The following is a 288358-nucleotide window of genomic DNA, read 5'->3' as shown; positions in this document are numbered from 1 at the left end:
CTCTGAGTCACAATGTCTATTTTTTAAATGTTAACATGAAACTCAATTTTAGAGAAAGAAACAGCAAAGAACAATTGCAAATCATATCCCCAAAATTTGTGCTAACTTACGTTTTTTTGTGTTTTCTTCTTTCTTATCTGTTGTCGCTTAACAGTAAAACAACAACACAAAGCAAAATCAACAATACCAATAAGGAAAACACTAAAAAATTGCTGACAGAAAAATACAAAGAATACTTACTCCCTGACTTAGTGCTAAATGTGTCCTAGTTAGGATGGTACATAGTCCACTGGTGTGTGGAAACCACTTTCATTTGTCACTGTCAATGGAGTCACACAGAATTGCAGGGAATTCTAAGAGTACATCTCAGCATGCTTCAAACTGTCCTGATTTATCCTTTGTCTGTGAGCAAGGAGGCACTCTCAACTGAAAGCTCAAGGTTATTTCCTGCACTTAAAAATCTAGTTCAAGGAAAGAATGAAGCTGTAATGCAACATTTGAAATGCAAAATCCTGGCAACTAAATAATAGTTTAAAATCCAATTCCCTCAATATTTAATAAGTATAGAAATTACTCTAAACACATGCACACACTTAAATGAATATCTTTAAGAAATTAATTTCACTTTAAAACTTATTTAAACAACCAATAAATTAAGAGATAATTTTTTATAATACCACGGTCCCAAACAAGCCTAAGCAGTGCTCTCTCTAGGTCTTAAGTATGTCTGACTTCAGCTGGAGCTCTGTAGGAATGGGATTGCCAGGGATCCATTTGTGTAAAGAACACTGGATTCCCCCTGGGGAAGCATCTATCTTAAGGAAAGGGCTAGACATCATACTGAAAAGATTATAAAAAAAAATAATACCTTAGGACTGGAGGAGTAGGTGTGATTTGTACAACACAGAATCTCTCATCAAAGTCGCCCTCCCAGTCAGCACTCCCTACTCCAAAAGAGTTTGAACCTCAATCTTAAAAGAGATTGAATAAAAAAATAAACAAATAGGGGTTCCAAAACGGCCAAATAGGAACAGCTCTAGTCTACAGCTCCCAGTGTGAGTGAAGCATAAGCAAAGTGATTTCTGCATTTCCAACTGAGGTACCGGGTTCATCTCACTGGGGCTTGTTGGACAGTGGGTGCAACCCACAGAGAGTGAGCCGAAGCAGGGCAGGGCATCGCCTCACCCGGGAAGCACAAGGGGTCAGGGAATTCCCTTTCCCAGCCAAGGGAAGCCATGACAGATGGTACCTGGAAAATCAGGATACTCCCACCCTAATACTGCACTTTTCCAACCGTCTTAGCAAATGGCACAATAGGAGATTATATCCTTCGCCTGGCTCAGAGGGTCCCATGCCCACAGAACCTCACTCACTGCTAGCACAGCAGTCTGAGTCTGCTAGCACAAAACTCAGTAGCTGATTTGATCAAGTGGAAGAAAGGGTATCAGTGATTGAAGATCAAATGAAGGAAATGAAGTGAGAAGAGAAGTTTACAGAAAAAAGAGTAAAAAGAAACAAACAAAGCCTCCACGAAATATGGGATTATATGAAAAGACCAAATCTACGTGTGATTGATGTACTTGAAAGTGACGGGGAGAATAGAAACAAGTTGGAAAACACTCTGCAGGATATTATATAGGAGAACTTCCCCAACCTAGCAAGGCAGGCCAACATTCAAATTCAGGAAATACAGAGAATGCCACAAAGATACTCCTTGAGAAGAGCAACTCCAAGACACATAATTGTCAGATTCACCAAGGTTGAAATGAAGGAAAAAATGTTAAGGACAGCCAGAAAGAAAGGTCGGGTTACCCACCAGAAGAAGTTCATCAGACTAACAGCAGATCTCTTGGCAGAAACTCTACAAGCCAGAAGAGAGTGGGGGCCAATATTCAACATTCTTAAAGAAAAGAATTTTCAACCCGGAATTTCATATCCAGCCAAACTAAGCTTCATAAGTGAAGGAGAAATAAAATACTTTACAGACAAGCAAACGCTGAGAGATTTTGTTACCACCAGGCCTACCTTACAAGAGTTCCTGAAGGAAGCACTAAACATGGAAAGGAACAACCGGTACCAGCCACTGCAAAAATATGCCAAATTGTAAAGACCATCGATGCTAGGAAGAAACTGCATGAACTATCGAGCAAAATAACCAGCTAACATCATAATGACAGGATCAAATTCACACATAACAATATTAACCTTAAATGTAAATAGAATAAATGCTCCAATTAAAAGACACAGACTGGCAAATTGGATAGAGTCAAGACCCATCAGTGTGCTGTATTCAGGAAACCCATCTCACGTGCAGAGACACACATAGGCTCAAAATAAAGGGATGGAGGAACATCTACCAAGCAAATGGAAACCAAAAAAAAACAAGGGTTGTAATCCTAGTCTCTGATAAAACAGACTTTAAACCAACAAAGATCAAAAGAGACAAAGAAGGCCATTACATAATGGTAAAGGGATCAATTCAACAGGAAGAGCTAACTATCCTAAATATATATGCATCCAATACAGGAGCAACCAGATTCACAAATCAAGTCCTCACAGACCTACAAAGAGACTTAGACTCCCACACAATAATAATGGGAGACTTTAACACCCCACTGTCAACATTAGACAGATCAACAAGACAGAAAGTTAACAAGGATATCCAGGAATTGAACTCAGCTCTGCACCAAGTGGACCTAATAGACATCTACAGAACTCTCCACCCCAAATCAATGGAATATGCATTCTTCTCAGCACCACACCACACCTATTCCAAAATTGACTGCATAGTTGGAAGTAAAACACTCCTCAGCAAATGTAAAAGAACAGAAATTATAACAAACTGTCTCCCAGACCACAGTGCAATCAAACTAGAACTCAGGATTAAGAAACTCACTCAAAACCACTCAACTACATGGAAACTGAACAACCTGCTATTGAATGACTACTGGTTACATAAGGAAATGAAGGCAGAAATAAAGATGTTCTTTGAAACCAATGAGAACAAAGACACAGCATACCAGAATCTGTGGGACACGTTTAAAGTAGTGTGTAGAGGGAAATTTATAGCACTAAATGCCCACAAGAGAAAGCAAGAAAGATCTAAAATTGACACCCTAACATCACAATTAAAAGAACTAGAGAAGTAAGAGCAAACACATTCAAAAGCTAGCAGAAGGCAAGAAATAACTAAAATCAGAGCAGAACTGAAGGAAATAGAGACACAAAAAACCCTTCAAAAATTTAATGAATCCAGGAGCTGTTTTTTTGAAAAGATCAACAAAATTGATAGACTGCTAGCAAGACTAATGAAGAAGAAAAGAGAGAAGAATCAAATACACACAATAAAAAATGATAAAGGAGAGATCACCACCGATCCCACAGAAATACAAACTACCATCAGAGAATACTATAAACACCTCTACGCAAATAAACTAGAAAATCTAGAAGAAATGGATAAATTCCTCGACACATACACCCTCCCAAGACTAAAACAGGAAGAAGTTGAATCTCTGAATAGACCAATAACAGGTTCTGAAATGGAGGCAATAATTAATAGCCTACCGACCAAAAAAGTGCAGGACTAGACTGATTCACAGCCGAATTCTACCAGAGGTACAAACAGGAGCTGGTACCATTCCTTCTGAAACTATTCCAATCAATAGAAAAAGAGGGAATCCTCCCTAACTCATTTTATGAGGCCAGCATCTTCCTGATACCAAAGCCTGGCAGAGACACAAACAAAAAAGGGAAATTTAGACCAATATCCCTGATGAATATCAATGCAAAAATCCTCAATAAAATACCGGCAAACCGAATCCAGCAGCACATCAAAAGCTTATCCACCATGATCAAGTGGGCTTCATCCCTGGGATGCAAGGCTGGTTCAACATATGCAAATCAATGAACGGAATCCAGCATATAAACAGAACCAAAGACAAAAACCATATGATTATCTCAATACATGCAGAAAAGGCCTTTGACAAAATTCAACAACGCTTCATGCTAAAAACGCTCAATAAATTAGGTATTGATGGGATGTATCTCAAAATAATAAGAGCTATCTATGACAAACCCACAGCCAATATCATACTGAATGGGCAAAAACTGGAAGCATTCCCTTTGAAAACTGGCACAAGACAGGGATGCCCTCTCTCACCGCCCCTATTCAACATAGCGTTGGAAGTTCTGGCCTGGGCAATCAGGCAGGAGAAAGAGATAAAGGGTATTCAATTAGGAAAAGAGGAAGTCAAATTGTCTCTGTTTGCAGAAGACATGATTGTATATCTAGAAAACCCCATTGTCTCAGCCCAAAATCTCCTTAAGCTGATAAGAAACTTCAGCAGTCTCAGGATACAAAATCAATGTGCAAAAATCAAAAGCATTCCTATACACCAATAACAGACAAACACAGAGCCAAATCATGAGTGAACTCCCATTCACAATTGCTTCAAAGAGAATAAAATACCTAGGAATCCAACTTAAAGGGATGTGAAGGACCTCTTCAAGGAGAACTACAAACCACTGCTCAACGAAATAAAAGAGGACACAAACAAATGGAGGAATATTCTATGCTCATGGATAGGAAGAATCAATATTGTGAAAATGACCATACTGCCCAAGGTAATTTCTAGATTCAATGCCATCCCCATCAAGCTACCAATGACTTTCTTCACAGAATTGGAAAAAACTACTTTAAAGTTCATATGGAACCAAAAAAGAGCCCGCATTCGCAAGACAATCCTAAGCCAAAAGAACAAAGCTGGAGGCATCATGCTACCTGACTTCAAACTATACTACAAGGCTACAGTAACCAAAACAGCATGGTACTGGTACCACAACAGAGATATAGACCAATGGAACAGAACAGAGCCCTCAGAAATAATACCACAGATCTGCAACCATCTGATCTTTGACAAACCTGACAAAAACAAGAAATGGGGAAAGGATTCCCTATTTAATAAATGGAAAACTGGCTAGCCACATGTAGAAAGCTGAAACTGGATCCCTTCCTTACACGTTATACAAAAATTAATTCAAGATGGATTAAAGACTTACATGTTAGACCTAAAACCATAAAAACCCTAGAAGAAAACCTAGGCAATATCATTCAGGGCATAGGCATGGGCAAGGACTTCATGACTAAAACACCAAAAGCAATGGCAACAAAAGCCAAAATTGACAAATGGGATCTAATTAAACTAAAGAGCTTCTGCACACCAAAAGAAACTATCATCAGAGTGAACAGGCAACCTACAGAATGGGAGAAAATTTTTACAATCTACCCATCTGACAAAGGGCTAATATCCAGAATCTACAAAGAAACAAATTTACAAGACAAAATCAAACAACTCCATCAAAAAGTGGGTGAAGGATATGAACAGGCACTTCTCAAAAGAAGACATTTATACAGCCAACAGACACATGAAAAAATGCTCATCATCACTGGCCATCAGAGAAATGCAAATCAAAACCACAATGAGATACCATCTCACACCAGTTAGAATGGTGATCATTAAAAAGTCAGGAAACAACAGGTGCTGGAGAGGATGTGGAGAAATAGAACACTTTTACACTGTTGGTGGGACTGTAAACTAGTTTAACTATTGTGGAAGACAGTGTGGTGATTCCTCAAGGATCTAGAACTAGAAATACCATTTGACCCAGCCATCCCATTACTGGGTATATACCCAAAGGATTATAAATCATGCTGCTATAAAGACACATGCACACGTATGTTTATTGTGGCACTATTCACAATAGCAAAGACTTGGAACCAACCCAAATGTCCATCAATGATAGACTGGATTAAGAAAACGTGACACATATACACCATGGAATACTATGTAGCCATAAAAAAGGATGAGTTCATATCCTTTGTAGGGACATGCATGAAGCTGGAAACCATCATTCTGAGCAAACTATGGCAAGGACAGAAAACCAAACACTGCATGTTCTCACTCATAGGTGGGAATTGAACAATGAGAACACTTGGACACAGGGTAGGGAACATCACACACCTGGGCCTGTCGTGGGGTGGGGGGCTGGGGAAAGGACAGCATTAGGAGATATACCTAATGTAAATGACGAGTTAATGGGTGCAGTACACCAACATGGCACATGTATACATATGTAACAAACCTGCAGGTTGTGCACATGTACTTAAAATATAATAAACATAATAAATATAATAAAATAAATATAATAAAAAGAAAAAATAATAATAAAAACATGATTTTGTAGTCCTCTCAGTGAATTATAAAGAGATCATGAAACTGATGGTATTAGTTTGTAGCTTATATTATGAATTTAACCAAAACAGGAGAAGGAGACTTTATTTGAAATTACTGTGGATTACTGCTGTGGAATATTCAAATATAGAATAGGCAGAGTAGCTTGAACTATCGATTGAACCGGTCACCATCTGGAGTGAAAAAGGACAAGGCCTCACCACTGGGAAGACATCAGTGTCTCTCGGTGGGAGGTGAGAGGAGAAAAATGGCAAGTTCAATAAGTGTGTATAAGAATCCGATTACCTAAAACAGAACCAGCAGTGTTCATAAATAGGTGGGGACTTCTACTGGCAAAAGTGCAGGAAGAAGAATTACTGTTTTGTGACTCTATTGGTACATTGCTTTCCCCTCAAGGCTAAAGTGGCTTCGGAAACATGCCTACCTTTTCATTTTAAAAGGATTCTTCATTTTAATAAAAGATTCATCCCAGAGTTATTTAGAACAGTGAGACTATAATTGCTTTTACCAAAAAGTTTGAACTAGAGACAATTTTTCCAGGACATATCTCCATGAATGAGGACATTTTGCACTTTTGATTGTCATGGCAATCATCCTTGGGAAAAAAGGATTGGAAACTAGTGACTTTCATTTGAAGCTTACCACATTGAGTAAAAAGTAATTTTGCTAGAAATATAAATGGACACATGCATGCCTCTTCTCTTCCTATATCTGAAAGTGTCTTCGTAGCATACTTGTGGATAGCAGAGTATGAATGAAGCATTGCTTCATAATTTACACAATGAAGAAATCAACTACTAAGGGAATAACTTTTTGAGAATAATTTAATAGAAATGGTGCATGAAGATAACTGCCCAATTTTTATAATGTTGTCAATATAGAATATTGAATTTTTTATGTGTGTCTTTTCACAGAGGTCTCAATTTGTTTGATATAATTTGCTAACTTTCTCATTATTAATTAAAAAGGTTTTAGTGTTAAACTGGAGACTAATGAGTTCATCTGATCAGAGTTGTTTAAATTATCAATATATTATTTCTCTTCTTGAGATAAGTTTTTATGATCCTGTTCATGAAAATTTTAAAAAAATGAGGGTTCCAAATGGCTTAACAAATGAGAAAATAACTAAAGGTGGGAAAATAGAGCTAGAAGATAGCAGAGGTGGGCATTCCGTCCATTACTCATATACGTTAGGTCAAGACTACCATGTTGAAACTTGTTGTTCATTTCTCCTATTTGTACCATCTTCATTTCCTGCCTTGTTTTGGATTAATTTTACTTAATTATGTATATTGGCTTTTTAATCCTACTCTTTTGAATAGTTTTTATTTTTCCCCAGAGATTACAATATATATTCTTAACTTATAACAGTCTACATTGGATTTTATCATTTCACAAAATAAGAACCTGAAAACAATAGAATTCCATTATATCTCCTTCCCTTTGTGCTATTATTGTCACAAATTTTACTTCTACAAATGTTAAAAACTCCAAAATCCACAGTTTTTTTTTTCCATGAGCAGCTAATGGTCTTTAAAAAATTGTACACGTATTCCCAAATATTTACCTTTCCCTGTGACTCTGAATTAGTGCTAATTATTTCGGAATCCCGAAAGACTACTACGATTCATTAGTCAAAATGTTACTGTTTTTCTTCTGAATATGTGTCTTTTTACTTCCGGCGAGTTTTAAGATTTTCTTCTTTACCTTTTTTTAACCCTTGATTTTTTAGCAGATTGATTATAATGCTTCTTCTATGTGTTCCCTTTTTTGAATCTGTGAGTTAATGTCTTACTGATTCTGAAAAATCCTTTAACATAATCACATAATCTATCTATCTATATATACACGTATATGTGTGTGTATATATATATATATATATTATATATATATACGTATATGTGTATATTTATACATTTTTTTCTTGAGGCGGAGTCTCGCTCTGTCGTCCAGGCTGGAGTGCAGTGGCACGATCTCGGCTCACTGCAAGCTCCGCCTCCCGGGTTCATGCCATTCTCCTGCCTCAGCCTCCCAAGTAGCTGGGACTACAGGCGCCCGCCACCACACCCGGCTACTTTTTTTGTATTTTTAGTAGAGATAGAGTTTCACCATGTTAGCCAGGATGGTCTTGATCTCCTGACCTCATGATCCGCCCGCCTCCCAAAGTGCTGGAATTACAGGCGTGAGCCACTGCACCCGGCCAATCTATTTATATATTTTGTTTGCCTCATTCCCTCTCTCTCTTTCAATGTGTGTATGCATACATGCAAGTACATATGTATATGTATTTATGTATACAGTTGTCCTTCCATATTCATGGATTCTGCATCCATGGATTTCATAAACCAAAGATTGAAAATATTTTTTTTAAAAATTGCATCTGTGCTAAACATGTATGGACTTTTTTTCTTGCCATTATTCCCTAAAGAGTATAACAATGAATTAAATAACATTTACAGTATTTTAGGTATTATAAATGATTTAGTGATGATTTAAAGTATACAAGAGAAGGTGTGTAGGTTATATGCAAATACCACAGCATTTTGTAACAGGGACTTAAAGATCTCTAGATTTTGGTATCCACAAGAGGTCCTGGAACCAAATCCTCCACAGATGCTGAGAATGAACTGTGTATGTAAAATATGTGCGTTTTAATGTATATATACTACATTTTTTGGTGCTTCTGTTTGGATAATTTCTATTGACTTATCAGAGTTTACTGATCTTTTCTTCTGCTCTGTTATGTCTGTCATTGACCCTATTATATGAATTCTTCATAGGGTATATTGTACTTTCCAGTTCCAGAAATTTCCCTTTGTTTACTTCTTAATTTTTTTTTATTTCTCCACTGAGATTCATTATCTTTTTTACCCACGGTATCTACCTTTTAATCTTATTTCTGCAACATATTTATAATAGGTATTTTTAAGTTCTTGTTTTCTAATTCTTGCATCTGGATTTTCTGTGAGTCTACTTCACGGAACAGTTTTTCTCTTCTGGTGGATGGTATATTCCTACTTTCGCTTATATGAAAGTTATTTTGATATGTTGTATATTGTGTATAAAAAGAAGAGATTGAAATAAATAGTATTTAGCTCCAGAAAGTGTACACTGTTTCTTCTGTCGGGGGTTAGAAGCTGATCTCTTCTCATTATGAATTAACCTAGGTCAGGATTGGGCTGTATTTAATTTCGGTTCACCACTAGTTACAAATGCCCTCAGAGCAGATTTAGGTTACTTCTTCCAGCAAGGCTTTAGTTTTAGGCACTTTGAGACTATACTTACTCAACTTTTCTGCCCAGCCTGCAGTATCCTGTACCATGGAATGTAGCCGGTGGTGTGCTGGTAAATGCTTAATGAACTGTCCTAAAAAGAAAGTCTGATTTGCAGCATCTGCTGATGTCTGTAGTATGAATGCTGCCACCATGTGCAGTTTCAGTCTACTGACATGTTACTGAATGCAGACTCAGGAAGAGACATACATAATTGATTCTCATGCACTGGTACGGGCTCCATCACTGGATATTCCTTTTTGCTTTATAGCTCCTGCAAGCAGCCACACACTCAGTAAAAAAAAGAAATCCCTTGGGGAAACAATGGGCAAGGTGAGCTAGTTCTGTCTGGGGCTTCTTCAGTGTCTCATCTATAGCATATCCCATAGGGTTATTAAACTTTAGCTGGTTTCTTCAGGTTGGGGCAAATTCTCCTGGTGTGTGGTGGGCTTACTTCTCAGTGCCCTGTGACCCCAAGAAGTGAAAGAATCTTCCAGACTGTGCTCACGTTAGGGATTGTCCCTCTCTGGGTTTTGGTCATTTAGGTGTCTGTGCATCTTTATCTCTCTGATGAATTTTTAAAAATATGATTTATAGTTTATTCAGTATTTTCTTAAATTTCTATATTATAGTCAGATTATTTCTTGATGATGACAAACAATATGTCAGAAATTTTCAGCAAATTGGTCTAATTTTTTCTGTTTATAGTAATTAAAGGAGGTTATATATGGTTTTGACATTCCATACAAAATGAACATTTAATTTTTCATTCCTTAATTCACTATTTATTCATTTTCCAATATATATTGATTAAACCTTGGATCTATATACTCATTATTAGGAAATGTGTAGAATTTAGTCATGAATTATTTATTTCACAACTAAGCTTAAACATACCATGTAGTGAAACAAAATAACCTGAAAGATAGCATAGTAAGGAACTCTTGTTTAAAATAAATAAATAAAAATTTATACATGTACACAGTTTGAAGATAAAAATGGTTGTTTACCATACAAGGTCCTGTATGAAAAACAGTAGATCCCACTGTTGCCCTGACTTCCTGCTGCTCAGAGACAATTAAACTTTCTGATCATTATTTATTTATTGTAATTTCTCTAAAGAACATGCTTTATATTGGTACTTCTTGGTTTTCCACTTTTAGAATTTATCTATTATCTTCCCACTCAGAAGATTTGCTCTTTTCTATTGTTCTGTTTACTACATATACTAATTTCTTGTGTTTTTTTGAGTAACTGTCTTTAAAAAAAATCCAGTCTCTTTGTCTTTTAATGAGAGTTTAGTGTATTTATATTTACCATGATAACAAATATATTTGATTTATTTATATCATTTTATTTTGTTCTTTCATCGTTCTACATTTTCTGTTTCTCTGCCCTCCCTCATTTCTTGCCTCTTTTTGGATTAGATATTTCACTTTTCTCATGACACCTTCCCCCTCCTCTGCTAGTTTGAACATTATTAAATCTGTGGCAGAGACAATGCTGTGTTCAAGTCCTATCTCACATTCCTCTTTCTGGGTGCCCAGAAACACTGGTTCTTTATCTCTCTTAGAGTTATATTGGGAAGTTTCAGGCCCATAAATTGGCAAATAAAATTGTTGTCTACTTTCTAGAAGTTGCTCTAGGTATTTTAGAACAAATAATTTAACAAGTCTGTAATTAATAGCTCTAGCCACCTCAAAAATAATTCAGTAACCTTTGACTGTTCTAATTCCAGACACCTTCTTCCCTGCCCCCCTAATTTAAATGCTAATGTAACCCAATATTTCAGTTTTTGCTTTCTTTTTGTTTAACCAGGTTAATTTCTATTATTCTTTTCTTATATAGTCAGTGTTTGTTTAGATCCCCACATATCTACTCATCATCTTTGTTTTTTTCCCCAAATCTTCTACTTAGTATGAGGTGGTGATGGTTAATTTTATGTGTCAACTTCACTGGGCCAAAGGCTGCCCAGATATTTGGTCAACAATTATTCTGAATGTTTCTTTGAGGATGTTTTGAATGAGATTAATATTTAAATTGGCAGACTGAGTAAAGCAGATTGTTTATCCTAATTTTGGTGAACCTCATCCTATCAGCTGAAGGCCTAAATAGAACAAAAATTCTGACCATTCCCCAAGCAAGAGGGAATGCCTCTTGCTAGACTGCTTTTAAACAGACTGGTTTTTGTCATGCCTCTGGACTTCAACTGAAACTTCAGTTCTCCCTGGGTTTCATGCCTGTAGGCTGTTCTGGAATGTGGCCATTGGCTCTCCTGTTGGTTGTTGGCCTTCACAATTACCTGGAGCCAGTTCCTCATTGTAAATCTTTCTCTCTCTCTCTTTCTTTCTCTGGATAGATGGACAGATAAATAGGTAGAGATAGATATGTAGAGATAGATAGATGATAGATAGATAGATAGATAGATAGATAGATATAGATATAAATAGTGAAGTTTATTTTTAGATATCAGGCTGACTGGATTAAGAGATCCCTATATAGCTGATTAAGCATTATTTCTAGGTATATCTGTGAGAGTGTTTCCAGAGGATATTGGCACACATGAGATGCCATACTGAGTGGGAAAGATCTGCCCTCAATGTGGGCAGGCACCATCCAGTTGGCTGGCAGCCTGGATAGAATAAAAGGCAAAGGAAGCCTGGGTGCGGCGGTTCATGCCTGTAATCCCAACATTTTGGGAGGCTGGGTGGGTGGATTACCTGAGATCAGGAGTTCGAGACCAGCCTGGCCAACATAGTGAAACCCCAACTCTACTAAAAATACAAAAATTAGCTAGCATGGTGGTGTGCACCTGTAATCCCAGCTACTGGGGAGGCTGAGGTCTTGGGATTATTTGGACGCCAGAGGCAGAGGTTGTAGTGAGCTGAGATCACACCACTGTACTCTAGTCTGGGTGACAGAGGGAGACTACATCTCAAAACAAACAAACAAACAAACAAAACAAAATAAAACAAAGCAAAACACTAAAAGGCAGAGGAAAGGAAGTTTTTTTTCTCCTGCCCTGGGATATCAGAACACCATTCCCTCTGGCCTTTCGGACTCCAAGACATGCACTGGTATCCCCCTGGGTTCACGGTCCCTCAGCCTCAGGCTGAAAGTTATACAACTGGCTTACCTAGTTCTGAGGCTTTTGGACTTGGACTGAGCCACACTACTGGCATCCCTGGGTATCCAGCTTGTAGATGGCCTGCCCTGGGATTTCTCAGTCTCCAGAATTGCATGAGCCAATTATCCTAATAAACCTCCTATTATCATCTATCTATCTATGTATCATCTATCTATCTATCTATCTATCATCATCTATCTATCTATCTATCTCTATCTTCTATTTATCTTCTATGGGTTCTCTCTCCCTTAATAACCCTGACTAATACACACACACACACACACACACACACACACACACACACACGATTCTGTTTTTCTGGAAAATCCCTGAGTAATACACATAGGATTTTTTTTTCTGACTGAAATACACATATTAAGCTTTTTTTAGAGATTGTCTATTTGCAGCAAACTCAGTTATTTTAATTGAATATACCTTATACATTGTAATTTGTGAAAGATAGTGTCACTCTAATTCATGAGAAATAGTATCACTTGAAAGATAATTTCAATATAGACTTACAGGTAACTAAAACCGCCTACTCAAGTCTCAGCAATGGTGGACAACCCTCCCCCCCAAGCTCCAGCGTCTCAGGTCATTCTCAGACTGCTGCACTAGCAGCGAGAATTTCAAGCCAATGGATCTCAGCTTGCTGGGCTCTATGGGCATAGGACCCACTGAGCCAAGCGCCAGAGGGAATCTCCTGGTCTGTCGGTTGCAAAGACAGTGGGAAAAGTGCAGTATCTGGGCAGAAGTGTACCATTCCCCCCAGTACAGTCTCTCAAGGCTTCCATTGGCTAAGAAAGGGAAATACCCTGACCCCTTGTGCTTCCTGGGTGAGGCGATGCCCCACCCTGCTTCAGCTCACCCTCTGTGGGCTGCACCCACTTTCCAACCAGTCCCAATGAGCTGAACCAGGTACCTCAGTTGAAAATGCAGAAATCACCCATCTTCTGCGTCGATCTTGCTGGGAGCTGCAGACCAGAGCTGTTCCTATTCGGCCATCTTGCCAGAATCCTAAATTTTCAAGCTTATAAAAGATACGATTTTATCATCTTCTGGCCTCTGTTATTGTTTGTTATGAAGTCAGCTGTTACACTAATTGTAATTTCCCCTTTAGATCATCTCTTTGTGATGTTCTGTGGTTTGTTCATAATGTTTCTTGGCATGGATGTTTTTATTTGCTTGGGATTTTTTTTTTTTTTGCTTTAATGTTTTTCAACAATTCTAGAAAATTCTACGGTGTTGCACCTTCAGATATTACCTTCTCTCCATTTCTAAATTGTCTCCTTCTGGTATCGTAATTAGATATGTTGATCTACATATTTTATCTTCTATGTCCCTTAACTTCTCTTTCATGTTTTCCATCTTTTGGTCTCTATAGGTTGCATTATAAATAATTTTTAAGTTTTTAATTCTACAGTTCTTTCTTTAGCTACATTTAATTGGCTGTTATCTCTTACATTTCATTTTTAATTCATATTATTATATTCTTTACTTCCTGAATTTCTATTTGGTTCTTGTTTGTCTTTTTATGGTCACTTGTATCTTGCTCATATTTTCAAGTCATTTTTGTGTCTTAAACCATATTAGATGTACCTATTAGATGGTTGATAATTTCAGGAATTTAAGTATTTCCTAGATGGCGTCTGATGTCTGTCGTTTGTGATTTTTGGCTGTAAACACATGACCTTTGGAACATGGTCTTCAAGAATTCTTGGGGAACTTAGTTGAAATTTCATTTCTTTGGAACAAAGTTTCAATTGCTTCTGCTAGATGGATGTCTTTGGCCACATTAAATTAAATTTCTAACTTAAGGGTATTTCCCCTACCTTCCAGAGACCCCACTCGACAGGTTGAATATGGGGACAAAAACTTGTGAGGGAAGTCTTTGTATTCATCAGTTTTCAGGAAAGATTCTATCCATTTCAACCACAAGCTAAAGATAGGCAAGTTTCCTTGCTGTCTTTTACTGCACAGAGAGCTTATTTCTTGTTTATGCTGTACAGATTGTATAAGCCTATGGCACTCCAGTTTTATGTCTAGTTCTCTTACTAGAATGTTCTAAGCCTTGAGTAGAACCTAGGCTTTATTTTCTTTATCCAGAATTCTTATTATCCTTCAAAACACAAGTGTGTCAGCAGATACTATCAGGCTATGGCATGCACCAACATCTGGAGTTTCCACCTTCAGTTAATTTTTGTCATTGCTAGTTCAGGGACTTGTTTAGAATTGTTTTTAAAATACTTTCCTCAGCTTTTAAATTTGTTTTAATATGTGTTTAGGGCATATTGTTTGATCTCTGCCAGATGCCAGGTGATCAATAAAGCTGGTCACAAAGCACATCATTTGCCATGACCAACTGCACTTTGCAAAATCAATTTCTTTAATCAAAAGATGGGCAGTTTTTATTGCCAATGATATTTAGATTCAGCAGACTAAATACTTAGATAATGTACTTCTGACAGTGATTGGAAGGACCCTCTGACAAATTGTAGCAGATAAGTATGTTATTTATGTGTTTATGTGGCAAGAAAATGAACTTTTTCACTTTTAAGATTATTAACTAATACGTTTAGTCTTTACAACAATTCCTATATAAATGAGATAGATATTAATTTTGTAAAGACGATAATTATGATGCTGTTTCTGATGTCCATGTGAGCTTATTTAGGTCTTTAATATTTTGAACCTATTGACTACATATTTTTATGGCATATTTCAGCTTTGTAACTAACTGGAGATCAGAGCTATAAAATGCAAATGAAAAATAATTATTTTATAGTTAAAATTATGAATTTAGTAAATTCAGGCTGTTTAGGGTCTTTAATTGGTACTAGGGACTCCCAAATGTGGATAAAGGCACCAGAATCAATCTCAGGGGATCTGGATCTGTCTCTGATCTGTGATGGAAGTAAATTGCCTTACCTTTCAAGATCCCAGCTGTAAAATATCAACATTGTATTTTTTTCTAAAAGATTAAATCTTTCATAGAAATAAAAGTTTCAATTACATTAAAATTTACATTGTGCTTGTATAACCTAAGAGAAAAATGAATAAAGAAAAATATTATAAACCTATCACAAAGTAACTAAATTTTCTACTATTTCAATCAAGGTTTTTTATCTGGCTTTTCTGATTGAAATAAACATTTTCCTGTCAAGTTGGTTTGTTTAATTTTGATAGGTCTTATTTACTACTAAGGACAAAACAGGCCGGGCGTAGTAGCTCACGCCTGTAATCCCAGCAATTTTAAAGGCGGAGGCGGGTGGCTTACGTGAGGTCAGAAGTTCAAGACCAGCTTGGCCAACAAGGTAAAACCCCATCTCTACTAAAAATACAAAAAAAAAAAAAAAACTAGCCGGGCATGGTAGTGTGCCTGCAGTCCCAGCTACCCAGGAGTCTGAAGCAGGAGAACTGATTGAACCTGGAGGCACAGGTTGCAGTGAGCCAAGATCGTGCTACTGCCCTCCAGTCTGGGTAACAGATTGAGACTCTATCTCAAAAAAATAAACAAAAAAATTTTTTTAAAAATTAAAAAAAATAAATTTACCTGGAGGAAGGGAAATAGCTACAGAAGGCAGGATTTTCTTGTATGTGGTAACACAAAGCTAAAAAAAGTTAATGCAGTGAATATTTAGCTTTAGGTTAAAAAATATATTGCTTGACTAATGATGAGTTAAATCCATCAATATAAAATCTATAGGAAATAAATAAAAATTACTATATTTAGGTTCAATAATTCAACCTCGTAAGTATATTTTTAGGAGAATGGAAGCTGAAATGATTAAGACAGAAATAGAAGGATTTTTAAGTGACAAAGTTATTTGCTTTTTAAAAACAATAATGGAACATAGTCTAATGATCCGATTAAAGTTTGGGATTTAGATCATGGGACACTGGTCCCTTTTTCCTCCTTACAGTTCCTGTAATGGCTGACTTGCTGTATTCCATTCTGATTGCTAAATTATTAGAAGTTCATTTACTTCTCACAAATAAGTGAAACATGGTACTGGGATTGGGCAAACATGTCCCATTAATATGATTAGTAAATCTTGGAATATTTAGCCAAGAGTAGCAAACAGATTGTATAAAAACTTATACTAATTACTTCTCATTTCTTTCACATCTTATTATTGTTGAATTGTCACAAAAGTAAGTTATTTGTCCTCTCTTCTCCATATATCCTAACTCCATTGGCCATTGCATCTGATCTCATGGCTTCAAATACCATCTATATACTGGCAACTGCCACATGTATATCTCTATCCCTGGCCTCTCCCAGGAACTCTAGAGTCTCATATTCAACTATTTACTTGACATTTTCATATGGATGCATAATACATGTTTCAAACATAATAATAAAACTCGCTTTTTTTGATTGCCTTCATCCCCTACCTCCAAACCTGCTTCTTATGCATTCTTCCCCATATAAATTAGTGACAACTACTGAAGTCATGCTTGATTCCACTGCTTCTCTCTGATCACTGCAGAAGGGACATGAGGCATGGCAGATTTGTGGGAAGAAGAGGGAGGATAGGCATAGACAAAGGAGGAGCCAGTCTTATTTTGGAATATGTATAGGAAGCCTTAGAAAGTACATGTTAGGAAGAGACATTTGACAGTGAAGACTTCTCACTAGATGTGCCTTTCAAGGAGAGTCGTGCAGTTCTGGACACTTGCTGCTCATGTCAGGTTTGTGGCTGAGGGAGAGAAGGGCATGATAAAAATTACATTCTAAAATGGGTAGCCTCCTCTAGGAATTGTTGGTTCAAGATGTTTGGGAGTCTGACTCTACGAATACCCTGTAATATTGGCAATTATGAGGCACACAGTGATGCCTGTTTTTGGTGACACTGAGAACAAAGCTGTTAATGATGGCTTCACCCACACTTTGCAATGCAAAACCCAACACCTGTGACTGTTCAGTCTTCTGTTATTGTGGAAGTAATTACACTATTCATGGAACACAATAATCTGCAATATTTCTCAGAGGAATAAACACATTTTACCTCTCTTGGTTTAATTGCCAGAGCAAAATTCAACATCTTTACTGCTTTACAGGAAAAAACAAACTAAAATAAAAAACACACTGGCAACTAAGATGAGCAGAAGATGGCTATGGGTCTCATTAAATATATTTAGTTTTGATTTTCCTTCTCATTTGTCTTTTGTATAGATACAGTGTGCTTTAACAACTGGTATTTAATCTACCATAATTATTCATTGTTCCATGCATAGAAAGTTCTTTCATTTCCCATATACTGACAGTGCCCTTGCATGAATATGCTACAATCGATGGAACAAAATTGGGTGTTCATTTGCCTTGATATTTACTATTAGGGCCCACTGAAATACAGGATGTGCCAAAGTTTACTTGAGTCTAATATAAATGTGACTATGGCTAAATATCAAGCAAACGAAGACAGGTGCAAAAATTCTTTTGTTACTTATTATATCAAAAGCACTTAGTAATTTACATATATTGTCTCATTAATCCTCAAAAATAACCTCAAGTATAAATTACTGTTTCTATTTTGTAAATGAGGACAATGAGTTTTGTGGAAGTTTCAATCATTTGTTTGAGGACACACAACTAATAAATGGTAGAGCCTAAAGTTTAAACCCATCTTTTCACTTTTCTTCAAAGCCCTTAGTTACTACACTGGGTTGCTTCTCCTCCCACAAAAAGGAAAGAATAAAACAAAAAAGTGTCATAAAGAATCATGAAGAAGGCTGAGTTGCCTTCCTTTTTAGGAGGCCTGGAGAACATCCAGGGTGAGGGTAGGCAGATAGAGGAGGTCTGAGAAGACAAAGAATTGAGACATCTGTGACCTTTACTTGAATGTTTGCAGGCTTGTGGCCATGGCCTTAATGAAAGTGAAAAAGAGAATGTGGAAAGATGGAGGTATTTAAATGAAAACACATTCCCAGAATATCGCTCGGGACAAAAATGTTTTGCTATGGTCTTCATGGACAAGGTTGTTGTCCACTACCACTCCAGCAGACTCATCAGCAAGGCTAGTCGAAGAAAAAAGGCAATGATGCTTCAACAGATCAACTTATAACAAGGACTAGAACCCAAGTGGATTTACAGCTAGGAAGAAGTGGGGTGGGTGGACTGACCACATAATAACCTAGGTATACTGAGCGGGATACATGTTTGTCCCGGTTTAATTAAGGATCTGATTGAAATAATTGGCTTTTAGATATTTTAAGTTTGGTTGGACTGAAATGAAAATTCCCAAAGTTTTGCCATTAATTAACATGGCAAAGTACTTTGAGACCATAGCTTCTCTCTGGCTTTTAAGATCAAAATTCTGCTTGCCTTATTATTGCCAAAAGGGCCCATTAGGTAATGGAAAATAGCAAAAGTAACAGGAGGTCATTGACATATTAATTGTGATTTTTCTAATAATTTGTTTAAAAAGAAATATAAGTAAGTGGCAAAATAAAAAAAGAGTTTGTGTCTGTCTGCCTGGTGTAAATAATACATTGTATTGTTTCTGTGGGTTGTGAATAAACAGTTCAGTACCTTTTCAGTATTAATGCTTAAGGAATTACATAAGAGCCCATAATGCCAAGATGTAAAACTTAGACCAAAAAAAGCTATATTTAAGTTTTATAATGATTAGGAATCATTCATTGAAAACCAAGACAAAGGCAGGCCTTGTTATCCTCACTGTCATTCTTGTGGAAGTGAAAATTGTTTCCTAAATTAAACAAAATAGTTTATTTGCAGAGACATGTTGAAACCACACATATACATAAGAAACAAATGCTTTAATGATGTTTCTTTCTTTTTGGAAGTTGGAAATTGTATTAGTTTAACAGGGCTCATGTAACATATTACCAGAAAGTTGGTGCCTTCCAACCACGGAAATTTATTCTCTCACAGTTTTGAAATCAAGTTGTTGGCAGGGCCATGCTTTCTCTGGAGGCTCTAAGGGAGGATTCTTCCTTGCCCTTCTCCTACCTTCTGGTGGCTGCTGATAATTCTTGGTGTTCCTTGGCTTTTAGATGAAATCAATCTCTGCCTTGACTGTTATATGGCCATCTCTTTATATGCCTCTGTCTTTGTGTCTCAATTTCCATCCTGTCATGAGAATACTCATCATTATATTAGGGCCCACCCTAATACAGTATGACCTCACCTTAACATGATTCATCTGCAGAGACCCTATTTTCAAAAAATGTCATATTCATAGGTACCAAAGATTATCACTTGATCATATGTTTTGGTGGACACAATTCAACCAGTACAGAAATTCAGTAGAAATATTACACTACTAGTTATTTACATAATTCTGTGGTCTAGATCCCAAAAGTATGACTCTGCTTTTTGTGTATTTCCATTCTCATCATCTTTCTCTCTCAGGTACCCTGAAGCAAGTGTCCCCTCATCCTCTAGTTTTTACAAAGTAAAAAACAAAGAATCAGAGAAATCTTGGACCAAGAGCAGCATATTAGCATTTGGGGCCTAGAGTCTAGTCAAAAAAACAGAAATCTTAGTAGTTATCTTAACCGAGAGAACTTAAGGAATTGGGAACCGAAAAGGCAAAAAAGAAGCATGGAGGTGACCCAGATCTAGTAAATGCTGGAGGAGCAAAGGGAAGTGGTTGGAACAGGTACTTGGGAAAGGGGCTTAACAGAGCTGGGACTCAGACCCCTATTGGAGGTAACATGGGGCCATCAGTGCTGGTGTCTCTAAAGGGTACAATGAGTCTAGTTCTATGAGTGTGGAAAAATTGTAAGCCAGATCCACTGCCACTGCTCAGGTGAACCGCTTTGCTGTGGTGAACCTGGTGGAAGCAGTGACCACTTAGCAAGGAACACATGTCTTTTCCTTCTGCCTACCCTCAGCATCCCTTCTGTGTACCTTCTTTAGGTAGAGCTGAACTGGGAAGCATCCAGCAAAGGGGAGACAATGGTTGGAAGAGTCGCAGACCCAGCATCGCAATGCAAATGCGGAAAGGTGGGTTTGGAGCTGAAAGACATATCTCAATAATCAGCAGATGCAAATTTACAGGGCCAGATTTTCAGATTGGAAAGATTAATTCACACTGGAAGCTGGTAGAAAGAGGGAAATGGGGAAACTAATGAGAACTGGAGAGAAACATGCAGAGGAAGTGGGAAAGGGAAGAAAGACTGACTTTTCAGGAAGTATATTAGAATGGATAAAGTTGATTGATCGCCAACATCAAATATTTTTAAACCCTAAACTGAGAGTTTTATTTTTATTTCTATTTTTTATTTATTTTTATTTTTTAGAGACAGAGCCTTACTCTGTTGCCCAGGCTGGAGTGCAGTGGAGTGATCATAGCGCATTGTAACCTCCAACTTCGGGAATTTAGAGTTTTGAACTTAAACACTTTAGATGGAGATGAGAACATGAAGGGAAAATCTCATCTTCTTTTCAAGAAGGAAATAAACAGATCCAGATGGAATTTCTTCCATGGCCTGGGAAGCTGCTGTGTATAAATTTCACAAGCAGGGGACCACTACTATTAACTGTTATATGCTGATGTACTATGCACTGAGGGGAATACAAAACAAATAGCACATGTACAATCAATTGATGTAGAAATCAATGCATTAGGACTTCAGAGAACAAACAGACTGCACCCCATATTGCAGTGTTTCTCAATCTTTTTTTTTCTATCATTACCCCCCTAAGGAGCTTTCAGACTTTTTCCCCCCTATTTATTCCCTCCTCCCATAAAATGTTGATACTGTGGATACATTGCACATCTCTTTATACACAGGTCCTTTGGAGAGCCATGAAGCATTGCAAGGTCTAAGTTTCCTCCCTCCCATGCCCTCCAACAACAAATTTTTGTCCAAGTAAAAAATTCACACTAGCTTTCCTGCCATGTCCCGCGGCCAAGCGTTGGGGAAGCTAGGAAGCTGGGAAGCTGGTGTAGCGGTGTTGCCCAGCAGCCTCTGTGGCGTCATGTGGGTTGGCTCCACGCATCGCTGCTCTGGTCGCTGGTTGGCTGAGGTGCGATGATACTGGTTGCCCGCGGTGTGTGTGAGTGGAAGTCGACGTATACCCCTGCGATGAAGATGGAGGGGCCTTTGTCCGTGTTCGGGGACTGAGACCGCAGCACTGGGGAGGTGGTCCGCTCCCAAAACCTTATGGCTTAAGCTTCAATTGCCAATACTGTGAAAAGTTCTCTTGGTCCAGTTGGCTTGGATAAAATGGTGGATGATACTGGTGATGCAACCATTACTAATGATGGTGCAGCCATCCTGAAGTTACTGGAGGTAGAACAATCCTGCAGCTAAAGTTCTTTGTGAGCTGGCTGACCTGCAAGACAAAGAAGTTGGAGATGGAACTACCTCAATGAGAAGCCCTGCGTTATATCCGTTAAAACTTAATTATCAACACAGATGAACTGGGAAGAGATTGCCTGATTAATTCCACTGAGACATCGATGCCTTCCAAAATCATTGGAATAAATGGTGATTTCTTTGCTAATATAGTATTAGACACTGTACTTGTTACCACATACACAGATATTAAGAGACCAGCCTCGCTATCCAGTCAATTCTGTTCATATTCTGAAAGCCCACGCGAGAAGTCAGATGGAGAGTATGCTGATCACTGGGTATGCACTCAGCTGTGTGGTGGGATCCCAGGGCATGCCCAAAAGAATTGTTAATGCGAAAATTGCTTCACTTAACTTTAGCCTGTAAAAAAACAAAAATGAAGCTTTGCGATATTGTCTGGCTCTGTGTCCCCACCCAAATCTCATCTTGAATTGTAATCCAAATTGTAATTCCCACGTGTTGGGGGAGGGACTCCATGCTGTTCTCATGATAGTGAGTTCTGACATGATCTGATGGTTTTATAAGGAGCTGTTCCCTTTTCCCTCTGCACTTCTCCTTTCTGCTGCCATGTGAAGAAGGACATGTTTCCTTCCTCTTTGGCCAGGATTGTAAGTTCCTGAGACCTCCCAAGCCCTGTAAAACTGTGAGTCAATTAAACCTCTTTCCTTTATTAATTCCCCAGTCTAGGCAGTTCTTTATAACAGTGTGAGAATGGACTAATATTCTTGATGTACAGGTGGTCATTACAGACCCTGAAAAACTGGACCAAATTAGACAGAAAGAATCAGATATTATCAAGGAGAGAATTCTGAAGATCCTGGCAACTGATGCCAATATTATTCTAATAGCTGGTGGAATTGATGATATGTGTCAAAGTATTTTGTAGAGGTTAGGGCTATGGCAATTAGAAGAGCTTTAAAAAGGGACCTTAAATGCATTGCAAAAACTTTCAGAGGGACTGTTCTGTCAACCCTGGCCAATTTGAAGGGTGAAGGAACTTTTGAAACTGCAATGTTGGGACAGGTGGAAGAAGTGGTACAGGAGAGAATTTGTGATGATGAGCTGATCTTAATCAAAACCAGTAAGGCTTGTGCATCTGCATCAATTATCTTACATGGGGCAAATGATTTCGTATGTGATGAGATGGAGCACTCTACATGATGCTCTTTGCATAGTGAAGAAAGTTTTGGAGTCAAAATCCATGATGCTAGTTGGGGGTGCTGTAGAAGCAGCCTTTTCCATATACCCTGAAAACTATGAAACCAGCATGGAGTCTCAGGAACAGCTTGCTATTGCAGAGTTTGAAAGACCTCTTCTTGTTATTCACTGACAGTTAATGCTGCCCAAAACTCCACAGATCTGGTTGCACAGTTTAAGAGCTTTTCATAATGAGGCTCAAGTTAACCCAGAACTTAAAAATCTAAAATGAATTGGTCTTGATTTGAGCAGTGGTAAACCTAGACACAACAAAAAAGCAGGGGTGTTTGAACCAACCATAGTTAAAGTTAAGGGTTTGAAATTTGCAACAGAAGCTGCAGTTACCATTCTTCAAATTGATGATCTTATTAAATTATACCCAGAAAGTAAAGATGCTAAACATGGAGGGTATGAAGATGCTGCTCATAACTGGGGCCCTTGATATTCTGAAGCCCTTGATAACTGATCTGATGTCCCTTTTATTTATAACAGTGTTAGATGCAATTGTCTTGTACCTTGAATTGAGTATTATACATTAAAGTATAGCAAGCTGTCAAAAAAAATTTACACTACAGTGGTGCCTCACCCAGATTTTCTTCACTGGTTGTTCCCGTGTCCCCTAGCTGCTCTGAGAACTATTCTAGGAGAATTCTGTAGAGGATTGCCTTAGGTGAAAGGAAACTACCTCAACTGAAGCGTTTATACCCTAGGCTCCCACCAAAGCCAGTGGCCCATAACTCACTGACACTGGGGCATGAAAGGTTGACACCCCTCAAGGAAGAAACAGCTCTGTGATAAAATTCATATTCAACAGCTCCCTGTGGAATAAAGTAGAAGCTAATCTCTAGGCAGGACCACATATTTGCTTACCTTTCCTCTCTTGTTCTGTCTTGCTTCCTTCCTTAACTCCTCTTCTGTAGAGAGCATACCCTTATTCAGTTAGTTTTACAAGAATCTCAATCTTAGATGCTACATTTGAAAACCTGAGTTAAGACACACCCCTAGTAACTAGAGTCACTAGGAGGTTTCATGAAGAAGCTTCATCTTAAAGGAAAGGTAGAAGCTAAGTGAAAAGGAAGGAGTGAATGAAGTATGTGGGCATCACAATGAGCAAAGATGTGGAAGGTTTTAGAGATGATGAAAAGATTGGCTTGGCTAAAGCAGAACATTATTAGGGTAGCCTGAGGCCATTTCAGAGCTTGGCTATCCTATCTGTTGCAGGGAGGTTAGTAATTGAAGAGTTTTCTGAAGAAAGCAAAGCAGTTCAATTTGTTAACATCAGGGAATGACTTACTGCATTCCTGCCTGCTCACTTGAGCGTGGGAAGGTCAAGCAGACACACACACGGATAGTCCAAGGGTGATGAAGGGTATTGTAACAAAATTCAAATTGTATGTTTCACCCAGGACAGAAGAGTATAGAGAAAGAAGTAACTGGTGTAGTTAGTGATCATCCAGATCCTGAGTGATAAATGAGGGTAAAGTAAAGATTTAACATAGAATTTGGAACTTGATGCCATTTATAATAATAATAATGTATATTACTGCATTAAAGCTGCTGCATTGTAGTGGAATTAGGTGAAAAAGGGATAGCTGTATAAGACAACCTTTTCAAGAATTCATCTTCAGAGAACTGACATTTCCAGAAGAGCTAGCCCAGAGTTTGTCAGATGCTCTTCTTTTGGACAAATGAGCTTCCTGGCGAGTTTCATTCTGCTTTTTGACAGAAAAATCAAACTGTAGCTCACAGATTTAATAAAAGGCCAATGAGGGATCTTCACTGAGAATCTCTATGGATCCATTCATTTTGTGACTATACCTGAGTATTTGTGAGATACCTGTTATGAACTATTATGAGCTAGGCATTCTGCTGGGTGCTGGGCACACAATGACACAGACTTGGCCTTCAGGAAGCCTACAGCCTGATGGATAGCTATGCACAGTGATTTTTGATCTTTGAAAGGAAAGTGACAGAAGTTTGAGATCACTGCCCAGGTTCATGGTGCAGTTGGGAGAAGAGAAGAGTCAGGGTTCTAAAAGATCCTTGAGATAGTAATGTCTGCAGGTCATGTCAGAGATTTTGGTTATTAGCTAAAAGCAATAGAAAGACTGACCAGGGGAAAGTTGTTGACAAGAGGAAGTCTGAGGTTTGTGAAGAACATTCTAGCAACAGAATGGAGAAATGTTTGGAGGGTGCTAATGTAATAGAATTTCTTCCTTCTTTCCTTTCAAAGGATCTCTTCATGTTTATATTTAAATCCTGGTCTCTTAGATTAATATTCAAAGTCTCTTTGTGAACTGTCTCTGCCTCTCCCACCACTTTAATCAGTGACTGCACCTTCTATTACAGTTTACACATCTGGTTTCCAATCAGAATTATGTGCAGACATGTTACAGTGTTCAGATTCCCAAGTCCCATCCCCAGAGATTTTGTTCCATTACTTGTAGGTTTAACTTAAAAATTAACATTTCTAAACAGTACCCTAGGCTCAGTACCCTAGAGCAGTGCTGTCCAAACAGAACTTTCTGTGATGATGGAATTGCTCTATATCTTCACTGTCCAGTATGGTGTCCATTAGCCACAGGTAACTATTGAGCAATTATATATGGCTAGTGCAACTGAGAACTTTAATTTTTATTGTACTTTATTTAATGAATTTAAACTTAAATATCAACATGTGGCTAGTGAGTGCCAAATTAGACAGTTGAAGTTTAGACTCCAGTCTCAGACACTTCCTATGTCATAGCTGTACTCAACATGCAGCTTCCTGCCTTGGGATCTAGGCACATTATCCCCACTCCAGGAGCCAGCTCTCCCCTAATCACCACCCTCCTCCCTACATGATCCACTTCCATGGAATGTACAAGTTTCTCTTCCAAGAGCCTCTCCTTGAGACCCTCAGGTCCAGGTTAGACACGCCTCCTCTGATATCATAAACTTATGCCTCTTGGTATCTCCAGCACCTTGAAGACTGCCTGAATACAGCACTCTCTGAACACGCCTTTATAAATAAATGAAAAAATAAAGAGGCAGACTCACTTAACTGAATCAGGCATGAGTAGACATTGGTAATTAGCAGATAATGGTTTTTTGTACTGCAAATTTGCTATATAAAATTCCACAAAGCTGAGCTCCAGAGAATTAAACTGTTAATGATCTTTAGCTGCTAATAAGGTCAATGTCATGTCTCCAATTCCTTTGTGGATAAGTTAATTTTGTAATGTTTGAAGGAAACATGGTTTTGGGGTTAAACAAATTTCAAAGCCTGGATTAAAATACCTGCTCTGTCACTTATTACCCATATCAGAGAAGATGTTAAGTTACATGAAATTTCCTTTTTTTTTTTTTTTTTTTTTTGAGACAGAGTCTCGCTTTGTTGTCCAGGCTGGAGTGCGGGGTCACAGTCTTGGCTCACTGCAAACTTCACAAGCCTCCAGGGTTCGAGAGATTCTCCCACCTCAGCCTCCTGAGTAGCTGAGATTACAGGGGCCCACCACCACGCCTGGCTAATTTTTGTGTTTTCAGTAGAGATGGGGTTTCGCCAGGTTGGCCAGGGTGGTCTGCAACTCCTGACCTCAGGTGATCCACCTGCCTTAGCCTCTCAAAGTGCTGGGATTACATGCCTGAGCCATCGTGCCTGGCCAGGTTACATGAAACTACTTTTTTTTATTTTTTAGACAGAGTCTTGCTCTGTCGCCAAGGCTGGAGTACAGTGGCGTGATCTCAGCTCAATGCAACCTCCACCTCCCAGTTTCAAGCAATTCTCATGCTTCAGCCTCCCGAATAGCTGGGATTACAGGCGTGTACCACCGCATCCAGCTAATTTTTGTATTTTTAGTAGAGACAAGATTTAATCATGTTGGCCAGGCTGGTCTCAAACTCCTGACCTCAGGTGATCTGCCAGCCTCGGCCTCCCAAAGTGCTGGGATTACAGGCATGAGCTACTGCGCCCGGCCCATGAAACTTTTTATACTCAGCTTCTTCATCTACAAAGTGGGTTAATCATAGTACCTATCTCCTAGTGTTGCTAATGAATTAATAGTTGCAAAGGGCTAAAGGGCTTGGATGATACTTGGCACACATTAAGGAACTAAGCATTTGTTAAATTAAAAGCAAACTTACCTTTTAAAATATTTAATATCCCTAGGTAGGGATCATGTATCTTGATCAGAAGGGGAATTAGGAAAAAAATGATTGATGATAGACATCGTCAATATTAGGACCATCACTTCAAGGACCCCATCAGTATGAAGGGGTGGGGTAGCATAATGAACATCATGACAGGCTCACGGTTAAAATAACTGTTCTAAAAGTCATACAGAAGCTGGAGAATATGAGAAATTGGTGAGAAGTACTTGTGGAAAGGAAAAACTGAAACAGCTGAGGTTTAAATGAAATCTGGTGTGATCTGGATGTAAAGGGCAATTTTCTTGAAAAATTCTTCATTTCAGATCTCTTACCATCTTTTCAATCTAGGCCTGAAGTGGATTTTGGGAACATTATTTAAGCCTCTACCTCTCCTTTCCCAACGGACTGTTTTTCAGCATTTGTTGGTTTCTTGTCTATTTAAATTGTGACCTTTTTTAATAACATCCTGCTTTCTTTTCTGGGGAATTTTCTCTTTGCCCTCAAAGGCATTTTTTGTGGGGAGGAAGTCAAGGTGCCCTGCTTATCTTTAGGGAACAGACCTGGATCCAACATGCTCTTCAAACACTTTATCCTAGGACTTTGAATTTTGAAGGGAATGATACATGGATTGAATATATAACAGTTCAGCTGTTCATTACCTCTATATGTGAACTCCATGGATAAGAAATTTCTGCAGTTTAAAACTCCAGGGTTTGCCCTGGTTCCTGACTTGGATCTCTGGACTCTGGCTTTATTCTGAATTTAGCTAATAAATATCCCTCCACCTAATTCCATTTTCTGCATACATTAGCCAAAGTTAGTTTTTGGTGTAAAGCATCCAAACTGACATGACTTTATATTTACTTAAGTCATTATCTAATGAAATACATAGAGAAATTTGAAATTCCCCTTCCAAACACTATGGTTTTTAATACTTTTTTTGTTGATTACTAAGGTAGAAGAGAAAGTTTAAAGGTTGCAATATTGGCACTTCTTGAGGTGCAGAGGAACAGCTAGATGTTTAGGGGTATCAGGTAAGAAATAAGAATCTAATAAGGGAAATCATGTCCAAAAGTCTCTCCCTAGATTAGGGATTAAGAAACTTTTCTGAAAGAGCCAGGGAGTTAATATTTCAGGCTTTTAGGATACGATGGTCTGAATATTTGTTTGCCCAAATCCTTATGTTGAATTCTAAGCTCCTAGGTGATGGTATTAAGTAGAGCCTTTGGGAGATGACTAGATTATGAAAGCTCTGCCCTTATGAATGGGCTTAGTGCCCTTATTAAAGAGGCTCCAGGGAGCTTGTTTGCCCCTTGCACCATGTGCAAGGACACAGCTAGAAGGCACCTTCTATGAAGAAGAGGCCCTCACCAGATATTGAATCTGCTAGTGTCTTGATGTTGGCCTTCGCAGACTCCACAACTGTGAGAAATAAATGTTTATTGTTCGTAAGTCTCACACAGTTTATAGTACTTTCGTTACAGCAGCCTGATTTGACTAAGACAGAGGGCCACACAGTATTTATCATGAGCCCTCAGCTCTGCTATTAGTACAAAAGCAGCTATAAATCATGTAAGCAAATGAACATGACTCTGCTTCAATAAAACTTTATAAATAGAGGCAGCAGACAGAATTTGGTCCATAGGGCATAGTTTGCTGACAGCTGTCTTAGAGCTGTGCCTGGTATCTATTAGGCATTCAATAAACATTCATTCACCAGATGAATAAAGAAGGAATCAGTTTATAGGTTTGGCACATTTTCTGTCTGATGGCTTCTATTTTCTCTGAGTATTAGCAGTGTGAGGTCAGCTGTCGATAGTGAAATAGAGTTGGGGCTTTGAGATAATTGATGAAGTTCTAAAATAACTGCTGGTTTGGGATAATGTCTGATACCAGCATCAAATTTCTATACTTTGTTAGTAAGTTTACTGCAAGGAAAATAAAAGGGAATTAACATCCATTAAGAGGCTAATACAGTGTTTCTCAAAGCGTGTATGTTCTTTAAAACACTTGAATTTGTAGTACCTGAGGTGTTGAGGTTAATAGATGTGGATTCTCAGACCCCTCCCCAGATAATTTGAATCAGCACTTCTGAATGTAGTGATTTTTTCTTAATCAAGCTCTTAAACTGATTCTCTTGCAAATTAGTGCTTGAAAACCACTGGCTTAGCTGGTATCAGGAGCTTAAAATACATTATGTAATCTGCACAACAACTTTAAGAAATAAATATTAACCCCATTTTACAGATGGAGATACTAGAGCTTAAAGAAGCAAGGAGAATTGCCCAAAGTGATACAGATAGTAAATGAAAGTCTGAGATTTCACACCCACATTTGTCTACATTAAAACTCACACTTTCCCACTATGTTATTCAGCCTCAAGCAGCACCAGCAAAAACAAAAATATGAATTAAATTCTAGTACATTACTCAATTGGTACCATTTGTGAAGATGTCTAAAATACTACTGATGTTAAATCTGAAAATGAAAGATCTGAAGATGTACAGTTTTGGATTGAGACTTAAGGAATGCTGTATAAGTTAAAAAGAAGCAGTCATATGCTACTGCTGAAGTCACCAGGATCGGGGAAGAATTTGGAATCAGGAGGAGCTTCTCTGAAATGTATAATATCTTTCTTTTCAGTGATCTTCCACAAAGGAGATACATTAAAGATACTTTTCAGAAGCCCTTGTTGGAATCAACATGATGCATGCTCTTTTGAATTTTTAAGTAGACAAATTTAAATTCACTCCTACTATGAATGAGATCCAAGTTGACTTCTATATTCATATTGTATCTTGTTGGAATGTAACATATTTAGTCCTACCATATAGGCCATTCAATTATTTCACAAAATTGTGTGTATGACAGAGCCTATGTTTTGGTCAAAACAAGGTAACTTTCAATTATTTCTAACTGTGTACTACCAGCACTTTGAACTGGAACCTTAGGGCTATTTCCTTGATACAGGTCATCCCTTGATCTGTGGGCCTGCTAAAAGTAGGATAAGCATAGTTATGATTATTCCTCCAACCAATGGAAAGCTCTAAGATAGTGGCTGGTGAGATCCTTGTCTTGTGTCCTGAGGGTAAAAGAAACTACTGTGTACTTATTCTTGGAAATGAGATTCCTCATGTCCTCCCACTGAATTGCCAACTTATGCGTATCTCAAGTTGTACAAGTTTGCTGCACAGATAATTTTTGTTAAATGCTTGAAAATACAAGCTAACTATGAGAATTCAAATGCTGGCACATGCTCTGGAGTTCCAGCAGAATAGTGCTCTGTATTAACTCTGCAAGAAAAAGTACCTATTCTGAACTTATTGAAAAGTATGTTCCTATCAAAGTGTGAACTATATTGTCAAAATTTAAGACAGTTTAATAATATTTCTGACTATATGCAAATTTGTGTTTACGGGATACTCTTTTGAAGGTAACCTTCCTGTATGATGTGACTCAACTCTTCTAAAATGATTGATATATGGTAAACTGAACTTTAAATTCTCTTGTGTTGTCGGATCAAAAGCACAATCAGCACTTTCTAAACTGTATGTGAATCTTTTTCACCACAAACTTGAAGAATTAATAGCTTGGGTTTTACTTGACACCTCCTGCTCCCCATAAAACTGCTGGCAGTGGCTGTGTGCTTATTTAATACCAGTCTAGGCAAAGCTTAGATGGAAAAATTACATCTATTACAAAAAAATTGTCCATTATAATATGCTCACAAATTATCATCTATACCAAAGCTCATCTACACGAAGGCTCAGCTCCTTTTAGCATGGAAAATTGAAAAGGGACTAGACAGCCAAAATTATAGTGTTTACAAAGGACAACTTTATGAGCCAGAAAGAAACTGCCCTAAATTCCTGCCAATGGCAGAAAAGAATGCCTTCCTCCACAACCCAGCCAAAAGGTTCCATCTGCCAGGTGATATTGCAGTACTAAGGAACAGATGATTCTATAGTCTGCCCTGATTCCCTCACTCGACAAGGAGTCTAATGTATGGAATGTAACAGGAGGAAAAGCTGAGAGCTCGAGTCCTGAATAAAACCTTCCTGTCCAACAACACTGCAGGGTTAATACCCTGCTAACAAATATCCTCTGAAAGAAGTAAGAAATCTCAAAGTTCACTTTCATAAGGCAACGCATAAAAGAGCTACCCGAGTTACAGGCAAGAAAAAAACCCTTGGCTGAAAACAAATCTTGAGACTCCTCTTGAACTTTTATCCTCAACAATACAGGTCCTGTCTGTCTTATGAACATCTGTATATAAGAACAGGATCATTTCATATGTAAGAACAGGTGGCCCGTGCTAGGTAGGGGCCATGGGAAGAAGGGTGTTTTTGCACCCAGTTAGAAACAAAATGAGCCAGATGGTAACAGGGACCTGAAAACAGACCTCAATTAAGTAGGAAAAGGAATTAAGATAATTTTTAGCAGTGGGAAGTCAAGTTACATAAAAAAGTAACAGAGTTGGCATGACTGGGTACCATGCTATGGGAACTAGGGTTTAAGTCAGGACTCCAGATTCCAGGATAATTGTGGGGAGAAGAATAAATTTCTCAGTCCCTGGGAGCCAAGGTAGAGATTAAATGCAGAGGAATAACACAATAATCTTTGTAAGAGCAGAAAGAGTACCTTCTTTATTTTTTAGTCCCACCTTCCAGCTCAGTGCCTGGCACATAGGGAGTGCAGTTGAAACTACTAACCATTTCATTTACTTTTTCTTGAATATTGGTTCTTTTTATCTCTGTGATGTTATCCTTTTCTGGCTTTACTCTACCTCTTTTGGCCATACCTTTTCAGCCTCTTTGAAAGGAGAGGGGGCCTTTTAGGATGTGGCTAGGCACTAGTCTGAATTAGGCACTAATCTGAATGAGACTACTGCCCTTATAAAAGAGTCTCCAAAGGGCTCCCTTGCCCCTTCCACCATGTGAAGACATGGCAAGAAGGTGCCATCTATGAACCAGGTAGTGGACCCTCACCAGACTTCGAATATGGCGGCACCATGATCTTGGATTTCCCAGCTTCTAAAACTTTGAGAAATACATTTCTATTGTTTATAAGCAACAGAGTTTGTGGTATTTCGTTATAGCAACATCAATGGACTAAGACAACCCTATGGCTATTTACAGAGATTTGTTGTGAAAGAAACATCAAAAATAAGCATTTGAGGACTGGACAAATGCGATTGAGCTATTTTTTGCTGGTACTATAATAGAACAGTTATTTCCTGCAGGTAATTCTGTTTTGTCTGAATTGTGTTTGTTTACTTATATTGTATCCCAAGGGTAATAGCTGAGCTTAATTTGAGCTGTTAGCAGACTCACAAAGGAGGGCTCTGACCTGAACTAGAATAGAAATGAAGTTAAACATATTTTTTTTTGCCAAAAGTAGCTAAAGAAATGAGAAGTTATTTTAAAATAACTGTATGAAATGATGACAGGAAGGGAAACAGGTTAAAATATTCTCTTCTTAAAAGAAGGAAATAAAGAATTTTGAACGGATGGCCTAATTATATCATTTAAGAATATCTTTTTAACCAATAAAATAAAATAAACGTATGTTAATATAAGTCAATTAGGATTGAGACATTGCAAGCATTGGTTTTAAAAGAACAAAGATATTGTAGTCTGCAACAGATTAGACTACTTCTATCTACTTTACTAGAAAATTTGCATATTGCATTGCTAAATTGATTGTCTAGAATATTCTTACCACTCTATTGACTAAAGCTTAAATATCTTCACAGTAAAATGCCTGATTTTAGAAATCACCTATTAAATCTTACAATTGTGATACGTTTACACATATTAAGACAAATATTTAGATCTTGCTTTGCTAACAGATCATTTTAAAACTAAAGTAACTTTTCTATTTCCTGTCTTCATTTTGATTCTAAATCCGGTAAGCAAATTTTATATTTGAGATGAGATAATTTTCTTTTCATGGAAGTATTTGTATCTTTACAGAAGATAAGGCACTGTAGTTAGATGTTTCTCATAAAGGCTGACCTGGTGTTTGTTGAGCACGCCTATACTTATGACAAATTGAATTTCCAGAGAATGCACTCATTCGTATTAGACCATGTGTTTGGGCTTAATGTTCAGAAAACATGGATATTACACTAAGACAGCAAGGGTTGTATAGATTTTACCAGTTTTCCAATTTTTACTTGGAAAGCTTAGTTCAAATTGGCTAAAATGGGAAAACTGTCACATAAGGAAAAGTGACATAAACAATACCAGGAGCGGGTTTAAAATGGACAAAACAGTTCGTTCCTAAGCCACATCTAGAAATTAGCTTATTAGAATGCAGATTGGACTAGAGAAAAATCATTGAAAACAGCAATACTCAGCAGATGAGAAACTCACAAATCACTCAGCCTGAAGGAGGCACAGGTTGAAAGGTAATTTGAAGTATTTGTTAGTAGGCCGGGTAGTATGCACATCTCAAAAACGACTCATGAAAACAGGTGATGAAAGGCAGCAGGAAGGCAAAGAGCTTGAGCTGTGTGTGAGGAGTCTGCCTCTCTTCCAGGCTGTGAAGGGACAACAACCAGTGAGGTGTAACTGCTGTGATGCAAAGCCACTTCATGAGCCAGGCAAACAGAAACACCAGAAGCAGTCCCCAGTGGGTCAGGGTAGCATTTGCCCTGCTTTTGCCTGCATTCTTTATTTGGTTTGACTATATAAAGGAGCATGATGGGTTGAATTGTGTCCCCCAACCCCTACATTCATGCCCAAACAGAACCTCCAAATGTGACCTTGTTTAGAACTAGGATCTTTGCAGTTGTAATTAGTTAAGGATTTTGGGATAAAATTATCTTGGATTTAGGATGGGTCCTAAATCCAATGACTGGCATTTTTGTGAGAAGAGGAGAGAATACACAGATACAGGGAAGAAAAAGGCCAAGTGAAGACATAAGCAGAGGTTGATGTTATGCTGCACACACACCAAGGAATGCCAAGAGTCACTGGAAGCTGGAAGAAAGAAGGAAGGATTCTTCCCTAGAGCCTTCAGAGCAAACATTGCCCTGCTGATACCTCAATTTCAGATTCCTGAAACTGGCCTCCAGAATTGGGAGAGGATATATTTCTGTGTTTTCACCCACCGAGTTTGTGGTACTTTGATATGACAGCTCTAGTAAACTGATCAAAAGAGCAAACAATCCCGTAAAACTGCCTGAGACAACCACAAGTCTGCATTAACCCACTGCATCTGACTACATAGAGGTGGGCTTGTTCAGATTGAAAACATCTCATTTGTTAGTAGAGAGAGACTAACAGCAGATAACACTGCATAGGTGGAGTGAACCTAGCCAAGTGAATATCTCATCATATGCACCCACATTTTAAAAAATTGCATGTATATGGGGAGTGGTATATGGGAAAATATTAATATGAAAATTGTATATTAATTCTCTAGCTGATAACTGTCTCCCAGGAAATCTGGCATACAGGTACACTGTGTCGAAGATTAATAAAATGGAAGCATATGTCTGGCTTCCTGAGTGTTGAGTGGGAAGATAAATCTGGCACTGAAGAGGCAGTATCACTACAGCAAACCTGGTGCAGCAGGAGAAGTTAATAGCAGCTAAAACCTCCCAAGTGAGTGCAGCTGATAGGTATTTAATAAATGTAAGTTCCCATCCTGATTTCCTTCCCATGTTGCCAAAATAAATCAATTCTACAGAATTATGTTTTATGTATGAAATACTTCTGAAGCATGGTTATATCTAAACAAATCAAGCCTGATCAGCAGTTCTAGTCTTTGTTTTTTTCTCTCAATTAAGAAGTTCCAAATGGATATTTCATGGCAACTCTTTAAAAATCTCCTATTTCTATTTCTCCCCACCCCTAAACTGGGAGTGTCTCATTCTTTGACTCCCCAAAAACATCGTAATCCATGCTATTCAGTCCTTATCTTAGTTCTAAGACAAACTCTTTTGTCTCTGTCATCTGTGACCCCATGACATGCTCTTGACACTTCAAGTCCCCTAGATGTAGTCAGGCCCCCAGGGAGTATGGTGCTTCCTTTTGCACTATTTTCTCAAGGGAGTACACATGAAGGGATTTTATCCTTTTTCTCTTTGATGAAGAAGGAAAGAAGCAGAAAATAATCAGGCCAAAAGTTGTCAGGAAAGGACTGCAAACCTTCCCACATTAAATGCTTTTATTCAATTATATACAATCTAATAAAACTACATTTGACTTTCTTGAATAGCACATTTCTCTTCTCATCTCATCTCATTTAGATGACTACTGATTCTTTATTTGCAACCTATTACCCAAAATTGTTTGATGGAATATAGTAGGTGACATATGATGTAGATGGGGAAACAAGACTAAGATGAAAAACTTGCCTGAGGGAGTTATCACTAAGAAACATAAAGAGAAATGTTCCTACATTTCTCTTTGCCCTAATGTATCATTGTTCTTGCTACAACTATTTGACTACTACTGATTTTTAAAGGCCACCTTTTATATCGTACCTCTACTGTGAACTCTTTTCTGTCTTCCCCAGGGATAATCTCTTTGTTATTATGATACCACACGACTTATTACACAGTTAGTTTTCTTTTCTTTTCTATTTTTTCTTTTCTCCCCTCCCTCCCTCCCTCCCTCCCCCCTCCCTCCCTCCCACCCCCTCGCTCCCTCCCTCCCTTCCTCCCTTCCTTCCTTCCTTCCTTCCTTCCTTCTTTCCTTCCTTTTCAGAGTCTCATTCTGTTGTCCAGGCTGGAGTGCAGCGTTGCCATCTTGGCTGACTGCAACCTCTGCATCCCAGGTTCAAGTGATTCTTGTGCCTCAGCCTCCCAAGTAGCTGGAACTACAGATACGTGTCACCATACCCGGCTAATTTTTGCATGTTTAGTAGAGAGGGGGTTTCCCAATGTGGGCCAGGCTGGTCTCGAATTCCTGGCCTCAAGTGATCTGCCTGCCTCAGCTTCCCAAAGTGCTGGGATTATAGGCGTGAGCCATCACATCTGGCCATTACACAATTATTTCTGTGTTAATGATTTGTAAATTGTTGATGTATCTATCTGTTGGCTGGGCAAGGAATTTTATCCTGAGAGTCAAGCATATTCTTAGCAAGTATTCTCTAAATAAGAAATATTTTTGAATATTTCTACATTTCAGCTAAACTGAGATTATCTATACTTTTCCATGTACTTTCAACTAAGTATAATGAAGGCAATTGGGCCTCTCTAATTCCAGAAAGGATAATATCTTAACTCACTGGTTATAAGCTTTGTCTTTAGTGAGTTTTTACATGTGGTTTTTGATTAACTAGTATGATTGAGGCAGTGTATTTTGTGTGGCTGCTTAATTTCATCATCCAAATGACCAGACCATCATCATGTAAGTAGGGATATTCTATTATCTGCCAGATGTAAATGAGTGGCTTCCCCTGAGGAGACAAGAAGAGCTTGGAGAGAGTAAAGAGATGGTGGAGATCATGCATTCAACAAGACCATGACAAATAACCTAAAATGTGGCTTCTGGAGAGGGTTGTCAGCGTCTGGCCCCTTTACACTCAGGCCTCCACCTGCTTCCTCTGAAGGACTGCCCTCCACTAGGCTTAGCCCAGCCATCTATGGACTAGAGCTTATCTTGGCTGGCTCTCTAAAGGTCTCTTTTACCCCAGAGGCTTATTTTGTGTAAGGTCCATGAATAAAATTGGCTAGGATATTTTGCCCTAGAAGGCTGTGAGGCACAGAAAGGTGATACTGAAGAGGAGTGGTAAGAATTGAGAAACTCCTCTTTGTAAACGTGACGGAGTGAAAAGATAAGCAAACTTCAAGACTGCAAAACCATCTGCGGGACACAAAAGTAACTGTGAGAAGTGTGTAGAAAAGAGTCCTGCTTATTGCTGTCCCAAATATTGGTTTGCTGTTAAAGTACACAAGGATGGACATGACTTAATATCTTCTTGGAAAACTTGTAAGTTTGCTTCAAACTGTATCTTTAACAAACACTTCCTAAGTTGATTGTCAGCTGTATTAATTTGAATGAAGGCTACCCATTGGTATGCAAAATTGAATGGTCCAGAGCACTAGCCTCAAAGGGACACATTCTGACTGTTGCCAAAGCAGTTGAGCTACATATGTGTTCCTTCACCTAAAACGATAATAACAAGTTGCTAAAATTTTGGTGTTCTCCAGGTGGCAGAATAAAAGTGCAGCTCCTATATTATAGACATAATGATTAGAGCAATTATTGTTTCTGTTAACAGCAGGAGTCCCAGAAAGCTAAAAGAATTTTAAAAGTGAAATTTGGTGGATGCTGAAGTTGCTGGAAGAAATATTAAGCATATTATCACTTGTCTTCCCTTTAGTCCTCCTCTGGGAAAAGCAGAAGGGCAGAAATTTTAAGTCAAACATTTTTATCAACAGTATTTATACAGAAAGTGCATCAAATGACTTCCCCCACCTTTCCCACGAATTAGGATGAAACTGTTTGGGGCATTTTATCCCTTCAAAGAACCAGGCCCACTACTGTCTACTAAGAACCTTTGGAATTCACAGCTTTGCAGAAGAGATTAGCTTAAAAGAAAACATTAATATCTGGCTTTACAGAGACTTTCAGCTTTGCTTTAAGTCATGAGTTCCCCCCTCCAAAAAAAACAATAAATAAACACAAAGGACAGAAAAGCAGATACTTAGAAGTTCAAATGCATCAGTAAAGACAGAATATGTGAATATTCTTAGCCTAATGTGCATATTTCCTTTAGGATCCCCTGTTAGCTTGTGGAATAGCTGGTAGAGTTGACATTGAACAGGAGTTCTGGAGGTGATTAGTATCAGGAGCCTGGGATACAATGAGGCATATTGTGGAGCAAGCTATTCTAGTCCAGAAGAATTCCCTGATGGAATTACATGAAAAATCAGACCTGAATGATGAACTAATGTTGCAAGGAAGAGAATGAAATGTGTGAAGTATCTAGGCACAGAAACTGAAAGAATACTTATTTGGGCAGGATGTATAGAGTTAGAAATGTGCGAAAACTGTTTTAGAGGTGCAAGTGGACCTTGAAGGGACTTTGAAGACATTTCTAGTGTTTTCGACTTTGTTGTATATATGGTAATAGAAAATGAGGGTCTTTCTTAGAGAAACAATGATGACATTACACTTCTGCTGGAATGGAAAGATCATTCCAACTTAATAACTGATGCAGATGATAACATTAAGGGATGCTGTGATGATTTTATGTGTTGACTTGGATAGGCTAAGGTGTCTTGTGGTTTGGTCAAACACCATCTAGATGTTGCTATGAAGATCTTTTATTTGTTGTTTTGTTTTGTTTTGTTTTTTTCAGGTGTATTAACATTTGAAATAGTAGAGTTTGAGTAAGGCAGATTATCCTTCATAAAATGGGTAAGCATCATCCAATCAGTTGAATGTCTTAAGAGCAAAGACTGAGGTTTTCCAAAGAAGGAATTATCTTCAAGACTGCACCAGAGAAAACTCACCTTAGTTTAGAAAGATATAGATAGATATAATATATCTACAATTTACTTTAAAATAGTACAAATAAAAATGTGAATATATACAAACGATATATAAAAAGAGCAAAATGAAGCAAATATAATAAAATGTTAACAATTGTGGAATAGAAGTGAAATGAGGCTGGGTGAGGTGGCTCACGCCTGTAATCCCAGCACTTTGGGAGGCCAAGGCGACAGATCATGAGGCCAAGAGATTGAGATCATCCTGGCCAATATGGTAAAATCCCATCTGTACTAAAAATACAAAAAAAAAAAAAAATAGCTGGGCATGGTGGTGCACGCCTGTAGTCCTAGCTACTCAGGAGGCCAAGGCAGGAAAATTGCTTGAACCCAGGAGGCAGAGGTTGCAGTGAGCTGAGATCGTGCCACTGCACTCCAGCTTGGTGACAGAGCGAGACTCTGTCTCAAAAAAACAAACAAAAGAAAGTGGAATGAATATGCATGTTCATCATTCATGGTTAAACCTCTTTAAATATTTTCATAATGAAAAGCTGCTCATAGCGAGGACAAATATTATACAACAGGGAAGAATTTAAAAAGGGTGGATGTCAGGCAGTCAGTTAGGTGGTTTTGGCAGTAGTTTAGCTAAGGCCTGGAGTATACATGAAGGGAGTGTTGGAAGAGACAGTCTGGTAAATTTAATCACTATTTAGGTAGCAAAATGGGTTAACAGAATAGATTAAAGATGATTGTTTGGAATTGTGCCTGGAACATAGTAGGTACTGAATTGTTGCAATGAATAGATGATTGACTTGGAGTTAACATGGGATTAAAGAAGAAAGAGAAGTAATAATGCCTTCCATACATTTTGATTGAACAACTGAGAGCATAATAAGACCATTAATTAAAATTTTTTTAAAAATGGGAAAAAAACAAGAAGCACATTTTTTTAAATTATACTTTAAGTTTTAGGGTACATGTGCACAACGTGCAGGTTACATATATATACATGTGCCATGTTGGTGTGCTGCACCCATTAACTCGTCATTTAACATTAGGTATATCTCCTAATGCTATCCCTACCCCCATCCCCCAACCCCACAACAGGCCCCAGTGTGTGATGTTCCCCTTCCTGTGTCCATGTGTTCTCATTGTTCAATTCCCACCTATGAGTGAGAACATGCGGTGTTTGGTTTTCTGTCCTTGCAATAGTTTGCTGAGAATGATGGTTTCCAGCTTCATCCATGACCCTACAAAGGACATGAACTCATCATTTTTTATGGCTGCATAGTATTCCATGGTGTATATGTGCCACATTTTCTTAATCCAGTCTATCATTGTTGGACATTTGGGTTGGTTCCAAGTCTTTGCTATTGTGAATAGTGCCACAATAAACATACGTGTGCATGTGTCTTTGTAACAGCATGATTTGAGCTCAAGGAAAACAGTCCAGGACAAAGCCCAGAGGCACTCTAACACTTACTGTATGGGTAAAGCGGGGCAGCTAGCCAAGAAAACTGGGGACCAGTGACCAGTGAAGTTGCAGACAAAACAAGAGAGAGTAGCGATAAGGAAATCAAGGGAGGAGCAATTTAAGAAGGAAGTAGGGGTCAACGGTGTCAAATGCTATGGAGAGATCAAGCAAGATGGAACTGAAGAATGAATATAAAGCCCTGTAAGGCTTTGGCTGTTGGCCTGAGAGAACAATTTTGGAAGAGTAATAAGGGCAGACATGAAATAGGACTGGGTTGCAAATCTGAGTGAGCAGTAAGGAATGAGAAGAATGAGTGCAGCTAACTCCTTTGAGAATTTGGACTGTGAAAGGAAACAGACTAAGAATTGAAGGGAGGCATGGATAGAGGGAGAAATTCATTTTTAAAGGTGGGAGACATTTGAACATAAATAAATGCAAATTAGAAATAATAAGTCGTGAGGCAAAAATGCAGTTACAGAAGAGAGGGAATAATTGACAGTGCAAGTTCTCTAAGAAGACTGGAGATGTTGGGATCTAGGGCAGAGGTATGGAAGGCAGGCTTGGATAGGAGAGATGGCTCTTCTAGTGCCGCAGAGGAATAGAAGACAGCATGGATGCAGATGCTTGCTTGTTGCACGAATTTTAGAGTATGGAAATGAGTGGTTTTCTGTCTGATGGCTTTTATCTTCTCTGAAAAGTAGGAGGCAAGGACATTTGCTGACAATGTGAGAGGGGTGAAGGTTTATGGAGGACATACGAAGACTGAGATAAGAATTGAAGAAGGGAGATTGAGCTGATCAGAGGAAGAGCAAGATTTCTGGGCAGTGTTAAAGGTCTAGTGAGACGAGAGACCCCAAACCTTGAGTGAGATCACTATTTTGTTCTTAAATGGCTTTATTCCAGTTGTCTGGATGAGGTTTAGGGACATCAGACGGTTGGACTTATTCAAGTTTGAAGTTTTCCCTGCAGAATATAAGACATGGGAGTTTAGAACACTGGAAATACTGGCTAGTATGTTGGTCCTGAAATCTAACCCTAAAAGAAGAGGACTTGAAGATAACAGAAGGCTTATGGAGAGTGAGAAAATAGGGGTAACTGGTGAACTGAGAAGTTGAATAATAAGTTGTAAATAGAGGGGCTGTGGCCAAAGACAGTGACCAGGCAAACATTTTCTTAACCATGTTGGGCTTCAAGTTTTTATTCATAAAATGAGGCCATGGACTGAAAAAAAATTCCAATATTCTTTCTGGCTCTAACAATTTATATTTGTAAGTGTTTGGAGAAAGGTAGAGGACTTAGAGGATGGATCCTATTAGGCAGCAAGGGTGTAAAAAGGCCACAGGATACCATCAAGTTATAGGGTCAGAAATAACAGTCTTGGAGTGACTTTTCTTGGGCTATCACCTGTAGGAGGATGAAATGAATGAATTGACACCTGTGACAATCACTCTAAACACTGAAGTGCTCCTTGGCACTATTCTCATCTGAGCAAGGACAGGAGGAAACCGAAATCAAATTTCATTTTGCCATTTTACCTATGGCTAGCCTTGCAACTATTAGAGCTTTAGAGTCACAGTAAAGATTTTTTTTTAACTGGCAGCTGAATTTAAAATTCCTTTTAGGATTTTTTTATATGGAATTTTTGTAAAAGGGCTCGACAGTCATACACATCTTTTGGACTTCTATGATGATTGTGCCTGATATTAGAAGGTTTGAGAGAGTACACACTTAGAATAGGGACACAGTGAAAAGACGACTAGGAACAAGGCATGAAGGTGACTGGTGCAGTGGAAAGGAGAAAGTGGTGAAATTGCAAATGGTAGGTACCGATACTCGTTGTGACTCCTGTAGGGGCCCAAGAGTCCATTTTATTAATGCTAATGTAGATTATAATGGTAATAATGACCATTTATTAAGGACATACTGTGTGCCAGACACCATGCAAATTGCTCATTCTTCATGTAATTCTCAAAACAATCCTATGCAGTAATATCCTTATTCTTGTGTTTTTTTTAAAAAAAAACCGTCATAAAATATACATAACATAATATATGCAATTTTTATTCATTTTAAGTGGCATTCTTATGTACATTAACATTGTAGGATGATCTTCTATTTCCAGATTTTTTCTTTATCTTCCCAAATGAAGTTCTGTGCCTATTAAACAATTACTGCCTATTCTTCCTCCTCCCTATTATTTCTGTTTTAAAGATAAGGCAGCTAAGTCTTAGAGAAGATAAAAACATTGTCTAAGGGCACAGAGCTGGTACGTGCCCTCAAGTTTGGGGTCTAGCCATGGCCTGGAAGTGTTTAATCTGCAGTGCATATGAATTTCTAGTCAGAATTTCCCATCAATGTCTTAAGCTCCTGGATTCATTGAAGAAAGATTGGGCTGAGAGTGTAAGTAGATCTGAGATTAGAATACAAGAGTTTCTTTTAGAACAGTTATCACATTACTCTTATAGACTTGCCTGATGAGTTCACTATTCCACAGTCTTTCTTACTCACAATCAATGCTTTGGGGCTTTATAATTATCTTTTACTTGCCAAGAATAGCCTTCGGATGACTACCAGGAAACTTTCTTGAATTTCCTTTCAGGATAGAAAAGCTAGCCATGAAATAGTCTAGTAAAGTATATCACTTAACCTAGATCTATAAATTCCCCTAGAAATTTGTAATTTATTAAACAATAGTAGCCTGTCCATCATTTTTTTTTAATTGAACAGAAAATAAAAGTAACAAACAAGCTGGGAAATTGTAATGCTTTTCCTCACGATTTTATTTTGCTTTTCCTTTTTATGCCTCTTGATTTCCTTACTCTTAACTTCTTTCTGTAAAGTCAAGCTCACCTACAAACTGTACATACATCAGTTGGAAGTACATGTTAATGTGTTGCTTAGATACAGATGTTTGGAAATATAGGAGCACAACTTATACCTGATTCTGTTGCTAAGGAAACTGGGGAAACTTTGGGATTTTCCCTTGAGACTCACAACTACAAACTGGAAAAAAATTTATTAAGAGTTTTAGAATAACTGTGTGCAAGCTGCGATTTAATTGTATTTCTACACTGGCAAGTTAATTTTTATAAGCTTCTGTAGTCTTTTTCTGCCTGTGGTATAAATATTTCTATGTAAGCCTTTTATAGTAAGTTTGATCACGTTACATGGCATGTGGAGGTAATCAGCATATTGAAATATAAACACAAATCACTCTTGTGAAACATTTCCTAAAACAGGCTATAAATAAAATTATTGGTGCTTTAAGAGATAACATTTGAAGGATTTTGGTTCTACAAACCTTTCTTTCACATCAGAGCGTAGGATTTACAGGAGAAATTCTTTGCTAATGTCAGTTCTACTGTAAAATTATCTCCAAGAAAAACAAACAAGAAGTTAATTTGCAGCATCTATTTTGTTTCTCCAGCTGTCAGAAAACATCATGACCATCTGAGAGGTTCCTTCAACCAAAACCCAGGCAGGTTGCTTTAATATTATTGAGGCTGACAGTGTGAGTCTGCCCAGTCTAGCTGACAGACCTTTTAACATGTATATATCTGTGTGTGGTGGAACATAGCTATTCAGAAAATGAGAATGATCTCCTCTAGACAGTGTCTTTAAAAAAGCTCAGAGTTCTTTTCATAGCTTGTCGTCATCTAAAAATTGCCACAGCCTGACTGTGGGAAGTACTTTGTCTCTGTACACAGAGCCCAAACAGTGCTAAAAAGGGAAATGGGACATATGGTAATAAACTCTCTGAAGCTTTAAAGTCGGGTTGTAATAAACAACCAGGGTGAGAGAGGCACCGGTAACCATGAACTCTCCCTCTAGGGTCTCATTACCAAGGCTTACTGTACTGCAGTGGAGGAAAACAGTATCATATACTTGATGGAGATTGCAGCCATTCAAGGCAAACCCTAGATTTGTCTTTTTCTGGAAGGAGCATGAATTGGATGGAAAGGAAACTTCAAAAAGGAGTTAGAAGAAAACCACTGCCTGGGTGGCCCCTTTACCAAAAGTGTCTTTGTTCATTTGGAAATAGTATTCACGAGGTTTTGAAAGTTTACTGTGGTCAAATGTTGCATGCAGAGCATGGACCATGATGGATCCGAAGATTTATTCTTTGGTTACTCCACATTCTGACCATATGGTGGTGGGAAGTCATTCTTTGCTTCAGCTTTCCCATAGGTGGAATAGGGATGAGAGTGTTGGACTCTGTGAGTGAGTGTACCTGGCCAGGGTATTATCTGGGATCTTCCAATGATCTCCCTAAGACCCTCCTTTACACAAGGGCACTGATTTATAGACATATTTTCTACGAGGATGAGAAGACGAAAAGGTATTGTTATGGACACTGTCATGACAGTATTTCTGTATTTCATTTTAAATTTCAAAAGTCTTATGTACAAGTTGTTCTGAGGGGCTCATATCTCCATATACTGAATACAATCTACACCTCCTTTCTCTAACTCGATCTTTCTCCTCCTTCTCCTCTTGATCATTTTCTAACTTATTAAAGACAAATTTTCAAAATTTTTGGTACTACCTACTAAAAATACCACATCAAAATAAGACATAAAAAAAGATTCAAGGTTGTATTAGTTTGGTGCAAAAGTAATTGCGGTTTTTGCTATTACTTTCAATGTCAAAACTTGGTTTTGCCAACTATTTTAGTCAAAGTAGCCTCCAGTTACACATCCGCTATCAAATTTACGTATCTATTTGTATCCAGGGTTTTGTTTGTTTTTTAACCTTTCAGTTCATAACTTCATCTTACCTCTTTATCAACTTAAGTGCCACTTCATTTTGCAACTTTCTTTTGATAATAACAATAATCATTATTAATCAGCAGTTATTTATCCTCTGTCTCCTATGCTCTATATACAGCATCATAATTAATTATCAAAACAAGGCTTTGGTTTATTTCTGGGCTTTCTATCCTGTTCCACTAGTTGAAATGTCTGTTTTTATGCCAGTACCATACTGTTTTGATTAGAATTGAAATCAGACAGTGTGAAATTAAAGAGTATAAACCCTCCAACTTTATTCTTTCTGCTTAACATTACTTTGGTTATTGAGGTCTGTCTTTGTGGTTACATATATATTTAAGGATTTTTTTTCTATTTCTGTGAAAAATGACATTACAATTTAGATTGGGATTGTGTTGAATATGTAGATCACTTTGGATAGTATCAACATTTTCTTCTAATCAATGAACATAGGATATATTTTCATTTATTTGTGTTTTCTTCAATTTTTTCATGAATGTTTATAGTTCTCAGTATATAGGTCTTTCATTTCCTTGGTTAAATATATACCTAAGTATTTTTGTTATTGATGCTATGATAAATGAGATTTCCTTTTTGGATACTTTATTATTAATATATAGAAATGCTACTGATTTTTGTTATGTTGATTGATTTTGTATCCTGTACATTTACTGAATTTGTTTATTAGTTCTAAAGGTCCTCTAGTTTATCAGTTCTAACAGTCCTCTGGTAGAGTCATCAGGGTTTTCTTATATGTAAGATCATTAAAGGTCAAGTGATTTTTGAAAAAGGTGCCAAGAATACACAATGGGGAACGGATGGTCTCTTCAATAAATGGTGTTGAAAAACTGGACATCCACATGCAGAAGAATAAAATTGGGTTCTTATGTCATGCCATATACAGAAATACAACTCAAAATTAATTAAAGACTTATATATAAAACACATGAAACTGTAAAGCTACCAGAAGAAAGCATAAGAGGAAAGCTCGACAATGCTGGTCTGGACAAGGACATTTTGAATATGACTCCAAAAGCACAGGCAACAAGAACAGCAGTAGACAAATGAGATGGCATCAAACTAAAAGCCTTCTGCACAGCAAAGGAAATGATTAACAAAATAGAGAGATAATCCACAGAATGGGAGAAAATATTTGCAAACCATACATCTGATAAATGGTTAGTATTCAAAACAGATAAACAACTCAACAGTAAGAAAACAAATAACCCAATTAAAAATGGGTAAAGAAACTGAACAGACATTTCTCAAAAGAAAGCATACAAATGGTAGCAGGTACATGAAAAAAATGCTCAGTACCACCAATTATCAAGGAAATGCAGCAATAAGATCTGAACTCACACCTGTTAGAATGGCCTTTATCAAAAAGACAAGTGTTGAGAAGAATGAAGAGAAAAGGGAACTATGGTACATTGTTAGTGGGAATGTAAATTAGTACAGCCATTATGGAAAACAGTATGCAGGTTTCTCCAAAAATTAAAAATCAATTTGCTATATGATCCAGTAATCCTACTTGTGAATACATATCCATGGCAACTAAAATTAATATATTAAAAGGATATCTGCTCTTCCACGTCCATTGCAGCATCTATCAGTGAGAAATGAATAAAGAAAATGTGGTACATATACCCAATGTACTAAGCCTTTAAAAAGAAGAAATTCCTGTCATTTTGTAGACAACATGAATGACCTGGAAGACATTAGGCTAAGTGAAACAAACGAGGCACAGAAAGACAAATGCTGAATGATCTCACTCATGTGAAATATTAAAAAGTTGAATTCACAGAAGTAGAAAATAGAATAATGGTTACCAGAGGCTGGGAGGAGGAGCAATAGGGAGGAAGAGGATAGGGAGTGGTTGCTCAAAGGATACAAAGTTTCAGATGGACAGGAAAAATAAGTTTTGGGAACTATTGCATGGCAGGATGACTATAGTGTAATAATGTATATTTTAAAACAATGAAAAGGCCAGGCGCGGTGGCTCATGCCTGTAATCCGAGCACTTTGGGAGGCTGAGGCTAGTGGATCACGAGGTCAGGAGATTGAGACGATCCTGGCTAACACAGTGAAAGCCCATCTCTACTAAAAATACAAAAAATTAGCTGGGCGTGGTGGCGGGCGCCTGTAGTCCCAGCTACGCGGGAGGCTGAGGCAGGAGAATGGCGTGAACCCGGGAGGTGGAACTTGCAGTGAGCCGAGATTGCACCACGGCCCCACTTCACTCCAGCCTGGGCGACACAGCAAGACTCCGTCTCAAACAAACAAACAAACAAAAACAATGAAAAGAATAAATTTCAAATGTCTCACCATAAAAAATGATAGGTAAGCAAAGTGATAGATATGTTAACTTGCTTCAGTGAATCATTACACAGTGTATACATATAGCAAAATATCAAATAGTATCTCATTAAATATATTCAATTTTAATGTTTCAATTAGAAATAATGTTAATTGAAGAAACCCAAGTCTTTGGTGTATTACCATCCTCATTTTATAAATAAAAAACTGAGGCTCCTAGAAGCTTAGTTAATTGCCCTGAGTCACAGAGTTAGTGAGTGACAGCTTGGATTCTTAGATAGCTGCCTGACGGAAATTTGTGGCCATTCCATTATATCAGGTTACCTTTCTTTCAGAGTCTCTATAAAGATTTTAAGATCTTAAGAAGATTTGATAGCAATTTGCCTGGAGGCAGAAGACCACTGAAGCTTCTTGTACAGGTATAAATTGATGCTCCAGTGTTATGGAGATATTGGCAATTATAATATTGGCAGCCAAATATTGAGTAGGGCAAAAAAAGTGGTTCAGAAGTCAAGAGACTTCGATTTTACCCTTATCTCTGTGTAAGACCGTGAGCGAGTCATTAACCAGTTTGCTCTCCTATTTCTCTATAAAATGATCAATGAACTTTTTACAGACTGACTCCATGACCAATTTAAAAGAGAAGGAAAAACCTTCTATTAAGCCGTGAAATGGAAAAGTTAACTAAGATCTGTATAATATTTTACATTTTTTCAGTCACTTAAAGCTTCAAAATTTCTCTTAACAACCCAGAAATATATTCTAGAGGAGATGTGTATCCATACTGAATGACTTTCCTGTCTCCTTGGTATGAGAGTGGAGATTGAATGGAGAGAAAATGAGCAGAAGCCAGTGGTTGAAAATGCTTCAGGACTCCAACCTTGGACCTCAAGATCACGAGGTTTTCTAACAGGGTGTTCCAGATTATCATCCCAGGAAAGAAACAATGACAGTATGGAGGGAACCCTGCAAATCCACTGAAGTTTTTTTTTTCCTGGGGTCAGTGCTTGAATTTCAGCTCCACCTCATAGTCCCACACACATATATACTTTTAGCCCTCTTTCCTGGAAGAATGAGGAATGTGATCATCAGTGCTATGCATTCCCTGCAGAACAGTTAATCTTGCTGAAGAGTATGTGTTGGTAAATACATCTCCTTTTGTTGAGAAAGCTGCTGCTCCTTGAGTCCAGGCAAAGTTGGATAGAACACCCTACACTCAGTCCCAAACTAAGAACATGTCCCTCATCAGGTTTGTTCCAGGTGTTTCATGGTCCCTTCTCTGCCAGACGCCATGGCAGCCTTCTTCCTTGGAATGGATAAAGGTGAGCTTTATACCATCACTCACTGTGAAACCAGACTTCCTCCCTCCTCTGTGAATATGTGGGCTTATCTGCTTCTGTCTTCTGGCTAGATAGTTATCTTATCTATAGCTTCTTATTCTAATAAGATATACATATAGCAATGGAAGAATGGCCTTCATTGCGGTAGGCCATCCTTGCATTGCTATAAAGGGATAACTGAGACCGGGTAATTTATAAACAAAGGAGGTTTAATTGGCTCATGCTTCTGCAGGCCGTACAAGCATGGCACTGGCATCTGCTCGCCTTCTAAGGAGGTCTCTGGGAGCTTTTACTCACGTCAGAAGGTGAACCAGGAGCAGGCTTATCACAGGGCCAGAACAGGAGCAAAAGAGAGAGAGAATGGTAGGTGCCACACACTTTTGAAAGACCAGATCTTGCATGAACTCACTCATCACCAAGGGGATGGTGCTAAGCCATTCATGAGAGGTCCCCCCTATCCAAACAACTCCCAACAGGCCCCACCTCTAATTCTGGGGATTAAAATTCAACATCAGATTTGGTGGGGACATATATTCAGGATATATCATTCATGTTAGGTTTGTTAATTTGGCTTCTCACCCTTTGGGGTTCCTTTTAATACATAGTTCCACAAACTGCCAAACTATACAATAAATGCCTTTTTATTAAATAAATGAATAGACGCCGAATTTGCATCAAGAGAAAATACTATAATTATTCATCCTTTCTACTGGAATATTTTCTCTTTTTAAAAAAATTTTTATTTTTATAATTTTTTAACAGTACCAGACATTTAATACCCACTCCCCCTGCATCCCCACATATTCTCTCTACTCTAAGAAAATCAACCATTTAAATTTTCCGCCGTTTTTATTTTCCTTCCAACTTCTTTTTTAACTTTCATTTCAGGTCTAGGGGTACATGTGCAGGTTTATCATATAGTAAACTTGTGTCACAGACTTTCGTTGCACAGATTATTTTGTCACCTAGTACCTAATAGTTATTTTTCTGATCCTTTCCCTCCTCCCACTCTCCAGCTTCAGGTAGGCCCATCTGTGGTTCCCCTTTTTGTGTCCATGTGGTTCAGGGGTACATGTGCAGGTTTGTTATATAGGTAAACTTGTGTCATGGGGATTTGTTGCACAGGTTATTTTGTCACCTAGTACCTAATGGTTATTTTTTCTGATCTTCTCCCTCCTCCTACCATCTAGCCAGTTAGGTCACAGGTCTGTTGTTCCCCACTTTGTGTCCATGTGGTTCAGGGGTACTTGTGCAGGTTTATTATATAGTAAACTTGTGTCACAGGCATTCATTGCACAGATTATTTTGTCACCTACTACCTAATAGATATTTTTTCTGATCCTTTCCCTCCTCCCACCCTTCATCTTCAAGTAGGCCCATCTGTTATTCCACTCTTTGTGTCCATGTGTTCTTATCATTTAGCCCCTACTTATAAGTGAGAACATGTGATATCTGGTTTTCTATTCCTGCATTAGTTTGCTAAGGTTAATGGCCTCCAACTCCTTCCATGTCCTCACAAAGGGCATGATCTCATTCTTTTTCGTGACTGCATAGTATTCTATAGTACATATGTACCAGTTTCATTTTCCAATCTGCCATTGATAGGCATTTAGGTTGATTCCATTTGTTTGCTATTGTGAATAGTGTTTCAATGAACATATGTGTGCATATGTCTTTATGGTAGAATGATTTATATTCTTTTGGGTATATGCCCAGTAAAGGGATTGCTGGCTCAAATGATATTTCTGTTTTTAGATTTTGAAGAATCATCAAGTTGCTTTCCACAATGGCTGAACTAACCACAAGCAGTGTGTAAGCATTCCTTTTCCTTCACAACCTCGCCAGAATTTGTTTCATATCTATATATTTACTTTTTAATAATAGCGATTCTGAGTAGTGTGAGATGGTATCTCATTGTGATTTTGATTTGCATGTCTCTAATGATTAGTGGTATTGAGCTTTTCTTGCATGTATGTCTTCTTTTGAAAAGTGTCTATTCATGTACTATGCCCACTTTTTAAAGAGGCTGGTTTTCTCTGTAAATTTAAGTTCCTTATAGATGCTAGATATTAAACCTTTGTCAGATACACAGTTTGCAAATATTTCCTCCCATTCTGTACATTGTCTGTTTCGTCTGTTGATAGTTTATTTTGCAATGCAGATGCTTTTCAGTTTAATTAGATCCCATTTATCAATTTTTGCTTTTGGTGTCCTCATCATGAAATCTTTGCCTGTTCCTATGTCCAGAATGGTATTGCCTAGGTTGTCTTCCAGAATTTTTATAGTTTTGGCTTTTATATTTAAGTCTCTAATCCATCTTGGGTTGACTTTTGTATATGATGTAAGAAAGGGGTCCAGTTTCAATCTTCTGCATATGGCTAACCAATTATCCCAGCAATATTTATTGAATAGGAAGTCCTTTTCCTCTTGCTTGTTTCTATCAGCTTTGTCGAAGATCAGATGGTTGTTGGTGTGCAGCCTTATTTGTGAGCTCTCTATTGTGTTGCATTGGCCTATGTGTCTATTTTTGTACAAGTATCATGCTGTTTTGGTTACTGTAGCCCTGTAGTACAGTTTGAAGTTGGGTAGCATGATGCCTCTAGCTTTGCTCTTTTTGCTTAGGATTGCCTTGGCTGTTCAAGCTCTTTTTTGGTTCCATATGAATTTTACAATAGTTTCTTTTAGTTCTGTTAAGAATGTCATTGGTAGTTTGATATAAATAGCATTGAATCTATAAATTGCTTTGGGCAGTATGGTCATTTTAATGATATTGATTCTTCCTATCCAAGAGCATGAAATGATTTTCTGTTCGTGTTATCTCTGATTTCTTTGAGCAGTGTTTTGTAATTCTTATTGTATATATATCTCACTTCCTGGGATAGCTCTATTCCTGGTGTTTTATTCTTTTTGTGGCAACAGTGAATGGAATTGTATTCCTCATGTGGGTCTTGGCTTGGCTGTTGTTGGTGTATACAAATGCTAGTGATTTTTGCACATTGATTTTGTACACTGAGACTTCACTGAAGTTGTTGATCAGCTGAAGAAGCTTTTGGGCCAAGACTCTGGGGTTTTCTACATATAGACTCATGTCATCGTCTGGTCATGGGGGCTCATGCCTGTAATCCCAACATTTTGGGAGCCTGAGGCAGGTGATCACCTGAGGTCAGGAGTTCAAGACCAGCCTGGCCAACATGGCAAAACCCCGTGTCTATTAAAAATACAAAAATTAGCCAGGTGTAGTGGCATGTGCCTGTAGTGCCAGCTACTCAGGAGGCTGAGGCAGGAGAACCACATGAACCGGGAGGCAGAGGTTGCAGTGAGCCGAGATTGCATCACTGCACTCCAGTCTGGGCAATAGAGTGAGACTCCATCTCAAAAAAATTATATCATTGGCAAACAGTGATACTTTGACTTCTCTCTTCCTATTTGAATGCCCTTTGTTTCTTACTCTCACCACTATCCATGTCGCTGAAACTAAATGATGGGAATCTAAATTCTATGTCTTTGCTATTGTACATAGTGCTGTGATGAACGTATATGTGCCTATGTTTTCATAGTAGAATAATTTATATTCCTTTGGATATATACTGATTAATGGGATTGTTGGGCTGAATGGTACTTCTGTTTTAAGTTCTTTAAGAAATCTCTGAATTGTTTTCCACAGTAGCTAACTAGTTTATATTCCCACCAGCAGTGTTTGAGCATTCTCTTTTTTTCTACAACCTCACTATCATCTGTTTTTTGTGTTTTTTTTTGACTTTTTAATAATAGTCATTCTGACTGCATGAGATGATATCTCATTGTGGTCTTGGTTTGCATTTCTCTAATGAATAGTGATGTTGAACTTTTTTTTTATATGCTTGTTGGCCACGTGTATGTCTCCTCTTGAAAAGTGTCTGTCCATGTCCTTTGCCCATTTTTTAATGGGGTTGTTTGGTTTTTGCTCATTGATTTAAGTTTCTTATAAATTCTTGATATTAGACCTTTGTCAGATGCATAGTTTTCAAATTTTTTCTCCCATTTTTCAGGTTGTTTGTTTCCTCTTTTGATAGTTTATTTTGCTGTGCAGAAGGTCTTTAGTTTAACTAAGTCCCATTTGTCAATTTTTATTTTTGTTACAATTGTCTTCAGCTTCTTTGTAATGAAATCTTTGCTAGTTCCTATGTACAGAATGGCATTACCTAGGCTGTCTTCCAGGGTTTTTATAGTTTTGGGCTTTACATTTAAGTCTTCAATCCAACTTGAGCTGATTTTGTATATGGCATAGGGAAGGGGTCCAGTTTTAATCTTCTGCATATGTCCAGCCAGTTATCCCAGTAACATTTATTGAATATAGAGTCCCTTCTCCATTGCTTATTTTGTCAGATTTGTCAAAAATCAGATGTAGGTGTGCAACCTTATTTCAGTGTCCTCTATTTTGTTCCATTGGTCTATGTGTCTGTTTGTGTGCCAGTACCATGCTGTTTTGGTTACTGTAGCTCTGTAGTATAGTTTGAAGTCAGGTAACATGATGCCTCCAGTTTTGCTCTTTTTGCTTAGGATTGCTTTAGCCATTCAGGCTCTTTTTTGGTTCCATATGAACTTTAAAATAGTTTTTTTCTAGTTCTGTCAATAATGTCATTAGCAGTTTCATAGGAATAGCATTAAGTCTGTAAATTGCTTTGGGTAGTACGGCCATTTTATCAATACTGATTTTGCCTTATCCATGTCCATGGAATGTTTTTTTACTTTTATTTTTATTTTTTATTATACTTTAAGTTTTAGGGTACATGTGCACAACGTGCAGGTTAGTTATATATGTATACATGTGCCATGTTGGTGTGCTGCACCCAGTAACTTGTCATTTAACATTAGGTATATCTCCTAATGCTATCCCTCCCCCCTCCCCCCTCCCCCCACCCCACAACAGGCCCCTGTGTGATGTTCCCCTTCTGTGTCCATGTGTTCTCATTGTTCAATTCCCACCTATGAGTGAGAACGTGTGGTGTTTGGTTTTTTGTCGTTGCGATAGTTTGCTGAGAATGATGATTTCCAGCTTCATCCATGTCCCTACAAAGGACATGAACTCATCATTTTTTATGGCTGCATAGTATTCTACAGTGTATATATGCCACATTTTCTTAATCCATGGAATGTTTTTAGGAACAAATTGCTTAGACTTTTGTTCAGGTTTCTGTTCACACAACAACATAGGGTAGTTTGGCAGTGCACCTGCCAAGATGAAATATGGAGTATGGATGTTTGTTCTCACTCATGCAGACCCTTACAGTTAACTCTATACTGAACATCTCAATTTGTGTATACTAATAAAACATCTGAAACTTAGTATGTCCACTGATTTCTTGGTTTTCTTTCTAGTCTCAGCTATTTTCGTATTCTATATGTCTAGGTTATTGGCAACTGTCTTCTTTCATGTACTGTAGCCAAAAATCTTGTTTTGTTGTTGACTCATCTGTTTTTTTTTCACACCCCACAACCAAAATCTGTCAACAAGTTTCATCATCTCTACCTTCAAAAAATATCCAGAGGTGAGGTGCAGTGGATCATGCCTATACTTCCAGCATTTTAGGAGGCCAAGCTGGGAAGATCGCTTGAAGCCAGGAGTTTGAGACTAGCCTGGGCAAGAAAGTGAAACCCCTAGCTCTACAAAAAGTTAAATAAATAATTTAGCCAGGTGTGTTGGTCTCTGCCTGTAGTCCTAGCTACTCAGGAGGCCGAGACAGCAGGATCGCTTGAGCCTGGGAGGTTGAGGTTGCAATGAGCCATGATCTTGCCACTGTACTCCAGCCTGGGCAACAGAGCATGACCTTGTCTCTAAAAACTAAAAAAAGAAAAATCGGACATGGACCACTAATCATTATATCAACTGTCAAACCACCATTATCTTTCGTCAGGATTATTTCAATAGTCTTTTAAGTTGAATCCCTGCTTCCACCCTTCTCTCCTATATTCTAATTTCAATAGTTGCCAGAGAGGTCCTGTTAAGATATAAGTGAGGTCATGTCATCCTCTGGTCAAAACCCTCCAAGGGCTTCCCATTTCACTTGGAATAAAAACTGAAGTCTTCACGATCTGGATCTCTTGTTACTTCTCAGAACTTGTCTCCTAATATTTCACCTTTTTTGCGCTCTGGTTCAGCTATACCAGCCCATTTGCTGTTCTTTGAACATGTATGGTATATTCTATGAGCCTTTGCATCCACTCTTGTCCAACCATCCACTGGCTCCTTCATCTTCCGGTCTTCATGCAAATGTATTATTTTCAGTGAGACTTCTTTCAGCTACTCTATTTATACTACTTCTGACCTCCACCTCCTACCTACACACATGTCTTCTTGAGTTTTCCTGCTTAATTTTTCTCATAGTGTGTGGTATAGGTAGAGTTGTGTCTCTCGAAAGGATATGTTAAAGTCTTAACCTGAGGTACTTGTGACGGTGATCTTATTTGGAAACATGGGCTTTGTAGATTTAATCAAGTGAAGATTCTGTTATTAGGGTAAGCCCTAATCCAATGTCACTATGTCTTTGCAACAAGAGGGAAATACCAAGTGAAGACGGAGATACACAGAGAGAATATATGTGATGACAGAAGAAGAGATTGGAAAGACACAGCTGCAAGCCAAAGACAGCCAGGAGTGAGGGTCACTGCCAGAAGCTATGAAGAAGCAAGGAAGAATTCTACTCAGAGCTCTAGAGAGAGCATAGATCTGCTGACAACTTGATTTCGAACTTCTAATTTTTTATTGTTTTAAGCTACCCAGTTTGTGGTACTTTGTCATGGAGCCCTGGGAAACTAACACAGCATGTATCACTCCGAAACACTACACATTTTACTAATTTATTTTTGTTTGTTTATTGATTGCCTATCTCCCCAATGTTGTAATGTAAGCTTCAAAGGGGGCACAAGAGTCCCGACCCTTTGTGTCACACTGCCATGAACTCTATTGGGTTCTACTGAATTGACTTCTGCCTGAAGATTGATTGGTCCTAATGCTTCATGGGTGAACCTGCAAATGAGTGTCCTGATGGTAAGAACTGAACTCAAGGCAAGAAGTGAAAAATTTCAACTACTTCCCTAGAAGAATGGAAGAGTAATTTTGGATTAGATAGAACCTTGGCAATTATAGACTTTGGTGCTACCGCATAGTAAGTCGTCTGTTTGGACACTATCAAATGATGACCATGAGCCCAGACCAATTGGTGAAAGTACCAAGTAATTGACTGTGAATTAGATAAAGAAAATACTAATGGATCAGTTAGATACAAAAGGAATACATATACCATTCATCTTTTGTACTTTCTCAAACTGTCAGTTTTAATAGCCTTTGATTTTTTCACAGTACTCAGTGTCTCAATAACACTATGCCTCAAAGGGAAATGTATTAATTCTGTAACACAATATTCTATGCACTATTGAATTCTGAAGCAAAACATGTTAGAAAAGCAATATGCATTGTACAGAATAGTCTCTAGATTGCATAGCAGCACTTGGAATGATACTAAAATGAAATGTCCAACATTTAGGAGATATCCTTTATATTGTTCCTGGTCTGTAAATATAAACGGAAAATGTTAGGGGAAGAAAAAGTAGAAAAATGAGAACTCTTGGGGCAATACAGTGTAGTGGTTGGAGGAATAGGTATTGGTGTTAAACAGAACTAGACTTGAACTTTTGTTTCAAGACTTAGTAGCTGTGGATGGTCGCTATCAGTTATACTTCCCAGGAATAATATCTACCTCAAAGTGTTATTGTGGGCTGTAGAGAAAACATACGTGGAAAATAGCTCAGTGCTCGGCAAATGGTACCCATCATTGTTATGTCACACAATGAAATTTCTACCTGTAAGTGAGACTTATTTTAATGTATTGTGAAAGAACATATAATGAAAAAAAGACACAGCTCACTGCTGTAGAGCTGCTCAGAACCTCCTTTCAGGAAAAGAGCTGAGTGTGTTTGTTGACAGTAACTGTTATTGTGGGAAAGAAATCATTCAGTCTTTCTTTTTCTTTTTTTTTTTAATTTTTTGAGCTGGAGTCTCACTCTGTTGCCCAGGCTGTAGTGCAGTGGTGCAATCTCAGCTCACTGCAACCTCCACCTCCCGGGTTCACGCCATTCTCCTGCCTCAGCCTCCCGAGTAGCTGGGACTACAGGCATCCACCACCACGCCCGGCTATTTTTTTTTTTTTTTTTTTGTATTTTTAGTAGAGACAGGGTTTCACTGTGTTAGCCAGGAAGGTCTTGATCTCCTGACCTTGTGATACACCTGCCTCAGCCTCCCAAAGTGCTGGGATTACAGGCGTGAGCCACCGCACCCGGCCCATTCAGTCTTTCTGATTAACTACTTATCACTTCTGATCATCATCCTTTTCATCTTACTTGACTATAAATATATAATTTAATGAGGCTTTCACTGAGATAGTTTCTTTGATAATGATATTTTCAAAGTGTTTTCCAGTCATTAATTAATTAGACAGATCTGCCCATTTTTCTAAACTGTACCATTGAGAAACTTAGCTTGGGGGAAGAGAAAACTGTCCCTGATTTTCTAGCACAGAAAGAGAGGCAGCCTCACAAATTTTAAAGCATCTTGTAGAGGAGAGAAAAGGTTATTCCAGGAGTTAAAAATTTTTACTGTTGCCTTATTAATTTTATTTATTTGCAAGTTCTCTTGAAAAACTTTCACCAACTGCCTGAATGACCACAGTCTGTGATATGACAATTAGTCCCTCCTGGAACTGTGGTTTCCCTATTTTAATTATTTTCCTTTTTAAGACCTGATATCATACATTCTGATTCCCCTGCATTACCTTCATCTCTCTGATTTTATGCCATGGCAAAGGGTTACCTAGCTGAGCATTCAATTTTCCCTTTAATTAAGTAGGGATGGCTATTGGATAACTATACATTTAAAACTATCTGGCTAAGGGAAAATATCAACTTGTAAATGAACTGGGAACTTGATTGTATCTGAACTTTAGCTGGCAACATGAACAGGGAGCTTGACTGTCAACAAATGAGGCATGTTTTAATTGAGATTTTTTGTTACATCGCAACAGCACATGACAACAGTGTGGGTCTGGAGATTGTACTTTAGGTGCTTCCTAAGTCTCTCCTGCCATAAGTCTCTTACAAAATCTGACTTTTGCTGTTCCAGAAGATGATGAGAAACAAAATGTGCTGTTACTTTCCTTGCACAATGGTTTAGTAACCAGATTATTTGATATTGCAGAAAAATTGTTGCTCTTCAGAATATTTATTTTTGGAAAAAGAGTGTGAAATCATTGCCATGCCCTATGCAGGTAATCCACATCTCAAGAATATGGCATGCTTCTCACTTTGTTTAAATCTCTACTCAAATGTTCCTTCCTTTGTGGCTTATGTCATAAATAACCTTGCCATTGCAAGGTCATTATTTTTTGATGTTTATTGTCTGTTTCCCCTACTGGAATGTGAATTTTATGAGAGCAAGGACTTGAACTGGTTACTGCTCTATCCTTGGTCAATAGCTGTTGAATGAAAGTTGAATGGCTTTGAAGGAGATGGTAGAAAGGCAGAGTTAAAGTCAATGTAAAATAAGAAAATGTTTCCCATGAGCTAGTCTGAAGGTTATTAGGCCAGTTTCAAAAATTTTATGAAAACCTGACTCATCTTGTAAGGGTCTGATTTCTTTTAGTGAGGTGATGAGAAGCAGGAATAATCACTATCTACTCCTAAGAACCTATTGAACTTAGCCAATAGTTTAACCTCTCTGCCAGAATGACCTATATTCTGTTCTTTGCATCATTTTTGCTCACCCTAGCCAGAAAATAAAAGAGTCGAGATAGGTAAACACCACAGAGCTGGGGAAGGATGGACACTGGGTGTGTTGGGCCTGGCAGGGGCTGGGGATAAACGGCAGGTGTTGAAGCTTTCTATCTCCTCTTACTGTGGCTAACAACAGTAGCCTGATACATCGGCAAGTGGATTGCTCTCCTGTACTCCATGACTTCTACCCTCTATTCTCACTCCTATTCCTCCTCTACTTTTCTTCTTTAACAACATCTTCTTTTCTATCCTGCCTTCATGAATGGGACTGCAGATGACTCCGGTGGAAGTCAAAGTGTAAGGTTTGGAGCAAAGGGACGATAAACTAACATATTATGTTCTTTTAGTTATGGGATCAGCAGGCTCTGTGGTTGAGGGGTTAAGTATAAATTATTCTTTTTTTCCATTTAATGTTAACAATAGACATTTTAAGTGCATTTTAGAGTGTATTTATACTCTTCTTTATGTGTCTGATTTCAATAAATTTATACTGGTAGTTTTAGTGAAAAATATCAGATCATGATGATTATAATTTTGGTGATAATACTAATAGCTACCATTTTTGAACATGAATGTTCTAGGCACAGTACTAAGTGCAATATATGCATTATTTATTTTATATTCTCAATAGTAGAAGTATGTATTAGTATTGGCTGAATTTTACAGCTAAGGAAACTAAAATTTAAATTAAAGAACTTGCTTAAAATCATTAAGTAATAAAAAGCAGAGTTAGTGGTTCAAAATATGAAAACCTACCAATGTAATACACCACATTAACAAAATAAAGAATTAAACAATTATCTCAATTGATACAGAAAAGCATTTGAAAACATTCAACACCCTTCCATGATATTAAAAAACCACTCAACAAACTAGGAATAGAAAAAAAAAAAAACCTGTCTCTATAAAAAGAAACATAATAAAAGCCAAATGTGAAAACCCCATCGCCAACATCACGGTCAATGGTGAAAGGCTGAAAACTTATCCTCTAAGATCAGGAACAGGGCAAGAACTTCCACTTTTATTATTTCTATTCAACATGGTACTGGATGTCTTGGCAAGAATGACTAGACAAGAAAAAGAAATAAAATGCATCCAATTGGAGGGAAAGAAAACTATCTCTGTTCACAGATGACATGATCTTATATGTAGAAGACCCTAAAGCATCCATGCATGCAAAAAAAAAAAACTGTCAGAACCAATTTAAAAATTCAATAAAGTTCCAAGATACAAAGTTAAGACACACAAGTCAGTTACACATCTGTACACTAACAGTGAACAACTCAAAAAGGAAATTAAAAAACCAATTCCATTTATAATAACATCAAAAAATACTTTGAAGCAAAATTAACTGAAGAGACAAAAGTACAGCAAAACAATAAAATATTGTTGAAATAAAGTTAAATAACACACAAATAAATGAAAAGATATTTCATGTTTTTGTTTCAGAAAATTTATTATTGTTAAGATGTCTATACAACCCAAAGTGATCTATGGATTCAGTGCAACCCCTCTCAAAGTCCCAATGATGTTTTTTGCAGAAATAGAAAAAAAAATCCATTCTAACATTTGTATGGCTATGCAACAGAGACCACAGGGGAACTCCTTGTTTCTCCCAAGTCCTGGAGCTAATGGGCAGAGAGGTTGGGAGATAAAGACACTGGGAAAAGCTACAGGCATTTTTTTTCAGACCTGGGACTGAGAAGATGACACCGTTTTCTTTTTTTCCCTCTTTTTAAATTTCAGATTCAGGGGACGCAGAATTCTTACAAAGGTATTTTGAGTAATGCTAAGGTTTGAGTTTCTAATGGTCACATCACCCAGGTAGTGAGCATAGTATCTGATAAGTAGTTTTTCCACCTTTGCCCCCTCTTTCCCTCCTCTCTTTTGGAATCCCCAGTATCTATTGTTCTCATCTTTGCGTCTGTGAGTACTCAATGTTTAGCTCCCACTTATAAGTGCCACTTATAAGTGAGAACATGTGGTATTTGGTTTTCTGTTTCTACATTAATTCATTTAGAATAATGGCCTCCAGCTGTATTCATGTTGTTGCAAATGTCATGATGTTTTTGTTTCTTATGGCTACATAGTATTCCATGGTGTATATATATCACATTTTCTTTATTCAATCCACCATTGACGGGTACCTGAGTTGAATCCATGTCTTTGTTATTGTGCATAGTGCTGCAATAAATGAATGCAGGTGTCTTTTTGGTAGAATAATTTATTTTCCTTTGGGTATGTATGCAGTAATGAGATTACTTGGTCAAATGGTAATTCTATCTTTACTTCTTCGAAAAATCTTCAAACTGCTTTGCACAGGGACTGAGCTAATACGTATTTCCACCAACAGTGTATAACTGTTCCCTTTTCTCTGCAACCTCACCAATATTTATTTTTTTACTTCCTAATAATAGCCATCCTGGCTGATATAAGATAGTATCTCATCGTGGTTTTGATTTGCATCTCTCTGATGATTAATGATAAGCATTTTTTCCTATGATTTTGGTCACTTGTATGTCTTCTTTTGAGACGTGTCTGTTCACAGAGGACACCCATTTTCAATCTGGGTTCATACAAAGTCAGTCATTGTTTGGTGACTTGGTAGCAGCAGCTGCCACAGGCAAATGTCTCCAGCTGGAGATTGGAGCACTTGACTTGGAGTGAGAAAAGGCTCCTACAGCCAGAATTGAGCAGTAAGTGTGGAGTGTGCCATAGACATAGGCATTGGAATTGGGCTCTTTCCTGTCACTGAACTGGAGCAAGAGGAGAGTTGCTAAGCTATAATTTCTCCTGGGCAGTGTGATTTGCAGCCAGGAGCAGCCTTGTGGCATGGAACTGATCTGCATGTGTCATTGCTGGGCGCCTCAGCTTGCTCCTTTAGTCAGTTAGGGGAGTGTTCCAAGGAGTGCTCCAGCTGCAAGGAGCAGGAGCAAGGCAGACCCCACTCTGGCTAGCCTGGATTGGGAGCAAGGGCCACACTTCCCTTCTCTTACAAGAACCAGATGCAATGGTGGCCCCTCCACTCACCACCTGGGCATATTTCCAGGCATTAGTTGCACTTACTGCCAGGAATAGGGGCCTGAACTGCCCTTCACTTCAGCTACAAAGACCCTGTTGCAATGGTGGTAACTCTGCTCTATAGTGGCTAGCCTGCTGTTCTCTGGGCAACATATTTCCAGACATTTGGTGCAACTGCTTGCGTGGATAAGGAGCTTGAGTCACCCCTCCTTTTCTGTGCAGAGATCTTGGTGCAGCAGTGCCCTCTCTGCTCCATGCCAAGGAATATTTCCAGGCATCTGGTGCATTCGTTTACCTAGATTAGGAGCCTTAGCTTCCTGTCCCTTCAGATGCAGAGATCTTGGTGTTCCCACTTGATGCCTAGTAGCGTCTCCAGGCATTTGGAGCACCCACTCTTCTAGGTTAGGAATTGATGCTAGTCCTCCCTTCCAGCAGAGAACGTGGGACAGCAGAAGTTTCTCCACTTCATACCCCAGCACATCTCTGGGTGCTTGGCAACTGCTCCGAGTCTCCAACTTGGAGCTCGTGCTTATGCTTGTCACTGGGGAAATGTAGACATGGCTACCCAGTGCACCCCTGTCCAGCTGGACTCCCTGTAAGTCTAAGCAGTTAGCTCAGAGCAAGGCATATTCCACAGGACATCTTACTGCCTGAGGAAACAGAGAGCTTCTCACAGTAACAAAAGATCAAGCATATACCCATCTGTATCAGATGCAACTGCTTTTTATCCATAAGCACTGTATACTGGCCTGGAGGTTGAACTGTGTAACCCAATAGAAAATCCACTGAGGCAGTGAGCCCACTCACATGCCCAGTATATCACTGCTACAACCAGTGTTTGGGAATGCCACCATACAAAGGCTATCTATAACCAAGGAATTTATACAGAGTCTTGGCCACTGAAAACATCCAGAACCAAAGCCAAGGGACCATATATCATACACATCATAGTACATCCCAAGTGGGAAAATCCCATCCAAATGAAAGTAATTTTATTTTACAAAAGGAGAGAGAGCTTATCCAGATGAGAAGGAACCAGACAAACAATTCTAGAAGTATGAAAAAAAGTTACAACACTCCAAAAGGATCATACTAACTCTCCAGCAGTGGATTCTAACAAAACTGAAATCTATAAAATATCAAATAAAGTATTAAAAATATTGATTTTAATAACACTCAATGAGATCTAAGAGAAAGTTGAAAACAAATGTAAAGAAATCAGAAAAAAATACACAATATAAAATAAGAGATAGATATTATTTAAAAAATTTAAACAGAACTTCTGGAAATGAAAAATTTAATAAAGGAATTATAAAATACAGTTGGAAGCTTCAACAATACAGTTGACCAAGCAGAATAAATAATTTCAGAGCAGGAAGAAAGGTCTTTCAAATTAACCCAGTCAGATAAAAAAAATTGTAATGAACAAAGCCTTTAAGAAATATGGGATTATGTAGTATCTAAACCTACGAGTTATAGGTATTCCAGGGGAGAAGAAGAAAAAGTAAAAAGTATGGAAAACTATTTGAGAGAGTAATTCAGGAAAACTTCCCTGGTCTTTCTAGAGATCTAGACATCCAGATACAAGAAGCTCAAAGAACTCCTAGGAGATAAGTTGCAAATAGACATTGGAGACTCCAAAACACCCACTCCAATTTCTGTGGCTAGCGGAGCTGAAGTTTCACAAGTTAAATCTGCTGTTGCTCTCTCAAGTCTAAGAGTTTGAACAAGTTAGTTCCCTTTTCCTTTTCTGTCTCATGTTGGCTCAGAACTTTGTAATCGCTGACAGTTAGACAGGAGGATGGGAAGAGGTTAAGAATGAAACACCACTTATTGTGTACAAGTACAATATTTGGATGATGGGCACGCTAAAAGCCCAGACTTCCAGACTTCACCACTATGCAAATATCTGTGGAACACAACTGCATTTGTACACATAAATCCATAAATATAACAAATAAATAAACACATGCAGCTGCACAGTCAAGATTAATGTACTCTATGTGCTTTACTGGAAGTATGTTTTGCTTCAATTAAAAAGGAAGAAAAACTAAATATTTGAATTTAGTGAAAGTAGTTTCAATTAAAAGAATACTCAAACATTATAAAATCATACAGGTAAATCAACAAGTCGATAAACAGAAATTCCAAATTTTCACTTCTCACGCCGGCATGCACAGACCACCAAATTGCAACACTGTGCTGAAAGAGCAGGCAGCATGTACTGAATCTGTGCAGAATTTAGATTCACTAGAGGTCAGCAAATCTCCTAGACAGCAAGCTTCAGTGGCGACAACCCTTCAGCTCTTGTCAAAGGCTCAGCTGATACCAGATAGGCATTAATATTTCAAAAAAAAGAAGAGCGCCAGCAGCCTTAGGCAGCCCAGCTTAACTCTCTAAGTCCAGCAGCCTCTAGCAACCAGAAATGAACTTTGGGAATTAATTTTTCCCTTTCCCCACCAGTAGACCTCCAGAGAATGCTTCTGGCATGGACTAATACATGACGTTTACCTTTTGTCCATTACCTACAAAAAAGCAGTTCTATTCTGTGTAGACCTTCTTTTTGATGGTGAGTTTTCAGGGCATGGACAGTAGACCACCACTAGGTAATCTATTTAAGGACATTATACTACTAGTTTGCAGTACATTCTGATGAAAAATGTTGTTTAAAAATGGAAAAAGTATTTTGAACTGGATGTTTGGATTTTTTAAGACATCATCAAGCTTTGCTATAGAAAATGAATGAAATTACCAACCAAGGAGCCTGGTCTAAACCATTGCTTTCTGTTGCTCTAATTTTGCTCAGTGTAGATGCTGGCCCAGATTCTGAGCTGAACAAAGAACACAATCATAAACTTATAGTCTTTGATGTCATAAACTTTAATGACTAAAATAATAGCTCTGTTTGATGGTGGTCATCTCAAACTCTTATTCATCACAAGTTGAAAAGGGAGACACATTAGTATTTCTGGTCACATATTGGCCTGTCAAAACCTCAGATTGCTTTCAAAAGCAAGTCAAAAAGTGATTTTTAGGAATGAGGCACTGTAAAGAACCATAGAACATTCTAATTGTAGCTGTTAGCTCAGCACACATTCATACTTACTAATGCATATTATATACGTATTGGACTTCTCAATGTCAACATGCTTCTGTATACATTGTCTCGTTTGATTCTCAAAAATTTCCATAAAATAGATACCCTATTGGTTGGAGGTCCACTCAAAATCACCCAGTAAGTGAAGGAGTTGGGACTAGAACCCAGATGTTTTAGTCATTATACTCCAATTTCTGTGGCTAGCGGGGCTGAAGTTTCACAAGTTAAATCTGCTGTTGCTCTCTCAAGTCTGAGTTTGAGCAAGCTAGTTCCCTTTTCCTTTTCTATCTCATATCAGCTCAGAACTTTGTAACCGCTGACAGTTATACAGGTGTTTATCACTCTATCCTATGAAGTAAGTTATACAAGGAACATGAACTACATGGAGATCTTGTTATATTTTCCTAAATTATTAGACATTTGTGATCAAAATAGGGAGCTGGTTAAAAAAAAAGTAAGCATAAACAAAGCTCCACATTTTGCTTTAGGATTAGAGAGTGTCAGAAAAACTTTTATGAAATCATAGCTCCTGTTTCTAACACCTGGAAAGTGACACTAATTTTTTTATAAGGTGTAAAATACAGAACCTAACTCTAAGAAGAAAATGAATTAGAAAAATTAAGTTCTTTGTAAGTTCATTCAGGGTCTGAAGTGATTAATAATGGATATAATTCATGAACTTTCACTATTTTCTGCACTGTCCATGTTATTGGTTTCTGTTGTTTTATTAAGACATATAACACATACAGTTATATAACTACCAACAAAACTAATAAGCAGAACAGTCCCATTACTTCTCCAAATTCTATATCACCCATGTTTTATGACTTTATACAATTATCTAAAATGTATTTAAAAACCATGACATCCACACACATAGAAGTTAAGTTTGTATATGCCAAATATGTGTATATTTGGGCATTATCTATACTAAATTTACAGATTGGAAAATTGAGGTCAAGGGAGGTTGCGGTGGCTATTTATGTCCCTCCCTTCCCCATGAATTCGTAAGTTGAACGTAATCTCCAGTGTGATGGTATTAGGAGGTGGAGTGACTAAGTCATGAGTTGTCACGAATATGATGAGGGCCTTTATAAAAGAGGCCACAGATGGCTGGGCATGGTGGCTCATGCCTGTAATCCCAGCACTTTGGGAGGCCGAGACGGGTGGATCACGAGGTCAGGAAATCAAGACCATCCTGGCTAACACAGTGAAACCCTGACTCTACTAAAAGTACAAAGAATTAGCCAAGCATGGTGGCAGGTGCTTGTAGTACCAGCTACTCAGGAGGCTGAGGCAGGAGAATGGTATGAACCTGGGAGGCGGAGCTTGCAGTGAGCTGAGATCATGCCACTGCACTCCAGCCTGGGCAACAGAGCGAGACTCTATCTCAAAAAAAAAAAAAAAAAAGAGGCCACAGAAAAGTCCTCTTTCTCTTCTGCTATGTGAAGACACAGTGACAAGGCACCATCTATGAACCAGAAAGTAGGTCCTCACCACAATCTACCATGCCATGATTTTGGACTTCCCAGCCTCCAGAACCATGAGAAATAAATGTCTGTTTTCTCCAAATCACTCAGGCTATGGTATTTTGTTATAGCAGCCAAAATGAACTGATACAGATGTAAATAATTTGCCTGAGTGGTAAAGCCATGGTTGAAAGCATGTCTAACTACTGAACTCTTATCGCTACCCTGCTTATCCAGAGTATGCACGATTAAGATCTGGATATATAAATCTAAGGGCTACGCTATTTTATGTAGATGGAGCTAAGAAATACCCTCAGTCAGAAAAGTATAATCTGCTGGAGATAGACTACAACTGCCTGGTTATACAATAAAGGTGTTGGTCTTCTTTTTTCTTTCACCACACAAATGCTTCATCAATAATTTTTTACTTTTCCCAGTGTGAGACTTTTGTCTTGTGTGAATACTGCTCTGATCTTACAGCAGACATTTGAATTGAATTTATAGAACTGTGCTGTACTTGTAGAAATGATTAATTCCACAGTTCTATGATTCTAGCTGCAATTTGACCATACGAGATGATTAGTTTTATCAATGGGCAAGCTACCCTGATTTGAAACCCCACAGAGGAAGAGGGGATGATTAATAAGACAAGTAAAAATTTGCTTCTTGTAGCATCATCCAACTGTGTAGATAGCAAGCATCATTATATTTTAACATGCTGGGAACACTCGTCTTGAATGAATGTTAGTCAATAAAAGTTCCCTTTTAAAGGATTGCTACTGTGGGATCTGCTTTTGTTTCCCAAAACTGTAGAGACATGTTGAGAATTCAAAGAAAAGTATACTGTACAATAGTTAATAAAATGCTATAAAGTACTAAAGAAGTGCAGTCTCTTGTTTATTAAAAAATGCAGTACATTTTTCTGAAAATTATATTTAATATCATGTGGGTATTTTTCTTCCTGGAAAATACTTACTTAGATATTTTCATTAGATCCATCATTGATATGATAATAATAATTAAATAAAAGTTATAGTTACCCACTGGATATTAAGATAAGAAGATAGAGAAATTTATAATAAAAATAAAACTCAAAAGAATTCAAACTCATCCCATTTGCAATTATAGGACACATTTAAGTCAGTAGGTTATTCAGCCTTGGCAGACCAGATGAGCTAATTTATTGGTATTTAATTAAACCTATATGGTGAAGTCTCCATTATAAAACTAGTTAAAAATAAAAAAGGAGACCTAAATAAGTATGGTAAAGCCCATTTTCTCTTAGACCACAAATGGTCCATATCAGGTTGCAAAAATTGACATAATATTCAGGTAGAATGTTACTGAGGAATTTCAGTGGTGGGGGACATGAATGGAGAAGGAGAAAATAAAAAATGAAGCAAGAGTCCTTCCTTTTGTTTTATTTGTAGAGGGTTGATGGGGTGTGTTTGTGGTGTGGGAGTATCTCACTCTTTGTGTCTTGTTTTCATTTTTTGGCTTTGCCTGAAAGTAGCCTAAGACCCACAACAGGAAATGCCATATTCTTTAAAAGAGGCAGACCGCTGACAAATCAGTCAGCTCCTCAATTATATTTATCAATGCATGTTTTTTTAACTTCTCTCACTTCCCTCACTTTCTACATAAGCACTTTTTTTCTCCAAATGTAAAGGCCATTACACGCCTTTTTCCCCCCCTTTCCCTTTAAGAACTGAGTCAATTCTGGAGTTCTCCCAAGAATCAGCCTGCATAGGCTACAGAACTCAGGAGATTATGAAAATGTCTGTGCTCTCTCAGTATCAAAGAACAATATTGTTGAGTTTAGAGGGGAGAACTTTTCTGGTAAATAATCTATTAAACTTCTTAGAGAAAATAATAGGAATGTAAACGAAGATACTATTTACTTCATGATATTTACTGAGCATTTATGGGCAGAGCCCAATGTCTGTACAATTTGCTCTTGGCTTCATTCTCCTTGTCTTTACAGAGCAATGTGGAGAGTGCTCATTTTCTAAATTGTCTTGAGTTAAAGCTCTGGTGGCTAACGAAAGTATTAGAGAAACTGCGAGTAGAGTAAATATATTTTTTAAAGAATAATAAAAACTTTATTCGCTACTCAGAAGTATGAAATCCAACCCTATACCTATCTACTACGATACTTAAATCAGAGGTGAAGTGCAAGGAGATGCCTCCAGGATTTAATAACTAGTTCTTTAAAAGTAAACTTCTTAGCCTGGCATTTAATCAAATCTCAATAAACATTCCCAGCCTCATATCCTTCTTCCTAAGAAAATGAATAATGCTTCTCTGAGAAGAAGACTATGAAAATCAGAGATGTGGTATGCCTTTAGAGAAGAAAATCAGCTCTATTTAATAAGCAACTACTTCAAATTTTGTTTATCCAGGTGCAGTACAGCATGTTCCAAAATATATATATTGACCGGGAAAAGTTAAGCCCATTGGTTAGATTTATTAGGCCAATGTCAGTTGTCCAAAACCAGATCATATTTTTTCATAATTCATTCTTTCTAGCACGAAGTCTCAACACTTAGTTTTCTGACACTTGAAGTTCAAAAATAAGATGCCATAAGGAATTAAAAAGTCCATATATAACAGGCACCTTAAGAATGATAGGTATTCAATACATTATCTCATAATAATAGTTACTTGGAACATGCAGTAGGTCTAAGCTGCAATATTAAGTCTAGTCAAAAGGCACTATTATCTAACACAAGTCATTCTCTACTATAAATTTCATTTAAGCTTATTGTTTTAGTTTATATAAAATGAATAAATTATATACCTCCAAATATATCTAGATAATTAGGAACATTTTTACTTATTATAAAAGTTTCTTAGACAGTATCACTAGTAATTCTCAAAAAACTGAAAAGTTTTTATTGATAAAAAGTGCCAGCCATCATTTCATAAATGTTGTAGAAAAAAATTATTCTTACTCTTGTTAAAATAATAAATAAGATTTTTTAAACTATTGTAATAAAATACTGCAATGGGGAGACAAACTGGGCTCAACTTTGAATACGGCTACACCAATTAGGATTTATAATCAAGGGATCAGTAGAATAAAAAATCACTAAGAGGAGACATCAAGGGTAGGGGGACTCGATAAATAGACTTAGCAGTACTCTAATCCTGACAAGAAGACACCCAATGTCTTCTCTGTCTTTACAATTGAGCTATAACTTTCATACTGTGATATATACAGCTCTTCAATGTACAGTTTGATAAGTTTTCACAAGTGTATATTACATTTTAATGATGACATAACTATCACCCAAATCAAGATACAGAACTAAAAACTTATCTCAAAAAAGTTTCTCAACTTTTTACAGTTAATCTTTCTCCAAGGTAATCATTTTTCTGAGTTTTTTTTCTTAAACTTATCTCGGTCCATCTAACTGAAACTTTGTGCCCTTTGACCAACACCCCCTCAGTTCTTCCCAAATCGTAATCCCCTGGTGACCATCATTCTGTTCTTTTCTTCTATGAGTTTGACATTTTTAGATCCCACATATAAGTGACACAATGTGGTATTTTTCTTTCTATGCCTGGCTTGTTTCACTTAACACAATGTCCTCCAGGTTTATTAATGTTGTTTCAAATGATAATATTTTCTTTGTTTTTAAAACTGGATATTATTTCATTGTGTATATGCTATATTTTCTTTATCTATTCATCCATTGGTGGGGACTTAGGTTAACACCATATCTTGCCTATTGTGAATAATGCTGAAATGAACATGGGAGTGCAGTTATCTCTTTAACATACTGATTTCATGTTCTTTGGGTATATACCCAGTAGTGGGATTGCTGGATCACATGATAATTCTATTTTTAATTTTTTGAGGAAGCTTCATACTGTTTCCATAAAGGCTATACTAATTTACACTCCCACCAACAATGTACAAGAGTTTCCTTTTGTCCATATCCTTGCCAACACTTATCTTTTGTTTTTTTGAGAATAGCTCTTCTAATAGGTGTGAGGTGATAGCTTAGTGTTTCAATTTGCATTTATCTGGTGATTAATGATGTAGAGCATTCTTTCGTGTACTTGTTGGCCACTTGTGTATCTCTCCTTTTGAGAAATGTCTATTCAGGTCCTTTGCTCATTTTTAAAATCAGGTTGTTTTCTTGCTATTGAGTTGTTTGACTTTCTAAACATATTTTGGATATTAATTGCCTGTCAGATGCATGGCTTACAACTATTTTCTCCCACTCTGTAGTTTGCCTCTTCACACTGTTGTTTCCTTTGCTGTACAGAAGTTTTTTAGTTTGATGCAATCCCATTCTTATGTTTTTGCTTTATTTGTTTGTGCTTTTTGGATCATATAGAAAACAAAACTACTGGTCAGATTCATCTCAGGAAGCTTCTTCTCCTATGCTTTTTGAACCTAAAATATTTGAGAAAGTCTCAGTCAATTTAGAAAGTTTATTTTGCCAAGGTTAAGAATGGGCTTGTCACACAGCTTAAAGAGGCCCTGATGACATGTGCCCAAGGTGGTTTGTATGCAGCTTGGTTTTATACATTTTAGGCAGACATAATACATCAATCAATACAGGTAAGATTTGTTGTGTTGATGCAAAAGTAATTGTGGTTTTTGCATTTAAAAGTAGTTTTCTTGCTCTGTGTAAAATAATGTGACATACCACATTATGTCTCTTATATGTGGGATCTCAACAGACTTAGCAGTAATCTAAGTAATCAAAAGTAATGATAAAATTGCAATTACTTTTGCACCAACCTATTACATTAGTTCAATCTGGAAGAGTGAAACAACTTTGGGGGCACTTCTACGTCATAGGTAGATTTAAACATATTCTGACTGGCAATTGGTTGATTTATTACCAGTAGAAAGGAATGTCTGGGTTAAGATAAGGGGTTGTGAAGACCAAGGTTTTATTATGCAGATAAAGCCTCCAGGCAGCAGGCTTTAGAGAAAATATATTGTAAATGTTTCTTATCAGACTTAAGGTCTCTGTTGATGCTAATGCTGGAGGGGCATAATAAGGCATGTCTGACCTCAGCTTCCCATCATGGCCTGAACCAGTCTTTTAGGTTAAATTTTAGAGTGCACTGGTTGAGGAGGGAGCCCATTCAGATGGTTGCTGGGGGCCCTTTGAATTTTATTTTTGGTTTACACTTTCTTCTAGTAGTTTTAAAGTTCAGGACTTACACTTAAGTCTTTAATTCATTTTGAGTTAATTTTTTATGAGATATGAGATAAAAGTCCAATTTTATTCTTCTACAGGTAGATATCCAGTTTTCACATCAGTATTCATTGAAGATACTTTCCCCATTTTGTGTTCTTGGCATATTTATCAAAGATTAATTACCCATAACATAGATTTATTTCTGGCCTTTACATTGTGTTCCATTTATCTATATGTCTATTTTTAAGCCAGTATCATGCTGTTTTGATTACTATGGCTTTGTAGTATATTTTGAAATCAGATAGTGTAATGCATTTAGCTTTGTTTTCTTGTTCTTTGGTTTTGTTCTGCTCAAGACTGCTTTAACTATTCACTTTTATGATGTTTATTGTCAGATTTTACTTGGCTTGTTTATTCATTAGTTAATTGCTGCTACATACAAACCTCAAAACTCAATAACTTAAAACAACTCCTTATTTAATTCACAAATAAATGGATCAGCAATTTGGTCCGAATTCATTTGTGTGGTTCTTGTTTCTTTTAGGCTCGCTCAAGTATTTGTGATTAACAGCTAAGTCTCAGCTCCAGGATGGCCTTGGTTATGTCATTTTATCTGTACTTTATATGGTTTCTCATCCTTCTATTCATGGAAAGAGGTCCTGATCCAGACCCCAAGAGAGGGTCTTGGATCTCATGCAAGAAACAATTTAGGATGACTCTACAGAGTAAAGTGAAAGCAAGTTTATTAAGAAACTAAAGAAGCAAATGGCTACTCCACAGGCAGAGCAGTGGCATGGTCTGCTCGTCTGAGTATACTTATGGTTACTTCTTGATTATATGCTAAACAAGGTGTATTAGTCTGTTTTCATGCTGCTGATAAAGACATACCCAAGACTGGGTAATTTATAAAGAAAAGGAGATTTAAGGGACTCACAGTTCCCTATGGCTGGGGAGGCCTCACAATCACTGCAAAAGGTGAAAGGCATGTCTTTAATGGCAGCAGACAAGAGAGAATGGGAACAAAGCAAAAGGAGTTTCCACTTATAAAACCATCAGATCTCATGAGACGTATTCACTACCATGAGAATAGTGTAAACCGCCCTCATGATTCAATTATCTCCCACCAGGTCCCTCCCACAACACATGGGAATTATGGGAGGTTCAATTCAAGATGAGATTTGGGTGGGGACACAGTCAAACCATATCACAAGTGGTGGATAATTCATGAGTTTTCTCGGAAAGGAGTGGGCAGTTCCCAGAAATGAGGGTTCCTCTCTTTTTAGGCCAAACAAGGTAACTTCCTGACATTGCTATGGCATTTGTAAACTGTCATGACACTCGTGGGAGTGTCTTTTAGCATGTGAATACATTATAATTAGCATATAATGAGCAGCGAGGACGACTAGAGATCGCTTTCATCACCATCTTGGTTTTGGTAGGTTTTGGCTGGCTTCTTTACTGCAAACTGTTTCATCAGCAAGGTCTTTGTGGCCTGTATCTTGAGCCAACCTCTTATTTCATCCTGTGACTAAGAATGCCTAACTTTCTGGGAATGCAGCCAAGGAGGTCTCAGTCTTATTTTACCCAGCCCCTATTTAAGATGGAACCACTCTGGTTTGAATGCCTCTGACACAACAGCAGACTATTTTGGGACTGCTCACATGGCGCCTGGATATGGTTCAGAGACAGAGTTGGGTATGTGAAGAATCTTGTCTGAGAACTGGTACACGATTACTCCCACTGCATTCTATTGACAAAAGTTACATTCCAGTCCAGATTGAAGAAGTGGACAATTGGCCACCTCTTGATGGATGGTTAAAAAAAAAATTGCAAAAGGTGTGGATGTGACAAAGAGTTACATGATCATTTTTACTATTATCTTTATATAAAGGGGACAATATGGCATGTGTTCTTTTGTGTCTTCTGTCATTTTTTTCTACTAACATAAAATTTTTGAGGGTTATCCATATTGTTAAGTCAATCGGAGTGACTTAAAACAACAGAAATGTATTACCTCATGGTTCTAGGGACTGGAAGTCTGAAATCAAGGTGTTGGCAAGGCCATGCTCCCTCCATCGGCTCTAGGAGAGAATACTTCCTTTCCTCTTCTAGCTTTGGTGTGAAGACTAAACTCTGACCTTTTTTTTTTTAATCTTATCTTGCTCAAATTCCTTCCTAAGGGGTCTGGAGAGCACACCCTACAAACCCTAAAGTCTCATCAGAGGAGTTTTATTTAACCCTGTATAACATGGCCTACTTTCCAACCTGACTTTGGCATAACATCACACAACAAATAAGGGACCCCAAATATATTTTATTGTCATATCTTGAAATTGGCCTGCAAACTCATCTCTTGTGGGAAAAATCTACATTCTGTAGAGAATCCCCTTTTCTCTTTTTTTTTTACTTTCCAGATCCAGGAGATAATCAACTAAGACTCAGATGCCCTTTTCTGTCTGATAAGAAACATTTTATAACCTATTTTCCCTGAAGTCTACTATGTTAAGGCTTCCTCTGCACAATAAAACTTTGACCTCCACAATCCTTTATCCTAACCCAAACATTTCTTTTCTATTGATTCCAGGCCTTTATATAAACTCAACCAATTGTCAACCAAAAAATGTTGAAATTTACCTTAGCCTGAAAGCCACCTCCTCAAGTTGTCTTGCCTTTTTGAACCAAACCAATGGACATCTTAAATGTATTTGGTTGATGTTTCATGTCTCCCAAAATGTATAAAACCAGGCTCTTCCCTAACCATTTTGGGCACACGTTCTTAGGATCTCCTGATGGCTGTGTCACAGGCCATAGTCATTCATATTTGGCTTAGAATAAATCTCTTCAACTATTTTATAGAGTTTGACTCTTCATCGACAGGTGTTTGCCAGCAACCTTTGGCATTCTTTGGCTTGCAGGTATATCATCACTCCAGTCATATGACATTTCTCCCTGCATGTCTTCACATCATCTTCACTCTGTGTGTGTCTTTGGACATATTTCCCTTTAGGACAGCAGTCATATTGGATTAAAGTCTATCCTAATGACCTCATTTATATTTGATGACCTCTGTAGTGATCTTATTTCCACATAAAGTGACATTCTGAGTTACCCAGGGTTAGGATTTTAACATATCTTTTGGGAAGGCTGTAATTCCAGGGTTAGGATTTTAACATATCTTTTTGGAAGGCTGTAATTCAACCCATAATGGAGCTACTATAAATAAAGTTGCTACAAACATACTTGTATAATTCTCTTTGTGGTAATATACCTAATTATTTTGAGATATATACCCTGGAGTGAGGAATAGGTAAAGTATATGTTTAACTTTATTGGAAGCTACCAAAGAGTTTAAAAGAGGTTGTATCATTTTACACTTACGTCAGAAATTCACGAGAGTTCCAATGATTCCACTTTCTTGCTAAGAATTGATACTGCTGGGGGCCGGGCCCAGTGGCTTACACCTATAATCCCAGCATTTTGGGAGCCCGAGGAGGGCAGATCATGAGGTCAGGAGTTCAAGACCAGCCTGGCCAACATGGTGAAACCCTGTCTCTACTAAAAGTACAAAAAATTAGCCAGGCGTAGTGGCTGGTGCCTGTAATCCCAGCTCCTGGGGAGGCTGAGGCAGGAGAATCACTTGAAACCAGAAGGTGGAGGTTGCAGTGAGCTGAGATCACACCACTGCACTCCAACCTGGGCAACAAGAGCGGAACTCCACCTCAAAACAAACGACAACAACAAAAAAGAATTGATATTGTCATCTTTTAAATTATTGCCATTCTAGTAGGTATATACTGATATCTCATTTGGCTTTAATTTTCATTTCTATGATGACTAAGAATGATAAATATCTTTTCATGTGTTTGTTAACAATTTGTATATTTTCTTTTGTGATATGTCTGCTCATATCAGACATGGCAGAAGACCTCCTATCTCATCCCATGATGAAGAATGGCCTTTTGGGGGGCAAAGGATGTTGTTTACTTCTCTACCTTCAAAATTTTATAATTCAGTGCTATGCTTCTATGCTTCTCTAAAAACTTACCACAAACATAGTGGCTTAAAATAACAAGAGGAGGAGGTCAGACTTTCAAAACGGGTCTTATGAGACTAAAACCAAGGTACTGGCAGAACTGCATTTCCTCTGAAGGTCCTAGAAGGAAATCTATTTCTTTGCCTTTTCCAGCTTCTAGAGGCTTCCTGCATGTGCATGCCTTGGCTCATGCCCTTTCCTCCATCCCCAAAGCCAATGGAATGGCACATTTACATCTCCCTCTCATTTTCCCTCCTTCCTTCTTTCCCTCTCTCCCTCCTGCTTCTTTTTGCTTCTGGCCTCACATCTCTTTCTCTGACTCTGACTTTCCTGCCTTCCTCTTATAAGGACATTTATAATTCTATCAAGCCCATTCAAATAATTTAGAATAGTCTCTCCATTTCAAGATCCTTAACTTATTTAAATCTGCAAAGTCTCTTTTGCCACGTAAGGTAGCATTTTCACAGGTTTCAAAGATTCAGATGTGGATACTGTTGGAGGTACCATTATTTTGTCTACCACACCTGCCAGTTACTAGGCTGTTCTTCCTTGGTGACAAATCCACTCTTCCATATCTCTGATCTGAGATAATGGAACTCTGCAAATTATACTTCTGTTTTGCCAGCTGGTTCTTTGTCAGGTTCTGCCAATAGGGGGCACTAAGAGATACTGGAAGGCAGGAAGTGGAAAGAGGGACTTCAATCTTTTTTGTTTAGCTTGATGGTTTTATTGGCATTGCCCTAGCAATTCTTTCTCACTGGCAGCAGCAGAGGGGAAAGAGCCCAGCTATTTTTCTAAATTTCCAGAATGGTCACACTTCTAGAATGAGTTTCATCACCCTAAGAGGTGCCCATGTAAGCTGGGCAATGTCAGTCTTTCAGAGGTACTGCTCTTCAGAACCACTGCTCCAAGCATCTGGGTTCTGATAACCTCAAATTGTTGTCTATGCTTCCTCAGCTCTAGAGATGACAGCAAGTTCTTGCAATGATTACTGTAGTGTTCATTTTTAGATTTTTTTTTCAGTTCTCCAACATCTATTTGACAGTTTCCTTTTATTGAAATCTCTTGGTTGAAAATATCTAGTGTGCTTTTGTTCTCCTGTTACATTTACACTACGATTAGTTATTCAACTCTCCCAATACATGGAGACAAAACTAAAGAATCATAGCCCAAGAAGAAATAGGTGGAAGTAGCTGTGAGCAAGGAGAAATTATATCAAGTCTAATTCTTTTTCAGGAAGCATCATGGCATAGAAAGACATGTCTATCTTCCCCAAAAAAATCATTTCACAGGGCTACAGGGTAAAATTTTCTTTTTAATGTGGAGCAGCCAAATTCCAAAAGTCACTCATATTGGTTTTGATTATTTTAAAACTGAAAAATTATTTAGAGGAATGCAGTACAGGATTATCACAAATTTAATCCAGCTAAAGTTAAAACTGTGCTGAAGACTTATTTAGATTGACTAAATTTAATTTAATATTTGTGGATTTCTTGAATATCAGTAATTTAATAGTCCATCTCAGTAAAGATCTTAATACAATTTCACACGCACACACACACACACACACACACTGTATAGGGGGATGCAAAAGGAAAGAGATTTATAAATCATATAGCCTTATAGCCTTCAAATAAACTAACCAAAGAAACTGTCCATTTGAATTTCTAGATGTATGCTATAGTGGAACAACACTCAAAGTGTATGAACACTTATTACAGACTTGAACATCCTTTGGACTACACTCTTGCCAGTGACAAATGCATTCAACATAAAATAATAATGTTTCAATCATAGAAATGTGCTCTTAACCATATTTAATCCTGCTTTTTATACTCTAACCTTAATTAGCAACCCAGAGCCCTTTCTAACCTACACACCCAGTCTTTGAGGAGGTTATTCATCAGATAGGAATAATGTTTGTCTAGGAGTGCACTTATCTTAATGGACTTAATATGATCATTTAAAAAATATCCAGATCCTCCTCCTCCTCGCCTCCTCTCCCCAACTTTCTACCCAGCTTCAGTTTGATCTATATAAATCTTTCAGGTCTTTGGGACCCTGGGAAGAGGTGACGTAGAGTAAATCTATCAGAAGCCATGGCAATCAAGCACATACACATTAAAACATAACACCTTGGAGGTTGGGTGGGAGGAATTGGGGACAGAGCAATTCACACTGAAGGTTACCATATATCTGAAGTTGGGTTAAAATAAACAATGGCATTGTAAAGGGAAAAATGATTCACAAAAGGAAAAGGAGAAACTGAAGTATGTGAGTGTGGGGGCAGGGGAGAAGGGAGGTTATAGAAGGTAAATAACATTCTTGTATTCCAATCTGAAGTTTGGTGTCAGTGATAAGTAACCCAAAGAGGTTCTGTTGTGGAGAAACAGCTGGAGACCCACCACACTCTCTCCCTCCTGCTGCTTCCTGTATTATTGCCTATCCATCCGCTGTAGCCTCCTTCTCAAACACAGAGCCTGGGAGTCAGTACAGAGCTCTTCTACACCCGTAGAAGAGGTTAGTTTACTAATAACTTAATAAGGGCTTACAATGAGATATTTATGCTACTGTCTAATATTTTGACCAATCATAGAAATAATCTTGGTCTGGATTATTGTGCAATATAAAAGAATTAGGATGTTTATGCTACTGTCTAATATTTTGACCAAGCATAGAAATAATCTTGGTCTGGATTATTGTGCAATATAAAAGAATTAGGATGTATGCTAGTTAGAAAAGAAAGAAAAGGAGAGGAGAGGGAAAATATTAATTTAGATTTGAAAAAAATAAAGATGAACTAGAGGTACACAAATCTTGTCCTTGAATTTTAAATTATTGAAGAATAATATCAAACAGAGATATCTAGATTGGATTGAAGATCAGACAAGGAGCTAAATGTTAAGGGTAAAACCCACCTAAAAATGAATTTCCGGTTTATCAATCACACTCATGATTCAAAACCATGGATGAACATCTAACTAGCAACCAGGGTGCTATGACTGGACTCTTCCACACCCTTACCCCTTAATATCACAAGACAGTGAGCACGGGAGAAATGAAATTATTAGAAAAATATACTAAGACATTGAAAAAAGGTCGGGAAAGTTTTGGCATATTTAGTACATTAGCAAAAGAAACATGTAGATCATGGCTACAGTTAACCAAATGAGAAATACATTTTGAGAGAATGTCATTGGGACCTTTATATTTCTCAGACTCAATTGCAAGTTCGAGCCTGGAGATGGGGTCATGAGCACTGATAGGTTAATGCATCTTAATCCCCATGTGAGGATATAACAGAATCATATACATATTGCATTGCTCTGGTGCCTACAGCATATATTCAGGACAGAGTAATTGTTACCTAATATTATTAGTGGGCCTGGCTTCCACCCTGGAAGTTATTTTTTCAAATGGCAGCAAGTATGTGTCACTGAGTATGTCTGATTCATTTCTATTTTAGTTATTATGTCAGATGAAGATATATTTTAATAAATTTTTAAAATATTTAAGTTTATTTTTAATATGTTATTTTTCACCCTCTTTTGGGCTGCCATATATCCCTGACAAAACAAAAATTACTACTTGGGATTGATTTCTATTAAAATGATATTTACTGCCAAAATATCTAAATGAAGAAGAAAAAAAACCTCAGGCTTTACTTATGTAAGCAAAATACCTAAATAATTGAATGAATTACCCCCATTTTAATCTTGGTATATTCTTAGAGGTTAGCTGTAGGGAGTGTCCATGCAATAGAAAATTAAGGGAAGAGGAACAAACTAATTAGTGTTATCAAATAAGAGTCTTGTAGAGTGAAATTTGGTATCTTGATTTAAATTATTCAGTGAAATTTTCTACAATAGTTATATTAGCTAAATAATTTACAAATTTCTATTTTACTTTTTATTGTAAAGAACGGTCAAAAATGTTCATGATTAATTTCATAGTCATCCCATTTCACCCTTTATCACAATTTCCCTCTAATTATTCTTTCCTCTCCTTGACTTCCTTCTCCAGTCCATTGCTTCCAGCACAGATTATACAGGCTAATTTGTATGCTAACATTAAAATAGTTAATACTCACCAGTGACAGACACTTGAAATGATTGGTTCTTGTTCTGAAACCATTGCATTACACTACTCATTAGTTGACCTGCCAATATTTGCTTTAAATGAAATCTGTCCACATAATTTAAAAACTGTTTATATTTTAATTTCTCCCATGACTATTAACATATGTCCTATTATCGAATGAAGTGTTTATCACTTCATTAAACACATTACATACTGAAATGCACTTCCTTCAAATTGACTTATGATTATTTCCAACAGCTATTTAGTATATTTTATTTCACAATGGTTTTTGACTAGGCGCAGGTCTCCCAGTCCCCTTTATAGCCATTGTAATGAACTGCAGTCAACTCAGGCCCATTCTTTTTCTAATGCCGAATTTACCTAACCCTATGTCTCTCAGCCAAAAGCCACATCTCAGATTTTCCAGTGCTTGTTAAAGAAGGCAAGAATAAGATGAAAAGCAATAATAGTAAATGTATTCTTTTTCAATATCAGTAATCAAAGTTAATGAGTAGTATATAATATATAATGAGTAGTATATAATAAGTAGTATCTTTGTTGCAAATTATATCCACAATTGTCATGTGTGAAGAATCTAAGTTTTATAATTACACAAAGTATGTGATAATGCTGTGTTGTAATTTTTTTGCTATCTTTTTTTTTTTTTTTTTGAGGCAGAGTCTCACTCTGTCACCCAGGCTGGAGTACAGTGGTGCAATCTCGGCTCACTGCAGCCACTGCCTCCAGGGTTCAAGCTATTCTTCTGCCTGAGCCTCCCAAGTAGCAGGAATTACAAGTGCACGCGACCATACCTGGATAACTTTTGTATTTTTCATAGAGGTGGAGTTTCACTATCTCAGCCTGGTCTTGAACTCCTGACTTCAGGTGATCCACCTGCCTCGGCCTCCCAAAGGGCTGGGATCACAGGCTTGAGCCACCGCACCTGGCCTATAAATTGTTTTAAAGAGAAAATAACTTCCCATTCTTAGCCATAAGAATGGGATATTCTTCCTCTGTTGCTTAACAGCCTGCAGGTGGCCACATTACCTAACCATAAATTTGAGTATTGTATTTTCAAATTCCCATGCAAAATCAAGATTAGTCTTATGACCCTTTGTGTCTGCAAATCAGCATTATTCACTTTGAGAAGTATGCCATTTTTCAGTGCCCTTTGTGGTCTTTCTACTAAACTCATTAATTTGCAGGATGAATGCTTACTAATTTTATGAAGGTATCTCTATAATTTCCTCATCCCACCATGATGTATATGCAGGAATTTCTTCTTGAGTTGTATTTTTTCATCTGTCCTATTCTCTTCTGCTGTGCTTTAGAATCATTCAGCCAGGGAAATAAGGCATTGTGCTATTTGCAGGTCTCCTTTTGGACCTTTCTGTCAGCTGTTATATGATTTATGATAAATTTTGGCCTTCACGTTATCTGGGCCCACAGTTGTCTTTGCTGAAACCAAGGAAGCTGCTCCTAAGCCATTTTGTATTCATAATTTGTTCTTTTTTAATGTAGTATAAATTTTATAACACTTTCTGCAGTGTGTGTAAAGGCAAGTTTATTAACAAGCTCTTTATATAACCTTTCAAAGATACTTTGATTCCAAATATAGCAATTTAGCACTCAGTTCAAATGTTATTTGTTATTATATAATTATTAGATAATATATTCCTATGTCTTAGAAATGTGCCATTTCTTCTTTTTTATTATATTTTAAGTTTTAGGGTACATGTGCCCAAAATGCAGTTTTGTTACAAATGTATACATGTGCCATGTTGGTGTGCTGCACCCAGTAACTCGTCATTTAGCATTAGGCATACCTCCTAATGCTATCCCTCCCCCCCTCCCCCTACCCCACAACAGTCCCCAGTGTGTGATGTTCCCCTTTCTGTGTCCATGTGTTCTCATTGTTCAATTCCCACCTATGAGTGAGAACATGCGGTGTTTGGTTTTTTGTCCTTGCCATAGTTTGCTGAGAATGATGGTTTCCAGCTTCATCCATGTCTCTACAAAGGACAAGAACTCATCATTTTTATGGCTGCATAGTATTCCATGGTGTATATGTGCCACATTTTCTTAATCCAGTCTATCATTGTTGGACATTTGGGTTGGTTCCAGGTCTTTGCTATTGTGAATAGTGCCTCAATAAACATATGTGTGCATGTGTCTTTATAGCAGCATGATTTATAATCCTTTGGGTATATACCCAGTAATGGGATGGCTGGGTCAAATGGTATTTCTAGTTCTAGATCCCTGAGGAATTGCCACACCGACTTCCACAATGGTTGAATTAGTTTACAGTCCCACCAACAGTGTAAAAGTGTTCCTATTTCTCCATATCCTCTCCAGCACCGGTTGTTTCTTGACTTTTTAATGATCACCATTCTAACTGGTGTGAGATGGTATCTCATTGTGGTTTTGATTAGCATTTCTCTGATGGCCAGTGATGATGAGCATTTTTTCATGTGTTTTTTGGCTGCATAAATGTCTTCTTTTGAGAAGTGTTTGTTCATATGCTTTGCCCACTTTTTGATGGGGTTGTTTGTTTTTTTTGTTGTAAATTTGTTTGAGTTCATTGTAGATTCTGGATATTAGCCGTTTGTCAGATGAGTAGGTTGCAAAAATTTTCTCCCATTTTGTAGGTTGCCTGTTCACTCTGATGGTAGTTTCTTTTGGTGTGCAGAAGCTCTTTAGTTTAATTAGATCCCATTTGTCAATTTTGGCTTTTGTTGCCATTGCTTTTCGTGTTTTAGACATGAAGTCCTTGTCCTTGCCCACGCCTATGTCCTGAATGGTATTGCCTAGGTTTTCTTCTAGGGTTTTTATGGTTTTAGGTCTAACATGTAAGTCTTTAATCCATCTTGAATTAATTTTTGTATAAGGTGTAAGGAAGGGATCCAGTTTCAGCTTTCTACATATGGCTAGCCAGTTTTCCCAGCACCATTTATTAAATAGGGAATCTTTCCCCATTGCTTGTTTTTGTCAGGTTTGTCAAAGATCAGATAGTTGTAGATATGTGGCATTATTTCTGAGGGTTCTGTTCTGTTCCATTGGTCTATATCTGTTGCCATTTCTCTATAACAGTAAAAACATTTTATATATTTATAAGGACATCTACAAATTTTTAAAAATATTTTGTCAAATGCTATTTTCAAGCTAAATACAGTAATTAAATAAAATTATATTATTGCCCATATGCAAAATATGTATAGTATAGTGAACAAGATGAGGACTAGATCCGTTTGTTAATTAGAGATGGATGTATTTTATTTTGCTTTTTTTTTTTTAAAAAAAAGGGACCAACATTGTGATAAAAATACACAGATTTCAATCATTTTAAAATAAAAGCCTTTACATTATTTGGAATAAAGGCAATGATTGCACCACACTGTAATTGCAGTGATGACATACATGGATACAGGGAAACTAATTATCTTTTTAACAATGTACGTCCATAGTGATTACACAACAGGAGTTTGTGGTTACTTTGAATTTAGGATGGTCTATGTTCATGAAGCTTTAATTTCACTTTTCATAATTTCCCTACGATGCAAGTTCTATGCATTTATCTACATACGATTAAGTTAATAAAAAGAGAGGACTGGCCGGGCACAGTGGCTCATGCCTGTAATCCCAGCACTTTGGGAGGCCGAGGTGGGTGCATCACCTGAGGTCAGGACTTTGGGACTAGCCTGGCTGACATGGTGAAACCCCATCTCCCAGGAGGCAGAGGTTGCAATGGGCAACAGATATTTTTGTCTCCTGGGCGACAAAAAAAAAAAAAAAAAAAAAGGAGAGAACTTAAAGCTTCATATTTACATTGTATCCAGGTGACTAATCTGTTGAGTCAGAAAAATTTGATCAGTTAATTCAGCCAATCATTGGTGATTTTTAAATCTGAATGGACTGTCTAAATACAATAGTTATTAATTTAACATATGGAAATATGGATTAAATGTTGTTATCATATATGGACTTTACTTCAAAATAATCCAGCTTGGAAGGAAAGTATGTGAGATAATTAAAATTGCCCATGAGTTGATAATTACTGAGACCAGTGAGGGAGATGTGGAGGTTTATTAACTGTACTTTCTACTTTTTTGTTTGAACTTTTTCATCACAAAATGTTTTCAAAGACAGGGCCAAAAGGAAGATTTGGTTGTGAACCACAAAAAAAGTTTAGTATTTATCACCATACTGATGTAGTTAAAGGCTTACAATAGAAGCCATGATAAACACATGCCCAGAGCAAATTATGAATCTGTTTCTATTCAGCACTAAAGTTGTGGACAGCTACTCAGTTTCTGTAGCTTATGACTTGATGTACAATCCCTCAAATTTCTGTGTTTCCAAAAAAAAAAAAAAAAGCAGGACCTGGGCATTTTATATTTTTTCTTATGTTTTTGAAAATATAGATAACTTTTTAAGTACAATTTTTTTTTCATGGGATGAAGAAAAAATTAAATGCATTCTGTTTTATTTCCCCCCATGCTGCTCTTATCCTTAAAATCTCTTTGACAGGAGTGATGTGCCCAAATATTACAGTGTTGGTTAATAAAATCAAGGTGCTATAAATTCTGTGGAATTAACCTCTTCAATTTAATGGGATATGGTAATATTTCCTTAATGCATGGTTACATTTGAGCCATTGAGCTCAAGTATGAAAAGAAATAGCTCCAGTTTTTAAATTATTTATATGATGAAAACAAAGAGAAAAAAATCATACTTATGGATTAGGGGTTACATAAAGTTGTAAAGAAGGGTTTAGTACTGAATGGAGATGACTGTTCTTTAGAGTAAACCTTTATTAGGCAAAGCTGTAGTCTTAAATGTTGCTGGACTGACAGCCAGAAAAAATCAATAATTATAAAAAAATCAGTCTCTAATTCTTCCTTTTCCAAGTGCTGAGCATTGCTCTGAGTTCCCTGAACAGCAGGACATCTGTCCTGCCTCTCACACCGTGTCCGTATTTCTGACACGTTCTTCCAGAGGCTGAACTGCAGTTCTAGGACTAGAGCTAGACTGAGAGCTCATTATCTAACTTTTCTTCTCACAATCTCTTTCTCTAAGGTACTAGAGTGTCCCACAGCATTACCTGTGCCTGTCAGACAGCCCTAGATATAGAAAATTGCCTTTAGGGTCTGCAAGAAGAGGCTGGAAAGACATGCAAATTGAGTGAGTTACCCTGCAGTAGGGATTATCTTTGCTTCTGTGTAGCTGAGAGACTATTTGAGAATGACAGAAATATACAAAAAGTCTTGCAGGGCATACTTGTGCAAGAACAACAATCATCTTGCACACACAGGAATATAATTTACTTTGTTGCATCAATTTGCTCTTGCTATAAAATGCAAGTTAAAATGTCATTGATGGGAAGTACATGTCAAAGTTGCCAGTAGTGTCTATCATTGACAAAGGTCCACTAGACTAGGACTCTTGGAACCCTAGGTAAATTAGACTGGACTGTGTCCTTCTACTTATTTATGAGAAAGTGCAAAATAGTCCCTGGCATCTAGGAGCTCTCCTGGTACTATCAGCTAGGCCTTGGTGTCCACCTCTTGAACAAAAACATGCTCTGGATCATCAGCATCATACGGGTCCACACTGTGACCTTGGTGAATCAAGAAAAGAAAAGAATATGAAATATTTGTAATCATGCGTGAAAATAAACAAAATATTAATACTGTCTTACACCACAAAAATGACCCACTATTCTATTCTAATGAATGACTCCTATTTCTTTACCAATTACAGATTTAGCCTTAGTCCAGTGTTCCTTCATTCTAGATAAGGTTTATCATGATACCTAATTATAGAATTACCTTCTCCTCACTTTTTGACACCATCCAAATCAGAATGAAACTCCACTTTCTTAAACTCTCTTCCAAATCACCTAAGGCAAGCTCAAATATTTTAAGTTCTTTCTAACATCCTCTTTCTAAGGTGTCCCCAGGTTCCCATGATGCACATTCTCACTCAGCACAACAAGTAATAAGTTCAATTTGTTCAACTTGAGATGCGATCTTGGTAGTCATCGGGTGGAGAATAAACTATTATTAAAACTAAGTGGTTACAATGGCAACTTTATAACTGATAAAACAAATAGGGTAAATTTGCCCAAGAGTCAATGGTCATTTTTTTTATTGTAGTAAAGTACACATAACATACAATTGACCATCTTAACCGTTTTGGGTACAGTCCAGTGGCATTAAGAACATTCACATTGTTGTGCAACCACAACTATCTATCTCCGGAAACTTTTCAGGATCCCAAACTGAAACTCTGTACCCGTTAAACAAAAAGTCCTTGTTTCTCCCTGCCCCAGCCCCTGATAACTGCTATTCTACTTTCTGTCTCTGTGAACTTGATTATTTTGGGTATGTCATATAAGTGGAATTATAAGGTATTTGTCCTTTTGTGTCTGGCTTATTTCACATAGCATAATGTCTTCAAGTTTCATCCATGTTGTGGCAGGTGTTAGAATTTCATTTCTTTTTAAGGCTGAATAATATCCCATTGTATGTGTATACCACATTTTGTTTACCATTCATCTGTCAATGAACATTTGTATTGTTTCCACCTTTTGGGAATTGTGAATAATGCTTCTACAAGTATTGGTGTACAACGGTCCTAAGTTTTTGGCAGTGATGGGTAGAATAGTTCCAGGATTTTTTTTACTCTGCACATGAATTTAAAACCGTTTCCCTCTCCCTTCCCAGGCTACTCCCACCTCCATCAATCCCCAAGCACTGAGAAATCAAACATTTTGTAGTAATGACCCCTGGAGATCTAGAAGAGTTTATCATGTTATTTCCAGATTTCTTCCCTATTGTATTAGGGAAGATAGCAATAGAGATGGGAAAGATTAAGGGAAAGAGTGTAGAGAGACAAAACAATTCTAAACCAATTTTTCTTTTAAAATGTATTTTCAAAACTAAGGTGTAAGTCTTTGGTGCTTTGCTACTTACCCAAGTGCTAAAAATAGGGATGCAAAATTTGGATTTTGCCATTGAGATAAGAGATACAGCCAAGTCATTTATTTATTGAGCCATAAAGCTATCATTTGCCACTTTCTGCCTGGGGCATCAACTCAAAGAGTTCAGGCACTTGCTGCTCTATTTTTTCTCTCTGAGACAGAGCACATTATAGACACTCAATAAATATTTATGAAATAAGTGTGTAAATTGAATGATTAGAACGAGCCCTTATTATGTCTTGGGCTCTGTGAAAGACATTAGAGAGTGTCAAATGACACCATCTCTGCCTACATAATGCTTTAAGACTAGCTAAGGAATGACACAATACTATAAACAAACCACAATGGGTGTACAGAGATAAGAAAAATTCCTTCTACTTATGGATAGTAAGGGAAATTGCAAAGAGGAGTTGGTTAGAATGGAAAGATTTTTGATAGATGACAGCATGAAGTACATTTATTTCATGTGCATGAGCAAAGTCATGATGGGAGCAAGAAGCATAAAAGTATAATTTTTAATCTTCCAGTCTGTTCAATAAACTTTAAATTCCTTACTTTATTAAGCTTCATAGCATCTTCCATGTCCCCACCTCCAGGAGAAAATAATCCTGCTTTATACTTCAGAAAAAAATACCAAGAAACTCACAGTAATTGACTGGGAAGATCTGGATTTGAATCACCACATTCCATAGCTGGTGATTCCAGCCAATAGATTATATTCGGTGAATGTAAATTAGCTTGTTTAGGGCTGACATATAAAAGGTAGACTAGGGGAGGACAAGAGGGATAAGATAGAAAATTCTGCAGGGCTAAACTGGTGGCGGAAAGAGAGGTTCATCACTTTTTTCCTACTTTGAATTTAAGTACAAAAGTATTTTTGTCCTTAAAACACAGAAAAGTTCTTTGGGTGGAATACCTACATAAAAGTTGTAAAGAATGGTAAAAAAAATTGATTATTAATAGTTAATTTCACAAAGGTTCTTTATTGCCCTTTTGGACATGTTATAAGTCTGACTCTGCAAGTGTTTATTTTAGAACACTGTGTTTAAAAAAATAATTTGGCAGAATTGTTTTAGACAAAGTTCCTCTTTTAAAATATTATTTGACAAAGTTGTATTCTAAAGTTTTCTGATCTATAAAAACCCTTGCTTTTCAGAACATAATTCAAAATCAATTCAGTTACAAAAATAAAATATATATCTCCAATGATTCAGAAAGATTATGAACTAATGGAAGAAAATACATAGCAAAGAGTTATGTATTTTTATGGGTGGAAGAGGATATGAAGTAAGAAAATGCTCCAGATGAGTATCCATGTTCATCAACTTTGTGTGGTATATGAATTTGATGGACAGCAGAGCACTACACAAACAACTTTTGGGGGTAGCACAAAGCCACTGCAATTAGTCATTTTTCTCTTTTCATTTATGCCTAAAAGCATTCGATTTTAAGAGGCAGGCTACTATTAATGCCATAACTAAAAACCATTGGTGTTTTCTCATCTGTTTTGTGGGGAAAAAGTGTTGGTCTATATCTTGAGATGTCTGCATGAATTAAAAATTGAAAGTAGGCTGGGCCCAGTGGCTCACGCCTATAATCCCAGCACTTTGGGAGGCCGAGGCGGGCAGATCATGAGGTCAGGAGATTGAGACCATCCTGGCGAACACGGTGAAACCCCGTCTCTACTAAAAATGCAAAAAAAAATTAGCCAGGCGTGGTGGCGGGCGCCTGTAGTCCCAGCTACTGGGGAGGCTGAGGCAGGAGAATGGCGTGAACCTGGGAGGCAGAGCTTGCAGTGAGTCAAGATCGCACCACTGCACCTGGAAAAAAAAAAAAAGAGTAAATATTACGTGCCTCCTTTTGCTATTTTGAGCAGCTATATCAATAAGAAAGAATCATAAAGAAAATAAAATTATAGAATAACAGAGTCAAAGGGGGCCATAGAGTTTGGTAGTAACTTCTAGCTAATTGCAAGTGGGTGTGATGGTTTATTTTATATGTCAACTTGGCCAGGATGTGATGCCCAATTGCTTGGTCAAACACTAGTGTAGATGTTGCTGTGAAGGTGTTTGTCGATGTGATTAACATTTATAATCATTTAACTTTGAATAAAGTGCATTGCCTGTTATAATGTGGGTAGGCCTCATTAAATCAGTTGAAGGCCTTAAGAACAAAGACTAAAGCTATCTGAAGAAGCAGCAATTCTGCCTCAAAACTGCAACATAGAAGTCCTTCCAGAGTTCCTGGCCTGCTGGCCTGCTCTGCAGATTTTGAACTCAAGACTGCAAGAACAATTCTTATCTCATGTTCCAGCCTTCCAGTTTGCCCTACATATATTGGACTTGCCAGCTCACACAGTCATATAAGACAATTTCTCTAAAATAAATCTCTTTCTCTCTATATATATACTACTGGTTCTGTTTCTCTGGAGAACCTTGATTAATCCAGTGACAAAATTAAAGCCCAGAGAAATTATATGATTGTCCTAATGTGTTTCAGTAAATGGTAGCAGGGTTGGTGCTAGAAAGATGGAGAAACTGGGTCATCTAATTGCCCAAAATATTGATTATAAGGCTGGGAAAGAAATTCACAACTATCAACTTTCATGCCGATCTTTTTTCATAGATTGCATGTAGAAAATGATAATAACTTATATTAAACCAAGACATTTAAAATCCTGAAATGCAAATCAGATGAAACAGAGAAGGGATTGTTTGTTTGTTTTGCCAAAAGATAGTATGATTCTTTACAGAGGGAATTTTCCTCACCAGTTAAGGTGGTTTCATTTTGTAAAAAATGCTTCGTAAACTTTTAGGGCCACATAAGCTCAATATACTTTTACAGGGCATGTTTCTAAAATGTGTCTTATTAAAAATATACCCCAGATTCAATAATTATTTCATGCTCTTGAAAAAATACTTCATAAGTATAGAAAAGACAAAGAATGGTAAATACACATATCCTGTTATCTTAAACATGTATGCACTCTCTTCTGGAAGCTTCACCACAAATCTCTGAGTTCTTATTACCACTTTATAATGGAGAAAATGGGCTAGCAGAGACTAGAGGACTTGCCCAAACTACTCAGAGACAGAGCAGCTGACCACTAGATTTGAATTTTCCTCATTGCCCTGCAATCATGCCCTGAGACCACCAGCATTAGGTGGTGTTTGTAGGTTTCTTACAGAAGGGTGGTGTTTGTAGATCTCTTGACCAAGAGTCCTATAGTAAGTTAGGCTATCATCCTAATTGAAAGGATATGTGGGTTCTGTTTTACTAGCATGTACATTAAGATTTATTTGGGGAAAAAATTTCAGTACATCTCTTCCTCATCACTAAAGATAACTGTACCATGTCCTCTTGAAGGTATGAATTTATTTTATAAGAGGAATGGAAAATTTGATAACCAAAATAAGGCACTGCCTCTCCTCCATCTTTCCCATAGTGCTCCCCATTTGGGGGTGAATATTCTTAGGACTTAGCATCATTGTAGAAAATAAGGTAGGCTCTAGGTTTTTCCTTATTTTTTTAATGCTATTTGGGATTAAATGGATTTACTAACCTTGAATAATTATTCTCATGTTTCATGGCTCTCTTTGTCTCCTATGTTGATTGTCATTTCCCCAATCTAATAGCATTTCCCATAGAAAAATAAAAATTTACACAACCCTAGCACGAAAGAACAGAGGTCTGTTTATTGTGTCTCCATTTCCTGGGTTGCAAAGGCCCAGCACACTTTCAGTTCATCTCTTATAATTCCTATTCAGGCCACTGCTGGTCTCATTACATTTGTAAAACTTCATCTCTCTCCTTTTACTCATTTGAGAGCAGGTGGACCCAGACAGTTCTTTGGAGGCTCAGTGAGTGATTTCTCTTGAGAGAGTCACATCTTTCCAGTCTGCAAAGGAATGAAAATGCAGACAGTCACATAGATCACTTTGAATGGTGCCAAATACATTCCACCAAATGCTACTGGCAATAATTAGAGCATGTCACTGGGAGATGTGGTGATTTTCTTCCAGCATAAGGCTCCAGTCTTACCCTGAGTGCCATGAAACTGACAGGACAGAGGCAGTGTTCTCCGTAAAAATAATGTAGACTTCTCATGATCTGAGAAAAGAAGGCGGAATAGCGTTTCTTGACTTTGAAATGTCTGGAGCAAGGTACCCAGGATTAAGTAGGAACCACCTAGAATTTACCATGCCCTTCACTAACTCATACTTACCAGCTATTTCACAAAGTAGGCAAAAGAGTGAATAAAGATCATCATTTTTTAATAAACAGGGTTGTGGTCTCTGGCTGAGGAAAGGTATAACCTGTTGTAGATTATAAAAAGGGAAGTTCTTTGATAAGGATGGAAAGCCCTCAAAGCCAGCATGAGAAGTCTGTTCCTCGGGAGGCAATAACATCCCAAAGTCTACTAGGATTTTAGGTTCAAGTGCAAGACTGTCTTTCATAGAAACAGGACGAGAAAGTCACACCAAAGGGCCGAGCAAGCCATGGGCAAAGCAGTTGGAAAAAAAAATGAATAGAAAAGACAAATAAGAAACCAGGGAAAGCTGCAGAATGGCGAGGAAAGGCAGAGACGCCTAGGAAGGATAAGATGGGCGGAGGGAGTTGGGGAGGGAGGGGAGAGCGGAGAGAGCTGAGCACGGACGTCAGGAACAAAAGCTCCAGCGGAGTCTGGCGGAGGCACTAAGGGAGCACGGGGTGTTTTGAATAATTATTAAAATTAGCATGTGTCTGCGCCATCCTGTGGGTGTGGCGCAGAGAGGAGTGTAAACTCTAGCGGGGCTGGAGCAAACATTGGATTAGCGGCAGCAGCCTGCCAACCTGCCCGAGGAGTGCTGGGACCAGCGCGCTGCACGCCGACTGGCACGATGGCCTCGTCTCAGGGGAAAAACGAGCTGAAATTAGCCGACTGGATGGCAACTCTGCCGGAGAGCATGCACAGCATCCCCCTCACCAATTTAGCCATTCCAGGTAGGCGCGCAGGGGCCGCCGGCTAGGCGCTGGGCGCCCGCTCCACCTGCCCCGCCCTGCTTTATCTGCCACTAAGTGGTAACTTGCCACGATGCCCGCGGGAGGGAAACTCGTCTTCCAGGGTGGGTCTCAGGCCAGGCGAGCGCGTGCCTGGTAGCCTTGGGCTTCCTGGCGTTTTCCAAACCCCTAAGGACCGAGGCGCCAGAGTCAAGGTGACTGCTTTTCTCCTGGGCTTTTGAAGCAGGTTGTATGCGGAGGACTGGGGCAGAGGAGAAGCTGGGCTCCAGGATGGTGCCTCGTGACCCCCTCCTATGGTTTCTCCTGCAGATTTGGGGAAGTGGGAGAAATCTCTGGGTCTGTGGGGTGACTGTGTGCGGCGAACGCGGGCTAGCGTCAGGGGCTCGCCTCCGGTGCAAGGACCTGAGTCTATCCCTGGCATGGAATTGGGCGGATTTGATAGATTCTCGGCTACAGTCATTAATATTCGTTCCCAATCTCGTTTAAAAAGACAAAGCGCTTCCCGAAGAGTGATGAAAGTTCAGGGACCAGAGGCGGCGTGATAGCTGCCCTTGAAAAGGAGCCCAAGGGGGCGACAGGCAGACGGCACTGTTTCGTACCGGTTTGGACCCCGGGGGGCCGGGCCAAGTGGCCGCTGTCTCGATTCTGGTACAAGTGCGTGTTGGCAACACACTTCGCCCAGGTCAGAAAAGCAAACCCTTGCGGACTGTGTGTTTGCTGCTCGGGACAGAAGCTGGGCAGGGGAACCTGCGTGACCGGCAGCGGAGGGGTGGGATTAATAGGCAAATAGTAGGGAAAAGGTGACTGAGAATGTGTCCAGACAGCCTAGAAGGAAAGAAGCGTGGACAAAGCAAGGAAGAGACCTGAGGGATCAAGAAGCTTCAGCTTGATGTGTGCGACTTGGACCAGAGACTGGGCAGGTTTCTAGGGTGGGAGCGCCTAACAACCCCTAGATCAGGTATCCAGGAGTGAGGGTCGTTTCAGGACAGTTTACAACAATGACAGCTGGGACACGGCCGGCCATACTTTATTGCCAATTTGGCTATGCAGTTGGGCTGGGGGAGCACACACTTGATCTTTTCAGAGCTGGGATGGAGGGCAAATTACTCATGAACAGTCCACTTCTGGCCCTGAGCTGAGCTGGGCTATTAAATTCAACGTTCTGGTCTACCTCCTCTTGATCTGCCCCATCCAGCGCCCCCCTCAGCTATTGGAGGAAAACGTAATAAAGAACAAAACACAACAAAAACAAAAACAAAAGAAGGGTTATTTTGAAAATCACTAGATGCTCCAACCAACAGTGCTGCCATTGATCAGTCCTTCAAATCAATGGTTGTTAGACAAGTGGATGTTTGGCAGCAATGGCAGGCACAGGCTGCGCTACAAGTGCTATCCACAGAAGGGGCTGTCTCCTTTTGTCCTTCTTCAACAGATAGCTTCCTATGGGCCGGGAATCTCCAAGAAAAAGAACCAACCCCAGCTTCTCCATGCAGCACTTACTCTGCTACCTAAGCGAGCCTGGGGATTGCTCTTTTCAAGGAGACAGTAGAAAGCACAACTTTGGCATAACTCCGTTCCCACTTCCACAGGCATTCCCATTCCTTTCCTTCCTTCATTTTTATTTGGATTTTAGACAGCTTCTTTCATATGCTTTCCCCTGAATGTTTTTATATGCATAGAAGGTAAGAAGGGCAATCACTGTGATGCAAACCTTCTGGCAGGTGACTCTCTAGAGATCCAGGATTCAAAGCCTAAGTTTGCTTATCTAGTTCTGAGATGGTATGATACCTTTTTGAGTCTACCTTACATTTCTGTAATATTTCACTTTTCAAAGCCCTGTTATGTACACCAGCTCACAAAATCCTTCTAAAACCCCATGAAGCAGGCAGTGCTGGCACTATTACCTCCATGTCACAGGTGGAAAAACTGAAGCTAAGTGAAGACAAATGACTTACTATCTATCCCTATCAGTTCAGGGATCTGACCCCTTAATTGGACCTTTGGGAAGACACCCTATGAATTTTGGAGGGAAAGGCTTTGTGATTTGTATCTGGATGATTCAGCAGCAACTGTAACTAACCAGGGTTAAGAAACAAGGAACTAAGCATTAGTGGGAACACAGTAATTTTCCTTTCTTCCCCTGGGACAAAATAAAAACCTGAGGTGAGAGACTTTGGTATCTGGGTGATCATAGAGTACATCATCATAAAGATGATGGCATTGGGCTTCCATGGGAATTTATATTGTTTTCCCAACTCCTGTTGGTATTATACTCAAATGGATCTCCTGTAAAGCTTCCCCTTCTCACTCTAATACTTGTGAGAAAAAATAGACGCAACATATTTCATCAAATCTATACTTCTGAATACTCCCATGTTTCTGTAGATTTGTTTGGAAGATCCACACATATAAAAAAAACCAGATTTAAAGACAGGTTTGGCACCTTTTTGCATTACTCAGCACTAAGAATTTTTGGAGGAAAAAAAGATATTCAAACTTTGATAGTCAGAGAAGACTAATTGGAGACTATTAAACACTAATGGAATAATTGCCTTAAAATCATGCTAATAGCTTCCTGGCTGCTACATGTTTACTTGGCCAGTTGCTACAGCTCAAATTAAGTAATTATCTCCACCATTTAAAACCGCTCCTGGTGCACCACACAAGTGTTTCTGTTGAGGGGAACTGCTGCTCACTCATCCTCAAAGCTTCAGGTTTTCTTAGGTAAAGCAGCTGGAAAATAAAGAGCACCTAATTATAGGGCTACCCACCTGGGGCAGCTGACCCAGATTACCCAAAGTTACAGCAAAAAACAATGTGCAACTGTGTGATATTCCCCACCAGAGCACAGTTCCGGTGTCTTTAAAAATTTCTCAAATCTCTGCATTTTGAATGCTTTCAGAGCAATCTCTCAATAGCTGTTTTGCATTTAAATGGCTTCATGATATGATATTGACTGGGCTGAGGAATTAAGTTAGTAATTGGTATTAGTATTTCACTTTCAATTTATTTTTTAAAGAAATGACACAGCCAGAACACATTGACAGTTACTCGAATTTCAACCTTGTTTATCATTTCCTTCTCTCTCTGATGGCACTAAACTTAAGTTTTAATTCATGCATAATTTGTTTAATACTGGCCTTTTGGATTATGAATGATACTGCCCTTCACTATAAGCAGGTGAGAGAGGATAAACAGAGATGAAAGCAGGAAGACAAAGTATAAAATTTAGGTAAAAGTGAGACTGATGAAAATTCAGCTTCTCTGAAGCAGAGTTCTAACTCTGTAATCATGGTGGCTCCAGAACTATTTTAAAGAGATGCATCATGGGAACAAGTAAGGTGCTGGTAATCTGCATGTGTGACAGAGAGTCATTCTGTCCAAAATCTAAAAGATTGGGAAGGGTTTAGCCCATGTGAGGGGTCTGCTTTGCATTCTCTAATATGTGATAAAAATCTCGTTCATATAGTGTAGCAAACTGACCATGAAATAATAAAATATTGGCCAAAATGTTGTGGGACTGGAAACTCAGAAAGAATCTATGTTTTCTTCAACAGGGAATTGTTGATTGTACTTTAGACAAGGAACACAGAAATGCTTTGTAAATCAATAATTTGTGCCTGCGAATTTTGTTCATTTCCTTTAGAAAATGCAAACACCAATGAAAAACAACAGGTTCACCAAGGGAAGCTAAGTGTTTAAACAGCTCTGAGTCTCTGTTCTTGTGTCTGACTTACTAGTTTTTAATTTCTTCCCCTAACAGTGATCCCTTTTTGTTGCTGCCTGTGTTCCTGGAGCCAACCATCTTCCTCCTCTTTATAATTTTCTATTTCTATTTTTCTTGGAAGGAGTCAATCTCTAGGATGTATCTGGGACTGGGTCTAATTGTGCAAACTTCTAAAGAACAAAACAAGAGCAGTTCCCACCTCCCACCCCATTTATTAGTGGATAGTGATAGAGAAGTGAATCTTTCAAGACAGTAAAAAAGCAACAACATTGTTTAGGATGAATATCTCTCTTGTTCTGCCTCTCTAATTCCCAGTTTTGTTTTTGGTTTTGCGAACAAGGAAAAATCGAACAGTATCTGAAACATAATTTGTTCTACTAGGACTTTTCTTGATGAATCGAATCCTCGACTATTGTTAATCAATGTAAAGTGTTATATATGCTATTTTACCATTCACAAATTGTCTTCCTATGCACACATGTGCTTTTCCCACATTCTAACAATAATCTTCTAAGGCCTTGGGACTCAGAGTTAGTTCAGGGACCAACAGCATCAGCATACACGTGGGCTTGGTAGAAATGCTGCATCTCAGACTCCGCACATCACACATCAGATCTATTTAATTACAATCTACATTTTAACAAAATCCCTAGATGATTTATATACACATTTAAAGTTTGAGAACACTGCTTTAGTGTATCTCTAAAGAGGGCTTTTATGTAAATGTCAGAGCCAAATTTAAATATACATTTTTTACTAGGCCCTTTCTATTGCACCCTGCAGTCTACACATGTTTCCAATTTTATAATCAGGCTTAAAGCCAGAACACCATATTTGACTCAAAGCTAATTGCCCAAGTTAGGAACATTTCTGATAGTTGACATTACAGGTCATCATGTACCTTGAGCAATAAATGTGATTTAATTGCTACTTAACTGTTCACATTAGGTCACCGTGATAAATATAAAACCTTTCCCCTCATTTCCTTAAAGTCCTGCTGCTTCTTATTGGCCATCGATAGCACTTAAAATCAGCTCATCTGGTAATGCTAGTGATCTCTAATGCCAATTTAGGAAACATCTCTATATTGGTTCTTTGTCCATTTGGAGTCATTATTTGTTGTGCACAGGACCAGCTCCTTCTGTTATAAGTTGCAGGTTGATTCATTTTATTTATAAGCTAGAACTTTGCAATATTGTTATCGAGTAAAAGTGACATCATGAAATAATGCAAAATGTAGCATCGGAAAGCCATCAAAAGCATCAACATCAAAGGTAAAGAGTAAATTGGTTTTCAATAGAAAATGACCTATCTTGTTTGTATTTGCAAGTCACATCTCATTTATTTGAAGCATAGCTTACATAGAATACAAGCATATATAAGTTTATAATCCACTAGATTGAATGTCAGTTGTTTGATACTATAATTGTTCTAAAATAGTTAAACTTCACGCACACACACATGCACACACACGCACACACGCAAACACACAGCCCTCCAATTGCTTAAATGGATATCACAATGTTCATACATTAAGGCCCATAAGCTTTACTCGTATAAAAATTTATTATACCCTTACTTGGAGTTTATTTACTCATACTTAATTCCAACTCCACCCAATGAGAATAGAAAGAGCAAATTATAAAGAAGATGAAAACTGTTGAGTGCCATAAATCAGTAATGACAATAAGGAATATTTATGAGGGAAGACTAACAAATGGAGATACCCCGACACAAAACATAGCGTTCTCTACACTTTACCAGTCCAAAAGTAAAATCAGAGTCACAGCAACTTTCAGTTGTTCAACTCCGCCCAAATACCTCCCTTAATGAACTTCCAAATAGTTCTAAAAATCTGGATGGATTCTTAAGTATGATCTATAAGCCAGTCATTTGGGCTGGATTGATAAACTAGTCCTCTGGGCTACAACATGGTATCTGCCATTTTCCTTCTTTCCTGTTTTGGGAAAGCTTTGGAGAGTTGTCACCTTTGCTCCTTTGACATATAGAGAAACTGTGCTTCCATAGTTGTATGCCCAAAATATCACTATCATTACTAATAGCTCCTCCAGAGCTTATTCTGTGTCTGCAGAGGCCCGACATTGAGCATGTTAATGTTTAACAAGAGTCAAAGGCTCCCAGAGCTTGGTCTCCCACTGTGGAAGCTGCTGATGCCAACATCTCCTATTGCTGACTCTGCCGTCACTGCTGAAGCCCTGAGTGCTGGCACTGCCAAAACCAGGCAGCTTTTTGCCTGGGTTATATTGATTATTTTGTTGTTGCTCCATTGCCTGGAGACTAAGGTGTGATTTTATGTGGCTGGGCAGAGGAAAATATGTGGGACAAATTTTATTCTATACTCTGCATTATGCTCAATGTTAGCTCACTCTCTGCATCTGCACATATGTGTTTGTATTGACTTCCTCTTAAGAAAACTTCTTTTTCAGGAAGCTTCTTGATTTTTCCTATAAGTAAACTTCCCACGGGTGCAACGTAATCATTCCTTTAGACAAGTCTAGAGTGGGGACACAGCTAGGGTCTGTATTTTTCCCACTGAGCAGGCTGGTGTAATGTAAACAGAGCCAATTAATCCCACATCCCTAAAGTAATCCCTAAGGGCTCCATTGTATGAAAGCACATTAGTAGCTAATTGATGTGCTCTGACCCATCAAGAAAAGGTTAAATCACTCACTCACACACACACACACACACAAGTGCACACACACACATTTTAATTCCTGTTGCTTAAAGGTGAAAGCTCTGTTTTCTGGAAAATTTAACTATTACCACCAGTGAGGATGCCTCTTGCCCAAAAATATTAGTTTTTGGAAACCAGAGAACACGCCACCATGATGAGCACTCAAGGAAGTCCTAGACATAGTCATTGAAATTAATGTCCTCAAGAAGTTTATAGACTCCTCTCATGTCTTCTGGTTTGGATAGGGTTCAAATCGATCTTAGAAGAGTGGGGACAAAAAAAATTGTCTATATCATATATTCCAGAAGGAAGGGAAAAGTGAGCGAAAAATTTAATCCATGGTTCAGGTGGAATTTTGCTGCCAGAAGCTTTTTACAGTACCATATGTTTTTATTATGCTCTATTAAGACAGGAAGATAGGTCAGTAAGAGAGGGGCAGGAGGAGATGGTTAAATATTCTTGAGAAGCAGCCAGGATTAGTCACCTCCGGAGGTCAGGTACTGAAACAGATGGCCCACGGATTTGTTAGATGCGCTCTTGTTATGTTCCTATATTTCATTACAGATCCTGGAAGTGGACAGCTCTTACAACACTCTGTCTTAAATGCGAGCTAATGTTATGTTTTACATAGAAGAATTATTTCTGTGAGTTAATTTTTATGAAGCAGTCACATTTATCCATAATTATCATTATAAAAGAAAATTTGGTTCCTTCACTCACTTGAAAAATTTTTATTTCATGAGGCAAAGTGGATTATGATAAATGGTCATCTTAATTTCCTGCTATGCTTTCCTGGAACCCCCCTATGGCTTGTTAGGTAGTGGAGAGAAAGATGCACTTGTAGTCCTAGTGGGCAAATAGGACTTATCTTCAATGCATGTCGCAGGCCATACACCCATGCTGCCATTTAGAGGAGGAAGAAGAGTAGGAGGAAGATAACCATAGCTGCCTTAGAGGGAAGTTAGCCCTAAACACACACCTATGTTACCTGTCCTGGCCCTTTCTCAAGAAAAGAAAGGTTGTCAGGGGATGTAAAGCTCCTGCCATGAATGCTGCTAGAGAAGAAGGCTGCAGAATGTGAAGTTTTGTTTAATCTTCATAACCCTTTCATGTCCTCATTTCTCTGCTGATAAAGCCAAATTTCTTGGTCCAGCATGAGATTCACACCTTTGGAGATGATCTTAATGCTCTTGTCTCACTTTTTCTGTTCTACTTACCTGGAAAACCCCAGTTCAGTTAAACTCAACTTTCTAACTATTCAGATCCCAGAAAACTTCAGTGGATGAACATTGTTGGAGAGAAATTATGCGGCTTGGATGACTGGACTCACTAGAAATTTCTGACCATAAATTTTAAATGGGTATTCAATATAGGCAGAGAAACTTACTACACTTCCTTAGTAAATTCATTTCTTGTTCTCTAAGATGAGAATTTTATACCTCTTCTTGATTCTCAAATCAACACCTTCTTCCTACTTCATTTGTACTGATTACATCACATCTTATTTTATATTAAACAAAGGGCTCCATTGTGTTAAAGCACATTAACAGTTAATTGATGTGCTCTGACCCATCAAGAAAAGGTTAAATCACACACCGCACACATACACTTACACACAGACACATAATTTTATCCTGTTACTCTTTCCCACCTCATTTAAACTGATTACTTCACCTCTGATTTTATATTTAAGAACTTGATGCAAACAGACAAGATCTTCCTCAGTTTCCCACCATTGAACCCACAATGCATCTGTTTCTATATACTTCCTTTAAATAAGAGGAAGACCTAGACCTGCTCATACCAAGCTAAGTTTTTCCACTTGTGTTCTGGATCCCATCCACTCAAACTGTTCAAAGCTTACTTTTGAATTTATCCACTCTCTCTTTCCTGTGTCATCATTTTTCTCTACCTCTATGGGATCATTCCAGTCAGCACACAAATATATGTAATAATGCCCCTTGTAAAAAAAAAAATCTGTTACCACACCCGCCCCTCAATCAGTAAACTATTTCTCTTATTCTTGTAAAAATATCTTCTCTACCTTCAGGTTGTTACATCTCTTTCTCTTCCTAGTCCATACTAATCTCATTTCTCCATCACTTCACTAAAATCGTTCTTATCAAGGTAGCCAATGGTCTGTATTTTGCCAAAGGTAATGGTTAATTCTGTATCATCTTATTTGAAATTTCAGCAACATTGATGCAATTCACCACACCTCTCTTCGTGAAACATGTTCTTCCTTTGGCTTCTTAGCACACCTTATTTTTTTTATTGTGGTAAAAACCATAACATCCATAACATGAAATTTACTATCTTAAAATTTTAAGTATACAATACAGTGCTGCTACCTGTAAGTACAATATTGTACAGCAGACCTCTAGAACTTTTTCATCTTGCATGACTAAAACTTGATACCTGTTGAATAGAAACTTCCCTTTTCCCCCTCTTTCCCAGTCTCTGGAAACCAGCATTCTACTCTCTGCTTCAATGAGTTTGACTATTAGATACCTCATCTAAGTGGAATCATGCAGTATTTGTCCTTTTGTGACTGGTTTATTTCAGTTTGCATAATGTCTTCAAGGTTTACCCATGTGGTAGCATACGACAGGATTTTCTTCTTTTTATGACTGAATAATAGTACATTTGTATGTATATGCCATGTTTATTAATCCATTCATCCGTTGAGATACATTTTGATTGTGAAGGATGCTGAAGCTTATTGCAATGAGAATAGAGATCTCGATTCAAGATCTCAATTTCAATTCTTTTGGATAAATACCCCAAAGTGGGACTGCTGGATCATGTGGTAGTTCTATCTTTAAAATTTTGAGGTCATTCCATTCTGTTCTCCATAGAGGCTGCACAATTTTACATTTCCACCAACAGTGTACAAGAATTGCAATTTCAATACATCCCTGCTAACACTTATTATTTTATATATTTTTGATAGTAGCCATCCTAACAGGTATTAGGTGATATCTCACTATGGTTTTGATTTTCATTTCCCCAGTGACTAGTGATTTTGAGCACTCTTTCATACCTCTTAACTATTTCATGTCTTCTTTAGAGAAATGTCTATACTTGTTCTTTGTATAGTTTTAATAAGGTTATTTAGTTTTCGCTATTGAGTTGTAGGAATTCCTTATATATTTTTGGAAATTAACCCCTTATCATATATATGGTTTGCAAGTATTTTCTCCTGTTTCATTCTGTTGATTATTTCTTTTCCTGCAGAGAGGCTTTTTAGTTAGATGTAGTTCCACTTGTTTATTTTTGCTTTTGGTGCCTGTGGCTTTGATTTCATATCCAAAAACTCATTGCCAAACCCAACTTCATAAAGCTTCCCCCCTACGTTTTCTTCCAGGAGTTTTACAGTTTCAGGTCTTACATTTAAGTTGTGTGTTTGTGTGTGTGTGCATATAATATATACGTTTATGGGATAAATGTGCATAGATTGCATAATAGTCAAGTCAGGCTTTTAAGATATCTGTCACCCAAATAACATACATTGTACCCATTAAGTAATTTCTCATTATCTCTCCCCTTTTATCCCCTCACCCTTCTGAGTATCCATTGTCTATTATTCCACTCGCTACATTCGTATGTACATGTATTTTAGCATCCACTTATGAGTGAGAACATGCAATATTTGTCTTTCTGTGTCTGGCTTGTTTCACTTACGATAATGTGACCTCTACTTCCATTCATGTTGCTGCAAAAGAAGTGACCTTATTATTTTTTATGGCTGAATATTATAGTATTCTATTGTGTATACATGCCACATTTTCTTTATCCAATCATCTATGGTTAGGCACTTAGTTTGATTCCATATCTTTGCTATTATGAATAGTGCAGAGATAAACATATGAGTGCAGGTGTTTTTTTGATGTATTGAATTCTTTTCATTTTGGGTAGATGACCAGTATGGGATTGCTGGATCAAATGGAACTTCTATTTTTAGTTCTTTGAGAAATAGCCATACTATTTCCCATAGAGGCTGTACTAATTTACATATATATGTCGTAAGATAAGGATCCAAAATCATTATTTGTCATGTGGATATCTAGTTTCCCAACATCTTTGTTAAAGAGACTGTCCTTTCCCCATTGTGTATTCTTGGTATCCTGTCAAAGATAAGTTAATGGTATATGTGAGGTTTTATTTCTGGTCTCTATTCTGTTTTACTGGTCTATATGTTGGTCTTTATGCCACAACTATACTGTTTTGATTACTGTACCTTGTAGTATGTTTTCAAATCAGAAGGTGTGAGGCCTCCAGCTTTGTTTTTCTTTCTCAAAATTATGAGGGTTTTTGTAGTCCTATGTGGTTCCATATAAATTTAGGATTATTTTTTCTCTTTCTGTGAAAGGCCAGGAGCTTTTGATAAAGATTGCATTGAATCTATAGATTCCTTTGGGGAGTGGTAACATTTGAGCAATATTAAATCTTCCAGTCCATGAACATATGATGACTTTCCATTTGTTTGCATCTTCTTTAATTTCTTTCTGCAATGTTTTGCAATTTTCAGTGAAGTCTTTTGTTTCCTTTGTTAAGTTTATTCCAAAGTATTTTGTTCTTTGTGATAATATTGTAAGTGGGATTGTTTTCTTAATTTTCTTTTCAGACTGCTCATTTTTAGTGTACAAAAACACAACTGATTTTTTAATGTTGATTTTGTATTCTGCAACGTACTAGATTCGCTTATTAATTCTAACAAATTTATTTATTTATTGGAATCTAATTTTTTTACATATAAAATGTTATCTACAGAGATAATTTTGCTTCTTCCTTTTCTATTTAGATACCTTTTCTTTCTTTTTTCTTTATTTAACCTAACTGCTCTCACTAGGGTGTATAGTATTATGTTAAATACAAGCAGTAAGAATGGCTATCCTTGCCTTCTTCCTGGTCTTAGAGGGAAAGCCTTAAACTTTCACTATTGAGTATGACTATGGGCTTGTCATGTGTGGTTTTTATTGTGCCAAGGTATATTTCTTTTATGTCTAATTTGTTGAGGTTTTTATCATGAAAAGATGTTGAATTTTATCAAATGCTTCTCTTGCATCTGTTGATATGATCATGTTATTTTTATCCTTCATTCTGTTAACATGGTATATCACATTAATTGATTTTTATATGTTGAATCATCTTTGCCTCCAATGGATAAATCCCACTTAATCATGGTGTATGATTCTTCTAATGTGCTGTTGAACTCGGTTTGCTAGTATTTTATTGAGGATTTATTATTCATTTATGCTTATTAGGGATATTGGTCTATAGTGTTTTCTTCTTGTAGAATCTTTGTCTACCTTTGGTATCAGTGTAATGCTGATCTCCTAGAATGAATTTAGAAGTGTACACTCCTCTTCAGTTTTTTTGGAAGAGTGTGAGAAGAATTGGCATTAATTCTAATAGAATTCACCTTTAAACCATCTGGTTCTGGGCTTTTCTTTGTTGAGAGATTTTAGCAACTGAATCAATCTCCTTACTATTATAGGGTTGTTCACATTTTCTATTTCCTCATGATTCAGTCTCAACAGGTTGTATGTTTCTAAGAATTTATTCATCTCCTCTGATTTATCCCTTTTTTTTGGTATATAATTGTTTATAGTAGCATCTTATAATCCTTTATGTGGAATTAGTTGTAATGTCTTCTCTTTCAATTTTGATTTTGTTTATTTGAGTCTTCTCTTTCTTTCTTTAGCTAAATGTCACTTATGTTTATCTTTTCAAAAAATTCCTAGTGTTGATTTTTTCTATTGCCGTTTCTATTCTCTATTTTATTTATTTCTGCTCTAATCTTTATGATTTCCTTAATTCTACTAACTTTTGGCTTAGATTGATATTCTTTTTCTAATTCCTTGAGGTATAGAATTAGGTTAAGGTTTTTATCTTTTTTAATATAGGCATTTATTACTGTAAATCTCTCGGTACTGCTTTTGCTGCATTTCATACATTTTGGAATGTTGTGTTTTCATCTCATCTTTTTTGTCTCAAGATAATTTTTTAAAACTCCCTTTTGGTTTCTTGTTTGACCAATTGGTTGTTAAAGGATGCATTGTTTAATTTCCACACATTTGTGAATTTTCCAGCTTTCCTTCTGATATTGATTTCTAGTTGTGGTTGAAGAAGATACTTGAAGAAGATACTTGGTATAATTTCAGTACTCTCAAATTTGTTAAGATTTGTTTTGGGGCCTATCGTGTGATCAACCTTGGAGAACATTCCATGTGTGCTTGAGAAGAATGTGTATTCTGCTGTTGTTAAATGAAATGTTCTGTATATGTTTGTTAGGTTCATTTTGTCTAAACTGTAGTTGAAGTCCAATTCCTTCATGATTTTCTGTCGGGATGATTAATCCAGTATTAAATGAGGGATATTAAATTTTTTCCTATTATTGTATGTTGTCTATCTCTTCCTTCATTTCTGTCACTGCTTTATATATTTGGGTGTTCTGATATTGGGTGTGCATATATTTATAATTGCTTTATCTTCCTGGTTGACTTGACTCATCCAATTATATCATCATATAATGCCCTTCTTTGTCTCTTGCAGCAATATTTGACTTAAAATCTATTTTGTCTGACATAAATATGGCCACTCCATTCTCTTTTGGTTACCATTTGCCTGGAATATATTTTCCTATTCACTTTCAGCCTATGTATGTTCTCAAGTCTAAAGCAAGTCTTGTAGACAGCACATAGGTCTTATGAATTGTTGTTCTTGCTTTTTAATTACATTTTTTAAAAATTGTACAGGAAAAAGACTTACTATTGCTGTCTTGCTAGTTATGTTTTTCTTATTGTCTTGTAACTTTTTCATACCTTTTTTTCACCATTGTTATCTTTATTTGGGTTTATTGATTTTTTCGTAGTAATACTCTTTGATTATTTTTCTTCTTTTCTTGTATCTTCTGTAGATTTTTTCTTTGTGGCTACCATTAGTTTTACATGAAATATCTTATAACACATTATTTAAATTAAAAAATAACTTAAATCACATACGAAAACCCCTACTTCTCCCTCCACATACTTTATGTTACCAATGTCATAAGTTATATTTTTCACATTTTCTATCCATTAATTTTTTTTAGCTATAAGTTATTTTTAACATTCTTGTCTTTTAACTCTTATACCTGAATTGAAAATGATTTACATATCATTATAGTATTATGGTATTCTGTATTTATCTCTATATTTATCTTTACCATTAAGTTACATAGTTTCCTATGCTTTTACATTATTATTTAACATGTTTTCATTTCAGCTTAATGGAATCCCTTTAGCATTTCTTGTAAGGTAGGTCTAACGGTGATAAACTTTCTAGGCTTTTTTTTTTTTTTTGGTCTGGGAAAAGCTTTACCTTTCCTTTATGTTTAAAAGACAGTTTTGTCAGATATTGTGCTCTTGTTTGGTTGTTATTATTCTACTTCCTTCTGTCTCACAAGTTTTCTGGAGAAATCTACTTATAGTCTGGAATTTTCCTTGTATGTGACTAGTCACTTTTCTCTTGTTGTTTTAAAAATGCTTTCTTTGTCTTTGATTTTGGCAATTTTATTATAATTTGTCTTGGTATTGACTTATTTGAGTTCCTCAGATTTGGGCTTCTTGAATCTGAAAGCCTATTTCCTTCCTTATATTTGGGAAGTTTTGGCCATTATTTCTTTAAACAAGCTTTCTTCCCCCTTTGTTTCTCATTTCTCCTCTTTTAAATTTCATAATGTGTGTATTGGTCTGCTTAATTATTTTCCATAAATCCTTAAGGATTTCTTCTCTCTGTTTTATTCTTTTTTCTTTTTGTTCCTCTGACTGGATAATTTCGAATGATCTATCCTCAACTTAGCAATATTTTTCTGCTTGATCAAGTCTGCTGTTGAATATCTCCAGTGGATTTTTTCAGTTCAATTATTACATTCTTCAGCTCTACAATTTCTGTTATTTTAAAATATTTTCTATGTTTGATGAAGTTTTTATTTTTTTATATATTGTTGTCCTGAACTAATGAACATCTTTATGATGGTTATTTTTAATTCTTTGTCAGGTAATTCACATATCTCTGTTTCTTTGAGGTTGGTTTCTAGAAATTTATTTTATTCCTTTGATTTGATTATTTTCCCATTTATTCATATTTCTTGTACATTTGTGTTGGTATTTATGCACTTGAAAAAAATCCATCTCTCATAATCTTTACAAACTGGATTTGTAAAGGGAAAGGCATTCATCAATCAGCCCAACTAGGGATTCTGGAAGACTCTCAAACCTTTTCTGTGATATGTCTTCTCTAGGCCTGTGCGTACAGATTTCTAATTAGAAAGATTTATTAGATTTTTTCAGGAGTTTTTAATCTCTGACTCCCTCTGATGCCTGACTGCTGTACTGTGAGTCCTCTGAAGAAGCAGCACACCACCTGCTATTTTATATTCTCAGAGCTTCTCAGGCATCTAGAATATGCCAGGTCCTATCAGTCCCCAAAGCCAGGATATTCAGAAACTAACCCCTTGGGTATCCCATCAAAAAGCAGGAACATTGGATGCATACTTTACTTTTCCCTTTCCTTCCTGAGGGAAAGGCTGCTGAACTGTGTCGGCTTCTGTCAGCTTACCTCAGGCCCTCTGGAGGGGCAGCAAGTTGCCTAGCAATTTTGTTTTCAGTGACCACCAGACATTTAGAATACTCTGGGTCTCATTAGCTCTCTTTTACAGGTGAGACAAAAGCCAGTCCCTTAGGCAGCCTTCTCCAAAAGTCAGAATGTTGGACATGCAATCTAGTCTCCTCTTTCTCTCCCTAGGGAGAATCTGGGAGCTCAAAGTTTCTTCCCAATTGCATGACTCTGCTGGAAGGAGGGACTGTGGTGAGAGGATGCCAAAAATCTTCCTTCTGGATTTGATGTGGCACATTTCTTGCTCACCTGGAGTGCAGGATGTATCATAGAGGAAATTGATCCATGTATTGTTGAATCAGTGTCTCCATGAGAGAAAGGAGAGTCTGGAGCGTCCTATTCTGCCATCTTGCTGACATTACTCCTAACCACACTTACCTTGTTTTTCTTCCTTCACTACATGCTTCCGTAAGATTATCTTTGTGAGCTGTAGCCTCTTTTATTGCCGTCTAAGGAAATCTTAGATTACCTTGGGCTCAGACCTTGCCTCCTTTTTTCTATTGTTACATTTTTACCTTAGGTGAAAATACCTAATCCAATCACTTGAAAAAACATCAATATGCTAATGACTGCCAAGTTTAAATCATTAGCCCAGACCTCTTTGCTGGACTCTATCCTCATATACCCCACTACCTTCCCACCATATGCATTTGAATTTCCTATAGAAATCTCAAACTTAATATGACCCAAATAGTGCCATTAATATCAACATCCATTGCCAAATGTGTTCCTCCTCAAGCTTTTGCCATCTAAGTACTTTGTATCATTACCTATTAGTTTCCCAAGCCCAAAACCTAGGAGTGATTCTTCATTTTTATTTTTTACTTAAATCCTAAAACCACTCAAGGAATAAATTCTGTGGAATATTTCTCTAAAATATATCTACAATCCTTCCACCTTTCGCTACTACCACTATTACAATCCTAATCTGGCCACTGCCATCTCCCACATGAATATTTCCACTGTTCTTCAAACCAGTTTTCCTGCCCTCTTTTTTGACCCTTAATACAGAGTATCTTTCAGAAGTGTAAGTTAGGTACATAATTTGCTTATATAAAACCCTCCACACCTGCAGTCCCAGCTACTTAGGAGGCTGAGGCAGGATGATTGCTTGAGTCCAGTTCGAGGTTCCAGTGAGCTCTGATCACACCACTGCACTTCAGCCTGGGCATCAGAGCAAGACCCTGTCTTAACACTAAATAAGTAAAAAATAAAACCCTCCATTGTAACTCACTAAACTTACTGGTTCCTGTCTATTTTTCTGACCTCAACTCCTTTCACCTTTTCCTTTCTCACTAATCCTATCCATTCTTTCTGGCACTCATACCCTCCAGGCTTCTTGTCTTAGAAATTTCGTTGGCATCTTCCTCCAGATCATCACTAGGCTTCCTTCTTTTCCTCCTCTAGTCTCCAGTGTGACACCTCCTCAGGAGACATTCCCTGATCATGCTAGCTAATTCAGTCTACTCCATTTTTATCATTTTTCTAACAATTACTTTGTCTTATTCATAGTGCTTATACATTATCCAGTGCTTATGAATAACTACTTTATTTGTTTATATATTTGTATTTCTCAAATGAGTAGAATATAAGCTCTTCAAGGTCAGGACCTTGTCTGGATCTTTCCTGGTGCCCTGGCCTATAGTCAATGTCCAATTAATATTTGTTGCCTATCAAATGATGAAATAAGCATAGAAAGACTCTGCCCTTGCACAGAGGCTTCTGCTCTGTTGATCTAAGAGAAAGAGAACCCAAAAAGAGTAGTCAAGTGAGCTCCTTTTTTTCAAAATCTTTCAAGAAGCCCAAACTGAAACAAGTTAATTCAAGCCAAGGAATGATCTTGTTACATTTCAGTAAAGACTATCCTGGCCTTCAATATTTTTTGAATGAGGCACATGATAATTGAACAAAATAAAATAAGATTTTATTTCAAGGAACAATTTTTAGTCATTATGGCACTACATGTGCAATCACATTTCTTATTTCTATATTTATATACTTAATGATTACTAATCATAATAAAGGCTTTGAAGAAATTTTAGATTGGACCGTGCCTTCAGAAAAAAAATGTATGCTATTTTTAACACTGCTTTGGTTTTTAAATTCGCATTCTAATTATCTGTAAGTTGGTAATTCAAGTAGGATCAGGTGTTATATCTGTAAAACAGCTGGGGGATTCATGCCATGGTCAGTCTTGGTTTAAACTGTGGCTCTGCTACTTACAAATTAGCTCCAGGGGAATCACTAAATACCCTCTGAGGTGCTATTTTCTCAGCTCTAAAATTGAGATGAGTATGGCATTAACCTCATATTCTTTGTTGTCAAAATTCAACAGGATAATAAACATAGTATGTGTATCACACAGTTAGTAGTCAATAAACGTAGATCTTTCGACCATTACATCATGTCTAATTAACCTCATTTACTTTGCTAACAGGGTCTCTGGCAGGGACTGTCTGTTTCTCTGCCTCTCTAAGCTCCTTTGTTTCTTGTCTCACCTCAGTTGAAGATTCTAAAATTTTCTGTCTTTCCATTTGAGGCTCAGCTCTGCTTAGCCTCCAGAAGCAGTCCAACCATCGACTGTGAAGACAGAGAGTAAAGAAAGCTATTTTAATAGTTAACTTATTGTGTCTAGCACTCAACTTCTCTGATGCAGCTGGACATAGAAAAATGGACTGTTGTGGGAGGGGCCGACATGAGGTACCCAGAGAGAGCGATAGAATCTTCCCATTGGTGGAGATGTTAGCCAGACAGATATAGTGACAAGTGATTGGGAGAATATCCTTATCCAGGGAGGACAATGACCACCAAGAGTTTTGATCCAGCAGAGGAAACAGAGTCTAATATATGTTGACAGAGATGATAGGAAATCTAAAAGCAGATTTCCCAGAAACACAGGGAAGATTCAGCCAGATTGGACTTCATTGTGTGATATTTACTGGCCCAAGTCTAAGCTTTGGACAAGCTTGTATCACCAGACTTTTCTCTCTAAGCTTAAGTTCTTCAGCCCTGGACTGTCCTCATATCCTAGAATGAGAAGGGTTCCATGGAATTCTTCCTGCCCAGGCTCCTGATGCCTCATACTAACTGAGCTATCTCTCACTGTGGAGAAAAATTCCAGTTGTTACAAGGCTGATTGTAACCTCTTGTAACTTGATTGTAACTTCAAGATTAATTGGACCTATTCTGATGAGCTTCAACAGGACTCATACTAAAAAAAATTTGGAACATCAAAAAATGAACTATGTAAGAGCAGGTCAGTAGAAACCTGACTTAACTATGGTTTGTGAGAAAAAGACCTAGGGCAAGTAGCCAACTGGTGATAACTGACTGTAAGTCAGTAGAGTGACATGGCAGTGAAAATGTGTAATGCATACTGGGCTGCATAACCAGATATAGTTTGTAGAGTAAGCAGTGTGGTAGTCCTGCTGATTCTGTTCCAGGAAGAGCCCATCTGCAGCATGGTGCTTTGCTCTGGGATTCAAGTTTCTGCAAAAACTCAGGAAAGCTTCAGTGTGTTTTAGTGAGGGGGCTGGGACTGAAGGATTGGGATTGTGCGGGAGGACACTACCAGGTCATAACTGAAGGTTCTGGAAGCCACCGCAAATGGAATATAGCCTTCTTTCTTCAAATACATGAAGGAGGGGGTCTCTGGAGTTCTAAATTAAAGCAACCAAAGAATACAATTTAGAAGGATGAAGGTTTTGGCAAACTGAAAGTAAGGAAAGAAACTTTCATCGTGTGATTTTTTAAGTAGTAAACTCATCCTCTTTAGTAGAAGTGTATAAAGAGAAGCTCATGGCTATCTTCCAAACATCTGCATTGACACAGGATTTGAGCTCAATGACCTTTAAGACATTTTTTCACTCTAAGATACTGTGTGATTTTGGGTGTGTTACTTGGCCTCTTTGAATGTCTTTTTTCTTACCTAAAAATGAAAGTAGAATAGTATCCATCTTCATAAGATTATGTGTGAATTAAATGAAATAATTGGTATGAAACATTTAGGACAGTGCTTAACACCTACTAAGTTCTCAATGAATGAGTTATGAGTTAATCTAGCAAATTATTGACCAACTGAATAAATCAAATCTCACCTATCCTTGTTTATACCTTACTATCCTCTATCAATAACATGGTTCTGGTCTTCACTTCCATTTCTTATAAAGTTTTATTTATTTATTATTTAATTGCCTACAAGGATTTAGCAGTTTCTTAGCAGGTGGGACATGAAACTGAAAATTGAATACAGCAGGAACAAATCTCAATTTAGGACCTGAATGTTATTTCCAGGACTATTGGATTAAGAACAATATTTTAACATGACAGTAGATGGAATTTATTTTTCTCGTATGTCAATGCAATTATAGAGACTTCTGCAATAGAAGATGTGCAGACTGCAGGCTATGATCATTCTGTTACCTATACACAGGTTGGGATTACCTGGGCAGTTTCTGAAGTCAAGGTGCTAAAATGACCCTCAGAACAGAGTTCTTAAAATTTTATGAGCACTATGTTTCTCCCAAAAGCAAGCTTATCATTTAGATATTTTATATTAATGAACAATTCATCTAAGGGCCATTTAAGCAATTTAATAGGGCATACAGTAATATTTGGCAACAGTATTTGCCTACTAAATGTTGATCAAATAAACGATTTGGAAAAGGAAAAAGCTGCTGGACTTCAAAGCCTAGAAATGCAAGGATAAACACTTTGCAAAAAGTTGCTCAAAACTAAAGGTGTGTGACTAATGCATACAGTAATTTAAACATGGCTCACCTATTTTGGTCCAAATTGTTCAATGAATATGTGCAAAAATATTTTAGAATAAAGTTAGTGGGGGTGTGTGTGCATGTTCCAGGATCTTAAGTCACAGACTTTACGAGTACAAGAATTTACTTAACCAAGTCAATCTGCTTAAGTTTTGAAAATCACACATATAGCTGCAGCCCCCTATACCCCTAATGTTCATATTAAAATGGGTATTACATTTTTGGGGTCATAACTGGCAGTCTTGATTCCTAAAGTGGAGCAAGTCACTTAACACCTTTTTGCTTCTATTTTCTTACATATTAGATGGTAAGATCAATAACTGCCTCCTCAAAATGAGAGGAATTATACATTAATGCATTTGGAGCCTTTAAAAATATGTATGAGAATACCAAGATCAGTAAAATTAGGCCATTTAATTTTGTGCGTGTTAGTGGTGTTGACATTATTTTGGATAGGGGAGGACCAAAAATGGCAATTCAAAATCTAAATAGAAAAAGAATGTGAATTGTTACTTCTAAAATATTTCATCTGATTCAGCAATTACCTTTTAAGATTGAAATATTGTCATTTTTTTAAACGTTTATTTTTTAGTAGTTGTAAATATACATAATGTAAAATTTACCATTTTAATCATTTTTAAGTGTGCAGGACAGTGGCATTATGTACATTCACATTGTTGTACGGCCATCACTGTCATTCATCCACAGAACATTTTTCATCTTGCAAAACTGAAATTCTGTACTCATTAAGCTTAAGCAATAATATTTAAAAATTACTTTAAAAATAATTTTTATTTCACTTATAAAGCACTTTATGTATTACGAAGATATAGCATATATTTTATATTATTTTTACAGTGACAACCTTTTAAGATGGCGTCTCAAGGCTCAGAAACATTCAACAACTTGCTAAATCTCACCCTTCTGGTTAATTGGAGAACCAGAACTTGAACTTAGGTCATTTGGCATCCGGGCCAGTGTTCTTTCCTGCTTAATCTCATAGGTAATGCAAAACTCACTCATTGTCTGTTTCACCTGATCTCTCAAGTAACTGGGATTATTTTTAATTTTGGTAATCTACTGTAAACTTTGTGCTTGCTTTGCAAGTTCTCCTTTAATCCTAAATATTTGGGATTTGTATTTTGTTCTGATGAGATTAAGATCATGTCAGTTTCACTTTAATTGACATCCTTAAAGCTTCAAATGATGTAGGTAGAAACTGATCTTAAAATGAACTTGTCCAATGAATGAACCTTGAGAATATTATGCTAAGTGAAATAAACCAGCCACAAAAAACAAATACTGTATGATTCCACTTATATAAGACACCTCAAATAGTTACATTTGAAGACACAGAAACTAGAATGGCCGTTGCCAGTGCTGGGGTGGATGGGAAATGGGAGTTGTTTAATGTGTACGGTTTCAGTTTTACAAGATGAAAAAGTTCTGGTGATTGCTCATACACAATGTGATATTATTAACACTACTGAATGGTACACTTAAAAATTGTGAAGATGGTACATGTGAGGTATTTTTAAACCAAAATTAAAGAAAACAAGAAAAGAAATGGCCTAGTCCGATTTTTAAAATTGTTTTTTGACATAAGCACCTTTTGCCCTGTAGTTTTCTGCAGTGTTCCTAATTTTCTGAGGCTCTAACAGCAAGAAAGGGCATCCTCTTTAACTTTGCTTCCAGCTACATGGCCGATAAATTTGTTTGTTCCTCTTGTTATTTCATTCATGGTTTCACTGATTAAAGATGGCCAAATCACATTACTTTCTTAGGTCTCTGCTTCTTTAGTGTGACACCCACTAATGTATTATACTTTGTGCTCTTAAGCATCCTGCTGGTAAGGGTTAATGGAATAATATATGGGAGGCTTTCAAATTCTTTATATTGAAACCATCTTCCTAGATTTGTAAGTATGTTAAGAGTCACGTGGCCCAGAGATAACCTACAAAGACAATTTCTCTTCATGCATAGGGTCAGTAGCACCATAATACAACTTGGATTCAGGACTCATTCATTCAGAAATTACACACTAAACAGTGAATATGTTCCAGGCTATGCTGGGAGCTGGAAATGGAGATAAACAAGCTAGATTAGGCATTTCCATTCTAAAGTTAGGAAGGAGATTGTAAACAACTGCAGAGAAAAAGACCCATTGAAAGAATTCACCTAAGGCCCAAAGAAGCGTATCTTTTTTTATTGACATATCTGAGTTCCAGGTTAAAAAAAAAAAGTTATCTTGAAGGACTTCACTTTTCATTTTCACATCAAAATTTAGAAAATGGGCATAATAACTGGTAGCCCATCATACGTCCTTACACTGTAAACACTGTTACTTAGGTCCTTATTCACGTGGCTTGGGCTCTGAATATCCAATTAAAGAGTGAAAAATTCAGTCTTTCTTTTTGGTAGGCGCAAATATCCAGAAGAAGGCCTGACCTATTCATGTTTCACAAGGGCTTATGCCCTGCTGTCCATGCCAAAAGGGGGGAGAAAGGAAGGAGGCTGCGGCTAAGGGTCTCATCCTAGAGGGCAAAGCAGTGCCCCAGAAGCTTCTCTCCCTTCTTTTGACCTTGTTCCAGACACAGCTCAGTTCCTTTCACAGTTTTCTTTCAGGTGTGGTGGCAGTTACTTGAGTCATATCATACTTGTTATTTACTTGCACCTTCCATTTCAGACCTTGACTGGGATAATTTCAGCAAATAGCATCTCTGCTTTTGACCGGCTTTTTTCAGAAGCTGTTGGAGAGTACTTGCTGAGTTTTAGGGTCCCCCTGCACCTTAGGATCCTAAAGGAAGTTGTTTCAGAGGTAATGAAAAGATAATTGTTGGTTTTGCTCCATATGTGTGATTCCAAAAGTATTATCTGACTCATCTCCAGTACGCTGGGTAGCTCTTATGCAGGCAGAAGTCCAGTTCTGGGAGATCTAGCTAATGTATTATAGCATTATGTTCATAGGAAGAGATCACAGTAATTGTGACCATTTGTTAAAGGCTGCTGTCTGACAGTCACTTACATGTATTAATTCTAATACTTATAACAACTCTGTATAGTCAATATCATTCCCATTTTACAGATATACAAATGGAGAGACTACATATTCAGGAAGTATTAGATGAGGCAGAGAGAGAGAGAGCTGATGGATTTCCATGTCCAAGCTTTTTTCCTTTCTTTCTTTTTTTTTTCTTTTTTACAAATTAGGTCTTCATTATTTCTTCAGGACTCTCTCCATTGACAATTATAAATTTGGTGGGTATTTTTCTGACTAACTCATTAAGTGCATACTAATTTGACCCCTTTTAGAAACAGTCAGTATTAGTATACTTTAATGCTTCAACTTATATTTCCACTATGCTATAACTTTGTGTGTTTATTTATTTATTTTGAGATGGAGTCTTGCTCTGTCATGCAGGCTGGAATGCAGTGGCATGATCTCGGCTCACTGCAACCTCCACCTCCCGGGTTCAAGCGATTCTCCTGCCTCAGCCTCCTGAGTAGCTGGGACTACAGGTGCCCACCACCACACCTGGCTAATTTTTGTATTTTTAGTAGAGACGGGGTTTCACCATGTTGGCCAGGTTGGTCTTGAACTCCTGACCTCAGGTGATCCACCTGCCTTTGCCTCCCAAAGTGCTAGGATTACAGGTATAAGCCACTGCTCCTGGCCCACTATGCTATACTTTTAACAATGGACCTAGACATTTTGTTAAATCCTTAAACAAGTAAAGGAACAAACTAAACAGTACTGAATTTCCACAAGAGTGAGATTTAAAAAAAAAAAAGTTTTCTTAATGCCTTAAACCCTGAATTGTGTTTTTTCTCCATACCCAACCCCTGGCTGCAAAATGTCATCATACCAATTTTTATTAGAAGAGGAAAAAAAGAAAATATTATAAATGGAAAAAAAGAAACAAACTTTGGTACAGCTACATCAGCTGCACAAGTACCCGAGTGGAACTTTAAATCCTGATGTTATATTCAAAAGGACATTGCTGTGTCCTGGAGCTCAGAGAGCCTCTCAATGGGTGACTCATTGGTCCTTGACCCTGGGAGATGGCATTTTGATTTTGATTGCTTTTTTATCAAGAGTTTAGAACCTTTCCCAGTATATTGCTTTCAGAGCATTTTTCTTGGCTAATATTTGGGCAAAAATCATTTTTATTCCTATTGAAAGGAAGGTTTTCACCAGAATTCAGAACAGAAAAGCTTCGGCTTGTATCCCTCTAAAATAGTTTGGTTTCATTATAATATCAACTGACAATCATAACAAATGCATTTTCCCAAACTTTGAGACAATGCTTTAATAGAAAATTAAATGAAAGAAATAAATTCTTCTAGATTCTTTTCTCCATTAAAAATATAACAAATGTAACCAACATTTAATAGTTTCTATATTCTAGGTGATGTATTAGTTGTTTTGACAAGTATTGGCAAATACTTATATGTAATGAACCTATAGGGTTCTTTTCTAAAATATAGAATTTGCCCCTTTAAGGTAATACTATGATTAATTTCAACGATTTCAAATAAATGTTTTTAAAGTCTATGCCTACTCTCTCTCTCTCTCTCCCTCTCAGCAGAGTAGTAAGGATGAATACAATTTAATCTATTTTATAATGCAAAATTATTATTAGCATATTGAACTGTATATCACAAAGAGATATTTTGAAGAAGCTTTTGGTATGTACACAGCTGTTTATGACTATATTCACTAAACTATACATCTATGTTTTTAAGCTTTTGTATTTGATTGTTATAGTTTTTTTATCGTGGTAAAATATACACAACACAAAATTTACCATTTTAAACGATTTTTAGGCATACAATTCTGTGGCATTAAGTACATTCACATTATTATGCAAACATCACCACTCTCTATCTCCAGAATTTTTTCATCTTCCTCAGCTAAAACTCTATACCAATCAAACACTAACTCCTCCTCATTCTTCCCTCTCCTAGCCTCTGGCAACCATCACTCTACTTTCTGGCTCTATAAATCTGATTACTCTAGGCACCTCATATAAATTGAATCATGTAATATTTGTTTTTTGTGACTGGCTTATTTCACTTTGCATGGGTCTGGAACTTTCATTTATACTGTATCATGTATCAGAATTTTCTTATTTTTTAAGACTGAATAATATACTATTATATGAATATACCACATTTTGTTTACCCATTCTTCTGTCAACAAACATTTGGTGATATGATTTGGCTCTGCGTCCTCACCCAAATCTCATCTCAAATTGTAATCCCCACGTGTTGGGGAAGGGGCCTTGTCAGAGGTGATTGAATCATGGGGGCAGACTTCACCCTTGCTGTTCTCATGATAGTGAGTTCTCACAAGATCTGTTTGTTTCAAAGTGTGTAGCACTTTGCCCTTTACTCCCTTTCTGCTGCTCTGCCATGTGAAGAAGGTGCTTTCTTCCCCTTCGCCCTTCCGCCATTATTGTAAGTTTCCTGAGGTCTCCCCAACCATGCTTCCTGTACAACCTGTGGAACTGTGAGTCAATTAAATCTCTTTTCTTCATAAATTACCCAGTCTCAGGTACTTCTTCATAGCAGTAAGAGAGTAGACTAATACACACCTCTTTACACTTTGCTGTTTGTTTTCCTTTAGCTGAAGAGTGATTTAGCTAAGTTGATTATAATCATTCCTAAAACAGAAGTAAATAGTCTCTGAGTGAGGCTTTGAGAAATGTTTAATTAAGTAAAGTAAATCAGCTTTAGTAAATACATTTTATGATATCTGTTTTAATCACTGAAAGGCCTTCCTATTTCATATACTTTCAACTTATTAATGATGTTTTAGATAATTAATATTGTAGGAGTGATGGCTTCTAGAAAAGTGACACAGTTATTTAAATTAAGATTTTAAAATCTAGATGTTAACTCTGTATGATTATATGTTCTGGTAAGGGACCAAATATTGGATGATATCCACAGTAAAACCTTTTTGCTTTAAACTCATGAATTATTATTACTTATGGTTGCTTATTTTGTATCTATGTCAAGCCCTTTGTTGCTCAGCTAACAAATCCACTGAGAATTGAGGAATTGAGACCAAGCTAAAGATCAACTCTCTAACAACCCAGCGCTTTGGTAACAGATACCATCACCTTTAAACCATCATTGCATCTTAAAAGGCAAAGCATTAAGTCACTGCAGTGTCATCTCTAAAACAGAAAAACATGGCCAGCCTATCATGAGATGAGGGTGGAATAGCAGTTAGCCATTGCTATACTTTGTCAGGCATTTTGTATGTCCCTAAGCCATGCAACCCACTCCCATCCTGCTCCTAGACAGTATATGTCTGTCACTAATTCTTAAAGTCTCTACTCCTGGCAGAGTCTTGAGTGACTTTGTAATTTTCCCAGCTATTTTTATTGGGCCATTCTGACCTAGATCATTTGAGGGAGGAAAGAGAGGCTGCTAAAGATATGAAGGCTTTTAATGAGCCTCTTTTCACTGAAGTCTTTACAAATTAGGTCAGTTGCAATCTGATGAAAGCAGGGTATAGTCTGGAGTGGATAAGTAGGAAATTGCACTGAGATATAGGACAGCCTCTTCAGAATGACTTCTAATGACCAGATGAGTTTTTTTTTTTTAATTTTTTTTTGGAAGCAAACTGCAATGCTAAGAAATCCAGAGTTTGGAAGTGACTATGGTGTAAGGGGGCTGGAGATTAGAATCATGGGAGGGACATCTTGATCCTGGGTACAACTTCAGACCAAGGAGCTGTGAAAATATGCACCTGATTCTTTGATGTACTCTTTAAACGGAACCCAGGCAAATGTCACAGGCCTATTTGCAAAAAGGATGCTAGCACACAGAAAAGGTAAGAAGTTGGCCCGAATATTTTGAACCAGGAGCGACAGGTATGGGGATAGGATCTAAGTCTTCTGATTCCAGAATCCTGATTACTTTCTTTTGTACCATGCTAATAAACTTGTTTTTGTTTTTAAATGTTTATTGACAATCTACAATAAACTCTATACTGGGAGATAAAAATAAATACTGGGTATTATAGAAACTACAATGACTACTAGTAGTAAGTACCATTTATATACTGTTAGGGTAACATATTATTCCCATTTTTCAGATAGGAGAACTGAGGCCCAGAGAAAAGAAGTAAATTTTCTCCAAGTTCAGAGGGCCAGAAACATATAACATGGGCTCCAGATTTTAGGAGATTAAGGGAATTTTTTCAGGATCACAGGGCTAGAAAAATAATATGTGGGAAATAAAAACAGTATAAGTTGCACAAGGTTGGCTAGGAGAGGAAGGCCTTGAACATGAAGGGTCTAGAGGAGGGGGTTTCAAACTTTTTCTATAAAGGGCTTTGAAGGTGATATTGTCTCTGTTTCAACTACTCAAACCTGCCATTGCAGCATGAAAGTACCCATAGAAACACAAAAACTAATGAGCATGCATATTTTCCAATAAAGCATTATATATGAACTCTCTTAAATTTTAATTTCTCATGATTTTAATGTGTCACACAATGTTGCCTTTTTTCTCAACCAGTTAAAAATATAAAAGTTTTCTTGGCGTTCAGGTTGTACAAAAGCAGGTAGCAGGCTAAATTTGGCTCATATTTCACTTGTTCTCATGTTGCCAGTACATTACGTGTGTGTGTGTGTGTGTGTGTGTGTGTGTGTGTGTGTGTGTGTGTGTGTAGGGGGGTGTATAATATGTATATATAATTTGTATTTACATATTTTATATATAAATATATATTTGCAGCAGGAAATGGGAAGAACATTGTCATTGACAGACAAACATGACTATCTATGGAAACTACATTTTGTAAACATCTCAAAAGCAGTGGAAGATTAAGGTGTTATGCACTATGTCTCCCCAGAATCATTTTTGACCCTTATAAAAGCCTTGATGGAAACACTAGGACCTCCCTAACCTTTCTGTACTTCAGTTTTCTTTTCTGTAAAATGTGGATAATAAAAGTAATTGCTCTTTGTTGGTGTCCTCAAGACCAACTTCAGGTTCAACAGTTTGCTAGGGGGACTCACAGGACTCAGCATATGGTCACATTCACAGCTAAGATTTAACTACAGTGAAAGAATACAAAGAAAAATCAGGAAAAAAAAAAGCACATGAACAAAGTCTGGGAGAAGCCAGGTGCAAGCTTCCAAGAGTCCTTTCCCAGTGGAGTCACACAGAACATGTTTAATCCTCTCAGCAACAAATGGAGACAACATGTATAAGATGTTGCCAACCGGAAAAGCTCATTAGCTTCTCAGCACCCAGTTTTTATTAGGGACTGATGAGGGAGGCAGACTATACCTGGCATGTATCAAATTCTAGACACCTAGATGGTTAAGAAGATATTCAACATAAACCATATTATTTGTCCAAATAGTTGAGGCACATTGAGGCATTCTTATTAATTCTGGGAATGGTGAGGGCATGCCTGAAATTCAAGTTTTTAGATGCCAGCCAAAGGTAAACCTTGTAATAAAGCCTTTCTAAGGATAGCAATCAAGCCTGCTGTGTAAACTTTTTTCTGCCTACTCTCCCAAAGTGGTGAGAATCAAATGAGATAATGTACACACTGTTCCCAACTTACGATGGTTCAACTTAGGATGGTTCAACTTACGATTTCTCTATTTTATGATGATGTGAAAGTGATACGCATTCAGTACATGCCTGGATTTATGATGGGGTTATGTACAGATATTATTCATGTGTAATGCCATTGTAAGTCCAGAAGAATCTGTATGGTACTTCAATAATTCTCAGCAGAGAATGAGCCTACAAATTGCACACTTCACTCTCAGCAGATTAACCAGGTGGCAAGAAGTATTATACCTAAAGAGAAAATCTCACATGGTCTCAGATATGGCACATTCTTTTGTAGATATCTTTTTGTGTTATGAATCATTACATACACCTATCACCACATAGAAAAATGTCATTAATTTCATCTGTCAAACTATAGCAATAACAATCATTGCTTCCCCAGTAATCTCTTGAGTGTTATCCCTTATTGGCCAAAGACATTCACACACAAGAGGCAATGTCATCCTGAGGTTCAGGATTCCTCTGAGAGTGGAAGATACTCCTTCTCTGTTGGAGGCCGAAAAAGTGAGGGTTGTGATCAACTCAGTGTACCACTGGAGGCTATATGAGTAAACCGTAAATTGTTTCTCATAAATGCAGAATGGTGGCAAACTGACAGACTGCGCCTGCCACCCAGAAGGAATGCAGAGGGCAGTCACGCCCCAAGTGCAGTGTTTCTTCTGATTAGGTACATCTGAAGCCCTGTAGTAATAATATGAACTTGTTATAAATTAAGCAGCTGACCAATTGTTACCTCCTCCTCCCTGCTTTTGCTATCCAATAAATACAAAGGGCTGTGGAATTTCAGGGGCTGCCTTTGCTCACTAGAAGCAGAGAACTCTCTTTTCCTTCCCCTGGACCCTTCCTTTAAAACAGTTTCTTTTGTCTTAAGTTTTCATTTCTATGTTCATCCCTTCATTCAGTCTCATAATGACGGTCTCAAGTAGTCACAGCAGTAACTGTTGTAATGACGGTCTCAAGTAGTAACAGAAGTAACTCTTGTAATGACGGTCTCAAGTAGTAACTGTCGTAGTGATGGTCTCAAATAGTACTTGTGGCAGACAGCCACAAGTGGCACCTGAACAGGGACAAACAGGCACATCAGGGACAAACAGAGACCTAAAGAGACCTACAGGGATAAATAGAGATAAGTAGGGATAAATAGAAATAAATAGAGATAAATAGAGATAGAGACAAATAGAGATAGGTAGGGAAAGACAGGGATTTGCAGGAATTCACAGGAACTAACAGGGACCATACCGACAGACGAGATAGATAAAGACTAGCAGAGACTAGCAAAGACTAGTAGAGACTAGCAGAAGCCAGCAGAAACTTGCAGGGACAGACAGGGTCCTATAGGGACTTGAACGAGGAAGGTCTGCTGGGACAGAAAAATCTAAAATCAACCAGATGAACGAGAAACCCCGTTACAAGTCTGCTGGCAGCAACATAAGGTCAGTGCTCTAAAAAGGTACTGGTCAGTGCCCTAGAGATACAAAGAATGGGAAGTTTTTGAATCAGGGTAAGATGGGGAATAATTTTGTTATTTCTTTTCTCTTTTTTGTTTGGAGTTTGGTACAGACCATCTTTTTGTTACTATTTCAGGGTTTGAGAGAATTTTTTGCCCCACCTACAGCACCTATCAAGGGTGGTGTACAGGAAAGGGAGGATGAAAATTGGCTTGTAATGTCTTCTTCTGTGGCTGCGGAAATGCTAGCTTTGACTTTGGCTCTAGCTTTTGAGAATGCAAATGCGGATTGCAGAACACCTGGAAGCACAGGATTAGATCTCCCAGTCAGAGAATGGGTTGCGTTAGTTGGAGGAGATGACTTCACTAAGATTCCCACTGGTATTTGGGGACCTTTGCCAACAGGACACATGGGATTAATTTTGGGTAAAAGTCATCTTAACTTACAGGGAATTACTGTAGCCCCAGGAGTTGTTGATTTTGATTGTGAAGGAGAAATTCAGATAGCAGTGGTAATGTCACAAGATATTTGGGTTTTTGAACTGGGAGAATATGTTGCTCAACTGTTGCTTATTCCCTGTAAATTGCACCCTTCTTCATGAAAGGAGAAATGAGAGAATCAGGGATTTGGAAGTACAACTAGGAGAGAGATTTATCTGTCACAACCCATGGCATTTAGTGGACCCACCTGTACAGTACAAATTGAAGGCTGCACATTTTTCAATTGCCTTTCTCAATTAATTCAAAAACAAAAAGGGAGAAATGTTGGAGGCTGAAAGAATGAGGATCGTGATCAATTCAGTATACCAGTGGAAGCTATCTGAGTAAACAGCAAACTGTTTCTCATAAATGCAGAATGTTGACAAACTGACAAACTGTGTCTGCCACGCAGTAGGAATGCAGAGGGCAGTCACACCCCAAGCACAGTGTTTCTTGTGATTGGGTACATCTGAAGCCTGTTCGTAATAATATGAGCCTGTTATCAATTAAGAAGCCTACCAGTTACCTCCTCCTCCCTGCCCTTTCTACCCAATAAATACGAAGGGCTGTGGAAGCTCAGGGACTGCCTTTGCTCACTAGAAGCAGGCAGCTCTCTTCTTCTTCCCCTGGACCCTTCCTTTAAAACAGTTTCTTTTGTCTTAAGTTTTCATTTCTACCTTCATCCCTTCATTCAGTCTCGTAATGATGATCTCAAGTAGTAACTGTAGTAACTGTTGTAATGACGGTCTCAAGTAGTAACTGTCGTAGTGACTGTCTCAAGCCACAATTCTCGTGGGTTTCCTGAGGGTTTGTAGATTCGTTTGAAATTTAAGAAGAGGAAGGGGACTCTCGTAAATTTACATGGAAGGATGGGGGCAGGGGGAGAGGAACCCAAGTCATTGTATAATGGTAATTAATGGGGTTACCTCTGTGGACTGCTTCACTATGTGCCCTTCTCTCTACTGAGGACGCTTGAAAATGGAATGGTTCTATCCATAAAAAGTAATGGCGGCTGGGCACAGTGGCTCATGCCTATGATCCCAACACTTTGGGAGGCCGAGGAGGGCAGATCAGGAGGTCAGGAGATTGAGACCATCCTGGCCAACATGGTGAAACCCCATCTCTACTAAAAATACAAAAAAAAAATTAGCTCGGCATGGTGGCAGGCGCCTCTAGTCCCAGCTAGTCCCAGCTACTTGGGAGGCTGAGGCAGGAGAATGGCGTGAACCTGGGAGGCGAAGTTTGCAGCCAGCCGAGATCATGCTGCTGCACTCCAGCCTGGGCAACAGAGAAAGACTCAGTCTCAAAATAATAATAATAATAATAATAATAATAATAAATTAATTAATTTAAAAAAGTAATGGCAAAACTGCAATTACTTTTGCACTAACCTAATACTACCAGTTTACTTATTGCATTTCTCAGAATTGGCACTAAGAAAGGATATACATGTGCTATCAATTTGTATGAGGGAGAAAGTCATTACTTTGTTTTGTTCTATAGAAATCTTAGCACAAAAGTGATTGCAAATTGATTCATTAAAGGCCCAAGATTTTAGAATTTCTCCTTTATTATTTTGAAATACTATTAATCCTCAATTATCTGCCTATGGATTTTCCACTTGGTGGCTAATTTAGATGCTAATTTTTAATACCGGGCAAGCTCTCCCTAACCACCAAGAATATTTCTTTACTTGCAGATTTTTTTAAGGCAGTAAAAATGCTTTAGAAAGTAAAACACTTAAATATCTTCATAAAATATATAAAATGTTAAGAATATAGATAGGAGAGGCTTATAATTTTATTTATTATTTTAGATTATCCACAAACTTGATGTGGTTGTTTGAATCAACCATGAGTTTTTTCTAAATACATGTGTTCTCTAGAAAAAGCAAAAAAAAAAAATTGTTCCTTATATGAGGTAAAACAGGTATCTTTCTTCTAATGGAGATATAACTTAAGATTTATATTAGTACCTACAATGATCTGTCTTTCTTTCGTTGGTCAACTAATGAATCCCCTGAGTATTGAGCAATTTAGGCCAACCTAAAGATCCAGCACATTGCTAACAAATACCATCACCTTCAAACCATCATTGCTTCTTAAAAAGCAGATCCTTAAGGTACTTCAGTGTCATCTCTGAAATAGAACAACATGACAAGCCTATTCTGAGATGAGATGTTATTTTCTTATATGGAAATGATGGTATAGATTGTTCAATTATTTTTTAAGTGCCTACTTTAATTATTCAAGGACTTTAAAAGAAATCCACTTGGATGAAAATTTAATAATATAGCCATTTCCAATGCTATCACATACAATTTAACATAGTTTATATTCTTCTTTGTCCCCTTAAAATCTCTTGCTGGGTTTTGTGGCTAGGCAATCTAAAGCCATGAGAAAAACAGTATAGTTAGAGAATGAAGAAAATAGATGGTTTTCCAATTCTTAGGCCATACTTTCCAAATGGTCCAGAAACCAGCCAAGGCAGATCAGATGTAGCCATTGTTATTTGAAGAGTTAATGGCCTGTTTCTAAAATTTAACGGATGGCAGAAGCATCGCAGTTTAAGAAATTAAGACATACATGCTTCAACAAAGAATCTTGTCATAGGCCTAAGTATATCATTCAATTTGTAGCTTTAAATTGTGAACTCATTACGTTTGTCAATTAACATTTTAGGCGGGAAGTATATCCAGATTTAAATTATGTGGCATTGTTCTGGAATTGAATCAGGTGCTTGGAGTCTTGGTTGTCAAAGTAGGAGAGAAGGAGAGAAGAAAAGAAAGAAAAAGGAAGAAAGGGAGGGAGGGAGATAGGGAGGAAGGGAGGAAGGAGGGAGAAGGGGAGGGGAGGGAGGGAAGGGAAGGGAAGGGAAGGGAAGGGAAGGGAAGGGAAGGGAATGTCTTGAAAAGATGTTGTAGTTATTATTTTTGTTTGGTTAATCATTTAGCCTTTATATGTAATATGAGAGTATTTTACCAACCAGAGTTATAGCGTTCTAATATTCTGTGTTTTTCTGTGTACATACTATTACAGTGAGTTTTGTACTTTCAGATGATTTCTTATTGCTTATTAACATCCTTTTCTTCTAATTGGAGTAGTCCTCTTTCACATTTCTTGCAAGACAGGAGCCCTTTAGCCTGAATTGGCGAGACTTGCCAGAACTCAAGTTCTGACCACTGGGATGGGTGATTCTCCTCTGTCTAGGACTGGTTTAAATACTCCTTCTGTGGGTGGGCATCAGCTGAGGGAAACCGATTTCTGCTATAACAGGGCTGCAGTGCATTCGATGCAATGTCTCACAGTTGTTGCATTCTCTTTATCACTAGTGCACAGGTTCTCTCTCTGCAGCACCCACCCAGATGCTGCTGGCGATGAAGGAAGGGTGGCATTGGCAATTCAAGACTGTCAGTGCCTCTTTCAACAATATGATGTTAAAACCAGTTACTGTGATGGCTCACCTGATTTTTGGTTCTTATGAAGGTGCTTTGTTTGTGTAGATAGTTGTTAAATTGGTGTCCTTGCAGAGGGTACTATCAGTGGAGCCTTCTATTCTTCCATCTTGTTCTACCCCTCTCCCCCCTTTGTAATTTTTTATACACTGACCCCTGCCCTGCTCTTTGACTATAAGTCATCAGTTATCTATGATAAATTTAGAATTGAGCCAAGTTCTATACTGAGGTCTCTTTTCCCCAGTTGCAATAGTTCCTGAGTAAAATTTGTTTTCATCACTTTAACTACTATTCATTTCTGGTTTGCTTTGATAGGGTGCACTTGGGAATGCAGTTTATTAACTCTTGGGACTCACTGCCAGCTGATCAGGTGGCAAATGTATCTGCTTACTAAGGTAGACATCTCCCCAGTTGTTTGGTGGAAGGTATTTTTTTCTTTTTCTTTTCTTTTTTCTCAGATGTTCTTTGGAATACCCAGAAAAGAATATTCTAGTCTTTTTCCTGTTTAGCTTCTAGCATTAAAGGAAATAAGCCAATAAAAGAGCAGATATTTTTACTGTTTAGTGACATTTGTCCACCTTCAATTTCCATAGTATGCATGCCCCTCCTGGATCAACTTCTCTGTAGGAAAACCTTAGTTCTCCTTTCAGTTTTAGGGGGAAAAATTCCTGCCTAGTTGTATGGGCTGGAGGAAGAGCCATGTGGATCTAACTGATCTGAATCATAGACTGATGCTCTACTAATTTCCACCTTGTCTCCTCATTGCATTTTCCATGATACTTGGTGCTTCTAAACCTTATGCTTTTTTCAGATTTCTGTCTGAAATGATTGTCTTTCTTTTCATCAATATTCTCCTCTCCAGACTCTTCTGGAGAGCAGTAGAAGAGCTTCTACTGCTCTTCTAAGTCATTTACCATTCATTTGTTCATCTACTCTTTATCTTTCAGATATTCATTGATGTATCTTTGTCTTCTTTCAAAATATCATAATTCTTATGGTTTTTTAACTGCCACCCCCCTTTGTTTGGGAAGGAGATAGAGATAAACATGCATATTTAATCTGCTGTGTTTTCTAAATTTATTCCACACTGTGTGTTTTTATATAATGCCTTAGCTGGCAAAATCACTGGACAGAGCTGCTGGTCTGGACCACACTTCAGAGGCTTTTGTTAAGTTCTTTCTAAAATAGCTCTTATCAGCCCAATATCACTTTTGGCCCCACTGTTCTCATTCTCTGTCTCACTCAAGAGAGGCAAGGTGTTTAAAAACCATACATGACAAATGTGTGGATAACCTTTGTTGGTACCTAAGAACTTTAATTTGGGTGAAAGAATATGCTAGGTGAATTTATTGCTCATACCATTTAAAAAGTAAAGAAAACACCACTAGCATGTTATTATACAGAAAGAATGTCTTCCTACCACAATGGTATATAAGCATAATGCACAGGTAAATACACTTTGGTTTTTTACCCATTTATTATTTAACTGATGGCATTTTTTAAAAAACTAATTACTTCTAAGGATCATAAAACTACTATGAACAATTATAGACCAATAAATTGGATAACCAGAGGAAGTAGATAAATTCCTAGACACAATACAACTTACTAAGACTGAATCATGAAAAATAGAAAATCTGAACAGACCAATAACAAATAAGGGATTGAAACAGTTGAGAGAAAAAAAAAAAAAAGCAGCTCAGAACCAGATGCATTCATGGCTGAATTCTACCAAACATTTAAAGAAGAACTAATACTAAATGTTTTGAAGCTCTTCCAAAAAACTCATGGAGGAAATATTTCCAAACTCATTTTAGATAGCATTACCCGAGACCAAAGCTAGACTACAAGAAAAGAAAATTATAGGCCAATATCCTTGATAAACATAGACACAAAAATCCTCAACAAAATATTAGCAAACCAAATTTAAAAACACATTAAAAGAATCATTCATCATGATCACATTGTGTTTGTTTCTAAGAAGCAAAGATGGTTCAATATATGCATATCAATAAATGTGATATACCACATTAAGAAAGTTAGAGATAACTATCCTATGATCATCTCAGTAGATGCAGAAAAAACAATTGATACAATTTAACAACTATTCAGTTAAAACCTCTCAGCAGATTAGCTATAAAGGGAATGTACCTCAACACAGTTAAGCCATATATAACAAACCTGTAGCTGACATCATTCCCAATGGTGAAAATTTGAAAGCTTTTCCTCGAAGATCAGAGACAAGATAATGATGCTCTCTTCACCATTTCTTTTCAACTTAGTATTGGAAGTCCTAGCCAGAGGAATTAGGCAAAAGAAAGAAATAAAAGGCACACTAATAGCAATAGAGGAAGTGAAATCGTCTCTATTTTTTATATGTAAGATTACATAATCTTACATATAAAAAATCCTAAAGACTCTATCACAAAACTGTTAGAACTGGTAAATGAAATCAGTAAAGTTACAGGACATAGAATCAACATACAAAAATTAGTAGCATTTCTATATACTAATAACAGACTATCTGAAAGAAAAATAAAATAATCCCATTTACAATAGCAACAAAAAAATTAAATACTTAGGTGTAAATTTAACCAAGGGGGTAAATGACCTGAATGCTGAAAACTATAAAACATTGATTAAAGTAATTGAAAAAGACAAAGATAAATGAAGAGATATCCTGTGTTCATGAAATAGAAGAATTAATTTTGTGAAAATAGTCATACTACCCAAAGCAATCTACAGATGCAAAGAAATTCTTATCAAAGTTTCAACGTGATTTTTAATAGAAATGGAAAAATATCCTTAAATTTGCATGGAACCACAAAAAAACCCAAATAGCCAAAACAATCTTAAGCAAAAAGAACAAAGTTGGGCCATGTACAGTGGCTCATGCCTGTAATCTCAGCACTTTGGGAGGCCAAGGCGAGTGGATCACCTGAGGTCAGGAATTTGAGACTAGCCTAGCCAACATAGTAAAACCCTGTCTCTACTAAAAATACAAAAATCAGCTGGGCCTGGTGGCAGGTGCCTGTGATCCCAGCTACTCAGGAGGCTGAGGCAGGAGAATTGCTTCAACCCAGGAGGCAGAGGTTGTAGTGAACCAAGATTATGCAATTGCACTCCAGCCTGGGTGACAAGTAAAACTCTGTCAAAAAAAAAAAAAAGAATAAAGCTGGTAGTATCACACTCCTGATTTCAAAACATAAAGTCGTTGTAATCAAAATATCATGTTACCTGCATAAAAACAGAGACATCAACCCGTGGAACACAATAGAAAACCAAGGGCCTAACCCATGCATTTATAGTCAACTGATTTTTGGCAAAGCTGCCAAGAACACACAATGGGAACAGGAAAATCTCTTCAATTAATGGTGTCAGGAAAACTGAATATCCACATCTAGAAGAATACAATTAGACCCTAATCTTACACTACATACAAAAATCAATCAAAATGGATTAAAGACTTACATATAAAACCTGAAACTGTAAAGCTACCAGAAGAAAACATAGGTGAAAATATTCGTGACATTGATTTAAGCAATGCCTTTTTTTTTTAAATAGGACCTCAAAAGCATAGGCAACAAAAGCAAAGATAGACAAATGGGATTGCATCAAACTAACAAGCTTCTGCACAGCAGAGGAAACAACAAAGTGAGGTGATGACCCACAGAATGGGAGAAAATATTTGCAAATCATAAATCTGTTAAGAGGTTAATATCCAAAAAAATAAGAAACCTAAACAACTCAATAGCAAGAAAACAAATAACCACATTGAAAAATGGACGAAGGACTTGAACACACATTTCTCAAAAGAAATCATATGAATGGCCAACAGGAATATGAGAAAATGCTCATCATCACTAATCATCCAGGAAATTCAACTTAAACCTCAATGAGATATCACGTCACACCCATTAGAATGGCTTTAACAAAAATGATGAAAGTCAAGTGTTGGAGAGGATGTGGAAAACAGGGAATTTTTAAACATTGTTGGTGGAAATGTAATTAGTATAGCCATTATGGAAAATTGTACGGAGATTACTCAAAAAGCTAAAATTCCTATTATCATACAATCCAATAGTCCATTTTTATATGTGTATTCAAAGAAACTGAAACCAACATGTCAAAGGAATATCTGCACTCCTATGTTCATTGCAGCACCATTCACAATAGTGAAGATATAGAATCAGCGTGTCTATCAATGTATGAATAGATAAAGAAAATGTGGTATATGTATGCATTAGAATACTATTCAGCCTTAAAAAAGAGAAGATTTCTGTCACTCGTGACAACATGGATGAATCTTGAGGATAAAATGCTAAGTGAAACAAGCCAAACATAGAAAGACAAATACCACATGGTCTCACTTATATGGGGAATCTAATAAAGTTGAATTCATAGAAGTTAGAGAGTAGAACTATGATTGCCAGAGGCTGAGGGAGGCAGAGAGTTGGTGGGGAGGAGTGAGGGAATGGGAGTTGTTGATCAAAGGGACAAAATTTTACATAGACAAGAAAAACAGATTTTGAGATCTGTTGCAAGCAGAGTTACTATAGACAATAATAATGTATTATATATTTCAGAATAACTAAGAATAAATCTCAAATGTCTCACCATAGAAATGATAGGTAAGTGAGATGATGGATACGTTGATTAGCTTGACTTAATTATGCCAATCATATACACATATAAAAACATCACATTGTATCCATAAGTATATACAATTATGATTTTTCAATAAAAATAATAATTTTTTAAATAAAATAAACTAAAAAAGAAAAACATTTCTGCTGTTTTATGAATATGTAATACTCACATTTTTATAGTACATATGATTTTTCTCCCTACATTGCTAACTAGATTCAATTATTAACTTTATAAGCATTTTAATGTACTTTTTCTGTTCAGGGCTCAATTTTCTTACACATTTGAAAAATTGTTTTAATTAAATCTTTAAAAACAGTTTTAATGCTTAAAATCTGTTTTTATTAAACAGTTGTATTTTAAGGTAAAGATTAAATAAAATGTTTAATCTATTTGGAGACTACAACACTTCAGGAGATTGGAAAAGAGAGTATAAAAGAAAGCAATACTTTTTTCCAGTGTTGGTTAATGAGATGTAGGGGAAAAAGATAAAAGAAATGTGTTTCTCTTTGTGTTTGCACAGGATAAAGTGAGAAAAGGTAAAAATGACATAATTAGATAGTTTCTTTTCTTAGCTAAGATCTTGTTTTGTGGATTAAGAAAATTGGGGCTTAAAAACTCATTTAATTTCATAGCAGATTATATTCTGAAATTGAATTGAGTAGAAAGGTCTTTTGAGGTTAGTAAGACGCATCAATAAGGGAGCTGAGACAGCAGCTTTTACTTCAGACTATTTCAAAAGTCAAGAGCAGAGCTAAGAATAGATGTTCATAATGGCCAATCCAGTTTTCAGACCGCAGACACATGCTCCCTGGCCCCCATGCCTGCTTAGAGCATCATCTTAGAATATGCGGTAGTTGGAGATCTCTGAAGAGACTCTGAGTCACTTCCCTACTCAACCTCAATTTCTTTTATTCCCTTGGTTCATTATTAGACTGATAGCAAAGCTGAGACAAGAACCAAGGAAAGGCTTCTGATTCAAGAGAATGCATTGAACATTTAGCACATGCTGAATTATCTTCCATCTGCTTTAAATTCATGAAAAACACTGGGCACATACTTATAATAATTAAGACACAATTATTGTTAAATTCTAAGAAAGAGAAATCTCTGGAGAATACAAGTAGAAATGCCAAAAAAAAAAAAAAAAAAAGACAAGAAATAGTGGGGAAAAGTAGGAACTGAAGATTAGAGATAGAGTGATATTCCTAAGCTAATTTCCCTACAGTGCTACATAGCCAATGCTGAGGCCTCCATGAAACTACTGTGGATTTACACAGATGTCTTTATATGCAAGAAAGCCAGAGTAACTGAGGCCAAAATAATGAAAAACATGTCATATGTTTAGCAAGCTTAGGAATCCACCTCCCCAAAATATGGATAATTAAACAATCAGAAACAATTTTACAATAAATGCTTTTAATAATTTTTAAAAGAAAGAATGGAATGAGAACATCCCCCAAAAATGTACAGTTGATAACAAAATAAGAACAAGGGATAATGAAACAGGAAGCAGATATTTTGAAAATGACCATTACATTTCCTAGAATTTAATAAAGTAGTTATTGAAATAAAAAGAAAACATAATATGCATTGAATAGAAGATCAGAAACAGCTGAAGAAAGAATGATGAAATGGAAGAACACAACACAAGGACATAGAAATGAAAACTATGAAAGAGTTAGGAGATTTGGAAGATAGATTCAGAAAGTCCAGCATGCATATGCTGTGAATTCAGAAAGGAGAAAATACAGAGAATGGTATGTAACAGTATTTAATGAGATAATGGATGAGAATTCACCATGAAGAAGACATAAGTCTTCGGATTAGAAACACCTCTGAGTACTGAGTAAAATAAACAATAACCAGGAAAAACAGAAACAACTTTTGAAAGTGAAGAAAACTTTACCATATATATTTTTTTCAATTTTTTTTATTATACTTTAAGTTCTGGGATACATGTGCAGAATGTGCAGGTTTGTTACATAGGTATACACATGCCATGGTGGTTTGCCACACCCATCAACCCATCACCTACATTAGGTATTTCTCCTAATGCCCATATTAATTTTACCTTATTATCTGATCTCTATTTTTAGCATATGCATTCTACCGTTCTCAGTGCACAAGGCAATAGTACATGTAAGCACATTTTTGTCTACCCATTGGCGGTGCACAGTCAAAAGAGTTTGGAACTCACTGATGTTTATTTCTTAGGAATATAATCTTTGAAGCGCTTAACTAAGTAGGTAATTGAGTTCCACCAAAATTGGGAGAACTCAATAAATGGCTCCTCATCTGTCCTGAGACTATAGATTACAGAGCTCTTCAGATTAAAGCAGACTAGTAAATGAACGCAGTCAGGGCAGACTGAGGGATTCCATCACACTAAATGATCGAAAAATGATAATTTTGTAATCAGTAGTGGGTATGAGGTTGGAGTGGTCTGTGAGTGGCAATTAGATAAGTTAGATGGTACAATTATGGTAGCTAAGGTAGTCAGCAAAAACCTGACAGAAAGTGTCTAGTAGTGCCTATAGCATAACTGTTAATAAAATATTTACGTTAAAAAGTGCTGTTATGATTTTGTTGAGCTCCCAAGGATTCAGGAGACCAAATTCTCTTTGAGAGCATAAGTATTCAAAGAGGAAGGGTAGCCCTGAAAGTGATGCTATGATTGGCAGAAAAGAAGGAAACAAGGAAGGCAAAGGCCATTCATAGTGAATGCCAATGCATGACACAGAGAAGCTTAAAAAAAATAGTGCCGCAGCAATATGAGGACGTCTGCCACAGTGAGAACTCCTAGCCCTTATATTATGGTAATTTAGTGCTGGGGAAGACGTGGAGCCTCTGCCCCAACTCTGCAAGGTCTAGGAAGATCCCTAAGAAGTTGTAAACATGAATTAGCAATGGAAAGAAAATAATCAAAGACCAGAAATATGAATCTCTTACATGAGAAGCAATTATATTCTTTTTAAAGTGGTGTTATGGATTGAACATTTGTGTCCCCCCAAAATTTACATGTTGAAATCCTAACACTCATTGTGATGGTAGTGAAAGATGAAGCCTTTGGGAGGTAATTAGGTCATGAGTGTGGGACACTCACAAATGGAATTAGTGTTCTTTTCGTAGAGACCCCAGAGAGCTCCCTTGCCCCCTTTCAGCCACGTAAGGATACAGCAAGATGGTCATGTGTAACCCAGAATATGGCTCTCAGCAGAACCCAGTCATGCTGGCACCCTCAGACTTCCTTCCTTCAGAACTGTGAGAGATAAATTTTTATTGTCTAGAAGGTACCGAGTCTGTGGTACTTTGTTATAGTAGCCAGAACTGATGAATACAGGTGGGATCAATGGTTAGGTGAGATCACACTGTTGTATACAATTGATTATAAAAGATACAGTCACTTTACGCAAAGAATAATTTGCTCAGAGTCCTACATAATGCTATTTCTAGTTTCTTACTTTTCATTCATTTTCCTACTCAAATCAGTCTAGCTGGTGCCCTCCCACTGTCAGTCCTGCATATGCTATTTCCATTTTCTTACTTTTCATTAATTCTTCTACTCAAATCAGTCTAGCTGGTGCCCTCCCATTCTACTAAAAATGTTCTTTCTAAGTCACTGATAATTCTAGGTTGGCCAAGCCAAAGAAAATGGACAGTTTTAATTCTCATCTCAGCATCATTTCTCAAAGTTGGGCCCATTCTTTTTTTTTTTTTTTTTTCTTTTTGAGACAGAATTTCATTCTTTTGCCCAGGCTGGAGTGAAATGATGCGATCTCAGCTCACTGCAACCTCCACCCCCCAGGTTCAAGTGATTCTCCTGCCTCAGGCTTCCAAGTAGCTGGGATTATAGCCATTTTTTTCCTTTAAGAAGACACTTTATTCTACAGGCTTCTGCTACATGGAACTCTCATGGATGTTTCTCCTAGCTCTTGAGCCACTCTTCTTCTATCAGATTTCGAAATGTTAGAGTTAGGCTTTATCCTGGGCCCTCTACTCACTTTAGATGAGGTAATTACTCCTATAGTATTGAAAAATACTTATATGAAAATAAGTCCCAAGTGTATATTTCCAGCCAAGATTAATTATCTCAGTTCCAAGACTACCCAAATGCCAACATACCATCTCCGTTTGATTGTCTCACAGGTATTGCAAATATGTTTAAACTTCTGTTGGTACTCATTTCCCTTGCTGAAGCAGAATCTGACCTTTGGTTAGCTCATTAGTTCTGTTCTCTTGGCAACCTGATAAGGGTAAAATGTTAGCTATGTTTTTAGGCTGAATTGCTTGTGATAAAATGGCCCTGGATTTCTAAACTGAATTTGGACTAGGAGCAACCTTATATGCAACGATATGATGTGGACATCATAGTTTTAGGCTTTCTTGAATATGGCAACTCTTGTAACTGTGTATGTTTCTTACAGAGGTATGACATCTGCTGCCTGGATTAAACGCCTTTCTAAAACCTAGCCTGAGTGCACGTGTGAGCTTCCGGCTCTTTCAGGCTACTGGGAGAGGTTTTCATACAGTTATTTCTTCAGGACTGTGGGTAGAACCAAGTTGTCAATAACAAGGCACGTGCTTGTTGAGTAGATTCGATACCTAAATTAAAATTGAGTCTCTTAATGGAAACATAGGAATATAGGACTAAATTATCACAACTCAATTTCTAATGTGTTTTCCCTGGGATGGCAGTGAGGGAGCTGAGGTGTCAACGCAGAGTCTGATTGAGTTCTGACCGTGACACTGCTTTGGTCCGCTGCTACGATTTGGGAGCAGAATAAGCTGCTTCATTTGCTCACATTCAAGTAGCTGTGGTGACTCCTTATATGGTGTTACCATCCCTTTCTTTCTTTCGACTCTCTTCTCACCTAATCATTTGAAAGATGATCAGACACCTCTGAAATACTGTAAAAACAAGGCTAAATGTAGAAATATCAGTGCAGTTTAACAAGTGAGGCAGTGATGACAAATGCTTCTGTAACCCAGCATTTTAGAAAGAAGGAAACCACCATGGTTTTGTAGCACACTTTATGGAGGAGAGAAAATAAAATTCCAAGTGTACATGAAACAGATTGCAGTGACTCAGTGGAGAATTATTGCTTCAAAAAATCATATTATACTTTCTCCCCTTTTATAGGTTTTTAAAGTAGGAGGGATAATTTTATGATCTTTAGTAGGATACCAAAAAAGAAAGAAAGAAAGAAAAAATGTTTCAGTCATGCTTTACATTGTTCCTGTAGAATTTTTTTTTAAACTTAGGATTCTTTTCCTTTTATTCCCGATGCATATTACACTAATGTACTCCTGTTGATTTTCTCTGCTGAGTCAGTTTATAGATTACATAGAAAAACCTGTTACAATTCTTAGAAATAATTTTTTAGTTTATTTACCAATAAACCAATATAATACCAAAATGTATTACGTGTTTTGATTATTTGTTCTATTTTCCACATGTAGTCCAGATAACTTTTGGGTCCTATCAGAAAATAATAAACCAATTGTTGCAAAACAAAGATTCAACACTACTGAGAATGTTCTGAATGTATTGTTGATTTATAAAATATAAAAATGTAATCTTATACCAAATTTGTTATAATTTATAGCAAGTTCTAGCTTCAGAGACATGAAACACTTAGGCAACAATAGTAATAAGAAAAAAAATTCACAATTCCAAAACAATGAAAGAATAGTTCCAATAATTTTGCACATTCATAAACAAGAATTTTAAAATACTTACAGAATGTAAACTGTAAGCCACTTGGTGATAATACGTGAAATCTAATTATCAAAGATTTCAAGTAAAATTGCATTTTATAAATTCATAATGACGTTGTAAAAAGGGCAATGAATCTTGCAATTCTTGTAGAATAATGAGCGCTCACAAGATAAAGTTATTTGTGTGCAAACACACTTAATTTCCTGCTCACCAAGGGTACAATAGCACAAAAGTAGATGTCATACATAAACTGCTTGGTTTCTTTCAATATGCCAGGCACTCTGCCATAAATCTTGGTGAGCTGTGATAAACCCTGGAATTTTCACACTGATATTTGACAGCCCTCACTCTAAAGTTTCTCTGACTTTAAAAAATATAGATATGATAATGCACATATACTTACAGAAGATGAGGAACACATTTATATTAGCTGCACACATCCAAATTAGACTGTACATCTAAGCACCTCTGTTTATCCATGCTATGAATTATGTACAGTTCAACAGGATCAAAGGTAAAGGATATTAAAATTCAGCCAACACCATTTAGAATTAACAGCATAGCCACCAATATGATAGACATTGGAGTGCTAGGAATGAACATTTCCTGCCTCTGAAAGGTTTGCAACACAAATGGGAACACGAGGATCCATAAAATCATATCCCAGAGGAGACTGGGAATCATTATGTTATATTCTATATACACATATCTTTGTGTGGAAAACATAGGTTTAAAAAGTCTCCTAAATTGTAGTTCCTTTTCTCTCTGCAAGGTATAGCTGTGCCCTTTGTTACACATGATCTTAATCTGGGGTTGTTTCTTGGTGCTGTATCTTGAACTCTAGTATTAGCTCCTTGCAGGATTTATCTTTATCTAATCATTTCTCCTTTCCCTCTCCTTAGCCCAATGACAAGCACAGAATAGATGCTCAGTAAATCCTTATCACTTGCTTGATTGTACACTTAATGGCAGCAATCCTTAAGTTGGGTACAAAAGAAAGTTTGCAAGAAGTGATATAAATCTGACAGGTAGATTGACAGTGTTGACCGAAGATGTTGGCAGAGAAATTAATGGTTGATTGAGAAATCGTTGCAGGGAGGTGTCTCTGATGGAACTGGGTGGAATGTGTTAGGAAGCAGTAAGAGACAATGCTGGCTATCTAGTTGGCAGTTCTGAGGCCAGAGCTATGAAATTTTATTAATATTCTGTATGTGTTATTTTAGGAATATTAATTTGGTATTGATATCCTAAAGGGACTTGAGCAGTGTGATGCTAGTTTGACATGTCACATGAATGTACTGATCTTTAAAAATTAGCAAGATTAGGCTGGACCTGTAATGAAGTATTTATTCATTGTGGCATTATATTTGGTCCCGGGTTGTGTTGATTGATTTTTCACCTCCATTTATAGCAATGGAATCTAATTGAAGGGCTTTTAAGCAGGCCACTCTGCCACATTGATTTGGATGATTTTTTAAAACAACATTTCTGAAATCCTGGAGACTATTTTTTTTCCTTTTGTCTAGCCTGAATGCCATTTATATTAGGAAGAATCAAGATATGAACCCCTCCTAACCTGTTCAAACATGAAAATGTCTAAAACTACGTTTGTCATTTGTCTTCTCAAACCTTAAATGTAGATGAAGACACTCAGAAAGAGAAGGGATTCTTTGATCGATAACTCTACTATTTTTCTATTTAGACCCTTGAAAGAGTACTTGGCATTGAAGGAAAATATTTTTCATAGAAAAACAGACAAGAGAGAAAAAGAAAATCAAGCAATATTCTACAGGAATGTCTAAATAAAACATGTTTTTCCTAAGGAAATAAGTTATAGGAATAGATACTCTAAGAAAAATAAATATATCTTTTAATTTAAAAATGGACAGCTAAAATGTAGCATAGATTGCATATGTTTGCAGAATATCACTCAATATTTCTGTGTAAATTATTTTACAGGGTCTCACAAGGACTTTTCCCTTTCAAATGTGTATGTAGCACCTGAAATAAATGTAATTTATTTAAACAGATGCCTTTTAGTGTTTTTCTTCTGAACCCTTATTTTTCATTTCAGCTTATTTCTTCTGCTTTAGTTTTCTGTGACCTCAAGTTGCTAAGAAAAGCATTCAGATTTCCATGGGATTTTAGCATTGATGTCAAATGACCTGACCCTTTGCCGTGGCCACTCACTTTAAATCCGCTGTTTTGTCCACCACTTGATCCCAATGCTTAACACAGTTCCTGGCACAGGGTGACAATTCAATGAACATTTATTGAATGAAAATAATTTAACTTTTTAATTTTGGCCCCAACTTTCCTTGTCATTGACAAACTTTTGCTTATCAAGGTAAATAAATAGCTTTTTATATCTCCTATTCAGCCTGGTCACATTTCTCCATCCCTTCTATCTCTCAGAATTACATTTTCACTAATTCTGGTTTTATTTTCCAGTTTTCTGTTTCTCTGTCTAATCTTTCACTTTCACTAGAGATTCTTGGGCTGTTCAGTATGTTTTTTATTCCTTCTATATTCTGTTCTTTAATTATGGAATCCCTAAAGCTTCAGGTATTTGAGTCATACATGAATCTGTTTTCTAAAGTGTTACACTGACCACTTTCAACCCTCTTCCATCTAGCTCATTTTTATCACTATTGACATTATCAGGCATGGGGAGCGGGAGCAGAGAAAACATATGCAGGTTAAACACTGTTCCAGTAACAACTCCTATTTAGTTTCTCCCTTTTAAATCATTGTTCTGTCTCAAGCAACCATAATGATGGTTGATTCTCCCCTAAGTTAAACTTGGTGCTTCTATTTTTTTCTTTTTCCCCATGTCTACAGTTTTCCCTTACACCCAGTAACATGCAGCCCTGTATTTCTGTGCTCTGTGACTGTTTTCTTTCTTAGAACTCCAGGCCATCATTTTTGTGGAGAGTGAGCTGAAACACAACGGTATACAGAGGATAGGGAAAGCCCAGTCTTCCTGCATTTTATCAGTGCTCATCTTTCTCCATTGACCTGTTCTAATGGGTGACCTGTTATGGTATGAGCTTTCATGTACCTCCTCAGCTTTAAGAACCCTTGTCCCATGGAAAAGTTTCAAAACAAAGCAGGTGAAAGGGGTTTATGTGAAATACCCCTTTGTATTTCACATAATGGTTGCCACAAAAAAGGGCACCATTTTGAATATAGTCCCACTTCTCTGAGAGCAAAGGTCACTTGAATATAGACAGCTTAAGTACAGATATCCTCTCAGTATTTATCTGAGGCTCTGGACACAGGTACAGGTTCCTCAGCAGTGGGCTATGCTTCTACATGCAGGTGATGCTGGGGAAGGGTGTGCTCCTGGGTTCCAATCATCTGAGAGGAGATTTGGAACTCCCATGACCTGGAGTCTGTTTCTTTCAGTGACATGCCATCTCTAAGGTATAAGAACTTCATGTTGATAGCTAACTATATCTACCACAGTCACTTAAAAATGTATAAATAGCTCCCTTTATTATTAGTAGGCTAGTATCATGGTTGTACTTACTTTTCTTGTCATTTAAAAATAAAACAGAGGGTTCTCAGATACAGGTTCATGCCAATCGCTTTCCAGTGGCTGTCTGATATGAGGCCAAGAGTGGACACCAGGCGACATGGATGTCAACAGCTCCTTAAGTTCATTATCCAACAGAATTTCAAGGGTTTACAGTGGCTTGAATTGTTTTTCAGGCTTATAAAGTAGCAAAAACATTTTCAAGATTTATTTTTGCAGAAAGCTCTTATGCCCCATTGACTCGTATGGGTTGGGTATGTATGTTTTCCTGTTAGTGCTAATGTATTCTCATAAAACCCCATCCCTTTTTAAAAAGAGTAAGAAGACAGCAGGGAAATGATCTTCCTTAATGGTCTTGGTCCATTTGGGCTGCTGTAACAAACTACAATAAACTGAGTGGCTTTTAAACAACAGAAATTTATTTCTCACAGTTTGGGGGGCTGAGAAATCCTAGATCAAGGTGCTGGCAGATTTGGTGTTTGGTGAGAGGGTGAGAGGCTGCTTCCTGGTTGATAGATGGCTGTCTTTTTGCTGTGTCCTCATGTGGTGGAAGGGACAAGAGATCTCTCTCTAGGATTTCCTTTATAAGGGCACTTACCTATTCATAAGAGCTCCACCTTCATGACCTAATCATCTTCCAAAGGCCCAACCTCCAAATACCCTCACATTAGGGAACAGATTTCAACATATGAATTTGGAGTGTCAGGGGGGACACAAACATCTACTTTCCAGCATTAATAAAATGGGTAAGTCTAGAGATTAAGAACTTGTTTTTTCTTTTTTTTCCAACATAAATGGGTATTTTATTTTTCATTTATCCTTATAAATATTTTTCTATCCTGAATTTATCTCTTTTAGAAAAAAGTTAGCCATTGTACATACATATTTTATACTTAGCATAACACAGAATGTTTTGGAACAATAGGTTTTAATGAAGTATGATGGATATTTATGTTTTTATTTCCTAAGTGATTGTACAAAGGTTACAAACAGGATTCAGATAATTTCCACAGAACTAGGCAGAATCCAAGATGCCAGGAGAGTTCCAGAATTCTTGAGGGTAATAAACAACTTCCTATTATCTACTTGAACAAATCACACACTTCAGATCTCTGTCTAAAGGTCACTTTCATTATGATGCTTAGCCTGACTATCTCATTTAAAATTGAACCACTCTCCCTCCTCATTACCAGTCCCCTTTATCCCACCCTACATAGCTTAGTGAGTCCACAGTAGAATTTTGATCCCTATGTGTTTTTACTCCAGACTCCATCTATCACTGTACCATACTACCAGCAGTAGTAACACCTTGTATTTTAAATGATTTTATGCTTTGCAACAATTTTACACGCATTGTTTTTAACACAATGGTGATATGGGACAATAACCATGTTTCTTGTTCTCTCGAGACCTGCATTATCATACTTGCAAATGTGGTAGGAGAACTGCAGCTTCCTGAAATTTCCTCTTGGGCTTATTACAGGATTGATAATGATCCTAAAGCCCTTTCAGAAAACGCTAAAACAAATATCCTTGAACTATATGCAGTTCTTTAAGGACAGGCAGTGTACCTTTTCAGAATGCATGCATTGGCTCTCACATGGTAGGACTGCCCTTTCATATTTAGTTTTATTTTCTGAAGGCGTGTTTCTGCACTTCACTTTACGTGGCTTACACCTAACTTTCTACTTCCCATTTTCTCATTCCATCAGAGTTGATGTACTTCCTTTCTCTTCAGTTTCTGGGTTATTTAGCGCTGTTCAGCCATTGCCTGTGAGCTTAAGGCTTACCCCTTTGCTCTGGCTGCCTCCTAGCCTGCTATCTGACCCCATCATCCCTCTGAGACAGCATGAGCATTCTTTTGTGTCATTTAAACTTGTCAATCATATTTAAACTGAGAAAATGATGGTTTCAGCTGCTGAAATTGGAAATAGGGAGAGTCAGGTTAATGGAAGAATAAATAAATGAGAGTCCTCAGTTATCCTCAGTTATGAGGTTCCTAGAACTGCTGTAACAAATTACCACAAGCTACATGCCTCAAAACAACAGAAATGTATGCTTTCATATTTCCAGAAGCTTGAAGTCTAAAATCAAGTTGCTGGCAGGATTGGTGATATGGTTAGGCTTTTTGTCCCCACCTAAATCTCATCTTGAATTGTAATCACCATGATCCTCATGTATCAAGGGAGAGACCAGGTGGAGGTTGTTGAATCATGGGCGTGGTTTCCCCCATGCTGTTCTGGTGATAGTGGGTGAGTTCTCATGAGGTCTCATGGTTTATAAGGGGCTTTTCCCTTTGCTCAGCTTTTCTCCTTCCTGCTGCCTTGTGAAGAAGGTGCCTTGTTTCCCCTTCGCCTTCCACTATGATTGTAACTTTCCTGAGGCCACTCCAGCCATGCTGAAATGTGAGTCAATTAAACCTCTTTTCTTATTAATTAACCAGTCTATGAAGGCAGGTCTTCATAGCAGTATGAAAACAGACTAATACAATTAGTTTCTTTTGTAAACTTGGAGACAGAATATGTCTCATGTGTCTCTTAGGTTCCGGTGGTTGTCAGCAATTTTTGGTGTTCCTTGGCTTGTGGATAAATAACTCTAGTCTCTGCTTCCATCACTACATGACCTGCTTCAATCTGTGTGTGTTTCTGTGTCTTCTCATGGCTTCCTTATAAGGATAGGCATGGTCTGAATGTTTGCGTCCCCCGAAAAGTTCACGTTAAAACTCATCACCAAGGTGAAAGTATTAGAAGGTGGAGCCTTTGGAAGGTAATTAGGTCATTAGGGCTCTGTCCACAAGAATGGGATTAGTGCTCTTATAAAAGAGACTCCAGGGAGTTAGCTAGCACCTGCCATCTTGTGAGGACACAGCTGGAGGTGCCATCTGTGAACCAGAAAGTAGGCCCTCACCAAATACCAAATCTGCCAGCACTTAGATCTTAGGCAACCCAGCCTTAAGAACTATGAAAAATAAATTCCTGTTGTTTAAAAGCTACCCAGTTGATGACATTTTGTTATAGTAGCCTGAATGAACGAAGACAGGACACCAGTCATTGGATCTAAGGCCCACTCCACTACAGTGTGACTGTATCTAAACTATTTATATCTGCAAAGACCCTATTTCCAAATAAAGGTAATATTCTGAGGTTGTGGAGGGACATCAATATTTGGGAGGACTTTATTTAACCCAGTATACATTGTGATCTATTTCTAACTTTCAAAGGAGTTCTGGTGTTTTGAGGTGTTCTTGTGTGATTTAATAGATTCCTGGGAGGTCTAAATCCATGCCAAAAAAAGGTATTTTTCTCTTGTTGATGAAAATAAATTCTGCAGAGTTGGATGTTTGGAAAATTGAAATATAGAAGCCTAAAAGTCATGACCATTATTTTGGAGAGTCTAAAAAGGACACATAGTTGAACCATGGCCCTCAAGAACACCAGTGACTAAGTGACTCTGGGCAAATCACTGGCTATACCATTCTGGGGAAAAGAGACTGGGACAAAACTTTCCAGTGCATGAACTTATTATCCTGACCAAGCATTGGAGTCTAAGTTTGCACAACCCTAGGCAGAGAAAGCTTATAAATTCCATTGAGGAAATATATTTTGTACTGACCACATGCTAGGTGCCATGCTAGCCTCTCTATAAAACATAAATAACTACTTTACTTCTCAAAACAACTTTGTAAAACACTTATTTTAGTCCAATTGTACAGATGAGTTAAAGATATTAAGAAAGGTGAATAACTTGACCAGGATAAATGTTTCTAATGAGTCATTGGGCCAGGATTTGAACTCACATCTGCCTATTCTTGTATCATAAAACAGAAGCAAAACAAAGTGGAGAAACTTCAGGTGAGTAGCTGAATGAAGGCCTATGAAAGAATAAAGATACTGAGGAAACCAATTGCCATGCGGTCATTAAAAAAAAAAAGACAATGGGTAGAGAGCATAGCAGCAAAGCATATAGCCAATAGTTTGTGACACTGGAATCATCTCTTTGGCATATGAATATGATAGACGTTCTGGCAGAAAATGGAATGGCATATATGTGTCATCTAAAAATGTCAAAGTCATGGAAGGAGAAGAATAGAATGGTGATTACCAGGGCCTGGGAGATTGGGTGGGATTGGGGATTGTTGGACAAAGGATACAAAATTTTGGTTAGACAGGAAGAATAATCTCAAGAGATCTATTGTACAACATGGTGACTATAGTTAATTACAGTGTGTTGTATACTTGAAAAGTGCTAAGAGGGTAGATTTTAAATATTCTCATTACAAATGAATGATAAATATGTGAAATATGAATATGTTAATTAGGTTATTTATCTATTCCACAATGTATACATATTTTAAAACATCACATTGTACCTCACAAATATACACAATTTTTATTTGTAAATTAAAAATAAAATGAAGAAAAACAAGAAAGAAAGATAATGGAATGTGGTACCGTTTTTGAGACTAGAGTTAGCTATGGGAGCCTCAAAAATGTGTTCTTTTAAGTGGAAATGCTTTCAAATTTCTGGTACTAGCTGAGCTTGCCAGCATTGCACAAAAAATCATTAACCATTGTTCCAGTAAATATGTCTCTGCCCACACTGACCTTGAAGTAGATTATACAGAAATGCTCATGGGTGCAGAGGGGCAGCTTGAGTGTGTTGTAGCCCTGCCTTTGCATCTGCTTTTGTGATTTTTCCTTTGGAGGTCATATTTAACAGAATTTTTACACTTTTGTTGTTTATTTTGTTTTGTTTGGAGTCTAAGGTATGCCTACTTAACAGCAGGCACATAGGTCTCTGGTACCCAGTTGCACCTGCTCTGAGGGATCGTTGACTGTTCATTTTAGGGGCTTCCCTGGATGAAAGCCTTATAGTGTCTGCTTATAAAGTTTAGATCACTTCAAACATTCCTTTTGAAACAGTCCTTCAAAATTTGGTGAAAATCTAACTAGTATTGCTCTATGTATACAGATTTTTCTTGAATCAGTTCCCCTTTGCCATTCCTTAGTATTCAATAAGGTCCTGCAAGTTTGAAATCCTGATGGTATAGGACTAAGGAGAATGAAAAGAAGATGGTCTGATCCAAACTTATACAAGCAGACAACATCAGCTAAATTTGAAAGGTGAGGATAGCAAAGGAGTAGCAAACTTGGGAGACAAAATCAGGGCTGTTCAGTCTGCTTTCACCATGAAGCTCCTCCTTCTGGCACCAATACCTTGGGGTCCTTGATTTTATTTCAGTAAGGAAAGCAATCCCTTGAGCAGAAAACAAGACTTGGCTGAAAGTATGGCAATCAAAATACCTGTTTCTCAACATGCACACAAAATTGCCCTCATCTGAGAGTTGGGTAAATATTACACTCCAAGGGTCAGGTAGGCCTTGGGAAGCCTCCAATCCAAAAAGAAGATATTTTTTCTCACCGCTCAGTGAATCAGCTGATTATATTGTTTAAAGAAAATTGCTCTCTGAAGGCTAGCAAAAAAGTGACAAACGTGAAAAAAGGAAGAACCTCATGGAGAGCTAGTTCTTAGGGTCCAGTTTCCCTTCAATGTCTTTCAGCAGGTGAGTTCATTAGGTTCTTTGCTGAGACCAAGGATTAGGGGTGGATACCCAATGGAAAACAAAGAGAGGAAAGATCTCAGATCCACCAGACAAAATAATCACTCTATTTCTCTTTGGGGCTTTTTTTAAATATTCTTGAAAAATCAATGCTTTTCCTCTCTGCATATACATTTAGGCATAACACTTTTGTTATTACAGTCGTCTATACCCATCTTTTCTGCTAGAGTGTTGCCTTGCTGACATCAGCAACAGCTTTGGGTTCACTTTTGCAATCAGAGGCACTTAAATGTCTATCGAGTTGAATTGTAAATAGAATCCCATCTCCCTCCTCAAGCACAGATCTTTTAAATTATTCCTCAAATATCATCTTATGACAAATATTCCAAACATTCCTGGTAGCAGGAAATTCACTGGCTTATAAAACATTCTACTTTTGTACTTCAGGAGTCAAAAAAGAAAAGACAAATTTACTTGTCCATTTCTGCTTTTGACTAAGATGTCTCAAGTTACGTTGAGGTGTATGAAACCCTTGAGCCTTCAGTATTTTTTGAAGAGTCCACTCTAGAGTAAAAATTGTTCAATATGTACCAAAAGAACATTGTTTTCCCAGAATCCATTTATTTCCTCTGACACATACACCAGGGGAAACTGCTCCTGGCTTGGAGAACTCCTCCAGACCAGAGATGAAGATACAGCATGACACTCCAGTGTCTTCTCAGTTAGGCATGGAGATAGCAGGAAGCTCAACCTCCAGCTTTGATAATCAGCCTCCTATTCCTCTTCCTCCTTTTTTTCTGCTTCCATTATTCCCATTATCTGTGCTCTAATCCATCTCCTTCTTTTCCCCTTTCCTACTTCTCTTTTGTCCATCTCTATGTGTAGAATCCCTTGAATGTAGAGGAGAGAATGGGGTTGTGTGACCCTTCACTATATACATCATGGAGAAGGATCTGCAGGTGGTATCTGAGGCAGCTGAGGGACTTAGGAGACCTGCATTTAGAAAATGTGTCACTGATAAGAAACTTCCATAGACAGTCTTAACAAGTAAAGTGTTCTTGGGAAGATGAGAGTGAAACTGGAAAAGAGTAAGCTTGCTTCTTTCTTTACTACTAGAGAGACCTGAATTCAGGTGTACTTGGAGGAAACTTTCAAGCTGCTTCTATCAGCATTGTCAGTTTTGTAAAGTATTTGTAAACTGCAGGCAGCTCTGACAGCCACCTTTCCCAGACACTACTCGGGAAACTTCATCCTTAAACTATTGATGAATAGAAGATTAAATTTTAATTCTCTGTCAGTTGAAACTTGCTAATTAAAATCCATATCCTTTATCTTGGAGACCTTTGAAAAACAGAGTAGATAAGCTTGTTTAGAGATAAAATAACTATCACCTGGCTGGAAGCTTTTGCGTCTAAGATGCTGTGAATGTTAGTTTCCTATCAATTCAGACTTGCAAGAAAATCAGCAGGTTTTCCACTCTTCTTGTGTCAGTCTTTATACAGCATCCTCCCAGTTCTGTTCTTCCTTCTTACTTTCACCAGGCTCCTCATGATCTTGTTTCTGGTGAAATCAAGCTAAAACCAAGGGCATCTTTGAAGATAGAACAAGGAATAGAGCTTCACAGGACAGAATCACGTTTTCTTTCAGTGTGTTTCCAGTGTGTAGATGTATTTACTATATTGCTGTTCTCTTGTGTACTACTCCAAAGAAAGCCATTGATGTCTTCTTTAGCATTAAAATTATAATGGTATTCAGCATACCTCCCCATCTACCTGTTCGGGGAGGTAATAGGCGGTGTCTTCAATATTTATGCTTTAAGATATAGCAGACACTATTAGTGTACTGCTCATATACCCTCCCCCACCCATTCCTATGCCCACCAATGGCTTTTTAATGCAAGGTCCTGTGGTTGGAGAGTAAGGGCAGAAAACGGCCTTAACCAGTAACAGGAAATTGGTAGATGCATATCCCAGTCTCCTCAATCCCCAGGTGAGATAGCTCTGAGGCACTCCTATAGTATGTCCTAGGTATTCCCAGTAGGATGGAGCCCCACTTCTCACAATGGTATTCTGCTAATCAGTGTACCTTGCACTGGCTTTTTCCCTTCCCTATCTCACTGCCCCCCTCTTCTATGGTCCTTTTATGATCACCTTTCAAAGAAACTACTTGCACTAAAATCTTAGTCTCATGGTCTGCTTTTAGGCAATACAAATTAAGCTACACACAGAGAGAATGCATTTTAATTTTTGAACGTGAAAATCTATGGTGTCACTGAAAATGGTAGAAAAGTCTGTATACTTTAGAAAATTAGAAAGTTATTATGAAATTTGACCACTGACTATGCTCTAAGCTATACTTTACAATTTCAGCTTTACATTCTCAGCAAAATCAATCTTGTTTAGTCATTCATTAAATTTTTTTCTGAGCTTTGGTATAAAATGCATTAATGCAAATTGCTATGAGGATATCAGCGAGTATAATATCTTTTTCTACTTATAAGAATATAAGATTGTACTTTTGAGGAGAATGAGAACATTCATTACAAAGTTAAATGATAATAGATAAAATAATATACAGAAATGCCAAGGAGTAAATGGTGAAATGTAATGTGAAAATAGAGACTATATATATCATAGGAGTCTAGCGAAGTCATGGATATAGAAAGTTTTCTGGAAAAATCATGGGCAAGGATCCACAGTATGGGTAGAGAAAGTTTTGCAGGTGCAAATAGGGAAAGGTGTGCATGTTTAGCATTTGGGTCTGACTGAAATGGAAGATTCTTTTAGGGGAGAAGAGAAGTTAAAAATATGCATGTAGATGTATTGGACCAAGGTTAAGAAGATTATAAATGTCATACTAAGAAGTTTGGGAAGTGAGTCTTATCCTTCTTTCTTGTTGGGTTTTAAACACAGTAATAGCATTCATTTATTTCACTCATCCATTCATTAACCATACTGAGCTTCTTCTCTATTTAAAGGCGTACATTAGGTTTTGTTACTTGGTGAAAAAAGAGGAAGGGAAAGAAGAAAAGGGTGACTCAAAATTTGTATGATTGAGAAGTTAGGAAAGTTAGAAAGGAGAATTGAGTTCCGTTTTAGATAAATTATGTATTTATTTATTTTTTAACTTTTCCAAAAAGAGTTAAGGCAGGCTACATGCAACCAGTATGCTAGTTCTATATGATTTTACAATACAAGAGGTCTTTTGTAAGGTTTATTTTGCTCTTTAATTCTATCAATTTTCTCAGTTACTTTTGGAAAACCTAATTGGCACCAATTTCAGAGGCATTTTTCAGAGGATTGCCATATTGGCTAGATGCCAGTTTGGGATGTGGGAAGAAAGATGGCTTCAGCCCAAGTAAATCTGCCTTGAGCTTGGCCTCAGACCTCTCCTACTCAAGAACAGGTGGCTTTTTCATCCTTCTCAGCATGCTGAAGTCAACTGGGTTTCTGGTTTGTATCAACTCTGCAGGATCCAGGAATGATGGGAGAGATGGGGTCCAGGTCCCAGTCAAGAGCATCTTGTCAGATGCATTGATTTCACAACACCTTCTATGTCTGTTTTGGTCCTAGAGATCAGGGAAAAATTATAGCCTATGTCTTAACTCTTTATGGCATTTAAGAGCTGTTATTAGGCTTTCAGTTACAGCTGCACCAGAGCCTGAGAATAGGCTTCTCTCTTTCCTCCTTCTTTGTCCCCCATAATTTTGGTCTATGAATGATTGGTGGCATTTGTACTGTTATATTGCATGTCAGCTGACAATAGCCAGAATGCTTCTAAATCTGAATTTAATTTATTCACAGCACAGCATGTAGCCAGATGATGATGGCAAGTTAATGGGTTTTGCCTTAATGAGATAACTGTTTGCCTCCCAGGTTTGAAGGTTTACACTAGTTTTATTTGTCAGCCTTACCTAAGCAGATACAGGAAGAAATTGTAACTTTATGCTAACATATTATCCATTCTATCTGCAGAGAGGGATAGCTGTAATGGCTTCCTCCTCCTGCTCTGTTCTTTGGGCCATTTTAAGGCCTCCCTCCCAATCTTGGCAATTAAATGCAATATCCTCTGGGGCTCACACATGTGATTTAGATGAAGAGGCTATTCAAGGTGCCTGTACTCCATGGAGTCACATCTGAATTCCAATATGCTGTTATCAAACAGGGCCTGTGAGTGTACTGGTTCTGTCTCTCTGAACAACTCTCTCTCTCTCACCCTTCTGCCTCTTTTCCCTCCTTCCTTCTCTCTTTTAATCCCACATGATTTAAGATATTGAAAATAACATGACATGAAAACCTAACAGCTTCCAAAGAAAGAGAAATTGACAAGATGCTTGGTCTTAGCTCCTTAAATATTTTGGCCTTGTCTTTTTTTCTCTCAAATTATTTTTTTTCACTTCATTTCAATTACCACTGAGTCTTTTACCCTGGCTAACAACCACCTCTTTCCTATCTGCCTTTCTGTTAACTTATTAATGCTCAGCAATGAGTAAAAAAGGGCAACAACTCTATTAACATGACCAAATTGATCATAATCAGACATGAATCAGGAACTGGATAAGAGTTTTACAAGCACTAAAGGTTAATAGAACCATTCTCCAACCTATTTTCCAAGCCAACCTTCATGAGGCTTTCTGACCTCCACCCCCAGAAATACAGCTATTAGAGAAGAGCTTTTGGCATGGGTGGAACGTAGGTGGATGTTATTTCTGAAAATTAATAGCCTTTGCAGCTATTGAACAATTATTACAGCATCCCAATATGTAGCCCCAGCTACGTTCAGTTTAAAGCAATTATATAGTTAATTTAGCATTTGTCTAGAAGACGGGTATCTGAATTAAAAACTTGTTCAGTTGAAACTAGCACTTATGGCCACAGTGCAGATGTGATACATCTCCCCAAAGCATCAATTCTATCCCAAGGTTCATAGAAATAAAAAATGTTATCCGGGTGCACTGCCATACACCCCTGGGCTTCAAACACCCAGCAGAAAAAAACTGTTCTATGAGCCACATGATTGAATGACTCTGTTTGCATCTTCCCTTCTCCCTGAATATCAGTTCCTTATCTCCAAAGATGGGCATGATTTATTTCTTAGAGTTGTTTTGAAGACAATGTGAAATATTGACATGAAAATGAAAAAAAGAAAACCAGAAACTAGCACTTTTTCATTCCATGGGGATTTTTACACAGGCTACATTTGCCAGTATGAAACTCATGTGAAGCTCTTTTTTGGAATTGCCTACTTGAGTCAGATCACAGCCCAATCAATTTTAGAATGAACAGCCAGCTGGATTGAAGCCATGTTTTCCATTACTGGTTAATGGCTTTGGTATGAATGTGATTGGTCAATCCATTCTCCAAAGCCAAGGATAGTTTAAAACAGCATCTGGATGAAAATTCCCTGGTAGGAAGGAGCCAAGCAGCAATACTCCTTATCTGCCCCTGCCCCCCCACAAAACCCAACCCTCACTATTCTCTCGTTGTTCTGTTTTTGTTTTGTTTTGTTTTGTTTTGTTTTGTTTTGTTTTTTTAATTTTGAGATGGAGTCTGGCTCTGTCGCCCAGGCTGGAGTGCAGTGGCGCAATCTAGGCTCGCTGCAAGCTCTGCCTCCCGGGTTCACGCCATTCTCCTGCCTCAGCCTCCTGAGTAGCTGGGTCTACAGGCGCCCGCCACTATGCCTGGCTAATTTTTTTGTATTTTTAGTAGAGACGGGGTTTCGCCGTGTTAGCCAGGATAGTCGCGATCTCCTGACCTCGTGATTCGTCCGCCTCGGCCTCCCAAAGTGCTGGGATTACAGGCGTGAGCCACCGCGCCCGGCCTCGTTGTTCTTTTTTAAATTTAAATACTTACTGTTAACTTTTTGTTACTTTTTAATTAATTACTTATCATGATTATTTAAGAAAACTTAGGGACAATGTTTTGTGACCTTGGGCTGGGCAAATATTTTTTTAAATAAGACCTCAAAAGCACAGGCAACAGAAGCAAAAATAGGCAAATGTAACTTCTTCGAAATTGCTGATTGTTCTGAATTGTAATTTTTCCTTGTTACCTCTTTCTCAAATATACTTTCTCTTGCATCTTACTTTTTGGAGACCTTATTTCATTGTTCTCTTCCTCAAAGAAAATTCTGATAATCCATTTCAGAGAGGGCGTTGTGGAAGTCTTGTATCACTGATTTTCAAGCCTCTCTTCCTAGTGAGAATTGGTGGCATTGTTGCCATATTTCCATAGGAGACTCATAGATGAGACGAATTCTTTACCTTCTGAATGCCTCACTTTTTGAAATACTGTCATGCTTTTGAGAATGATACTTGTTTTATCTGACTCACTGGGTAAAAGGTGGTACAATAAGTACATCCTAATCAGCATAATTTCTGATTTTGAAGCCAGGAAGATCTGACTTATGTGCCCTTCCTTAATGAGAGACCCTGAGCACTGGACATAATAAATTGGTACTTGAAAATACTCTGTCACCAGGAATGATTCTCCACAATCCAATAAACCAGACTTGTTATGAATTCAGTTGGCAGGATCCTTAAAGTCACAAATCAAAATTGACTTTCTCCCTTGTTGACTGTGCTCAGCACCATAATATTAAAAAACAAGTTTCTCTTCAGGGCCATGGACTCTGATTCTCATCAACAGAGAATTATTTTTTCTGGAGCTGCGTTCAGAGAAAGCATGTCATATTTACACTTTGTGAATAGCTGTATATGTTGACAAAAGAGCATCTAATAAGCTCTTACTTTTACTTCGAGAACATAAACCAATTATTTCCCTTCCTTACTTTTTAAAGTAGAATACCCCCAAAATATTCTAATAATTTATTGTCAACATGAACACTCATACTAATAGCAAACTATTATACAGAACTCACTATATGCTATCATAATCGAAAAGCCTACCAGGTGCTAACTAAATAACTTAGGCACGGCTTTGCTATGAGTAATTTGCTTGTGTCTCTGCTTGCACAATTAGTGGGATTCAGCCTATAGTACCCATTTAAAGTGGGAATGGCCATTTGATAATGCATTTCTATTAACATCATTGTCTGTAGTTATGAAACTGCTGCTTAAAATGTGTCATCTTTTATTAATTCATGTATTATTAGCTTTCCAACATGTATTGCAACTTAACTGGCATTACAGGACCTGAATCATTTGTTTAAGTGCGGGGGCAAAATAAGAATTGGGATTATATTTCAGCAGGAGGAATTTAAATCAATTACAGAGAAGTAGGTTGTTCTTGGCAGACAAAGTTGATGTTACTGCCCAGGTAGAAGATGTTGGCTGATGCTAGCTGAGGAGCACTGAATGAGCCCCACTAGCCCAACCCAAAAATGTGACTCTATGTGTTTATTCTGGTACTTGAAGTGCTATCATTATTATTTACTCCCTTAGATTCTAACTTTGCCATCTCAGACAGAATTGATGATAATATTAACCCTCCTAAGAAAGCTTGAGGAATCTTGGGGACAAGCGTCAACAAACCCTAATCTGAGGGAGACACCAGGGTAAGACTAGGTAACATCATATATAAAATACTAGACAAATAATAGAATGACTATTCTGTGAGAAATATGATTGTCACCACTGCTAACCCCTGATAAAGGCCGCCAATTATAGGGTGAAATTTAATTAAAGATACTGGCCTAGAGGTGAGGAAAAAAAACACCTGAGAAGAAAGTATATCCACAGATTGATTTGTACGTCACTAATTTTCCCATTTAAAAGAAGACTATTTCTACTATGAGAAAAGCAGAGTACAACATTTACCATCAAAATAGCTCAGGGAAAGTATCTAGATAGAGCAGGGTTAAAAGAAAAACCGAAAGGTACAAAACAGTATATACAGAATCCCAGACCAATTTGCTATTTTAACTACAATCACAGGCTGTCCTGGTGCTTATACTTAGAAGACTATACCTTTCTGTCTGTGCTTCACCCAGCCTACCCTGAAATGCTTGTCAAAAAAGATAATCATTTTATTTTATCGACACATCCCAAGTTTCCTTAAAGGAAAGACTCAGTTCAGATTCTCTCCCTCAGACTGCTAACCACCTCTGCATTCCTGCAAAAGGTCAGCACAGTCTTTTCATCTTTTCACCCTCCATGCTCTGCCTCTCCTAATAATAATCATAGTAATAACAATATAATGGATGCTTACCAGGTCTCAGGTTTTGTAATGACTGATTACGTGTTATATGTATATAGAAAATAATAACATGTTATTTCATTTATATCAACTAATATATATATATATATATATATAGTCATGTGTTGCTTAACGATGAGGAGATGTTCTGAGAAATACATCGTTAGGCAATTTCGTTATGGTGTAAACATCATGGAGTGTATTAACCTAGATGGTATGTCCACTATGCACCTAGGCTATATGGTATGTCATACATTGCACCGAACCTACAAACCTGTACTGAATGCTTACAGTATTGAATGCTGTAGGCAGTTGTAACACAATGGTAAGTCTTTGGGTATCTAAACATAGCAAAGGTACAGTAAAAATACGGTATTATAATCTCACGAGACCACTGCAGTATGTGCAGTCTGTCGTTGATGGAATTGTTGTTGTGTAGTGCATGACTATTGGGTATATATGAATTATATATATATATTATTATATATATTATAATTATACAGCCTCTGGATATATATATATATATAATTAGATATATTATAATTATATATATATTATAATTATATGTGTATATAATAATACATATATATGGACAAATATTAATGTGTGAGAATCCCTGCATCTCCTCCTTCTCCTTCTCTTCATATATTATAAGGAGAACTCTGTCTTTCCTGTCTTTATTTTTGTGACCTGGGTAAGTTGGAGTAAAGTCAAGGGAAGGACAGAAATAAACCATGACAAGTTGGTTGAGTCACACTGGAAAATATGGATAGAGGAAGAGAAGAACAAGGAAGACAAGAGTAATGCAATCAGATTTGATTTGAAGTGTTTGGGTGAGGGAAGGGATTTAGGGCCAGCTAATGAGACAGAAAAAGAAAACTTTATGGACTTTCCCCTCTGTGGTAAATGAAACTTTCCTTAGACACTGTTCTACCATCACAACACAATTTTTAACCTTGCTTAGTTTGCTTACTTTTGGATGTTGGAAAAGTTACTTCTCAATGTAAGTCTGCTAAAGTAAATCATAAAACACCTCAACAATGTCTTGTGATTTACACATTCATTATTTCATTTAATCCTTATAATACCCCTCTGAGGTTGTCTTTTATTTTTCTCCCACTTTACAGGTAACAAAACTGTGGCTTAGAATGAGGAGAGGAGTAAAAATCTGAGCAGAACTAACGTATTCCCAATGCGTTTCTTCTTCTCCGTGCAAAATGATCTTGAAAACCGTGGTGGAGAGGATGTCTTGTCTCTGTTAGAGTTGCATCTCATTTAGTATTGACATTGCATGAGTGCATCTTCTAAAGAAATTCTTTTCTGCATCTCTTGGCTGGTGTATCCTTTTTGCCAAGTATCTACTTCCTTTTCATTACAAGTCTTCTTAAGACTATATTTTCAGGTTTGCTGTCTTTTCAGGTACCAAAAGCCCAGTTGAACTATCTTAAAGAAAAACGAAATGAATGAATGAATAGGCAAATGAACAGGACTTGGTGGCAAGATGTTGGAGAGTAGTTTATAAGGTTAGAGGAAGGACTACAAGAACCAGAAAATTGATTCTGTGGGCCTGGAGTCCACTCTGTTTTTGTCTTTGCATTATACACTAACTTTCCGAGACTCCTAGGTAGCCATTCTGATAGCTTGATCTCATGGTATCTGATCTCATGGTTCTAAAAGTTCAAGAGAACATCCTTTCTGCCTTAGGTTAAAGTCACAACTGCACTTTTTGAAATAAACAAAATGGCCACAAGGTAAGGTATTCTTTGGTCCAGCTTGGGTCTTTTCATTCACCTGTGGGTTGGTTGGAGAAAGAAATAACATGGTTATCGTGAGGTATAACTGTTTTCTAAAATGAAAAGAGTGATGTTATCAGAAAAGGGTCCAAATCAGAATCATAATAGCTAACACCCATAGAGTACTTATCATATGCCACATACTCCTCTATGTACATATATACATAGACTGATAGAATCAGTAAGACAACTCTATAAGATAGATATTGTTTTCTCTGTTTTATGGATTCAAAAACTGAGCCATTAGAGATTATGTACTTTGCTGGGCCTGGTGGCTCACACCTGCAATCCCAGCACTTTGGGAGGCCAAGGCAGGTGGATCACCTGAGGTCAGGAGTTCAAGACCAGCCTGGCCAACATGGTGAAACCCCCGTCTCTACTAAAAATACAAAAATTAGCCAGGCATGATGGCAGGCACCTGTAATCCCAACTACTTGGGAGGCTGAGGCAGGAGAATCATTTGAACCCGGGAGGCAGAGGTTGCAGTGAGCCAAGATCGTGCCACTGCACTCCAGCCTGGGTGACACAGTGAGACTCTGACTTAAAAGAAAAAAAATTGAGAGATTATGTAATTTGCTCAGAACTGTATAGCTAATAAGTAATGGAGCTAAGATCTGAACCCATGTGGTCTGGCTCCTGAATCTAGGGACTTATTCACTATACTCAACTACTCTATAAATGGCCATCATAAAAGTCAGGCCCATGTTCCACCTGTGTGGGAATCCTTCCTCTTCTACCATTGTCTCAACTGATTTCTTCTTTCCATTTCTAAAACTCGCAGTCACTGACATCTAATTTAACACATTACTATTATTTTTCCCTTTTTTATTCTGCAGATTCCACCTGCCCAATTAGCCTGAGCAAATACATGAAAAGAGACAGTTGAATATAGTTCATTTGTGTCCCTGGAGAATCTAGTACTTGATAAGTGACCAACAATCAAGTCAACAGAATCTTGAGATATTGAATGTTTTAGATATTAGGTTTTAATATATGGGGGACTATCAATTTTGGAGTCAGTTTCATTGCATATAACAGGAAAATATCCAAATAATAGTAACTTAAACAAGATGATTTTTTTCTCTCGCCTAAAAGACACTTGGAAGAAGTTAGTCCAGAGCTGAAATGGTATATGATGTCTTCAGGAACCCAGGCTCCTACCTTTGGGCTTTGCAACTCTTAGAACTTGGAGACTATTCTCAAGGCCACCTCTTGGTTCAATATGACACCCGCATTCCAGACAACAGGGAGGAGAAATGGCACTCCTCAATGGGGAAAAAAAAAACCATTTAAAAAGACTTCCTGAAAATCCCAAATAATACATAATACATTGGCTTACATCTCATTGGATGGAACTTTTAAAATGGCTACTTCTGGCTGCGTTGGGAAATGCAGTCTTTCATTTAGCACATTAATATGCCCTCCTAAAAGTCAAGGTTCTAGTACTAAGTTGGAAGGAGAAAAATAAATTTTGGATAGGCAAGTAGTAGGCTTTGCCGCAGAGAGTAATGAAAATAACCTCTGTCAGTTTCTTCTTAGAAACCTTTTTTTTTTTAATGGATAAATTTTCCATTCATGACCCATGCAGGAAATTAAAATGTGCTTTGGATGGTTCAGAGGAGGTACAGGATACCTGGAGGACAGCTTGGTCTCCTTTCTATGGAAATGGATTATCAGGAAGTGTCCATGAGCTCCACTGTAAACTACAACAGTGTTTGTTTTCACTTGCTTAGAGTGCTAAAGACAGGGGCTCTCCTACATTAAAACAAACAACAGGTCTTGAAATTTACCTTGATAAATGGATTTTTATAGTCATAGGAAAAATACATGTAAAGCTCTGCTTTCTTTAACTCTTTTCCATGGAGACAAACATTTGGCTTTTCACTTAGTTTTTTTATGCTCTGACTTTAGTCAATATAGATAGTTTGTAAAGTTTTTTTTTTCCTAATGACAGGGTAAGGACTAAATAATAAGCTCCAAAGGACTAGATATTCTTGGATATTTCTAGAAGACAGACTTTCACATGTTAGTGTTGTAGAAAAAAGTGGGTTCTTGTCACATGACAAGGAAAATTTAGGCACACAGACATATTGTAGGGTGATTAGGGCAGAGTTTATTGGATGAAAAGGGAAAAAGGAAAGAGGAACTCTCAACAAAGGGAGAGAGAGTCCTGCTAACAGGCTCCCATCTTACAGATTGAAGCCCAGGCCACCACACAGGAACTGAAGAAGCCAGTCTTCTCCTCTCTGCAAATGGGGCAAACTTCCCCTGGTTCCACCCTATTCCCCCAGCGTGCAGGTGGGCATTATTCAGAGAGAATCAGTTGGGGAAAGGGCAGGCTTCATCCAGGGCCAGCAGTCCGGTTTTTCAGACTTCAGGCTATTTTAGGCTTGAAAGTGGGGTTTTGCAGGGGACCCTTGTCTGTCTCCTGTCTCTATCATTAGCATGTTATTCTTATTGCCTTTTCATCATTAACTAAGGAAAATTGATTAAAGTGCTAAAATAAGAAGCACAATACTTTTTCACTTAAAAGTGAGCAATTTAATTTTCTTCTCACATAAAAGTCTGTCGGGGCTGTTTTAAGTTGGTGGCAGTTTTTCTATACTTAGTCATTCAGAGATTCAGTAACAATTTCGCTAGTGGTCACCTTTCCAAACAACTTAAGACAGAACAAACCAAAGCCCAGGGATAGGAATTTTTTCCCAAGTAAGTGAGGAAGAAATTGCAGGCATTACTTTTGTCATATTCCAATGATAAGCATTACACATGGCTCCAAGAGGGGCTGGGGAATGTACTATAGTCCATGTCCAGGAAGAAGGAGACCTGGATTTTGGTCAATAGCTAGCAGTATTTATCACATGTTGATGGACAGTATTTAGCCTCCCTTTTTCCAGCCTCTGCACCTTATAATCCAATCTCTGCCCATACCAAAGAGATCTGTAGAAAAAGTTAATTAGGTGATAGCACTCTTTCAATCCAACCTCTCCAGTGGCTGCCCCAATGCTTGAATGTCAAGTCCAAACTTTTTGCCAGTACGTACCAGACATGACATCTATCTGGCCTACGACTCTTCTTCAAACTCCTCTCTTTACTCCTGCACCAATGGGGTTCTGCCACACTGGCTTATTTGTATTTCTTGAACTTGCCAAGCTCCTTCCTAGTTTAAAGTTTGTGAATTTGCTGTGTCATGGGTCCAGAAGAAAGAAAACTGAGATCCATTTCTCCTTCCTTTTCATCATTCTAGTTGCTCCTCAAACATCACCTTTGCAAGAAGGTCTTCCCTTACCTCTTCCCACAACCACGAGTCACTATCACAGGGCTGCTTTATTATAGTCTTTGTAAATACTTAATAGTTCCTGAAATTGCTGTATTTTATGCATTCACTTACAGTGTTTACTTGCTAAATGTCTATCACCACGTATTTGAATGAAAGATCATTGTGGCCAGAGCTTCATCATTTTTCTCAAATCCATAGCTCTTTCCAGTGGGCCTGAAGTCTCAGTATTCCATCACTCTGTTACTTTCATGTATGATGTCTTGTCACTGTGTTTAGATTGAAAGCTCCCCAAAGACAGGTGTGATGTCTTCTGATTTACTCATATCTTTACATTCCAACTAGGATAATTTTATTAAATAAAAGATAAAAGGAAATAAGTACAGAGTCTTTAATGTGAGAATGGGCATGAGAGCTAACATTTCGATCACAAGTTCAGATTTTACATTGCTCTCCTCTCTAAGCCCATGAGATTCTGTGACAGGCTTGCTCAGGTGAAGCTTAAATAAAAGAGCTTTTAGAAAGAATGAAGGGGGTACTTTCATTTAAGTATATATGTTTTCCTTGACTATATTAAGTATCTAAAAGTATAGAATACATGAAATTAAATAACTGAACTTTAGTTGAATTCTATAGATAAATTATTTTGGCTTTCAATACTTTTAAATTTTCTTTTGAAAAACCTATTCTGAAGCAGGTTTATATCTTTTGTCCAGTAGCCCATAGATGTGTGAAGTAGTTTTTTATTTCTTCAAGCTCTGGATTTGGCCCCTTACACACTGTTGTTGTGCATCTGCTAAGTGCTTAGTAGGTGGTGTTTTTGTTGCACTGAAAGACTTCAGGGCCACTTACCATGGTGGGAAGTATTGGAGGGCTGCAATTGTTGGAATTTCTTAGTAGAATGCCTGCTAATGCCATTACAAAGAGGTGCCTAACAAGAACTTTTCAAATGATTCAGCAATAGCAACAGCTAACATTTACTGAACATATTAAGTAGCAAATTCTGAACTAGTCTTGTGGGTGTAATATAACTATTTTCAACAGTATCTGCTTGGAGATCAGGCAATGAAGGCTTAGAGACATTAAGTAACTTGCAAATAATCACACAGCTAGTAAGAGGTGAATCCAGGATCTCAACCTCTATGTTTTAGATCTCATTTTCTTAAGCAATGCTAATTTTCTTTGTATCAATACATATTTATAGGGATGGCATTCAGTGATACATAGCTTTAAAACTGCTATATTAGATAATTGCTAAGGTACTTTTAAGGGTTGACATTTATGAGTCGAACTACGTGTAATATTCAACTCCGCATCAGACATTTAGTCAGAATGGATGCCTAACCCACCCAAATGGGGGTGGCCAGTATATCTCACCTGGTGTGTGCTTCTTAAATATCAGCCCAATCCCAACTTCTCTTTCAATATTTGTCTCTCCTCAGAGGATACACTAATAACCTCTTACCCCCAACCAATGTGTTAGGGTTGAGTGGTATCCACAGGGCAGGCCAGGCTGGCAGGTGCAGAGGCACTATTCAGTAGGTGGTGTAGAGTGACTTCAAGGGCTATGAGGCCACAGAGGTTTCTATCTCATATGATGCTGAATGGTGGGCCCTGTTTCTTTACAGGAGAAGGAGAAACTCCATTCTTTGCTAAACTCTGAAGAAGAAGTTTAACATCTTTAGTCTCCACAAATCTTATTTTCTAAACATTACTAGTGTTTCAAAGCTTACTTTGCAACAGAACCATTATTTTTACCAAGGAATGCCTATTAGGTTTCCTCAGAATTAGTGTTTTGAGAAGTTCTGTCAAATCCACCATGGCTTCTCCACCTGTTTTCCCCTACCCCCATTCTTACCTATGAGGAAATTCAGAGTCAAAGAGGCCAGCAGACTTTTCCAAGATTGCTCAGGGAAAGAGGTGAGACTCAAACTCAAAACCTTTCCCGTCTAGCCCAGCGCACTGTGCACCACATGCCTCTGCCCGCACCCCACAGCTGCCAGTGTCCATGTGGGCGGTGCTCCGTGAACCTCAGCTATCACACAATGCAGCCAGACACTAATCTTAGGTTTCAAGGGCAGGTTGACTTTTTTTTGCATACTCTGAGTTATCTAAGTATGTTTATCGGAAGATTACTTACAGAGCCAAAAGGGGAAAACAAATTTCCTCCACATGGGATTAGTAGTTATACAAATTGTGGTAGAACCATACAGTGGCCTCCACCATCTTCGTAAAAATAATGACAGAGTTGTACACTTTTTGAATTGGAGAAATGCCCAGGGCATATTGAACAAGTGATAAATGCAGGTTACAAAATAGTATTCTCACTACGATACCATTTAAAATCCTATGTGCCTTTGTACACATAGATGCACATGTGTATGCAAAGAAAAATAGCTAAAATTCTATATGCTGAAATACTGACACTTGCTTTGAATGGTGACACTATATGTAATTTTAAAATTTTCTTCATGTTGTTTTTATACTACTGAAAATTTTTATGAGTGTGTGCTAGCATTAAAATTAAGGAGAAAAAAAGTATATCCCTTTCCTTTCTGTCAATTCCAACCCTATCTCCTTTCTCCTGGTCCTCCACAATCTGTGCCTCCACAATAATGTCAGCGCCAGGCACAAGCATAGGAGCCCTGTGAAAACAATCCCCCCCACCCCTACTCTCACCAGGCTCACTTGCACCCAGGTCTTATTCATGTGCTTCCCACTTTTCTACACAATGCCTGTCCCTTCCTTTCCAACATACTATCTCCATCCATCAAAATTCCTTCCATCTTTCAAGAACCCATTCCAAGCTCCCCCCTTTATAATTTACACCCCTAATGCTATTGAAATAATTCCACTGATTGTGCTCTTATTCTGCTTATACAAGATTTCATATTACAGGGTTGGATTCAGGGCTCCTATACCAATTGTGCCCTACAAAAAAGGCAAGTACCTGGGGGCATGAGTACAGACTGAAATCCAGGCCTCAATCTAGTCATCAAGTGGAGCTCCATGAACCTCCCTAACTAGGTCAGATCTTTCTGGTATTAGCCATTCTCCCAGTTGCAATTGTACATTTTTAATGCTCATCTCCTCGCTTTCCAATGCAGAGAGAGAACAGGTTTGCTTTTGTTCACATCACATCCCCAGCACCTAGTACAGTATCTGGCATTCAGTATTCATTGAATGAATGAGAGGTCAAGTGACTTGGCCAAATCACACACAGAAGTCAAACCCAGGGTGCTTTGTGATACAGCAACTTGGGTAGCAGCCACCAGGGCAAACTAGGATAAGCAAAGATATATAGACAAACCACAAGGATCCACAGTTGTTGGCAAATAGCCCCCAGGATCTTTGTCAGCAGCTGTGTGGGCATTTCCTGCTTTTCCCCTGCACAGTGGGTTAGAAGTGAATGGCTCCTGCTGCTGAATGTGTTTGCAATGCCTGGGCCATCCCTGCTGAAAGGCTCCATCCCATTGGCTCCCATGAGATGATATTACATCACAGCTATACAAGTAACCCGTGCTTTTTCCCTTCCCACCTGTAGGCTTTTGATGGAACACGATTAGAGGAGGGAGAAAAAATCATATCACTTCAAGGGAGAGGAGTCATTTTATGTTTTTGTTTCTGTGCGTTTAAAGAATCGATTCACAAGGTTTTAATGGATTACTTGATATGGCAGCAGTTTTCTCTCCCTCCTGTGAGGGCGCTGATTAGATCAGCTGAGATGAGCAAGGCTGCATCCATGCACTTTAATCATTCTTAGAATGAGCATTTTATTTCCTGATTTCTACTGTCATTTTTGTGAGTCACTAATCGAAGAAACACTTTGGCACCAAGGGCTCAGGTCTCATTTCTCCTGTGCCTGAGCGAATATCGAAAAATCTATACAATTGCTCTCAGAGGTTACTGAGAAATTAATCTGGCTGCTTCCATCTTGGGATGGTGGAAAGGGGTGTTTAGGCAATGATTGAGGGGAGTACTTTACAATAGGGAGATTTAGGGGAGCTAATATCCGTCTGTTTATGGCTTTTATTCTTCAGCACTCCTTAGGTACCTGGTGAATAGAAAAAGAAGGGGCAAGAGGGAAAGTCATAAATATCATTTAATGAACCCTGATTGCATTTCACATTATGAGCATTAGGAACTTATTATCATAAAATCCTCAAAGAGGAGATGAGGTTTGTGTCATTATTTTCACTTACAGTGTGGGCTTTGAGGCTCAGAGAGTCTAAGATTTGCCCAAGGCTACCCAGTTGGTAAGTGGCAGTCCAAATTCTCATCCTGGTCTGACTCCAGCAGATGAGTGGCCACAAAGGCAAGAAAGGCAGCTGGTGCCCTGAATGCTACTTCTGAGCTCCTCCGCCGTGTGGTGGAGAAAGCTGGCCTCTGTACCGGCTAATTGAACAGAGCTCCAGGTGTGCAGCATTCTGACCTCACCAGCTCTCTGCTCCAGGACCTTGAAATTAATGTCAAGTTCTTCCTGACATAAGAAAATGCTTCTGGGCCAAAAGAAAACAGCAGACAAGACAGACTGAGATGTGGACAGAGTGGATAGCCCTTTTTGTCCTTTCCCAAGAAAAGAAAAGATCCATCAGCCTATTCAACCTGCAAATAGGTCAGTTCAACGAAAATATTAAGAAAACCTGTCAAGAATGGCTATTTATTTGAGGCAAAAGATTGGTTTGACCTCACTTTTTTCTTTTATCTGTTAGTTGCATTATTAAATAAACAGAATGTTCTTGCTCCTATTTATTTACTCGGCAAATATCTCTTACACATTGATTGGCATGTTCTTCTGGGTGCCCAGGCATTACAACATGGTGCCCTTCCTCTTGGAAGTTGGCTCTCTTGTGTGCTTTTCTCTGGCAGGTTGTACTTTGGAAAAGACAGTGTTAACATAACTTTTAGGGAAGACATTAAAAGAATAACATGCAGTTTATCACTAAACTTTTTAAGACCCTATCAAACAAGGAATGAACAACCTCAGTGTAGTACATCTTCTCCATCCCCCCATCCACTTTCATCCCCTTCTTACTTTCCTTTATCTGTTGAATAAACCCATGCTGGACAGCAGAAAAACAGTGATAGCCAAAGAAATAGAGGGTTTTTTAAGCTTTGATAAACTTACCTGAATTTCACAAATAGTACATTTAGAAAGAAGCTCGATTAGCACAAGTATGATAATTGCAATTTGTGCATTAAGCTTATTTTGAATTATGTAGTAGGGAGAGGGAGGACTGTAATATTATTCAAGATGGGAGGCTTCTTTAAGTCGTAATTTATCCTGGATTGTAAAGTCTATTTAAACGATTTCCCAGTATCTGAGGGCAAGAAACCAGAAAAAGCTGGGTCCCTTGTGGGTGGACATTAGATAGTTGGAAAAAGGCTCTCTTGTCTCCAAGATGGAAGGCCTGTCACCTCTGCTTGGTCTTCTGTCTCCTCCATTCTTCTCATTCCCTAACTACCTTCTCCCATGTGGTCCTCTTGCTCAAGGTCCCACGTGGCTGCCTGGGGCTTTTGTAGGTCCAGCAAACCTCATGGGCCTAGCACCCATCATGGACAAGTTGCAGGAGAATGGCTTGAAATTGGAGGTAATCACACCACCATTTCCCCTCCTACATTTCTAAAAGTAAAGTGTGATTTGAATTCTGAAATTAACTGTGTCTCACTTTAAAAACTTGTCTTGATTAGAAATTTATGAGTAATGGCTCAGGAAGACAGCCAGGTCAATGAGACCTCCCTCTGTGGGATTTAATGTAAAATACTCCACATTTAATCTGAAAACAATCACTTAAAACAGATAATTGGACTTGTTATGCTACTTTTATTTTTGAATGAAGAACAAAAAGGTGAAATATATATATATATATACATAAGCAAACAGCTATATAATGTAATATCTAGTGAGTACTTTCCCTCCCAATTCATGTTGATAATTTCTAGAACCTGTCTATGAAATGATCCACTTTGGCATGAAAATGTAGGATAAATTCATCATGAAAGTGATTGTGTTGTATGACTAAATCTGTAACCTAACACAAAAGTCATCACTAAGTAATACATAAGAATATATAAGTCAAAATATCAAAAATTTTGTATACTTAATGTGTCTTTTAACTTTGCAAACTCTTAGCATAACCTCTAATGTATACTCAGAGGAGTGTAAATTAAAACAAATTCTCATTCCTATTCAAACCAGAGAATAGGCCAGTGGCTCTATCTATAACCACTTTTTAATTAAACAAAATTTTAAGCGATAGTCCAAAATCTAGTGCTTGGAATTTAGAAACATCGACAGTTAGAGATAAAATCCCTGTATGGATGGAGACTGATGAGGTCAGCCCAGAAAATTGACATGGATCCTCTCTAACTCTGACGTTCTGTGCATCTGCTAGGTGATTTGTGCTCATTGTATAATAAGTTGCTCGGTAAAGAATTCCTTTCTCACATGTTTCCAGGACAATTTTGTCAAATACCCCATTAGAGGATGACCAATTGGTCAGCTCAAAGCTGGGAAAGAATACTGTTCCAAATTAGTTTGGATAAGCAGCAGATGGAAACATTTTGATGGGCTGTGGGTACAGAAGTTTCAGGAATCAAATTCTCCTGTTTTTCCTTGTGACTTTTCTATTTTCTTTATAATTGGCAATCACTTTTAAAGAATAATATTTATAATTTAAAATTTTTATTTCCCCCAAAAGCTTTTGAATAATTTATATTCTCAAATTATGCCAGCCCTAATTACTACTCTGACCCCTGGAAGGGATTCAGAAGAGAACCTAGGGAAGGACACTAAATAATAAGTTCCCTGGGCATGAGTGCTTACACTGGGTCACAGAATTCCCTTACAGGTTTTTTAAGTTGATTTTGGACGGATGAAGGCTCAAGCAGAGAGGCAAGCGAAACCCCAACCATGCTTGTGAAGCATTTTGTATCTTTCCTAAATATTCTCGGCCTCATTAAGCCCTGATCTCAGAAGAAGATGTGGAAATTTTTGTTCCTTCAAGCTACAGCTATTTTCAATAAGTTGAGTTAGTGCTGTTTCATATTTAACCCTGGAAAACTACAGAGAGGTCAATTCTTTATGATTTTACTATTTTGGCTTTATAATCTAACCCTATCAGGGTTCCAAGCAACTATTCAATTCCCCTTTTCTTGAACTCATTCCTCTCTCATGGAAAGCAAATAAATAAAATGTATGTATTTACTATATTTACATACAGTTATATAGCATTTTCTATATACTAGGAACTGTTAAAAGTGCTTTACAAATAAAACTCATTCAATTAATAACTACCCTGTGGGATAGGTGCTATTATTGTTACTATGATGGAGTTGATGCAACTAAGGCACAGAGAGGTTAAGCAACTTGTTCAAGCTTGCACATCTAACAAATAGCAAAGCTAGGGTTCAAACTCAATTTGCCCTTTTGTTTTAGATCATCGGGAGATGCCTTGGTAACTTGGCATTAGGCTTCATCTTTGGCATTTGCTTTGCTCTGCTATATAAACAGGTGTTTCCAGGGGCATCAAAGTTGGTTAGAAGCTGAATATTTTTCTAAAAATATAATATTTTAATTGGTGCTAAATAAGAACACTAAACATAAGTTAAAACTATACCTTATCTGACTCTTCAAGTGACCTATAGATTTTAAATTAGTTTGGGTGTGAATAGATGTTATCCCTTACAAAACTGTCTCAATCTGAATTCCTACCTTCATCATTCTTTTTTCTCTTTTTTCCATCCTCCCTCCTTATCATATTTCTATATTTCTTTCTTTTTCTCTTTCAAGAGCATTTACTTCCTAAAGCATAGCATCCATTTCCAATAAACCAACTGTGCCTTTTTTATTTGAAATCATATTAATACATATCCACATTCAAGATGATTTTGAACATGAATTCAGTGACGTAGAAATCCCAGTCCTATAAGACACAAATCCATAAGGTTTTCCTTAATTTGGCCTATAGTCCTGTTTAATCAATCTTTGCAATTCAATTGGATCAAGTACATTGCTAAGGTAATACAATATAACATTATTAATGTCTCTCTCTCCTCCGCCTTCTCTCCCTCCCTCCCCTGATTCCCCAAATAGCAGAGAATCTCCTGATACTGAGTGTGCCTGTCCCCCATCCCCAGTAGCAGTGTTGTCTTTGTCCTGTTCTGTTGAGTTTTCAGTCTCATCCATGTCTGACTTTGTTGGAAGATCACTTTGTCCTTTGTAAGCAAACATTGGAATGAAACAGATCATGGGGCCAATGACTTCTCTTGGTGGTATAAATTTTCACTAAGTAACATCTCATTTTTGTTTTAGTGATTGACAATATGCTTAACCTGAGAGGATGGGTGATTTCTCCTTTGAGAGTTTAGTACTCCCAAAGTTCGGCTTCTTGGATACATCCTGGGCAGTATAAATATTGCAAAACCTTCCAGGAAGCAACACGGCTTCAAAATAGATGCCCTGTCTTCCAGTTCCTCCAAGGCAGTCCGTAGTCTGACTATTCCAGTATCTGGAAATAATCTGGACTCAGGGAGTCTTTGAAATATTTCTATGGCTAAAACTGGCAGTTATTTTACTTCATCCCATTTATTTTACTGTGAAACTATTTTGTTAAACCACCTTTCCTCAGCATCTATTTGTTTTTTAACAGTGCGTGAAGCTTCTATGAAACATTTTCTTTGCGTGGAAAAATGCACTAAATGTTAATGAGGTGGAAATAGGGAAGATGAAGGGACTGATTTTAAAAGTTGAAAAATGTTTTGAAAAATTTTAAGTTGGAGACTCCTGTGGTAAAACACTATTAGTGTGCTAGGGCTGCCATATCAAAATAACAAAAACGGAGTGGCTTTAAAATAGAAATTTATTTCCTCACAATTCTGGAAGCTACAAGTCCAAGATCAGGGGGTTGGCTGGTTTTGTTTCTTCTGAGGCTTCTCTTCTTGGTTTGCAGACCTCTCTGTGTCCTCACGTGATCTTTTCTCTGTGTACACACACTCCTGGTGTCTCTTTTTATGTCCAAATTTCCTCTTCTTATAATGACAGATTGGATTAGGGCCCACCCTAAAAAAAAAAAAAAAACACTCATTTTAACTTAATCACCTCTTTAAAGACCCTATTCTGAGGTACTGGGGGTTAGGGCTTCAACATATGAATTTGAGGGGGAATACAATTCAGTACATAATAAATACCAAGGGATACTGGTTGAAATAATATTTTTAATACACGTCTGAGCTTATAAGAAAGATAAAGAAATTCCTGCGTGCTAGAGGCAGAAAGGGATCTGAAAGCCAGAGGAACTGGCTTTCATTTATGCCATGATAGTTGGGGTACAAGGTGTGGGGAGAGAGACAAAGTTTAGGTTTTAATGCCTTCCCAGGGTGACAGCACAAGTTGAGGGACTCAAAGAAGTCCCAAAGAAAGTGGGAAATGGGAACTGAGATCCCTCACTAGAGATGGGAAACTTAAAGGGTGGCTACCCTAAGAGGGACTAAATGTATTCACCTGTTTTGGTAGAAATGCAAGGTGTTTGTTTCTGTTCTGATTTTGATTACATTAAAAAATATGTTTCCCATGTGCCTTTGATGGTGTTGGGGCTCAAATTTATTCTTGCTAGTGGTGCTTCAATTCTAGGCTGAGAAATTACCATAAGAGTTGTTCCCACGTGAATGATACTTGTGGAGTGAATGGAAGAAGGAAATGTCATACTGTTTGGAAGCGACAGTTCAATCACCCAGAGTCTGGCAGAAAAGGAAGTCAAGATTTCCTTAAAAGCAATGCTTGCTTAAAATGACCTCCCAACAAAAAGTTCCAGAACATATGTGGAAACTATGTTCTGTGAATATTAGGCAGCAGACTGATAAGTCTGCTGGAAGATTAGCAACCACAAAACTTGAATTAATAGATAAAACATCTAATACAGACATTCACATAAGTGTACGTAAAATTATTAAGGGGAGTAAGATAATGTTTAGAAGCCAAAGGAAAGAGCAAAGTGTCACTTGAAAGGATAAAGAAAATACTAAAAATATTTTTAAAAACTTCTATATATGCAAGTATTCTTCACTGAATTTAAAATACAGTGGACTGGGTAAATAGCAGATTAGACACAGTTGAAGGAATTTAATGAACTAGAAAACAGAGCTGAGAAAACGAACCAGACTCTAACTCTGAGGGAAAGGGATGGAATACAAACTAGAGGATAAGAGTCATGAGTAAAGCTAACAGGATTTGCAAAAAAGAAACAGAAGATAGGGGAGTGGGTAATATTGAAAGAAATCATGTCTGAAAATTTTCCAGATTTAATTAGCAACATGAATTGTCATATTGAATAGCTCCCATGGACACTGAAAAGGAAAACAAAAAATAAATCCACATGGAAACATTGTAGTGTAATTGCAAATCAGCAAAGGGAAAAGTCTTCATAGCAACAAGAAAGGAGAGATTGATAATTTATAAAGAATAAAATCAACTAGCAGAATTCTCAAAATCATTAGTGATCAGAAAAGAGTAAACTATACCTGTGAAATACTGATACCAATAATTGTCATTCTAGAATTCTCTATTTAGATAGATTATTATTAAATGAGCACAAAATAAAGACATTTTCAGAAAAAATAAAAACTGAGAGAACTGATTACTCAGCAATCCTCATCAAATAAACTACCTTAAAAAGAAGAAAACTAAGAAGGAATGGGATGCAAGAAGTAATGCTAAGCAAATGAATTAACAAATATGTATGTAAATGTAAATGAATATGAACTGTAAAGCTTGATAATTCATTTGGGCAGAGAATTAAAAGCAAAGGAGAAATAAAATTCTAGACAATAATAACATGGCGGTGGAAAGGGATAATTATTTTAATAATATCACTATGTTTTTCAAGAAAAGGGTAAAAACATTATATTTAGACTGTCAAACTAAGTAGCTTTGTTAACATATGAAGGATAAAGACTAAAAATAGAACTAAAACGTATACCTTCCCAAGCCAGTAGAAGTAAAAAAGGGAAATAAAGCAGGCATGATTAATACAGAGGTAGGCAGAAAAGAATAAAATAAGAAAGAAAAACGTATGGCAATTGGAAAGCATAAATGAGATGGTAAGAATAAATTCATATTCATTGATACAATTAATATAAACAAATTAAAATACAATTAAGAAACAACTCTATTAAAATAAATGAGCCAAGGGCCTTAACCCACCCCTCACCAAAGAAACTATACAGATGGAAAATAAGCATATGAAAAGATGCTCCACATCATAAGTCAGAAAAATGTAAACTAAAACAATGAGATACCACTACATACCTGTTAGAATGACCCAAATCCAGAACACTGACAATACCAAATATTGAAGATGTGGAGCAACAGGCGCTCTCATTCATTGCTGGTGGGAATGCAAAATGGAACAGCCACTTTGAAAGACAGCTGGGCAGTTTCTCCCGAAACTAAACATACTCTTATCATACAATCCAGCAATCACATTCCTCGGCATTTACCCAAAGATACTGAAAACTTATGTCTATACAAAAACCTGCACATGGATGTTTATAGCAGCTTTATTCATAGATGCCCAAACTTGGAAGCAACAAAGTAAACTGTGGTACATCCAGACAATAAAATATTATTCAGTGCTAAAAAGAAATTAGCTATCAAGCTATGAAAACACATTGAAGAAACTTAGATGCATATTACTAAGGGAAAGAAGCCAGTACAAAAAGCCTCCATACTTTGTAATTCCAACTATGTGACATTCTAAAAAAAGACAAAATTATGAAAACAGTAAAAAGATCAGTGTTGGCCGGGGGTTAGAAAGGAGAAACGGATGAATAGACAGAACACAGAGGATTTTTAGGGCAGTAAAACTACTCTGTATGATACTATAGTGGTAGATAAATGTCATTATACGTTTGTCCAAACCCATAGAACGTACAATACAAAGAGAAAACGCTAATGTAAACTATGGACTTTGGGTGATAATAAGGTGTCAATATAGGTTCATCACTTGTAACAAATGTACCACTCTGGTGGGGATATTAATAATGGGAAAGAGTGTGCATGTGTTGGGGAAGCAGGTATATGGGAAATCTGTGCACCTTATGCTCAATTTTTCTGGGAACTTAAAACTGTTCTGAAAGTCTATTCCGGAAAGAAAGCAAAAAGACAAGAGACAGATTCACTTTTACATTATATGAGACACGCTGGAGTCATAAAAACACAAAAAGGTTGAAAGTAAAGGGAGGGAAAGATATACTAAGTAAATACTAACAGAAATTTGGTGTGGTTATATTAGTATCACACAAACTGTGATGCAAAAAGCATTATAACAAGAGGAAGATGATTACTATACAGTGATCGAAAGATTTACCAAGTATTTCACAGCTCTAAGAGCTTCAAAGCTGTTACAACTACCAAAATAAACTCAAAATATATAAAGTAGAAGCTTATTGCATTTTAATAACTAAATCCACAATTTTAGTGGAGAACTATTTCTACCTTAATTCTTATATTGTGTGCTAGATCATAAAGTTAGAAAATTAGTAAGGGTATGTATGATTTGACAAGACAATAAACAAGCTTGATGATAATATAGAATATAAAATCCTGCTTCCCCAAATCAAAAGACACTCATTTTTTCAAAACACTTGAAGCATATTTAAATATTAATTGCATGTTATGTCACATAGCAAATCTCAACAAATACTAAGTAACACATTATACACAATAAATTCCTTATTTATAATGCAAAAAATAGAATAAATAAAAATATAGAAAAATAATTTAAAAATTAAGGAAGTCAAAAATTGCAATATTTCTTGCATCAAAGAAAAAGTAATGGACAGTAAAAGTAGATATCAAAACGTATGATGAAACTAAACTGGTTCTTAGAGTGAAATTCACAACCTTTTTTTTTTTTTTTGAGACGGAGTTTTGCTCTTGTTGCCCAGGCTGGAGTGCAATAGCGTGATCTCAGCTCACCACAACCTCCACCTCCCAGGTTCAAGCAATTCTCCTGCCCCAGCCTCCCAAATAGCTGGGATTACAGGCATGCACCACCATGCCCGGCTAATCTTGTATTTTTAGTAGAGACAGGGTTTCTCCATGTTGAGGCTGGTCTCGAACTCCTGACCTCAGGTGATCTGCCTGCCTCAGCCTCCCAAACTTCTGGGATTACAGATGTGAGCCACTGCGCCCAGCCAGAAATTCACAACCTTTTATGTATATATTGGAAAATAAAAATATATAAAGTAATAATATAATCATCTAACCCAAAAGTTAGAAAAATAAAAAGGAAATTAAACCCATATATTGGCTATTGTGAATAGTTGCTGGGGGCTAGGGAAAGGGGAATGGAGGGATGTTGGTCAAAGGGTAGAAAGTTTGAATTTTGCAAGACAAATAATTTCTGGAGATCTAATGTATAACAGTGTGACTATAGTTAACCTACTATATTGAATATTTGAAATGTGCTTGAAGAGTTGGTCTTAAGTATTCTCACCAAACACACACAAAAGAAAGATAATGGTAACTATGCGAGGCAATGTATATTTTAATTAGTTTGATTGTGATTATTTCACAATGTATCAAAACATCAAGTTGTACACCTTAAATATATACAGTTTTTATTTTTCAAAAATATCTCAACAAAGGTAGGGAAAGATCAAAACTCAATAAGGGAGAAAAAAATGGTGAGAGCTAAAATGGATTGAGGCTGGTCTCGAACTCCTGACCTCAAGTGATCCACCCGCCTTGGCCTCCCAAAGTGCTGGGATTACAGGTGTGAGCCACCGTGCCCAGCCAGAAATTTACAACCTTTTATGTATATATTAGAAAAGAAAAATATATAAAGTAATGATATAATCATCTAATACAAATCATATCAGAAAATATGGAGTCAGCAAAATTAAAATCTATTTCTCCTAAGAAAATAGACTAATCTGTGGAAAAATTGATGAAAAAAGGAGAATATAAAAATAATCATTCTAGAAATGAAGGCCATAACTATTGATGCGGCAGAATTTTATGAGAATTCCATGAACTACTTTGTGCCAATACACTTGAAAAGCTTAATATTTTTTAAAAATAGAATTTAACTGAGAATGACTCAACTAGAAACAGAAAATTCAAAAGGCTTATAATAATTAAGCATAAAAAAACTTTATTCTAACCACAAAACACAGCATTTAGACCAAAGTATACTTTGGTCTAATCTTCCAGCATATTCTACCAAACCATCAAAGAACGTATAACCCATTTTTCATATAAATTGTTCTGGGAGAAGATAAAAATAAAATAATAAATCAAAGTCAGATAGGGCTTCTGCAAAGAATGCAAGAACAGTTTAAAATTAGAATATCTATTAATGTTACTCACCATATTAGCAGATAAGAAAAGAAAAAATAATTTGATCACCTCACAAATATAGAAAAGGCATTTGATAATATTCAACACTCATTCATAATTTTTTTTAAAAAGTAATACTTTTTAGAAAATTAAGAATAGAGATTCCTTAAGCTGATAAAGTTTATCTACCAACTACCTAACCTAGTATTCTATTTCACAATGAAAAGGACTCTCTAAATTCACAAAGAACTCAAAGATGCCTGTTACCATTACTGCAATTTAGCACTGGGTTGGAGGACCGGCTAGTACAGTATCAAAAAAAGCAAAAGAAAAACACACATACTGGAAAAAAATGCCACTTTTATAGCAAACCAAGTAAAAGATACCTGGAAATAAATCTGACAAGAGGAGCGTAGGAACTTTTTAGATAAATGTGTAAAACTTTATTGAAGACCCTTTAAAAGAAGATCTGAGGAAATGAAGAGAAATATAATGTTGGAAGGTGGGAAGAGTCAATATCATAAAGATGACAATTGTCTCGCAATTTTTCTATCAATTAATGCAATCCTAACAAATTTTTCAATTTTTAATAGATCTGATTAATATATTCTAAAATTCAAATGAAAGAATGAAACTCCAAGATTGGCCAAGGCAATTTGGACTAAGGTAGTAAAGAGGAAGGGTGAGACCCATCCTACCCAGATATGAAAAGATGGTGGTTGATAAATTTCCCAAGGCCACAGAGCCTAGTCAAAGTCAAAGCTAAGATTAAACCCTGGTTCATATTGCTGCCAAGTCCACATTCTTACCTCCACATTATGCTCCACAAGGAGATTTCAGTCATGTTTTGAAGCCATTTCCAGGATTGATAAAATGGAGAAGGTGAACGTGAAAAAACAGTCAGGGATAAGGAAGTTATTTATAGGAAAGAGCAAGCCGATTAATTTGGCTGTAGGTGAGTAATAATTCAGAAATATGGAGTTTTAATAGCCCTTTACAATAATATATACTTTCTATTGTCTATAAAGACTAAGAATAAAGATAAAAATACAATAAGTGCGAACAATAAGTGTGTTTAAATTAATACATATGTAAGTAACTCTTAAAGCCAGGTTGATATCTTCCTATGCATTAGAAATATATATATATATACGGAAATACCTAGGTTGTTTATATTTCTGAGTGATATCGAGAATTATAGTAAATATATGAAGAAAAGCATGTTGTTACATAATGCTTGTTTTATTAATGGGTAACCAGGACTTGAAATCTCACTGCTTTGTCACCTAAAAAAAGTTCTTTAGCACACCTGAGTTGACTTACGTTTGAATATTGTTTTAAATCAGCTGAAATTAAAATGTGCATATATTTAAGCTTTGCATTCCTCTAGATTCTACCAAAGAGTTGTTTTTTTTTTTTTTTTTTTTTTTGAGGGAGTCTCGCTCTTTTGCCCAGGCCTGACTGCAGTAGCACTATCTCAGCTCACTGCAAGCTCCGCCTCCCAGGTTCACGCCTTTCTCCTGCCTCAGCCTCCCTAGTAGCTGGGACTACAGGCACCCACCACCGCGCCCAGCTAATTTTTTGTATTTTTAGTAGAAACGGGGTTTCATTGTGTTAGCCAGGATGGTCTTGATCTCCTGACCTTTTGATCTGCCCACCTCGGCCTCCCAAAGTGCTGGGATTACAGGCATGAGCCACCGCACCCGGCCCCAGAGTATTTTTGAAGGATCCACTAAACATCTAACGGAATAATACTCTATAGACTATTATAAGAAATATAATTCATGGACCCTACCTACCCTCAAATTACTTATATATTAGAGCAATATGGTCCAGAAGACAATTAAAAAAGAATTAGGGATTGAACAATGTATAGTTGACAAATTTTATAAAAGTGTTGCACAAACAGAAATGTGAGTGGGGGAGAATTTAATACACTCTTGTTTTGATGTTTGGATATTATGCCTAATATTATCCTAAAATATGCCTAACATTTTATATTAGGCATATCTTTCCATTTTTATGTTACCAGGAAATAACTTCTTTAGGGCTTGAGAGATCAGATATTATCATTGGAATGATGTTCTCTTTACCTTAGGAGAGAAAAAGGATATCAGGGATCTACTTGTGGGTAAGACTCCACTGAAAGAATGCAGGAAATGCAGGGGAAAAGTATCCCTGAGTATTAATAATTAGTAGCATTTTATTATCTGTAGCCTCATATAATGGAGTTATATGGTCACATGATTGCAGAGGGAAGCTACCCAGAAGAATTAGCATAGTGACCACAACCAAGAACTTGCAGGCAATGCAAAGGTGAAGGAAAGACTAAAAATGCTGAAACAATGCCATTTTGTTTCTGTGTTTCATGTCCTGGTTTATTGTATGCAATTATCCTGCCATACAAAGATAAATTCTCTCTGCAAGCATTGGAAGTGCCGCTTGTCACTGAGAAGCAGAAGGAATTAAGACTGCTAAGCATGGCAGATTTGGCAGAAGCCCAGTAAGCCTAGTCTGAGAGATGTAACATGTTTTCTAGCTACGAGGGGAAGGGGTTTGTAGGCAGACCCTGACAGTTTGATTGCTTTGCATCTTTTCATGTCACTGTTACATTCCTAAAAGAAAACGTGATTATTATAATCTTGTTTTATGCAGCATCTAAAGTTGGTTGTTTTGGAGGGATGAGGAACACTGAATTTATGCCACTAGAGATCATGGGTTTTTGCCTAGCTTGGACTAGGATTTCTATAATAACTCTATGACTCTAAAAGATGTGCAATTCTGGGCTGAGGAAAAGTTAAACAAGCACAATAGATTCATTTCAAATAAGACCAGTTTAATGACATGTATCAGTTTTCTTCTATTCCCTTTTGTTTTACTCTCTAGTTAATATATATTTAGGAGTTCTTTCTTGTTCTGTGGGTAGGATGTAGACGTAAAACTAGTCCATTTAAAAACTCATAGATGAGATACTTGATATAGGTGCAATCATTGTCTTTATTTCTTTTTTTTATTTTTTTTAAATTTTTTTTATTTTTTTATTTTTATTTTTTATTATACTTTAGGTTTTAGGGTACATGTGCACAATGTGCAGGTTTGTTACATATGTATCCATGTGCCATGTTGATTTCCTGCACCCATTAACTCGTCATTTAGCATTAGGTATATCTCCTAATGCTGTCCCTCCCCCCTCCCCCCACCCCACAACAGTCCCTGGAGTGTGATGTTCCCCTTCCTGTGTCCATGAGTTCTCATTGTTCAATTCCCACCTATGAGTGAGAACATGCGGTGTTTGGTTTTTTGTCCTTGCGATAGTTTACTGAGAATGATGTTTTCCAGTTTCATCCATGTCCCTACAAAGGACATGAACTCATCATTTTTTATGGTTGCATAGTATTCCATGGTGTATATGTGCCACATTTTCTTAATCCATTCTATCGTTGTTGGACATTTGGGTTGGTTCCAAGTCTTTGCTATTGTGAATAGTGCCGCAATAAACATACGTGTGCATGTGTCTTTATAGCAGCATGATTTATAGTCCTTTGGGTATATACCCAGTAATGGGATGGCTGGGTCAAATGGTATTTCTAGTTCTAGATCCCTGAGGAATCGCCACACTGACTTCCACAATGGTTGAACTAGTTTACAGTCCCACCAACAGTGTAAAAGTGTTCCTATTTCTCCACATCCCCTCCAGCACCTGTTCTATTTATAATTTATACCCTGTAAACTTTTTGAAAAGGTTGGAAGCATATTATAGCAACAAATATTTGACAGAGAATAATTAAAATTTAAAAATAAAAATAGATAAGTAATTATGGGAAATGGGAAAAAGGAAAGACTATGTACCTCTAACATGGAATTATTTAGCTACTAAAGGTGCTTGCTATGAAATCTCAGAGAAATAATTTTCTAACAATAATCATACTCGTAATAATTAATTATTTGGCACTTAAGCACAGTGCTAAGTGTTTTCTACGTATTATATCATTTAATCATCACAACAACCTATTGAATGAGGTTGGTCTATGGTCTTTTCCCTATTTTACAGCTAAAGAAACTCAGGCACAAAGAGATTAAAGAATTTAACCTGTTGTCATAACTAAGAAGTAGTGGGACTGGGGCAATCTTATTCTAGAATACATGTCATTTTCTCCAGTATGGCCATGGGTGTGAAATGATTCAGTGGACAATAGAATTATATCATTCTAAGAAATAAGATTTTGCCTGGCTATTTCTGGGGGAAAAACCTCAGTATTCTTTTTTAATTACTTCATGGTTAGCATGGAGCAGAAATGCTATCTACTGTTTTCCGAAAACTTCAGCCGCGTCTTGGCATCATGAAGATGTGACTGACTTGCCATGTGATATGTTGTTTTCTATTGGAAAAAACACTATCATATCCTAGGAAATCTCTGAAATGTTCCCCTAGCACTTTGATTTGAATAATCCAGGAAATTATTCCAAATAAAGAATGTCTTGTATAGTATTTTTTGTGAGGTCCTTTTTATTATCACGAAACCTTGGAATTCCTGATGATAGGAAGCTTTGATTTGAGGAAGATTTGTGGCTATAAAATCTTGAGCCGAACTGGGAAGGGAAGGATTCTCTTGCCCCTAGCTACATCTTCCTATTTTCTCTCTGGAAATTCTGTTAGAAGGCATTTTTCCTTAACATTATTACCTTTCTTCCCCCACCCCCTGACTCTGCCAAATTTTCAACTTTCATGTTTCTAACATATACCAAGTGAGAAGAGGGAACTAATAATAACATAAAGTAAAACCCACTGTCTACAATCAAGGGCTGGGGCCTGAGTCACTCCTCCAAGATAGTGGAATGCAGAGCACCCAGCTGCCTGCTGCTCAGCCTCGGCCTCTCTCTGGCTCCCACTGCTTTCCATTTACAAGGTGCCTTTTGTGATGAACAATGTAACCTTCTGAGGTGGAACAGATCATAATTTCATTGTAAATCATAGGAAATGACAAAATATTTGGGAGTCACACTCTCCTCCAAAACGATGACTGATTCAGTGTCACTGCAGGAATAACAAACAATTAGGATAGTTTATGAGTGAATGTTTTTTCAGCTGGTATCTGGAATGGAAGGCAGTGTGGGGAGGCAGTGTGGCAGGAAGAAGAGAGGGAAGCAAGAACCTATACTACTCCACTTCATGTGGTTTGATTCATAAACGGGAAGACTTGCAACTGAGTTACATACCAGTCAGTTTTAACTTTGCCTCAGTATGTAAGATATTGCCATACAAATGTTAAATATTAAATAAAGTTTACAAAAAAAATTAATATGACTCATGTGTTTTTCAGTCTTCAGTTTCTAGATTTGTAAAAGACCTTACAGCTGTTTCTACTTCTTATCCCTCTGCTTTCACGTAAGGCTGTGTGTCACCAGAATTTCTTACCCAAGTACTCATAATAGCTGTATACGAAGAGCAGACCCCAGGGTGTGTGGGTCTGTGTGGTATTTAAAGTAGCTTGCTACAAGGAAGAAAAGTCTTTGAAGCCTCATGTTTTATCTTAAAAACAAAAGAGAATTTTGACCTCCTCTTCTTAATGCACTTGTGTGTGTGTGTGTTTTAAATGAAAATAATTACTTCCTCTTTCAAATATTAGTTTAAATTTGTGTTCTAAACATTTATGCCACGCACATTGCATTGGCTTCTAGATCACTGCACTGCCACATACCTATATATTGCAGTTTGAAAACCATATCCTAAGCCATCCTGGACAATATTTTTCCCCTAGCAAAGAGGCAATTACATGTTTTGTTGGATTATTTGATATAATTTGATTTCAGAAAACTTAATATGACATTTGAATTCTTAAAACTAATGTATAGATAATTCCATACTGTTAGTAAGTAGTGAAATAAGACAACACATGAGGATATTCTATTTTCTTTAGCCCATGTATCCAAATCCCCAACAACCTGCTCAGTCAGCTTGGCCAATCCAACACAGGCACCCCCTCAGGCCCACAGTGGGCATGTTTCTCTGGCTGCCCTCCTGGGATATCCTTGATCATTTTGCCCAAGTATCCCTGGTTCCTTGGGAAAGTCCCATCCTCCAGGTTTGCTCAGCGCAGCCCTATACCATGGCTTAACAGCTTTGTGATGGCAGCACTCTCCTAATCATCAGGGAAAAGGTCAGTAAACTCATTTGCAATAATTAGCTGCTAATCAGAGAGTAGTTAATATTAATGTGTTATTCTGTTCCAGGATTTTCTTTCCTCCCTTGAGATTTCTCCAAGGATTTCCCAGAGTCCTGATTGTCCTGCTTCTATTGATTCTTCAGTAACAGGGTCTATCTTCTTGCCTTGCTGGGTAGAACAAGCAGCAAGAAAGTACTTTTTCCCAGCCTCCTCTATCCTCTCTTGGTCGTTAGTCAAGTTTCATCTGCTTCTGGCTCCTAGTTCCCGGAATGAAAAGGAGGAGGCTGACCCAAAAATCAGCTGGGGCTCCTGAGAAGACACTCTCCATCACCTTATCCACCCAATGGCAATGGCAAAACTCTCTTTGTAATGTAGGCTTCAGCAACGGAACCATCCTCCAGGACAGTAGCCAAAGCGAGGGGTGGAAATAGGTCTCCCTTCCTGGGACCCTTAGGCAGCCCTCAATGGGTAATAGTAATAAGTGTCATGTAGGGAGCCCTATGATTTACAAAGTGCTATTTCAGTGTTTCACTTGATTATCATAATAGCTCAGCAAGGGATATGTAAGAGGAATAATAGACATGTTAGTGTTGGCCACAGATTTGAGAAGAAAAGAGAAACATCTACTAGATCAACCTTAAATGTCCCCACCATTGTTCTTGTCTTGGTCCGTGAATGCCGGTGTTTTCAGTCTGATGATTGGTCTGGGGAAGAGTCTTTTGTTCACATTGGATTAATTGGTATCTCATTCCTGGTTGCAAATTTTTCACCCTCACAAAAGGTGAATTCCTCATCTTTTGTACTCTGGGGCTCTGCTACAGTGGAGGTGTAGAAAAGCTGTCTTCAATCCCACTCTTGCCTTCTGAAGTTCAGTTTCACATCTAACTGGGGCATGGGCAAAAGAATATGATGGTTCTTGAATTTTCTCAACCTGCCACATCTCTAACTCTCAAATTCTGAAAACTAACATGTCTCTTTTAACCAGCCCAGCTCTATCTTTGGCCCTGGTCCTACACATCACACAGTGTCCAGCCTGCCATATGCTGGGTTGTGTCACTGTTTAGCAAAAGAGGATGCTGAGTGGGTCTGGTTGCTTGGAACATTTACTCACTTGGCCCTGGGCACTACACTGGCTTCCCATCTGCTTCTGAGTACAGTTCCGGGATCTGATTCCAATTCTGAAAGTAGGAGATGGTCTGAGACCCACCCTCACTAGGCCCTGACTCAACATTAGGTACACAGACCTTCCTTCTGGTTTGGCAGCTTTCAGTCAGTTAAACTTAGCTCAATTCATTAAGCATTTTTTGAGCAATGTAAGAGTTATGTCCTGGTTGAAAGTAAAGTTGGAGTTAGGAAACCTCTATTCCAGCCAAAGCTAAATGTCCTAGATAGTGTCTCTTTTTCCTTCTGGATCTCTTCACCCTCCTTCATCTTGCCCTTGGCTCCAGAAGGGTAACTATTACAGGATTTATCAATGGGCTTCTTTGTTCTCAAGGTTACAGTTGGGTTTGACCAATGGAAGTACTCAGAGTGGATATGGGAAAGTGATGTCAGGTTATTTATTCCTCCTAATCGCCCTCTTTGAGCTTGTTTGGGGATGGCTGAGTTCCCTTACTGAAGATCCTTGTTCCTCTCAAGGCATCTTCATTATAGCCCTCTCCTTCCAGTTTCTGGTAACACTCCTGATTCTTATCAGTTAAGAGTGGCAACAGTTACCTGCTACTAGCCTTGAGGCACTACATTATAATATGTAGTTTCCATACACCCTATCCACACAGTCCCATTATAAATAAACTCTCCTTGAATTATCCTAATTGGGTTGTGTCAAGGTTTAACACTCTGACAGATACACGGTGTGATTTGGGGCAAATCACTTTATAGGGGCAAATCACCTCAAATGTAGTATAAATTTCAAGCAGATAATAACATCCCTTCCTATTCTAAATTTTCTTGGCAATGTAGGGACTGCAAAATAAATCTCTTTTTTGGGGGAACTTTGAGTCACATTGAAGATATACCCTATATACCTACGAAATGCAGAATGGAACTAAGTAAGTGATTAGGATGCATAATAAGTGCTCTAAGAATTCAGAAATGGTCAAGGTCATTGTGAACTGAATAGTCAGAGGAAACATATGGATCTGTCAATAAATTTCACCCCAACACAAGAGAATCATTTCTTAGTGGATTTTCCAATCTAGATCCAGGGTGAATATTGTATTCAAAGATGTACCAAAGTGGATGGCCTGTTTTGGAGCTATTCCAAAGAGCCCACAGAGTATTTGCCAATCTGAGACAAGGTTTCCTGCAAATGACTTACTCTTGAGACTGAGCTCAGCCACATCCCACAGTAAAATATAAAACTTCTGGGATGTCTTGAATTGAAACACTCTTTTTAAAAAGTACAGAAAGAGTAGGGGATTAGGAGTTGAGGGGCTGGAATTCTAATCTTACCTGTCATTTAATTAGCTATGCCTTGAATTTTTTAATCTAAAAATAATCTGTATCTTTGGTTTTACAATAGCACCTCCTTATCCACAGGGGATACATTCTAGGATCCCCAGTGGATGCCTGAAATTATGAATAGTACAAAAACCTACATATAGTATGTTTTTTCCTATACCTACGTACCTGTGATAAAGTTTAATTTACAAATGAGACACAATAAGAAATTAACAACTAATAATAAAATGGAACTATTATAACAATATACCAACATAATTATTCATGAGCTTTCAGGCCATTATTACACAAAATAAGAGTTATTTAAACACAAGCCCAGTGACACCTTGACAGTTGATCTGATAACTGAGATGGCTTCTAAATGACTAAGGAGTGGGTAGTGTAGACTGTGTGAATACACTGGACAAAGGGATGACTCATGTCCCTGGCAGGACAGCAGGAGGTTTCATCATGCTACTCAGAATGGTGCACAATTTAAAACTTATAAGTTGTTTATTTCTGGAATTTTCCATTTAACATTTTTGGGCTGTGGTTGAGCGTGGGTAACTGAAATTGCAGAAGGCAAAACTGCAAGTAAGGGATAACTACTGTATTTGTAAGAGGCTACTTATGCTTTTATATTTGATTCAGAGGTATTAGAGACACACAAATATAATAATCACCCTCATATTCATCATACAGATAAAGAAATGAAATATTAGCAATACAATTAAAGACCACAGTAGAAGTGTTTTTCTTAATTAGATACTTCTCTTTTCCCATCAAAAATAATGCCTACTCCACCAGCCTGACCAACATGGAGAAACCCTGTCTCTACTAAAAATGCAAAATTAGCCGAGCGTGGTGGCACATGCCTGTAATCCCAGCTACTTGGGAGGCAGAGGTTGCGGTGAGCTGCGATCACGCCGTTGCACTCCAGCCTGGGCAACAAGAGTGAAACTCCGTCTCAAAAAAATAAATAAATAAAATAATTTAAAAAAATGCCTACTCCCTCTCCTCCCCCATCCCAATCAAGAGCTAAGGCCAAGACAGACATGTTGCTTTGAAAACTTCTCTTGTGGTATGGAAGCCTCAGTTTCACTGGGCTATAGTATAGTACAGCACGTGGGTCTCAGCTTTATGTGAATATTGCTTGGTCGGGCCCAGGCCTTTCTACTGTGTATCTAAAAAAACTCAAAAGTCCTAGATTTTTGTACCAGTAAATATAATCAGAACCTCCAAGGCTTCAGGTCTGGCTTACCCACCTGGATTCTGTCTGCTCCTTGGTTTGGTTTTGACCCTTGAAAATTGCCCTTATGTTCTTACCAGCTCAGCGGTGCATTTTAAAAAATAAATATTTAAAAAGTATATTTGCATCTTATGGGAGAATTTTTTTAAAACTCTATCATATTTTAAGGTACAGAGTATAGGTGATTTTTATTGTACTCAGAATCAAAGTCTACTCATACTGGGAGATTAAAAACCCTTCTTTCACCTCATAAGTGTGATGACCATTGCCTAAACTAATAATAATAATAGAAACACTTTTATGACTAAGAAGCTAATCCAGTTAACCCATATCTCCTGTAATACAAGCATATTGACTGTTAGAAACAAATAATGGAAAAGTGGAATAACAGTCTCTTTGGTAGGATTGGCCAGAACTTTTCATTTAAAGTTCCTAAAGGCAAGGACCATTTTTTTGAAAACATTCACAGATTTATTGGGTTTGAGTTTATTGGGGCCAGAAGTGGTCATATTTATTTTTACATTTATCATAGTGTTTAGCAAATTTCCTTTTGCATTGCAGGTGTTCAATGCATGTTTGCTCATTTGATTTGAAATGACTCTTCCAAGTTCAGTGCAGAAACAAAATGGTTCTAATATTTCTTCTTGATTTGCCTGGTCTGACACTGCAATTGAGCCAGCTTGTAGCCATCCTTTCTTTTTGTTATACAGAATTTGTGACTTTCATGATCTAATCTTGGCATCATTCACTTGCAAAGCATTTGTTTGGTTTGTAGAAAAATAAGTAACTTGTAAGTAGGCAATTAAAAAAATTATTTGCAATCTTCTATGAACTAGTGGTAACTCCCAAATTAAACATAAACTCTAGTAACTGTAATACAATAAATGGCAGATTTTATTATTATTTTTTGTTTTGTTTTGATCTCAACTTACGATCATTAGAAAATTACTGGTTGTCATGTCGTTACTTCTTTTTTCCTTAAGAGACCAAACATGAGTAGGAATATAGAATGCAAATTTGACCACAATTTAAATCCAGTCTAAACAGTTCCTACCAGAAGACAATACAAATAGTTGAATATAAAGAAAGGCTTTAAAATTTTCCTTAATAAGTAAAACACTGTTAGAGATGTGTTTGTGTCTGTGTATACTCTAAATGATATGTCACCAAGTCCAGACAATATCAAGTCCCTTTAGCATTAGGGGGATCTTTGAGGTAAGATCTTGAGTGACTACAGATAAGAAGTAGAGGCTGACACAAAACAAGATAATATAATAAAGATGTGAGACATTAAGGCTGAAACAAGAAATGTCTGTTTTCTGAGGCAGAGGGGTGCAGACTGAAAACAGTGTGTGATTAGAAGGTCATTATCAAGGGCGAGTGGCAAAGGAGCACATTGCCACTATAATTTCCCACTAACAGCTCTCACGTCCTTGACTTCTTTTAAGTTAGGTACACAACTCTGAGAAAAGACAGGAAGAAATAATGAAGTAAAGGTAAAGAAAAAGTGTAAGTCACCTCCTAATAAATGAGACTACTGAATTTCTGAGAATTTATTATAAAAGATATAGGAAGAGTTTCATTTTGGTATAATTAATAAAAGAGGTAACTCAGAAACACATACTTATAAAGGAATTGTTAAAGTATTTATCAGTATATACAGCACAGTGCAATCATTTAAACAATGTTTGAAGACTATGGAATACTATGGAAAAACATTGATGTTGTAACCCAATGCATTTGGTATATATTTTTTTCCTAAAGAGACCAAACATGAGTAAGAATATAGAGTATAAATTTAACCAGGATTTGAATCCAGTCTAAACAGTTCCTATCAGAAGACAATATAAATAGTTCAGTGTATTAAAAAGGCCTAAAAAAATTCCTTAAGAAGTAAAACAATTGTTAGAGATGTGTTTGTGTCTGTGTGTGCTCTAAATGGTGCAGCTATACACACATACAGATAGATGATTAGATAGATAGATAGATGATAGATAGATAGATAGATAGATAGGGATATATACAGATATATATAGGGAGATATATAAATATATGGATATCAATATGGATATATATATATATATATCCATGCTCAATACTCTATATGACCAAAACTATTACAAAAATAATGCTTTATAAAAATATTATTTGGAGTAAGGAGTTTGGGAATGTTTGTATGCCGTGCAAGATTTATAGGACCAAATATCATGTAGCATGAAGGTGATACCATTCAGAATCGTCTTATGATGGGCTCAACTTGGTACCTACATTCTAGTTTTTAGAAACCAGTTTGTTTGTTTTTGCCAGTTTTATAAACATTTCTTATTATCCCAGCTCTGCTGTGAGATTGGAGAGCAAAAGGAAATATATTCTCTACATATCCAGATCTCAAATCCCAAGGTTAGAGGAAGAGAAAGGGAGACTGGAAGGAAGGGCAAAGAAATAATCCCCAACCCTCAAATGCTTCTTTGATAAAGAAAAGATCCAGCTATTGGCAAGAAGTGGTATTTGGTGAGGGCATCATAGAATCAAAGGCTGGTATTTCGAGGAGATATTATTTCTGTAGCACAAACATGATTAAGGGTAATGTTGTGTTATTTCAGATTTTCTTTATTCATAAAAGGAAAACAAATAGTGCCAGACATACAAGAACAAAGGTAAACAGGCTTCAGAGGCCTTCTTGGTTCTCAAATCTAAGAGAAGTTAATAATTAGACTGTTTATTTGCCATGTTTTATATGTGTTTTCTTCTTAGAGAGAAAACGCAGTCGAGTTATTGTCTTTCAGAATAGTTGGTTTTAGTGATATGGACTTGGTTTTATCTAATCTGTCCTCCCCCACTTGCCCAGGCTATGTGTTCACTCTTCCCACATAAGAGCTGCTCCTGTGGTTACATATACTCAAGACTGCCCCAAACTGCAGGGTCTGCCACCACCAGGAGGCTCCAGTGGAGAAATCAGGGGAGAAGGTGGCATTAAAAAGATATCACCATCTTATACAATTAGCTGCTACAGAGGAATAGGGAAGATGTGGCTGACTGTGTGGCAACCACATTTCCTTTCCCAACTTTCTTTTCTTATGCTGCACGTTACCTCTATATGGCACTAACTTTTGTTTGCTTCTCTTTCAACGGCTGCTGTTGATGCTCAGTTTTAGGTCCCTGTCACAAGGATAAAACTGCTGGGAAAAAAGGTGGCCATAGAGTGAGCTGCCCTACACTTGAGCCTCCTTCAGGTGGCCTGGGTGGAAGGACAGCTGTCAGTTCTGAGCCTGGATATCAGAACATACAGTAATAGTAAGAATCTGAAATGGCACATGTGTAAGGAGTAGAACCTTCCAGAATTGGCAGGGCTTGGCATTGCGACATCTGGTACAGGAAACTCACTGTCCAGGGAATCATAAAAGGAGCAGGGGGACAGGGGACGGGCACGGTGGCTCACACCTGTAATCCCAGCACTTTGGGAGGCTGAGGTGGGCAGATCACGAGGTCAGGAGATCAAGACCATACCGGCCAGCATCGTGAAACCCCATCTCTACTAAAAATACAAAAAAAAATTAGCCAGGCATGGGGGCGTACGCCTGTAGTCCCAGCTACTCAGGAGGCTGAGGCAGGAGAATTGCTTGAACCCAAGAGTGGGAGGCTGCAGTGAGCCGAGATCATGCCACTGCACTCCAGCCTTGGCGACAGAGTGAGACTGTTTCAAAAAAAAAAAAAAGAGAAAGATAAATAAAAGGAGGGGGGCTTTAGAAGACATTAATCTATCTAAAGAACCCCAGAGGCTGTGGCAGTATTTCCTTTGAGTTAGTTCTGAGAGCTTATGACAACCATGTTGTTTGTAATCTCTCAGTATAATTCTTATTCATTCTTTCATTCGTTCATTCGTTTGGTGAAAACCTACTCTGTGCCAGGCACTTAGTTCTCAGTGTTAATAATGTAGAAATTATAATTCATGGTGATAATAAAAGCTAATACTTCTTGAATACTGTCTGCATAATTTGTGTTTACTGCTTATCACTTATTTTATAATCTTTATAAGTAGTGATATCATTCCTATTTATAGATGAGGATGTTGAGGTTTAGTGAAATGAAAAGATATTATTTCATACAACAAATATTTATGGAACATCTTTCATGTACTAGTGGCAGTGCCTTTCGTTGAGGGCACAGTAGTGAACAAGACAGATTCTATACTAATTCTCATGGAATTTAAATGCTAGTGGGGAGAGATAGGCAGCAAGCAAATAAGCAACTAAATAAAATGAAACTTGAAGCTAGTGATAAACTCTATGAAGAAAATATCACTAGATCATGTGATACAGACTGACAGGCAGCAGGGGAGGGTTGGGGATGAGTTAGATACTTTAGATATGAGAAGGTCTATTTAAGAAGATGACATTTAAGCTGAGACTTGAATGAAAAGGTGCCAGCCATGCACACAATGAAGGGCAGAGTATCACAGGCAGTGGGATTAGCAAGTGCAGGGGCTAAGCTGAAATGAGCTTAGTATATTTGATAAGCTCAAAAAAGCCTGCTGTGGCTGGAGCCCAGCCAGCAAAGGGAGAGTGATCCATTTTGTGATCTTAGCACCCTGGGCTAAAGGCTGCTCAAGGCTCCCGAGAATCCAGTTTCTCCAGCTTCATAGGTCATCTTTGGGGGCAGTGAATAGGAAAAGAACCAGACAGTTTCCTGTACGAAACAGATTTTTTAATGTTTTCTTGTAAATAAAGCATATCTTTCCCTTAGGTCAAGACTGTCTTGTCCTCCTTGGGCTGTCCAGGCTCTTGGAGGCTAAGGCAAAATAACGCCACAAGCAACTGGGTTCACTTCTGGTTCTCTCCCAAGTTTTTTGCCAACAGACATGTCCTTTTTGGATTCTTCTCTGTGTTCTGCTAAAATAGCCAAGGCAATAGTGTTAATAAAATCTGCTATTTTTCTTCCTCATCTTTGCCACGTCTCTCTTATGGACACTTTCCTCCCCCATCTTTCTTATTATTTAGTCATCCTTGATTCATCCTTCTCCCTGACTCACTACATCTGGAAGGGTGATCGTTACAAATGTAGAAATATATACATTTGAAAGTGCAGCTTGGTGGCCTCAAGGGTAAGAGGAATTAGGCTTACTTATGTGACTCCTTATTCTTATGGCCACAGACTTGTGTTTGATTTCTTAATAAAGATGTGCAGATTGACTTCCAGAGTTCTTCTTATGAGTATTAATAAATAAAATAACCTCAGACAGTTTATTAAAATAAAATTGATCACAAAACTTATTAATGAATGTTCTGTCAATCTTTTTGTTTTAAAAAAATGTTTAGTTCAGATTTTTTTATATGTGACAGGAAAGTATTCAACCAACAACACAGGTGTTGTGACATCTCCCAAAACTTAGAATGTCCTCATATAATCATAACTCAGATCAGATAAGCAGAAGTATGTGTGTCAACATGTATGTGTGTTTGTGTATATGTGTGTGTGTGTGTGTGTGTGCCAGAAAAGAGACTGAGAGTGGAAGCACAGGAAACTCAGGGCTCAGGAAAGAAGGCAATGTAATGAGTAGTTGATGAGCAAGAAGATGTCTGTATTACCTTAATACCTCACATTCAAAGTGTGGGCCTTGAAAGAGCAGCATTGGTAATACCTGGGTCTCTTATAATTCTTTTTCTGGAAGCCCTGCTGAGAATCTTTAAAACTAATTCATGCTTTTCTAGTTCTTTTAATTGTGATGTTAGGGTGTCAATTTTGGATCTTTCCTGCTTTCTCTTGTGGGTATTTAGTGCTATAAATTTCCCTCTACACACTGCTTTGAATGTGTCCCAGAGATTCTGGTATGTTGTGTCTTTGTTCTCGTTGGTTTCAAAGAACATCTTTATTTCTGCCTTCATTTCATTATGTACCCAGTAGTCATTCAGGAGCAGGTTGTTCAGTTTCCATGTAGTTGAGCGGTTTTGAGTGAGTTTCTTAATCCTGAGTTCTAGTTTGATTGCACTGTGGTCTGAGAGACAGTTTGTTATAATTTCTGTTCTTTTACATTTGCTGAGGAGAGCTTTACTTCCAACTATGTGGTCAATTTTGGAATCGGTGTGGTGTGGTGCTGAAAAAAATGTATATTCTGTTGATGTGGGGTGGAGAGTTCTGTAGATGTCTATTAGGTCCACTTTGTGCAGAGCTGAGTTCAATTCCTGGATATCCTTGTTAACTTTCTGTCTCGTTGATCTGTCTAATGTTGACAGTGGGGTGTTAAAATCTCCCATTATTATTGTGTGGGAGTTTAAACCTGCACATTGTGCACATGTACCCTAAAACCTAAAGTATAATAAAAAAATAAATAAATTCATATGAAAAAGAAGCTTAATAGTTTCACCATGGATGGCAATGGGAGCAAGCTCTTTTTTTCTGCCTCTAATTCTGAATAATCTGAATATTGATGCTGTTAAATGATTCGTTGTCAGTTCATCTACGGTTTAAAGAAATGACCCAGCAAGTTGATTAAAATTGTGATGAATACTGAACTTCTCTACTCCTCAGAGTCATCAGTAAAATAGGACTTCTCAAATTTAGCATCTTGAATCCTGGATCAAAAGACTTAAATAAGGAAACCAATCTTCTTTACATGAGCTCACTATAAGATGTACTGAGGAGGAGGCTTTACACAATATGAAAGATACAGATTTGCCCAAAGAGAAATCACAGCATGACTATTTTGATGCTTTCTTTAGAAAAGGATTAAACTTCGTGTTCCATGAGCTATTTTGGGTTTAATGTTTAAAAAATGTATTTCCTATTCATTTATTATGTCAAGTGAAATACACATATTAAGTTACAAGTCTGTGGCTTTCAATGATCTGTTCAATTCTAGAAGTCTTGTAGTTTGTAATACATATTGTGCATTGTCTTTAATGACATAAAATCTCTTGAATTGTTCATAAATACCCAATCATGAGCTGGAGGACTGAGGCAAAATTATGTGCCAGGAAAAGAAGTGATCTTTTCTGCACAATGGCTGGTCTTTGTCTCCAAAAGTCCAAATAACTGATAAGTTTAACCAACACAGTAAGCAAAAATTAAGATTAATTGTTAGCTGTTGGGTAAGAATCAAGTGAGTAAATTTTGAAATTTTTTTTTCTTGTCATGTTGATCATCATGTAGTCACAATTTGAACTGATTATCTTCCAAACCAAGTAAAAGTATTTCGAGATTTAATATTATTTTCATAATCTGTGTATTTTATCTCCTCAGTTACAAACCAAGAGTAGATTTTATTTTTTCTAAGTACTATCAGGAATGAAGCACTGCCTATCCACCTGCATAGAGGACCATGTACTGAAGTCAAGAGTCCCACATACCATCAGCCAGATTTGAAACCTCTCAAGGCCAGAGTCCACATGAAGGGCCATGCTTAGGGATTTGATACAAGGCAACAGGGAATGGTGCTAGCTTAGAACTCTTAAGACAGTGGTATGAAAAAAATACTGACAGACAGGCAGACTCAGCAGATGACCAGGCTCCAGCTACCAGTCTAGCATTTAGTGACAGGGTGGTAGGGGGCTATAAAAGCAAATAGTTCCTGTAGGCGAGTTGAATACTAAATACATTACCAAGTCAACAGTCTTGTTAATGAAAATGAGACAAAAAGCAAAAGGAACTTTTTAACAAATGCCAATGTATTGGGCTGGAAAATAATTATATATCTTTTCCCTAAGATTAAAGCCATTCTAGAGGCTGAGGCAGGGTAATGACCATAGAGGAGGGTTGAATGATCGCAGCTGGGATGAAGGGAAAGCTACAGAGGATTGAATCAAAGCAGTACCTGAAAGCTATTTCAGTGGCCCCCACAGGAAGCCAGACCACTGTCAATGGAATGGAAAAGAACGTAACAGATCTGAGAGAGGATTTGGAGACAGAGGATTTATGCCTCTACACAGTATGTACCGTGACACAGTACAACTTGAAGACTGATTGAGTGTAAGGTTTGAAGGGCAAGCAAGAGTTGAAGATTAACCCAAGGATGAGATAGAAGGATGATGAGATAAGGAAATATGATAGTGGACAAACAAGAAGGAGCAGATTTAAAGGGGAAGATACTAAAGTCTGTTTGGGACATGTAAGCTTATAGTACCCATGAAACAATAAAATTTAGTTGTCAGGTAGGCACACAGGGGCTCTAGAATTCAGGCCAAATTAGATGGTGTCAATATTTGATGCATCTATAGAAAGGCAAAAGAGACTAAAGAAATGGATGATATCACCCAAGGAAAAAGTATGAAGCAAGTTGAGGTCTGGACTAGAGCTTTGGGTGAAGGGAAATGAAGGTGTTAACCTTCATTTGGGAGTTGGAAGGACAGGAGGCAGTAAAGGACAATCACAGAAAGAGAAGAAAATCTAGGAAATATTCATGTCTCAAAAGCCGAAGGAGGAAAGTATTTTGAGAAGGAAGCATAGCTGTATCAAATGTTCCAGAAAGGCTGAGCAGGATTCACTTATTTGTTTATTTAATAGAATAAACTTATGTCCACCAAGCTTTGTGCTGAGACTTAAGAATGAAGTCAAGAAAGTGGTCAATTTTCTTTAGTAGTCATCAATGGCATTTTGCTGGGGTTTTACATGAGTCACAACAGTGATAACCTTATTACAGTGGGTTAAAGATGGAACCAAAGTTGTGGAAGAGAGAGGAAGACTAAGTAGAGTAGTTTGAGAATTTGAATGGAAATAGTAAAAAAAAAAAAAAAAAAAAAAAAAAAAATTGGACCAATGATTGCCTAATTCGTAAAAAATGTTATTAGTGGATGTAGTTATCTCACTTTTGTAGCATATCTCATGTGAACAATGGACCCATTGACTTGAATCAAATATTTTTATATTAATACAGCTAGATGCAGCGGTGGGAACAGGGAATTATAAGGCACAGGGTCTTTTTTCTCTTTTAGGAAGCTTATAATCTAGCTTAAAATCAAGTGTGTGTACGTGAGAGACTGCAGGTATAGAGCAAGATATAAAGACAGGAAAACAATTTAGTGAACATAACAAGTGTTCGTAATAGCATCCAATAATAATTATTACTTGATAGGAGGAGTGGTAGACGATATGAATGTGAATTCAGGAGAAAGACAACTACGAGTAAAAAAAAGGCTTTGGTACAAAGGAGGAAATACATGTTGGTTACAAAATAGACTGAGATAAAGACTTTCATATTGGAAGACAAGAGGGTAAGCTTCACTCCAGAACTCCATCTTTTCCCATGGAAGGTAAAAATAGTGCCACTTGCCTTTCTTCTGTCCTAGATAAAGACCTCAAACAACAAAGCTACCCTTATATGTCTTCATCCAGCAGCCTCTTTTTGGTTTATAGGTGGAAGGTATGTTTGCTTCCCCAACAACCATAGTGTTGGCCCTATTATCATAAAAGGTATGGAGGTATTATATATGTAGAAAGCCTATTGCCAGAAAGCATTGAGCTAAAGAACAGAAATAGAATAGGCAAGGAGAAGAAAACATGATGTACTAACACATAGTGTTGTCACAAGCAAGCTCAGTGCTCTGCCAAAACAAGGAGAGAAGCAGTTCTTATTTTAACTGAGTCAAAGCCTGAATTCCAAGGTCAGGATATGGATACTGGAATTGAACATTCACAGCATGTCAAACCTCAGCACACTGGGGCCTTCTTGGTCTGAAAGGTCACAGATGAAATTGACTTGATACATTTTCTTTGATATTTATTAAACCTATAATTTTGTAGAATTTGAAATGGGATTATGGCTAAACTGAGAGATCAACCAGAAGTTCGTTCCAAAAACTTCTATAAATAATACTAGAAAGACATTAAATGGAGAAAGATTCATATTTACTATATATCATATACAAGTTTTATTAATATAGCAGAATATAAATCTTTAGATGTTGCTCAAAGCAATAAAGGATGAAGCAGTTTTTATTGTTCCATATTTATAAAATCTTAGACAGATGGTAGAAAATATTCTTATTTTTTATTAATATTTACAAACCTAAATTCTGCAACTTAAATCATTTCCTTCCTTGCCCTTCTTCCTTATGAGCTTGCATAGCTATCCTAATGTGCATTTGTGTAGGTGATTTTTTTTTTATTCTCAGGTGAATAGATGTTTGTGCCGAGTTATACCATAAGAAATAAAATGAGGAATTTTAAGTATTATAGTCCTTTTATGGGACTTTCATTAACATGGTTCCACATGGTTCCACTTGTTCCTTACAACAGTCCTGCAAAGTAGGTGTGAAAGGTATTTTAATTAACCAAATTAGAAAACTGGAGCTAGAAGTTTTGATGATCCTTGAGTATTAAACAGTGAGTTACTGACAGTGTAAATTTGAGCCTATTCTTCCAACAATTCTTTCAATGATGCTTTCAGTACACTCCATTGCTTAATGTATTTTCATCTAAAGGCCAATTTATATGAGTCATTTGCTTGGAAGAGCCAACTTGGAAGTTAACACATTTTGATACCTGACTCTATGCACCATTTTTCTTTATAAAAAAACTTTGATTTTTAAAAAGAAAAGTTAAATTATTAAGATGTTTTATTTTATTTAGGCTTATAGAATAGCTATTTTAAGAGTTCTTCTTTTCTAATCTTGTTTTTAGTTTTAAAAGAACCCTTAAAGTGATATTGAAAATTCTTATAGAAATGCATTTTGTGTCATACCCACAAAGTAAACCTTTTTAGTAAAGCCAAAGGTAGAGAATCGAGCTAATAGGCCGAAGGTTGGCATAAAACAGAATTCTGAGAATGGTTCAACTAACCCAGAGAAGGAAGAAAAAGAGAAAAACAGGAATGCAGGACAGATGCGACAAAGTAAATATAAATGCTGTATTTACCTAACTATAGCAGTAAATACTTATATGTTAATGGATTACAATTGAATTCAAAGGCAGACATTGTCAGACTGGATATAAAACTAAGTGCCAACAAGTTGTTTTCTACAAGAAACTCATTTTATATCTAAACACAAATAAGTTAAAAGTAAAAATAAAAAAATGTTATATGATATTAAATATTAATATCCAGGACAAGGGCTACTACTAATGATAAAAAGAAACTTTTCATATTAGAAAGACTAACATATTAAGAGACACAACAATTATAGTACTTATAAACAATAAGAGATCTTCAAAATATATAAAGCAAAAAGTGATGGAACAGGGAATAAAGAATAAATTCACAATTTAGTTAGACATTTTAAAATTCCTTTCTCAATAATTAATAAAACAGAAAATTAATAGAGATATGGAAGGCTTGCACATTGTCAACCAGGTTAACCTAATTAACATTTACATAGTACTTTGTGCAATAACAGTAGAATAAAATTATTTTAAAGCACACGTGAAAAATTTATCAAATAAAACAAATATCAATAAATTTGTAAGAATTAAAATTATTGGGAGCATGTTCTCTGACAAAAATGAAGTTAAATTTAAAAGAATAACAAAAAGCTACCTAAGAAATCTATAAATATTTAGAAAATTACACATTTATAAATTACTCAGAGGTCAAAGAATAAATCAGAGGGAAAATTATAAAACAATTTTAATTGAATGAAAATGAAAATATAACATTGCAGAATTTCTGAGATGTAGCTAAAGCAGTACGTAGAGAAAAAGCTAACATTAAATGTTTATTTTAGAAAAGAATAAGGTATAAAAATTAGTGCTCTAAATTTCAGCCCTAAAAAGCTAAAAAAAAGAAACAAATTAAACCAAAAGCAATTTGAAATAAGAAAATTATATATGAAAAGTAGAAGTCAATAAGGAAAATACATAGCAGAAAAAACAATGATACAAAAACTGGTTCTTAGGAAATGTCAATAAAATTTAGCATCTCTACTTGCATTCATCAAGAAAATGGAAGAAAGAAAAATATTAACCAACATCAGGAATGAAGGAGGGGCATCACCAGATCCTACAGGCATTAAAAGTGTAATAAGAATATTATGAACAAATTTGTACCAATAAATGCTACAGCTCAGAAAGTAAATGTACAGATTTTTTTGAAAGGCAACTATTACCAAAAGTTAGTTAAGTAAATAGCCTTGTTTTAATTTAGAAATTGAATTTATGATTTAAAAGATTCTCACAAAAGAATTCCAAGACTAGATGGCTTCAGTAGTTGATTTAATTCAAAATTTAAGAGGAAAATAATGCATGTCTTACACAAACTCTTTTAGAAAATCAAGAGTCTCGTTATAATAGAATGAGAAAACCAGAAAGCAAAGACACTGGGAGCCATCTGAAAGGCTGCCTATCATAATAGTTAAGACAGCGTGGTGTTGGCATATAGAGAAATCAAGAAACTAATTAGATATTCCAGAGCTAGGCCCATACATATATGGTCAATTAATTTCAGCAAACATGCCAAGGTAATTTAGTGGAAGAAAAGAGTTTTTTCAATAAGTTGTGTTTGAACAACTGGATGTTCTTTTGACCTTTTGACTCTTATCTCGTGTCATCCATAGTAACTAACTCAAAATGGTTTGTGGACCCCGATATAAACGCCAAAACTATAAAACTTCCAGAAGAAAACATTTTTAAACTTTTGCAACTTTGGGATAGGCAAATATTTTTTAGATCACCAAAAGAGCAAACCAAAGAATAAAAAACAAATGCGTTGAATTTCATCAAAAATAAAACTTTTGCTGTTTAAAAGACAACATTAAGTACATGGAAGAAAGTCACACACTGAAAGAAACAAAATACTTGTTTCCAGAAGAGCTCTCAGAAGTAAATAATTAGAAGCTAACCAAATTTTAAAATAAGTTAAAGACAGGAATGAACACTTCAAAAAACAAGTGTCAAATAAGCACACTATATTTTTTTATTATTTTTAATTTTTTTAGCTTTTTAAAATTTTCATGTGTACATAATAGGTATGTAGATTTATGGGGTACATGAGATGTTTTGATACACACATGCAATGTGAAATAAGCACAACATAGAGAATGAGGTATCATTCCCCTCAAACAATTATCCTTTGAGTTACAAACCATCCAATTATATTCTTTAAGTTATTTTAAAATGAACCATTAAGTTGTTATTGACTATAGTCAACCTATTGTGCTATCAAATAGTGGGTCTTACTAATTCTTTAACTAGTTTTTTTGAACCCATTAACCATCTCCACCTCCCCTGCAGCCCCTCATTATTCTTCCCAGCTTCTGGTAACCGTCTTCTACTCTCTATCTCTGTGAGTTCAATTGTGTTGATTTTTAGATCCCACATATAAGTAAGAACATGCAGTGTTTGTCTTTCTGTGCCCATCTTATTTCATGTAACATAATAATCTCCAATTTAATCTATGTAGTTGCAGATGACTGGATCTTATTCTTTTATATGGCTGAATAGTACTCCATTGTGTATATGTATCATATTTTCTTTATCCATTCATCTGTTGATGGACACATACGTTGCTTCCAAATCTTAGGTATTATAAACAGTGCTGCAACAAACTTAAGAGTTCAGCTAACTCTTCAGTATATTGATTTTCTGTTTTGGGGTATATACCCAGCAGTGGGATGGCTAGATCATATAGTAGCTGTATTTTTAGTTTTTTGAGGAACCTCCAAACTGTTCTCCATAGTGGTTGCACTAATTTACATTCCCACAAACAGTGTATAAGGGTTTCCTTTTCTCCACATTCTCTCCAGCATATATTATTGGCTCTCTTTGTATATAAGCCATTTTAACTGGAGTGAGATGATATTTCATTGTAGTTTTGATTTGCATTTCTCTGATAATCAATGATATTGTGCATCTGTTCACATGCCTGTTTGTATGCCTTCTTTTGAGAAGTGTCTATTCAGATCTTTTGTCCAATTTTAATTGGATTATTAGCTTTATTCCTATACAGCTGTTTGAGCTCCTTATATATTCTGGTTATCAATCTCTTATCAGAGGAGTAGCTTGCAAATATTTGTTCCCATTCTGTGGGTTGTCTCTTCACTTTGTTGATTGCTGTTTTTGCTGTGCAGAATCTTTTTAATTTGATGCGATCCCATATGTCCATGTTTGCTTTGGTTGCTTGTGCTTCTTGGGTATTGATCAAGAAATGTTTGCCGACACCATTGTCCTGGAAAGTTTCTCTAATGTTTTCTTGTAGTTGTCTCATAGTTTTAGGTCTTAGATTTAAGTCTTTAATCCAATTTTGATTTTTTTGTGTATGGTAATAGACAGGGGTCTAGTTTCATTTTTTCTGCATATGGATAGCCAGTTTTCCCAGAACCATTTATGGAAGATACTATCTTTTCCTCAGTGTATGTTCATGGCACCTTTATCTAAACTGAGTTTAATGTGGGAGTGTGGAGTTGTTTCTGGGTTCTCTATTTTGTTCTATTGGTCTATGTGTCTGTTTTTATGCCAGTACCATGCTGTTTTGGTTAGTGTAGCTTTGTAGTATAATTTAAAGTCAGGTATTGTGATTCTTTCAGTTTTGTAATTTTTGCTTAGGATTGCATTGGCTATTCTAGGTCTTCTGTGGTTCCATATACATTTTAGGATTGTTTTTTCTATTTCTGTGAAGAATGCCATTAGTATTTTGATAGGGATCACATTTAATCTGTAGATTGCTTTTGGTAATACGGATATTTTCACAATATTGATTCTTCTAATCAATGGGCATGGAATATATTTCCATTTTTTAGTGTCCTCTTCAATTTCTTTCATCAGTGTTTTATAGTTTTCCTTATAGAGATCTTTCACTTCTTTGGTTAAGCTAATTCCTGGGTATTTAATTTTATGTGTGGCTACTGTAAATGAGATTACTTTATTTCTTTTCCCATTGTTCACTGTTGGCATGTAGAAATGCTACATTTTTTTGTATTTTGATTTTATATCCTACAACTTTACTAAATTTGTTTATAAGTTCTAATAGTTGTTCTCTGAAGCCTAGATTTTTAAAATATTAGTTTATATCATCTGTGAACAAGGATAATTTGGCTTCCTTTTCAATTTGGATGCTCTTTATGTCTTTCTCTTGTCTGATTGCTCTAGCTAGGGCTTCCAGTAGTATGTTGAATAACAGAGGTGAGAGCAGTCATCCTTGTTGTGTTCTAGATTTTAGAGTTTTTCTCCATTCAGTATGATACTAGCTGTGGGTCTGTCATATATGGCTGTTTTGTTGAGGTAGATTCCTTCTATCCCCAGCTTTTGGGGATTTTTTATCATAAAGAGATGTTGGATATTATGTTTTTTTCAGCATCAATTGAAATGATCATATAGTTTTTATTCTTCATTCTGTTGATATTATGTATCATGTTGATTGATTTGCATATGTTGAACTATACTTCATCTCAGGGATAAATCCCACTTGGTCATTATGTTAGTCTTTTCTCACATTGCTATAAAGAACTACCTGAGACTGGGTAACTTAAGAAAAGAAATTTAATTGACTCGCAGTTCCACAGGCTGTACAGGAAGCATGGCTTGGAGGCCTCAGGAAACTTACAATCATTGCAGAAGGTGAAGGGAAAGCAGGCAGATTTTACCGTGGCAGAGCAGGGGAGAGGAAAGAGGAAAGTTCTACACACCTTCAAACAACCAGATCTCATGAGGACTCACTCACTATCAAAGAAACAGCCAGGGAGAAATCCATCCCCATGATTTAATATCTCCCACCAGGTCTCTTCCCCATCACTGGGGGTTAAAATTCAACATAAGATTTGGATGGGGACACAAAACCAAACCATATTATACTGCTTCTGATCCCTCTCAAATCTCATGTTCTCACATTTCAAAACACAGATGTGCCTTCCTAACAGTCCTCCAATGTTTTAACTCATTCCAGCATTAACTCAAAAGTCCAAGTCCAAAGTCACATCTAAGACAAGGTAAGTCCCTTCCATCTATGATCCTGTAATATGAAAAACAAGTCAGTTACTTCCAAGATGCAATAGGCGTTGGATAAATCCTCCCATTCCAAAAGGGAGAAATTGACCAAAACAAAGGGGTTACAGGACCCATGCAAGTCCAAAACCCAGCAGGGCAGACATTATATCTTAAAGCTCTGAAATAATCCCCTGAATATGTGTCACATTCAGGCCGCACTGATGCAAAGGATGGGCTCCCAAGGCATTGGTAGTTCCACATCTGTGACTCTGCAGAGTACAGCCCCCATGGCTGCTTTCACAAGCTGGTATTGAGTGACTGTGGCTTTTCCAGGCACACATTGCAAGCTGTCAGTGGATCTACCATTCTGGGGGCTGGAGGATCATGTCCCTCTTCTCACAGCTCCACTAGGCAGTGCCCCAGTGGGGACTCTGTGTCGTGGCTCCAACCCCACATTTCCCCTCTGCACTGCCCTCATACAGATTATCCTGTACTAGGAGAGTTCTACCCCTGCAGAAGACTTCTGCCTGTACATCCAAGTGTTTTCATACATCCTCTGGAATCTAGGCAGAGGCTTCCAAACCTCAACTCTCGCTTCCTGTGCACCTGAAGGCCCTAAACCATGTGGAAACCACCAAGTCTTGGGGCTTGCACCCTCTGAAGAAATGTCCCAAGCTGTACTTAGGCCCCTTGTAACCATGGCTAGAGCTGGGGCAGCTGGGATGCAGTGCTCCATGTCCCAAGACCGCACAGAGCAGCAGGGCCCTGTGCCTGGCCCAGGAAACCATGTTTCCCTCACAGACCTCCAGGCCTGTGATGGGAGGGGCTTCCACAAAGGTCTCTGAAATGCCCTAGCAATATTTTCCCCATTGCTTTGGCTATTAACATTCGGCTCTTCTTATGCAAATTTCTGCAGCCTTGAATTCTTCCCCAGAAAATGGGTTTTCCTTTTCTACTGCGTGGTTGGGCTGCAAATTTTCCAAACTTTTATGATCTGCATTCCTTTTAAATATAAGTTCTAGTTTCAGGTCATTTCTTTGTCTATGCAAATGATTGTAGGCTTTTAGAAGCAGCAAGGCCACATCTGGAGTGCTTTGCTGCTTAGAAATTTCTCCTGCCAGATATTTTAAATCGTCTTTCTCAAGTTCAAAGTTCCACAGATCTCTAGAGCAGGGGCACAAATGCTGCCAGTCTCTTTGCTAAAGCATAGCAAGTGCGAGCTTTGCTCCAGTTTTCAATAAGTTCCTCATCTCCATCTGAGACCACCTCAGCTTGGACTTCATTGTCCATATCACTATCAGCATTTTGATCACAACCATTCAACGCATCTCTAGAAAGTTCCAAACTTTCTCTCATTTTCCTGTCTTCTACTGATCCCTCCAAACTGTTCTAAACTCAGCCCATTACCCTGTTCTAAGGTGGCTTCCACATTTTCGAGTATCTTTATAGCAATGCCCTACTTCTCTGGTACTAATTTTCTGTATTAGTCCATTCTCACATTGCTATAAAAAAACTACCTGAGACTGGGTAGTTTATGAAGAAAAGAGGTTTAATTGACTCACAGTTCCACATGCTATAAATGAAGCATGGCTGAGAGGCCTCAGGAAACTTACAATCATTGTGGAAAGTGAAGGGGAATCAAGCATGTCTTACCATGGTGGAGCAGGAGAAAGAGAGAGAGAAGGGGGAAGTGCTACACACTTTTAAACAACCAGATCTGTTGAGAACTTGCACACTACCATGAGAACAGCAAGGGGGAAATCTACCACCATAATCTAATCACCTCCCACCAAGTTCCTCCCCTAACATTGGGAGTTAAAATTTGTCATAAGATTTGGGTGGGGACACAGCCAAACCATTTCAGTCATGGTGAATGATCTTTCTAATCTATTGTTGAATTCAGTGTCCTAGTATTTTGCTGAGGATTTTTGCATCAACATTCATCAGAGATATTGGCCTGTACTTGCGTTTTTTGTTTTGTTTTGTTTTGTTTTGTCTTTTTTTTTTTCTTTTCGATGGGTCTTTGTCTGATTTTAGTATCAGGGTATGCTGGCCTCATAGAATGAGTTTGGAAATCTTCCCTCCTTCTCCATTTTTAGAATAGTTTGAATCAGATTGGTATTAGTTATTCTTTAAATATTTGGTAGAATTCAGCAGTGAAACCATCAGGTCCCAAGCTTTTCTTTAGTGGGAGACATTTTATTACAGCTTCAACCTCTTTACTTGTTACTGGTCTATTCAGGTTTTAGATTTCTTTTGGTTCAGTCTTGCTAGGTTGAATGTATCTAGGAATTTGTCCACTTCATCTATATTCTCCAATTTATTGGCATATAGTTGCTCATAGTAGCTGCTAATGAGCCTTTGAATTTCTGCATATCAATTATGTTTCCTTTTTTATTTCTAATTTTTTTCAAAAATCAACTTTTTGTTTCATTGATATTTTGTATTGTTTTTTCATTTCAATTTCATTTATTTCTGCTCAGATATTTATTATTTCTTCTACTAATTATGGGTTTTGTTTTTTCATACTTTTCTAGTTCTTTAAGATTATTAGATTATTCATTTGAAGTTTTTCCTTGTTTTGATGTAGACACTTATAGCCATCTTAGTACCAATTTTGCCGTATCTCATAGGTTTTGGTATATTGTGTTTCCATTATCATTTGTTTAAATAAATTTTTCAATTTCCTTTCTAACGTCTTCATTGATACACTTATCATTCAGAAGCATATTCTTAAATTTCTGTGTATTTGTATAGTTTCCCAAATTCATCTTGTTAAAATCGAGTTTTATTCCACTGTGGTCAGAGAAGATGCTTGATATTATTTAAATTGTTTTGAATGTTTTAAGATTTGTTTTGTGACCTAACATATGATATATTCTTGATAATATATCCATGTGCTGAGGAAAAGAACATGTATTCTGCAGCTCATGGACAAAATTTTCTGTAAATATTAGATCCATTTGGTCTATGGTACAGATGAAGTCCAACAAGTTTCCTTGTTGATTTTCTGTCTGGAAGATCTGTCCAACGCTGAAAGTGTGGTGTTGAAGTCTCCAACTATTACTGTATTGGGGCCTATATATTTCTTTAGCTCTGATAATATTTCCTATTCATATCTAGGTTATCCACTGTTGGGTGCATATATACTTAAAATTGTTATATACTTTATATGTTCTTGTGAAATTAACCCTTTTATCATTATATAGTGACCTTCTTTGTCTCTTCTTTTAGTTTTTGTCTTGAAGTCCATTTGTCTAATATAACTATAGCTATTCCTGCTCTTTTTTTTGTTTCCATTGGCATGGAATATCTTTCTCCATCCCTGTATTTTCAGTCTGTGTGGACTTTATATGTAAAGTGTGTTTCTTGTAGGCAACAGATCAACAGATCTTGTTTTTCCATTCATTTAACCAATTTGTCTTTTGATTGCAGAGTTTACTCTATTTACATTCAATGTTATTATTGATAAGTAAGAACTTACTACTGCCATGTTATTATTTGTTTTCTGATTGTTTTATGGTCTTCTCTACTTTCGTTTTTCTTTCTGTCTTCCTCTAGTGAAGGTGATTTTTTTCTGATGATATGTTTTAGTTTATCTTGCTTTTTATTTTTTATGTATTCATTGTATTTATTTGTTATGTATTCATTTTTCTGGTTTCAGGTTACCATGAGGCTTACCAATGCTATCTTATAACCCATTATTTTAACCTGGTAACAACTTAACACAATTTGCATAAACAAACAAGCAGAAAGAAAACTAATAAAAACTCTGTTATAACTTTGTCTCCCTGCTTTTTAACTTTTTGTTGTTTCTATTTATATTTTATTGTACTATGTCTTGAAACATTGTTGTAGTTATTATTTTTCATTGGTTCATCATTTAGTTTTTTCTTAGGATAAGAGTAGTTTACACACCACAGTGACAGTTTTATAATATTCTGTGTTTTTCTGCCATATTTACTATTACCAGTGAGGTGTTTTTTTGTTTTGTTTTGTTTTTTTTGATGGAGTCTCACTCTGTCACCCAGGCTGGAGTGTAGTGGTGCGATCTCAGCTCACTGCAAGCTCTGCCTCCTGGGTTCATGCCATCCTCCTTCCTCAGCCTCCTGAGTAGCTGGGACTACAGGCATCCGCCACCATGCCTGGCTAATTTTTTTTTTTTTTTGTATTTTTAGTAGAGATGGGGTTTCACCATGTTAGCCAGGATGGTCTCGATCTCCTGACCTTGTGATCCGCCCACCTCAGCCTCCCAAAGTGCTGGGATTACAGGCATGAGCCACCATGCCCAGCCACCAGTGAGTTTTGTACCTTCAGGTGATGATTTATTGCTCATTAATGTCCTTTTCTTTCTATTTGAAGGACTCTTTTTAATATTTCTTCTAGGGTGGGTCTGATGTGGATTAAATTTCACCTTTTGTTTGTTTGGGAAAGTCTCCATTTCTGCTTCATGTTTGAAGGATATTTTTTTGCCAGATATACTATTCTAGGGTAAAAGCTTTTCCCTTCAGCACTTTAAATATGTTATGCCACTTTCTCCTGGCCCATGAAGTTTCCACTAAAAAGTCTGCTGCCAGACGTATTGGAGCTCCATTTCATGTTATTTTTTTTTTTCTTGGTACTTTTAGGATCCCTTCTTTATCCATGGCCTTTGGAAACCGATGACTAAATGCCTTGAGGTAGTCTTCTTTGGGTTAAGTCTGCTTAGTGTTTTATAACTATCTTGTATTTGGATGTTGATATCTTTCTCTAAGTTTGGAAAGTTCTCTGTTATTATCCCTTTGAGTAAACTTTCTACCCCTATGTCTTTCTCCACTTTCTCTTCAAGGTCAACAAATCTTAGATTTGCCCTTTTGGTGCTATTTTCTAGATTCGGTCTAAGTGCTTCATTGTTTTTATTCTTATTTTTCCCCTCTGGCTGTATACTTTCAAGTAGCCTGTCTTCAGGTTCACTAGTTATTTATTCTGCTTGATTAATTCTGTTATTAAAGGATCCCAATGCATTTTTTAGTATACCAATTGCATTTTTCAGCTTCAGAATTTCAGCTGGATTCTTTTTAATTATTTCAATATCTTTGTTGAATTTGTCTGATGGAATTCTGAATTTCATCTCTGTTATCTCAAATGTATTTGAGTTTCCTCAACACAGCTATTTTGAATTCTCTATCTGAAAGGCCACATATCTCTATTTCTCCAGGATTAGTCCCTGGTGACTTATTTAGTTAAGTTGGTGAGGTCAAGTTTTCCTGGATGATGTTGATGCTGGTAGATATTCTTTAGTGTCTAGGCATTAAGCAGTTAGGTATTTATTGTAGTCTTCACTATCTGGGCTTATTTGTAGCTATCCTTTTTGGGGAGGTTTTCCAGAAAGGACTTGGGTATTGTGATCTAAGTAGTATCTGCTTTAGGGAGCACCCCAAGCCCAGTAACACTGTGATTCCTGCAGACTTGTAGAGGCATCACCTTGATTGTCTTGGTTCAGATCCGAGATAATTCTCTGGATTACCAGGCAGAGACTCTTGTTCTCTTCTCTTACTTTATCCCAAATATACAGAGTCTCTCTCTCTCTCTCTCTCTCTCTCTGTTCTGAGCCACCTAAAGCTGGGGGCGAAGTGACAGAATAACCCCTGTGGCAACCACAATTATGACTGTGCTGGGTCAGACCTGAAGTCAGAAAGCACTGGCTGTAACCACTCACTGGCTACTGCATATGTTCACTCAGTGCCCTGGGGCTGTACAATCAGCAGGTGGCAAAGCTAGCCAGGCTTGTGTCCTTCCCTTCAGAGCAGAGAGGTACCCCAGGCCTTGGGTGGCTCCAGAAGTGCTGTCCAAGAGTCAGAGACTAGAGTCAAAAACCTTACAGGTCTACCTTGTGTTTTACTGTGTTGCAGCTGAGCTGGCACTCAAACTACAAAATGCAGTCCTTGGCACTCTTCCCTCTCTTTCCAAAGGCAGAGGAGCCTCATCCATAGCCACCACCACCACCCCAGGCCATGAGGAGTACTGCCACACTATTGCTGGTGTTCTCTTAAGGCCCAAGTTCCCTTAAGTCAGATTGTGGTGAATGCTGCCTGGCCTTGGACTCACCCTTCAGGGAAATGGGCTCCCGTTTGTTCCAGGGCATGTCCATAAATGCTGTTCAAGAGTCAAGTCCTGAAATTGAGGACCCCAAGAACCCACTGTGGCTCTGCTGGCACCTAAGGTGCAAGACAAAATCCCCTTTGCTTTTCTCAAGAGTAAGGAATTTGCCCAGTAGCCACCACAGATGGTGATGTGCTGAGACTCACCTGAAGCCAGCAAGTCTTAGAGGCTCACCCAAAGCCCTTGATGTAGTACCTGGATATCACTGCTGCTTACTTGGGGCCCAAGGGCTCTTCATTTAGCAGGTGATGAATGCTGGCAGAACTACATCTCTCTCTTCAAGGCAGCAGGTTCCCTTCTGGCCCAGGGTGTGTCTAGAAATGTCATCTGGGAGCTAGGGCTGAAATGGGGACCTCATGACCCTGACTGGTGTCCTATCCTGCTGTGGCTGAGCTGGTATCCGAGATACAAGACAGACTCCTCTCAACTCTTCCCTTTCCTCAAGATGAAGGAAGGGTTCTCTTTTGGAGCCTCAAGCTGTGCAGCCTGAGGTTAGGGGAGGGGTGATAACAGCACTCTTTTTGCTTCCTTGGATGATGTTTCTGTGTGTCATGTTCCCCCTCAGTCCACCGTCCCTGGGCTGAATTCAGCTATAGGACTTGCCTGAATTGCAGTCCTTATGGTTTAGACTGCCTTTTAAGTTTACTTGGAGATGCAGAGTTCTGTAGCCCTCAGTAGTGAGGTTTGCAGGCAGTCAAGTTTGGACCACTGGGACCTGCAATTCTCCCTCTGGCTAGGGCTGGTTTAAATGCTCCCTTAGCAAGCAAGCGTCAGCTGATTTTTGTCCAATTTTCATTTCTGTTGTAACAGGACAACGTGGAGTTCAATGCCTCACGATTGCTGTGTTCTTCCTCCGCCAGTACCCAGAGTTATTCTCTGTACCAGGCCACTGCCGCCAGGGTAGGGAAGAGTGGCGTCAGCAATTCAGCACTGTTTTTTCTATCTCTTCAGAGCCTCTCTCAGTAATATGAACTTAAAACCCAGTACTATGAGTGTTCATCTGATTTTTGTTTCTTATGAAGGTGTTTTTTTTTTTTCTGTGTAGATAGTTATTAACTACTTGGTGTCCTTGCATGGAGGCTGATTGGTGGAGCCTTCTATTCCACCCTCTTGCTCTTGCTCTGCCTGTCTCTCAGAAAGATTCTTAACATCTTTATTTGTCAGATATTAGAAAATTAAAACCACTATGAGATACCAGTGTACAACCACTCAAATGACTAATACTAAAAAGACTGACATTACCAAGCTTTGGTACCATGTGGAGTAACTGGAACTCTGATATATTGCTTGAGGAAATATAAAATGAGACAATCTTTTTGAGAAATTTGTCAATTTCTTATAATGTAAAACAAATACTATTTACCCTAGCGATTCTACTCCTTGGACTTATGCAACAATAATGAAAGAGAAATGTTTCCAGAAAAAATATTCAGCAATGAACAGTTTTGTTCAGAATAGTCAGCAATGGAAACCACCCAAATGCTCAAAAACAAATGAATGGTTAAATTAATTGTGATGTATGCAAATGATGGAATACTGTTGGAATATGATATAGCAATAAAAAGAAAAAAACTACTGATACATACAACAACATAGGATGAATCTCAAAATATATACTCTAAGGAAAAGAAGCCAAACTGAAGAAAGTACATATTGTATATTTCATTTATATGGAATTATACAGAAATCAAAACTAACTTAGAGTGATAAATAGCAGATTAGTGGTTGCCTGGATCTTGGGGTGGATAGGGGGAATTTGCTACAAAGGGTCACAAGGGATGACCTTTGTGGTGGAAATGTGTTATATCCTGATTGTGGTGGCAATTACTTGGATGCATACATTTTTCAAACTCACAGAATTGTATACTTAAAATGAATACATTGTATTGTCTGTACATTGTTCTTCAATAATAATTTTAAAAGGAATAAGTCAATATAAAAAATTCTAGTTAACTGAAAGTTACCATATAAAATATATATGATGTGTATATTTTTAGAAATTTAGAAAATTTAAAACACAAATTCATCACAAAAATTATACTGACCATGATTTCCTTTTCTATGGGAGATATTCTTTCACTTCCTGAAGTTTCTGATGGTCACTGTTACCAACATCAACAGCAGATATGGTGTTGACTGACAGAATCCCCAGATGTATGACTATTTTGAGTAGTGGAAGTACACTGGAGTCTTTAGCTACAGTTGGTTATCTTTGTCCATATGCACAGAGGCTCTTCTCATGTTGGGATATTTGACTTCTATTGCAAAGAACACAGTACAGCTTACCTTGTGCTTTGTAAGTTAACATCTGTTGCTCAGAAATTCAGCTATGTCTTCTTATGCATCTGTGTTGGTATCTGGAGGAAGGAGGTATTCTGCTTAATTACTCTCACACTGCTAAATCTTACTTCCCAGTAGGGATTTGGAAAGCAAGGAAGTAGTAAAGAACGGTATTCATTTTGTGGTCTTTTCTAATGCCAGTATCTTGTAACATGGGGAGAAGCACTGAGGGCTGAAGTTTTTCAGTACGTTTTATTTCACAGAGATGTTCTATATCTCAAATCACTAGCACATCAACAGGCTTTAACTGGTTTCTCTGTCTCCAGTATTTTCTGATCCAAGTCATTTTTACTTAGTTCCTCCAGTCTAATCATTCCAGTGGACTAAATCAGAGGCCTTCCTATCAACTAAAAAAAAAAAAAAATCAAGCAAGTAACTGTGATAGAAGTATATTTATCCATAAATTTTATGAGTAGGCTTGTATCTATGTAGAAATATTATAAATACATTTATATAAATTATACAAGCATTACTATACTAATAAAATATAAAATATGTTATTTTAAAACATATTTCTTACTGTAGTGTTATTATTCTCTTATGAACTGGTATTACAAAACATGATACATACATAGGGTGAAGTTCATAGTTAATAGTAAAAGTGAATCCATATATCAAGTAGTCTTCTTGGTAGTTTAATATTATTTTGGTTGTCTTTCTATTAGCTAAAATTATAATACAGTAATATGACTAATGAAAAGCTCATAATAAAAGTATAGGTGTCAGTTTTAGTTTTCTTATTTACTTAATTGAATTATCTTTAGTCTGTCCCTTTTTATGAAAAAGAAAAAAACTTCTAAAACCACATGTCTATTTTGGGAGTGCTTGGATAATTAAACTCTGCAAGTCTAAAGTCTACTTAACCAGCCAGGATATTACAGCAAATTGCATTGCAGCACAATCTGATCAAATGAATGAGGGTACCATTCAGGTCAGTGGAATTCTCACTGTTTTTAAAAATATCTTGAGTACTGAATATGGTATTTGGCTATCCTGGAGGTGACAGTGGCAGTACATATGTAAAATGCTATTAATGCTTAACTTTTATTATTTTAAGATAAATATATAAATAAAAATAGAAGTGCACATGTTTTCCTTCCACATCCAGATCAATTGTCTTTAACTTCCACTGCCTAATTGTAAGTGCCTTGAACACAGCTGATGCTCAGTAAATGTCTGTTGAAAGAATGAAGGAATGTTATTTGGTATAAGGATGTATTTGTTTATGTCTATGCCTAACTTCCCTAATTAAATTATAAGACTCTTGAGGGCAAGGATTGTATGTATTTTTTTTTTTTTTTTTTTTTTAGTTTCCAACTAGTCCACAGCAGGAAACTAAGGCAAAATTAGCTAGATGAAAATGCTCCCATTCTGTACCCTGTTTAGTGTGGCTCCCAAGAGCCATTTATCATTTAACCCAAAAAGCTACTTTTGTTTTAGTCTAGTTCTTTAAAAATTATTTGCATAAGCCCATGATATTAATAATCAATGATCATACATTTTCTCCTCTCTACCCCATGCTACGCAATAGTGCCTAAAAATCATTACCAAACTGTACTATAATTATTTATCTATGTCCATCACATATTAAGCTGTAAATTTATGAGGATGAGAACAATGCTTGTCTTATACTTAGCATAATAATAGCACTTATAGCAAGTGCTTGGTAAATGTTTTACTGAATGAGCAATTCATTAGTTTAAAAATAAGAACATTTCTTTCCATCAGGTAGGTAGACCATTTTACTTGAAGAAAACACTTACAAAATAGAATTAGTAGTACATATAATTTTTTACACGAGAGACTAACTTACTTCCAGTTACTGGGGGCCTTTAATCAGAATGATGTAATTGCCTCAAGTCATTCATATCCCTTTACACATAAAGTCTAAAAAATTACAGAATACTTGCACTAATTTTCTCAACTATACTGTAATACTCGTATGACACTACATATTCAGATGATCTTAAGTAGTGTCCAAATGTATTAGTTTTCTATTGTTGCATTAAATTACCACAAATATAGTGGCTTAAACAATACAAATTTTCTCACAGCTTCTGTAAATAAGGACTATGGATATGAATTAGCTGGGTCCTCTTCTCAGGATCATACTGGAATCAGAAATCAGAGTGCTGACCAAGACTGCAATCTCTTTTGAGGCTAAGATTCCTTTTGCAAGCTTGCTGGTTGTTCACAGAACATGGTTTCTTGAGTTGTAGGAGGTCAGACCTCAGCTCCTAGGGGCTACTTAGTGTTCACTATATTTTGAGGAAAACCTTTTCCCTTTCATCTTGGGTCCAGTGATTGGTGGCCTGAAAACTAACTGTCAATGGACAGATTAACAGATGAAAACACAAGGTTTATTTATACATGCATGGTATGCACATGGGAGTGCTCAGTGAGGAGTAACTCCCTGAATAACCAGAAATAAAGGTTCATATACTAAACTTAACAAAAAGGTTAAGATTTTAATTGGAAAAGTATGGAATGGTCTACTGGGCTTTATGATGCTTATGGACAGCTACATTTGCACTTCCTGGTGATAAGGAGCAGTCTTTTTTTCAACCAGAAGGGGAGGCAATGGCAACTATATTTTCAGGAGGGTCTACGTAAGTTTGAATAATATTTTTTCTGTTGCTGCTGATTGTTCAGATGCTTTCAGTTTAAATTGATGTTTATACCACTTTAGTGAGCTATTAATGACTTCTATTGCCATATGGCCTTCTCTACAACATTGCATTTTGCTCTGTTGCTGCTTGTTGCCTCTTTTAAGAGCTTGTCTGCTCAAGTCAGGCCCACTCAGGATAATCTCTCTTTGATTAACTAAGAGCCAACTGATTAGGGACCTTAATTACATATTTTTAAAAATCTCATTTCTATATAATGTAACATAATCACAAGAACAATATGAAATCATAGACCCTGCACTCAAGGGGAGGGATTATATAGGTCTTATCACCAGAGGAAGGATGTTTTGGGGGCAATCTTCCTACCATACCAAATGACAGGATGAGAAGTTAAGTCCAGTACTACTGGAAATCATAAAATATAGAAATGCTTACACACATTCTACACTGATAAGCTAATAAAATTGATGCTATGTGCCAATTGGTTAGGCCAGATGATATCTCAGATCATCCAAAACAGTATGTGGAAAAAAGAAAGTCCATTTGTGAATTCAAGAATATTTTTTAAACCATCTTTAAAATGTTTTCTCATACCTGATACAGTTTTCAAGCATAGAAACTTGCATATAACATAGCCATAGTTAATTTCTCTTCTTTGAAATTCCAACTCCTCCTTTTAGCCAGTTGGGTCTATTGGCCACAAGTCCCTTCGTTAACCACAAAGAGATGCTATGGCCTGTATTAGTTAACTATTGCTGTATAACCAATTACCCCCAAATGTAGTGTTGTAAAACAACACAGAGTTTCTGTGTACTTCTATGAATCAGGAATCTAAGCATTACTTAACTGAGTTCCCTGCTTCAGTCTCTCTCACAGGGCTGCAATCAATATCTCACTCATGCAGGATCTATTTCCAAGCTTACTCATTGGCCATTAACAGGATTCAGTTCCTTGAGAGCTGTTAGTCTAAAGACCTCTGCTCCCAGCTGGTTGTTGGCCAAGGGCCACTCCCACCTCTGTGTCACATGGGCCTCTCCAACATGGCAGTTCACTCATCGAAGCAAGGAAAAAAGTAACAAGACAGAAGTTATAATCGTTTGTAACCTAATCTCAGAAGTGGCATCCCATCGTGTTTGTCCTATGTAATTCATAAGAAGCAGGTCATAGGTTCAACCCACACTCACAGAGAGGAGTATGAATTCAGGGGGGCAAGGATTGTTAGGTGCCATCTTAGAAGTGTGCTTCCCACAGTGCCTGAATGAGGGTACAATTTATCACACTGAGGAGAAACAAATTAAAGTGCTTATTTCCAAGAAATGAAATAAATAGTTGCTCTGATTACATTTATTTACTCAGAGCCAAAGCAACCAAGCTTGATGGGACTGGGTTTATAATGGGAGTGGTTAGCCCTTGTCTGAGGAGAGAGGGCAAATGGAACCTGAAGATGAGAAACTAAACTCAACATCAGAGGAGTGACATTAAGTACCAGGTCCAAGGTATGAGTCTGAGACTGTGGATGAGAGAAGAATAAAAGGTCAGAAGCCCAGGAATACCAAATCAATGTAGAAGCAAAATATCAGACCAGATATGGCAGAAAAGTTCAAGAACAAAGAGAACTCCTGGCTTTAAAGACATGAGGTTAGGCTTTTCCTCTCAATTATTGAACGGTTATGAAGTCCTGCTGTATTTTTGCTTTACATTCAAACAAATAGAAAACTTACTGGTTCAGTGAAAATGTTGAAATTGGGGGGTAAATTATTCCAAATAAAATTATTCCAAATAAAATTAAAAGTCATCAAAATATTCATTTTTTTAGCCAACACTAGATTATATATTTCTTACAAAATGCATAGATACTGTTTTGTATCTATTGGTTTTATTTTCTTTTCTAATAATATTTACAGCGTGAAGCACCATTTTATACCAGGTGCTGTGGCTACACCTCAGAGTCATCTGGCTTAAAACACATACTGGTGAAGCCACCATTGGCTTCTCCTTCTGACTGTTTATTTTTATTTTTAACATTCCCTTATTTTGACCTTAAGAAGTTACTTTCCATGAAGATCAACAAATCATGTACTCTAGAAAGTATAATATCCTTTCATAGTATTTTCAAAAGTGGTGATTTCCTTGCCTTTAAAATTTTATTTTTACAATTTTTTTACTTGCCACATAACCATGTGATAGAAAGGTGAAACTAAAGCCATATTGAAAACAAAGAACCACTCATTTCTAGTAAAAGAAATCTAGTTATATTGAATTCCCTTTTTGCCTGCCTCCAAGTATAATTTCTACTAGATTACAGAAGTAACCAATTACCTTCATCTACCTTTCCCTTCATGTGCCTGGAAACTAACTTTTTAAACTCTTATTTTGAGAGTTTAAATTTATTTTTAAATAAATGTATTTATTACCTCTCCTAATCTTAGATCATTTCATCATAATTCTTCTTAAACTTTCTTTCATTTCTATCTTTAGACACACTTCTTTGTATATATTGAGCTTTAGCATCATTTATTTAGCTTTCACTTAAATTAGCAGTCAAATGAATAGCAACTAATAAATCAGTATGCAGCAATTTAAATGCTTATTAAAATTTGCCAATCAGAACCTAACTCCCAGCTTTGCTTATTCAGAAAGGACTGACATTTTCTTGCCACACCATCTACTAAAGACAAGGCATGCAGTTTCAGATTAAATTAACATGGCATTTCTGTATATTTGGGTTATCTTTTATTGTTTTTGAAAAAGCAAATCATTCTGAGAACTTATCTAAATTTTAAAGGTTATGATTTTCAGGGTATCAAAATATTTTGCAAATTATTTTCTTTAACAACCTACCATGGTGTCTGAAATTTAGGCACTTGTGATTCTTATGGGCTGTTAAAGCTGGATAGAGAGATACATAGATATATACACATAAATATAGAAATATACCTAGATATGGAATATAGACGTAGGTATATATTGCATCACTGAAAAAAATGCTTCAAATAGCTTATAAGACCAAGGCTTTCAAGTGTTGTATGGGTAAACTTAAGGTTCTTGTGTGTGTTTTTGTGTATTTATATGTATGTGAGTTTTGGGTTGGGGAGTGAAAGAACTAGGAAAAGATATGCCTCAAGGAAGGGAAATCAGGAATGGGGCAACAAAGTGTACTCAGAGGAGGCCTGAGTATCAGATAGGGAATGATGGTACTAGGACAAGGTCATGAAACAGGAAAGGGTGTCAGAATTTAAAGCATATCTGCCCTCTATTGTATGAAATTTTTAGAATATGTTAATTTAATTTTAGCTCTTCAGTGAGTTACACCTAAGAATTAAAGGAGGCTTTAAGAAATAAAATGCAACCTTGAAATAACTTTTCTTTGTTGGGTCCTAATAAAGAGTTTCAAATGGCACTCTCTATTTGTGACAAATCACACACATGTTCATTACTACATTTCTGGAGTCTTGAAATTTGCAACTGCCAAAAATAGTCAAATAAATAGTCCTTTTTCTTCCTAGGAAGAAATTCTTCTAAATTTAGAAGCCAATTCCCAAAAGAGTTTATGCTGTTGAGAGAAAATTTTTGAAGAAAAGAGTCTATTAGTTAATTTTTAAATGCTGTCAATTTTTAAATGCTGTTAATTTTTAAATGCTGTTGACTTGCAAGAACCGTTAATCATTTATTCAATATGTGAAAAGTACTTGACCTCATCTAAGTTTACAATTGCCCAAACACAAGGCCAGGAATGAAGTTAAATATGTCAGCATGGTACTGCCTTCTTGTCTTATTTCTCCTTTCCTCTATCACTTTGACCTCTTGTGCCTTCCGAAGTGAATGAGGTAACAATCCATATGCTGATTGCTTGTGAAAAGGGCATCTTTATTCATTGAGACAATCCTTCTAGGCTTAAAATTAACCCCAAATCAAGGAAAAGGGTAAGACTGCAAAGTATTTGGGTACTGGTGAGTCTTCATACATATTGCTTTATGAACGATCACTTAGGTCATCCATAAGGAAAGCCGATTCTAGTGATTGTATTACATTCTTGGTTCACAGAATAGATGATTATTTAAATTTTAAATTTAATAATAAGGAAATCTTCTAATTGTTTAATAACCAATTTGATCTATTGAAGTGTTCTGTGTCTTGTGTCAATTTATATAAAGGACACTCCTAAGGCATAAAAAATAACTAGGATTACATTCCTTAGTATTTCCTGTGGCTCATTTGAGGGAGAGGTATGGATATTGCGAGAGGGAAAGAAGTTGGGAAGGGCAAAGACCTGGAAATTAACCACACTATGCCTTGTTATTCTCCTAGGGTCTCATGATTCCTTCAGCTTCTACATTGATGAAGCCTCTCCAGTAGGTCCTGAGCAGCCAGAAACTGTCCAGAATTTTGTCTCTGTGTTTGGAACTGTGGCCAAAAAGCTCATGCGGAAATGGTTAGCCACTCAGACAATGAATTTTACTGGCCAGCTAGGAGCTGGAATTCGTTATTTTGATCTCCGAATTTCCACCAAGCCCAGAGACCCCGACAATGAACTCTATTTTGCTCATGGTTTGTTCAGTGCCAAAGTCAATGAAGGCCTTGAGGAGATCAATGCATTCCTCACAGATCACCATAAGGAGGTAGTGTTCTTGGACTTCAACCACTTCTATGGGATGCAGAAATATCACCATGAAAAACTGGTCCAAATGCTGAAAGACATCTATGGAAATAAAATGTGCCCAGCGATTTTTGCCCAGGAAGTTAGTTTAAAGTACCTGTGGGAGAAGGACCATCAAGTGCTGGTCTTCTACCATAGTCCAGTGGCTCTGGAAGTACCCTTTCTCTGGCCTGGGCAGATGATGCCAGCACCCTGGGCCAACACCACAGACCCCGAGAAACTGATCCAGTTTCTTCAAGCATCCATCACTGAGAGAAGAAAGAAGGGATCGTTTTTTATATCTCAGGTGGTGCTGACCCCCAAAGCTAGCACTGTGGTCAAAGGGGTGGCAAGTGGCCTCAGAGAAACAATCACAGAAAGGTAAGTGTCTTTAAAATGTCAGGGGGGAAACCTCAAATAATTTACCTTGAATTCATAGAGCTCATAACTGATAAAGCTAAAATTATACCTATGTATATTAGGTCCCTAGGGCTGCAATAACAAAGTGCCACTAATTGGGTATCTTAAAACAATAAAAATATATTATCTCACAGCTCTGAAACCTAGAAGTCTGAAATCAGTGTCAGCAGGGTTGCTTCCTTCTGAGGACTCTAAAAGAGAATCTGTTTCATGCCTCTCTCCTAGGTTCTGGTGGTGGCTGGCAAGCCTGAGTGTTACTTGGCTTATACATGCATCACTCCAGTCTCTGTCTCCTTTTTCTCATGCCATTTTCTCATGTGTCTCTGTGTTTTCCTTTGCTTATAAGGATACCAGGCATATTGAATTAGGGCCTGCTCTAATAACCTCATCTTAATTACTTCTGCAAGGAACCAATTTCCAAATAAGGTCATACTCACAGGTAGCAGGGGTTAGGACTTTAACATGCCTTTTTGTGGACCACAGATCAACCCATAACACCATATATTTTGACTCCATGTCTAGTTATCTTTTCATAGCACCCTTTTTCACATTTGTGTAGTGCTTTATAGATTGCAATATCCTTTCTCTACCATTTGCAGAGTCTTTTAATATCCCTAGTTCCATTTGAAATGCATAACAACACTGAGAAGTAGATATTGTCTTACAGATTTAAAAAATGAGGTTCAAAGAAGTGATATATTTTTCCTAAGACCCCTTCAACAGTGAATGATAACACAGATACTCAAACTCTATTCTCAAACTATATCCTATGCCTTTTATACTACATATGCAGCCTTATAAGGAATGGTTACCCTGAGAAAGTGGTCACTTCATTGGTCAAGCCCAGCCAAACATGTAGGATATTCATTACTTGTGAGGTATAATTTGAGCAATCCAGTTTTTCCTGTGAGTGTGACACAACATGCTGAATTGTACATATTTATTCTTTTGAGTTAAAATATTAAACAATGCAAACATCATCTGAAGAAAGAACATAAATCCTTATCAGATCTCTTATTTTTATCTTTCATTGACATTTTGAATTATGCTAAAGAGACAGAGCATGAATGTTTTGCTTGGACTCAAGGTCTTTGTGGACAAAGACAAAAGATGAAGAGAAAAGATTAGGCAGTGAAAATAGTATGTGTGACCTTGTGGTATAGCATATAGGATGGGGAATGAAAGGAGATAAAGCTTGGAGTGATGCAAGAACACATTTTCCAGAAATCTTTTAATCAGGCTACAGAGAACCTCATCCTGTGAGCAATGGGGAGCTAGATAATAAAGTTTAAAAGTAGCATGACTTGACATGATCTGTGTTTTATGTAATAATTGATGCAGCCTGGAGGATTGATGGAATGGAGAAAGCGAGCAGTTAATAGGTGCTTAGAAGTGTTTCAGCAAGGTAATGCAAGCTACATTGGGGAAGCGAAAAACCACAGAAGGGGATAATACGCAAGCAATGAAAATGAAAATGATTCAGTGACTACTTCGCTATGTGGTATGAATGAGAGAAAAGAGTTCAGGATAAGCAGGACAGGTAATGGAAGCATTCACAGAGTCAGGAAACAAAGACACAGGTAATTGGGAGGAAGTGGGGAAGGTACCATCAGGGTCATGCTGAATTTAAAGTGTGAGTAAGGCATTCGAGTAGATGTGGCTAATTGATCATTAGAAATATAGGCCAACTAATTTGGGGGTTGTTGGCATTTCTCGGTGGTGAAAACTCCAAGTCATTGGAGTGGAAATGTTCCTCCACACAAAATCATAACTTACTTCTGTTACTCAGAATGGTCCATTAGCCGGGACTGCTCTGTTCCTTAAAACTTAAATAACATTACCAACCATTCATTGTACACTCTATGAAAGTGCATGGCTTTCTCTATGATTTCTGCTAATGTCTACATTTCTTATATTTGTATGGTAGGGCCCTTTCTACTACTGGATTATATCATTTTATGGCTTAATTATCCCACGCAGTCTGTCCATGTCCCATTCTGAGACATGAAACTTGCTTCATGTTCATTTCCACAATGTTTTTTAGATTCTACTGAAGATCTGAAGAGGCCAGGAATGGCTTATGATCACAATAATGTACATAATTTAAAATCAAATTTTAGACTTGTCTTTAATTACGAATCTTCTGCCCTGGGATAACAGCCCCTGACAACATCTATAACACTGTACACCTCAGCCTCGTATCCTCTGACTGAATCTTCTCCTCTACCATTTTTTAACTTCTTTTCTTTCATTACCCTTCGATTGCCTTTGAGACCCAACATTCTAGATGATTGTGTAACTAGATTAACATTTCTAGATGATTATGCCTAACTAGTCACCTCTCTCCAGCTTTCTAAGCCTAAATTCAGCTAGTTCCCATGAAGTATTCATCAAAACAAGAGGGCTTTTTGCTTTATAGCACCATTTTCTACAAACATTATTTTTTCTGGTAATTAACAATTTACTCCCTTTCTCACAAACTTAGAAAGTGAGGGAGTTGTGTACATATAAAAATGTGTTATTTTTAATTGTATCCCGTAGAGTCCCCAGATTTTGAAGAATCTCTTATGGGTCACTAGAGGTGGAGAAAAGGCAGCAGGAGCCTGGCAGGGAACTGACTCCAACTCCCTCCATTCTCTCCACACTTTGAATGAAAGAAGCTTCATTTTTAACTTTTACATTTTGGGCATGATGCAAGTCTTCCTACGACCTCTTCCAGCATCCAGCATAGTTCTATGCTTAGGAAAACACTTACTCGTATTAAATGCTTGTTTTGCATTTTCATGAAGAACTTTACCCTCATTTTACCTGTGTAGAGATCATCCTTTGAAGAAGCCAAGAAGAAGAATTTACTCAAGGATAAATGGTCTTCATTTTTTTCCTCTTACGGCATTTGATGTAATTTAGAAGTTTTCAAGTCAAAGTTAAACTGCTTTTTGGTTACTCATGCTCTAGTACCCTACTACTAAAGCAGGATTTGTGGGTAAAAAAATCAAATCAGTTAGGAAAGTGCTGAACATTATATTCTACACAACTCTCCCAAAGGATTCACAGTGTACATTAGCATATAAAAGGCACTAAGGAATATTTTAGTGATGAATCCTATTTAAATTTAACTAATACAATGTTTTCCAAGCACTTAAATTTTGTTCAGATAACACTTATTAACAGCACATGGAATTAATTTTTGAAAACTGCTCTCAGCCCTTTAATTCAGAACTTCCTACTTGCCTCTAGCTTATATGTCTGGAATAGTACAGTTGTATCATTGACAAGAAAAAGGAGAAGAAAAAGAAATTTTAAAAGTAGGAATGAAGACTCCATATGGAGAACTAATTCTTTCCTCTATAGGATTATGAAAATTACTTACAAATAATTTGCCAATATATCTGAACCTTGTCATTATAGATGTGCTGGCATTCTCCAGTGGAGTTTAGTCTCAGAAGTACTAGAAAGACTTCCTTTTTAACCATTTGCAAAGCTGTATTCTGAATGTTATATTAATGTGAAGCTCAGTTTTTTGTTTTGGTTTGGTTTGGTTATTGGACATACTCCAGCCTTCTGCATGGAGCATATAGGAAAAGCTTATTGTCAGCTCTGGGGTCATGCCTTGCAAAAGCAATTTATTAATACTTATCACTTATTCAGTGAAGGAGCACTTGACTCCCCAGAACTTGTTGGCTTTCTCTTCTTACCAAGTGATGAAGCCTATGAAGTGAACTGATTCAGACATTGTCCTCCTCGCTTTTGTGCAAAAGCCATTCATTCATAAAGTCCTGTGATGGCACCAAAAGGTGTAGTAAGTTCTTCTGTGCCATGAAAGGAAAGTTACCAGGCAATTTTAAGACCGCTCTGGGCCTTACATATTTTCATCTGCACCGTTTGGAGTTTGAGCCAGATTACCTCCAAGATCCATTTGAGTTGTAAATCCTACAGTTCCAAGATCCTCCATTTGACTAGCTAGTTTCTCTGCAGTTTTTAAAATCATGCCTAATATTTGGATTAACAAAACTCTGAGCACATGCATTTAGAAAACAGCGTTTGAAGTTGTGGGTGGCTTTCAGGGAAACTAAATCGAGCCTGGATTTAGGTACCATAGCTTTCAATCTGGCCAATGGTTCTAAATACTGCAGATTCATTTTCTACATTGTAGCAATGCCAAAAGGCACAGATTTTTATTTCTTAAAGACCTATTTTTAATTTCTTTTTCAAACACCAGTTTTTGCACCTCACCCCCACGCAATTCACACGTTCTTAAAAAGAAGGTGTGCAACTTGAGTAAAGTCCTTTCCTAATTTGTGGAAGTTTATTAACTTATAGGTTTTTCTTAATTTAAAAAATGCAGTCATACTACCTACCAGAATTTTTAAGCAGCAATGCATCTTTGCAAGTAAAGTGATGCTGAGTTAAATTAGACAACATTTTTACAGGCCAACAGTTTAGGTAATGATTAATATAACAATAATAATAATAACTGTTATTATTAGGGGTTCACTATCTGTTAGATCCTTTACCGTGTTATATTAATGATTAGGTTCAATATTTATAAAACCTCCAGCTGTAGGTACTATTGCCATCCTATCTTAATGATAAAGGGACTGAGCCTTAGAAGTGTTAAGCAACTTAGCTGGATAGCACAGTTAAGAAAAGGTGGATTCAGAATTTAAATCCAAACTCTACCTATCCATTTATTCACAAAAGCAAACATTTAAATGCCTAATCTGTTCTAGACAGTGTAGTTCAAGTGACTGATCTCAGATATGGAGTCTTATAACCATTACATCATGCTATCTCCCTGCCCTGCTATTTGTGAGAATCCAAAGAAGTCACTGCAACTTTGTTTTCGTCTTATTAAGTGACAATATCTAGATCAAATTTGGCAGTACATTCAGGTAGACTGAGTTCAATTTAGTACTTATCTGTTGAAAAGCTCCTATGAGTATGGCTCTGCATTAAGTGCTGTGAGGCATATTAAAATTGGTATTTGCCATTGTTCCTATCAAGCATCAAGTAGGTTTGAAAAGACAAGAACATCCAAGACTTAAATACAAATTGGAGACGAACAGGAGAATTAAAGATCAAGGCCTATGGTGACTTAGAGGAGAGAGATATCTGGAAAGATTTTGGCTGGCTTTGACATAACAGCACTGGGATAGGCAGAGATGGGTAGGGGTAGCTTCTCAGGATGAGGAAATAGCAAGAGCAAAGCATGGAGGTAGGAAATCTTGAGGACAAGAGAAATCACGGTTGGTTAGAGAAACAGAGTGATGTGCAAAGGAACATGGGGGATGAGTCGAGGAAAAAGTGAAGGGGGAAATTACGGTTAGCTGAATTAGGCACATATTAGGAAGATATTGAGGAGGGCAAATCAGAACTGGACTTCAGGGGATGAAACCCACCTAATTATGTAGGTTGAGTAAGGAAGAAAGAGACTGAAGAAGAAGCCACCAGTTTAAAGGGGGAAACAGAGTAGCATGCCAGCAAGTGTTTAGAAAGAAAGAGAGATAAAAAATGCTGACATGGTTTGACTTCAGCCCTACTGACAGTGCTGCCCCCTTGGAATACCATTTACAGTATCATTTTATATGGATGACATCCCTTGGAGTTGGAGGATGGGCAGCCCTGGCCACTTAGTCTCATCATCACAGTGATCACCTTGAGTGTAAGGTAGAATTTTCAGGATGTGGTTGTGAGTAGACACCAATATTACCCAGCTGGGCAAAGGAAGACAACTGTAGTTGTGAGCCCATATTATGTGCCAGGCACTGTGCTAAGAGCTCTACATGATTTGTGTCCATTTAAGGCCTTGCAACCTTACAAATTTGGTATTATTAAATCCATCAGAGGTGGAAATTGAGGCTGAGAGACATCTAATACATTACTTTAAAATCCCATAGTAAAGTCATTCCTTAATTAATAAGCTAGGATTATTACGTGGGTTTGTTTGACTCTAAGTCCCATGCTTATTGTTGCAGATTAGGTAAAATTAATATTGCTTAGCACTGGCTGCATTTAATATATTATCTATCATCTTGGAAGGCAGAGTCAGGTCTAGGGGTTTGGGAAAGTAAATTATGCTGGTGATACAGTGGGCAAAGCTAAGAGAAGAGAAGGTCTGAAATGTGTGGCTTTGCCTCAAGAAAGCAAACCCTGATAGGATGTTAGCATGCAACCCCCTAAGGAAGCATTGACATAGAACATGAAGGGAGTTAGAGATGACTGGGCTTAATCCTTCTTGCCTTGTGCCTATTGCTCATTTCACCATTTTTTATTAAATAAGGAAGTTGAGGCCAAGAGGAATGCTAATTGATTGCCCAAGGACATAGAGCTAACTGGCAGCAGAGAAAAGATGAAAATTCAGGACTCCTGGCTCCCAGTCAAAAGAAGAGACACCCCAGAGAGGGATAAGGCCAGAGGATAAACAGAAAACCTAGGGGTGGAGGGGGCAGAGCATACCAGGCTGCACATACCAACATAGAAGTGCTTTCAGTCTGCACTGCACTCAACACTGCATGGTGCCCTGGGGCCTTACCTGGAGGGGATAGGGGATAAAGCCAAAGGTCTGGGCCACAGATTTTGTGCTGGGCCTACTTTCTCTGGGCTCTCTCTCTGTTTCTCTCTCTCTCTCTTTCTTCCTCTCTTTTTCTCTCTCTGCATCATGAACCCAACGGACTCTTTTTTTTTCTCTCCAATGGGGACACACTCCAGCTCACAACCCTCCTACTGCCCAATTTGTCTTTTCCTTGCCTGTACCCGGAAGGGATGGGTCTAGTCTCTTGGAAGTTTTTCAGCTGCAGTGCCAGTCATTTTAACAGTTTGGAGAGCCAGGAAAAGCCTCACTTAGAGGTTGAGACTCAGAATGGTTCAAAGTCAGCTGTTCAAATGGTTTAAAGTCAGACGCAAGACAGTACCCATCTCCATAAAGAGCAGCTTTCCAGCCCTGCCCTTCCACCCTAGGCCATGTCCCAAGACAGGTCAGCACAGCAGTACAGCAGAGCAGCTGACAATGGATATTTGGGATATTCTATTCAACAGACAGGGAAAGCGATCTCCTCAAGCTACATATACCTGAGGAGAAAGAACACCAAGGAGACTATGGAAAGCCAGTGTTCCAATAATCATTGTTTACAAAAAGCTTTCACGATAAGATTCATTTCTTCGATCTGTCTCTCTCTCTGTCGCTCCCTGTCTCTATAGATATGTATGCATACAGATACATATATGTATGTGTGTCTGTGTATGTCTGTTTGTATGTATGTACATGGCTTCATTTGTACAAGTGTAATTCCTAATTTGCAATTTAAGAAACTGAAGATCAGAATGGATAAATAATTTATTCGGATGATGTTATAAGCCAGTGCTGGGACCAATTCGGAATCTTTTTGAAACACTAGACAGGGGAATCTGGCTTGTAAATCAAAAGGAATCTCCAGAAAGCAACCCTTTCCCAGCCCAGGACTTGGCAAACTGGAATGCACTTATGGAAATTTTGTTAAAATGTAAATTCCTGGATGCCACTTTCAGAGATTCTGATTTAATTGTCTGTGGCTCAAAGTGTTTCATTCTTAACAGACTCAAGTGAGCCCCACTTCAAGTAGCACTGCTCATACCCACAAACGAGCTGCACCTTAATCATCCCTACTGACAAAATAACCTGGTTTTAGTTAACCTAAAGAACATAAACCCCAATATTTATTGGTGCCCTCCTCCCTAGGCTCAGTTAGTTCTTCCTTAAATCTAAGCTACAACTCCTCTACCCACAGGGCCTTCCAGATTCAAGTTCATATTTGCCTGCTGTATCACTCAGGTAGAACTACCTATCAATGATTTCCAAAAAGCAGCACTCAGCTTTTGGCATCTTCTGTCTCATGTGACTTAGTTTGATCCTAGGATTATTGCACTAATAAGCATAAACAATTTCTCATCTTTGGTGAGAAATTATTTGTTACCCTGGGCTAAAAAGCACATTCTCATGTAAGAAGGCTTAATAACTTCTAGACTCAGCGTCTCCCACCAAAGCCAGTTAACATTATGGCACTGCATCCCAACTTCCTCCCCAATGCTAATTTCAAACAAGATGAGAAAGAAGAAGAAGAAGAGGAAAAGGAGAGGAGGAGTTTCAACTGAAGAATTATGAGGTTCATAAATTCGGAGAGGAGAGAGTTTTATTTCTTACAAAGGATTGCGGCCTGCAGGCTGGCCATTCCATGGGCTGGGAAATGTAGCCTCCAGTAGAAACTGAGAAAGGCACTTCAAGGAAAGGAAGGGTGAGACAAAAATTTAGGCTGAATGGGTCAGCTAAGTATACATATTCAACAGGTTACAGGAGAATCTATGAATATTCACAAATAGGGACGTTTGCATTTATAAATAAGTAAACATGCACATTTCATAAGTCCCATGTTCACTTCTGAGTGGAGACTTAACATTTAAATGCATTAAAATTAGGTCCTATATGTCAAAAAGTGAAACAGAAGACACAGAGGCATGTTCTGTGCAGCCTCTGTAAACCAACCAGAACCAGTCTATGATTTGTTGTCTCTGATCAGGAAGAAATGCTGATCAGTTGTGTTGACACCACAAAAAAGTGGGGAAGTTGGATGGATTGATTTCCGTTTAACTTTTGGGAAAGAAAGTCTTTTAGTGGCAGTTAGTGAAGAAGGGGGTATAATGAGGCATGTCCAATCTCCCATCCCATCATGGCCAAAAACTCATTTTTTTTTGTTTTTTTGTTTTGTTTTGTTTTGAGACAGAGCCTTGCTCTGTCACCCAGGCTGGAGTACAGTGGCATGATCTCAGCTCACTGCAACCTCCACTTCCCAGGTTCAATTGATTCTCCCACCTCAGCCTCCCAAGTAGCTGGGATTACAGGTGCATGCCACCATGCCTGGCTGATTTTTGTATTTTTTGTAGAGAAGGAGTTTCACCATGTTAGCCAGGCTGGTCTCGATTTCCTGACCTCAAGTGATCCTCCCACCCCAGCCTCCCAAAATGCTGTGATTACGGGCATGAGCCACCATGCACAGCCAATAACTCAGTTTTTAAGGTTTCTCTGGGGTCCTTTTGGTCAAGAAGGGGGTGCACTCAGTTGGTGGCAGGGCTCAAGATTTAATTTTTACTTCTCAGAAGGAAGAAGATTCTGTACCAGCTTATAGTTGTGAGACTGTGTGACAGAGGAGTGAGTTCAGCCTGTGTCCTCTGGGGTATGGCAAGAGAAACAGTTGTCTGTAATTCTCCATTTTAACCACTTTTGACCCTAAAATTTTTGAAATAAGAGTGCACATAAAAACTCTCTTTCTTCTTCATTCTGCTGCTGTTGTAAGATTAAAGAAGATTAAAATACATTTAAATACAGGCAGGCAATTTTCACAGTTTTAGAGAGGTTAAAGACTAAAGAAGGTTCCAAGTTGTTGAGAAGTCAGATATCTATTCAGTGCCTGGTGTGTGTGTGTGTGTGTGTGTGTGTGTGTGTGTGTGTGTGAGAGAGAGAGAGAGAGAGAGAATGAATACATATACTTTTCTGAAAAACTGTGGCATAGGATGGAGACTCTCCCACTTTAGTAAACCTCTCTGGATCTCAGTTTTCTTCTATGGAATTGCTGGGCAGATTGAATTTAATTTCTAAAAGAAACTAGCTTAAAATATAGCTAGTACGTATAGCTAGCACTCACAAAAAAAAAACTTGAAAGGAGGTAGGTTGATGGGGGTAGAGAGAATAAAGATGGAGTATCCAGGCAGCAGGGATATTTACTTAGTCAAGTAGTGACGCAATAATTTGTGTAGTTTAGTCAGCAACTGAGGGAAAAGGGAGATTCGTTTGGAATTTCAAATGAACCATATCATATCAATAGATGAACGAGTAAAAGGTGTCTGATTCAAGAAGTAAAATGGACCAGATGTGGAAATCTCAGTTCACATTCCAAGGTCATGAGAAGGGGGCCTGCAGGCCACCTCTTCCCTTCTGCTCTATGCAGGCAGGGCTCCTGAGTGGGGCACGAGTCCATTCAGCTGAAAAGCTCCAAGAGAAGAGACATAAATATTTTGTTATTGTCCTTCAGCCAAAGATCCCCAGGCACAAACATGTAGTTGAACATGCAGGATTTATTATTTGTTGCAGCAAGGGAGAACATACCATGAGGTTCATACATGAGACATCCCAGTAAGAGGATGCTAGAAGGGACTTAACAAGATTGGGCTTAGGTTGGGTGACTTGAGGGAGGGTCTAAGGAAGCAGGGGTTCTCTGCAGATCAGATGCTGTCAGAAAGCAAGGACAAGTCTATATCTGGATATTTCAACAAGCCTAATCCACAGGGCTAAAGCAAGATCAAACTGTAATTGGTAAAGGAGTCACAGTCACTCATTTTAGTCAAGAGAGGTGGTGACCTTATCTGAAGTCGGTATTGTGGGACATTGCTTATGATCAACAGGAGAATAACATGGCCTGGTCATGAGTGTCTGGCGAGCTGTCAGTTGTCAGGGGCTGCTTTTTCTTTCCCCCTTTTTCAATAAAATGTGAAAAGAGGAATATCACTTATTCCCATTTGGCTTAAAAGCCTCTAGTATAAATTAGTCTGTCCATGTGCTTTTTCTTTGTTCTTTTTCTCATTAAAACAGTCGAGGCTGTTTCTATGCAAAAGCCCAGACCATTTCGATAATAAGGCAAATCAAAGAGTTGATAATATCCTAGCTGAGGGATTGGCTACTGAAAATGCAAACTCTTCAAATTAGGTTATATTTTCAGTCAACTTGGCTTTCTTTCTCTGTGATCTTAAATTTCTCCCTCTTCCATTGGAAAACTGTTGAAATTTCCCAGATGATGGAGAGAAGGGGTCCAGGGCAGGAAAAAAAGAGAAGAACACAGCACTTTGTAAAGGGAATTGCTGATTTTTTAAGATTTGAGAACATTCCAGTTGTCTTCCCAAGGTTTCACAATTCATTCAGGGCACAAGGAAGCAGGAGACGGGATGCAGACTGTCATATTGTCAACTAAATTGGTTTGTTGTCCTCTTTCACAGAGGGAGGCATATTTTTTCTCGGGCTTGTTTGCATGGGTGCCCCTGAGGGCTTGTGATCCAGATGTTTGTGTTGAGTGTACTTGATAGACACAGTTTTTGGAGACTGACCTACTGATAAACAAGGGTGACTCTGACAAGTATAAATGGGTAGTCAAGTGAGGTGATATAAGCCAAATCCTCTCTGTCAAAAAAGATAAAAGGGCAAGGAGTTGCTGTAAGCGTGTCCTACCTAACCAAATTGTTACAGAAATATTAAATAACTAACTAACATTACTCTAGGCAATGAGATGTCAGCTTTTAACTTACCACATTTGGTTGATAAAATGATGTTTTCTATAATATTTTCAGTGTAACAACAGCAATAAAAAAGTTAAAACTATGACATTTTCTCAGAATACCTGACCTTGGAGGATTTTACAAGAAAATACTGCATGCATCAACTGCAGGCACTAATATTTGGCTTTGCTGATTACAGCACAGATCTTCTGGCTCTTGCTCTGTGTGTCTGGGATTGTAGCCTATTGCTAATTAACTTATTTTAAAGTATTAACAATAATTAGCCAAGAATGGCTGGAGACTTGATTGTCATAATTCATTTTTTTGCAGAAATCACAATTGCATCTTGAACTTTTCCTTTAAAATACTCTTTCTTTCCACCCCCTCATCACTTATTTCCCTGTGGCCTCAGCTGTTAAGAGTAAAAAAGCTTACAAGTTGTTTCTGGGGCTGTGACATCCTATCTGGAGGAAGCGGTATGTGGCAGTGAGACTATAATGTGTGATTTCATTAGTGAATGCTAAAAGCGCAGACTGCCCTTTGGAAATGGATGTGATATGTGGCCAGTATAAAACAGACCAAATTCACTGTGTTGTCTGCTACTTGTCTGAATACCGAACAGAAAAGTTGTTGCCTATATAATTTAGCTCAGGTTCAAAAATTAACCAGTCAAAAAATAAATAAGATAACTCTATCAAAAGCTATTAGTTGGCTGGTCACGGTGGCTCACACTTGTAATCCCAGCACTTTGGGAGGCTGAGGCGGGTGAATCACTTGAGGTCAGGAGTTTGAGACCAGCATGGCCAACATGGTGAAACCCCTCTCTACAAAACTACAAAAATTAGCTGGACATGGTGGTGGGCACCTCTAATCCCACCTACTCAGGAGGCTGAGGCAGGAGAATCACTTGAACCCAGGAGGCAGAGGTTGCAGTGGACCCTGATGGAGCCTCTGTACTCCAGCCTGGGTGACAGAGCAAGACCCTGTCTAAGAAAAACCAACCAACCAAAAAAAGACAATGAAAAACAAAAGCTATTAATTAATGGGCATCTTTCAGTTTTTGTGGTTCATTTTCAAGAGTTTAGGTGGCTCACGCTTGTAATCCCAGCACTTTGGGAGGCCGAGGCGGGTGGATCACGAGGTCGGGAGATCGAGACCACGATGAAACCCTGTCTCTACTAAAAATACAAAAACTTAGCCAGGCGTGGTGGCGGGCGTCTGTAGTCCCAGCTACTCGGAGAGGCTGAGGCAGGAGAATGGCGTGAACCCAGGAGGCCGAGCTTGCAGTGAGCCGAGATTGCGCCACTGCACTCCAGCCTGGGTGACAGAGCGAGACTCCGTCTCAAAAAAAAAAAAAAAAAGAGTTTAATTCGGGTTGCCTGTTTCTCAAAATAAAGCTAGCTTATAATGAATAGATTGTAGGAAAATTTGATCAAGTGTGTAGTTTAGTTTCACTAAATTCAATCTGTTAACAGACAGCATATGTTGTTGATTCAGAAGAGTCATGGATCTATTGTTAAGTATTCTGAAAACTTAGTTTTTTCTTGTCTCACTTTCACATTGGCTGGTTAGGGGTTACGTGGTTATTTAATAAATTTGACTCTACTGACATTCACAAGCAAAGCAAGTGCCACAGACATTTCTATGTGGTCTTATATGACATAAGGAGAATTCCACACTCTTGCAGCACACACAACTTATTGCCACTGTATACATATACTTCAACACATCACCCATGTGTCCACAGACCAAGAAGACCCCAAACACAATATGGCTGAGAACTCTTACAAGTAATAAAGATGGAGAGGCTTTTCAATACCGTAAACCATGAGCAATGACATTTCCATGTCTCCTGATGCTGGCTGTTTACAGAAAGGCTGTTTCAATGGTCCACCATTTTCTACTCCAGTTAGCAAAGGGTGGTCAGCTGTAGATTGAAAATGTTTATGTGAAAAAGAACTAAAGACAAAAAACGCATGATTATCTCAATAGCTGCAGAAAAGGCTTTTGATAAAATTCAACATCCTTTCATGATAAAAGCTCTCAATAAGTTAGGTATTGAAAGAATCTACCTCAAAATAATAAGAGCCATATATGACAAATCCACAGCCAACATCACACTGAATGGGCAAAAGCTGGAAGCATTTGCCTTGAAATCCAGCACAAGACAAGGATGCCCTCTCTCACCACTCCTATTCAACATAGTATTTGGAAGTTCTGGCCAGAGCAACCAGGCAAGAGAAAGAAATAAAGCATATACAAATAGGAAGAGAGAAAGTCAAACTATCTTTGTTTGTGGATGGCATAATCCTATATGTAGGAAGCCCAATTGTCTCAGCCCAAAAGCTTCTTAAGCTGACGAACAACTTCACCACAGTCTCAGGATACAAAATTAATGTGCAAAAATCGCTAGCATTCCTATAAACCAACAACAGGCAAGTAGCTCATAATGAATTTGGCTCTACGCCAAATTATGAATGAACCAAATATAGAGCCAAATTATGAATGAACTACCATTCACAATTGCCATAAAAAGAATAAAATGCCTAGGAATACAGCTAACAAGATAAGTGAAGGACCTCTTCAAGGAGAACTAAAAACCACTGCTTAAAGAACTCAAAGATGACACAAACAAATGGAAAAACATTCCAGGCTCATGGATATAAAGAATCAATATTGTGAAAATGGCCATTCTGCCCAAAACAATTTATAGATTCAATGTTATTTCCATTCCCAAAAACAGACACATAGAAAAATGGAACAGAATAGAGAACCCAGAAATAAGGCTGCACACCTACAACCATCTGATTTTTGACAAACCTGACAAAAAAGAGCAATGAGAAAAGAATTCCCTATTTAATAAATGGTGCTGGGAGAACTGGCAAGCTCTATGCAGAAAACTGAAACTACACCCCTTCTTTACACCATATACAAAAATCAACTAAAGACGGATTAAAGACTTAAATGTAAAACCCAAAAGTATTAAAACCCTAGAAGAAAACCTAAGCAATACCATTCAGGATATAGGCACAGGCAAAGATTTCATGATGAAGATGCCAAAATCAATTGCAACAAAAGCCAAAATTGACAAATAGGATCTAATTAAACTAAAGAGCTTCTGCACAGCAAAAGAAACTATCAGCAGAGTAAACAGGCAACCTCTAGAATGGGAGAAAATTTTTGCAATCTATCCATCTGACAAAGGTCTAATATCCAGTGTCTACAAGGAACTTAAACAAATTTACAAGAAAAAAACAAACAACCCCATTAAAAAGCTGGCAAAGTACATGAACAGACACTTCTCAAAAGAAGACATTATTATGGCCAACTAACATTTGAAAAAAAAGCTCAACATCACTGATCATTAGAGAAATGCAAGTCAAAACCACAATGAGATACCATCTCATGCCAGTCAGAATGGTGATTATTACAGTCAAGAAACAATAGACACGGGCGAGGCTGTAGAGAAATAGGAACACCTTTACACTGTTGGTGGAAATGTAAATTAGTTCAACCATTGTGGAAGACAATGTGGCAATTCTTCAAAGACCTAAAACCAGAAATACCATTTGACCCAGCAATCCCATTACTGGGTATATACCCAAAAGAATATAAATCATTCTATTATAAAGATCCATGCATGTGTATGTTCATTGCAGCACTATTCACAATAGCAAAGACATGGAATCAACCCAAATGCCCATCAATGATAGACTGAGTTTTAAAAATGTGGTATATATACATCATAGAATACTATGTGGTCATAAAAAGGAGGAGATCATGTCCTTTGCAAGGACATAGATGAAGCTGGAAGCCATTATCTTCAGCAAACTAATGCATGGACAGAAAGGCAAACACCACATGTTCTCACTTATAAGTGGGAGAGGAACAATGAGAACACATGGACACAGGGAGAGGAACGACACACACTGGGGCAGGGGAGAGTGCATCAGGATAAATAGCTAATGCATGCTGGGCTTAATACCTACTGATGGATTGATCTGTGCATCAAACCACCATGCACACATTTACCTGTGTAACAAATCTGCACATCCTCCACATGGAGCCCTGAACTTATAAGTTCGGAATCAAAAGAGAAAGAAAATGTTGACGTGTGCTTGGGCATATATGTGTTTGTGCGTGTGTGTGTGGATGCATGTTGTGTGTTGAAAGGGGTAAGAGAATAGTTTGAAAATGAGTATTAACATAGTCTTCTCTTTACACCTGTAAGCATACATTGCTTTCTTCCTGCTTATGAAGGAAAGAAGAGTTTCACATGCAATGTGATCTTATCTCCCAATTGAAGATATAAATGATGGTCTCCTGAAAGTGCTCAGATACCCCATGTGGTACCTTTTCACCTAAGTTCATGATTGTCCTAGGAGACATGCATTTACATTCTTTTAGCTTGCTCTGAACCTCATATTTTCCTTTAGTGCTTTTCTTGAAGGATTTCTTTGGCATTGTAGTTTCGCAAGTTGTGTTTTGTTTCCAACATTGTGTGGCTTATCTCTGTGATATTTGGGGGGCTTTTGTATAGCTATGACTCTTCTTAAAAATTGAGATGGGCAGCATGTTCTCACTCATAGGTGGGAATTGAACAATGAGAATACTTGGACACAGGAAGGGGAACATCACACACCAGGGCCTGTCGTGGGGTGCAGGGACGGGGGAGGGATAGCATTAGGAGATATGCCTAATATAAATGATGAGTTAATGGGTGCAGCACACCAACATGGCACATGTATACATATGTAACAAACCTGCATGTTGTGCACAAGTACCCTAGAACTTAAAGTATAATAAAATAAATAAATAAATAAAAAGAAAATGGTGACCTATTGAGAACAAGGACAAAGAATAGCTTCAAAACTCTATTTTACAAAAAGGGTTCTGCTTGAGATATTTCAAGTGAGTAGATGTAACTTAGGAAAAGTGAATGAAACATTAAAATGAAGCAGATACAATACTAAAAAAAATTGAGGTGGAGAAGAAAGTAATATAATCCACTTGATACCGGGATGGTATTTATGGCATGCATTTAGAGAATCCTAATTTCTTTGAAGTAGACCAAAATAGTGTTTCCCATTGTCCCAGCACTCTTCAGGTTACCCAGGGACAGAAACAAGAAGCCATCCATTTATTGAGTTGGCCAGTCACTCAGACAACAAGAACATAGTAAGAATGTGCTGTGGGCTTAGAGTGGGGACTGGAGAGGCATGATACAGTGTCATAAAATTTTGCTTTGTCCTTCAGTTACAGGACAATCTCCTTGGAGTGTGAGATTTTTATAAAAGGCAAAACTAGAGAATGGCATGAGACATTGTTTGCAAATGTGTACTAAAATTATCTGTAGTTGACATATGCCATAGGGATTCCAAGGAAGGAAAGATGACAAAAGTGACTTCTTCAGCATCTTAGGACAGAAATATGCTGACCTTTTCTGAACTTTACCTTTCATTGAGACATTGCAATTTATGCCCATATATCAGGTGCACATCTATTTTTTCTACTCAAATGTGATATACTCTTGTGATTGTCTAAATCACTGGCCACCAAAAATGGTAAAAATATATATATATCTATTTTCTATGGTGAAAAATTGTGCTTGGTTTTGAAAACATTTCCACACAAGATATTAGACTAGGCTAACAAGTGAGAGTTCCCTGGAGGCTTGAAAAATCCAGCCACAGATTCACAACACTTTGTGTGCCTATTGGTGTTAGGAGCAGATGTACATAAGAGAGAAAAGTGAAAGCATTATGTGAAAAGTCTGTATTTTGACAATAAAATTCAGCAAGTTCCCTGAGAAAATTTGCTAAATGCATGTTACGTATTTTATTTTTAAAATTCAAGGTGGAAAAACATGCTTTGAGATTTGACATTCTGTCCTGCACAGTTTACATGCCAAGATACATTCCTTATCAAAAGTACACATCAAATGAAGTAGATTCCCTCCCTTATTGAAGTAACCTGACAAAAAGAGAGCCACTGCTGGGACTTCTGAAAGACAGCTGAGGAGCAACCTTTTAACAAGTGTGGTTGGCCTTTGCACTGCTTTTTCTCTTTTCCTTCTCAATTTTCTAGTGAGAAAGGACAATTTTATAGCAACTTGGCAAAACGATAGTGCAGGAAGTCCCAGATGTTCTTGCCCCAGCTGTCTCTGAGATCTAATAATATAGAGTGGGAATAGCATATCTCCCTAAAGAGCACACACATTTTAAGTTGCTTTAATTTTCCTGCCAATTAGGCTTTTAAGATGCCAAACCCATCTCCAGGCAACCTTTGTGACAATTTCATATCCTTTGGTGAAGGAACCTAAGGCAAATAGGAATTTCTGCTGGCAAAATAGCATGGAAAAAAATTTTACTCTTTGATTACCAAAGAAAAATACATGCACTCACTTTTGCTTAAGGAAACATGAGGACACGGGGGTCTTAACACTGATTGTAGTGAAGGATCCTGAAGAGACTGAGGGTGAGAATTCTTATCCTTGAACAGGGTTTCTCAGCCTCAGCAATATTGACATTTTAAGCAAGGTAATTCGTTGTGGGAAGCTGTCTTGTGCACAGTAGGATGTTTGGCAGCATCCATGACCTCTACCCACTGGATTCCAGTAGCACCTTCCCCTGAGTTATGACTGAAAAAAAATGTCTCCAGTTATTGCCAAATGCCTCCCCCACCTACGCCCACCCCTGGAGGAGGATACAGAGTTGACCCTGGTTGAGAACTGGTGGCCTAGAGCTGCCACTGCACAAAAAATCTTGTGACAGTCATTTACTTTTGCAGATGCTCTATTTCTTTACACATTAAACAGATGATACCAACTGTCCATGGATTAGAGAAGCATAAAATATTTAGTAATATGGCATGTTTCTTGTTTAAACAAATATGACAAAGCTTACATATTTTTAGTGTCTACTGACACCTGCATATTAGTCACCTTGGGAATTTACTCATTTATCCAAGTGACACTGAAGCAATTTTAAGAATAATTTTAGTCAGGGATAAGTCCTTCTCCTTTCAGGGTAAATGGCTTTTTGAAACAAGCTAGCTCATTCAAGTTTAGCAGATACGGTAAGTGAGCAAAGCTAATGAAGGCTCTTTGGAGTCAAAATCTAAGTGAAACAATAATGAGATGGATTTTTCTTTTCTCATGAACAGATACTAAAGTCAGTTTCAATAAAGGAGTCTTAAAAAGATTCGGAGTCATTCTGTCATTGATGGGATAAGTGAATAGTCATCTCCATGGGTAATAATTCTGAATGACAGCTCATCTTCAGCTTATAAGTGTTGGGATGTCAGTTAAAAAAAATTCCACTACTTTAGAGTCATCTGTTATAGAATAAGATAAGAGAAAATATCCTGAATTCTTGGAGAAAGTCTTTTTTAAAAAAATATATTATTATCTGTATTACTTGGATCAAGCAATAGATATTTACAGAACATTTACTGAGTGTGTGCTAGTGTGTACTTTAAAATGATTAGGACATAGACCCTTATCCTCAACATGGTTACCCTGCAGTGGGAGAGACAGATTAATAAACAGTTGATTTCCACATCATGTGGTAACTTCTAAGATAAGTCAAAATCAGTTATTTACCTGGTTTCTCAACCCAGCGCTGCCATGTACCAACTAACTGTGTAAGCCGGGAGAAGTCACTTAATTTCATCTGCTTTCAGTTTCCTTATCTGTAAAGGCAGTTGTCCCCTCTTCTGTCATCATTATGCTGATTCTGTGGTAACAATGACAGTTTCTGTGGACATACGTACTATAATATGTTGTAAAAAAAAATCGGATCGTATGATGTCTAAATACTAACCACTAGTTTCATTTGAATTATTACCGAAACAGGAAAAGATGCCAAAGTAGACATTCATGAACACTAACTGTTGAGAGATCCGACTTGTTACTGGTAGTTGATTATTAAAGAATGACCATAAACCAAGTGAATTGCCCTTATTTCTTCTTCCTGGACTATGCAGCACCATAATAAACTACATGGTTGGTTGATCAGGAGTTGCTGTATCCCAGGAAAATAGCAAGAAGTAAAAAGCAAAATAAAATGTCTACATTTAAAACTTAAGTCATAAATCTTTTGTAATTTAAATTATTGTGTTATTCTAAACAACATGAGGGACATCCCCAAACCTAAGGTGAAGTTTGTTTAACTTTCAAGGTGTCAGTTTCTGGTTTTAACATTCTCAATTGTAAAATGAAGAGATTGGAATTAGAACTAATATTTTTTGCATGACTACAATAGACACATTATTTATGTTCTTATTTCAGTCCTCCTAACAACTAAATGATACAGATATTTTTATTTCTATTTTACATATGGAAGAAATGAGCCTTAGCCAAATAAACCAACTCACCTAGCCTTGCACAGCATCTGTGGCAGAGCTAGGATTCAAACATGTGTCAGTCTGATTTCAAAGTCTCTGTTGCTTTTTTTCACCCCCTACATTGCACTCCATTTTTTGAGTCGTCTCTGATGAAGATCTGAGATTATATAATTCTTTTCACAGTAACTCAAAAAAGTAATATGAAAGTATCACACATTTTCTAACTACAAAATGAAAAAGAAGAAAATGTTTGTCTACTTCCAAATTCAGGGACAAACAAAAGTCCTGTCAGATGAGTAGCTTTTTACACGTAAAAATGGCTTCCAAAGAGTGTCACTGATTCTTGCCCAGAATATTTCTAAATCCCCAAAGCTTCAGGCATAGAGCAAAAACCAATCCACATTTCAGGTTATCTCTCTTGGTCAATGTACTAACTGACAGGCTAACATGAAAGTAGGTGTGGTGGTCTAGTTGGTGGCCTGCCCAAAGAGCCACTTTCTATATCTCTAGTTTTGTTTCTAACTCTCATCTGTGAGATCTTTGATGATTCAAGAGTTTGTATATTAAAATTGTGATAATTCGCTCAATATTCAAGCAGTCAATGAAGTAAAATATTTATTGTAACTGTACTACTTCTGTATCATGTAGACTTTTTTATTTTAATGTGGTAAATAGAACAATAGATTAACTGACAGATCTGAGATGCGGCTTCTAGAAGAGTGTGACAAAGCAGGCTATCCATTCATTTATTCATCCTTTTATTTATCTTTCATTATGAGAATAAGTGAGGTAGGTTTCTATTGTTCATTCCATTTGGCACCTTGTTCATGTTTTTTGTGGGGTTTAAGTAGCCCAAAGTGGATATTAGGGATTGAAAGATGGCAGATACAAGGCAAGACTAGCTTGCAGCTCCTGCGGGGATGAATGGGGCAACATGTGGAGACTCACATCATGAACTTTTGCTTCAAGAACTACTGCAGGGACATTCCAGGAAAGCTGAGATAATCCACAGACTATGTGAAGGAACTGGATCACTACTGCAGGCTCCCTGAGACACCAAAAAACTGTAGGTCTGCTTGCTTTCTCAGCAGGGAAGCTCATGGTATGGGGCAAATTCTCAGCCCTGGGCATTGGCTGCCTGGAAATAAACTCAGTGCTACTGTGGGGGGCAGAGTGAGAGTGAGACTAGCCTTTAGGACTGCCGGCTGCATGGGAGTAGGGTGAGGCCTGTGACTGCCAGCTTTCCCCCACTTCCCTGGTGACCTGTATGACTCAGAAGAGGCAGCCATAACCCCTGGGAACATAACTTCATTGGCCTGAGAACCACACCCCCATCCCCCACAGCAGCCACAGCAAGCCCCACCCACGGAGAGTCTGAGCTCAGACATATCTATCCCTTCCCCCACTTGGTAGTCTTTCTCTACTCACCCTGGTAGCAGAAGACAAAAGTCATAATCTCTTAGGAGCTCTATAGCCCTTCCCATGGCCTGAGAAACCTGAATACTTAACCAGGTATCCCCAAGGTGAGTTTGCAAACTCCTTATATTACCACAGCTGATGTGCTCTTGAAAGCCCTACCTCCTGACTGGAGGCCAACCAACACAAAACCAACACATTGAACAAAAATGCAACCCAGGACCCTCACAGAGTCCACTTCACTCCCCTGCTACCGCCACCAGAGCAGGTGCCGGTATCCATGGCTGAAAGACCTGAAGGTGGATCACATCACAAGACTCTTTGCAGACACTCGCCAGTACCAGCTGGGAGCCTGGTAGCTCCACTGGGTGGCTAGACCCAGAAGAGGAAGAACAATCACTGCATTTTGGCTCTCAGGAAGCCCCATTTCTAGGGGAAGGGGAAGAACACCACATCAAGGGAGCACTCTGTGGGATAAAAGAATCTGAAGAGCAGCCCTTGAGTCCCAAGTCTTCCCTCTGACATAGTTTTCCCAAATGAGAAGGAACCAGAAAAACAATTCTGGTAATATGACAAAACAAGGTTCTTTAACACCTCCAAAAGATCACACCAGCTCACCAACAATGGATCCAAACCAAGATGAAATCTCTTAATTGCCAGAAAAATAATTCAGAAGTTTGATTATTAAGCTAATCAAGGAGGCACTAGAGAAAGGTGAAGTCCAACTTAAACCAAGAATTTTTGATTTATCATATCCTGATACAGGATATGAAAGGAAAAATATTCAGTGAAATAGATAGCATAAATAAAAAACAATCACAATTTCTGAAAATCAAGAACACACTTAGAGAAATGCAAAATGTACTGGAAAGACTCGGCGATAGAATCAAACTAGCAGAAGAAAGAATTTCAGAGCTCGAAGACAAGGCTTTCAAATTAACCCAGTCCATCAAACACAAATAAAAAAGAATTTTTTAAAAAAATGAACAAAGGCTCCGAGAAGTTTGTGACCATGTTAAACGTCCAAACCTAAGAATAATTGGTGTTCCCGAGTAAGAAGAAAAATGTAAAAGTTTGGAAAACATATTTGAAGAAATAATTGAGGAAAACTTTCCCAGTTTTGCTAGAGATCTAGAAATCCAAATACTAGAAGCTCAAAGAACAACTGGGAAATTCATCACAAAGAGATTATCACCTAGGCACATAGTCATCAGGCTATTTCAAGTCATTAAACTGGAGAAACAAGAACCCAGTGGAAGAAAAGAAATAACCAAGATCAGAGCAGAACTAAATGAAATTGAAACAAAAAATACAAAAGATAAATAAAACAAAAAGCTGATTCTTTGAAAAGATAAATAAAATTGATAGACCATTAGCAAAATTAACCAAGAAAAGAAGAGAGAAAATCCAAATAAGTTCAATTAGAAATGAAATGGGAGATATTGCAACTGATACCACAGAAATACAAAACATTATTTAAGGTTACTGCGACCAAGGTGTTCATAGTATGCACATCAACTAGAAAACCTAGAGGAGATGGATAATCTCCCAGAAATATACAACCCTCCTTGATTAAACCAGGAAGATATAGAAACTCTGAACAGACCAATAGCAAACAGCAAGGTTGAAATGGTAATGAAAAATTGCCAATAAAAAAAAGTCCAGGACCAGATAAATTCACAGCTGAATTCTCTCATTAAAAGAAAAATTCGTACCAATCCGATTGACACTACTCCAAAAGATAGAGAAAGAGGGAATCCTCCCTAAATCATTCTGTGAAGCCAGTAACACTCTAATAATACCAAAACCAGGGAAGGACATAACAAAAAAAGAAAACTACATACCAATATCCCTGATGAACATAGATGCAGAAATCCTCAACAAAATACTAGCAAACCAAATCCAACAGCATATCAAAAAGATAATCTACCATGATCAAGTGGGTTTCATGCCAGGGATGCAGGGATGGTTTAACATATGCAAATCAATAAATGTGATATACCACATAAAAAGAATTAAAAAGAAAAAAATCACATGATCATCTCAATAGAGGCAGAAAAAGCATTTTACAAAATCCAGCATCCCTTATGATTAAAACTCTCAGCAAAAATGGCATACAAGGGATATACCTTAATGTAATAAAAGCTATGTATCACAAACCCATAGCCAACGTAAGATTAAACAGGGAAAAGTTGAAAGCACTCCCCCTGAGAACTGGAACAAGACAAGGATGCCCATTCTCACCACTCCATTCAACGTAGTACTGAAAGTCCTAGCCAGAGCAATCAGACAAGAGAAAGAAAGAAAGGACATCCAAATCGGTAAAGAGGAAGTCAAACTGCCACTGGAATACTACTCAGCCATAAAAAGGAAAGAAATAATGGCATCCGCACCAGCCTGGATGGAATTGGAAATTATTATTCAAAGTGAAGTAACCCAGGAATGGAAAACCAAACATCATATGTTCTCACTTATAAGTGGGAGCTAAGCTATGAGGATGCAAAGGCATAAGAATGATACATTGGACTTTGGGGACTTGGGGAAAGAGCGGGAGTGGGGATGAGGAATAAAAGACTACACATTGGATACAGGGTACACTGCTCAGGTGATGGGTGCACCCAAATCTCAGAAACCACGATAAAACTTATTCATGCAACCAAACACAACCTGTTCCCCAAAAACCTACTGAAATATAAAAGAAATTAAAAAATATAAGTAGCCCAAAGCATTCACTCTGGACACAGAGCTGGGCTTGTCCTGACTGCCACTTGCCATTGTGTGATCTTAGGCAAGTTCCATAAACTCTCTGAACCTGAGTTCCTCCTCTGTAAAATTAAAATAAAATTCCACCTATCTCCAGACTACTGTGAAGCATAAAGTAACAATCATACAAGGTTTTTAGCTTTATGCCTGGTACATAGTGAGTGATCAATAAATGTTAGCTTTCATTAACAACATATTTTTGTAAGGATATTCAATGGTACTCTGCTAAATTAAAAGAGTAAATAATCTTCTTTGAGAAGCTTATTTCCTAGGAATTGATTTTATCATTGGGAATAATTAGGTTTACTTTAAATAGAACCCTATTGTAATACAGATTATGATGATTTGGAGTTTTCAATAGATGTGGGCACATATAACAATTTTGTACACTAATTGTCAGATGCTATATGGCCATTGCAACAAATATCTTGGGGTTTTGTTTTTCTCTAACACTAATATTATAGCTTTTTATTATACATATCATTTTTATTTGGCTATAATTATTTTTAGAACTAAGCTTACATCTATTATAGTGATTCTGTAATCAGAATTATCAGTGAGACACTACAATATAGACTTGCTCAAGCTTGTGTAAATTCTGCAGTGGGCCTGGATCCCAGTGTTATTTTAGTGTCACGTCAAGTTTGAGAAGCACTGATTGACTGTCTGGTCAGCTCTTTGAAAATAGGGAGCACTATTCAATTCTGTAGCCCCTAAAATTGCTCTAAAGCTGTTAAGCATTTTCTGAGTAGTTTTGGAGGTCAGATATCATAGAATATAATAAAAGAGAAATTAAGTTGCATATTCCAAACAGAAACCGAGTCTTACATGATCTAAGAAGTGAGAACTAATATCCAACGAATTTATAGGCCAATGCCACCTTAAATTATGGCAATAACAATTTTTTAATTGTTAACAACTTTTAAAAAATTCAATATACAGTATTTTTGACAGCTATATTGCTTTATACCAAGGTACAAATATAAGCCACAATTAACAAATAGTGTATATACCCACCCTTCAGGGAGCCGTTGAAAGGTCAGGCTAGCTGGTTACTGTTGACAAGGCACTGTTCTGAGAAAGACATGTTTTGTTGCTATTAATCACATTTCTTTTATTTAAATACATCAAGTGACCCAGCAGATTCTGTTGCAAGTAAGCATATGCCCATCTCAGAGTTAGGTCAAGCGTGTCTGCTTACACATGGTTGTTATCATAAAACTGAAAATGGTTCATTAAGTTGCATCTAGGATCTCTATCACCCTTGGTGACCATTTGGTGTGACCGGGATAATTGTGCAGCTAATTCTAGCAGCTAACAGTGGGCCCCTGGGATGTGTGAGTTCTCCACACCCCCATGCAGCCCTTCCTGTTTGCCCTGTAGCTTGTGATAACAACATGCAGCCCTCCAGGAGGGATGACCCAGTGAGATTTTCCTACTTCAGCCTCTCAGCAAAAAGATGAAAGGAAAAATACATGTCTTATCTTTGGGGAGTCACTTCACCAGGAAGTTTTGTCAAGGGCTCATAGCATGTGTTTCAGTAAATATTACTGGCAAAAAGGTTTGTTCAGATATGAAATTCTGTAAATTGAGTTAGATAAACTGGATTAAAATAAGGGGCCATTTTCATTTTTAAAAACAGGGATCCACATATTTTGGGAATTGTTGATATTGCCAATAATAAGAGGCTTAACATTTTCATTAAGCAAGGAACAGTTAAAAGGAATAACCCAAAAGTCAATTAATAATAACAGCATCTGACAATTTACGGTGCCTACACTCTTAGATTTCCACACATGAAATGATTTGCCCAGTGTCACCGTATTAATTTTTACCCATCATCAAATCATCCTGTAACCATCCCCAGTTTTTTCTTCACCGATACAAAGCCAACTCTTAGTAGTAACAGTTACCATTGTAGTTCATTTCTCAGGGACATGAACATGTTCATGGTTTTGTTTGTTTGTTTGTTTTTGAGACAGAGTTTCGCTCTTGTCGCCCAGACTCGAGTGCAGTGGCGCAATCTCAGCTCACTGTAACCTCCCTCTCCTGGGTTCAAGCAATTCTCTGGCCTCAGCCTCCCAAGTAGGTGAGAGTACAGGTGCCCACCACCACACATGGCTAATTTTTTGTATTTTTAGTAGAGACAGGGTTTTGCCATGTCAGGCAGGCTGGTCTCAAACTCCTGACCTCAGGTGATCCACACACTTCAGCCTCCCAGTGATCATGGGTTTTTCTTAGAGAAGTTATTGGGTAACAAAGATAAATGGCCTGGTGGTATAAAAAATCATTTCATATAAGTTAAAGTTTAAGCCAAAGGAGGCCATTTGATGCCCAAAGGAAAAAAAATATATACTAATGGGAAACCAATCTTTGATGGGTGATGAGCAGAAGTTATTTTCTTCTCCTCCTAATATCATCCTCATCTGTCCCAAACTTTAGCCTGACTAGCACTCCCCTGTGCCCACTCTTCATGGAATCATAAGTATGTTACATGCAACCCACTCTCGTGACTTGGGCAGCATGAATGGATAGAAGATATCATTTGGTGAATGAAGGCAATGCAAAGATGTTCATTTCCTTTAAACATATACTGGCTAGCCATATGTAGAAAGCTGAAACTGGATCCCTTCCTTACACCTTATACAAAAATTAATTCAAGATGGATTAAAGACTTACATGTTAGACCTAAAACCATAAAAACCCTAGAAGAAAACCTAGGCAATACCATTCAGGACATAGGCATGGTCAAGGACTTCGTGTCTAAAACACCAAAAGCAATGGAAACAAAAGCCAAAATTGACAAATGGGATCTAATTAAACTAAAGAGCTTCTGCACAGCAAGAGAAACTACCATCAGAGTGAACAGGCAACATACAGAATGGGAGAAAATTTTTGCAACCTACTCATCTGACAAAGGGCTAATATCCAGAATCTACAATGAACTCAAACAAATTTACAAGAAAAAAACAACCCCATCAAAAAGTGGGCGAAGGACATGAACAGGCACTTCTCAAAAGAAGACATTTATGCAGCCAAAAAACACATGAAAAAATGCTCATCATCACTGGCCATCAGAGAAATGCAAATCAAAACCACAATGAGATACCATCTCACATCAGTTGGAATGGCCATCATTAAAAAGTCAGGAAACAACAGGTGCTGGAGAGGATGTGGAGAAATAGGAACACTTTTACACTGTTGGTGGGACTGTAAACTAGTTCAACCATTGTGGAAGTCAGTGTGGCGATGCTTCAGTGATCTAGAACTAGAAATACCATTTGACCCAGCCATCCCATTACTGGGTATATACCCAAAGGATTATAAATCATGCTGCTATAAAGACACATGCACATGTATGTTTGTTGTGGCACTATTCACAATAGCAAAGACTTGGAACCAACCCAAATATCCAACAACAATAGACTGGATTAAGAAAATGTGGCACATATACACCATGGAATACTATGCAGCCATAAAAAATGATGAGTTCATGTCCCTTGTAGGGACATGGATGAAACTGGAAAACATCATTCTCAGTAAACTATTGCAAAGACAAAAAACCAAACACCGCATGTTCTCACTCATAGGTGGGAATTGAACAATGAGAACTCATGGACACAGGAAGGGGAACATCACAGTCCGGGGACTGTTGTGGGTTGGGGGGAGGGGGGAGGGACAGCATTAGGAGATATACCTAATGCTAAATGACGAGTTAATGGGTGCAGCAAACCAACACGGCACATGGATACATATGTAACAAACCTGCACATTGTGCACATGTACCCTAAAACCTAAAGTATAATAATAAAAAAAAAAACATACACAGTCTGTGTCAAAGCAGTTACAAAAAAATCCCTAGGCATAGTCTTCCAGCTCCCCTAGCTGATATCGAGGTCCTCTCCAGGAGTGGCAGGGAAAGCGCTTGGATGGCGCATAAGTGGACATTGACAATTGATGGCTGACTGAGTTCATGAAAAGGGTGTTGCTTCAGGTTGAAACAGGAGAATAGAGGTTGGATTATAATATTATGATTCTTACTTCAGACAAGTACTTATTGCCTAGAAAGATAATTATGCAAGCTGCAGTGTTCTGGAATGCATTATCTCTATTCTAGTTGGAAAAGTGTTGTTCTAAACACTTTGTAGTTCTTTGTAGCTCTGTCCATTTTATGATCTCCAAAGACAGAAGAATCATTCACATTCCATAATCTATCATATTGGGAGATATGTTATGTAAAACTCCATGGGTATTTTCTGTCTGTCATATAATTGAGAGACTACCTATTTCTACACTCTTGGTAGACTAAGGCCTGGTATCAGTCTAGTGTTAAGGAAGGAGTAGGATGGTGGCACAGTGAGGTTTGTCTTGGAGTAAAGAGGAACAACTGGAGAAAGGGAAGCTTGATATGTGTCTATATTCAGATGGAAGATTTTTCTTTAGTCATAGAAAACTACATGTTTTCTGTGGAGGTAAGAGAGCATACCGTTTCGGGAAACTTCAAGTGGCTTTGTGTGCTGCAATGTGGCATTTGGAATTAGTGCAAAAGATTAATCTTGAGAAAGAAGAATGGTTCGTATTATAAGGGGCCTTCCTTGGATTTCATGCTAAGAAATTCGAGGGTTTTCCTGAGAAGATTGGAGACAAATTAAAGGATTTGAAGAATTTTATGCAGGGAACTAACATGATCAGATTTGGATTTAGACAAATCACTCTATCTACAGTTTAAAAAAATGAGTTTGAGTGAGACAATATTACAGGCAGGGAAACCAAAGAGGAGTTAGCACACCAACATCCCCAAAGGAGCATGGGCTTCTATTTTTGCTACCCAGGATCTAGGTACATAATATAGTCAGTACATGTGTGTCATTGCATGAGGCTCTGGCAAGTAATTTAGATACCATATGACTGTGGGCTAAACTGAGGTGTGGTTGTAGGAATTTAAAAAAATGGACAGAGATTTAAAATATGTTAGTGAGGTAGAATCTAAAGGAGTTGGACAATTGGCTTGTTTTAGGGAAAGGGGAGGAAAGGAGGAGTCAAAGAAAAAAAAAGGAGAGAAGCTTCTGGCTTGGGTCACTTCTGATGCCATTCACTGAAGTCAGAAACACTGGGCATGCAGCAAGTTGAGGGAGGGATGATGACCATTTTCTTCAAATATGAAGACTCTAGAGGTTTGTAGGACATTCGGGTCCTGCTGATCATAAGTCTGCTTGGATAGAAGAGCCTGGTTCTCTAGCATCCAGAGAGAAGTCTGGGCTGCAAAAGTAGTTTGGGAGGTTGTAAATATCTAGCTGGGAATTAAAGCTATGGGAATATCATTGAGAGATAATTAGAATCCATAAAGGATTGGCTGGAACTCTGATAATCATCACATTTTAGGCTTGGGCAGAAGAAAAGTGGTTGCGAAAAAGCTGTGGGGCTACCAAAAGTTGGAAGAAAATAGAAAAAAGTCTAGAGGAAGTATGGATTCTCAGAAACCAGTGGAAGGTATTTCATGAAAAATGGGCACATATTCTAGGCACCAAAGATATAAAGATTAAAGAAACATAGTCCTTATCTAGAGAAGTTCAAATTCTGGTGAGGGAGCTATCTATAGTTCAGTAGAAAATTCAGAGCCATTGATACCCACAGTAGAGAAATAAGTGACTACTGGAACCCAGAGAAAATGTGTCTCTACCACACCACCAACTCATAAGTCTCCAACTAGAACAAACTCAGAAGAAAAGAATCCTGAGCTATTGCTTGCCCAGTGAGTGCTTTCATCACACAACATAACTCCATATTTTACCTAATAATTCATTTATTATCTTTCTCCCTTCGATAAAAGCGAAGCTACACAAAGGCATGGATTTTTTTCTCTTTTGCTCACTCTTGTGTCTCCAGAGCCTAGAACAATTCCTGGCATATAGTAGATGCTCAATAAATATTTGTTGAATGAATAAAAATATCAAGCATACATCCATACAAGGTGTTTACTGACCTCAGACCATATCCCAGGAAATCCTACTTATATAAAACTCCTGATATGAATTTATTTTCTTGTGTTTTGCTTCTTCTCTTAAAAGCTGAGTGTGTAGGCAGGGCGCGGTGGCTCACGCCTGTAATCCCAGCACTTTGGGAGGCTGAGGCAGGCTGATCATTAGGTCAGGAGATTGAGACCATCCTGACAAACACAGTGAAACCCTGTCTCTATTGAAAAAAAAAAAATACAGAAAATTAGCCGAGCATGGTGGTGGGTGCCTGTAATCCCAGCTACTCGGGAGGCTGAGTCAGGAGAATGGCGTGAACCCGGAAGGTGGAACTTGCAGCAAGCGGAGATCACGCCACTGCACTCCAGCCTGGGTGACAGAGCGAGACTCTGTCTCAAAAAAAAAAAAAAAAAAAAGGCTGAGTGTGCAACATGTTGGTTTTGACTGAACATTCCAGTAGTTAAACCAAAAGTTCACTGTGCCATGAGGATTATTCAAACCTCTAGCAAACCTTCTTAGCCATGATATGCACTGGCTTTAAATCATATGAGAAAGTCGGCATATTTTCTTGCTCTTTAAGGTTTTTCACTAAGGAGATTGTCCTTCAAATAAGTCAAACTCTGGGAAGTATTCTATACTCAGTGATGACACAATGGGCCTTTCTTGTAATTAACTCCACTCTTTAGAACTCTCCTGGAAAATTACCTCAAACTTAAAAAAAAATTACTTAGCTACAAAGAGAATGATTTGTCAAAAAACCATTTGTCTCCCTGAACAAAGAATTTTTCAGCTGTTAAGAATTCTTCAGATGTGTATTTGTTTTATACTTGGATAACTAAAAGACAACTACGTCTTAAAAAATTTTAGATTCTACTAGTGCACAATGCTTAATAGAGAAAGGTGGTTTATGTAATGGATTGCTACCTTTTATTCTAATTAAGTACATTCAGAAAAATAGGCAGAGATGTAACACTAAGCTAATTATCATAAATTTATTTTATGCGAACCTGCTTTTGCCAAAATTTGTTAGATGTTGCTAACTGATTTTACAATAAATAAGATACTGTCCCTGCCCTCACGAACCCAGGGATTTCCAGAAAAACTTCACAAAGAAAGTGATTTTTGATCTGAGAATTAAAACAGGTAGAAATTTGCCAGGTGAACCTGGGGAAAAAAGAACTCTTGAGGCAGAAAGAATACTATATGCAAGTCGGAGGAAGTATGAAATAGGCAAGGATGTTCATGGGCAAGATGCACAAAGTGTTTAATGGGTCTTAAACCAAACTCATGTGGGGGAGGGCCGGACGAAGTGACGAGAAGTTTAAGAAAAGTCAGATGATGGTGTCTTCTGCATGCTGAGCCTTTCTATTGATAAAGGAAACACAATTCTTTATTTTATAATTTCAAATATGTGGGTGACAGGCCACATCACCAATAAGGTCTGGCCTTGTTAGCTTGAGTAAGTTAATACTACAGTAAATAAATTAAGTAAAAATGACACAGTTTTGAAATGCAATAGTCACCATGAAATTTAATATTCACCTTGTCAGAACATTGCAAGTATTTTGCTCCTTTATTCAAATATTTTAATGACATATTCCCCAAATATTTCAAAACAGAAAAATGAAGAGTAGAAGTTGAGTGATATTAATTAATTGAAAAATAATATAAGCTAGACTTAGCATTTAAACTGAGATCTGTTTGGTTCTTAAAGTGCAATAGGCATTATCTATCTATGATAGGCAATAGTACTATCATTAATATTTCTTATTCATTGAATCAATGATAAGCAATCTACTACCCTGGCACCACTGAGAACCATAACATTTGAGAACTGGAAGGGATCTTAATCACTCTTCTTATAGTAACTTGATTTTAAAGATATGAAAACTGAAGACCACAAGCCAAGGCACAATTTAGTAGAGTTGGACCTAAAACCCAGGCCCTTGGGCTTTCCGTTCAGCGGTTTTTTTCTACTAGGTTTCTTCTTTTATGCCTGAGATAATCCATTTGAACTGCCCTTGTTCTGCCACAAGCCCACAGTAGGGAGTGAGGTGAGAGCCTCACATCCCTTACAGGCCTTGAAGTCTACCACGTGCTCAGCCCCTGTGCCAGGTCTGGGAATACAATGATGGATGAAAGGAACCCTGCTAGCCTAAAGCTCACAGTCCAATGGGAAGAGACATTCGTGTGATACTAATAAAGTCACACTGATGTGAAATGTCAAGAGGTGGGGAATGGGGAGTGAGAAAGCTGTGTGGCATGATGAAAGCACCTATCAGAGGGACCTAGTGAGCCAGGATATCTTCTACCCTGATTGTTTGTTTTCTTAAATATCTAAGAAATCCAAAAATTAGAACAAGTTTGCCTCAAAAAAAGATATCTGCTCTGAGGACTTGTGGTTTCTTTGATAGTTTATAAAACATAATTTATAGTTTATAAATAGTTTATAAAACAATTTAATACTTTATAAAACATAATTTAATACTTTATAAAACATAATTTAATATTTTCTCCAGTCCTTGCCACAAACAATAGTATAAAGTATGGTTTGGTGACTTCTGTCAACCATAAGACCAGAAATCTTTTTTTTTAGAGCTTTTTACTCAAGCTGAAGACAAAGATATAAAGTTGTACAAAATAAGCTTATGTTACCAGTCCCAGATTCTACAAACAGGAAACAAAAAACAAAGACATCAAACGGAATTTAACATATAAGATATTTTGCTTATGCAATATACTTATCACACTTTTAAGAGGTAACCTCCTGGGAAGAATAATTTTGTCTATAATTACTGTATTTCATAAAGCTCTTTGGGACTTTTACCATACTCTATTTTCTAGGGTGGACACTCGGGAAAATTTTCTTGACCTTGTCTTAGGAAAGAATTGCACCTGATTATTCTGATTCACGTTATATGCTCAGAATACCCTATTGTATTTTTTTAAGCATGATGTAAGAATGATGTATTCTGTACCTAATTACCCAATTATTCCATACCTTGAAAGAATCTTTCAATGGAATGCATCTATACTCTAAGAAGAAAGAATTCCATGAAAATTCATAGTATACTCTTCATATGGGAATAGAACCTAATATCCTAAGATTGTTTCCCTTACTCTTACAGCTTCAGATGGAGAAAAAGGAAAAAGAATGAAGAAACAGGACAAGTAAAGAAAAAGAATCAGAGAGAAGATGAAGAGTATAGTAGACATGGGGTCAGGTAGTGGGAACTGTAGCAAATAGAGCTCTGAGGACCTCTATGCTGTAGATTTAGCTTAAATCAAATATGCCTCATTCGTTTTCAATGAGAAAACAGAGGAGGGAATTTAAAAAATGAAATAATTGAGCTATGAAAGAATAGAAGTGGGAAGAGAGCGTAAACTGGGCTTAAAAACGTGAGAGAGGGAGCTGTGTGCATATTATGGTCTCTTGTGATGCAGGAGACAGTGGCAATTTCTGGCACAGGAGGTGTGAGAGAGGTCTTTATCAGCTTCACCCGTTGTGGAGTCAGCCACAGATATTAGCCCAGCTGAGCAAGTAGGGGCACCACAGTGAATAGCTGGCTACAATTTTCTGCAACAAAATGTTGCAAAGCACTACCAAAAAAAAAAAAAAAATCCAATCCTGCATGTTTACTAGGACATTGGAGAAGTTTCCTTTGGGAATTTATGGGTACAGCAGTCGGGGAAGTAAGCAGAGTATCCACAGTGCTAAAGGACAACTGAGGGGCTAGTGCTCTGTAACTACAGGATAATTTAAAGACCTGTGATGCATGCAATTGTGTTGTAATGATCACTGTCTTGCTTAGTGCATTTTTGAGTCTTCAAATCTCCTGAAGTGTGGAGCAAAAAATTCTAGCATTTTGAAGTGTTATTTAAACCTCAAGAGTACAAGAACCTCTGCTTTAAACTCTTGGACCATTTCATGAGGGGAAAGTGTGGAATGCTTTTGTCAGTTCCTCATCTTCAACTCCACATCCCGCACGAAGTGGGATGTGCTCTAGTTGCTGCAGTTTAAAGGAATGTTGATTTCTCAGTGATAATGTCCTTTTAACACAACTTGTGGTAGAATTTAATATAAGGAAAAGTTTAAAGAACTCCATACCCTTTTCCCAATAGGAGCATTTGACCATCTCCGAATTTGAGAGAAGTTATTCTTCTGAAAGTAGCAGTCCTCCATAGGAGCTGTTTGATGATCATGATGAAACTTTTTATCCTGACATAACATTTTGAACTTCTGATGGCTTCTTTGATCCTAAAGCCATGCTTAGCATCCTAACAACCTCTAATGAGTGCAGCCATCCTTTTAAAAAATAAATCTTGCTTTGGAAACAAAAGACCCAACCTGAGAATAATTTTCTGACCATTTAAACAACTACTAGATAGAGCTAGGGGTCTTCACATTGCATGTGCAGAATTTGTAACACATGGATATGTGGACTCTCTCTAATCCTTTGCACTGGCAGTATCTGTAGATGGATATTGTCAATAAATCATAGAAAAGACGAGTAAATCACATTAAAATCATCCAGAAATTTTGCCGGGCGCGGTGGCTCATGCTTGTAATCCCAGCACTTTGGGAGGCCGAGGCGGGTGGATCACGAGGTCAGGAGATCGAGACCACGGTGAAACCCCGTCTCTACTAAAAATACAAAAAAATTAGCCGGGCGTGGTGGCGGGCGCCTGTAGTCCCAGCTACTCGGAGAGGCTGAGGCAGGAGAATGGCGTGAACCCGGGAGGCGGAGCTTGCAGTGAGCCGAGATTGCGCCACTGCACTCCAGCCTGGGCGACAGAGCGAGACTCCGTCTCAAAAAAAAAAAAAAAATCCAGAAATTTTGAATCATAGGTTTTAGATCCAACTACTGGAAAACTAGAGCAAGTACATGGATGTGTGGTTATTTGATCTTTTTAGACCCTAGTACTTTTCACTTCTTTTGGCAAATTTTCCAGAGCTCAGTCCTGTATTTCCATACTTTTTCTGAAGGAAATGGCTTATTTTCATTCCCAGGAGGTTTAAAAGTCATCCTTCTTCTTTGCCAAGCAGTCATGGATCAGCTGCAGGTCTTGCTCTTCCCCAGTGCCTCTGTACTTAATAAGTCTGCATTACAGAGGCTGCCAAGCACCTAACGTATTCAACATCACACGTGGCCCAATGGTCTTGCAATCTAAAAAAAAAAAAAAAAAAAATTCAATAATTTTCTCTGTTTTGTAAGTGGTCATCTTATATGATGGTGATGGGATTTCTGTGGGAAAAACATCTATTTTCACAGTTGGAAGACCTTTATTATTATATTTGCACAAGCTTCCTTGTCTTGTTAATTAACTAGTCAAGCTAGAGTGCTACCTATTGACATTGCAAAATATTACCAGGAATTTTTTTTCTGGTTTCCGTCACTGATTCAAAATCCTACTCTCATGACATCTGACATTAGATGCAAAGACAACAACAACAACAACAATGACTTTCTGACAGGAATTCTCAGCTGCACCATGATTACTTCTTTTCATCCTCCTACCTTTGCACAATTACTAACTCGTCTATATTTTAATATAATGGTACATTGGGGTCCATTTATAACGTCTATTAGATCATAATATCACACAAGCAATAATGTCTTTGTTTTGAAAATAGCATCCAGAGCAGCTACTCCTCTAACTCATTTAGGAAACGGGGCTAATACTATTAACCTACCTCGAAGTGTGAGAAGCACTTTACAATAAGGAATTCCATGATATGTTACCTAATAACTTGGAAAAAGTATTTGTTTCTCCAAATGTCCACTGGAGCTGCCAGAGAACATTTCTAAAAAATCTCCACTGAACTATTTTTACTTAGTGTTTTGGAGAACAATTGCCCACCATCCCAAAAAGTGCAATGCCTGTGACAGAGACTGATTCAGCTCCTAACAAGAGAGGTATAGAATAAAAGAGAAAAGAGTAAGAAGGCCAGCTAAATTTTATTTTTTATGGCCCAGTTACCTGGTTTTGGACTATGTATGTTTTTTCTCTCTCAGTCTTTCCTGCACCTTTTTGGTGATTCTTTGAATAATAGATCTGGTGTTAAGAGTAGGGAAAGACTGAGACAATTATAACTCAGGACAAAGGTGTTAGAGAGAAAATAGTAAAACTGAAGACCAGGGTGAGTTTACATTCATCTTCCATGTCTTTCTTTAATAGCTGTCATAATCAAGAACAACTATAGGTTGGTAACTAGTATCTATAGATGTTGTGCTTGCACAGGGATACAGACACAGCTACACCAAGCTCCCTGCCTTTTTGACCCCAAAATTAAGTGAGAAAGATTGGCAGAGCAATACACTGTTACAATGTAGAATGGTGTCTATAAGGTGTTGAGGTGCTGTGAGATTTCAGGGGAGAGATAAATTACTTCCTTGGAGTGAGAGATTGTAAAGATCTATGAATCTGATCTAATAAATGTCCAGAGTAAACCAAATCTACTAGGTGACAAGCCTTGCCATTAGTGACCCAGAAATCATTTTAATAGATAAAGAATTTTTTTCTAATTTTTTCTAACTTTACTGTGCTGAGGCATCTCTTTGACATTTTAATTTTGAAAATCCTAAAATATCAATTTATTAAAACAAGATACCACGACTTTGAATGGCTAAAATCCAGAACACTGACAATACCAAATGTCCCACCAAATATGGAGCAACAGAAACTCTTATTCATTCCTGTTGGGAATGCAAAATGGAACAGCTATTTTGGAAGTCAGTTTGGCAGTTTTTTACAAAGCTAAACTTAGTCTTACCATATGATCCAGTAATAGCAACTTTAGGTACTTACCAGAATGAATTGAAAACTTATATCCATACAAAAACCTGCACATGGATGTTGATAACAGCTTTATTCACAATTGCCAAAACTTAGAAGGAACCAAGATGAAGCAAACAAGATGTACCTCAGTAGTTGAATGGGTAAACAAACTGTTAAATCCATACAATGGAACATTATTCCGTGATAAAAACAAATGAGCCACAAGAGGGCATGAAGGAAGCTTAAATGCACATTGATAAGTGAAAAAGACATTCTGAAAAGACTGCATAGCATGTAAGTTCAACCATATGACTCTGTAAAAGACAAGTTTATAGAGAGAGTTGGAGAGTGGTGATGGTTGTATAATACAACAATGTGAATGTACCTAATCCCTCTGAACTGTACACTTAGAAATATTTAAAATGGTAAATTTTATATGTTAAATTAATAAATATATTAATATATATTTTACCACAACATACACATTCAAAATTATAGAGACAGTAAAGGTAAAAGATCAGTTGTAAGGGTTTGGTTTAGGGGAGGGTGGGTGAGCAGGCAGACAGCACAGAGCATTTCTAGTGCAGTGAAACTGTGGTCCTGTAATGGTAGATTGAGGACATCATGCATTTGTCAAAACCCATAGAACTGTGCAACACAGAGTGAACCCTAATGTAAACTCTAAACTTCAGTTAATAATACTATATTACAACTAGTTTATCAATTCTAACAAATATACTCCACTAATGCAAGATGTTAATAATAGGAGAAACTAGCTAGGGGTTGGTGAGTAAGGGTTGTATATGAGCACTCTCTGTACTTTCTGTGTAAGTTTTCTGTAAACTAGAAACTGCTCTAGGTTGGGCGTGGTGGCTCACGCCTGTAATCCCAGCACTTTCGTAGGCCGAGGCGGGTGGATCACCTGAGGTCAGGAGTTTGAGACCAGCCAGGCCAACATGGTGAAACCTCCTCTCTACTAAAAATACAAAAAATTAGCCAGGCGTGGTGGTGGGTGCCTGTAGTCCCATCTACTTGGGAGGCTGAGGCAGGAGAATCACTTGAACCCAGTAGGTGGAGATTGCAGTGAGCCAAGATAGCGCCACTGAACTCCAGCCCAGGCGACAGAGCGAGACTCCGTCTCAAAAAAAAAGAAAAGAAAAAAGAAAAAAAGAAAAGAAACTGCTCTAATAAATATTCATTTGGATAAAGGCAAGTAAGTATATAGTAAAAATTAAATATGGAGTTAGCCATGAGTTAAATGAGTTAAAGTTGGGATCTGTAAAGTTAGAGGCTTTAGTGACCTGAATGTGTGTGTGTGTGTGTGTGTGTGTGTGTGTACCCATATGTATGTAAAAATTTGGAGTAAAGGATAAAACATGGTAAATAATTGGACACTTATCAAGATATTTGGCTGTTTGCATAAGCTATTTTTTTCTATTCACTACTAGCCTAAGCTGAATGACAGACTGTGTTCAGAAAACAATGTTATCTTATGAATATTCTCATTCTCTAGGCTTTCTTATCATCATATTGCTATTCCAGTTATTGCCTTAGTGCATCAGAGTAGATAACGTTAGATAAATCAGACCCAGAATAATATAAAGAAGAAGGATAACCTCTGGACAGGATTTTAGCATAATGGGTTCCAATTTCATCTTTGCCACTGAGTGAAAACAAGCAGGGGCAAGCTACTCACCCTCTCTCATGATTTGTTTCCACGTCTATCCAATAAGAGGGTTAGACTAGATACTCTCTGAATTCCATTTTTGCTATCAAGTTCTTTCGTCTTGTCTGGTTAGATTTAGCCAAAGACATCATTTGGAAAATCTCAAAGAAAGCCCAAATCTGCAGAGATCATATTATTTGGACACAAATCTAATGTTGCCTTGCTTCATCAATTACTATTTGGACTTTTGGAAAGAAAACACTCAAATCAATATCCTGACTATTTAGACTGTGTCCAAGTCTCCCTATTATATGCTGTAATAGAATCATTTTGTTTATAGAACCAGTTTGTAATTATGCTTTTATTTTTGTGATTACTTGCTAACATCTGCACACACCCATCTACCTCTAGATTATGAGTTGTATGAAGGAAAGTAATGATTTGATTTTATTCACCAATAACTCCTCAGTGCTTAGTGCCCAGAGTAGGTGGGCAATACATATATATTGAATGAATGATTCTTTATATTAGTTTAATGAAACATAAATATAATTTTTAATTATATGAAGTAAAAGAGAATTTAGATTTTTTGATACACGGCTTGCTCTGAATTAGGATATTTTTTCTAAATGGTTGTAGGTTTGAAATACAAATTTTCCAACAGGAACTTAATGTTGTAATTTTTAGTAATTCATGGTAATTTCTTGTCCATAAATGATCTTCTGTTAACTGATGTCACAGATATCAGCTGCATTTTTATATTTCTTATCTAAAACAATTTCTAGGCAAACAAATGAATTAAAATTATAAGAGCAAAATAATGGGAACTGTTATGAATATAAAACTTATAACAAAAATAACTATTTCCTTAAGTGACAAATGAAAATGGATTTCTCATTCTAGATTCAAATATTTCTTTAATTGATGAGTTGATCATTTGGATTTCAGATTTTCATTTTGCTGTGGAAAATAACTGAAAAATGTGAAAAGTTCTACCTTTTATTTGAATAAGAGCTGAATAAATCTGAAACCTTAATTATTGAGTCTACTCTTTCTAAAAATAAGTCGCATTTCTGGATGGATGACTTGGCACTTAGTCTTCTGGCCAAATATATCAACAAAATATTGGACAAACTATCTTTTGTCTTCTTCTATTCTGTGTTCATGGAGTGATTCTAAATGCTAGCTTAATGTCTGCTCTTTATGACCAATTTATTATTCATGTTTTAGAAGTCCATCTGAAATCGTTCCTTTAAAACATGCCCATTAATTCAGAACGTCAGTTTAGAAAGATTACTTTTTCAGTTCAAGATAATGTTTTATGGTTAATGGAGAATCACAGATGCCATTTAAAAGTTAGAGCAAATACAAGAACGTAAGAAAAAAAAAGCAATACAGTTGTTACTTATTTGAAGTTGAAATGGAAGCCTGAGGTGTGAAGAATTTTTCTTATCAGACAAACAAATCATCCAATTATGCTTAAGCAAGTAAATAACACAGTTCGTGAAAATGTTGGCCTCGTGTATAGCAAACATAATGCTTGGGCTTTAGGAAAAAATGTTTTAATATGACTGTGACTTGACATTAAACCACGTTTTCATTAAGATCAGAAAAAATGTCAGAATTCTCCTCTAGCTGATGATATTCTCTGTTTTCTTCAGGTTTAAGTATATTGGATTTTCATTGTAACTACAAACGTTCTCAGTCTAGACCCTGTTATGATTTTAAATTATTTCAATCTAAAGTTCAAGATGTAGACACAAACTAAGTTTGTGATTTTAGTAGTACCTGCGAAACCACCTGTTGGGGTTAGAAATTTTGACTGACTTTAGAACTGAATAGACCATTTATTTTAGCCAAAAAGAAGTCACTTACTTTGCATATAAGCAAACAATTTTCCTTTTGCCTAGTAGTAATTCATTTTCAATATATTCACCAAATACATGGATGATTTCTTTGGCTTTGGATTGGTTTATTTTCTGTTTATGTAAAAGAGATTTTTGAAGCAAAACAACTAGGTTTCAAGTAAATATAAAAACTTCAGATTGCATACTAAAGGTTATTCCACTTGAAGGAAAAAATCATAATTTTAATATCTTTCATTCAATTTTCTATTACCATTATGGTGAATAAAGTGGTCCTCATGTACTCATTTACTTAGAAGCCCAAAATGGGTAAGGAGCCAGAACAGGAAAAGGTGGAGCTACCTAGGTTTAGCTCTAAGGATCCTATGCTTGTGCGAAGTTGCAGCAAGTTTGATAGCACAGTTTTGTTGATGATAATGGGTTAATTATCATTAAACTTTTACATTTTTCTAATGAAAAGAAAATCTGTACCCACTGCATTCAAATAAGTAGATTTTTGAAGCTGCTGATTTGTTAGTTTTGAGAACTTCAGACTTCTAGGACCCATCAATTATTCTTGCTTTTGTCTAGAAATCATCCTTCTTAGATACAAGGCCTATCCCCACCACAAAAAAGGAGGCATCATTGATTATATTTTTCAAATTGTGAAGCAAGTATTTTCAGCTTATTAAAATAGCTAAGTATGTTATAAATTCTTATAGTTTTTAAATTTTGGAATGAATTAGCTCCTCCTTTTCTACTAATATTTTATGCTGCATTTGGAGATTTTGCTTCTGTTTTGAAATTTCTCCTACAAAAGTTCTATTGACTCAATATATTGATATACTAAACCTAGATAAAGAATGAGATAGTGAAGTGATAATAAAATACAGACATTAATTTTTTTTTTTTTTTTTTTTTTTTTTGAGACAGTCTCGCTCTGTTGCCCAGGCTGGAGTGCAGTGGCGCGATCTCCGCTCACTGCAAACTCCGCCTCCTGGGTTCGCACCATTCTCCTGCCTCAGCCTCCCGAGTAGGTGGGACCACAGATGCCTGCCACCACGCCCGGCTAATTTTTTGTGTTTTTAGTAGAGACGGGGTTTCACCGTGTTAGCCAGGATGGTCTCAATCTCCTGACCTCGTGATCCGCCTGCCTCGGCCTCCCAAAGTGCTAGGATTACAGGTGTGAGCCACAGCACCAGGCCACACATATTAAATTTACAAAGCATTCTGTACATTTTATTTCAGTTTTGGAAGATACTCAGCTGCACAATTTTATATGTCCAAGAAGATATCATTTGTGAACCTTCATTTTAATCATCAAACTGCCTTTTGGCCTCAACTGCTTTGAGGCCCACACTTTCTCTTCCATTGTTAACAAGTTTGGGAAACAGAGTCAATAAAATCTAATTATTGCACAGATGGTGAAATCAGTACTATTTCCTGAATACATATTCAGGCTTTCTAGATTAAACTAGAAAGTTTAGTCTCTCTTTTCACATACTTTTCTGGGCTCGCTCTTCAACACCTAAAACAGCACCTCTGTTGCCTAACACAGTGCCTGGCAGGCAGTAACCATTTGGTATAACTGGATTGAACAAAAACTATGACATCATTAGAGGGATTCCAAAGTAGGATACTCTGAGCTGATAATATCTTGATCAATTAAAGGATATATGGATACCCTATAGGCCACAGTGTCCTCAAAATCACATCTGCATACTCCTGTGCTCGTTTCCAAAAGTAACAAATCCTTTCCCAGTTACCCAGATTTATCCCTAAATAGAAAGAAGGGCAGGCAGGAGCTCACTAGATCACAGCCATATGATCCAGTCTCATTTTTTACAACTATTGGAACAAAGCCTTCTTATAGATGGTGGAAATTTCTTACTGTGGACTCATATCTTGAGAGATAAAACATGGCTAGGAATGTGCTCCTTTGTAATCCAGGTGAGTTGTTTGGCACCTAAGCATATGATGGCATCACAGTTTATAAGCTATGAGTACACAATAACTAGATGACAACTTTCATTTTAGATTCAAGTTATTTGAGATTAGCAACATGGGGAGATTCCAAGAGATGTAAAAATAAGTGATAAAAACTTCCTTTTCTACCATGGCCTTGCCTATTTACCCACCACCCACCCTTTATGGCCTCTTATAAGGTAGAGGAATGATTCATAGCCACAACAGGTAATATTGCAAACAGATAAACATTATAAACCCAACGGCAACCCAATCCATTTACAAGTGAAAAGTTCAGCTGAAGGATAGGACTATTTCCAGTTTACATAATCCAAAATCATTAATTTATTTGGAACAACTTGAATTTGTAGGGCACTTTGAAATTTGCATGAGTATTCATAGTCATGATTATATCTAAGCTTCCTAGTAATCATGAGGTAGAATGATGTATTTTCATGCTGCATGTTGCATAGAAAGGATCAGCAATTTGTTGACATGGTTTAGGTGGAGACACAGTCGTGGTTTCAAGAATGACTTCGCAGAGTCAGCTAGGAAGCTGTCCATTCTGGACATTAGCATGGCAGCGTAGACATGCGATATTGATGGTGCTCTCTTCCATACATACTCCATTAGTGATACAGCCCAGTTTAGAATCAAGTATTATTCATAATTCTTCAGTCAACTATATACGGTATTAGTTTGGTTTTTCACTGAATTCCACTAGATATACTGGTTTAATGTAGCTAAGAAAATAAATCGGCCGGGCGCGGTGGCTCACGCTTGTAATCCTAGCACTTTGGGAGGCCGAGGCAGGTGGGCGGATCATGAGGTCAGGAGATCGAGACCACGGTGAAACCCTGTCTCTACTAAAAAAATACAAAAAATTAGCCAGGCGTGGTGGCGGGCGCCTGTAGTCCCAGCTACTTGGAGAGGCTGAGGAAGGAGAATGGCGTGAACCCGGGAGGCGGAGCTTGCAGTGAGCCGAGATTGTGCCACTGCACTCCAGCCTGGGTGACAGAGCGAGACTCCGTCTCAAAAAAAAAAAAAAAAAGAAAAGAAATCAACATTATAAACTTTTGTCATTAGAAATAGAGCAACTTTCAAAACTGGCAAGTATTTTGTCAGCAACATTTTCTACATTTATTTAGAATACCTTACTTTGGTGGGATGTTAACAAATATTTGTACTTTTTTAATATCACAACTTTTTCGTCTCCTAAAATGTAACTCAATGCCAAGAGTAAAACCTATTATAAAATACATTCTATTATTAGTAGCTAAAAAGTCACACAATTAAAAATATTTTCAAATAACTTCCACTTAATGACTTCCAGTGGGACATGAGTTCCCAATAAAATTAGCAACAAAATTCTTCAGGTTCTTTCCTGACGACTGCAACTTTGAGTTAGAAAGTATTTATTCATTCTTTCACTTGAAAATAGCACTATCCCTCTAAACAGTTCTGCCTGAGAGACTTTAACTGCTTGGGAGAAGACTCTGTCCTTGCCTTGGCCTGTCCCTGGGGTCAGTGTTAGTAAAGGTGATGAGCAACTGATGCACGCAGTCATCAGAGACCATGGCCATCTCTAGTGTCGTTGTCTAGCTCACCACCAACTTCCCTTGGTGGGTGTCTTCCAAATTTGAACCCCTGCTGTGGAAAGAAAAATTTCCAGTCTGGAGTGGTGAAGAATAATGGGATTTTTCAAATTGTTCTTCTGGTCTAGGGCAGAGAAACCGAGAACGCGTGGCATTCCATTTATTTTTACGTTTAGTTAATTGATGAAACTAATATATTTTGTTGCCTCTAGGATAATTTTGATATTTCAGCACATTAGCTATTTAATTAGTCATTTCACAGTATCATGTTATCTGTTTTTGGGGACACTACGTGCAGTGAGTTGCGAAATTCAGTGTAGAAAAATGCTCTGATAAAAAGAGACTGGTGAATGCTGGTTACCTCATTCCCTGAATAAAACTGCTCCTGATTATCTAATAGAGGCACTGCTGAGAGAAGGACCCAGGAGAGCAGCATCTATATAAAGGCATGCAGTTAATGCAATTGTAGGTGTGAATCTATATAACTTTAGAGGTTAACTGAGATTCCAGAAACACATACACAAACACAGAGCCATTTATCTGAATTTTCAACACATCTCCATGTTTCTGACTGAAGGCTCCTCTGGCCCTCTCTATGGTGAGTGTCTTTCCTTTTGTTCCATCTAGAATAAATCCTATAAGCAACTTTTAAAGACCTATCCCTGCAAATCTCCCTTGAAATAACCCAGCACTTGATATGATCTGTTATGAGGAAGCATTTTAATTCATCTTTTTAAGGTCATTTTTATAGCATTATAGATTAACATGAAGGGAGATTTAAGATAAAAAGTATAGCAAGCGTTCTTTTAGGATGACATTTTCAAATGTTTCCCTAGAATACAACCATGCCAAGTTGTTAATAATGCTTCTCTTCCATATAACATATTCTGTGATGTCTATTAGAATCATTAGCTAGTCAATCAGTGACTTACTTAAAGCTAAAGTGAGCACAAGCCCTGAGGAAGGGCAACACTACTGTCATTTTGTCACCCTGGAAACCGTGCTTCTGTATTTGATAAGTACAGACTCAGTCAGTCAGGCAGATAATACATGACCAACTATTCACATACATCGGTGATTCCAATTTTTGAAAAAAAAATAGTATGATTTCTCTGTATCCATTGACATATTCACTCTAAAGCAAGCCAGAAGAGACTTACTCAGATGGCTATTATCCCCTGGCAGCACCATTGATACTACCAGCTGGAGCTACCTCCTAGAGGATCCAAATTTTCATGTTTCTCCACTGCTCCCATTCCTTAGTTTCTGACCACTGTCTACCCTTGGATCACTCTTGAGGACTTTTCTTGCAGTTCTGGTGGGATCTCAGCTCCTGCATGCTTTATATCTTCTTTGGAAGCAGAGAGGAGATTCTCTGAGCTAAAGAGGGAGAAGAATATATATGCTAGCAAACTATTGTTGCCTCTTCCAGAGATAGAGCAGCTTCCTCCCTACCCCTTCCTCTAATACTGCCTAATACCTGCCACTCACTGCAGAAGAAGCCACGAAAGAATTCCAGAAAAAAGATGATCATGAAATTACTGGGAAACATTAACGAAAAAATAGCCAAAATAATCTTTGGCCATAATAAAAGAACCAGAATGAGGGTGGAAATACTCTGTTGCACTTCACACCCAAGTGAGAACATTGCATTATTTTCCAGTTACCCCTTTTAGAGGAAGTATAGACAAAGTGGAGCACTCAGAAAAGAGTGACAAGGATAATAAGAGGGTTCCAAGCTGAAAAATCTAAGGAAAGTAAATGGGGGTATTTAAGAAGAATTAGGGAGGATACAGATAGTGGAGTTAGGGGAATATCAATTATTTTCAAATATTTAAAGGAATATCATGTTGAAGAGGAATAGACTTGTTTTACATTAACCTAAGTAGATCTAGTGGGTGGTCAGAAAGAAACTTGTAATAGTAGGAGGAAGGCTATGAGAATTCCAAGCCCCTAAAACATATGTTAGACTTGAGCCCCTGGAAAAGGATGCTCAAGTTGAGCCCCTTGAAAAGAAACTGCAATATTTTCAACAGTGTTCTGTAGAACGCTAGGTCCACTAGATGTCATTGGTGATTTGTGTGTGTGTGCGCATGCATACACACATGTTAGTAGGGGCGGTAGTAGCAGGCCTATTCTCAGGTCAAATAAATTTGTTTCCCAACTTAAAAACAGGGAAATAAATCCTTAACTTCAGGACATTTCAATGTTCTTAATACGATAATGGTCTCCATATGCTATTATGTGTATTGTGAACATCAAAGAGGCTTCAACATTCCCTACACTTACGTGGCCAAGAAAACCTTTTGTTTTAGGCACATCTTTAATCTCTCATGAAACGTTGTTCCACGGAATTTAATTCAGGAAACATTTTTTGTAGAGAATATGACTACTTTATAAATGTCTTAAACACATTTTCAGACCCGATATTCTCTGAGACTTTTCTAAACATGGCAAGAAGGAAATACACAAGGAAGAGGGAGAATGTATTACAAATTAAGACACATATGTGGCACCTCTACGGCTTGACAATATTTATTGTACATTATTAAGTGGCTAGGAATTGCTTAAAAATGTTAACATGGTCAAACAATTTAGAAAAGTGTCAGGTAATATGATTTCCCAAAGATGTAATGAAGAGATGACACCATGGGAAATACTCTTCTAACTCAGACTAATTGACTTAAAATTTTTCTCCCTGATGGTACTGTTAAAGGATTCTGACTTCATAAGGTCACTGTCAGGAGGAAATTATAGAATTAAGAACATAATGAATATTATTTTCTTACAGAACAGATGTCATATTTCTCTATCCTTTGCACCTGCAGCTGTCACTGATTAAAGGGGAAAAAAACAAAGAAATCACCTCTGATAATTATGCATGATTGCAAGTGTCCAAAGAGAAATTGACATATTAGCACCTGGGATGTTTTGATCAAATTAAATTCTACTTATATTCATTCATTCTGCCTGTTAGCATTTTCTCTAAAGAAAGTGAAATTTCTGAATTTGGCTTTTAAAAAAAAAATCAAACTCAAATTTGGATGCTATAATCACACTTATCTTGGAAAGGATGCACTGGGGACATGAAGCTGAACAGAGTACTATACACAAAAAGTCCTGATGATGTAATCAATATCCTCCAGCTTCTGCTGGGCAGTTTGGACTGGAAAAGTCTCCCATTAAGTGCCCATGACAAATGTTTTCTGAGAGGTAGCTTTAGATTTTCTGAGCCTTTTATATATTATTCATAGTTTCATGGTATCCAGAGGGAAATCCTGGCTGAGGTTAAGACTCTGTGGTCACTGACAATAAGTCATTTAGTTCTGGTGGCCTTTCACCTTTGCCAGAGGAAGTAGAGGGACCCACGTGGGTACGTACGGTACACTGCCTAAGCATAAATGCAATTTCTTTTGGTTGACCACCACAAAACACCCTTAAAGCAGCTGAAAACCTACCCTGGTGGCATTTTGGAAATGAAAATGTAGTTGTAATTGTTCTCCCTTATTAAGTTTGTCAGAGGCCACTCTTAATTCTTACTCTGGCTAAAGGACAAATTTTATGATCACAGAATTTCCTGCCATCTAGATTACACTTGTAGGTTGGGTTTCCCAGAAAGCAGACTCTAAGACACCAAGATTTGTGTGCAGAAGGTTTACTCTCTAATTCTCTTGGGATCAGCACCTATGGGAGAATACAGGAAACAGAACTATGTAGAGGAAGAAATTGGACTGTGATGCAGTCAGAACAAAGGCCTCAGCCAAGACTACAGGAAGCTCTGGAGCTGCGGGGGATCTTCGGATTTCTCCTCCCACCCCTCCCCAGACATCAGTCATTGCATGCAAGTTATTCCAAAGAGCATGTGTGGCATTGAGTGAGGTGGCTTTCTTTTGCTGAGGGCAATTCTCAGACAGAAACTTAGTTGGGAATTGACAGCCAACAACACTCTCAGAAGCTAGAAGAATGAGCACTCTCCAACTGGAAGGGAAGCTCTGGGAGGCTCATCACAAGCATTCACTACATACCTGAATGAATAGAGTTCAGTCACCTGCCTTGAAGTCACTTAGAACTAGAAAAAATGAAAGTAACTACACGTATTTACTGTCTATGTTCTAAGCACTTGAAGCATTAACGCTAATAATGGAGTAACAATTAACCTGCATTGAGTTCTTATCTCTTGGGTATTATACTAAATTTTATATGCTTTATTTCATTTAATTTACTGTTCACTTTTATTATTCTCTTACATAAGTGACTTACCCAGGATTTGAATTCAGACACTCTGCTCCAAAGTCTTCACTCTTAACCTCTATGCCATACCACCTATCTATAATGTATTGTTTCATTTTATTGTTACAAAAACACTATGAAGTAGTACCATTATTATTGTCATTATACAATGAGGAAGATGAGAATTGGGGAGGTTAAATAACCTTCCAAAGGCCACATGTTATTATAACTCAAATATGACTCTGTCTGATTCCAAAGCTCTTGATCTTTCTGCATCGATTGGAGGGAGTCCATTAAAAGTCGATAAATACTCACTTAGCTTATGAGTCCTTGGGGAGTAGTTTTTATTTAGCCTCATGAATTTGTGAGAGTCCATGGAATATTTCCTTTAGAATTGGAATGTGTGCCAATAAAGAGACAAACAGCTAGTTCATGAAGCCAAAGGAGGCTTTATGGACATCTCCTTTTCCAATGTTTCCATGCAAGGCTATTCAGAGCAATTCAGCAATTTCTGTTTGTAGGATTTCAAGTAATTCTGGAACTAGCCCCATAGTCAAGGCAGGGACCATATCTGATTCATCCCCGTATCCACCCCAACAAATGCCACATGATAGGTACTCAATAAACACTTGTTGACAGTATGAGCAAATGTATGAATGCCATGGAGACCAGCAGTTTCCAGGATCTCACCATCAAGGACCTATTTCCCTATTTCTCTCCACAAAGCCCTTCTCTTCTTAATAAACGCATATTTTTAAGGTAATACTTTATTTTCCCATTGCTAAAATTAAAGACACACAGAATACGCTAGAACTTCCAATCAGCAATAGGTAGTCAATACTAAACCTGGACTGATAAAACGATCCTGCCAACAGTGAAGTAGCATTTTTGTTAACTCATGTGACTATGGATTATGGGTAATTGATTTGTGTTGTGGCTTTCAACATTACTGCTTCTAATAGTACTAGATCCAGAACTCTCAAGTGGATCTAACTACTGAGAGCCAAAGGATAAACCTAGATAGTCCTTGAGATATTTGCTCCAAGCAAAATCAGAAATGTAAAACTTCCTTTCATCACAGCTCTTTCTTATCAAATGGAAATTTTTCCAAAGAAGGGAAAGGAAGGACAGTGCTAGCGATAGAAACTGTCTGCTTTGAGGAAGGTAAATTGCTTTTGAGCTTTGAGTACCCAAATTCCCTGTGCGTTTGCACTGAGTGAGGGGCTATTCGTGCCGAGGAAGAGACTGTGAAGTGAGAACACTTGATCCCACAGAAGAGTTCATTATATTAAGACTCTGCCCTTGAAAGAAAACCCATTGTCTCTCTCCTGGCAATCAAAATCTTATACAGAAGGGTCTCTTTGTTTAAAAATTGCAAAGCTTTCTTTATTCTTTCATTCCCCTGGAAAACTAGAAGACAAAATAATCCCTGCACACCAGGAGGCCCCCATCAAGGGCTGGCTGTGCTCACATTCTGTCTCCTGGCAGGGTTTGTGACTCATTTTGAAACCCTGACTTGGAGCAAACGATAAGCCTGAGGACAGAGTGCATTTTATGAACTCTTAAACACTATTTTTCTTGTAGTTTACATGAACTTATTTTAATTGAAAATGGATTTTTAATGGTTTTCCTTGCCACAACAACAAAAAAAGGGCTGCTGTTGCCATTATCAAAGGAAACGGATGGCATATTTTGCTTTGATTTGTCTGCATTAGTTTTTGTTAAACAAAACAAAAGCTAAACTAAACTAACAACCTTCTTGGCATGTAAGTAAGATAAGATATGTCCCACGTAGTTCTGAGGGCTTGGAATTTTCCACTTGGAAAACTGAAAACATCTAGTGTCGTTAGGATGAGGGTGAGGCTTGGTCAGTTCCTGTGCCCAATATTTTTGGTGCAACAGCAGCTCTTCTATGCAAATCCTGCATCTCCCAAAATATGACTGTACCCAAGGCTGTGGCTGAGTAGTTTTGAATGACCCTGGAGTACATTTGAGTAATAGGATCGAAGATATTGTCACCTGGGTATGTGCTGGCAGTGAGGTGGTGTGGTATGAGTGTGATCCTTGTAGTAACCCCAAAGTATTATCATTCCTAATCTTACAAATGGAGAAAATTGAGACTCAGAAGGTTTGCATAATTTATGTAAGATTATAAATAAAGTACATTACTCTACTCTAGTCAGGACCAGAACTCAAATTTTTAACACCAATTCAGTTGATGTGATTGTTTTTGTTTGTTGGTTTTAAAAATAAATCTCTCAGCAAAGGCTGTGCTTGTTTTTGATCACCATTGTGTCCTCAGCACACAGAATAATATTTAGCAAATAAGGGTTGCTTTATAAATATTTGTCAAACAGATGTCTTTATCAAGCTATAAATGGGGTTTGAATTTGATTTGGGTAGAGAATCTGGGAAAGTCAAGGTGAGGGGATTTTTTTCCTTTTGCAGCAACATGGGGAAAATTCAGATTAATGTTTTCTTTAGCTGTGCCTTTAATTACTTTCTGTTTTACACCTAAATAGTTATAATAAATTAGTTCTGAAAATACATAATGAAGGACATATTAAGACTTAGAAGGACTTTAGCCCTATTCAGGAAATCCCAGGTCACCTAAAAGCTCAAGACTTGCTTGCTAGAGCATTGTTTTTCAGATAATTCATATGACTTAATTATTTCTCTGAGTGTAATTTTAGGGGAAAAATGTTTTTTAAATGAACTGTTTTCATCAGACATAAACCAGATATGCTGCTTCCTACACAGAGATGAATTTAGCAAAAACGGTAAGCCTTGTGTTTACAGATGCTATGATATATGAGATACATTTGTCTACCTGAGGTTATTTTGAACCCCTCACCATTGTTTTAACCTATAGATGCAAAGACCCTGCCTTTTATCACTGAATGCTTCAGTGTATGAAATACTAACCTTTTGGGCAAGAGTTTCTTTTCTTGTTGTCATTCTCTTCTTTACATTTTCAAGTGAAATTTCCAAACTTTCAGAAATGACCAGATTGACAAGGAAACACATTTGAAAATCTGTCACACTTGACTTTAATTAGTTGGTCTGTGGGTGCTCAGTTGCTCAAAGGAAGAAAGATCCATGATCATTATTTTAAACTTTGCAGATCAATGAAGGCTTCATTCCTCAGGCTGGGTTGGGACAGGCAGTCACAAGGCATTGACGTTTTTATAATAATCTTTATCCCCCAGTGCATCAGAGAGTTCTGTAAAAATTAATGAATTGATTTTGGAAATTTATTTCATTCAATAAAAGATACACTTCATTGAAAATTAAATGCATTCAAAACAAATTCATTAAAAGACACAAATATTTTATTATCCACAATTGTTCATCCATAACTGTAAAATAGAAGTTTAGAAGTGTTAGAGAAGTAGCATATACGAAATACAATTGTTATAAAGATATTATATGTACATAAACACATATACTTAAATAAGAATTTGACATGGATTTATAATACATTTCTAATAAATTTAATTCTAATTAATAAAATTATAATCAACTATAATAATTATAATTAATAATTAATATATAATAAAATAGATTCAATACATCTGATTATATAAAAAATTTAATTCTAATAAACTTTACTCTTACAAAGATGGTGATGATTACTGCTTTCATTATCATTAACACAGAACCTCCTGACACTATATGTATAATGCAATGAAAGACACCTTTCAAACTGACCGGTCAATTTGAAAATTTGTAAAAGTTAAAATTCTTCAAGTTAGTATTTTTTTAAAAAAATTGTTTTATTCAGCAAAAAAGCAGTGAGTCCACAAACTAAAATCTGTGGCAGTAGCCACAATGAGGAATACTGAGTAGCATTTTTATGAATTATGTTACTGCATATACTTCTGTTCTAAAAGTAAACCTTGTTTCTAAAAGAAAAGCCTGTTCATTTATTCAGCAAATATTTACTGAGTCCTTAGCCTGTGCCACGTGCTGTACTAAGCACCCAGGCTACAACAGTGGGAAAACAGCCCTCAAAGAGCTTACAGTCTAGTTGGGGAGACAGATATTGATCAAACGCATAAATACGATTACAATTCTGACTAGTGTTTTGAAGAAGTGACATTTAAACTTTCACCTGAAAGATGAAAGTACATTACTCTAGTCAGGACCAGAACTGAAATTTCTCTTTTAACACCAAGTGACGGGGCAGGGAAGATAAGGCATCTTGGAAAAACAAAACAAAACAAATAACAACAACAACAACAAAAAAAAAACCAGAAGTTTCCCTGGGGAAAATTAGGCTGGTCAAGATGAGCAAGACTGATAACGTGGCTAGCTTTCACTGATGGGGAGAATGACAAGAGATGAAACTGAAGAAACCTCTAGTGGCCATTGTTCAGGGCCCTGTAGGCCAGTGAAGCATTTTTACCTTTGTTCTAAAAGCACTGAGAGGTAATTGAAACATTCTAAGCAGGAGATTGACATGAAATAACAAGTCAAGGTCAGCACATTGCGGGTTACTGAACTCAATAGTATGACCTGCAAAAGAACTCCTCAGCATTTCCAACTCTTAAATCTTTTTCTTTAAATCTTTTTAAAACCAGTTCTTAATGTCAGCATATCAGAAGACGACCTCTGGTTCTCACATCTCTTCACTCTTGTGGCTTCTTTGGAGGAGGGAGGTTTTCTGATTCCTGTAGGCTTCCCTGTTTCTCTTCTAAGAATCCTGTAATCAGTTTGAAGATGCCTTTCCTCAGAAGAGCTTCACATTCCAGAGGGGCTTTGAGTTCTCACATGCCAAATTTGGGACCTGCTGTTGTACCAACTTACTTTAGATACTGCAGTGGGAAAAGGATACTCAGATATTTGCCACAATTATGTGCCCAGGAAACAAAGCCATTCCAAGAATACTTCCCCAAATGCCTCATCACCAGTCTTGTCTGACAGCACCAGGACGTTATTATCCCCCTCCTTTCTGTCTTTGGAATTGTGAAAGTTGGAAAGAAATCCTGCAAACTCATTTTTATATCACAACTGTATTATGCCCAGGTGTTAATCCCCAGCTCTCAGAATCCCTTACTGAAGCAGTGAATTGACAGGCTGTCACTCAGTGATTATTGAATGCAACACCACTACAGAGAGACAAGCACTCTTCTCATCATTCTACATGCACTAATTTAATCCTCATTATTATGCCCACTTTATAGATGGTAAAACTGAGGCTTAGAGTGATGACCAACTTGCTCATAATAAATGGAGCTTAAACATGAACAGAAACAGTCTTGCTCTAGAACTGACAGTAGTGCTATGAATTTTTTTTTTTATTTCATTTATCTTGAAATGATTCTCCTGGTAGTCAGTGAGGTCTTGCAAGCTATCAGAGTCTAATCCACACTATAAATCCAGCATCTGCCAAGCACAGTGGCTCAGGCCTGTAATCCCAGTGCTTTGGGAGGCTGAGGCAGGAGGATTGCTTGAGTCCAGGAGTTCGAGGTTACAGTGAGCTATGACTATGCCACTGCACTGCAGCATGGGTGATAGAGTGAGACACTGTCTCTAAAAAAGAAAAAATCCAACATCTAATGAAAAGAAAGATTAAAGAATGGTGGGGGGACATTTTTAACATCACAGTAACTATATAATCACATCCTTCTATACTAAAGTAGACCATTCTATAAATAGATGTTAAAATGTTAATACACAAATTCAAAGGGAATTTATCTCTTCAGATTACATAACTCACTTAGAAATATTTTCCTTCATGATACTCGTGGATAATATTAAAATTTCCACTAGTAACATCTTGGCTATAAAGACAGGTAAGGGTAATATGAATGAATTAAGTCTTTTTTAGACTCTCACAGCAATCTGAGAAGTTTCAAAGGAAGACAATGAGCTCTTTATTTATAGGTGAAGAAAATACAAGTTTCAATGTCTCAGGAGCCTTTGGATGGAACTAATATTAGATTCTTCTTTGCATGAGAAATTTTTTTTAAAATTTCTTTAATTGGACAAACCTTTATTTGCATATAAAGTCAAGCTTAGACTCCACAGCATGTCAAAGGAAGTCCTTAATGATCTGGCCAAAGACCTTTTCTGCTTCTTCTCAACTGTAGTCAGTCCCCCACATCTCCAGGGCCCCTGCTCTCCGGTCCCCACGTCCTTCCTAGTTGCATCATCTCTTTCATGCCCATATGCTTTTGCATGTGCTGTTCCCTTTTCTTATGATACCTTCCTTCACCTTCTTTGGAACCCCTTTCTCTTTATCTTAAGAGGGCCTAGGCATGACCAAGTTCAAATAGCCTCTGTTTTGTGAAATGGTCCTTAAATTCCTCCTTAATTTCTCCCAAGTAAAATGAATGATTTTATCTACTGGGCTCCCATAAAATCCTATGCCCACTTCTATTGTACCATATCATATTGTCATGGTGGGTTTAAGTCTATTTTGCTTCTTAAACTTTGAGCCACCTGAGCCCAGGCAATTGGAGTTCAATGAATGTGTTGTTTTCCCTTTGGATCCTAGGGATTGTGGTAGGTACAGGGGATGTATTAATGGATACAATATGATATTTTAATGGGCAGGTACTGGTAAAAATTGGCATGGAAATGGATAATCACAATGTTATGTGCTATGTGCACTCACAGAACTATGCTTAAGAGGCATAAAACATAAAGAAAAAGGATCTTCACTCAGATTTGGATGGGAGGGGTTGAGATAATGCCCAGGCCAAATCTTAAATGGTAGGGAGCAATTGGCCAAGAAAGGTATTGGAAGAAGACAGGCCTGAAAAAAATACATAAGCATGAAACCGCAGGGCATGTTTGGGGGAAAATACAAGCATTTCAGTGTCACTGGAGAACAAATGAACAGGAAGTAGCAATAAATGAGGTTGAGGAGGAGATGGCAGCTGATATGGGAGAGACAGGAAAAACTCATACACACTGCTGAAGAGTTGGGTATATCTTGCAGGTGAAGGATGAATTTGTAGCTGTTCATGAAGAGGAATAATAATGCTCAAATTAATTTGAGAAACATTGTCCTGACTGTGGTGTAGATAACACACAGAAAAGGAACATAGGCACAAGACTGCAGTAACATCTCTCCAGGAGAGATGAGGAAAGTCTAAACTCTGAAATGGCCCTAGGGAGTTACAAGTAGCACCACTGATGCACAATACATCTTTGTTAGATGAATGCATGGATGGATGAATGGAGGGATAGAAAGATAGGTGATTTAAATAAAGTTTAACCAGTTTTTCTTTGCTATGATCCAAATGTTTGTGTCTCCCCAAATTCATATGTTGAAATCCTAACCTTCAAGATGATGGCATTAAGAAGTGAGGACTTTGGGAGGCGATTAGGTTGTGAGGGCAGAGTCCCCATGAATGAGATTAGTGCCCTTGTTAAAGAGGCATGAGGGATCTTGTTTGCCCTTCCACCATGTGAGATACAATGAGAAAACTCCACTTATGAATCAAGAAAGGAGCCCTCACCAAACACCAAATCTACTAGCACATTGATCTTGGACTTCTAAGCCTCCAAAACTTTGAGAAATAAATTTCTGTTGTTTATATACTACCCAGATTATGGTATTTTGTTATAGCAGCCCCAAACAGACTAAGATAGTCTTATACCATAAAAATTGTTACATTGGTGGCATTTTATTACCACCAGAGTCATCTTTCAGTTCATTCTTATTATCTGTCCAACACCAAGTATAACCAGCAACGTCCTAATTAGCTGTACATCATACATTATCAATGGCAAAAAAACAAAAATTGGTTCTTCAGACAGCAAACAAAAAATATTTTCTTTTTACATGTAATGCACAGATATATAAACAGTCATACAATATATCTGTAGTATTAAAATTTCATGGAGGAGGAGGACAAATAGAAAAACAATATTCAAAAAAGCTCCTTGGGAGGTAATAATGATAAAAGATTAAGAAATGCTGTTCTAAATAATTGTTGTAACTTCAGTAGCATTTGCTAGTTTTAATCCAGTACAGTGAGTCTTTTTGTTTAACATAATTCTACTTGAGACTGTCTGAGTATTTGAGATTTAACTTGGCATTATTGCTTGTTTTGTCTCTGGTATCATATTGACTTTAGGAAAGTATGCCTGAAGAGAAAATAGAAATATTCCCATGACTCAGAGGAATGATATTTTAAATGTAATATTCATATTTCATCTAAGGACTACAAGTTATTTTGAAACAATGTTTCATCAATTCTCAAAGCAATCTATTTTATGGGGAAACAAAAAAGAACACTCTTGTGTTCTAACCTCTCCCTGTGGGGATAACAATTAGTTGTTCTAAATTCAGGCCTAGAAATTTTAACTTCTGAGTAACAGACGGCATCTGAAGTGCTGTTTCCATGATAATCAAGGTTCTGAGATGTGAATTTGGTTGCTCAGGAACCTCCCATGATGTAGTACCCAAGGGATCTGCTGAACAAGCTACTCAGTTAAGGCTAACACAGAATCAATACTGGCCTCAGCATCACACTTATCTACTCCGCCTCTCACCTCTCAAGGTGAGTGAGTCTGTTGAAAAATCATTCTTCCCAGGAAATACACTGGTTGTGATACTATTTCCAAAGAGCATTGGTCTCATATATGCAAAGGTGATGCCACAGGCACAGCAGACCCACTTCATCTGTTCTAGCAAGGCCAGAAGAGAAAGTTATGGGTTCAACCAGAGTGGCTGCACACATACTGTCACAGTATCTGTCGTTCTAATGAACTTGAATACACTCATGTCTGTGTATTCAGACATGGGATCCAGATTGTCCATTTTAAGATAGAATTATCTTCTAAAACTATTGCTGTGGGGACCAAATGTCTCCACCTGCTACTCTATTTCCTAAAGGCATTGGGCCATTTAGGTCCACATTATGCTAGTTTAGAAACAACTGAGTCCTCCTCTATCTGGGTCTTACAGGAAAATGTATATGCTGAAATTATGGATCAGGATTTTTAAGGTACTAGCCAGGGATTAGTGTAGCTCAAGGCCGTTGACCCAGTGTTGTCTGAATGGGCTGAATTTCTTTAGACTAGATATACTTTCTGAGATCTGGGGAAATGCACATTTATCGCACTCCCTGCTTCAATCTCACTCAGCTCTTCTTAGTTTCCAAAAGGAGCATGGCTTCCTTCTTTTCTTGATTTTCATGACACTATATGCTCCTGATTTTCCTCCTACTTCTATATCTACTTCTGATTGCCTTCTATGGAATCCATTTTCCTGCCCATCCCTTAAATGCTTCTGATTTTTTCTCTTTTCTTCCTCCTCCTCAAAATCTTTCTAAGTGATCTTATCCATGTTCACAGCTCCAGCTATTCTCTGTTTGTGATGACTTCTGACCAGCTCTCTGTCCTGCATATAAGATCTGTACTTACCTGCCACTTGAGATCTCAACTCATATGTTCCAAAGTCACCTCAAAATCAACATATATCAGACTGAACTTATCATGCTTGCTAGAAAGCCTTCACTCCTGTCTTTCCAAGATGAGTGAATGATGTCCACCTGCCAGAATACTTCTAGAAATCTAGGCATAAATCATGGCCCCTTTCTTCCTCTCCTTCTACATCCAGTTTCATATCAGATGTTATTTTAGATGACATCTAGATTTCAGGTATCTTTCAGATATATATATACACTGCTGCTACTGCAATTCAAGCAACCACTATCTTTGGTCTGGATTACTTCAGCAGCTCCTAATTGCGATTTCTGCCCCTAGTGTTGCTCTCTCCCATCACTTGTCTACACTGAAGGCAAACTAATCTCTAAATCACTAATCTAATCATAGTATCCCCCCAGCTAACAGTTTTCAGTTGCTATGTATTTCTTTTCTTTTTATTTTTCATTTTTGTGGGTATATAGTAGGTGTATATATTTATGGGTACATTAGATGTATTGATAAAGGCATGCAATGTGAAATAAGCTTACTGTGAAGAAGGGGGTATCCATTCCCTCAAGCATTTGTCCATTGAGTTGCAAACAATCCAATTACACTTTTTAAGTTATTTTAAAATGTATAGTTATTATTGACTATAGTCATTCTGTTGTGCTATCAAATAGATCTCATTTCTTCTTTCTAACTTTTTTTTATACTTACTAACCACCTCACCTCATCCATAGCTCTCCCACTATGCTTCCTAGTCTCTGGTAACCATCCTTCTACTCTCCGTGTCCATGAGTTCAATGTTTTGATTTTTAGATCCCATAAATAAGTGACAACATGTGATATTTGTCTTTCTGTACCTGGCTTATTTCACTTAACATAATGATCTCCAGTTCCATGCATGTCGTTGCAAATGACTGAATCTTATTCCTTTCTGTGGCTGAATAGTACTCCATTGTGTATATGTACCACATTTTCATTTTTCTTTTCTTTTTTTTTAGACAGAGTCTTGTTCTGTCGCCAGGCTGAAGTGCAGTGGTGCGATCTCAGCTCACTGCAACCTCCGCCTCCCGGGTTCAAGCAATTCCCCTGCCTCAGCCTCCTGAGTAGCTGGGACTACAGGTGTGCATCACAACACCCAGCTAATTTTTTGTATTTTAGTAGAGACGGGGTTTCACCATGTTGGCCAGGATGGCCTCGATCTCCTGACCTCATGATCTGCCCACCTCGGCCTCCCAAAGTGCTGGGATTACAGGCGTGAGCCACCACGCCCAGCCACATTTTCTTTATCCAGTCATCTGTTGGTGAACATTTAGGTTGCTTCCAAATCTTAGGTATTACAAACAGTGCTGCAACAAACATAGGAGTGCGGATATCTCTTCAATATACTGATTTTCTATCTTTTGTGTATATACCCATCAGTGGGATTGCTGGATCACATGGTAGCTCGATTTTCAGTTTTGTGAAGAACCTCCAAACTGTTCTCCATAGTGGTTGTACTAATGTACATTCCCACCAACAGTATACGAGGGTTCCCTTTTCTCCATGTCCCCTCCAGCATTTGTTATTGCCTGTTTCTGGATATAAACCATTTTAACTTGGATGACATGATTTGCATCTCTCTGATAATCAATGATGTTGAGCATCTGTTCATATGTCTGTTTGCCATTTGTATGTCTTCTTTTGAGAAATGTCTGTACAAATCTTTTGCCCATCTTTTAATTAATTAGCTTTTTTTCTATAAAGTTGTTCAAGTTCCTTATATATCCTGGTTATTAATCTCGTGTCAGATGGGTAGTTTGAAGATATTTTCTCCCATTCTGTGGGTTGTCTCTTCACTTTGTTGATTGTATCCTTCACTGTGCAGAAGCCTTTTAATTTGATGTGATCCCATTTGTCCATGTTTGGTTTGGTTGCCTGTGCTTATGGGGTATTGCTCAAGAAATTTTTGCCCAGACCAATGTCCTGGAGATTTTCCCCGAAGTTTTCTTATAGTAGTTTCATAGTTTGAGGTCTTAGATTTAAGTCTTTAATCCATTTTGATCTGATTTTTGTATATGGTGAGAGGTGAGAGATAGTGGCCAAGTTTTATTCTTTTGCATATGGATATCAAATTTTCCCAGCACCATTACTGAAGATACTGTCTTTTCCCCAGTGTATGTTTGTGGCACCTTTGTCAAAAATGAGTTCACCGTAAATGTGTGAATTTGCTTCTGTATTTATTATTTTCTGTTGGTCTATGTGTCTGTTTTTATGCCAGTGCCATGCTGTGTTAGTTAGTATTTCTCTGCAGGATAATTTAAAAGTAATGTGATTCTTCCAGTTTTGTTCTTTTTGGTTTGGGTAACTTTGGCTATGCTGGGTCTTTTGTGGTTCCACATAAATTTTAGGGTTGCTTTTTCTATTTCTGTGAAGAATATCATTAGTATTTTGATAGTAGATTGCATCAAATCTGTAGACTGCTTTGAGTAGTATGGACATTTTAACAGTATTGATTCTTTCGATCCATAAACATGGAATATTTTTCCATTGTTTCTGGTGTCCTCTTTCATCAGTGTTTTACAGATTTCATTATAGAGATCTTTCACTTTTTTGGGTTAATTCCTAGGTACTTAATTTTATGTGTGGCTATTGTAAATGGGATTGCTTCTTTTATTCTTTTTTCACATTGTTCACTGTTGGCATACAGAAATGCTACTGATTTTTGTATGTTGACTTTGTATACTGCAAATTTACTGAATTTATCACTTCTGTTTTCTTACAGTCTTTATGTTTTTTCAAATATAAGATCATATCATCTGCAAACAAGGGGCATTTGACTTTCTTTTCAATTTGGAAGCATTTTGTATCTTTCTCTGGTCTGATGGGTCTAGCTAGAAATTCCAGTACTATTTTGAATAACAGCAGTGACACTGGGCATCCTTGTCATGTACCAGATCTTAGAGGAAAAGCTTCTAGTTTTTCCTCATTCAGTATGATACTAGCTGTGGGTCTGTTGTATATGGTTTTTATTATGTTTAGATATGTTCATTCTATTTCCAGTTTTTTAAAAGATTTTTTTATAACGAAGGGATGTTGACTTCTGTCAAATGCTTTTTCAGCATCAATTGAGATGATCATATGGTTTTCATTCTTCTTTCTGACGTGATGTATCACATTAATTGATTTGTGGCCAGGCGCGGTGGCTCACGCCTGTAATCCCAGCACTTTGGGAGGCCGAGGCAGGTGGATCATGAGGTCAGGAGATCGAGACCATCCTGGCTAACACGGTGAAACCTCATCTCTACTAAAAATACAAAAAATTAGCCAGGCATGGTGGCGGGCGCCTGTAGTCCTAGCTACTCGGGAGGCTGAGGCAGAAGAATGGTGTGAACCCGGGAGGCAGAGCTTGCAGTGAGCCAGCTTGCACTCCAGCCTGGGTGACAGAGCAAGACTCCGTCTCAAAAAAATAAAAAATAAAAAAACCAAAGCATTAATTGATTTGCATATGTTGAACCACCCTTGCATCCCAGGAATAAATCCCAATTGGTCATGATGAATGGTCTTTCTAATGTATTGCTGAATTAAGTTTGCTAGTGTTTTGTTAAGAATTTTTACATCAATATTCATCAGCAATATTGGCTTGTAGTTTTCTTTTTTTTTGTTTTTAGATGTGTCTTTGGTTTTGGTATCAGGGTAATACTGGCCTCATAGAGTGAGTTTGGAAATATTCCCTCCTCCTCTATTTTTCAAAATAATTAGAGTAGGATTGCTATTAGTTTTTCTTTAAATGTTTAGTAGAATTATTCAGCAGTGACGCCATCAGGTCTCGGGATTTTCTTTACTGGGAGACTTTTTATTATGGCTTTGATCTCATTACTTGTTATTGGTCTGTTCAGGTTTTGAATTTTTTCTTAGTTCAATCTTGGTAGGTTGTATGTGTCTAGGAATTTGTTCATTTCTTCTAGGTTTTCCTATTTATTGGCATGTAGTTGCTCACAGTAGCCACTAATGAACTTTTGAATTTCTGCAATGTCAGTTGTAATGTCTCTTTTCCATTTCTGATTTTATTTATTTGGATGTTCTTTTTTTTTCTCAGTATGGCTAAAGGTTTGTCCATTGTGCTTAACTTTTCAACAAATGACATTTTTGTTTTATTGAACTTTTGTATTTTTTTCATTTCAATTGCCTTTATTACCACTCTGATCTTTATTATTTTTCTTCTACTAATTTTGGGTTTGGTTTGTTCTTGGTTTTCTAGTTTTTTAAGATGCATCATTAGGTTGTTTATTTGAAGTTTTTTCTCTTTTGGGACATAGGCACTTGTAGCTATAAACTTCCTTCTTAGTACTGCTTTTGCTGTATCCCATAGGTTTTGGTGTGTTATGTTTCCATTATTATTTGTTTCAAGAAATTTTTCGATTTCCTTCTTAATGTCTTCATTGACCCACTGGTCATTCAGGAGCATACTGTTTAATTTCCACGTAGTTGTATAACTCTCAAAATTCCTCTCGTCATCAATTTCTAGTTATATCCCATTGCGGTAAGAGAAGATGTTTGATATTACTTAGATTGTTTTGAATGTTTTAAGATGTTTTGTGACCTAAAATATGGTCTATCCTTGAGAATGATCCATGTGCTGAGGAAAAAAATGTGTATCCTGAAGCTCTTGGATGAAATGTTCTGTAAATATCTATTAGATCCATTTGGTCCATACTGCAGATTAAGTCTGATGTTTCTTGATTTTCTGTCTGGAAGATCTGTTCAATACTGAAAGTAGGGTGTTGAGGTCTCTGGCTATCATTGTTTTAGGGCCAATTTCTCTCTTTAGCTCTAAAAATATTTATTATATGTATCTGGGTGCTCCAGTGTTGACTGCATATATACTTACGATTGTTATATCCTCCTGCCGAATTGAACCCTTTATCATGGCACAGTGACATTATTTGTCTCATCTTACAGTTTTTGTCTTTAAATTTATTTTGTCTGATATAAGTATAGCAACTCCTGCTTTTTTTGTTTGTTTGTTTGTTTGCTTGTTTCCAGTGGCATGGAATCTTTTTCCAGCCCTTTATTTTCGGTCTATGTGTGTCTTTACAGGTGACATGTGTTTCTTGTAGGCAATAGATCATTGGGTCTTGTTTTCTCATCCATTAAGACAGACTATGTCTTTTGATTGGAGAGTTTAGTCCATTTACATTCAATGTTGTTATTGATAAGTAAGGACTTACTCCTACCATTTTGTTATATGTCTTCTGGTTGTGTTGTGGTCTTCTCTTCCTTTTTTGTTTCCTTCCTGTCTTCCTCTAGTGAAGTTGACTTTCCCTGGTGATAGGATTTAGTTCTTGCTTCTTATTTTTTGTGTATCCATTGCATGTTTTTGGTTTTAGGTTACCAGGAGGTGTGCAAATACTATCTTATAACTCATTATTTTAACTTGATAACAACTTTACAGTATTTGCATAAGTAAACAAAAAGTAAACTAATAAAAATATGCCTTAACTTTATCCCCCCACTTTTCAACATTTTGTTGTTTCTACTTATATTTTATTGTACTGACTGTGCCTTGAAATTTTGTTGTAGTTTTTATTTTTGATTGGTTCATTGTTTAGTCTTTCTACTGAGGATAAGAGTAGTTTACATACCACAGTGACAGTGTTAGAATATTCTTTGTTTTTCTGCGTACTTACCATTACCAGTAGGTTTTGTACCTTCTACTGATTATTTATTGCTCATTAATGTCCTTTTCTTTGTGATTGAAGTACTCCCTTTACCATTTCCTGTGGGGCGGGTCTGGTATTGATGAAATTCCTTGGCTTTTCTTTATCTGGGAAAGTCTTTATTTCTCCTTCATGTTTAAAGGATATTTTTGCCAGATATCCCACTCTAGGGTAAAAGTTTTTTTCCTTCTGCACCTTAAATATGTCATGCCATGCTCTTCTGGCCTTCTTGTGTTTGGATATTAGTATCTTTCTCTAAGTTTGGGAAGTTCTCTGTTATTATTTCTTTGAATAAACATTCTACCCTTATGTCTTTCCTTTGTACTTATGTAAGGCCAGTAACTCTTAGATTTGCCCTTTTCAGCCTATTTTCTGCATCCTGTAGGCATGCTTCATTGTTTTTTATTCTTTTTTCTTTTGTCTCCTCTGTATATTTTCAAATACCCTGTCTTCAAGGTCACTATTTCTTCTGCTTGATCCATTCTGCCATTAAATGACTGATGCATTCTTTAGTATACCAATAGCATTTTTCAGCTCCAGAAAATTTCTGCTTGACTCTTTTTAATTATTTTAATATCTTAATTGAATTTATCTGATAGAATTCTGAATTCCTTCTCTGTGTTGTTTTGAACCTATTTGAGTTTCCTTAACACAGCTACTTTGAGTTCTTTGTCTGAAAGGTCACGTATCTCTGTTTCTCCAGGATTGGTCCCTGGTGCCTTATTTAGTTCATATGGTGAGGTCACCTTTCCCCAGATGGTGTTGATGCTAGTTAGATATTCTTCAATGTCTGGACATTAAAGAGTTAGGCATTTATTCTAGTCTTTGCTGTCTGAGCTTATTTGTAGCCATCCTTCTCAGGAAGGCCTTCTGGAAATTTGAAAAGACTTGGGTATTGTGATCTAAACTGTATCTGCTTTAGGGGGCACCACAAGACCAGTAATGCTGTGATTCCTGACGACTTGTACCACCTTGATGGCCTTGGTCCAGATATGGGAGAATTCTCTAAGTTACCAGGCAGAGATTTGTTCTCTTTCCTTACTTTCTTCCAAACATACAGTCTCCCACTCCATTTTGAACCACCTGAACCTATGGATGGAATGACACAAGCACCTCTGTGGCCACCACCACTATGACTGAGCTGGGTCACACCTGAAGCCAGCAAAGTACTGGGTCTCACGCAGGGCCTGCTGTAACCAGTCCCTGGCTATTGTATATGGTTTCTCAAGGCCCTGGGGCTGAACAATCAGCAAGTGGCAAAGCCAGCCACGTCTGTATCCTTCCTTTCAGAATGGCATGGTCCCTCAAGCCCTGGGTGGGTCCAGAAGTGCCATCTAGAGTCAGGGAGTAGAGCCAAAAACCTTAGAAATCTATCTGGTATCCTATTACATTGCAGCTGAACTGGCACTAAAAACACAAGACACAGTCCTTACCAGTCTTCCCTGTCCTTTCCAAAGGTACAGGAGCCTCACCCTATAGCCACCACCACCCTAGCCATGATGAGTACTTCCAGACTACCACTGATGTTCCCTTAAGGTCCAAGATCTCTTAAGTCTGCTTCTGGTGGATGCTGCCTAGCCTGGGACTCACTCTTCAGGGCAGTGGGCTCCCTCTGACCCTGGGCAGGTCCAGAAATGCCATCCAACAGTGAAGTCCTGGAATCAGAGACCCTAAGAGTCTGCTTGGTGCTCTACCCACCATGGCAGTGTTGGTACCTAAGGTGCAAGACAAAGTCCCCTTTACTTTTCCCTCTGCTTTTCTCAACAAGAAGAAGTTTTGTCCCACAGCCACCATAGCTAGTAATATGCTGAGTCTTACTTGCCAGCAAGTCTCAGAGGTTCACCCAAGACCCAAGATATAGTACCTGGATATCTCTGCTGGTTATCTGGGGCCAAGGGCTCTTCAGTTAGCAGGTGATGAATGCTGGTAGGTCTACATCCTTTTCTTCAAGGCAGCAGGTTCCCTTCTGGCCCAGGCTGTGTCTAGAAATGTTATCTGGGAGCTAGGGCCTGGAAGGGGGACCTCATGACTCTGACTGGTACCCTATCCTGCTGTGGCTGAGCTGGTATCCGAGAGGCAAGAAAAAGTCCTCACCATTCTTCCCCCTCTTCTCCCAAGTGGAAGAAAGGGGTCTCTTTTTAAACCATGAGCTGTACAGCCTGGGTTTAGGGGAGAGGTGATGCCAGCACTCCCTTGGTTACCTAAGCTGATGTCTCAATAGGGAGTTGCCTAAGAGTTGCAGTTCTTATGACCTAGACTGCCTTTCAAATTTACTTGGAGACACAGAACACTGTAGCCCTCTGTGGTGAGATTTGCAGGCACTCAAGTTCTGACTGCTGGGATCTGTGATTCCTCTCTGGCTAGGCCTGGTTTAAATATTCCCTGTGTGACTGGGCGTCCGCTGAGTTGGGTCTGGTTTTCATTTCTGCTCTAGCAGGACAGCACTGAGTTTAATGCCTCACAATTACTGTATTCTCCCTTGCCCAGAGCCCAGAGATGCTCTCCACAACAGGCCATTGCTGGTGGAGGTTGAGAGGGATGGTGTCAGTGATTCAGGACTGTTTATTCTATTTCTTCTGTGGCATTTTCAGCGATATAAAGTTAAATCCAGGTACTAAAGATACTCATCTGATTTTTATTTCTTATAAAGGTGTTTTTTGCTATGTAGATAGTTGTTAACTTGGTATCCTGGCAGGAAGGACAATGACCTTGCAGGGGTATGCGGAGCCTTCTGTTCCACCATCTTGCTCAGCCTCCCAATTCAGTTGTTATGTATTTCTCAAGGCCCTCTATTGTCTGAGCTTTTTTTTTTTCTCTTTAACGTCTTTCAACACTACCTTACCTTTTTTATACAACTTCCTCTAGGTTTTTAAACTTTCCTCCCCTTTTTCCCTTTTCTCTCCCTCTCCCTCTCCATTTCATCCAGGAATTTAATGTTCACAGGTATTTCCCTCAAACTTTCTTTGTTAATACACTATCATGTCTCTGGCCTGTTCATTTATCCTTTTGTCATGGAAACTTCCCTTCCTGCCCTGCCCAAGTTATAGTAGTTCTCATTCCAATACGCTGTCAGAAGATGCTGGACATCATCATTAACATCACCTGTATCTGTCTGCCTGCATCTATTGCTCCTAAGCACACACCATGATTCTGTCAGTGAATGAAAAATTGGTATTTCCTCTGCCTGAAAGTGCATTGCACCATCCTCCATCTACCATTCTCACCTTTATCCAGCTAAATCTTCCTAATCCTTCAATATTTATTTTAGGGAGCATTCTTCTGAAAGGTTTTCAGAAGATTTTCCTTGATTTTCCAGGCTATGCTATGTGACTCTCCACTATGATCTCATGGTGATGAATGAGCTCTTATAGTGAAAGTCAAATCACACCACTCCCTTGCTCAAGATACTTCAAAGGCCCCCTATTTTACTCAGAGTGAACATCAAAACTTTTAAAATGGCCTAATGTGCCCTATAGAATCTGCCCCCTTTTCCTCATTATCCTCATTTTTTTACTACTCTCTTCTTTTCTCCAAGCTTAAGCATGCTACCCCTTTAGTGCCATGGCAATAGCTGGGATGCTTTCCCTAGATAGCCACATGACTAACTCCCTTGTCTCCTTCAAACCTTTGCACAAATGTCCCTTTATCACTGAGGCCTATTAAGCCACCCTATTTTAAAATGCAATCTGCATCACTCCTTCCCACCTACAGATTCCTAATCTTCCTTTCTTTGCTCCATTTTTATAGCACTTATTCCCTCCTATCAAACTACACATTTTTATGACTATTGTTTATTGTCTGTTTCTCCTTATGAAAATGTAAGCTCCACGGGGAAAGATATTTTTATCTGTTTTGTTCACTTGAATCCTCCGGGTGCCTACAGTGATGACTGGAACTTAATAGGTGCCCAGTAAATGTGTTTGAAGGAATGAGCCCTGATTATATTGTGCTACAATTTCTTCCTTGTCTGCCTATCCACCACCAAACTGTGTACTTTTTGAAGGCAGGGGATTTTACTATTATGTCTATTTACAATATCTTAGCACATTTCCTCATAATAGTGGGTTCATAACAAATGTTTGCTAAGTGCATGTATTCATCTCTGACCTCCCCAATCCATAGTTTTGCAGGGTTTGTGATGACACCATGTTAAATCAGAATACAAATGCAAGAATGTTGTTTTCTTAGTAGGGAAGCGTCATTATAAACTATCACAGTATCTGGGATCTGCCGAGATGAGGACTCCAGTACGGATCAATATAGTGAATATTTCTCCTGCAGAGTTTCTTCAAAGGTTAAGAAATCCCCAGAGTCCATTTGGCCTTTTCCCCTTCCTGTACCTATACGTGAAACATTTATTTTAATAAGCTAAAAACTAAAGGGAAGACTGAGAATTGTAGAGCTTGAAAAATAGTATCTTGCCTTCTGTGACTTTTCTTTTTGTTTCCTTTCTCAGAGCTCTTCCCGCCATGATGCAGTGGGTCCGCACGCAGAAGCCAGGAGAGAGTGGCATCAATATTGTCACTGCCGATTTTGTAGAACTTGGTGACTTTATCAGCACTGTCATAAAGCTCAACTATGTCTTTGATGAAGGAGAAGCCAACACTTGATAGCACTACTTGGAGTTTCCATGAATAAGATGGAGAAGGCTCATTGTATTAGGGCATATTATCTGTAAACACTCTGATCTTCCTATTCCACCGAGTCTCTGAAGGGAATAGGGCTAGTAGTGGGTGGGAAAAGGGGAAAACCTGTTTCTTCAGTGATTACAATCATACTCTTCATTACTATAAATATTTCATTTCCCATTTGATGAGCAAAATCTACTTCTAGTGTTAGGAATAAAAAAAAAAAAAAAGACCAGTAACTTTGTTTTTCAAAATTAGTCTTTGTAACATAGAATTCATGAGTGTTTACTTGATTAGGTTCTCTATTTCCAGCCTATGGCTCCTACACTGTCTATATCCTGTAACCTTTCTGCTCCCTCTCTTGCTTGCTCTTTCTAGTCAGATGCTGTATGGGAATCAAAACAATTGAATGCCCAACATTTTGTGTATTACATTGTTGTCTTAAAACTTACTTGTTTTGTGGGACTTGTTATAATACTCTATAGTCATCTGCAGTTGGGCAATCATAGCTAACTTTTGGTCATAGAAAATCTGCATCAAATCAGTTTCCATGCATCAGTAATACTGAAGGTCATAATCAGTGATTTTTGTTATATGAAAATAATAGTTTTTCACAGTATTTCTATTTAAGGCAGCTATAAATATAGGAGAAAAATGTTTTTGGAGAACTGTGAATGCCAACTTCAGAGGGAAAAATGGTTGAGGGGTGAAAGAGATGTATGGCATTTCAATTTGGCAATCTCTTAAATAATATTGCCCTGCAAGTACCCAGTAAATGGTAAGGTACAAGTGTGTTAAATTGAAAACTCTGAAAAGAACTCTTTAAAAAGCCCTCTTAATGATGCTCTTGATGAAAGAAAAGGAAGGAAGGAAGGAAGGAAGGAAGGAAGGAAGGAAGGAAGGAAGGGAAGGAGGGAGGGAGGGAAGGAAGGAAGGAAGGAAAGAAGGAAGGAAGCGAGGGAGGGAGGGAGAGAGGGAGGAAGGAAGAAAAAAAAGACTGCAAGCTTTCCTGCCAATTTGGGATTTTCAAATATTTAATTCTAAATTCCAGATTTTAAGGAAGATTTTTCAAGAAACTGCGAGTTTTTGACTTGAAGGAAAGAAAGAGGAAGGCTGGTAGAAGCAGTTAGAGCAATGCATTTGAAATTATGTCCATGAAGTCACAGGGATCTGTGAAATATCTTTAGGAAACTTGAAATCTATGAGGTCTGAGTGGACTTGTTTAAAATTGGCACTGACTCCTCACTTCTGAGTTTCATCCCATCCGAGGGATGAGATTAAGGCAGAGGCAAAAGTTTCACACAAAGTTTCTGCAACCTAACGTTTAATAGTCCGGGTCTATGGGGAAGAACAATGACACAGCTTGAGTGTTACTTCCTCCTTTGTGTCTTTGTGATATTTGACAACTCTAAAAAATAAAAAAAAAAACTTAGTAAGAGCACAATAATCCTTGCCTATGTACTTCACAGGAATATTGTGAGGTGTTTATACAATTAAAAAATTTGATGAAATTCTTACAATTATGAATTATTTTATTTTCATGTTTGGAAATAATCACACCCCAATAGTTTCCTAGGATAATACAGTCTATGCAAAGTAGGGTCATAGAGAAATAAAAGCATGCCCTCAGCTTTTAATGAACTTAAATGTAACACATACGGCTTAATCTCTTAGACTTAGATAAGGGAGTTCAATTCAAAACTATATATGGCAGGATCATAAATAATCAAGTTGATTTCAAGATTATAAATACTCATGATCAGAAAATAGTACTTATTAGCAATTAAAGGGAGGAAATGAAATTGTTTATACTGAAGAGAATGTTTATGAGGAGTTTGTAGGTAAGTGGTATACCAAATAGCATACATGTACACACAAAAATTTGTGTATACATTTGGGTTGTGTGTATACATCTTGCCATATACAATATACAAACATATGCCCATTCCTGTGATAGCATACAAATTCAAACATACACAAACACACACAGATATGGACACAGTACAATTCTTCTTTTCAAGTGAAGACACTGATAATATTAAATAATTTAATTTTAAGACTGAAACCCTTAATAATGTGTGAAAAAGAACAATAAAACCTTTGAGAGTAGAGTAGATGATCACATTAAAGTATTTTTGTAAAAGAATTCTAGTGTAGGACTTATTTTTAAAATATATTTCTTTTCTTCTTTCCATTTTCCCTTCCCTTGTAGTTTTATTATCTTTCTGTCTTTTACATCTGCTCTTTATGTGAAAATGTATATGAATCCTTTTCAAATGATTAGGACTATTGAAATGTATGTCCCGTAAATTTGGTTTCTGGGCAGACTTTCTCTCTAGCTGGCTATTCACTCATCCTTCAGGAGGATCTCAGCCAAGAATACTTGCAATGACACATGAATTTAATTTTATAAATATAATGGAAAACAGATTTTTCATCATATTATGAATAAAATATAGAGGTAACTATGTTGTATTTTCTTGAACCCAGATACTTTCTCATAGTGTTTGCTTAGAATTAACTCTGTCCTATTTGTCAACTGGGTGCTGGAAAAAAACAAACATGATGAAGATTTTGAATAATTGTGCAGTTTTTTAACTAGGGAAAGCTTTGTACTGCTGCTAATGATATGCACCCAGAAACCTTGTTAGACAAAAGGCACTTTCAAGCCAATGCTATGGTTTCCATGTGGACATACAGTGCCTATGTAGCAGGCACTGAGAGTAAATGGACTTGCCTTAATTTATAAAGGAGGGAAGAGGTAGAAGGGAACCATGGGTCCTCCAGCTAGAGGGGGAGTTTACTAAAAGGGAGTCCTTGGAAAGGGGAATGGAGAGAAGGCGCCTTTGACTGTCTTCTATCCATTAGCCCTGCCCTGGAGCACACTGGGGAAGCAGGCTGCGGGCCTTCCAAAAGTAAAAAATGGTGATATGCAATGGAAGCTTATCCTCAGCCTATGCACATTTGTCTCAGCTGGGCATTGTCTTTTCAGAGAGCTTGTAGCACAAGGGCTACGCATGGGCGCCAAGATGGCGGTAGATACATCTTGGTGCACTTTTTGTTTTGCTTGTTTCTTAAGACTATTTCACAAGTCCTGTGAGGCAAAAAACAAAACAAAACAAAACAACCAAACAAATACAATCTAACTTTTACCCAATCTACAGCAGGAAATCAAAGGAGTGGGTGGGATGAGAGAAAATATGCAAAGAGATCATTTTTAAGTTTACTTTCCTGTCTGTAATTTTCAAGGACTAATATAGCACATTTTTCTTCTGCCATTATCATTTATGTCTCCCTATTTACCACACAATCATGTAAATGCAGAGAATGAGGAGGCATCTTTTAAAAGCCTTAGGATATTCTATATGATGACCTCAATACTTACTTTCAGCCATACTGGGAAAACTTACTTTTCATGGAGTGCCACCTAACAGTGAATGTATTAGAGTACAAAATGTTTGCCATGCATACACCTGTATGTGCACATACACACATTATACACACCCACAGAATGCACATTTCACACACATACACTTATTATTCAAGTTGAAACTGCACTCGAATCAATCTGATTCTATTGCTATTTCAACTCTTAAAATCAATATCTCCATTAGTAGATATAAACGTAATTCAAATATTTAAATATTTAAGAGGAGAAAAGTAACGAGAAAACCAATGAAAAGTGAGACCATCAGAAATAGAAAATGCCTGGCACTAACAATCTATCTAAATTGTCAATTTCACTTCAAATTAGAGAATCCAAGATGGACTAGAACATAAATTACAAACACATACACACATCTTCACTTAAAGTTGTTTTAAGTTCTTTGAAGTTCTGACATATTTTTAGCCAGGGTTATTTGTTTAGGTTCTTCCTTGTTAAGATTCCAGACTGGAAAGTTGGAAGTCTCAGGAAATGCATGTTTCCATGAGTTTTTTAGTTTCACAGTTTTACAGATCCAACAACACAATCTTTTAATCTTTGGTCACTCAACCAAACAGGAGTTCCATAGGCAGAGTGCTCACACTTTGAATTGCTAATAGAAAATAATGCACAGTGTCCTCAGGATATGATAAACAAGGCTTTTAAGAGCATTTTATTTTACAGCACTTTAGTGTTTTCAGCTAGATTTCAGTGACACCATGGTGTAAATGCTGTATTTGCCATAACTTATTGGTGGCTCCTGTGTTACATACAGTTTTAAATAATGCTCTAAATTGTTTGTTTTCCCAATGATAATGATAAAATGTTCTGTAGAATTTGTAAAACATGTCAATTGAATCTGTTGAAAATTGTGTAATTGTTATTTCAATTGTGATACTATTTTGTAGGTATTAGTTTTAAATGTATATTTGTATGAGTCAAAAGTATGTGCTTGTATGTGGTATGTGTGTGTCAGTATATAATATCTTATCAAAAATGAAACTTATCCTAAAGAAAAAGGGCACATTGTGACCAGCCTTAATTTATTAACACTTTTTTGTTGTTCTTGCAATTTGGATTTAAAATTGAAACCGAAATTAAGTTTTTGTTAAAAATGGTGTCTTTTAATTTTGTGAGGAATGTGCTTTAGAACCTATCTCAGTTCCCACAAGCAAACTGTCCAGGTTGTGAGGCACCTCATTGCTTTTTGAAATGATCAAACATCAATTCATATATTAACTTCATCATCATACAGACTAATTTGTTTTCATCAGCAATAGAACCAGTACACCTCTAAAGTTGACCTTCCCAACATGGCGCCCATTTTTCTTTAATGATAAATTTTCCATGAAAAATTGTTTCTCCAAACCATTATGTTTTAAAATTCGATCTTCCCAAGTAAAATGAACTGCCTTGGTGTTAGGAGAGCTTTTAAAGGCTCATCCATATTAGGTGTCCAACATGGTTCTCTTCTCGAGAAAACAGGCATGCAACCCACATACTTTTCTGGTCTGCCCCACGTGCAGAATTAGTCTAGCAATAGAAAACTCATGACTGACAAGGATCTACACACGTGGTCATGCTTGAAGCAAAAATTCTGTGACCTTCTTTGGGCTTGGGATCTGAGTACAGAATATTAATTAACTTTCTTATTTCCTTTCTTTCTCCATCCTTAGTTATTCCTTTTCAATATTTAGAGTTGCCAGGTAAAATACAGGATATCCAGTGAAATTTAAATTTCAGATAAACAATATTTCTTTAGCATATTTCTCATATATTTTATCAGACATACATTCACTTTAAAAAAAGTTTATCTGAAATTCAAATGTAACTGGGTATGCCCTATATATTTTTTCCTAAATCTCACAATTCTATCCACACTGCCTTTCTGTCTTTTTCAGCTGGGCTATCTATAAGGGGCGAGATCTACCTCCCTCCATACCCCTGTGTTCTGACACCTTATGAATATCTGTAGTCATAATGTCCTTCAAGAAGGAAAACATTGGTCAGCTCTAGGTCCTGCAAATGCTTTTTGAAGGAGCAACTCGAAAACGGATGGGATAATCAAGTAAATATCTTCATAGGATTAATATCTTCATAGGATTAATATCTTCATAGGATTAACGCCACCATGTTCAACACTTCCCTTTGCCAGTCTGTTGTGAGGTCCAAGTTTCCCCATTAATCCCTTATATAGCATTTCCCAGTAACTGGGACAACCAAAAACACACCGACATATTAGAAATGCTCCTGAAAAGTGGCAGCACCGCCTAACTCAGTACCAGGACCTCTTTTAAATTCAATTTCTTTTTTCTTTCAGAGAGATAACAAACGAATTCATTCTTTCCCCCATTCACACCTTACCACAAATTATTTTTATCAGTTAAAACTGGTCATCTACGGAATTGTAGAAAAGGTGACATAGGAAGGAACTGTCTTCACTGCTGGAAGAATAAAAGAGTCTGAGGTATAGACACTGCCCTGGTGACACCTCCTCAGAACATTGTTGGGGGACAGGGGAGGCAGGTCCAAGTGGGGGATAGAATCTGACCCTGACATGAAGCTATCACCTGGCAGAGAGACTCGTCAAAGCAAATTATAACAACCAGCACTATTTTTTTTGGAATTGAAAACCCAACAAACCCTAAAATAAGAACAGTGAGATCAAAGGCTAGTTTCTTAAACAGTGCAGAAAATAGAACCATGTTGGAATTCCTAAATTCTAGCTTTCAAATACTCCTGTTTCCAACAGTGAATCCTTGACAGAGACTGAATGTAGATGGAGTTTTGAAATGTTTTCAGTAGCTACCTCCTCTCTTGAAATTCCTATTGTGGCAGAGGAAAATCCAAATCCTTTAATATAACATGTCCACCTCATGACTCCTGCTTACACACATTTGTGTTGATTTGCTTCATTTCTGGAGGATAGGAATTTGTAGAGCTGGTGACATTTCCTTCATTAGACACCAGAAATTCACCAGAGAGAGACAGATCTGTGCCTTCTCTTTTTAGGATCTGGTCATTGATACTTTAATAAATGTGGTGTAAAGAAAATCCATGCCTACAGTCTGTATAGAAAATGTGAATTTTTTAAATAAGATTGTGTTCTTAATGTAACAAAAAAAGTTTATTTGTATTCAGTGAAATGCCTAATAAAGTCCTGGTACCAATTATCTTTATTTTTTATTTTAATATTTATCAGTGCTTCATTATAAGCTCGAAAATGGATCTCTTAAATAGGGCATGACTCAGAGCATCAAAAAATATAATTCTTTTTTAACAATGTGAATCA

The 288358-nt window shown here is 37.5% G+C and overlaps 1 protein-coding gene and 1 pseudogene across 1 annotated transcript; both read left to right on the top strand.

Annotated features, from left to right (window-relative positions):
* The first annotated feature begins 21716 nt into the window (after window positions 1–21716).
* LOC100606591 lies at window positions 21717–23622 on the top strand (annotated as a pseudogene).
* A 67349-nt stretch (window positions 23623–90971) lies between these two features.
* On the top strand, window positions 90972–282591 carry PLCXD3 (phosphatidylinositol specific phospholipase C X domain containing 3). The gene is made up of 3 exons (XM_003274388.3): window positions 90972–91296; window positions 213309–214017; window positions 281471–282591. The coding sequence occupies exons 1-3, from the start codon at window positions 91194–91196 to the stop codon at window positions 281622–281624; spliced, it is 966 nt and encodes a 321-aa protein (XP_003274436.1). The 5' UTR covers window positions 90972–91193; the 3' UTR covers window positions 281625–282591.
* The last annotated feature ends 5767 nt before the right edge of the window (window positions 282592–288358 follow it).

The sequence above is a fragment of the Nomascus leucogenys genome, chromosome 6 (genome assembly GCF_006542625.1).
Source record: "Nomascus leucogenys isolate Asia chromosome 6, Asia_NLE_v1, whole genome shotgun sequence".
Lineage (NCBI taxonomy): Eukaryota > Metazoa > Chordata > Mammalia > Primates > Hylobatidae > Nomascus > Nomascus leucogenys.
Note: the sequence above shows the minus strand (reverse complement) of the source record. Positions and strands in the feature narration are given on the sequence as shown.

What these genes read in the sequence shown, in the direction of transcription:
- PLCXD3 (XM_003274388.3), top strand. Translation starts at nt 91,194, where the DNA reads ATGGCCTCGTCTCAGGGGAAAAACGAGCTGAAATTAGCCGACTGGATG. An exon ending in CACCAATTTAGCCATTCCAG is followed by an intron (nt 91,297 to 213,308) that starts GTAGGCGCGCAG and finishes TTATTCTCCTAG; the next exon opens with GGTCTCATGATTCCTTCAGC. An exon ending in AGAGAAACAATCACAGAAAG is followed by an intron (nt 214,018 to 281,470) that starts GTAAGTGTCTTT and finishes TTCCTTTCTCAG; the next exon opens with AGCTCTTCCCGCCATGATGC.